At 35.9% G+C, this 288,358-nt stretch overlaps 16 protein-coding genes, 2 long non-coding RNA genes and 1 pseudogene across 22 annotated transcripts; 13 read left to right on the forward strand and 6 right to left on the reverse strand.

Annotated features, from left to right (window-relative positions):
• Nucleotides 1-906: 906 nt before the first annotated feature.
• On the forward strand, nt 907-201,514 carry LOC135077746 (uncharacterized). Its single transcript, XR_010258498.1, has 4 exons — nt 907-1,048; nt 48,393-48,445; nt 120,610-120,640; nt 201,009-201,514. It is a non-coding gene; the product is annotated as an uncharacterized LOC135077746 (long non-coding RNA).
• LOC135077219 (uncharacterized) lies at nt 60,141-61,716 on the forward strand. The gene is made up of 2 exons (XM_063971760.1): nt 60,141-61,027; nt 61,285-61,716. Exons 1-2 carry the CDS (start codon nt 60,227-60,229, stop codon nt 61,693-61,695), a joined length of 1,212 nt encoding a protein of 403 aa, XP_063827830.1. The 5' UTR covers nt 60,141-60,226; the 3' UTR covers nt 61,696-61,716.
• Nucleotides 64,371-65,823, forward strand: LOC135077220 (uncharacterized). The gene is made up of 2 exons (XM_063971761.1): nt 64,371-65,261; nt 65,392-65,823. Exons 1-2 carry the CDS (start codon nt 64,458-64,460, stop codon nt 65,800-65,802), a joined length of 1,215 nt encoding a protein of 404 aa, XP_063827831.1. The 5' UTR covers nt 64,371-64,457; the 3' UTR covers nt 65,803-65,823.
• On the forward strand, nt 73,537-75,912 carry LOC135077221 (uncharacterized). Its single transcript, XM_063971762.1, has 2 exons — nt 73,537-74,616; nt 75,484-75,912. The coding sequence occupies exons 1-2, from the start codon at nt 73,816-73,818 to the stop codon at nt 75,892-75,894; spliced, it is 1,212 nt and encodes a 403-aa protein (XP_063827832.1). The 5' UTR covers nt 73,537-73,815; the 3' UTR covers nt 75,895-75,912.
• LOC135077222 (uncharacterized) lies at nt 79,598-81,008 on the forward strand. Of its 2 annotated transcripts, none has more exons than XM_063971763.1 (2): nt 79,598-80,475; nt 80,577-81,008. In XM_063971763.1, the coding sequence occupies exons 1-2, from the start codon at nt 79,672-79,674 to the stop codon at nt 80,985-80,987; spliced, it is 1,215 nt and encodes a 404-aa protein (XP_063827833.1). In that variant the 5' UTR covers nt 79,598-79,671; the 3' UTR covers nt 80,988-81,008. The 2 variants fall into 2 exon arrangements, with proteins under 2 accessions (XP_063827833.1, XP_063827834.1); XM_063971764.1 differs by having other exon boundaries at nt 79,598-80,082.
• Nucleotides 82,573-84,802, forward strand: LOC135077223 (uncharacterized). The gene is made up of 2 exons (XM_063971765.1): nt 82,573-83,411; nt 83,700-84,802. The coding sequence occupies exons 1-2, from the start codon at nt 82,608-82,610 to the stop codon at nt 84,105-84,107; spliced, it is 1,212 nt and encodes a 403-aa protein (XP_063827835.1). The 5' UTR covers nt 82,573-82,607; the 3' UTR covers nt 84,108-84,802.
• Nucleotides 87,811-90,060, forward strand: LOC135077225 (uncharacterized). Its single transcript, XM_063971766.1, has 2 exons — nt 87,811-88,695; nt 88,772-90,060. The coding sequence occupies exons 1-2, from the start codon at nt 87,892-87,894 to the stop codon at nt 89,180-89,182; spliced, it is 1,215 nt and encodes a 404-aa protein (XP_063827836.1). The 5' UTR covers nt 87,811-87,891; the 3' UTR covers nt 89,183-90,060.
• Nucleotides 91,231-93,170, forward strand: LOC135077226 (uncharacterized; annotated as a pseudogene).
• On the forward strand, nt 95,083-96,859 carry LOC135077227 (uncharacterized). Its single transcript, XM_063971767.1, has 2 exons — nt 95,083-96,088; nt 96,260-96,859. Exons 1-2 carry the CDS (start codon nt 95,111-95,113, stop codon nt 96,671-96,673), a joined length of 1,392 nt encoding a protein of 463 aa, XP_063827837.1. The 5' UTR covers nt 95,083-95,110; the 3' UTR covers nt 96,674-96,859.
• On the forward strand, nt 105,760-107,523 carry LOC135077228 (uncharacterized). The gene is made up of 2 exons (XM_063971769.1): nt 105,760-106,656; nt 106,851-107,523. The coding sequence occupies exons 1-2, from the start codon at nt 105,874-105,876 to the stop codon at nt 107,262-107,264; spliced, it is 1,197 nt and encodes a 398-aa protein (XP_063827839.1). The 5' UTR covers nt 105,760-105,873; the 3' UTR covers nt 107,265-107,523.
• LOC135077725 (uncharacterized) lies at nt 111,212-113,694 on the reverse strand. The gene is made up of 3 exons (XM_063972298.1): nt 113,586-113,694; nt 112,686-113,467; nt 111,212-111,983 (listed from the first exon to the last, which is right to left on the reverse strand). The coding sequence occupies exons 2-3, from the start codon at nt 113,460-113,462 to the stop codon at nt 111,570-111,572; spliced, it is 1,191 nt and encodes a 396-aa protein (XP_063828368.1). The 5' UTR covers nt 113,463-113,467; nt 113,586-113,694; the 3' UTR covers nt 111,212-111,569.
• On the reverse strand, nt 120,991-129,142 carry LOC135077723 (uncharacterized). 3 transcript variants are annotated; one of them, XM_063972295.1, is made up of 3 exons: nt 129,055-129,142; nt 125,112-125,904; nt 120,991-121,444 (listed from the first exon to the last, which is right to left on the reverse strand). In XM_063972295.1, the coding sequence occupies exons 2-3, from the start codon at nt 125,898-125,900 to the stop codon at nt 121,031-121,033; spliced, it is 1,203 nt and encodes a 400-aa protein (XP_063828365.1). In that variant the 5' UTR covers nt 125,901-125,904; nt 129,055-129,142; the 3' UTR covers nt 120,991-121,030. The 3 variants fall into 3 exon arrangements, with proteins under 3 accessions (XP_063828365.1, XP_063828366.1, XP_063828364.1); XM_063972296.1 differs by lacking the exon at nt 129,055-129,142 and adding an exon at nt 127,395-127,461; XM_063972294.1 differs by lacking the exon at nt 129,055-129,142 and adding an exon at nt 126,654-126,853.
• Nucleotides 138,266-139,611, reverse strand: LOC135077706 (uncharacterized). 2 transcript variants are annotated; one of them, XR_010258490.1, is made up of 3 exons: nt 139,470-139,611; nt 139,128-139,406; nt 138,266-139,031 (listed from the first exon to the last, which is right to left on the reverse strand). It is a non-coding gene; the product is annotated as an uncharacterized LOC135077706 (long non-coding RNA). The 2 variants fall into 2 exon arrangements; XR_010258491.1 differs by having other exon boundaries at nt 139,128-139,224; nt 139,470-139,604.
• LOC135077229 (uncharacterized) lies at nt 168,504-170,524 on the reverse strand. The gene is made up of 3 exons (XM_063971770.1): nt 170,445-170,524; nt 169,384-170,182; nt 168,504-169,042 (listed from the first exon to the last, which is right to left on the reverse strand). The coding sequence occupies exons 2-3, from the start codon at nt 170,161-170,163 to the stop codon at nt 168,638-168,640; spliced, it is 1,185 nt and encodes a 394-aa protein (XP_063827840.1). The 5' UTR covers nt 170,164-170,182; nt 170,445-170,524; the 3' UTR covers nt 168,504-168,637.
• On the reverse strand, nt 174,513-179,611 carry LOC135077230 (uncharacterized). The gene is made up of 2 exons (XM_063971771.1): nt 178,823-179,611; nt 174,513-174,997 (listed from the first exon to the last, which is right to left on the reverse strand). The coding sequence occupies exons 1-2, from the start codon at nt 179,603-179,605 to the stop codon at nt 174,593-174,595; spliced, it is 1,188 nt and encodes a 395-aa protein (XP_063827841.1). The 5' UTR covers nt 179,606-179,611; the 3' UTR covers nt 174,513-174,592.
• Nucleotides 184,529-186,857, forward strand: LOC135077727 (uncharacterized). Its single transcript, XM_063972300.1, has 3 exons — nt 184,529-184,680; nt 185,089-185,860; nt 186,152-186,857. The coding sequence occupies exons 2-3, from the start codon at nt 185,099-185,101 to the stop codon at nt 186,566-186,568; spliced, it is 1,179 nt and encodes a 392-aa protein (XP_063828370.1). The 5' UTR covers nt 184,529-184,680; nt 185,089-185,098; the 3' UTR covers nt 186,569-186,857.
• LOC135077726 (uncharacterized) lies at nt 191,117-192,904 on the forward strand. The gene is made up of 2 exons (XM_063972299.1): nt 191,117-191,891; nt 192,177-192,904. Exons 1-2 carry the CDS (start codon nt 191,127-191,129, stop codon nt 192,591-192,593), a joined length of 1,182 nt encoding a protein of 393 aa, XP_063828369.1. The 5' UTR covers nt 191,117-191,126; the 3' UTR covers nt 192,594-192,904.
• LOC135077231 (uncharacterized) lies at nt 197,621-199,665 on the reverse strand. The gene is made up of 2 exons (XM_063971772.1): nt 198,703-199,665; nt 197,621-198,462 (listed from the first exon to the last, which is right to left on the reverse strand). Exons 1-2 carry the CDS (start codon nt 199,489-199,491, stop codon nt 198,052-198,054), a joined length of 1,200 nt encoding a protein of 399 aa, XP_063827842.1. The 5' UTR covers nt 199,492-199,665; the 3' UTR covers nt 197,621-198,051.
• A 49,973-nt stretch (nt 201,515-251,487) lies between the features above and the next one.
• LOC135077346 (uncharacterized) lies at nt 251,488-253,695 on the forward strand. The gene has a single exon (XM_063971871.1). It carries the CDS (start codon nt 251,488-251,490, stop codon nt 253,693-253,695), a length of 2,208 nt encoding a protein of 735 aa, XP_063827941.1.
• Nucleotides 253,696-288,358: the final 34,663 nt, after the last annotated feature.

Below are 288,358 nucleotides of genomic sequence, written 5' to 3' on the forward strand. Positions count from 1 at the left end.
AATTATTTTATAACACGTTTGATCTAATACGTCATAAAGTCAAATCGTTTAGTTCGCATTTAAAGCCACACTTTTACACTACTTTTACAAAAGCTTTCACAACACTGCATTATAACGAACTCATTACCCATCATGAACCAGCTTCGTGGTTAGTAATAATGAATGTTCGGGCCGACAAAATCGATGGCGCTACACCATAACAATAATGGCAAAGCATAGTAATCCTTCCGTATCGATGGAACCTAGGTGAATAATTTGCCATGGCTCAGGCACATCTCATATTTTATTTGAACAGAAAGAAAAGTTGGTCAAACACCGCCGGGCCGTCAATATGTTCCGTCTTCGTTCGCGGGGCTAGTTTCAGGATCTTCTGTCTCACTCTAACGTGCCCTGAAACGGGGCAAAGAGTAAGGAGTCAGCAGATCGGGTTTTTATGCCTATCAGCTGCATGTAGTGTCTGCATGGAAATGTGACGTAGTTTTTTTAATTTCTTAATTTAGCTGTGGAAATGTGGAAAATATTGAATAATTTGATGTTGGAAATATTTTAGCTAAAATGTTTTTATTTTGCATAGTTGTCGACTAAAGATATATTTTATTTCACTATCTTTCGATACAGTTATTATTCATGAAGTACTTAATTTAATTTACTATTTTGTATGCTTATTTCAAGTCAAAATATTGCCTTAGTATCTTTTTTGAAATATCATATTGTAGTATTCGCATCTGTTTGTATTCCGTAATCTAGTCTTTGACCCCGTAGTATCGGAGCGTAGGGGTTTCCTACCCCCGAAGCCAGTTTACCGAGGCTCGCCACCGTGACGTGCCGCGCGCCGCGTCGCCGCCATCTTGGAAAATAAACACGAAAAAATGTAGTCGAAATTCAAACAGAGTCGATCACGCGACGGTAACCGAACGCACGCGATGATTCCAAATTTGAAAAGTGTGCTTTTTCTGTGAGTCGCCAGTTATTTTTCTGATTGGGTTCTTTTTAGTGTGCTGTGTGGAATTATACATTTGTTTTTGTGATTTCAAAAGTGTAATTAAAGGTGAGTTGCTGAGACGGTACTTTTTGATTACGGTTCGGGATCTGCGCTTTCATGATGTTTATTAATTTTTTAGCGGCGCTCCGTTTACGGTAAGGTTAAAAGGCTGTTTTGAGAGTGTTGTTTTGTGAATACGAAATGTAGGTACCTACGTGGGGAGAGTTTTAATCTGCAGGTTGTTTTTTCCTACGGTAAATAGATAATTAAGAAGCCTACCTGAGCTTTTCGAGGCTTTTATTTGAAGGCATTTCAACGATTTACAGCTGGTATGTTTGTGGCAACTTAATTAAAAATGAAAAGGAACTACCTAGCTACTTCAATAATTTTTCCCTTTATTTCGACCATACCAAATTTGTTCTTGAAATGCATGACATAATAACACATTCAACTGAACCTTTACTGTATTAGAGCACCAATTACGATATTTTAGCGTCAAAATCATATTCCAATACAAGGGAAGTTTGTATTTTATTTTAAATAACAACAACTTCTGAATTATTAAAGATATTTTCTACCATAAACAATATTAAAAACATTCCCTTTTACCACTAATATACCAAAAAAATAAGTACTACTACGAATACTTTTCTTAAGTATTTGCTACGGCAATGCTACGAAACTGCTACAGAACTAAGATATCGTAGTAAATTTACGATTTTACTTTTTCATTATTTAAAGTAAGGCAGCCATTAATTATAGAAATGACAACAGTCATTATTCATTTCAAGGCGTTTGCTAAAAGAATAAGCTTGAATTATGAATAAAAGAAACGATATTTTCTTTTAAGTTACATTTTGATCGTAGAGGTCAAAATTAATGATCTCAGTCAAAGTCAAAGTCTAAAATATGTTTATGAAATTGTGCTTACAATTTATTAAGACTATTTTGACTACTTACAAAATTATCGGTCATTTGGGGGGTAGTTTAACATTGAAAACTCGTAGCTGTACGTGTTTTTATTAACTTCAAATTGAAAATAGAAAGTGTTGTTTTAAAAAATACCTCCTACATAATTATATTTTTTAAATACCATCGTTATCAAACCTCATTTATATTTTGCACTCTGGCAGTCTACAAAATTTAAATTTAGAACAGAAAAAGTTTTTATCCGGCACAATCTAAAAAGGATTCCGCATGTTGATTTGATATTCGTCCTTTAAAATTCAAATTTAAAATTAGAACTTCGAGATTCTCTTAGCGTTGTCACAAAAATTGACATTGTCGTGCTGTGGGTCTAGACAAAGTGCCATTATAATCGCAAACCAGTCGAAAAGTGGTCGAAAAGCCCCTTTTTTGTATGGAATTTGACGGATTCGATTTTCGATTCGATCAAAAAGTGCGTTTTGTCTAGGGGGGCTGGTCTGTGCTTTGTATTGTGTTTTCAAAGATCTAAATTTTCTTTGTATTCGTTATTTCAAAAGTCTGTGATATTATGAACATTTTTATCGTGTTGTGTTGTATTATTTTGCAAAAACACTTACGTGAAAGTAGCTTCTAAACTATACAAATTGTGTTTATATCATAAACATTGGTGTTGTTACGTTATATTTTAGCAAAAAACACTGAAATACGTGAAAGTAACTCTAAACTAAAAATCGAAATGTGTTTGTTCGTGTAATAAGGAAAACTTGAACCGAAGGTAAGATTTTGAACTTTATTGCTAACATTTTAAAGATTTCTTTCTCTACTTTTTAGGGCCTAAATTGCAGATGAACTTGAGCTGTAATTATTCAATTTTAATTCGTGTGCTTTGATAGTAAAGCTCATTGTTCTGTCACGAGATATCAAAAATAATGGAACTATGGCCTTGAAGTAAAGAAAATGAAGGCATTGTTATTGATTTACATTGTATTGTTAGGTTTTTAATTAAGTTCTATTTGTCTAAACTGGCCTGAAAAAATCATTTTAAAACACATACCTACCTACCTATTCGTGATTTTAATTCTTTCGTCGAGAAGTTTAAGGCTGAGTTACACCATCTTACTTCAACTATAACAAACGTCAAAAATCTGTTAAACTCCATACCAGAAAAACCGGTTATCGTTATAGTTACGGTTAAAGTTAGGTGGTGCAACTCAGCCTAATTCATTCACAATACACCTATTGATATTTAAAATGATGTAGGGGTCCATATATTTGATAGACCGTCACCGTAGCTTTGGTTGTTATCGTGACGTAGATGTTTCGTGTGAAACAACAGTGTTGAAATAATATTATTGGCTTTGGTTAAGTATTTGTAATATAAATAACTGTCAATTACACTATTCATTTAGGCCTGATTCGACCAAACTTGTATCCGAGAATAACTCCTGGTATAACTGGCATATTGACAGTTTTAAGGAAAATATGTCACAACTGACGATTTATTCTGAGATTAATATTTACTCTTGTTTGGAAATCCTCCCTTAGAAATACAAAACACATATTAGAATAGCATATTATTTAGGTGGTTAGGATGCGACATCTTCCAGACTGCATGGGAAGAGGATACTAATAGTATTATAATGGTTTTAGGCCTACTATTTGACTAATTATTACGTACTAGCTTTTACCCGCGGCTTCACCCGCGTGAAATTTCGTTTGTCACAGATCGTCATGAATTATAGCCTATATATGTTATGGTAAAGTTTCATTAAAATCCGTTTAGTAGTTTTTGCGTGAAAGAGTAACAAACATCCAGACATCTAAACTTTCGCATTTATAATATTAGTAGGATTACTATAAGACGGACCTAAAAGTAAATGAAAAACAGTTCCTTCAAGATATCATACCTACCTTATTCTTGATATCCTTCATATTTTTTATAGTTTTAGTTGCAGTTAGCCCAAATTTCTGTCATTCATTCAGAAATATTCTTTATTCTAATACTGCACCTTATCTAGCTAGAAATAAAGCTTAGGTCAAACAGGCGGTTTTATTTCATTTAATGGCAGCAATTCGTGGTAATTGTCAGATCTAGTAACCTTATTCCAATTGGCGGGTTTCCAAAGAAGGGAACGACTCGTGTTACATAACGTGTAAATGGGGTTTATGTAACGTCTTGGTACTTGCATCGTTCGTTCGTTCATTTCAGCCGAAAGACGTCCACTGTTGGACATAGGCCTCCCCCAAGGATTTTCACGAAGACCGGTCCTGCGCCGCTCGCATCCAGGCACCTCCCGCGACCTTCACCAGATCGTCGGTCCACCTAGTGGGAGGCCTGCCCACGCTACGTCTTCCGGCTCGTGGTCGCCGGTCGTGGTACTTGCATAAAGACACATATCAAGATAAATACTGTGGTGTCTTATCATCATCATTTCAGCCATAGGACGTCCACTGCTGAACATAGGCCTCCACCAATGTTTTCCATGTTGATCGATTGGTAGCGGCCTGCGTCCAGTGCTTCCCTGCTGCCTTTATTATGTCGTCGGTCCACCTTGTGGGTGCACGTCCCACTCTGCGTTTTCCGGTACGCGGCCTCCATTCCAGAACCTTGCTGCCCCATCGGCCGTCTGTTCTGCGTACTATGTGCGCATTGTCCCATTGGTGTCTTATATTGTTGGGATGAATACTATTTTGCTACAAAAAAATTGTCTCCATGTGCTTCACTGTACATGAGAGTAATCTTTGTATTGCCCGCACAAAAGCGTATGTAAACACTACGTCTGTGTGGGCATAAATACTTAAAGATTATGCCAAAGAGATCGCGTCAAACAGAAGCGTATTAAGACGCTATCTCCCTGTAGAAAACAGTCGAATCTGCGACGAATTTGACTATTAATTTGTCACTTTAGATTGCTACATTTATGGGCTGAGTCCATTACTTACTAATATACTGTCTTTGGGCTGTAGAAAGTAGAGCAGCGCTTTAGCGCTTTGAAACCCACTAACTAGTACTGTTTGGCAAATCACACGCCAATTTCTACTGGGTTTTGTTAACTACCTTGTCTGTATTATCTGAGAGTCAAACATTACGACCTCTACATGAAATTAGGTGTTGACTATTAGACTGCCGAGGCCTTCTCGATGTAAGTTGTAGAAAGTACGGTATATCGGAGTTAGAAATTGTCTCTACGATAGAGCTTTTGATAGAGCTTAGGGATCATCTTAAATGTCAAAGATGGTGTCGTTTACTCACTGGCATTAAAAACGATTATAGGAAAATATACTTTCTTCTAGCTTCAAATTTTAATATTAATAATGACTTTTTAGTAAAATAATCTCATGTTTTTTTCTAATTCATTTTTGTTTCTAATTTTCTTTCAGTAATTTTCGTTAAGTCTCAGGGCTTAAAATGTTTTTAGGGGCTTAAATTAAAATTAAAGTCATCATCTCAGCCATAGGACGTCACAGCTGAACATAGGCCCCTCCCCAATTCTTTCCATGTTGCCCGGTTGGTAGCGGCCTGCGTCCAGCCTTCAATATAAATGAATATTATAATATTGAATTTAAATAGTTTTTGTTCCTAGTATTATTTCAAAATTCTAACAAACTAAAGTTAATGTTCATTGAGCATTAAGTTGCCCTAAGTATTTATGTCTTGGCAAGGAACTGACGTCTAGTATCGCAGAACAGGAAATAGTGTGATGCCAGACGATCGCTGTTACGTCTATCTATTCTATCGTATTCTAGGGCATAATAGCTAAGGGTTCGGTAAATCCATTGCTTGAAATTTTAGCCAACACGGAAGATACGTCAGATGTTTGAATGATTAGATAAATCATCATTTTTTTTATATTAGCTGCTTTCTTGATAATAATGTATACTAGATGAAGCTCAGATTAAAATTTACCACCCAGGTCTTTTGAAAAATGTTATGGTAAGTTACTACATAAATAAGTTTGCTGACTACTTACATTAAACGCAAATATTTATGAAATTATACGTTTGTTAATTAAAAGAATTTTACTACATATCCAAAGAAAAATATGAATTGCCTGAGATGGGAATTGAACCCACGAACTTTTGCTTGCTTTGCCTGCTCGCATTTTCTTTACTATTAAAACTGAAAACCCTCCTGGACAATTTTCAAAATTGACTTTTTTTCTTTTGCAAAGAGGTAGGTACTATCACATACAATACAACAAGTTTTGGTATAGTCAAGTCAGATAGTTCATGACATCGTAAGTGACCAAAAATTTGATAACACAACAAGACATGTTGCGAACTTATTGACTACTTTGGGTGTCACTACACTGGTCATCACAAAAATCGACCCTCCCGCGACAAGCACTTTCAAACGTATGCATCCCCACTTCCCACCAATATTGGCACCATTTAAAAGCCTAGTTCTAAACTTCGTTTCATTAAAGGAAAGGTTTTACCCCAAAAATGTGTCTGTAGAAGAATCCAGAGTCACTTCTTCAAAAAATAGGTAGTTACGCTTGAGCCAACTTTTATGGCTATAAAACTGTTAAGTTGGGATTAATCGCTATCCATCTGTTAAAGAGGACACGTGAGATCATTATTTGGTTTTATAACCATAAAAATTGGTCTCATTGATCCCAGAGGTGAGCCCAAAGTAAGGTCTTTTTTCAAGTCACATTTATTGTATATCGCGTTTATGTTAATCGTTTATTAAGAAATTAAATGTGTTTTTCTTTAAGGATATGTAATTTTATCGGGCTTTCAAATAACACCAATATTGTTGGGGCACCATGATTGTGTCAGTAGAAACGAGTTTTCCTGTAAAACGTAGGTGGGCCAGTTTTTGTGATGACCAGTATATTTGACGCTGACTGTACTGCAATTTGCATTATTTTCTCGATGCGGTTCAGATAACTAGCTTACGCAAACCACAAACACTACAGAGAAAGCTTTCGTCATCTCTCTACTTTATAACGAAGATCTACCGATCGATAGTCGCCAAGGCCGCGGCCCAAAAGTAAAGCTATTGTATCGAGCAGTGAATATAGCGTCGTAATTTAGCTTAATGTTTTAGACGCGGGTCGACTGCAAGCGATTTTTGAAGTTCAGTCAAAAAATTTGCATAAAATATGGGGCGTAGATGTTACTGTCAAAGTCGATTCTTGTTACGCTTGAAATAGGATCGACCTCAAGGTCAATATTTAATGCCTTAAGTGTCGCGAGTACAAATTACTCTTTTTAATAAACTAGCGGCCGCCCGCGTCTTCGTACGCGTAGATCCCGTTTTATCCCCTTCATCTATCTTACGCGGTATAGATTTTTTCATACATATGTTTTTTCCCGCTAACTCCCGTTCCCGAGGGAATTTTGCAATATCCTGTTGTAACTAAGCTTTAAGTTTACTAAGGTACCTGCATGCCAAATTTCAAGCGTCTATCTTACGCGGTTTGGATTTTTTCATACAAATGTTTTTTCCCGCTAACTACCGTTCCCGTGGGAATTTTGCAATATCCTGTTATAACTAAGCTTTAAGTTTACTAAGGTATCTGCATGCCTAATTTCAAGCGTCTAACTTAAGCGGTTTATATTTTTCATACAAAAGGATTTTCCCGCTAATTCCCGTTCCCTTGGGAATTTCGGGAATTCCTTTCTTAGTGCACCTCTACGGTACCTAAGCTACGTCCCTTCCAAATTTAAAGTGCCTACGTTTAGCCGTTTAGGCTGTGCGTTGATATGTCACTAAGTCAGTCAGTTTCTCCTTTTATAGATATAATAAAATATTTAGATAAATAAATCCTTGGACATTTTGACACTGCGCCTCTAGTCCCAAACTAAGCAAAGCTACGAGTACTATGAGTAATATATGAGTTTTCATGGGAAGTTATTTTATTTCTGGATTATGTGTACGGTTTTAAGTATGTTACGAGGATGCAGGTGCTAACAGATGGCACGAGCTTGCCTAAAACATGCCTGTTCTCTTGACCAAGGACTTTTAGTTTATTTTATTAAATATCTTACCTCTATTTGCTATCTTTGTAGATTCTAAACTACGTTTTCACACCTTTTCACGAATTTAGCGTCAATTTTCCTCGAAAAATTCCGCAAAAATCTCACACTCACCATCACTTACTAATTCCTCGCTCGAAGTCAAGCCGCGGCCCTTCGATAGACGTTTGCGATAAGGCAACGCTTGAAGATACTATGATATGCATAATAAATGGACGGTCTAGTATCCTACCTGCTTGAGCTTTTCGTGACTACGTTACGATAAACAAGAACCAGGATTAGGTACTTTAGAGCTGTCCTTTTGAACCAATGTTCAATTCAAATTCAATTCAAATTATTTATTGCTTATTAAGTGACGATTTGTAATGGTGTACATTACATAATACAAGAGCTTTAAAACTTAGTTACCTGAGACTGAGAGGTAGAGTAGGTGGATTAAACATTAATTGTAATATTATTAATAGTCATCATCATCATCATCATTTCAGCCATAGGACGTCCACTGGTGAACATAGGCCTCCCCCAATGCTTTCCATGCTGTCCGGTTGGTAGCGGCCTGCGTCCAGCGCCTTCCTGCTACCTTTATGATGTCGTCGGTCCACCTTGACAGAAGACCTTGACCTTGATAAGAAAGTCGGTCAGCGTTAATTTTAAATCGACTGCAAGCTATCAGCGTGAGTAATCCCATCCAGTTTTGCGGGATCCAGTAATCCTTTAAAACTGGACTGTCGTGTGGACCGCAAATTCACTGCCTTGTGAACACTTATAAGTGTGTGTATGAAAATTGAATTCTAAATTCGAACGGATCGGTTTTATTGCAGGACACTGCAAACGGGATGTTCGTGTGAATGTTAATATTAAAACACGTATACTACTTAACGAGATCCTGCAAAAAGCAGTTCCTGCAAAAAACGGGATGTCTCCGTGAAAAAAGCCTTTTTTCAAAATTCGTAAGGTTATCCCATCGTCCTAAACTCCTTTATAATCATGATAAATGAATGCCATAACTTTTAAAAAAAATAAAACCGACTTCAAATGCGTGAACACAAAAAAAAACTAAAAATTAAAAATATTGCGTATAAAAAAGTTCATCCCCAATTTTCCACCTTCAAATTCGCATGAAACCACCCTTTTGATAATACCTATTCAACAAAAAAATAATCAGTCAAATTGATTTATAATCGGCGGAGATATTGCGTATAAAAAAGTTCATCCCCAATTTTCCACCCTTGGGGGTTGTTTTTTCTATTATTAAATTTAAATGGGACCACCCTTGAGGTATTACCTATACGCCGAAAAAAGATTTGTTCAAATCGGTTCATAATTGGCGGAGTTATCGCGTAACAAACATAGAAAAAAAAAAACATACGGGTCGAATTGAGAACCTCCTCCTTTTTTGAAGTCGGTTGAAAACACATCAACCCAGGTTGCTAAAAGTGTCGCGATTCCCAGCTTCCGGTGACGCGCCGGCGCAGCCGGTTCCGGTCGGCGCTGCCAATTACCGGCCCCTGTGGGCTGGTAGGCTTTGATTTGACGGAAACGCTTTGTTTGTTCTCTTGGTGCTAGGCTTTGCCCGTCACATTCAGTGTCATGTTTTTGTCAGTAAATACCGTAAGGTGTGGGTCATTAATGGTGTTTGTAACTGAGTTCATGTTTGAACTCCTGATAGAAAGTTAAGATGGGATATAGAATACGCTTGCATAGTAAAACCTATCTAGATCTTAAAGAATATGACAGTCGTTAGGAGTGTTTCATTCTTGTTAAGAGAAAAATAGACATAATTTGAAGCAATTAGTTTTAGTTTTAGCTCTCTAGTATATTTCTCTAAGCCTTTTTTAAATAATAACAATTTTTTTAGATTTATTGTAACCTAGTACCTACCTCCATAGTTTTTAAGACGCAATTAAGTTAAAATGTATTACAGAAAATCACATCAACCTAGTAGGTTTTCTTCGTAGACTGCATACTAACGCCTCCTTTTTATTTTTAGTATAGATTAGCGCATCAGCGCATTTGGTGTTTACAAATAAATCTTAAGCTTTGGCTATTGAGCACTAGCCCACATAAATGAGGCAAAGTATTGACACAAAGGCTAAAAACAGACAAAGTAACGATTTTATTCTAGTAAAAGCCAGCTACTTGACATTCTTACTGTGAGTAGCCGTGAGTGTCCACCCGATGCAGTCTTATTGGATCAACGCTTGCGCTGAGCGCCGCTTTGTGCGCTGGCTTAAAGCGATTGTTATGTTTGCTGTAATGTGGATAAACCTATTACAGACACTACTTTACTGTACCTACTGTCACTACTATCGGGTAATAAATACACTTAAACACTTCTTGTACCAACTGTGCTATCGGCAACAGTGTTAACTACCCATTGCAGGTCATGTCGTCTCGTTCTATCGCAGTGGTTCTTAACCTTTAAGTCATGAGGGACCATTTTACCAAATTTCTGTATTGTCAGGGACCACGGAAGGTAAGACAAACTTCTTGGGTGTATAGGTCAGGTCATTTTGAGAATAAGAATGTTTTTTTTTCAAATCCTATGAAAGCGGAGGTTGATTTCTCGCCCACTGTCGTCGTTTGCGTTGTGTTGACTCGATTTCATCACGTCACATCACTTGTTTCTTACGATGTCTTCGCGGACCACTTGGAATGCCTCCAGGGACCACCAGTGGTCCGCGGAGAACGAAGAATAAAGAAGAGAGATATAGAATATAGAATATAGAAGAATATATATAGAAGATAAGAACCACTGTTCTATCGCAAAGAATCATCATGATGAGAGCAAGAGCAAAAACGGAAATGGATAGTTAAAAGTGTGGCCGTGTACACACGGCCACAGTACATGATAGGGAATAATATGCATCTATTTTAAAAGTTAATAAATGATGTATAAATAAACACTAGTTATATCATAGAATTTCTGAAAAACTAGTATTGAAATCGGACTGGAAACAAAAAAGTTACAAGTGTTTAAACTTTGTATGGAAATAGCTGAGCGTGACGTCAAATTTAATGTCACCCGCCCATAGTAACTTGTGTGGGACTGTGCGTGTCGTTCTAACATGACCAATGACGTCATGAGATCTCTAACGTCTATTATCATAAGTATCTTTTGAAATTTTGTTAATGAAAAGCACTGATTAATTTGATAATGCCAAGGTTACTGAAACGTGATACTACAGCAGCAGAATAAGTCAGTAACAGGCGTCTTATTAATTTTCCTGTTCAAAATTCCATTCAAATCATTTCCAAACAAATTCCCGATCTGTTCGCTGTCCAAACAGTCACGTACTAACAAAATATTCCATTAATGACATTCACATCACAATGAATCTAACACAGATATTGATTCAGTTAATGATTATTCAATCAATTATTCAATACGTATCGAGCTACGTGTGACGACACAGTATGCTCGGTGAGTCTGTATACAGGGTGGAAACGGTAACGGGACTATTCCCACCTCTCGTTCCCACCACTGCAACTCCTGTGTAGCCAGGATCTACAGCTTGACCGCCATAAAAACGCAACCAATGAAGGTCGAAGGGTGGAAACGATAAGTGATATTACTTGATTATTTCTGAACTATACAAGATCTGGAAAAACTGGTTACTGATCCCGAAAGTGCTTCACGAGCTCTTTTAAACGTGATGGTGGTAGATAGTTTTTCGTTATCTTGTATAGTTTAGAAATAATCGAGTGAGATCACTTGTCGTTTCCACCATGTATACTGTATAATTCAAGTTGTGGGTATTGTTTCGTGCATGCAGAATCGTGCGCTTTGTGCGGGTGTAACACGATTTCAACAGTGTGTCAACTGGATTATATGACTTAATGCTAGGGTATTGTTTTGGTTTACTATACGCGTTCAGCGTCACGCCTTAGGGCGCTTTCAATTTAGACGTTTCGTGCCGGACGTTTGCTGCACGCTTGCCGTGCGTTTCCAAGACCGCACAGGGTAATTGTATGACAACTGCAGCGGAATAAAATTGAAAATTACCAATAGTTAGTGTGCGGTCTTGCAAACGCACGGCAAGTGCGTGGAAAACGTCTGGCACGAAACGTCTAAATTGAAAGCGCCCTTAGGCCGCGTCACAATGCTGACTATAGAGATGTATTGTCCAACTACAACGATCAGTGACATTGGCAGGGGGGCGCCACCGTCAATATCGGATCGCTGGTTCCGATTTTTGCCATGTTGGAAACTATGTAGTTGAACGATTGTTGCGCCTCCCTGTCAGTGAGTTTGGTGGGACAGTTCAGTGTAGGTCATCTATACTGTTGTGGTTTCCTTCAGACGTTGAACAGTATAAAACTCATTTTATTTCTGCATGTAGGTTTTAAAAAAACACTTTTACACGTCCCAGTATCAACCTTACCAGTTACCACTGCTTCGCGACAATAAATGGGCCAGTGCTGAGAAGAAGCAGCGCAAGAAACTCAATCACTATTACCGTGATCGTACGCAGTACCTATTTGACACAATTTTCAAGGTTCGATAGAGTTCAAAATGTTTAAGTACACTTTTTATTGGGATGTCAGTTTATTATGGTGATAGTATCTAGGTCGTCCTAAACCTGGGACCGTAATATTATATCTCTTAAAACAATGCCAATAAAACGCTTCGGTAAAAGTTTAACTAAACTCAGCATTTATATCTCACCCTTAATTAATTTAAATACAATACAATTGCGAAGCTCTCACGACAGAATATAATTCAGTCGTGTTTCGGATGATCAAAAGTTGGATCGCTTTCGGCCTGGATTCGGTTTTAAATCTTGTTACAACTGACTAAACTTCATTACGCTCTTGCAAATTGTATTTTGCGTTGAAAGATTTTTACGAGTTTAAGCGGAATTTACAGAAGATGTTTGTGCGGATAATTTACGACGGCAAAAGTTTGACCCCAAAATTTTGTCTTATTTAGACCACTTTACGGCCACTCCAAAATACTAGGTACAGTTCTTATCCTCTATTATTGCATTAGGATAACTAGTTAAGTTTTGATATATTTTCTTTGACAGCGTGTATAGGTAACTACCTACCTCGTAACGTTCGTTCGTTCGTTCGTTTCAGCCGAAAGACAAAGAACTGCAGGACAAAGGCCTGCCCCAAGGATTTCCACGAAGACGTAGTTATTGTAAAATCATAGGTCAATCACTTTTCTTACGTAACAAAATTCCTTCTGAAATATTAAGTACAGATGTACTGATACTTTTATTACTTTTAAATCGGCGGTTTCATAGGTGGCTGGGTTTTTTGCATTTTCTTCTTTTTCCAGCATTTTCTCGAAGTGCGGCAAAAAATGGAATACGCGATCCTCTCTGAAACACAAAACCAACGTTCTCAAAAATTAATGTTATTTTTAGGGATAGATAAAACGTTTTATTTGCATGACAAAAGATACAATTAATAACTTTAAAAGAACTTAGAATTGAACTTTGCAATAACATCATTAAATTCTCGTTACTTTAATATTAAAGTTCCAGTCAATTGTCTTCAAGGTCGGCCCTTTGTCCCAGAGGTCGTCATTCCACGTATAAATCATTAACTACCTAGCTGCCATAAAGCGTAATATTCTTCGAATCGCAGCCATATTGCACTTTATAACCGCTATACATGCAAACTAGTCATCGTGAAATATTCGCTATTTGCTTTTATTACTAAGAAACAGTACAGTCCACAGAGCATTAAGGCACATTAGGGCTTGTTCTCATAGCAATCCAGTTCGCAAAACTGGTCGAGTAAACACGTATATTCGTTTCGTTTCAGCCAAATGGCGTCCACTGCTGGACTAAGGCCTCCCCCAAAGATTTAAATAACGATCGGTACTGCACACACATAGGCTGGGTTGCATCATCTCACTTTAACTTTGACAAACGTCAAAAATCTGTCAAACTCCTCACAAAAAACACCGGTTAATGTCAAAGATATGGTCAAAGATAGGTGGTGCAACTCAGCCATTTATGTTTGAAATTCGAATTTTGTTTTTAGCGTAATAAACGCAATTTTCAGTGCGACATACGCACATATTTAACGAAATTGTACAGTCCGATGTGTTACAGTAGTTACGCCATTATTTTATACAGAATGAACTTTAAATTAAAATGAACATCGTATAACTGGCAATGAAAACTTATTTACACGAAAACACATTCTCATTACCTTTATGAAAACGTAAAACGGGAAATATTTCGGTGAAAATGCGACAATTTTCGAGCTCATATATTTGGTTAATTTTCACCCACTTTGCTCCGAAGTGCACAGTGGGGCGTAGCGGAGCTTAACGGGGCCAAATAAGTTGTAGCCCACTGTGTTAGAAACGCTCGTTGCACTAGTGGGGTAGTAATCGAATTTTATCGCACGGGGTTCCGGTTCGATTGCCCGTTGGGCTATGTCACGAAATTATAGTAGTTTTCTTTATTTGCTCGCTTTTGGGTATTCTGGAAGAAGCGTGGGCTGTCAAAATGAAAAGATATGCGGATATTGTTATCTAACAGTTTAGGTGGGACTTTGCTTAAACCTAGCAACCTTGCTTTACGTTAAACTTTAAAAATAATAGCCTCAACAAAGATTCTTTGGAGAGAGACATAATACTCTCTAGTTTAAGTACAAAATATATGTATAAAAGAATTACCTGTCATCTATTACGAGTATAAGGGTGGGTTGCACCATCTTTCTTTAACTTTGACAAACGTCAAAAAATCTGTCAAACTCTATACAAAAAACACCGGTTATCGTTAACGTTACGGTCAAAGTTAGGTGGTACAACTCAGCCTAAGTATGAAAAACAGAAAGATCTTTTAAATTATTTTGTTTATAAGTTCCTTTACGTTTTACTAAGTACATTACGTTAATCCTGTAGGATAACCTACTTTTATATCTACTTTATTAGCAATGTAGATGACAGGCGAATTTTGTAAGATTTTTGAGACTTTTACTGTAAGACGTTAGAATAATTATTATCTAACGTTTTTCTTTAGTTTTCTCATTCGCTGGCTCTGGCTTTGTTATTAAATTATAGTTTCAAAGCCCGAGTCTTGCCATGCGTAGTTAATTACTTTGAGTTGGTAGAGTACAGTCAGCGTCAATTAGTTCGTCACACCCAAAGCGGCCAAAAAGTTGACAACTTAACCTTATTCCAATAGGCTAGTCAGCGGTTCCCGAAAGGTGGTCCGCGGAACCCTGGGGTTCCGTGGAAAGGCCGCAAGGGTTCCGTAAAAAATATTATTCCACGTTTCGTGAGTTTCGTGACCGACGTTGTTCGTGCGCACCGACTTGTTTACGCACAAGGGAGGGGCAGGGCGTGCGGGCGGAGTAGTACGGGGGTTCCGCTAGGAAAAGTATAATCAATTAGGGTTCCTTGGCAAAAAAATATTGGGAAACCCTGGGCTAGATGACAAAATTTCAATTATTTGTCCGTCCGTTAAGTGCCACATCGAGTTGAAATGGCGTGTTACGTCACGCCTATGTAGATTTTTTACTTAAAAGTGACGTCATGTTATGAAAAAAATTAAAAAAGACCTGTCCAATATTTTTTTTATTTATCTGTCTGAAGGACTAAATAGAATATCGTTTTCATTACCCAGTCATCATCCCAATTGTAACAAAGACGTGTTGCGAACTTATTGGCTACTTTGGGTGTCCCGAACTATTTGACGCTGACTGTACACGACTAGTTGATGTTTTATGTACCGCGGTGGATTTAAAAGGGCTTTTTAGTTAAGTATAATCTTTGACGGCAAGGGAATAAGGAAAGAATATATCTCATGTAGCAGAATACGTTTGGGCATTCGAATTTTGTAGGAGGCGAATGTGAGGTTTCGGAGTGCTATTTTTGAGACGTCAAACGTCAGTGAGACTTCAGATATGCTTCAGAATTTTACCTTTGCTCTGTCACGTCACGTCATAATATGTCAATGTCGTCACCACTCCCGTGCCGCTCTACAGGGTGTTTGGTAAATGGGTATATGAGCCGACACTAGCCCATGTTAACATGGGCATATAAATGGTATGGTGAAGTCAGAAATTTGATATCATCATTTATTTTTTTTTAATTTTCATATAAATCGGATTTCATAAGATTTATTTTGTATGAAAATTAAAAAAAAATAAATCGGATTTCATAAGATTTATTTTGTATGAAAATTAAAAAAAAATAAATGATGATATCAAATTTCTGACTTCACCATACCATTTATATGCCCATGTTAACATGGGCTAGTGTCGGCTCATATACCCATTTACCAAACACCCTGTATACATCAGGCACTGACTAATTTTACCCGCTAGACCAATAGCATACAGCTCTGTTTAGTTTGGGAATATGTTGTTGGTATCATAATTGATAAAGAAGTTACTATTGTAGTTGTCTTAGTTTTCATTCTTTTGAACCTTTATTAATTTCCCTTTATAATAACCGAATAAAATAACCGAACCTTAGTGAAGACTAATCTAAAAATACTGAAGTTTGCAAGCTGCTCAAAATGTTCTAGAGCGTTCTTTGATCAATATTTAGCAGCCACTCAGGTTCTATTTGAGACCAAAATACAGTATCGATCAGCAAGTATTATTAGTCCACGTATCCATTAGTTAGGTGGTAAAGGTGGATATACACTGAAGTTATTTTAGAGTAAGATTATGTAGAGTTATGTAACATCCATGCCAATCCTAGAATAACTCAACTGGGTGAAGCATATTGTAAGTTATTGAAAAAAAAAATAGTTTCTGTGATCTGTGATAACAATTGATTATTTACCGAATTAAGTATCGCTTTCGCCGTTTGCTTATAGTTTGGATATTTTTTTTTTCTTAACAAAAAGTTTGTAAATATTTTATTCCAACATATTATAAACTGGTAATTCCGATGACAGTAAAACTATACAATGTGTTAACCATTTTCTCGCCTCGCTTCGCCAAGCCAAGCTTCACGAGTGCACGAACAAGGCCTTGAAGGCACAATACGTCGAATCGCGTAATTGGCCCGTGAGCACGCAAATTGACTGTGAACGCCTTAACCGATGGGGCTACGGAGTGATCAAGTAATACGAAAATATAGAGGTTTTTGCAAGTCAGTGATTAGGGTTATACAACGTGTCCCAAAATTCAAGGATAAGCCGACGGCACAGGATGGACATAGTCATGACTACTTTAGGAAAAATAAGGAAAAAAAATCTCAATTATTTTTTAACTTACACAATAAATTATGAAATTCGACGAAAATTGACACCCCTTATGATATTTTACGTTTAAGAGTTCCTATGGCCAGCATCTGCCACCTTTTGACTTCATCATCAGGACCCTGGACATCATCTAGCACTAAAGTGCTCGAAAAGACAAGTCCAACGAACCCAAACTAGATGCAATTCCGCCGTTTCGTTTAGAAGTTCCTATGGCCACCTCCAGTCTCCATTCTGCTCAATGGTACCATAATATTGCATTTTCATCGTACTTACATAAGTATACCAAATTTCAGCTCAATCGGTTGAGGAGAACTGGTTTTAAATTCAGTTGCAAGATTTAACCCATACTAACTAACAAGCGAAGTGCTTGTAAAAATGGTACTACGCATATCTTTTTTGCGACTAGGTTTCTTAGAGTATTATACCATTTTGGAATCTTGGATAGTTTCGTCAACTTTATAAAAAACTTGCCGCAGTAGTGTTCATACTTTTTTTTTACAAAACGATGAGTCAAAGTGGAGTGAAAGTAAAAATCGTTCAAAATTTTAAGGAAATAACATATTTTGATTAACTTTTGTGTAAAAACTGCAAGGATTCTGGGGGTTTTGAGAGTTGAGGTGGACAGCAGCACTACTTAAGTTGCCGATACAAACAAAAAAACAGAAATATTTGAAAAATGGTGGTCGTGGTAATGTAAAATATCATAAGGGGTGTCAATTTTCGAAGAATTTTGTAATTTACTGTGTAACTTAAAAAATAATTGAGATAGATTTTTTTCCTTATTTTTCCTAAAGTAGTCATGACTATGTCCATCCTGCGGCGCCGGCTTATCCTTGAATTTTATATAAAAAATGTTTTTTCATTTTGCGTTAAAAAATCAACGCTCTACGTCAACTGTGTGAAGGATGTGTTCATTAAATAATGCTTTATACTTACATGTAGCTATTTCTGATTTAGAAACTAATGTTAAGTACATTAGTTTATTTCTGTGTGCTTACCATAGGTGTGCTCGCTAGCCAGGGCCGCCGCAAGCGGGCGTGCAATGCGTGCACCGCACGCGGGCGGCACGCCCAGGGGGGCGGCAAATCGGGCGCTCAGAGCTTGCGAGAAGAGAAGCTCAGGGCGCTCAGAACAGCTGGGATCACGCAGCTGTTCCCGTCTGACGGAGGAGATGGTGTGTGCAATGCAGGCGGGGGCACCCCCACACTATCAGCCGCTGACCATCACCGTGGAGGGGAATCAGGAAGCGATCATATTGTCCCCTCCTCTGACCCCTTCGCCGCCGACGGAGTGAGGGCGCGTTTGGTTCGTCCTCGTGCTCTCGCTCCGAGGACTCATTTTGCAACATGACGTTTTCGCAGAAGGAGGCTATGTCCGCCCAGGCCTCATTACTGTCCAGCATTGCTTTGACTATGCTAGCCAACACGAGGTCCCGGCCCAGCGCCTCGAGCCCACGCCACACACACTGCGAGGGTATCGCGCCTCGTCCTCCGAGCCACGCGGCGGACCACCTCTCTTCTCGAGCGGGCCTCTCGACTTCTGTCGAGGATGTCAACCCATATGGGAGCCCCGTAAAGCGCAATGCTTTTCAAAATGCTGGCGTAAAGGAGCCGCCATTTGGCTCTCGAACCACCCCACGATAAAGCATCCGCGGCCTTAAGCAGGCGCTATGACAGTATGGCAAAATGAGGGTCAAACTGACACCGGCTATCCACTATCAGGCCCAGACAATTGCCACAGCAATTGCTCTGAACCTTAACTTAGATCCTGACTCCATCCACGGTAAAATAATATGGGCGTTAGGAGAAACACTCCAGTCTCCAGATGCGCTTGGCAATTTAAGTGCTGGCAGTGGTCGCCAAATTGGCCGCGTCCATACAATCCCTCCCTCAGGCTGTGACGAGTGTCACCTGCATAGCTGATAACATATAGGTACGCCCGGGAGGAGGGCGCCGCTTTGTACCCAGTCATATCCGATGTTGAGTTATCTGGACGGCCTTCCTTGCGCAGCAGGCATAGTTGTCCGGCCTAGGCAGGCAAAGAGGGGCCCCCTCCACAGCTGAGTTGATACTGCGGGAATCTATCATGGATGGTAGAGCGAAAGAGGCAAACTGGTTCGGGAAGAGCGCTCGCAAAACCTTGTCTAGCAGAGCCTGCTCTTTAGCCAGTAGAGGACCAATAGGCTGTAGTTGGTTTCTAGCATATAATCTCCCACAGTTAGTATCGTCGTCGTCCAAACTTGCGAGCATTTCTGCTCTCGCTCGGTCTTTGGCGGCTCCAATTTCATAAAGGCAAGCCATATGACGGGTCTCGTGAACGTCTACGCCAGCTACGAGTGAACGCAGCTCAGCTAGTTCAGCCGACCACCAGTAGACAGCACGACAAGGTGTGCGGTAGCGTGATCGAGGCATGTTAACATCACACACCTCAATTAACGATTTTCTTAATTGGATGGCCGCCATATCACCGTCCGTGACTATCGCATACGTATGCAGCCTCCTTGGCCATCTCCTGATCAAAGCGGGTAAGCGCCCATCTGGGTAAGGGAGAGGAAATTGAGCGGGCGGTTAGAGCGGGAGTAACACACGAAACGTCCACCACTAACCCTCCCTGCTATGGCACACTCGTGTGCACCGTCCCTCTACTCAAGAGGGATGGGGAGGCTACTACAATGATTTTTGTGCAAATGAAAATTTTCTCCCTTGTATAACTTTGTATCTACGCGACGTACAGAATAAATAAAATACTTAAACAATTGAAATTTTATCGTCTTTATACTTCTTAAAGTCATTTTTCTATATAGTCAGGTATCCTTCCGTTTGGCCAAATTACTTTTCGCCAAATTTCACTTCGCAAACAACTTATCGCCGAAGTTTCATTTCCCAAATGAACTTTTAGCAACTATACTTTTCGCAACTAATTCATTTGGTCAAATTATCATTTGGCCAAATTTTACTTGGCAAATGTTTATATAGCAAATGTTTTATTTTGTCAAATATTATATCCCAAATAATTTGTTCGGTCAAATTGACACTTCACATACTTACCCACCGTTACCCACAAATCAAAGCATAGGCACATGATCATGGTTTTCACAAGAATTTTATGTAAAACAAAGAGATTGCAGAAAACAGTATGGTTGCAGAAAGTAGGTATTGCAGAAAATAGTAGGTTAGGTTAGGTTAGAACAGTGACCATTAACGCGCGAAGGCGAGAAAAGCGTGCCGCGGCAGCGGCCGCCGAGCGCTAGAATCACCTTTATTGTTAACTAGCTTTCCGCCCGCGGCTTCGCCCGCGTGGAATTTTGTCTGTCACAGAAAAACTTTATCGCGCGCGTCCCTGTTTCAAAAACCGGGATAAAAACTATCCTATGTTCTTTCCCGGGACTCAAACTATCTCTATGCCAAATTTCATCAAAATCGGTTGCGAGGTTTAAGCGGGAAAGCGTAACAGACAGACAGACAGACAGACAGACAGACAGACAGACAGACAGACAGACAGACAGACAGACAGAGTTACTTTCGCATTTATAATATTAGTTGGGATGAATCATTTGGAAATTTCGAAAAAAAAGAATGAAATATGAAAATTAATATAGATTTTTTTTATATTTACTACTCACGAAACAAAATAATAACCACAGGCTTATTTGTATTCCATTCTATGCACCAATCAAATTATTTTGTAAATTGTTTATCGTGAAATATTTTTGCCAAATGAAACATTTGGCAAAACATACTTTGCCAAACAATAATTTGGTAAACAATAATATGCCAAACACGACATTTGCGAGTTAAAAATTTGCAATAAGTTGTTTTGCCAAGTGAAAATTTGCCAAATGAAAATTTGCGAAACGTTGTTTGCGATGTGATAATTTGGGAAACGTTTTTTGGCCAAACATTAGTAATCCATATAGTCAACTATTGAAGCGTTAAATGTAAAAAATAATTAATTTTCGGCCCTTTAACTCAAGATGGTGACTAACGCTCTGACGTCTCGAGTTCGAAAACATACTTTTTTCATAACTAGCCCATACATAAAAATATACTTAATACAAATTAAAACATTTTACTTTCCACCTTTTGCAGGAAATAAACACCTACTGATTGGACTATTAAGTTTAAGAAAATATGTCATAGCATGAAAAATGAGAAAACATCAATTAAATTAGCCTTTTTTTTGACAAAACTCATTATGTAGTTACTCAGTCGTAGGGCGGCATAATCGGTTTTGCACGCGGGCGACGAAACAGCTAGCGGCGGGCCTGTCGCTAGCGAATGCGTCAAAAAATTATATGAAGATGTTAATTCTTTAAAGTAGCCGCTAGGGGCGCTGTACAATCTGTCATACATTTCATGTAATTTTTTTACGCAGTCGCTAGCGAGTACACCTAGCGTAAACTCTTGGTAAGCACACTGTTTCTAACAATAAAAAAATCACATAGAAACCAGTTGCACAGTCTGTTTTAACCTCCACGCCAAGCTTTGCTCGTAGTTACGGTCTTCAAAACCGTAGCACCTTATAAAGTTTTAGAATGTTCGATTTTGCAATAAAAATGTACTCCTATAAGTACTAATACTATTTTGATGCGTTGCAGACCATGTATACCTACATGACACGAACGTTTTACGAGCACAATACATACGTCAAAGCGCGTAATTGGCCCGTGAGCTCGCAAATTGGCCGTGAACGCCTTAGGCCCGGTCTCTACCAAAGCGGAGCTGAGCAAAGAAGTGTGTTAAATAACCAATCAGATTTCATTGTTTCCACTTTTCTCTTGCCACCGCTGTCAAATTAGAAAACTTTGACGGCCCGATACTTTTCCGCTCCGCTTTGATGGAAGCCGCGTATTAAGTAAGCCTGCGAGCCTGGAAAAAGTGTGTTGAAGTCATTTAAAATGTAGAGTGCTTTTATTGAATTCTGTATATTGTATGCATATATTAATGTAGATTGCATAAGCTGTCATTGTCATTGTTTTATTGAGCTGTTAAAACTAATGATAAATGACTGAATACCCTTTAGCTTAATAGTTGCACCACCTTATTTAACCGGTACTTAACCCAATAACAATAACCGTTGCTTTTTGTATGGAGTTTGACAGATTTTTTTAAAGTGAGATGGTGCAACTCAGCCTTGATATCCCTTCATTATTAATCTTTCAGTTTGAAGCAGGCTAGCTACATTGTAAATAAAATTATGCATAGTCTTGTATGCCAATAGATGCCAATCTATACTAATATTATAAAGCTGAAGAGTTTGTTTGTAGTTCAAGTAAACACTTGAACGCGCTAATCACAGGAACTACCGGTCCGATTTGAAAAATTCTTTCAATGTTAGATGGCTCATTTACCGAGAAAGGCTATAGGCTATATTATTATACAGGGTGGAATTTTGTAATGCCACCTGGAGGGAAACTACTTTCAATACTGTAGATAGAAAATTATAGTCAAAGAAAACATTCCTTAATTTAGGAAAAGAAATAGAACTGCATTAGCAAAAATGAAAAATGTTGCGAAAACAGGTTTTCACGCGTACGAAGTCGCGGGCACAGCTAGTAGTTTATAAACACGTAATAAAAGTTTACAGTTACGACCTGCTCCGAATTTAACCGATCGTTCTCCACCTGTGCCAAGAAATTAGTTTCTTTTGAGTTTTGCTACGTTTTATACTAAGTCGCTAGTTCTCTGCCAAGTAAGTTTTGGATCTTATTTACCTGTGCTTTTGGCAATAAATAATTTCCTCTGTGGGTGTGTGTAAAAATCAAGTATTCAAATTGATGAATCCCAAAGCGACGATAGCCAACGGTGAAGGGGTCGGACTGACCGGCTTGTGATCCGAGGAACGCGGGTTTGATCCCCGACGCCGCTCAACTATTGTGGTGAGCCCACTCGTAACACAAGCATATTTAGCTTACCACGAGGGGTTAACGGGATTATTCGTATTTTGTATTCTTTTATTCAAAGTAAAAAGTCATAAATGAAAAACATATTTCCTATATTTTCTTCCAAAATATGTCCACTGCTGGATTAAAGACCTCCCCTTAGGATTTCTACAAGCATTGGTCTTGCACTGCCCGTATCCTGGTGCTTGCTACAACTCTCACTAGATCGTCGGTCCACTGAGTGGGAGGCCTGTCTGCCAGAATTTATTCTACTCTTGTACGTCTTTAAATCAAATAGTCCAAAAAAAAAAAAGAGATAACTTTATATGTAAAAACGCTATAAACGAACGTCTAGATAAAATAATAGAAATGGTACATAAAACATACGCTTCAAAAACATTAAATCTCTAGTCAGTTAAAATCAAAAGTCCCGCTTAGCTGTCGTGAATCCAGAATCACTGACTGAGCGTTAACCTTAATGGATTTCCGTGCTCTTACTGACACGGGCAGTTACCCCCCACAATGCTGACGTACACACTTTTCAACCGACTTCAAAAAAGGAGGAGGTTCTCAATTCGACCCGTATGTTTTTTTTCTATGTTTGTTACGCGATAACTCCGCCAATTATGAACCGATTTGAACAAATCTTTTTTCGGCGTATAGATAATACCTCAAGGGTGGTCCCATTTAAATTTAATAATAGAAAAAACAACCCTCAAGGGTGGAAAATTGGGGATGAACTTTTTTATACGCAATATCTCCGCCGATTATAAATCAATTTAAACGATTATTTTTTTGTTGAATAGGTATTATCATAAGGGTGGTTTCATGCGAATTTGAAGAAAATATTTCACCCCCAAGGGTGGAAAATTGGGGATGAACTTTTTTATACGCAATATTTTTAATTTTTAGATTTTTTTTGTGTTCACGCATTTGAAGTCGGTTTTTTTTTTTTTTTTAAGTTAATTATATGTACTACTTACGGGCAGTGCATTGACTTTAGTTTGCTAAAGAATAGACCAATGGTCACATAAAGGTGCAAGTTCGTAGATTTAGACATCAGCAGCAGACGACGTGTCGTCGCGACACTACTGGTTTCTATGTATTTCTATGAAATAGCATTCGTTGCGACACGTCGTCTGAAAGTATTTATACAGGCACTGGATGCAGGCCGCTACCAACCGTGCGATGTGGAAGTCATTGGGGGAGGCCTATGTTCAGCAGTGGACGTCTTGTGGCTGAAGTGATGATGATGATGATGACATAGAAAGTGACGTGTCGCGGCAACATGTCATCTGCTGCTGCTGCGTGCGGTCGGCTAAACCAACTTTTGCAGCTCAAACTAAATATTTTTAAAGATGTTTTGTTTTAAAATAAATATTAAAAATCTATCGGCTAAAAGTATACTATTTTTATTGTCCCGAAACAGTAGGTAGGGTTAATACTGGGATGTGTAAAAGTGCTTTTTAAAGCCTATTTACAAAATTAAATGAGTTTTATTCGCTGATGATTTTTTTTTAAACAATGTTAGGGGGATAATTTTTTTCTTTTAAAACAAGGATTAATTTAATTTGAAAAGTAGATAGTTTCTCGGTTTCTTTGTTCACCAATAATGTACTTAGTTCAAAAGCTTGATAAAAGTATTACTGTATACCTATTACTCGTAGAAGATTAGTACTTAGTATTCTTTTCAATAAGATTCAAAATGGCATTTTAGATAAAAGGCTTTTAGCAAAATTAAACTATTTTGTACTTTTAAAAAATGTGTTTGGTTTTTAAAATCACTCTCTAGCAAATGGTATGAAAATGGTACCTACCTACTGGAAATTTAAGCATTTATTTATTCTCAGCGGTTTTTAAAGGGTTACTTACGTGGGGTATATTTGGTGGTTAGTGTATCGTAATACAAGTAATACAACGCAATTGCGGTTGAGGTCTTAAATACCGATGGGACCAATTTATTTTGTAACCGCAGTCATTCATTTATAATATAAATACAACAACATATTTTTTTGTATAGGTAGGTATCTGTCATAGTCAAAAGTCGATATGCAGTCAGTCTCTTCGCGGAATGACTGATCTATCCAAGGTTTGACCAAGGCCTTCGGGCCAACCCCAAAATAAATTCCAACTTCGACCTTTGACTAAGATATTGTAGTAAAGATAGTAGGTATGCTAGACGCCACTTCAACCACTATAGCACCGTACATGTCATTGTTATATGTGTCTTTTTTCAAACAAAGATAAATTACCTATTATGACTAAGGGCCTGCCCTAGCTTTGGACTGATGTAATCCCACAGAAAGCACTTTGACTTACGTACACAATGAACTCAGATAGTGCTATACTAGCTATGCTTGTTAGGGGCAAAGCAGCAGCTGTAGTTGTTATTGTAGGAATAAGTATTTATTTATACCCTAGTGGCCGCCCGCAACTTCCTACGCGTGGACCTCGTTTAATTACTAATGATGTTGCAAGTTGCAGTTTAACGGCTTTCCCCGCATGAATACCTATTTACGAATGTCAAAATTTTTTGGCTGTAGATTTTAACCAATGACGATAGATGGTGCTTTTTACCCACGTCTTATTTATTTAGTTTGTCACATATAGTCATAAATTATAGCCTATATGTTAATCTGGGTTATAATCAGTAATACTGTAAAGTTTCAACAAAATCCGTTCAGTGTGCCTACCATGAGTTTACGTTAGGTGAGCTCGCTAGCGAATACGTCAAAAAATTCTATGAAGATCTTATTTCTTGAAAGTAGCCACTAGGGGCGCTGCACAATATGTCATACATTTAAATGTCATTTTTTTACGCAGTCGCTAGCGAGCACACCTAACGTAAACTCATGGTAGGCACACAGTAGTTTTTGCGTGAAAGAGTAACAAACATCCAGACATCCACACAAACTTTCGCATTTATAATATTAGTAGAATAGGATAGTAGGACTAGTAGGATATTTACTTTCATTTGACTCTATAAACGCGGTCGTATTCCGCTCTAACAGTTTTTACAGTCTTCGAGATTTTGGAAGGAATTATCATGACTCCGCGCACCCCGCGCACCGCGCGCGGTAGTGTTTAGAGAGGCTCCGTTATAAAAATATCTGCTTTCATAGTAAAAGTACGATTTTTAGAGATTTTTTTACATCTACATCAAGATAAACGTTTATTAAATCGAACTGTGCTATAATTTTTCAATAACCAAAGGACCTGTGAAGTGTATAAACAGAAAACTAAACCAAAACATCGTTGTGACAGTGAATATTTAAAACAGTGTACGTAGTGAGTGTCGGCGATCAGCTGTGACTCAGCTGACTAACAAGTGCAAACGACTTTTGCCGATCTTGCACGACACCTCGCTTCGACAACGTCATAGCAGAAACACTATTCAAAATTTGACCACACTAGCTAAGAGCTGGCTGGTGTTGCGGTTAAGGGATCGCTGTATACGCAGGAAGGCCCCAGTTCGAATCCAAGATACATTTTATTTTTTGTTTTTCTATTTTTTTGCTTTTGTTTTTTACAATGTCAACAAAAGCACCCGATAGTAAAAATGCTACTAACAGCAATGGACGAAAAACAACAAAATGTTTTAAATGCAAAGCCATGGTTGACGTAAAAAGCACAGTATTATGCTCTTCATGTAAAAATCGGTATGAGTTTGACTGTGTAGGTCTATCGGAAAAACTCTATCGTTTAATGGAGCCAAACACAAGGAAGAACTGGAAGTGTAAAGAATGCAAATCCAAAGCGTCTAGCAAACAAGAGGAGACCTCCAACGTCATGACTCGAAAAAAATGCCTGGCCTCCAAGTTGGCGGAACCGAAGGACAACGTGATACTGCCGGCTACAACAATACAAACGATAACCAACACACCAAGCGAGCCCTCTAGTCCTGCGCACCGTTCCTCTACCAACAGTGAGCTAAACGACTCCCATGTTCTCACAGAAATTGACACTTCAGTAGAGATGTCTCGGATGACAGACCACCTCTCTAGAAGTCTGGATTTAACACTAACTGATTCGGTCACAGTTCATGAAATGAAAGAAATGATAACTCAGCTAAAGACAGAACTCGAATATACGCAAAATGAACTTGACAGCACAATATTGAGAAACATTGAACTTGATAGACATATAGAAAAATTATTAAAGGAAAACAGTACATTAAAGATGTTATGCCAATCGCCGCTACTGGAAACTAGTCGAAGCTCAGGCAATCAATGTAGATCCAATTCCAAAGTTACAGGGAGTCCGTCTATATTTACGACTCCTAAAACCTCATCAAGCAGTCATCATAACAGGGATGGCGAAGAGGACAAAAAAATCAAAACGCTTCAACTCAGAATAACACACCTCGAATACAAATTGAAGACTGCAGAGAATGAAATAGCTGATCTAAATAACAACATTATTTCGCTCAAACAAAGAATAACTATTCCTAAAAGCTCTACACAGCAAAGGCCTAAAAGTACAGGAGGAGATATTCAGGACTACACAAAGAAAATTTTTATTGTGGGCACACAGCAATGTATCAACCTATCAGCCGCGCTAATACGCTCCAGAGAAAATAATGTCTACGGGAAATATAAAGTGAGAGCAGAATTAAAGCCGTTTGCTTTTAGCACCGAGGTATTACGGGATTATCAGACATTTAAGCTAGCGGAAAAGGATAAGCTTGTAATTAGTATCGGTGAAAACGATTATAGTCAACATATAGTTCTATCACAGATTCGTTCCTTATGTAAAACATTTGCCAACAACAATATTATTGTTCTCAATGTTTTTAAAAATAAATACCTGAATGTGCACGATTTAAACAAAAATATTGAAAAGACATGTAAAGAATACAAAAACTGCCACTTTGTTTACTGCGATTATAATAATTTGTATAACATATGTAATTCCATCAACCACGTAATTAATTGTATTGACTATCATGAAGAATACTTAGACCCTAAAATACTCAAGAATTTGATATTCCGTAATAAACCAAGTCTGGAGAAAAAAATACGTAAAGGTACAATTCCATATTATTTTACGCGGAAACAACCTCTGAATGACAATGTGGGGCGGGTTTCCTCAGGCAACTCTGATGATAATATAGTGTCACAGTATAAAAAAGGAACTATACCCCATTATTTTCCCAAATTAACAAAGAACACTTTTTTTCGATCCTAAACCTTTAAGTTTTAAAATAATGCATCAGAATATTGCCAGTGTTCTTTCCAAACAATCTTTGCTAGAGTTAACGTTAGAAAACTTACGAGAGGAAGATTGCATTCCCAATATCTTATGTCTAACCGAAACGTTCCTAAAAGCTGGGTATGACAATTATATAAAAGTAAAAGATTACAATATAGCGGCTTCCTTTTGTAGGGATAAAAAACGAGGCGGAACATGCATTTTAATAAAGAATAACATTGACTTTAGAGAACTAACTTACCTCCATAAATATGCAACTCAGAAATTATTTGAAATTTGTGGTATTGAGATTCCTGTCTATAATATGGTCATAATCTGCTTATACAGAACTCCTACATCTGACCCTAATATATTTTTGGACAAATTAAACCTTACTCTACATGACATAACAAGAAAATATAAGACTAGTACTAAAATCGTTATAGCAGGTGACATTAATATAAATACTTTCAAAATAGGTAAAATCACGTCTCATTTACAGGATCTATGCAATGGATACAACTTAAAAATCCATATTAACGTCCCCACGCGAAAGGACTCTTGCATCGACCATATTCTTAGTAATATTAAAAATGCGGAAGCAACTGTGTTACCTTTGGGTTTGTCAGACCATGAGACTGCACAACTCTTAAGCTTCCCAGTAAGCCAGAAAGAGTTAAAACCTGATTCTTATTTTACATTTAGGAAAGATTACTCTTACTTAAATATCAAAAAATTTAAAGAATGCCTGAACAGACTATCATGGTCTGAGATCTATGCGGAAACTAATGTTAACATAGCTTTCAATAAGTTTCAGGAAACATTCGCCATGTTCTATAGTCTTTGCTTTCCAAACATACGAATTAGGAAACAGGTCACATATAGAAACAACCATAAATGGATGAGCAAAGGGCTAAAAAATTGCTGTACAAATAAAAGAGCTCTTCGATTTCGTTATTATAAAAATAAATCAACAGCAAATAGAACAAAATACCTTACATACTCTAAAATCTTAAAAAAATGTATATATAGATCGAAAAAAATATGTAACATACAGTATATAAATAAAAGTGACAACAAGTGTAGAGCTACTTGGACGGTTATAAAAAACGAAATTGATAACAAAAACCTTAATGACATTTCCTCAATAAATTCCAATGGCATTATTATTAAAAACCCAAGTGACATAGCTAATGTATTTAATGACCATTTCATTGACATATCCAATAAACCTTTGCCAATTAATATGCAGCATCAAATTAAAAAGAGACATGGTATATCAAATTCAATTTTCCTTAAACCAATGACACATTATGACATTAAAAAAGAAATACTGACATTAAAAAATACAAATTCAGAAGGATATGACGGGATCAGTACAAAAATAATTAAATCCAGTATGAATGAATTAGCAGACATCTTGACTCATCTGGTAAATATATCTTTTAAATCAGGAATTTTCCCAGAAGCACTTAAAGTGTCGGTGGTAAAGCCACTTTACAAAAAAGGTCATAAAGACGATGTTAACAATTATCGTCCTATTACACTTATTACGATATTTTCCAAAATATTTGAAAAGTGCATGTATAGAAGGCTTCTAGATTTTTGTACTAAATTTGAGATCATAACAAATGATCAATTCGGTTTCCAAAAAGAGAAATCTACGACATTAGCTTCTTTTTCACTCTTGGATTCTATACTAGATAATATTAACAAAAATCGCCTCACAACCGGTCTATTCTTTGATTTGTCTAAGGCATTTGATTTCGTCTCTCACAAAATATTACTAAAAAAACTAGAGGATATCGGCATAAGGGGTGTGACGAATCAATGGATAGAGTCATACTTGACCAATAGAAAGCAGTGTGTCACCATTGATAAGGTTGAGAAAAAAGAGATGATTTCTCATTCTTCGCATTATCGCGTAACTCAAAAGGGTGTTCCCCAGGGAAGTATTCTAGGGCCTTTATTGTTCCTATTATATGTAAATGACATAACTGACGCGACAAACCACAAGTGCATCTTATATGCTGATGACATCTCAATAATAGTGACCACGGATAAGACAGATAACTCGATATTGAATCATGAGACTGACATTAATGACACTGTTGATAATATAATAGAATGGCTTGAGAGTAACAATTTGACAATTAATTTAAATAAATCGGTATTTGTACAATTTAACAAATCAAAACACGCGAAGTATAATTTTAAGCTAAATATTAATAAAATTCAGCAAGCACAGTGTATAAAATTTTTAGGTATTACTATTGACGAGGATTTAAACTGGAAGCAGCATATTGAGAACATATGTAACAGAATAAATAAATTTGGATATGCCCTAAATCACGTTAAAAAGGTAACAAACAGTAAAACGGCTGTTATGTCTTATAGGGCATATGTAGAATCAATAGCACGCTACGGCCTTATGCTATGGGGCAATAGCACAGATAAAAATAGAGCCTTTATAGCCCAAAAGAGATGCATCAGAGCAATCTGTGGAATTCCGCCTAGGGAATCATGTAGACCATTGTTTAAAGATCTTGGTTTATTACCTTTACCTTCACTATATATTTTGGAAATCTGTAACTTTGTACATAAAAACAAAGGATTGTTCAAAAAAGCGAATGACATACAAAACTCTAGACAGCGCAGAAACCCGCATAAATTGGTGTTAAAAGTTATTCCAAAATCTGACAAATACGGTAAAAGTTGCCTGGCTATGTGTGTAAGAGTGTTCAACAAGTTACCGAATGAATTTAAAGATTTGAAGTCTGGACCGTTTAAAAAGAAATTGTATGATTGGCTCCATAACAAAAATTTTTACAGTATTAAGGAATATTTTAATCATAATTTGACATCTAGATAGAATTTGACATAAATACTTAATTGTTTGACAATGAATGTAATAGAATAATCTCTCTTTAATGTAATTTGGTATAAAATATTTTAATGAAATGACATTTTATGAAAATGATTTGCATGCTATTTTTAAAAGGCTAAACATGAGCACATTGTAAAAACCAACATCCTTATACCATGTTTGAAGCAAATAAAGACATTCTTATTCTTATTCTTATTCTTATTCCATTTTAGGGGCTTTTTCGCTAGAATTATCTCTTCAACTCACCCCTGGCCCCGAATTGACCCATAACATAAACCCGTTCGCTGCCCAGCTCCACATAAAAGTTTTGCCTTAGCTAAGGCTGTGTCTACATCAGTGATAAAAAAATCCTTGATGCAGACATCGTTATTTAGGTATTTATCTGTAAATTATAAATAACTTGAAAAAATCGAACTGCCTAATGTGGGAATCGAACTTGCTTGCCGGGCTCTTCCATATGAGCTACTTGGACACTGGATGCACCCGTTGAGATGCAACTCTTAACGCTGAAAATTTAATAACTACGTTTTTATTTATTCACTTTTGTTACAGGTCATCTTACAGATAGCCATTTTGAAATTACATTATTTCAATCATCATCGCCAGTTTCAAATTGTAAAACTGCTATAAAAGCCAGTGAACATTAAACAATTAAGGTTGCCAACTAGTGTCATAGATTTCCTTGCAAACACAATAAAGCTTATAAGCAAGATTTAAAATTTTTGCTTAACCTAAAAGTTGACTGAAAGAAAATACTATTATGGCTTTGAGTTTGCCTTTTGGACTCCGATATTGTGTGCAATGAAATAAATAATCGCACGTTCACGTTCATAAGTGCCAAATATTGGTCTTATGCCCGTTTTCACCATAAATTCGTAATTTTTAAGTGAACCCTAGAAAAACAAAATGCCTGTTATGTGTCACCATAGGAGTCACTTAAAAATTAGGGATTGAAAGATTTTTCATTTCCATATTGTTTTTTTTTTTAAGTTTTGGATCATGACTGGCCATTGAGCCCGCGCCTTTACCCTAGCGGACAGATAGACAAACGTATAAACTGTTAAAAGGGTTTAAAGTGCTCATAAATATGTCTCCAACGATCGCGGAGCCTCACAAAAGTCAATTTGAGACCGTTCCAGCTTTAAATCGAGTTGAAAACAGAATTCTACGCGCAAATGTTGCTAAGTTTTCAAAATGGCCGTCTCTGTTGTTTTTTATTAGGTGCTATAGTAAAAGAGAGCCCCTCGAATGTAATATTTTAGAGACAATTCTTATCAAAAATTCTAGCGTTAAGAGTCGTAAAATCATTCGTTATCAGTTGTGGATTTCATTCCCACCTTAGGCAATTTGAATTTTTCAAGTTATTTAAAACCAAAACCTCATTGTAACCTTAAGATTTGATATCCGTTATCAATCAATGCAATCACATCGACCGACTGATCTTGGGAAAATAAGAAAATCCTGTCTGAAAAAAGTTACGGAGACGCCTGTAGATAGAGCATAGAGTTAGGGTGGGTTGCACCATCATACTTTAACTTTGACAAACGTCAAAAATCTGTCAAACTCCATACAAAAAGCACCGGTTATAGTTCCAAAATACTGAACTGTCCTATCCATGACATTGACAGTGGGGCGCCACCGTCAATACCGGATCGCTGCTTCCGATTTTTGCTATGTTGGAAACCATATAGTTGAACGATGGTAGCGCCCCCCTGTCATTGAGTTTGGTGGGACAGTTCAGCGTGGGTCATAGCCCCGGATCTAGGGGGGGGCAAACCGGGGCACCTGCCCCGGGCGGCAGTTTCAGAGGGCGCCAAAATCAATTTAGTACATTCTGTATTAACCTAGTTGGCAACACTGATAGCGTACGTATCTCTGCCGGGGGAATCCCCGTATGTCACATACGGGGATTCCCGGCAGAGACTCACATGTAGAACTAGAGGCTACACGAACCGAGCCGAATAAACCTGTACGTCAAGGGACTATCGTTGTTTGTTTATGTGATTGATTGCGTGTGCGAGTAATTATAATAATTATTAGCGAAACTATTGACTTAAACTACACCGTATTGGAAATAAACGCCTTACGAAATAATAGGTAAGTAATAAAAATAATATTATAAATCATATTAATTATATTATCTTTTCGATCCTATTGCTGTTCCTTAATGTATTATGTAATTGATGAAGTGTCTATAACTCATGTTTTGCTGGGCTCCGTAATTCAGTTACTTACCATAATATATATTATGAATATTTAGTAAAATATATATGTTACGGCTAAAGATGGATGTGAACATAAACTTAAGATTAGCCGGCTAAACTTAAGTTTATCTTCGACGAGGTGTTAATGTTAGTTTCTTCTATCTTTAGCCGGCTAAACTTAAGTGTAACCGCAGGCCCTTGGCTAAAAATGTAGAAGGAAATGGAAAAGGAAACAATGTAATAATGTTTACTATTTTGACACGAAAACTTTATTAAAATATAATCACTTTCATTACACATACTTTTATGTACCTATGTAGGAAAATTACAATTATTACAATAACAAAATATTAATTACTTAAAACAATATCTAGGTACCTAATCATTAAAATAAAATAATAAGGAACCATTTGGTCATTACAGAATCTTCTGTAGGTGGGTATTTAAAATTACAAAATAAAACAAAATAAAACTTCTTCAGTGTTAATTACTTAAAACAATATCTAGTCACAATTGTTAAATAATATGGAGCTATTCGTTGTCTCCCCACCGCCCCCTCAAGCCTTCCGCCGGCCTGGAGCGCCCATCGAATACATTTTTAGCCGTATCGTTTTGGCTAATGTGCACATTAGCCGGCTAAAGATGGAATATCATGACGCAAACTAACATGTTATCGAACTTTAGCTGCTTCTCGAAGCTAAACTTAAGTTTAGCCGGCTAATCTTAAGTTTATGTTCACACCTATCTTTAGCCGTAACATATATATAGTAAAATATATTATGAATATTTTTTAGGTTGTAAAAGATCAACGATGAGCGCACCGAGAAAAAAGCTTTCTGGGGCTGAAAATAGAAAAAGAGCTAAAGAGAAATTTGAAGACGTAAATAAATCTGCTTCTAAGATGAGAAAATGGCTTTACGAAGCGGCTCCATCGTCAAGTTCCACTGATACTTCGGATACGGTTTCAGGTATTTCCAATAACTCTTGTAATTTGGACACTCAAGTTGATTCGACAAATCAGTTGAAGCTTCAAGGTTCAGATGATGGCAAACAGTATCATTCGTCTGTGTTATCTCAGCAGGGAGATAACGTTCAACTAGCATCTAGTGACTTATTGCAGTTGAGCAGCAAAGACGAAATCATAGATTTAATGGATCCAGGTACATGGCCGAGCCAAGAGAAAATTACAGATCAACAAAGGTCATTTTTGAGTAAACAAGCTGTATTACTAAATAATGAACATCCAAATAACATAGACTTTAGGTCCACTGAACGCAACGGTAGGCATTTGACACATAACATGTGGTTCGGAACAATGGCAAATAAGGAAATTATTAAAAGATCCTGGCTTGTTTACTCGAAAACAAAAAATGCACTTTACTGCACTGTCTGCAAGTTATTTGCCAGCACTTCTACATCAGCGTTGTGTACAGAGGGTCTCATTAATTGGAAAAAGACTTTAGAAAGATTAACTGAGCATGAAGTATCACAAACGCATAAAGAATGTTTTATTAAGTGGAAAACCCGCCTGCAGCAAATGAAATTGTGCCAGGGCATTGATCGCGATATAGAGCAATTAATTCACTCTGAGAAAAAAAAATGGAGACATATTCTACATGTAGTAATGGACGCTGTCATGTATCTTGCCACAAACTGTCTTTCTTTTAGAGGTACTAAAGAAACACTGAGGGATCTCACTGAAAATTTTCCTCAACCTAGTCAAGGAAATTTTCTTAATTTGGTATGTCTACTTGCTAAATACGATCCTACTCTCAAGTATCAGTTAGATCACGTCAAAAAAGGACAGGTATCCTATTTGTCGAAAACAATTCAAAACGAAATAATCGATATGATGGCAAAAAAAGTTCGAAATACCATTATCAATGAGATCAAGGAGGCCAACTACTTTACCATCATGTTTGACTGCACTCCAGATATATCTCATTCAGAACAAATGAGCCAGATTATTCGGTATATAAAAATAACAGAAACTGGATGCACTATTAAGGAAAGCTTTATTGATTTTATTGAAGTAGATGGAAAAACTGGAGAATATATCACACAGCAAATTCTAGAAAAACTAGAAGATGATGGTTTGGATATTCAAAAATGCCGCGGACAATCTTACGACAACGGATCTAATATGGCTGGCGTATACAAAGGCGTCCAATCCAGAGTTATGCAAATGAACGAGCTGGCAATGTTTGTACCTTGTCTAGCACACTCTTTAAATCTTGTGGGCGTGCATTCAGCGTCATCATGTCCAGAAGCAGTTAACCTATTTGGGCTTATACAAAAACTTTATTGTTTCTTTGTTGGATCCACCACGCGATGGAAAATAATGCAAAAGTGTACTAAAACAAACTTAAAAGGAAGTAGTCAAACCAGATGGTCAGCTAAACACCAAGCTGTTACTGCTCTATTAAATAATTTACCGGAAGTTGTCAAAGCTCTAGAAGAAATTGAAGAATCCTCTTCAGCCGCAGAATCGAAGTATGAAGCTAGTCATTTACTACATGCGATGATGGATTTCGAATTTATCCTCAACTTATCAATTTGGAATAATATTCTTCGAGAGATTAATAGAGTGAACGTTGAAATACAAAAAGAGGATATTATCTTGCCGCGTTCTGTGATGATAATGCAAGGTCTTGTTAAGATCATACAGGGAATGAGAGAAAAACCAATAGAACATTGGATCAAAGAAGCTGCAACTATATCAGAAAAATTGAAAATAGAGCCAGTCCTTCAAAATAAACGAATTTCCAAAAAGAAAAGGCAACACGACGAATTCTGCGAAGATGAATCAAGAACTCTAGACCCAAATGGGCTATTTTCCAAAGATATAAAAGTAGTATTTGACAGAATTTTAACAGAAATAGAAACAAGGGTAGAGAGCGCAAAGAGTCTACATGAAAATTTCGCCTTCCTCAGTGGTCACGCGTTTTTAAATATGTCGACTGATGATCTGCAGAAAAATGGAGCCGATCTAGCACGAAAATATTCAAAAGACTTGAATGCAGTTGATTTTTGCCAGGAACTTTCTGTATTCAAAGACCTAGTAACAGAAATTAATGAAAAATCAAGTGCATTCGACCTGTTACAACATCTGTGTCAGAATGACTTGCAAGAAGCGTTTCCTAATGTTAGTATAGCTTTAAGGATATACTGCACATTACCGACGACATCTGCAAGCTGTGAGCGAAGTTTCAGCAAACTGAAAATAATTAAAACCTATCTGCGTTCAACAATGAGCCAAGAACGTTTATCTAGCCTCGCGATTCTAGCCATTGAAAATAAAACTGCCTTTGAAACGGACTTTGATGAGCTAATAGATTCTTTCGCGGAAAAGAAAGCACGCCGTGTGAAGCTGTAGAGGTAGTAAGATAAGAGAGAAAAAAAAACGATGAGAAAAATTAAAACAAAGTCTTGATTATCAGTTGCCTTGTTATATGATTGCTATATTTAATTTGATGTCACACCTAAGAAAAAGTTATTAGTAATAGATAATAAAGAGTACAAATTTATTAAAGAGTATTCTTTCGATCACCAATAATGCCACATATTATAATATTAGTGTTAATCAAACGCTCACGAGAGGGGGCGCTATATCAAGTTCTTGCCCCGGTTCGAAAAAATCGTAGATCCGGGGCTGCATCTATATCGTCATAGTTACCGTTAAAGTTAGGTGGTGCAACTCAGCCTTAGAGTTTGTTGTATAATAGTCAGCGTAAAATAGTTCGTGACAGCCAAACTGGCCAAAAAGTTGACAACACAAATTGATACAAATACGGTTTGCGAATTTTTTTACTAATTTGGGTGGCACGAGCTATTTGACGCTGTTGCTGTAATTAATTGTTTAAGGAGCATTACAGTCAGATTAGTCACTTTTTAGTTACAAAAACGCACCTATAATCCTACATCCTACTTATTTATTTAATATTATAAAGGCGAAAGTTTGGATGTCTGGATGTCTGGATGTTTGTTACTCTTTCACGCAAAAACTACTGAACGGATTTTGTTGAAACTTTACAGTATTATGGTTTATAACCCAGATTAACATATAGGCTATAATTTATGACGATATGTGACAAATACATTTCAATAAATAAATAAGACGTGTCTAAAAAAGCGCCATCTATCGTCATTGGTAAAAATCACATTACAGCACTGGACAAAGTACTGTTTTTGACGTTCGTAAATATTCATGCGGGGAAAGTCGTAAAACGCCATCTATCAACATGATATCTAACGGGGGTAAAACGAAGTCCACGCGTACGAAGTCGCGGGCGGCTGCTAGTAAGCACATAAAGTACAACCGTATTAAGCTCGATGTGCAGTAGGCAGTATTGTTACAATTTATTCACACGCTACGCTTCTCATAATGCAACACAATCACGCGTCGCAACGCAAGCTGTTTCAGTTTGACGTTAAACCTTTTTAAAATGACATTACCTAAAACCTTTTTGAATCAGCAAAAAGGTCTTCGAGTCCGCGGACATCCCATGGCGTTAGAATGGGTTTAACTTAATTTTATACGTTTTTTACGTTCAGGAGGTGAACGCACTGATAACCCGAAAGCGTACACCTTTGGTATTCTATAGCCGTTTTATAGGTATTAGCAATACTTTTATCGTAATGTGGCTTGTTTTGAAGATAATCTTGAAAGAGGTTTAATGTGCTCAATTGCTCATCATCTGAATCGGAGAAAATTATGTCGGTAGCATAGAACGAATTACTCCTGAAAAATTTAGACAGCAGGTACAGTCAGTGTCAAACAGTTCGTGACACCCAAAGTGGCCAAAATGTTAACAACACAACCCTATTTAGTCCGGTTAGCTTTAAAGACGGTGTAGAGAAAAATCCGTGGAACACAATACTGACATCGGAACTTTATTTAGACTAGTTAGGAGGTGAATATATCAAAAGTCCCCGCCCTTAGCCCTTGAGCCGGGGAGAGGGTAATCGCTAATTACATTAAAATAAAAATCACGATTAACATTATTTTTATTGGACTAAAAGCTAATGGGTGACCTTTAAACAGTAGTTTTATCTGGTTTTTAGTTTCAGCTCCAATATCTAAATCATAGTGTATATTCGATAAAAAAAAGCCTTGTACGCAGCTATACTCACTCTTTACTACTCACAGATCACCCTTGGCCATGTCCCTATGATGAGGTCGATGAACGAAGCAAAACGCCCCTGTGACTACAGCCTTAGTTTCTTATTAGACGGGAATTTAATACGAGCTATTAATTAGTACACTACAGAACTGTGTAGGCCTCCAATTTGGATTCCAACGAAATTGTCAATCAACTTAGGTAGGCAGAGAAATTAAATTATTACAGTCGAGTCCACTTCGAACTCATTAGTGATAATGACAAATGCCAATTAGTAATGATTTTATATCATTTTATCGTTAAAAATATCGTGAAAATTTGGTTCCAGATGAAAGTTCTACGTGATAATGACATAGGACAATAACCTAGACTTTTAATTAGGTAAAAGTTTATTAACACTTTTAGTAACTATCTAATTGATTATTACTAAATGATGTACGGGCTGGAAGCCGTAGCGTGGGCAGGCCTACTAGGTGGACTGACGATCTGGTGAAGGTCGCGGGAAGAGCCTGGATGCGGGCAGCGCAGGACCGTTCATTGTGGAAAACCTTGGAGGAGGCCTATGTCCAGCAGTGGACGTTATTTGCCTGAAACGAACGAACGAACGAACGAACGAACGAAATGATGTGGTCTTCTGATTCGTCTCAGTAGCACTCGTTAGGTATGTGCCCCGAAGTAGTGGAAGCCAAGCTATATTTTGAAACCTACTGTGTAAGTGCCCAGTGAAAGACTAGATTATAATAAAAAAATAGATATTGAATACAAAACGATTGCAATAAAGTGCACATTTCCAAGTAAAGTACGTACAGTAAAAGTCAAAGTATTATCGCGTTTAGGAACGATTTGTAACTGATGTCGTTAAATATGATGGCATTTATCACGGACGTGTAACGACGCAAATCAAATCGCCGATAAATATCCCGGAGGGTGATTAAATGGTTAACTGGATGCAGGGAGAGTTGGAGCGAATGTTTGATGTGATGCCATAATATTTTGGTATGTTGGTAATAGGGTTGGGGGATTAGGTTAGTCCGTTTTAGTCAAAAGTGGACTGAAATTGTAGTTTAGAGAATTTAGAATGAATTTAGAAAGAAAAAAAAAACAATTTTTGTAATATTTTTCCTAGTTAAGCAATTCAAAACAGTGTTTTGAATAAATTCCTAAAAAAATAATGACATAAAAAAACAAATAGAGGTTATTTAATTTTGTGCCCACAAACTGCTCTTATTACTTAGTTAGGTCCAGTTTTTTGATTCATAGTTAAAATAACTAATTGTTAAATTTTGCTACTAATGGTTAAATATAAACAAAATGTAAACGAATATTTTAAAAATATACTAAAATTCAAGCTAACCATTGTTCGAAAAACATTTTTTTTTCTAAAATTTAACGAAAGATTTTCGGTAGCAAATAATTAAAATGAAGTAAAAAAAAACATCGGTTCAATTAACAAAATCAAACGATCAATTCAAATCTAATTTAATTTCCCTGGAATCAACATCAAAAGGATATGTTTTGGCATCGTCTGCTCAGTGTATGGTGCCATTAACATTAATCATGTCTGAATTAGCGCAGTTCGTGGTTTACTGGCCAATGGCAGCGTGTAATTTTAATGGATTGGCTATCTAAATTCAGCTATCACAAGAGTAATGAAGAGGTATAGGCTGTGCCAATATAAACTAGCTATTTTGTAACAAATCTAGTACAGTTACACATGCTCATTGCTAGCATGAAAGCATGCCATTATTAAGCATTTTGCTACTAAGGTCTGTCGAAATATTGCTAATAATAAGCTTGCTCCTTTTGGGTTGTTCGAGCACACTAATTTAAGCATGCTTATAAGCATGTCATTTTTTGAGCAAATAACTGTACCTTAACATAGATATCCAGCTGTCCAATGAGGTCCATCTATAGCGGTGTATAACACTTTGGTGTAGACTTTACAATGCTACGAAAAATCCTAATAAAATTGAGTCGTAGCTCGTAGACGCGCTACGAACGTCAAACATTATGAAAGTGTCGGAGGGTTGGAGAGATAACTCCAAATTAACAAAAATAATTTACATCCTTTGAACAAGAACCAAATTAATTTTCCATATACTTAAAGAATAAGAAGCCTCAAAGAGAATAACCTAGTTAAACTGATCTTAGATTTATTAGTTTACTAATCCAATAATTTTTACCTGATCGTCACTAGTATTTTCGATTTCTGTGATACGTCTAAGTATCACAGAAATCGAAGTAAGTTTCTTATCTTTCTAATTTTGACGTGAGATTAGTAAAAATACGATCTCCGTAGAGTTGTTTATAAATCCAATGTTACCGTGAATCCAAAAATACCGTAATGTAAAATTAAAATGAAACGACATGCATGTAAACATCGAAATTACATTTTAGAGCAGCAGCTTGCAAGTATTTTGTGGAAGTGTAATGAGCTGTATGCTTAATCACTCCACCGCACCGCTAGGGACGCAATTAAGAGACTTTAATCTATCATCAAACAGCAAGCAAACGAGCAATTACCTTCTAGTGTTAATTAATAGTTTGCACAAAGAGAATACAAGGAATTTGTGCCAAAGTGTGCGCTGCAAATTATTCATTAGACTATCTGAAAGACATAATTTGTATCTCATTTTGGAATTAATGGTTAATTTTATTGAGAACATGAATTTGCATTGGATTTACATGTACATTGTACAAGTACAATAAATTTAATGCACTCGCTAAGTTATAGATAAATAGACCATATTAATGTCTGGCACATAAGTAAACATAGGTTATGCTCATCATATTTACATGTGGTGGGATTTAAACCTTTATGTAGGGCGAATCTAGACACAATAGAAATAAAATTGTTACGAGATAATGAATTATAAACCTTCATCTTATATCACTATTGCTGAAAACCGCATTAAAATCAGTTGCGAAGTTTAAAAAGATCATAACAGAGACAGCGAGAGCGAGTTTAGTTTGTACAGAAAATATTTTGAAATAGTTTAGGTATACTACTATGTATCTATGATATTATTCATACTCATTTTTTTCTGAATACTGAAAAAAAAATATTCAGGCAGTAAACCTGCCTCTATGATTCGTTGGCTTTAGGTATTTTTATGTAAACACAAATATTTTGACATTTTTATTTTCCGTCGTCGGCTTGCGATCCGAGTTGGTTAACACAAAAAAGTTATTGAAATGACTCTACAGAAAAGTTTTAGATTAATTAAGTTACTTTTTTGATTAAAGAAATTCAATATTGGGTTTCCAATAATGAGCCTATCTTATTCAATTAGATTAGGTTTGAAGTATCTACAGATAACGTATTATTTCAAGAAGACGAAAAACTTTCGTGAAATTCTATAATCTATCTTGACTTTTCGATTTTCTTCTCAGAAAAGTTGTCATTAAGGTATGATGTTAATCTAGATAGACTTAACTTAATTAACTATATTATTATAAAGAGGTAAAGTTTGTAAGGTTGTAGGGGATAATCTATGGTTGTATTGAACCGATTCTGAAAATTATTTTATCACTACAAAACCATAATAATATTATTTGTGAGTGTCATAGGCTATTAACCTGAAGTGAACTTTAAAATTAACTTTTTTTACAGAATGAAATTCACGCGGGTGAAGCCGTGGCAAAAGCTAGTTTGTAACAACTGAATTAAAAAACTCCTCCTTTTGTTGAAGTCGGTTAAAAAGGCAAACATTCTCGTTTTCGATGTTGTTAAGAGTTGCAATGCTTATAGCGTCATTTTTGCTGATACACCCTATATAAAGAAAATATTGGAATATAGGCTTCTTCAATGAAAATCAGTTCTTGAAATAACAGAAAACTTGTTTTATTTACTTCGATATACATGACACGCAAGAAGACGAATTAGAATAAAAAAAATGGCCGTCAATGTTGCCATAACAAACATAAACCATAAAGTTAAATTTTCTTACTTTTTTTATATCCAACACTCCCACTAAAATTTAACTCCTTCAAACTAATATCAAACAAAAATTATTCAACTCTATCTAAAATCTGATCTCTGAGATATGCAAAAGTTTGAGTGGGCAGCGCTTTAGTCAAAATGTCTGCTAATTGACAATTGCTTGGAACATAATTAATTTTAATTAAACCCAGTTCAACTTTTTCCCTTATAAAGTAATACTTAACATCTATATGTTTGGTACGCTTGTGGTAAACAGGGTTATTAATTAATTTGATTGCACTCTGATTATCCACATTTAATGTGATACAGTCATAACTTTCACCCAAATCTGACAATAGCTGCTGCAACCACAATATCTCTTTAGCACACTCACTGGCAGCTACAAACTCAGCCTCTGTAGTGGAAAGAGCAATGGTCTTCTGTTTCTGACTGGACCATGTAATGGGTCCTCCATTCATCATAAACAAATATCCCGTAGTGGATTTACGTGTATCAATATCATTTGCAAAATCTGAATCTGAAAATCCAACAAGACCTTTGCTTTCTCCATTATATTTTATACACAAATTTTTAGTTTTAATTAAATATCTAATTACACGTTTAACAGCATTTACATGTTGTGGACTTGGGTTGTTTACATATCTGCTTAATACATTGACAGAAAATGAAATATCTGGCCTTGAGACAGAACTCAGAAACAGTAAGCAACCTATAGCCTCTCTATAAGGAAAGTCAACAACAGTTTCATCCAAATTCTTTGAAATAATAACATTGACATCTGCTGGAGTGCTGGCAGGATTTGCATTACTCATACAAAATTTCTCAATAATCTGATTAATATAATTTTCCTGATGAATGTACATACTGTTATTCATACACTCTATTTGCATGCCCACAAAATACTTGAACTTTAACTCTTTGATTTTAAAAGCTTGCTTTAAATATTCTAAAATCTCTTTTATAAGTTTTTTATTTGAAGATATTACAAGGGCATCATCGACATAAATTATTAAGAATACTTTAGTCCCATCAAAAATTCCTATGTAAATACAATTATCAGCTTGAGATTGAACAAAACCATATTTAAGCAAAAAATCTGTAAATGTTTTGTTCCAGCATCTAGATGCTTGTTTTAAGCCATACAGCGATTTATTTAATTTTAACACAAAATCACCCTTAATTGACAAGCCCTCAGGTATATCTATAAAAATATCCTCTTCAAGATACCCGTTTAAAAAAGCAGTCTTTACATCAAATTGTTGAATTTCTAAGTTATACTTTGCAGCAATAGAAAGCATAATTCTTATTGAATCGTAACGGGTTGTTGGAGAGAATATTTCCTGATAGTCAACATCCTTAATCTGATTAAAACCTCGTGCACATAAACGAGCCTTATAGCGTACAATTTCATTATTCTCATTCCTCTTTACAGTAAAAACCCACTTTGTAGTAAGGGTTCGTTGACCAGACCTTTTGACCGCAGTCCAGGTATTGTTTTCTTTATGTGCAGACAATTCTTCTTTTATAGCCTTAGACCATTCATCTTTTTGTGGACTATTCAGTGCCTCTTCATAGGTCTGAGGCAATGAAAGCTCTACGAGATTTGCTTCATAGTTTCTATTGATTCGTGGTCTTAAATTTATTGTGCGTATTGTTGAGTCTTCTAATTCTCGAGATGGTTCATAGTCCGGGTCATCACTGTTATCAGCGGTACAACTCATCATGCTGTCTTCACTCTCCGCTGACGGGCTGTCAACTAGAGTATCATTCCCATTAGATTCTTGTGTTTCACTCTCATTTGAAAATTCATCATCAACAATACTTATTTGTGCAATATTTTTCCTACTGCTTGGCACATGATGTTCGTCAAACATAACATTTCTTGAGATTGTTATTTTCTTTGTATCTATGTCATACATTCTGTAGTTCATGTTGTCATAACCAACAAGTATCATCTTTCTGCTCTTCTTCTCCAACTTCGTTCTCATTTGATCTGGAACATGAACATATCCGATACTGCCAAACACCTTAACATGTCCTAATTGAGGTTTGATCCCGTTCCACAGTTCAAAAGCTGTTGTATTTGGAGTCTGGCTGGAGGACGTTCTATTCAATATGTATGTCGCACATTGTACAGCTTCTGCCCACAGCTCCAATGGGACGTCTCGCGCATACAGCATTGAACGTGCACTCTCTACTATGGTACGATTTTCCCGTTCTACTCGACCATTTTGTTCGGGTGTATATGGTGCAGTACGCTCATGAACTATCCCCTCTCGCTCCAGATACTCCCTAAAAACTTGATTTACATACTCTGTTCCATTGTCAGTATGTAGTATACGGACATTGTGCATGAATTTATTTTTGATCATAGCATTGTACTTCTTGAAGGCTTCCATTACATCACTTTTGTGTTTAATAAAATATACATGCCTGTAACTTGTTGCAGCGTCTTTGAAAAGTAAGAAATATCTCATACCTTGAATAGATGGGATGCTCATAGGTCCACAGACGTCGCTATAAACTAAGTCACCTGGCTGTAGTTCTCCTCGCTCAGATTTGTGAAATGGGAACTTGCATTGCTTCCCATATGCACAAGCTTCACACACAAAATTGCCTTGTCCATTGTCAATCATTTCCAGTCCCTGCACAACACTATTTGCACTCATGTTTTTAATTTGTTTTAGATTAATATGTCCTAACCTTTCATGCCACATTTTCATATCACTTTGATTATTTTGAACTAAGTTACATGTATCAGGAACCACTGTTTTAATGTTCAACTCATATAAATTGTTTTCTCTAATAATTGCACTCATCACTACTTTGTTGTTTTTATAAATCAGGGCACTTGTGTCTTTCTTTACAATAGAATAGGATTTTCGTATTATCACACCTTCAGAGAATAAGTTTCTTCTCAAACTTGGAACATACAACACGTCATTCAGTTCACTGATCTCCCACTGTCCATTGACATATCTTTGTATCATCACTTTTCCAATACCAGATACTTCCACGGATTGTTTATTTCCAAGTGTCAATGATTTCTGCTTACATTCAGTTAGTTCCAGAAAGAAATCCTTTCTATATGTCATGTGGGCAGAGGCACCACTATATAAAATCCAGGTATTCTCTTCAGCATTGCATGAATTACTCTCCACATAAAATGCTAACATATCTGCACCTTCTTGCTAAGGTTTTCTATTCTTGGATTTTTTAGGAGCACGACATTCTCTAGCAAAATGCCCCCGCTTGCCACAATTATAGCATTCAAATCTATGTTTATTTGCTGTATTATTCTGAGTTGTATTGCTCTCACTCGCTACTGGTTTATTTTGTTTGGGCTTTGCTTTCCACCCCTTATTGGCAACAAGGAGGGCTGTTTCTTGTTCCTCTTCACCTGCTAAGCTCGCCTCTTCGTCCAATAAACGTGCAGTTAGATTAACAACAGTTTGTTGTTTCGGGTCCAACGACATCCAAGCTTGTCGCAGTGCTCTATATTTGGAGGGCAAAGTTCCCAAAATTTTTGTGATAATTGCCATGTCACTGATGGATTCACCGCTTTCTTTTAGTTGTTTAGCTAAGGTTTCCACTTTTGATATGTGTTGAGCTACACTGTCACCCGGTGACATCTTGTACTGGTAAAATTTCTCATGTATTAACATTTTGCACAGTTCACTCTTTTGTTCATATATGGATTCTAACTTAGACATAATTTCTAATGCAGTTTCGCAATCCCAACTAATATTATAAATGCGAAAGTAACTCTGTCTGTCTGTCTGTCTGTCTGTCTGTCTGTCTGTCTGTCTGTCTGTCTGTCTGTTACGCTTTCCCGCTTAAACCTCGCAACCGATTTTGATGAAATTTGGCATAGAGATAGTTTGAGTCCCGGGAAAGAACATAGGATAGTTTTTATCCCGGTTTTTGAAACAGGGACGCGCGCGATAAAGTTTTTCTGTGACAGACAAAATTCCACGCGGGCGAAGCCGCGGGCGGAAAGCTAGTTTTCTATAAGTGTAATCTGTTTGAAGTCCATTGAGGAAGTTATAATGAACATTGCCATGCCATCGCTTTTCATCCACTCTGTACAGTCTCCATGTGGTTTTGGTTTGGAGATATCTATTCCTTTAGCCTTCAAAGCGCACTTTATTTGAAATTTCCATTGGCGAAAGTTGTTTCCATCAAACTTTTCAAAATTCGTTGCCCGCATGGAATCCATTTTGAGGTTATTTTGCCAAAGATTTCTCACACACGATTCTAACTTTTTCTTTGCTTATTTCGTCTGTACTTCTATTTCCAGAATCTCCTGGGCCCATAACCTATTGGAATATAGGCTTCTTCAATGAAAATCAGTTCTTGAAATAACAGAAAACTTGTTTTATTTACTTCGATATACATGACACGCAAGAAGACGAATTAGAATAAAAAAAATGGCCGTCAATGTTGCCATAACAAACATAAACCATAAAGTTAAATTTTCTTACTTTTTTTATATCCAACAGAAAACCTTCATGATTTTGGTAACGTCCTAAGCAGAAACACAAAACATAACCCCGCGGCGTTCACAAGTGATTAGCCATAATACGGAGTTACGCAGGAAACATTTGAGAAATGGGGGGTTTTGGGAAGGTAACTGCGGTCTTAATGGGGGTTTTTAACCCCCCACCCCGTTTTGTTAAGTTAACTGAATTGTTAAGGCTTTAGAAGTTAGATACGTAAGGTATGCGTTCGCGGAATCGCGGTGTAATGACGTCGTTGACGAGTGAAAACCTCGTAAGTCGAATTTTTACCAAAATCACTTCTTAATTTATAAGTTAGAAAACCTCTCAACGCACATTTCGAGCTCACCTATATTCGAATGGGATAACTATCGCGTTTAATGAAAGCCTCGTTAAATAATCAGGAGACGATTTTTTGTCTCTCCTGAAAAATGTTGTTTTCGGTGCTCCCGAGGTTTTTATTCATCAACGACGTCGTGACTCTCGTAGGTACCTAATTATCTTTAAGTCTTTAGCCTAGGCGCAGACCACCGACGTTTAGTAGACCGATAGTTGGGTCGGGCTGTTAATCAGTATGGAGATGTATGAAAGTGCGCACATTATACCGATTTATTCTTCATACAAATTAGAATCAGGCCCAACTATCGGCCGACTAAAAGTCGGTGGTCAGCGCCTAGGCTTATAATCACTGCTCACCTCATTTTAAATTAAATTTCTTCTGTAAACCTACGAATATTATTGACTTAAATACTTGTTATAGACTAGCATGCAAAACCCCTCATACTTATGTAAACTAAGCACTAACTTTAGAATTGCCACGAGTTCGCATCGACCTCGGTCCAATGTTACTGAAATTACGGCCACAGCACATCAAACTTAACATTGTGGCATCTTATGTCATGGTAATAGAGGCGAATTTGCAATTAAAATTTATAACCTGATGTGCTATCGACTGTACAATACAGCTGACTTGATACGAGTATAGGCGTAGAGTTCTAGGTGAAATCGATTAAGCTTACGATTGGCGGTTTGGTAATAGTTACATAAATTAATCGATTTTACCTATCCTATTTTTAGTTTGGGTGGTTTAATTGTAATGACAAGAACTGATAATGTAAAAGAATAGGGTATTTGCTACCACCAATCAATTAACGTACTTTTTTAAATACTCGTCAAAACGAGACTCTCCCATAGATTTTGTATGGCAATACTAGCCAGTGACTATTTTGTCAACTCAATTAAACTTCTTTTTTCAATTACAATGCAACCAAAAATCTAAATTTACAGGTTATTTAAAATTAATTAAGTTTTTAAGACCAGAACGAAATGCCTTTTAAAAAAAGTTGTGCTTTAGAATTCTTGAGGAGTGGTAGCAAATACCTATTTGTAGAGCTGCATACAATCATAGTTATAAAAATGACACACATTCATTAGCACAATATAAATAAAATGATATAGTTAAGTAAAATAGAGATCAAAGAAAGGTCAGATTTTATACCTACAATGTATATTTAAAAGTCTGCGTTTGCCTTCTACAATTTAAAGTAAGAGTTAACTTATAGACTTAATTAATTTTGTTTCAGGTTAGATCCAGCCTGCAATGACCTGTAACCTGATTGCCGCAAGCACTAAATTGGTAAGTCTAGAATAATAAATTACTATGCTTTACTTAAAACCCTATAGCATTGGTTTCTAAAGTGGGGGGCGCGCCCCCCCAAGGGGAGGCGCAAAGACCTTTAAAGGGGGGCACGGGTCATCTGTGTACTTAAGTATAAAAACCTGGGACCGCTGAGAGAATGAATTCCAGACTGCTCGATACGACCAATAATAATCTTGACTGGAGGAGGGGGGCGCGGAATTTTTTGTACGGTCGTAAGGGGGCGCGTCTCACATAAGTTTGGGAACCAGTGCCCTATAGGCTAGGGATTGAGTTTCTGACTTCAATACTCGTCACTATTCACCTGCCAAAACTTTAACTTGGAATAAATCGAAGTAAAGTTTTCACAAAATCGGACACGGTCGAGAAATCTATTGAAAGGTCGGCGAGTTTCGCCACAGTGTAAAAAGGGATAAAAGAAGTGGTATGTAGGGGTACACGAATATAATAGTTTAGTACGAATGACGTTATTGTGGTTTTGTGATTTGACAATTAAGGTTCAGCCAAACCAACACGTGCAGCCTGTGTGCGCGATGGCAATGGCGATCAGATGTCTTGTATGAATTTTTAGCGATGAGTTCACATCGCCGCTATAAAAAAGAAGAAGAGAGTTTTTACGGTAAGTTTACTTTCAAAATCATCTACGGAAAACAGATCACCTTTTTCCTTTTTTGTAGGTAGGTAAATAATCTAGCAATAAAAAGTTGCCCCTTTATAAAATACTGCATGCATGAATTTTTTTTAATGAACTGTAAGTGTATATCAATATTGTTACTCGTATAATCTCTTATGCAAAGGTTGGTATTACTTCTCCCATTTGTGTTGTGGTCTCGCCCAATTTAATTGAAACGGGCAGAAGTTCGAATTTATTTTAGAACTTTTCCGCGGTTAATATTTTACGAAAGGGCATTCGAGAAAGACGTTTAGCGATTGTGCCGTCAAAACGAGAGGGCAAGGAAATTAATGTTTGGGACAAAAGCGATGGTAAAGACGCGGGGAACAATAAAATATTACTTCTTCTGTTTTAATTTTGATCGCAATCCTACGTGATATTAAAAACATACCAACCGAATTGAGAACCTCTTCCTTTTGTTGAAGTCGGTTAAAAATAGAGGAATAGGGGTGTTTCCTGGGTAAAAAAGCAGGAGTTTTAATTAGTCCGTCAGTTAGCCTATCAAAAACTACTCGACACATATTTTTAACTTTTTAAAACTAATGAACATGTAAAGAGATAAAGCGTGCCAAAGTTCTAAAGAAAAGGCCCGTGACGTCAGTGAGTGCGTAAAAGTGCAGCACTTTGTGACGTCGCGCGGAACTTCAACGCACTATTAACTTTGTAATTATTTGTTTGACTGACAATTAAAAATATACGTGTCCAATATTTTTATGTTAAAATTGACGGATTAAAAAAAATGTTTTAGGAAACTAGCCTATTCTGGATGGTCACTCACCAAAACAGATAACATAATACGACTTATACGCCCGCATTCACAAACTTATACCGTAATACTACGTAATCTATGAGGTCTCACGCGTGTGGACGCACAGGGTGATCCACGATCAATCACAGAGCTCTATTCAATACTGAGCATTCGATTACTGCTTCACTTAAGCAAGCATCGTTTGTGAATACGGCCGGTAAATCTTCTTTTTCGTCGCTACACTCTTGGCAGAGTGGTTGTGGTCATCACACACACACGCGCCATTCCTCACACATTGCAGCCTTTCTTGTACACTCGTTTAGTGAACCATAATATTCAATGGCTTATGCCTTAAAAAGGCCCAAGGTAAATACAGTATTATCTAAAGATATTGACAAGAAATGAGTAACTTCCTAACTCCTAAGTTTTTACTATGTAAAAATCCACTTGGATTCACATTATTGGCTTATTTATTTTATTAGGTACAAGTTTTTAGAAAATAATTCAATTATTAAAATTTAATTATAACATTAAGCGATTGAGAGGAAGGAAACGCTTTGGCTCGTATAATTAAATGACTAAAGTTTCAAGAGGACATCGTTTAGCCTATATTACTTATATTTACCTACCTTTCTAATATACCCGACCTTATTAACTTGAGCATGATGTGAAATTATTTACTTAATTTAGGGTGAAATAGAGATCCCAGGAGTAAGCAACGATATGAAAGGAACACCCAGACAATTTAGGTTAGCGGATACGCTATGTTATTTACTTTATACTCATAAAATTTATTGGTATAAAGTTAATATTTAAAATATGAGGAAAACTGTTAGATAATTTCAAGTTTTAGTCGAGTTTTGAGTTCGCAAGGTTTAGAACCAACTTCTATTATTAACAAAAATGAAGTACTAGAATAGAATAGAAAGTATTTATTTGTCTCAAAACAGGTTACATTTACATGTTATCACAGTATACAACATGTATTGTTCTTGCAACTCACGAAGGCGAGTGAGCTTTACTTGTGTGTGTAACTGTAACGTGTACAATGTACATGCACGTAACGATAGTGTAATATGTCTGTCAAAACTTTTGAAACAAACAATCAGTAGCGAGCCACCACCACACATGTAAAGCTCACTCGCCATCGTGAATTATTGCAGCAACTATACTGGGTTACAATAGCAATTAATTAGAACTGCAAGTTTGCTATTTCAGACCCAAAGGTTTCTGTCTGTATGTCTGTGTTTCCTTTAAACCGTGAGGGAATATAACAACATTGTTGTTTAAGTTAGGTATCGTTATTATCCTAAGAAACTACACCTACACCCTTGAATGATGTAGGTAGTACAGTCAGCATCAAATACTTCATGACACCCGCCCATTATGTTGTCCCGAAGTGTTGGTAGGGCAAGGTATATTTGGGACGTGTATACATATGTGCCCTGGAATGGGCCTATGTTACTGAATAAACTATAAACTATTTCATTACATTTCATAAACGGGAACCTGCAAAAACTAGTTCCTGAAAAAACGGGGAACAAGCCCTTAACCTAAATGTTTTTAGCCCAGATTCCTTCAACTGAAACCACAGAATAAATAATAGTAGTACCTACAGAAGGATTACTCCGCAAGACGATTTAAATAAATGCGAGTCTTGGTACCACGCGATACAGTGTAATTCAGCTCGCACAGCACTACGTACCTACAATTTTATTCACCTATAAGTTTTGTCTCTTTCTATCGCGTGTCTCTGAACTCTTCTTACACTGTTAGGGTTGCTATGCTGTCTAGTGAAAAAATAGAATTAATCTACTTAGGTATTTGTAATGAGGTACGTATGTAGGTATGTATTAGTGTTTTTTTACCTTTGTAAAAATAACATTTTAAATATATCTACTTAGGATAAAAAAGTGCTTATTTTAATACAATGTCTTCATTCATACCTATTTTAACATAAGATAAATAAATTAAACATACCTACCAGAAGCGTAGCGTACCTTGGCGGGGCCCCGATGATGGTAGTGGTAGTAGGTATTACCTACTATCACAGAAGAAAGAATGACATCATACCTACCTACTTACTACGCAAACACGAAACGGCTACATCCTAGAACGAGAGGCGTATAATCATAATATTTGTATTTGGCTTTGCACAAACAAACTTAATCTAATGTTACTCGCTGTACCTACTTTGGCAACAATTTATTTAATACCTATGCATTATGGTAACTAGCTTGTCGTAATTTGGTGTATCGATGTTACTCTTCCGTTTCATTTACCTACACGGAAAGGTAATAGTTAATATTTTAACCATAAAATTCTTAAAACATCATAAATTGTATTCAAAAGAAATTATTTATTAAAGGCAAAACATCAAGTCCCGACGGGCGCGCGCGTGACACTCGACTGATATAATACCCGCCGGCGGGGCGCTTCGCTGTAGGTAATTATCGGATGTACCGCGCGGAGTGAGCCAGGCCTGCTGAAACTAAGTATTTCTTTACATTCAGCTGCTTTACTTTTCATCAAACAAATAATACAACAGGTTTCACTTCCTACGAATCGAACGGAAAGTTTGTACAGCGAAGTGCCGATTCAAGTTTGACCCAAGTTTGATGGCATTAAAGTTGCAAATCGAACATGAAGTTTAGTAGGTAAGTAAGCCTGGATAAGTATCGGAGACTGTATACCTTGTAATAGGGATGTTTATGTAGTTTCGGTTATGGATACGGTTACGGATATCATTCGTTCGTTCGTTCGTTTCAGCCAAATGACGTCCACTTCTGGACAAAGGCCTCCTCCAAGGTTTTCCACAAAAATAAAAATTGCTACTAGATGGCATTATAAAGGTAAATCGGGCTGTTATGCCTTTACATAATAATGCTAATCGGCCATTCTCAGATGAGCTAGTTTTTGCGTGTCCGGGCTGTTAAATCGTTAAAAATGACAAATTAGAGACATGCAAGTATTTTTATATGTTACTTAACAACCTTATCCAGTTGTGCATTAAATCATAGGCTTCTATTTTAAGTATTTGTGACTTAATTAATTTCATGAACCTCTGTTCTCTAATTACCGTTACGCGTCCGCACACCGACTTAATGTTAAAAGTTGGCTGTAACTTTTATGTCGTATAGATTTGGTTAACTCCATTATACATTTTAAAGAGTACATAAGATTGTCTTACGCATAGCAAAATATCTATTCAATAGAACCATTCTGTAAATAATTAGAATTAAAAAACTGCTTGTCCGAGCGAAAGTCCTAATTCCCGTGACGTATTCTGTTTTTGGGCATACAAGCCTAAATAATAATATTTGACACATCATTTACGCCCGCGGCGCGAGCCCTTAGTTAGTTCTAAGACCTGTTAGCAAGTAGACGTCTATTGCGTTGGCGTACCGTCGATGAATTGCGTAAGAGTATAATTACCATATCTTTGGTTTTCAATTTTTCTATTTACCATGTCCTTATTGTTATACTCGATTTTTTAAGGTAGATCCATGTTGTTAATTTAAATAGTTTCAGTACTTTGGCCTTCATACGTTGTAGTAAGACAGTATTTGCATACGCTGAAGATTTTGGAAATTTTGAAGAAAAACTATCGTTTTATAATTTCCATGTACTAATTACCATATATTTATAATCACCGTTTCATGACATTATTACCTACAAATTGCACTCACGATTGAATAAGTACGACGATAAAATATGAAATATACCTAGACTTTCGCATAACAACTTTACGGACTTTTCTTCCAATCTAACATCAACATTTTGCAAAGCTTTCGTTAGAGTAACCTCGAAATAGATTCGATTTCATGACGAATGTTCAGCTTCAGTTGCTGTATGGTTGTTGGAATTAAAAGTATATTTTAACCCCTAAGGTGACCCCACAAAAATAAGTTAGCTGGAGTGAAATCGGGGCTTCCTGATGGCCAGGAGACGTCACCCCTGCGTAAAACATGTCTCGTACCAAATATTTATTTTTACTATTAATATAATTGATAATAACATGTCAAATCATTAATTAATTCTAATATAATACCATTAAAATATATCCATATTACCTTTGCCCTAAGAAGATGAGATTATCCAACAGTAACATTTACCTGGCGTGATCACATTAAGAACAAAAGGGAACAAATTAATCAACAGACAATGATTATGGGACTTTTCAAGACAAGAGTGTATAGGCACTTTATACCATCCTAAACTGCATCCTACCTTGTTATGCATAGAAAAAACTTCGTGATATGCATGGATACTGGACAGAAGAAGCTTGGAGAACAAACTATATACAAATGCATCCTAAGACCCATGTAGACATAAGGCATCGACTTACCCTCGCAAATTTAGAAATACTTAAACGTTTTCAAAATAAAGTATTAAAAATCTTGAGCTGTGCACCTTGGTTTACAGAGTCCAATGAAGTGGTACCAAACGTCAAAGAGGGTGTAGAATATTCCTGTAAAGCTTACAACCAAAGACTAGACCGTCATGAAATCTACTTGCTGCATCCCTTATAAATTCTGAGAATTCTGCATTTAAGCTCAGGAGAAAGCAAATAGCATCAATCTGAAAACTTATTGTAAAAGAATCGAGGTGACAAATCATGAAATATCATCAACAGCCCTTTACAGTCCACTGCTGGACTATGAGCCTCCTCCACTATACTGGAGGGTTTTGCCATAATCTCCACGCTTGGCAGGCGGGTTGGAGATCGCAGTTTAAAAGATTGATGTTTTTCAGAGAGCGCTGCTGCCCGTTCTCTGTTTGATATGTAGTCCCTAAGTCGCCTCTTACGACACCCGCGGGAAGAGTAGGGGTTGGTGACAAATGTATTCTACTCTGCCGTCACCACACGGCGATCGAAATATGCTGAGCTGGAACTGTCATTATTACAAATTAAATTTAATCTGATAATGGGTGATGGCTGATCGCAGATAGATTAAAAAGACGAAAAATCACTTATATCATTAATTAATTTTTCGATATATGCATATTCGAAAAGTCAAATTTGAGACCTCCTGATCCATTATCGGTACGTTAAATCGTTTGTACCACATTTAAATCAAATAAATGATGATTAAGATTCTGATTCAGCTAAATGCTCTCATTTCAAATGTGACACGTAGACCCTTCTTGCTGAAACTAAGTGTTCCTGTTATAGCCTCGATTCTTACAGTATACTAAAATATCTTGATACGATAAATAATAGAAATTAGTGTTTTTCTTTTTGCAAAGTGTCATTAAGTGTACCTACAGCGTTTTTTATGACGCTATATATTTATATACAAAGTTATCAATGCAATATATTGTTTTCTTGCTATTTTATATATCTTTTCTAATTACCGTTAGATTAAGTATTAGCCTTATCTAATTACCGCGACCATAAAATTTTTGGGTCTCATTTACGCGAAAACCGCTTGGAATAATTTGACGCCTTTACGATTGTTAAATTCGTACTTTTCATGTGTTTTATATTTAAATGCGTTTAAGTCAATTAAGCCAAATTTCAAAAATGATATGGTAATTAGGCTGAGAACGCCTAATCGTGAGAATGACCGTAATACAAAAAACAATTTAAACTGCCTACATCCGAAACTATCCGAAACTTTTGAATCGGTTACGGTTTCGGATGTTTGTTTATTTCGGATATCCGAAAGTTTCGGTTACGATTACGGATATCCATAACATCCCTGGACTGTATACCTTGTAATGTGTACAAGCCGCGGTCGATCCGCCCAAGGCCATGAAAATGCGGGTAGGCGTAGTAGATAATATTTCTCGTTTTATTTGGACAAAGGTATGAAGGGAGACAGATTGGTAACTATTAGGGGATAACAAATAATGTAGAGGACAAAAGGGAGAAACAAATGTATTTTAAATTATATTTTTATATTTTGTTGCTTTACTGCCATAATGTATGCGTAATCAAGTAAGTCAATAACTTCTTGTATAAAATGCCACTTGCCAAATCTACTGTCTTTATAAACTCATGTAAAACACCGCTGTTTTCGTATTATTTCCAAAGACTTTCCAAGTGGCAAGTACCTAACATGCTAGGTCACAAGCTACGTCACTTGCTAGCCACATCCTTCTAGTTCACTATCCTACTAATATCCTACTATAATATTATAAATGCGAAAGTTTGGATGTCTGGATGTTTGTTACTCTTTCACGCAAAAACTACTCAACGGATTTTAATGAAACTTTACAGTATTATTGTTTATAACCCAGAATAACTAAGCTTTAATTAATGACGATCTGTGTCAAACTAAATTTCACGCGGGTGAAGCCGCGAGCAAAAGCTAGTAGATATTTTTTTGCCTTTAAAACTGAAACGAGAATACTTTCGCCATAGAATTTTTCCCTGCAGCTGATACACGATATTCGTCCATTAGCAAATGCCATTCGATTCCATTTTGGCTGATATTAAAAATGGTTTAGAACGTGGCGTGTTTTAAAATTTTAGATGGGATGCTCGTTACGAGCTATGTTGAGTTGCACCATCTAACTTTGACGATAACCGGTGTTTTTTGTATGAGCTTTGACAGATTTTTGACGTTTGTCAAAGTTAAAGTAAGATGGTGCAACCCAGCCTTAGTTATGACTTCAGAGGTGGAATTGTGTAAAGCAATCGTAATCATTTGACAGTTCATAACGTACGATAAAAGTCAGTTAAACAAAGCGTTTGACAGAATAATCGTACGTTATGAACTGTCAAATGATTACGATTGCTTTACACAATTCCGCCTCAGGTCAAGCTTAATAATGTGGGATCTTTTGTAGTGGGAATAAGAGCGAGATTACATTATTAATGGGTAGTTTGATGTGCTATTTTCAGGTCAGCGTCAAATAGTTCGTGATACCCAAAGTAGCCTTAAAGTTTGCAACTCGTCTTTGTTACAATTTATTGGAACAAAGTTGTGTTGTCAACATTTTGGCCACTTTTGACTATTCGACGCTGACTGCACATCAGGGTTTTAAGCAGCTTATAATAAAATTCATTCTGCTATCAATGGGTAATAATTATCTTACAAATAAACGTGAAAGTTTGTGAAGACGGATAGAGTTAAGCTTTCATGCACAAACTGCTGAACGGATTTTGATGAAACTTTACAGTACTATTGTCTAAATATAAGAGTAACATGTAGGCTATAATTAATGAAGACATTACAAATCTACGGGGGTGATGCCGTGGATAAAAGCTAGTGCATCACACTAAGTACCATAATATTTTATACATATAAAACATATTATTTTATTTTATTAATATGTTACTTCCTTAAATGTCGCCATCTTAGGACTATAGTAAAATACTTTCTCAGGATGACATTGCAATAGTACTATTGTGTACAATTTTTCACGGAAAGTTACTGATATTATCCTATCTCGTACAAACATTTACAGAAGTTTAAATGAAAAATATCTTTTAATTATAGTTGTACAAGTAAGTACATATATTACGTTTTATAAGTAAATATCTGCATAAGAAGTTAAATAATATGTATAGGTACAATGTCTATCTATGTTTATCTTATGTGCTATTTTCTGACAAAAATTTAAGCTGTGTAACACGTGTTTGTTATTAAAGGATGTCAAGTTTAATAAACCTTTAAAAACGCATCCACCTTTAGATTATAATTATTATGCAGTTATATCGTAGTACTAGTAGGTACATATTTATTCTGTAGTTACATCATCATCGTCATCTCAGCCACAGGACGTCCACTGCTGAGCATATAGGCCTCCCGCAATGATTTCCACATCGCACGGTTGGTAGCGGTCTCAGATAATAGTAGCGGTCTTAGGAGAAAATTCGACAATGCATTCTAATAAAATTGGCTCGAGTTTACTACCATCATTTGTCGTTTCAGCCAAATCACGTCCACTGCTGGACAAAGGCCTCCCCCAAGGATTTCCACAATGACCGGTCCTGCGCTGCCCGCATCTAGGTACTTTCCGTGACCTTCACCAGATCATCGGTCCACCTAGTGGAAGGCAATGATCACACTACATCTTCCGGTTTGTGGTCGCCACTCGACAACTTTTCTGCCTCAGTATATACAGGGTGGAATTTTGTAATGCCACCTGGAGGCAAAGTACTCATAATAATGTAGATAAAAAATTTAACTCAAAGGAAACATTCCTTTATTTTTGAAAAAAAAAAAAAATACTGCATTCTAAAATTTCTCGAAATTTTCGAAAATTCAATACCAATCTATTACCTACTATTTTTGTAAATAAATAAAATCATTTAAGATTTCATGGTTTTCCTTTAATTTGATTCATTGGGTCAGCTTTCCCAATCATGTGCCGCTATTTGATTCTATCTTGAACATCTTGTACGTTAAGTCCCAATACTTCCATGTCCTTTTGGTCATTCGTCATAATTGTTATCTTAGCAATTCAGCATATTATTCATCATCATCAACAGCCCTCTACAGTCCACTGCTGGACTATGAGCCTCCTCCACTATAGTGGAGGGATTTGCCATAATCGCCACGCTTGGCAGGCGGGTTGGAGATCGCAGTTTAAAAGATTGATGTTTTTCAGAGAGCGCTGCTGCCCGTTCTCTGTTTGATGTGTATTACTATCACGGAATTTTATTTTTAATCCTCATCATATTAAGCCTTGTTATTCTCATTCCGAGGCGTGGAACTGGTTTCCATCTGATTTTTTTTCAAGATATTCTATTACAATGTCAAAATGTACAACTGTAGCACGTCAAGCTTACACTGTGGCATCTTTTTCAATTGTGATAGGTGATATTTTTGAACAGAAATTTATAGTTTAATGTACTGTCGGCAAATGTCAAAATGTGATCTTAAAATGCACGTGATTTCCAGTTTTTTGACCTGTTGTGAGCGCAACATCTAATTATGCACAAACGCAGACTATAGCATGCTGTTGATAATAAATAAGAGTGCCATTAAAAGACTAAATAAGAAGGCTAAAGTTCAAAATCTAAATGATAATCAAAAATATTTTATTCAATTTTGACCACTGGAAGCAATTATGAAAGAATTCGAAATCTGAATATTAGGAAGAGTTGAATTCCTTTTATCAAAATGTTTACACAATTATTTTAGTTCTAAATGGGCACACAAAATATTTATTTCATGTATCTTTAGAAACACCAATGTTCGCTAAACAATTGATACCTGTACATAGTATCATACCACTGAAAAGTACCTTAACAGTCTCCTCTATCTGCTAGATAAAATAAAGGAAAGTTTAGAAGTAGATTGTTGACTGGACTGATCACGCATTCCTATGAATAGAGTGGAACTTTGTATAAGTTAAGTATGTATTTTTTTTATGCACAACGAGGAAGCTTTTGGCCTGTATCTCACCTGATGGTAAGTGACGATCAGGCCGAAGGTGGAAGCGAGCTTCACCCGGAATCCTCAACCACGGAGGAACTGGTTATCTTACCTCTAACTGCCGGAACACAACAATGTTAACATTGTTGATATGGCGACAGACTTAGGTAAGACGGTGGTAGCTAGCCAGGCGTACTTAGAACAAGCCCTACCACCAACCAAACCGAACAGAAAAATCTGCTCCCACAGGGAATCGAACCTGGGACCTCTGCGTCTGAAACAGGAGGTCTTACCACTAGACCACAGAGGCGGTTATTTTTGATTATGGTCAGAAGTTCTAATTTTCAAAGATTTTTGACTAACTTTTTTAAAAATATTTTATAGCCTATGATTTAGCAGAATTATTTTTTAGATTCTAATGGTGAAAGAACCGGGCAACATGGAAAGCATTGGGGGAAGCCTATGTTCAGCAGTGGACGTCCTATGACTGAGATGATGATGATGAATGGTGAAATAATTTTTCAAATCGCTCTAGTAGTTTCGGAGCCTATTTCTTCCAAACGAACAAACAATCAAATCTTTCCTCTATATGATATTAGTAAAGATTTATTTGCATTATAAAAAACTTTTTTAAACATAGATATAATGAAGGCTACTGACAACGCCACTCTTGTGAAACCCTGTGTGTAGCAAAATAACAAACATAACATATTTAGTGCTTAACTTAATGCAGATAATGATAATGTTAGAAGTCAAAAGAAGGTTAAAAGTCAAAACCAGGCTCAATGTGTTCAAACTGGATATACTTGTCTATAATGATCAATATTAAGAATGTCTTAACCAGGTGAAATAGCATGCATTTGAGGTATTCAGTATATTTTGCAAGGTTATAACAGGTAATGTAGACTGACTAAACACATATAATTTGCTAGCCTTATAATCTTCAGATGATTTAAGATTTTGCGCATGCACTTATAGCATGTGTGTTCAAAAATCTAATCAAAATGCCGCCTACTGTTCAGTGCGATATTGACGACATAATATTAGTGAAGGAATTAAAACCAGTGGTGCGACAAAACATCAAACAAATTATTAGCAATGAAGGGTTCATAACTTGTACAGTGAATGTGAAAGACGTGACAACTAACGGAGCAAATTATCTTGGAACATTACAAACTGTAACCGTGAGTGGAAAAACTAAAGATGGTGACAAGGAACTACATCTGTTTCTGAAAAACATAATAAATGAAATTGGTCGACATTCTGTGGTCGACGTTTCAGCAGCATACCTACGGGAAGGATTTTGCTATAAAGAGCTGTTCAAAATCTTTGAAGCAATTGAAGATAAATATGAAATTCCACAAGAAAAAAGATTAAATACCGTCAAGTGCTACAGCGAAATAAACAGTGAAGTTATAATTCTGGATGATGTTTCCAAAATTGATTATAAAACGTACGACAGATTTAGTGTGATGACAAAAAAAATTGCAGAATTGGCTCTCGAGCAACTTGCCAAACTGCACGCCATGTCGTTCATTATAAGAAAAGAACATCCAAAATATTTTGAAAACAAAATTAAGTCCTTACACACGCTGTACAATTTTAACTGCGAATTTGAAAATCACTTAAGAAATACTTGCAACAAAGCTATGGAAACATTGGAAGGTGATGCGAAAGCTAAACTGCGTGATTTTTATCCAAAAATGGTAGAAAAGTACTCAAATTACATTAAAATAGCACCAGAAGAAGCTGTGTGTATCGCGCATGGAGATTTTCAGGCAAATAATTTGTTACTGAAAGAAAGTGTAAGTATTACTTATAACTTTTTTCTTTACTGACTTAAAGAAAGTCTGAATTAGAACCCCACTGATAAAGTCAGTTCAGATGAATATAAGTTTTTAAATATTAATGATGTAAAAGTACAAAGTCCCATTAACCTACCTGAGCTAAATATGCTAGTGTTACTAGTGGGTTTACCAAAAAAATCCAGTGGCGCATGGGGGATTGAACCCGCGTTGGTTCCGATCTAACACCTATGCTCTACTCTTTTTTTATCTTTCAGAACGGAGAACCCTCAAGTGTAATGATTATTGACTATCAACTCACATACTACGGCAACCCAGTCACAGATCTCTTATTCTTCATCTTCTTGGGGACCGATCAGAAGTTTCGGAAGGATCACATGGAGGATCTTAAAGAGTTGTACTATGGTAGTTTTGAAAGCTTTTTAAGCGATTTTGGTATCAGTGCGTCTGCTGTGTATTCGAAGAGGCAATTCCAAGATGATTTTAAAGAGAAACTGGACTTTGGTTTGATGTGTTTCATACAATTCATGCCTTTACTTTTCGCGAGGACAGACGAACTCCCTGAGATGCAGAACGGACTTGCAAGTTTGACGTTGAAAATGGATGAGCGGTATAAAGACCGTTTGCATGGAGTCGTCGATGACTTTATACAATGGGGATATTTGTGATTAAACTGGTTATTTACAGTATTTTGTTTGTTTTTGTTTTCTTTTTCTTTTATTTGTCTCAGTTCCACTTTTATCACTACATTATTGGTTAAAGAATGAAAATTTTTAACCTACTTAAGTTGTAACAACACAAGTAAATTATTGTGAATTGTAGTTTATGTAAACTACATAAAATTTGTGATTAAAAATTTAATAAGGCACACACTTTTAGTTCTAGCCACACCACAATAATACAACAAAATTGAATCTTTGACCAAGGCACTGACTTGACAGCTAGAAATTAGGGATCATTTAAAAAATGCTTAACCAAAACTTACATAATCTCAGAGATAAAAGGTCATCAGTCACAATAATTTTGATTCTAAATTTTTCCAGAACTTCGACTTCTTTTGAGTATTGGAAAAAAAATTGTATGGAGATTAGCATACAAATTAGTAGAATACCTAACTTACGAGTTTCGTAAGCTTTCCAAAAAGTGACAAAAGTTATTAGCTTTCTTTGCTGTTTTTAAAAAAAAATCAGCTTAAGAGCGCTGCAGGACATTTTCATTTTGATTTGTAAATTGAATTTAGATCCAAAAGGCAAAATATCACCCACACATCACACATCCTAATTAAATCTTAAAAATAGCACAGTTCGTAAATACATTAGCTGCATATTATTATAAATCAGGTACTAAATTATCTGGTTTTAAGTTTTCTTTTTTTATTTTATTTTTAAATAAGCATCCAAAGATCGAATCACATTTAAGGCCGTAGCACATCAGATCTATCCACCTGGAAACGGATCGTAACCGTATCAACTCAAGGCAATCAGTATTCTTTGTATGAAACTTCATACTTCAACTTTTATCCGCACCGTAACGTAAACGCCTCGCCTCGCGATTGACAGCGCGCAAAAGGCAATGACAGCTTGCAAAAGGCGATACGGTGTTGATCCCTTTCCGAGTTGATATGTCTGCTATGACCTTTAAAATGTAAATTATCTTAGGTATACTATGTGTCAGTGCCTACTACAAACACGTTTTCTTGAAATAATACCATTGAATAATTATGTCTATTTTGTTTTATCACATAAATATTAATTTAGATAATATTAGGTGCATTCACTCTCGCCATGAAAAGGCTCGGATTATAGTGTTCAGGAATATAAAAGAGTTATCGAAACGCTTAGTGCGAGCTGGTGAAATGTCAAATGACAACTTTGCTTCTGGTTCCCCGGTGATGCAAGGCCAGTTGTAATTTACAACTTACAACTTGTAATAGAAGCGAGTTTGCAACAAAAATGCATCGACTGATGTGCTGTGGTCTTCACCTATGTTTGTCAGTTTTCTAATCGCTAATACAACCTCATGTTATGTAGGTATCAGATAAAAATATTTTTCTCCTCTAATTAAATATTACGTAGTAAATAAGATGGTTATAAGACAGTATTGTCACAAGTACGAGTAGGCAAACAAAACACAATTATTATTGTGGTTAGGTGCGGTCCATGAAAAACTGTGCCCGCGACTTTGTACGCTTGAAAATAGTTTGAATAATATTTGCCGTTTTTGCAACATTTTTCTTTACTGCTACGCTCTTTTTGGCTGTGGGTTTATGTTATATGTATAGCCTAAAGATTTCCTCGATAAATGGGCTATCCAACACATTTTTTTAAACGGAACAGTAGTTCTTGAAATAAGCGCGTTCAAACAAACATATGATGTTAAGTATAAATGAGGCGAGATAAACTCGCACACAATTATGCTCTCAGATGACTTGCATAGTGAATACTAAATTATGGTCTGTACATAAGGAGGACATGATTTTCATCATGTAACTCTTAACTAAAGGTAACCAGACGTCCTCATAAAGGTAGCAGGGAGGGGCTGGATGCAGGCAAATTAAATTTAATATTTAGGAAATATGTAGGTAAAAACTACGGATCAAGAAACTGGGACTACACTGGTCATCACAAAAATCGGCCCACCTACGTTTTACAGGAAAACTCGTTTCTACTGACACAATCATGGAGCCCCAACAATATTGGTGTTATTTGAAAGCCCAATAAATATCCTTAAAGAAAAACACATTTAATTTCCTAATAAACGATTAACATACAAAAAAAGACCTCATTTTGGGCTCACCTCGGATCAATTAGACCAATTTTTGTGGTTATAAAACCAAATAATGATCTCATGTGTCCTCTTTAACAGATGGATAGCGATTAATCCCAACTTAACAGTTTTATAGCCATAAAAGTTGGCTCAAGCGTAACTACCTATTTTTTGAAGAAGTGACTCTGGATTCTTCTACAGACACATTTTTGGGGTAAAAACCTTTCCTTTAATGAAATGAAGTTTAGAACTAGGCTTTTAAATGGTAATATAGTATAGTAATATTGGTGGGAAGTGGGGATGCATACGTTTGAAAGTGCTTGTCGTGGGTGGGTCGATTTTTATGATGACCAGCGTACTTCTACTATTCTAAAAACACTTATGTATAAAACAATGAATTGGTAGATTCACTATTTCACCTTAATTGTAGTATGTAAACAATTATAATAAAACAGAACAGTGCTTTACTGATGACTGGCAAGGCCAGTATCTCCAAATTTAATGAACAAATAAATAGTCATATTAGATTTATATTACTATCAAGATAAAAATAAAGTTTACGTACAAACATATTTAGTTGATATAAAGTATGACTGAGAACATAAAAAAGACAGTTATTCGGAGTCTTATTGAACAATGCAACGCGAGTTTTAGTTAATTTAAAATGATAACCACTGATCAATATGAGAGTGATGACATATTGTCTGTTAAAGAACTAAAATCCACTGTACGCCAAAGTGTCAAAAATATAATTGACAAAGAAAAATTCACGGCATACATAGCAAGTGTCAAAAATCAAACAACTAATGGAGGAAATTATTTAGGAACATTGCAAACGGTGACTATAACTGGAAAAACGGAAGGGGGTGAAAACAAAGAATTAAGATTATTTCTTAAAAATATTATGCATATAGAAGATCAGTTCGCAATTGTTGATACTTTGGAAGTATACCAAAGAGAAGGGTTTTTCTACAGAGAGGTATTCAATTATTTTGAAAAAATTGAAGATAAATACAACATACCCGTAGAAGAACGATTGAACACCGTGAAAGGATACAGCGAGACAAATGATGAGGTGATTATTTTGGAAGATGTTTCATGTAAGGGTTATAAAACAAGCGACAGATTCAAAGTAGTTTCTCTGAAATTTGCAGAATTGGCCATCAAAGAACTTGCCAAATTTCATGCCATGTCATTCATTATTCGGAAAGAAAATCCAAGATATTTTGAGAACAATATAAAATCATTACGGCCTTTGCTTAAATTCAACGAACAACTTGAAACTCATTTGAGGAGAACATGTGAAAAAGCAATGGAAACTTTAGATGAAACTGCAAAATTGAAACTCGAAAAATTTGTTCCAAAAATGATTGGAAAATTCCAGAAATATATGGTTGTTGAACCAGATGAAGCTATTTGCATAACGCATGCAGATTTTCGGCCAGACAACATATTGGTGAAAGAAATTGTAAGTACTTAGAAAATCTTAACTATTATTAAAAAAAAAACATTTCTTATTTGTAAATGGAGCATGAATCAAGAAATTTTTTAATTGGATACTTTTTCAGCCGTCCATTTTATTTTAATTATTCTTTCAGGACGGAGAGGCTGCCAAAGTAATTCCGGTCGACTATCAAAGTGCTTGTTTCAGCTGTCCAGTCATTGATTTTTTATATTTCATTTTCACGGGAACTGATCAGGAATTTCGAAAACACCACATGAAGGACCTCAAGGACTTGTATTACTGTACTTTTGAAAGCTTTTTGAGAAAATTTGGTATCGACGCGAATAAAATGTACAGCAGAAAGCAATTCGAGGACGATTTAAGAGAAAAGATGGAATATGGCTTGATATCTTTTGTGATTGTAATGCCTTTTATTTTCACGATTCCTGGAGATATCCCTGAATTGGGGAACGGTATCGAAAACATTGCTTTAATTTTTGATGAACGTTACAAGGACAGATTGCATGGTGTTATTGATGACTTTATACAGTGGGGGTATTTGTGAATAAATAAGAACACATTGCAATAGACTTTTATTTAAAATACTCTGCGGTTAATTTAATTATAGTAGGTATACAATATTATACACTCGACATCAAATAAATCGCACCTCCCGCGATAAGCACTTTCAAACGTATGTATCCCCACTTCCCACCAATATTGGCACCATTTCAAAGCCTAGTTCTAAATTTCATTTCATTAGAGGAAAGGTTTTTACCCCAAAAATGTGTCTTTAGAAGGATCCAGTCACTTCTTCGAAAAATAGGTAGTTAAGCTTGAGCCAACTTCTATGGCTATAAAACTGTTAAGTTAGGATTAATCGCTATCCATCTGTTAAAGAGGACACGTGTGATCATTATTTGGTCATTTATTAAGAAATTAAATGTGTTTTTCTTTAAGGATATTTATTGGGCTTTCAAATAACACCAATATTGTTGGGGCACCATGATTGTGTCAGAGGAAAATCTTTAAATTCGCGTCGCGGAAGGTGCGGTTTATTTGATGTTGAGTGTAGTTTTATAACTTAGTCAATTTAAATATTGCCTGTGCCTAAAATTGACTAGGTATTTTCTCATTTCTCGTTCGTGAAGAAGTGAGAGAAAGAGAAGTGGTCTCTTAATTACGGACCTCATAAGAAGGCTCATGGTCACCCAAAGGGCGATGAAGCGAGTTTCGCTATGTGAATAAATCAGAAGGCCTTTGTCCAGTAGTGGACTTAATGCAGTTGAAACGATAATAAATAAATGATCTTTGCTTGCAATACGCAGTTAAAAAAAAGATGCAAAAATGAAATTAAATATTACATTTGAACTTGAGATATTGTAACATTAATTTCTATTTGAAATTGTGATCATTTATCAGCGTGTCACCTTGTTATTATTATACATTTACTAAATAATAGTTAAACGAAACTTATTAACACGCTCACTGCGTTATGAGGTCTAAAAAGCCACATGCAGAACTTATCGCAGGTGCGGCAGTCATAATCGCGTTCTCTCACTCTGTGCGGGGGGCGACTATTTTAAAATTTCTATGAGTACAACAGAGACAAATATATCAAATTGCTTCTCTTACGAAGCCTAGCATAATGACGTAGAAAATATTGTATGAGGTCGATTAGGTCCCATACGCACTGGATAGAAATTAATCACGTTCAGTGCGCCGTGAGGTCTGAACTGCCTCAAAAATTGCAGGCCTCATAACCGCACAGAGTGAGGCGCGGGCGCCGCGCATTTTGAGTAGTGATGTGATAAGTTTCGATACGGACGCACGCTGTTAGCCGGTGACACATTAACACTGACTTTTTAACTAAAAATGGCATTTGTATACACTTAACGCACGTATTTATTTCAGGTATTCCTAGTGGCAGATAATAATAATGCCAGCGGGTTAACTATTTTTAAAATTTTTGTTTTTATAATGTATTTTTATTTTTTGATAATTAGGTACATTGTAAAAAGAAAAAATTAAAAATAAGAAAGAAAATTGAATAAAGAAATAATAATAATAAATATTTTTGGACATTTTACACTGCGCTTCTAGTCCCAAACTATAATAATAATAATAATAATAATAATAAATAACTTTATTGTGTCATTAACAATGCTCATGGTATCTTAACGAAAAAATTACATTTAACAATAGGAGCTGTATTAAGATAGGGATCATTAACGTCTATACTAGTTACATTTAAACTGTGTGACAGACGCTAATTCTTCCACCAATTTAATTTCACAGTTGTAATTTAGTTGATGATGCCAAACACAATTTTAATTAAGTACTATAGCTTTTGGTAAATAGGTACCTACTTGTGAGTGTGTGAGTGTCGTGTGTTTGTGTGTGTGTGTGTGTGTGTGTGTGTGTGTGTGTGTGTGTGTGTGTCGAGTGTGTGTAAGAGAGAGTAGAATATGTATTTGAAATTGTACGTACGTGTGCAGTGCATATTAAAACAAGTGAGTGTGTAAGAGAGAAAGAAGGAAAGAAAGAAAGAGCCCTGCGATGTAGATCTTGGGATCGGTTTTATCTGTAAAAGATAGACAACCACTCAATTTTCTCTCTATAACTGCAATCAATTATGGCGACTTTATGAGATTCTCTGTTTCGTGAAATGTGAGATCTTGCAACCAATTTTTCAATGTAATTTTGAATTTGTTACGTGGGTAAGTGTAAATATCAAGGATTTTGTTTATTTTGTTGTAAAGGAATGAACAACGCACATAGTATTGTCTACTCGCAAGAGCAGTTCTATGAGGTACACTGTGACATACTCTGTGTGTCGTGCGCCGGTTTTGTAGGGTCACGTCTAAGGGAAGCGAGGAATGTTTGCGTAACATCAATTGAAGCACATAAAGCTGTCTCACTGAAAGGACCTGGCAATTAGCATATAATTGAGCAGTTGGATAACGGTATGGTTTCCCGGTCATAACTTTTAAGACAGCTCTCTGCGCCCTTTCAAGTCTAAGAAGATGAGTGACACCGGCTCCACCCCAGGCAGGGATACAATACAACACCATGGACTGTGCTATTGCACAATAGACCATCCTGAGGGTATTTATATCAGCTGAGTTTCTCAATTTTCTCAGGATCGGCATGACTTTTCGCAGGCGCGAAGTCAAATTAACAATATGAGTGGACCAGCTGAGAGTACTGTCAAGGTGGACACCCAGGTACTTAATGTCATTGGCACGCGACAGTGATAGGCAGCAACAGGTTTGGTCATGTTCATCACATGTGTGAATTTTCACGTCAAAAGGATCCTTTGGTTGTGTAGTTACAGAAGCAGAGAAGGTAATATACTTGGTTTTGCTCACGTTTAGAGTTAATAGGTTTCTATTAAGCCATTGAGCAACAGCACTTAGGGCACCTTCAGTCAATTTACGGGCATGCTTCCAAGTATCCCCATGCACAAGAAGAACCGTGTCATCTGCGTATGTTAAGATTTTACAATTTGGTAAAGTCATTTGGCATAGGCCATTAATATAGATTAAAAACAGGGTAGGTCCTAGGACACTACCCTGTGGAACTCCGTAGCTTAAAGGACGCTTGTCACTGGTGTATGAACCCAGCTTGACACTCTGTTGACGGCCAGTGAGGTAGTCGCGAAAGATATTCAAAATCGTTCCCCGTATACCTATTTGTTCCATCTTGTTAATCAGCATCGGAACAGAAACAGTGTCGAAAGCCTTGGAGAGGTCAAGGAATGTACCAATCACTTTAGCTTTATTGTCAATATTTTTGGCTATAAACTCAGTAAGTTCCATGACCCCATCCTCAGTAGACAAGCCGCTTCTGAACCCATACTGATTCGGTGCTATTATGTTAAATTTGTGCAGATAACTTAGTAACCTCTTATTCAATATCTTCTCTAGAACCTTAGACATTGCAGTGAGGACAGAAATGGGTCTGTAATTATTTAAGGAACGCTTATCCCCTCCTTTATGGATAGGATGCACTAGTGCTTGTTTAAATGCGTCAGGGAAAACCCCAGTAGCAATACTAAGATTGCAAACATGTACAATTAAAGGTACGAGAGAGTTACTCGCTGATTTAAGGATGGTGGGTGAGATTCCATCATAACCTGTGGCACTGTCAGAACGAAGACCCATAATTATACCAGCGACTTCCTCTTCATCGGTTTCAAGTAAGGCCATAGAAGTTCCCACAGGGTTACTATCTATCTTTTGTGATCGATTGGCTGGTTCGCTCGTACTATTAAGTTGCCTAGATAGTATTTTTGACGCTAGATCAGTCCCAACACTAATGAAGTAGTCGTTCACTTTATTCAAGGATGGCTCGGGTTCAGCTGAGAGGGTAAGTAGCTCTTCAGATGGAGGTAACTTAGTTTGCATATTAGTAATAGTTTTAATGACATTCCACGTTGCTTTAGAGTTGTACTTAGCTTTTTGTAGTTCATTTTGTTCGTGTATTCGTTTTAGTTTTTTTAATAATTTATTACAGAAATTGCGATATCTTAGGTAAGTGATTTTAGCTATATAATTATCAGTGTTAGATTTTGAGTTTTTATGTAATCGATCTCGATTCCGGATACATCTCAAAAGGCCAGGAGTGATCCAGGGTTTTATGATTCGCTTTCTGCATTGAGTCTTAACAGTTGTTGTATTTTTTGTAATAAGTTCTGAGATTTTGGACACCAAGATATTTGCAGCAGTATTAGCATCACCTGAGTTTAGAATATCAGAGAAATCAGTATGTCCTATTTCATTGACAATAGAGTGTAGATTTACGCGCGAGATAAGCTTAGAAGGACATGTCACTTTCATTTGGTTGATGCATGTCAGAATAGGAGCATGATCAGTGAAGTAAGAGTCAAATACTAGTGTTACTATCCTCTTTCCACTTCTAAACATGACATGGTCCAGACATCTGTCCTCGCGTGTTGGAAAAGAATGCGCAGGTAAGAGTCCATGGGATGCCAGAAGATTTAGATAGGGCTCAGGTCTCGGTTCACGCTTATCGGACAAGATATTTATATTGATATCTCCTATAATCGCAGTTGTTTCATATTTTGCTAAGGTGAGTAATAAGTCGTTTAAAGAATCCAAAAAGTTATAAATATTTTTGTTTGAAGGTGAGCGATAGATAGCTACAACTGCTATTGCCCCATTTAGAGTGAGCAACAAACTACTACAATCGCTTAGGTCAGCAACAGCTACTTCACATTTTAAACCTAATTTTGTGAAAACAACAACGCCATCATTCTGGTTCTGTGCGTTAGATTTGTACGATTTGTAGCCTTGTAGTACAGGGAGATTATCAATTTTACTGAGCCAAGATTCCGTTAAGATAATAATATCCGGATCAGTATTCATTCTAGACAGAAATATCAGGACCTCGTCAAAGTTTTTGCTTAAACTTCTGATATTCACGTGGAAAATTTTTAAATAATCAGACTTATGATCAATATAAGATGAACAGTCCTGTGGAGAACAATAGTAGGAGTCAAAAATGCGAAAATTATCAATCTCTTTATTTAGAGTATTAATAGTAGTATTATCCATAATTATTTAATAAGATTTGGTAGGAACATGTAAAATTATCCTTGCTGAGATTAAAATTCTGTGTAAATTGCCCTGGTTTTTTGTTGAAATTACCAGTCTGGTTCACTATATTCGATTGCGATTGACAAGAGTACGATTTGTTCAGTGGACAGACGCACAAATTCAATATGTACTGGGTGTTTAGTGATTGTGAGAGGTGAGTTGTGTAGTAGAGTGTGTGTGCTTTGTGTGAGTTGTGTTTTAATGAAGCTTGATTGTTTGTGTGTATTAGTAGTACATTATAAATGAAAGTTTCAAAGGCAAGATTGTATAAAAAATTAAACTTATCTAAGGCTAGTCAGGTGGTCTTCTCCAGGCCACTCAGATCTGCTTCAGAGTCGATTCGTATGGTTTTTTCACCCTCCTTTTTTCTTAGGTATATTTGTCCACGCGAGATCCAGCAAAACGAGTAACCACTGGAGCCAGCAAAACTTCTTGCAAGAAAGAAAAGTCTTCTCATTTTTGGTGTCAAATTTTCTGAGATGAAGATAGGTTGTGAGGTCCCTTGAATGTTGATGTGTTCGGTGCTGAATCTGTTTGCTTTGTGGGTATTGTTAAAGTCCTTAAGGCCCTTCAAGAGCCTCTCTTTCAGGAGTACACTATTTAGGTTGCAGACTATAGGTTTGTTTGTTAGGACCTTGGTACTGACCCTGAAGATATCAGAGACGTCTGAAGCAGCCAGATCGACCTTCAAGGCCTTTGAAATTTTCTGAAGAACGTTTATTAAGTCTTCCTTCGTCTCAGATTTGGGTACCGGGATATTACGGATTTCAATACTTGCTGACCTATTTTGTCTTTCTAGATTGTCTATTTTGGTTTCCAGGAGTCTAACGTAAGCACTGTCCTCCTTTCGTTCACTTTCCATTTTATTGACCTTTGACTTAAGTTCGGAGTTTTCCTGCGAGAGAAACTCAATAGAATTGCGTATGTCCTCGTTTTGTTTGCAAATTTCATCCAACTTATTTTGTAGACAATCTAGCCTTTTTTCCTGTTGGTCTCTGTACTCCGCTATTGAACTTTGCAGTGAGTCAAACTTACGATTTTGCTCGTCCTTGAAGTCCTTGAACATAGATTTCATACTGTCCATGAAATCACCCATAGTAATCTCTTCTCGAGGGCGTTTCTGTCTTAGTGTGACGCCCTTACTTTCTGGGCGACTCGATGGAGGAGCCGCCACGTCCGGCTCAGCCTCACCGCGTAGCGGGGATACGGACGGAGGGGGAGTTCTCTTCAGAGGCATGTTCTTGTGTTTTGTACTAGGGTCACAGAGGGCGTAAGTAGGTATTGATTCGCACTTGGTGCCAGATTACGAAGTAGATAAGTGCAGCTCTTTTCTGACGGAAAGTACCAGGCAACAAGAGCCGCCCAGGAGGTCACACGCACGCGGTGGAATTTGCTCGGATTATTTCAGAAGGTGAGTTCCGCTTACAACTATGCGGTCGAGGTACCAGGGAGACAGGCGTCGACGCGGGTGTGCGGAGTGCGCGCAGGCAGCAGTGAAGGACGCACTCAGGGACCGCTAGCCGTCACTTTCACACACATGTATGTCCTTGTTGCGCTTCAATGGACATCCTCCTGTTTATGCACTCCTAATTTTTCACTTCATTTAAACTGTAGAATTTAGATTTAATTATTTATTTTAAAGTTGATAAAGCGTTTGGCACGTCTACTCGTTGTCGAGGTCCGCGGGGAAGGGAAAACTAAGCAAAGCTTGTACTATGGGTACTAGACAACGGATATAAACATACTTAAATACTTTTTTTTAAATACATACATATTATTATACATAGAAAACACCCAGTCCAATACAAACAAATATGTTCATGCACACAAATAGTGTGCGGGAATCGAACTCGCAACCTCCGGAATAGTAGTCCGTTTCGAACCACTACACCAAACGGCCGACAATGATGTGCTGAACATTCGCTTAAAAAAGGTGGTCAACGAAAGCGCTGCGTAGGTTGCTACGACAGATTAAGACTAACACTAAATAGCACTCAGGCTGCAAAAAAAAAACTAAAAAAATTTAAACTTTTTGTGTTCTGTGTGACAAATCCTACTGTTTGCCCTGTTTTAATGAAAAACACTTTAATTAAAAACAAATATTATAATTTTATGGTAACTGAAATTTTGTTTTATTCCCATCCCTAGTCGAGACAAAAATTGGACTTTCTTTCAGTGCGAAATGAGGCAGAAAAGATGTCATATATATTTTTTTAATTTATTCAATACCAAAATGTCATAACTGCGGGCGAAGCTAGTTTAAGGTTAAACATCTATTTAAGTTTATAATAGAAAAGTTTCAAGCCAATATTGTCTTTCCTGAGCTATATTTAAAGTATTTTTAGAAACAATATTTTGTGAGGCAGAAAAGGTCTCATACGCACTGTAAAGAAGTTCAATATTGACTCGAAAAGACCTCATACGCACTGGCTGAAAGTCTACGAAAAATGGTTACGCAGTGAGCGTGTTAAAATCAACAAAAGTTCAGAAGTAGACAGGACTGATCACATTAAGAATAGAGCGGAATTTATTTCTGGTTAGGGTCAGAAGTTCTTGTCAATCATTGGGATATTAATTAAACCTTTTTTCATTTTATTTATTCATTTATTTAAACATATACAAACCCTGTGTGTAACAAAATACTTATTATTGAGTGCTTAATCTTAATGCAGATAATGTTGGAAGTCGAAAGAAGGTTAAAAATCAAAACATATTAGGGCCATGACGTGATCAAACTGGATGTACTCGTACTAAAATGATCAATATTAAAAATGTCTTAATCAGGTAAAATAATATGCATGTGAAGGCATTCAGCATTTTGCAAGCTTATAGCAGAAAAAAAAATGTAGGTTAACCTGGCTAAATGCATATAAAGTGCTGCTAACTTTAAAAATCTTCCGTTGATTTTAAGTTTTGCGCATGCACATGTTCCATGCGTATTTAAAAATCAAATCAATATGCCGCCTATTGTTCAGTGCGATAAAGACGACATAATATTAATTAAGGAATTGAATCCAGTGGTGCGACAAAACATCAAACATATTATTAACAAAGAAGGCTTCGTAACTTATACAGTGAATGTGAAAGATGTGACAACAAATGGAGCAAATTATCTTGGAACATTACAAACTGTAACTGTAAGTGGAAAAACTAAAGATGGTGACAAGGAACTACATCTGTTTCTGAAAAACATCATAAATGAAGTAGGACGACTTTCTGTGCTCAACGTTTCAGAAGCATATCTTAAAGAAGGCTTTTGCTATAAAGAGCTGTTCAAGATCTTTGAAACAATTGAAGATAAATACAACATCCCACAAGAAAAAAGACTAAATACAGTCAAGGGGTACAGCGAAACAAACAGTGAAGTGATAATTCTGGATGATGTTTCCAAAATGGGTTATAAAGCGTACAACAGATTTGGTGTGATGACGAAAAAAATTGCAGAATTGGCTTTCGAGCAACTTGCCAAACTACACGCCATGTCGTTTATTATAAGAAAGGAGTATCCAAAATATTTTGAAAACAAAATTAAATCCTTAAACACGCTGTTTAATATTAACAGTGAATTTGAAAATCACTTAAGAAATACTTGCAACAAAGCTATGGAAACATTGGAAGGTGATGCGAAAGCTAAACTGCGTGATTTTTGTCCAAAAATGGTAGAAAAGTACTCAAATTACATTAAAATAGCACCAGAAGAAGCTGTGTGTATAACTCATGGAGATTTTCAGCCAAATAATTTGTTACTGAAAGAAACTGTAAGTATTATAATTACTTTTTAGGGTTCCGTAGCCAAATGGCAAAAAACGGAAACCTTATAGATTCGTCATGTCTGTCTGTCCGTCCGTCTGTCCGTCCGTATATCACAGCCATTTTTTTCCGACTCTATAAGAGCTATACTGTTGAAACTTGGTAAGTAGATGTATTCTGTGAACCGCATTAAGATTTTTATGCAAAAATAAAAAAATAATATAAATATTGGGGGCTCCCTATACTTAGAACTAAAACTCAAAAATTTTTTTTTCATCAAACACATACGTGTGGGGTATCTATGGATAGGTCTTCAAAAATGATATCGAGGTTTCTAAAATATTTTTTTTCTAAACCGAATAGTTTGCCCTCTAACTTCTAAAATAAGAAAATGAAAAATCTAAAAAAAACATATGTTTTACATTACTATAAAAACTACCAACGAAAATTGTTTTGAACGAGATCTAGTAAGAAGTTTTTTTTTAATACCTCGTAAATCGTAAACCGCTTATTACCGCGTAATCTTTCATACAAATAACTAAAATTAAAAAAATAATAATTTTAATTTCATAAATCAATGGTACGGAACCCTTTGTGCGTGAGTCCGACACGCACTTGTTTCTTTACTGACTTACACTCTAAAGAAAGTCTGATTTAGAACCCCACTGATAAAGTCAGTTCAGATTGAATTTAAGTTTTTTAAATATCAGCAATGTTAAAGTACAAACAATTACTAATAGTCCCATAAACCTCATGTGGTGAGCTAAATATGCTAGTGTTACGAGTGAGCTTACCAAAAAAATCCAGTGGCGCAGAGGGGATCGAACCCACGTTCCTTGGATCTGACCCAACACCTAAATTCTACTCTATTTCAGAACGGAGAACCCTCAAGTGTAATGATTATTGACTTTCAATTCGCATACTACGGCAACCCAGTCACCGATCTCATATTCTTCATCTTCTTGGGGACCGATCAGAAGTTTCGGAAGGATCACATGGAAGATCTTAAAGAGTTGTACTATGGCACTTTTGAAAGCTTTTTAAGTGATTTTGGTATCAGTGCGTCTGTTGTGTATTCGAAGAGGCAATTCGAAGATGATTTTAAAGAGAAACTGGACTTTGGTTTGATGTGTTTCATACAATTCATGCCTTTTCTTTTCGCGAGGACAGACCAACTCCCTGAGCTGCAGAACGGACTTGCAAGTTTGACATTGAAAATGGATGAGCGGTATAAAGACCGTTTGCATGGAGTCGTCGATGACTTTATACAATGGGGATATTTGTAATTAAACTGGTTATTTACAGTTTTTTGTTTATTTTTATCTTCTTTTTCTTGTTTTCTTTTGTTTGTCTCAGTTCCACTTATTAGCTCATTAAAATTATCATTACTTTATTTTACTTTATCCTGCTATTTATAGTATGAATGTTTAACAGTCTAAATACCTACTTATGCTGTAACAACAAAGTAAAGTAAAATGTTGTGAATTGTAGTTTATGAATTGTACCTACTGATCTACATGAATTTTGAGATAAAAAATTAAGAGAGGCATACACTATTAGTACTAAACATACCACAATGATACAACTCCACAACAAATTTTAATCACTGACCAAGGGTACTACTATTATTTATTCTGTGCCAAGGCTTAGAGTAGGCGCATACCGTTGATTTTTTGTCGGCCGATAGTTTAGTCGGGCAGTTGATCAGTATGGGCAATGGGCATGTATGGGAGTGCGCACACTACGCCGATTTGATTTGGCCGATCTTCATACAATTTAAAATCGGGCTCAACTATCGGTCAACTAAAAATCAACGGTGTGCGCCTACTCTTACACAGCTATATTTTTCCTTAATAATAGCTAGCTTGTGAGTTACGGAACTATTCCCACCTCTCGTTCCCACCGCTGCAACTTCTGTGTAGCCAGGATTTACAGCTTGACCGCCAATAAAAACCCAACCAGTGAAGGTCAGGGTCAGAAATTAATCAGAAAAACACAGGAAGACGAACTCTTCCGTTCCGAACGTTAGTAAAGTTTCGACCAAACCAACGCGTGCAGCCCGCGTGCGCGATGGCGATGGCGATCAATGCGTTTACGTCTGATTTGATGGATTTCTATTTGCAAAACCTTTTCACAATGACATCAGCAGATAAATGTTATTATAATTCTATATAAAATAAATATTAGTCGGCCGTTTGGTGTAGTGGTTCGAAACGGACTACTATTCCGGAGGTTGCGGGTTCGATTCCCGCACAGTACCACAGAATAAGTAATAGTACAGGTACAGAAGGATTACTCCGCAAGACGATTTAAATAAATGCGAGTCTTGCTACGACGCGATACAGTGGAATTCAGCTCGCACAGCACTACGTACCTACAATTTTATTCACCTACAAGTTTTGTCTCTTTCTATCGCGTGCCTCTGAACTCTTCTTACGCTGTTAGGGTTGCTGTCTAGTGAAAAAATAATTAATCTACTTATTTGTAATGACCTACGTATGTAGGTAAGTATGCATTCATTATGGTAAACCTTGGGAGAGGCCTTTGTCCAGCAGTGGACGTCATTTGGCTGAAACGAACGAACGCATTCTGAGCAGTAGTCATAGTAGGTTTGGTTCCTATACTATCCTAAGAATTATTGATTACCTACATGGCCAACATACCTTTCAGCATCTTTGGGAAGCGAAAAAAAAAGATAAATCCGGTAGATTACTTTTCGAATTTAAACACCCGAACGCCGCACAATATTTCTTTCTCTTTATGTCCATTTTTAAATAATACTTCGATCATAGAATTATAATCATACTACAACGCACGCCAGCGTCCTGACGAGCGCGCGCGTGACACTCGACTGATATAATACCCGCCGGCGGGGCGCTTCGCTGTAGGTAATTATCGGATGTACCGCGCGGAGTGAGCCAGGCCTGACAGTACAAACATTTGTGTGCATGAACATATTTGTTTGTATTGGACTGGGTGTTTTCTATGTATAATATTATGTATGTATTTACAAAAAAAAAAAAGTATTTAAGTATGTTTATATCCGTTGTCTAGTACCCATAGTACAAGCTTTGCTTAGTTTGGGACTAGAAGCGCAGTGTAAAATGTCCAAGGATATTTATTTATTTATAATAATACCGAAAAGGTGTAGTTTAAGATTGAAATACACACCCTAAACTTAAAAATAGCACAGCTACGTAAATACATTAGCTGCTCATTAATATAAATCAGGTATAAATAATCTGATTTTAAGTTTTCTTTTTTTATTTTATTTCGTCATTTTTATTTCATCCAATGATCGAAACACATTTAAATGTAAATCTTGTTATACTCATCAGCGCCTAGGTACTACAAACACGTTGCAACGGTAGCTGTGGTCGCAGTTTTAAATCCCTCTGGTGGCAATGCAGCTGGGTGATTAGAACAAGCATAGATGATTAATGATAAGTGTGCTTACCATGAGTTTACATTAGGTGTGCTCACTAGCGACTACGTAAAAAAATTACATTAATTGTATGACATATTGTGCAGCGCCCCTAGCGGCTACTTTCAAGAAACAAAATCTTCATAGAGATTTTTGATGTACTCGCTAGCGAGCACACCTAACGTAAACTCATGGTAGGTACACTTATCCAAGATATACGACAGCACGTCATGCTAAACACTATGGCATCTAATGTAGTTGTAAAAGAAGCGAATTTGCAACAACAATGTATTGTTAATACAACCTACTATTAAAGGTTGGTTTAAGATAATTCTCCTCTTATTTTTTACGTGGTAGTAGATAAGGAGATGGCTATAAGACAGTAGGTATTGTCACAAGTAGGCAAACAAAACCCAATTGTAGCTATACGTATCTACTATTCATGTACTCTTGCTTATAAATGACTAGCTGTGCGCGTGACTTCGTACGCTTGAAAATAGTTTGAATAATATTTCCCGTTTTTGCAAAATTTTTATTTACTGCTCCGCCCCTTTTGGCTGTGGGTTTATATTATTATATATACATGTATAAGTATATAGCCAAAACCTTTCTTCGATAAATGGGCTAGTCGACACAAAAATTGAACAAGTAGTTCCTGTAATTAGCACGTTCAAACAAACAAACAAAACCTTCAGCTTTATAATATTAAGTATAGATGAGATGCGATAACCTAGTACACAATAATAATATTATGTTCTCAGATGACTTGCATAGTGAACACTAAATTAAGGTTTGTACATACGGAGGAGATTTTCATCATACCACTTTATTAACTATGGAATATTTATTTGCAACATTGGTCCAAGGCTCTGGGTTATTTCTATTCTTTATAATGTCTATGAGGGTAATGGCAAGGTGGCAACGTGATAAATTTAAAGCCTTAAAAGACAGCTCATATTTATCAGAGTAGACATCAGCAGATGACTTGATGACAGATAGATCGATTTCGTGATTAAGTACCTAATACCTATCACTTATCACCTGAATTACTCGTAGCAAGCTGAATTGGCAATGGGTAGGGCACATAATATTCAGAACTGACGGCCAATGGGGCAGCAAGATTCTGGAGCAGAAGGAAAGCGCTGAGTGGACGTCCACCCACAAGGTGGACAGACGACCTCATAAAGGTAGCAGGGAGGGGCTGGATGTAGGCATACTAAATTTAATATTTAGAAAATAATATGTAGATAAAAACTACGTATCAAAAAACTGGGACTACTTCTACTATTCTAAAAAACTTATGTATAAAATAATGAATAGGTAAATTCAACTTAATTGTAGTATGTAAACAATTATAAAACAGAACAGTGCTTTAATGATGACTGGCAAGGCCAGGATCTCCGAATGTTATGTTACGTGTAGAAGTGTTTGTCTGTCACTGCATATTATTATCTGTAATGTTAGAACAAATAAATATTCTCATTAGATAATGTTACTATCATTTTAATATCAAGATAAAAGTTAAAAGGTACGTAAACATATTTAGTTGATATAAGGTATGACTGAGATCATAAAAAGGCAGTTATCTGAGTCTGAGTCTTGTATTGAACAACGCAACGCGAGTTTTAGTTAATTGAAAATGATAACCACTGAACAATATGAGAGTGATGACATATTATCTGTTAAAGAATTAAAATCCACTGTACGCCAAAGTGTCAAAAATATAATTGACAAAGAAAGATTCACGGAATACATTGCAAATATCAAAAATCAAACAACTAACGGAGGAAATTACTTAGGAACATTGCAAACGGTGGCTATAACTGGAAAAACGGATGGTGGTGAAAACAAAGAATTAAGACTATTTCTTAAAAATATTATGCATATAGAAGATCAGTTCGCAATTGTTGATACTTTGGAAGCATACCAAAGAGAAGGGTTTTTCTACAGAGAGGTGTTCAATTATTTTGAAAAAATTGAAGTTAAATACAACATACCAGTGGAGGAAAGATTGAACACCGTGAAAGGATACAGCGAGACAAATGATGAGGTGATTATTTTGGAAGATGTTTCATACAAGGGTTATAAAACAGGCGACAGATTCAAAGTAGTTTCTCTGAAATTTGCAGAATTGGCCATCAAAGAACTTGCCAAATTTCATGCCATGTCATTCATTATCCGGAATGAAAATCCAAAATATTTTGAGAACAATATGAAATCATTACGGTCGTTATTTAAAATAAATGAACAATTTAAAACTCATTTGAGGAGAACATTTGACAAAGCAATGGAAACTTTAGATGAAACTGCAAAATTGAAACTCGAAAAAATTGTTCCAAAAATAATCGACACATTCCACAAATATATGGTTGTTGAACCAGAGGAAGCCATTTGCATAACGCATACAGATTATCGGCCAGACAACATATTGGTGAAAGAAATTGTAAGTGCTTACGAAGATGTAGTTGATGGAGCATAATTCAAGGAATTTTGGCATCAGATGCTATTTTTTCACTGTCAATTTTATTTTAATTTTTCTTTCAGGATGGAGAGGCTGTCAAAGTAATTCCGGTCGACTATCAAATTGCTTGTTTCGGCTGTCCAGTCAATGATTTTTTATACTTCATTTTCTTGGGAACAGATCAGGAATTTCGTAAAAACCACATGCAGGACCTCAAGGACTTGTACTACTGTACTTTTAAAAACTTTTTAGGTAAATTTGGTATCGACGCGAATGAAATGTATACTAAAAAGCAATTCGAGCATGATTTTAGAGAGAATTTGGAGTATGGATTGATATCTTTTATGTCTGTAATGCCTTTTATTTTCACGATTCCTGGAGATATCCCTGATTTGGGGAACGGTATCGAAAACATTGCTTTAAATCTTGATGAACGTTACAAGGACAGATTGCATGGTGTTATTGATGACTTTATACAGTGGGGCTATTTGTGAATAAATAAGAACACATTGAAATAGTCTTTTATTAAAATTACTCGGCAGTTAATAATAATAAATAAATAAATAAATAAATACACTTTTTTTATTTGACACTTTGAGTGTTAACTGTGCCTTCTAAAACTACATTCTTATTTTCTCGTCTGTGTTCTTAAACATACACAAGCTTTTATTATACGAAAGTGTCACCTTATTTTTCTTTGTACACACTTTTTTTTGTTTTCATTAAAAATACTAGGCTATTCAAATCAAAATAAATGCTTCTTTAGGTTTTAATAAGATTATTTCCCAGTCAGTAAAATTAAATATTGCTTTCATAAACAGGTCTAATATCAACATAATTATGGTATAGCACTGAGAAGTGTTCCCTTAACGGTGGGCCTCATATGAAGTCTCAAGATCATGGGTGACATACGCCTGGTGTTTCCCTTTATGATCGAATTAAAAGTCGTCGCACATTTATTAACCCGGAAAGGGATCGTAACCGTTCAAATCGAGACGGTCAGTATTCTTTGGATGAAACTTCATACTGCAACGCACACTTATCCGAACCGTAACGTAAACGCCTCACAGTCACAGCGTGCGAAAGGCAATACGGTGTTGATCTCTTTCCGAGTTGATAAGTTTGCTATGAACTTTAAAATAAGGAGATCCATAAGAGCATCAAAGGGAACACCCGAATTTTGCAGCTTTTCAAATCTGCAGAATTTCTGAACTGGCAGTGGGTGGAACACATTATCCCGTATAGCTGATAGCCTTTGCCAGGCAGAGATATTTCGAGTGGCGTCAATAAACTGGAAAACGTAGTGTAGGCAGGCCTCTCACTAGGACGACGGACGATCTGGTGAAGGTCGTGGGTAGCTCCTGGATAGCAGCGCATAAGCATAAGCGTAAGGCTTTGGTCCAGCTGCCAGTGGTCATTAGTATTAGGTTAAAACGACGGTATTAAATTATGATCTTAGCCTAAATAAAATATTAGGTACAGTTATTGATATAAAAATATTTATAAAAATTAGAATGGAATAGAATTGCTTTATTCAGCATAATATAAAATTTAGGTGCATAGATAATTAATTTTATTGTAGCATGCTCAGCAAAAATCGTGACATGACACAAGTCGTCAAGTCACGAAGCTGGTTTTCAGCGGGTACCAACGCACGACGGGGATTACGCGCCCTTTTGACAGTGACGGTTTATTGTCATTTCGTGTCTGTTCGTAGTACATATACCTACATGGCAAAAACTACTTACTGCAACGCTCCACCGCCAGAAGGCAGCACAAACTAACAATTCATTTAATTAAAACAAGTAAAGCGTCGTTCAGAACAATAACAAAATGTCAATTTAGCAGTGCAATTACCTTACAGTTTACAGTTTTATAATAAATGTAGTGACGCGTGATCACTGAGTTGCATTTTATCAACGTGTATTTTTGTAATTTAAATAAACAGTCATTTTAAGTAATAGGTATTGCATTGTCGCATTAAGATAAAAGATGATGAATGTGGAAAGATCTTAAGCTTGTTTGGTCAGTTGTAGAACAACAGAAGATATAAATAAGTCAGTCTTGCAGTGAACAAGACTTACACAACGCGAGTTTATACAAATAAAATCAATATGCTGGCCAGTAGTCAGTGCGATAAGGACGATATATTATCCGTTAAAGAGTTAAATTCCATTGTCCAACAAAGCGTTAAAAGTATTATCGACAAGGAAAAACTCAGATCGTACGTAGTGAGTGTCAAAGATCTAACAACTAACGGAGGAAATTATTTAGGAACATTGCAAACGGTGACCATAACTGGAAAAACTGAAGATGGCGAAAGCAAGGAATTGAGGCTCTTTCTGAAAAATATTATTCACATAGAAAAAGAGTTTACAATCGTCAATGCCTCGGAGGCTTATCAAAGAGAAGGGTTTTTCTACAGAGAGTTGTTTAAATATTTTGAAAAAATTGAAGATAAATACAACATACCCGTGGAAGAAAGATTCAACACCGTGAAAGGATACAGCGAGTCAAATGATGAGGTGATTATTTTGGAAGATGTTTCATACAAGGGTTATAAAACAGGCGACAGATTAAAAGTTGTTTCTCTGAAATTTGCAGAATTGGCCATCAAAGAACTTGCCAAATTTCATGCCATGTCATTCGTTATCCAGAATGAAAATCCAAAATATTTTGAGAACAATATAAAACCATTACGGTCGGTGTTTAAAGTAAATGAACAACTTAAAACTCATTTGAGAAGATCATTTGACAAAGCAAAGGAAACTTTAGATGAAACTGCAAAATTGAAACTTGAATTTTTTTTCCCAAAAGTAATAAAAAAATTCCAGCAATGTATGGTTGTCGAACCAGATGAAGCCGTTTGCATAACGCATCTAGATTTTCGGGCAAACAATATTATGTTTCAAGAAATTGTAAGTATTTTGAAAATAACAACAACAACATTTTTGTAGTTCTTGCTTATGCATTTATATTCGAGCATGATGTTTTGCAATTCAATGCACCATTCCAAGACCCAAATAAAAAATTGTTTTAATTTTTCTGTATATTATGTATGTATGTATTAGATTAGTTAAAGTAAGCTTTGAAAATGTTTTTATTTATGAAATGTGACGTCCAACTACTAATTATTGGTGCGTTTAGGAACGAAAGGTATTGACTAAAATATCAATTTTGGCTATTTCAATGTTTTTTATTTTTAGGATGGAGAAGCAGTCAAGGTAGTTCCTGTCGACTATCAACTGGCTTGTTTCGGCTGCCCAGTCGTTGATATTATATACTTCATTTTCTTGGGAACTGATCAGGAATTTCGTAAAAACCACATGGAGAATCTCAAGGACTTGTACTACTGTACATTTGAAAGCTTTTTGAGCAAATTCGGTATCGAGGCTAAAGAAATGTACACTAAGAAGCAATTTGAGGATGATTTTAGAGAAAAATTGGACTTTGGACTGATAATGTTTATAATAGTAATGCCTTTGCTTTTCGCACGTACTGATGATGTCCCGGAGTTATCAGTAATCGAAAATCTTGCATTCAACTTGGATGAGTGCTATAAGGACAGGCTGCATGGTGTTGTTGATGACTTTATACAGTGGGGATATTTGTAAATAATTAAAAATACAATGGAATATTCATCATTATCCTTTAGGCCCAGAACAGACGGTGAAACGCAACTGCAACGAATCTGCAACTGCTAGTTACTTTTGAGTTGCATCTAAGTTTCTGCCATAGCGTCCGTTGAAAGACCACACATGACGCGCCCAGTTTGAAACTTTCAGTTTCATTCATCAGAATCATCTGAAAGTTGCAGTTTCGTTGCAGTTGCGTTTCACCGTCTGTTCTGGGCCTTTTAGTTCGTTCGGTTCAGTGAATCATCAGTTCAACTGCAGGATAAAGGTGTATTCACAGAGGTGTTACAATTCAAACAATTTATATTTTAATAGATGAATGAATTAATAGAATACAGCGTCTTATTAAGCTTAAAATCAAAAGTTTGTCCTAAATATTAACGACGGAGAATGTATTCTTAACGCGAACGAACTAATAGTAGGTTCGTATCAATATTTTAGATTTTGTTAGTTTTAGGTACCTACTAGTGCTTAAACATAATAAATTAAGTGCAGTAATTGCAAGAAGAAGTCAAGAAATTATCAAAATCTGTTCTTGATAACTTCTTGATGGCGTACGGATAACCACACAAATTACTCACAAAAGTTGTACTGTCAGTCAAATTTAACTTGTCTATCATTAAAGTAATGGTTTTAGGAATAATAAAAAAACAAGCGAGCGTATCCACGGGCAATATGATCTTAGGGTTATTATGTGTTATCTATACTTATAATAAATCTGTAGAGAGGTCAATTCTGTACATGAGATATTTTTTTCAAAATAACTATCAGGGGGTGATTAGTGATCGATACTGATGCCAAAAATGCAATCAGTAAATTTTTTGTCTGTCTGTCTGTCTGTATGTTCCTTATAGAAAACAAAAACTACTAGACGGATTTTAACGAAACTTGGTACAATTATTTACTCCTGGGCAGGTTAAAGTAGGTATACTTAGGAATTCCAGCGGGAACAGGAATTGCTAGGAAAATCCTTTTGTATGAAAAATCTAAACCGCTTAAGTTAGACGCTTGAAATTTGGCATGTAGGTACCTTAGTAAACTTAAAGCTTAGTTACAACAAGCAATTCCCGAAATTCCCACGGGAACGGGAATTAGCGGGAAAATCCTTTTGTATGATACATCTAAACCGCTTAAGTTAGACGCTTGAAATTTGGCATGTAGGCACCTTAGTAAACTTAAAGCTTAGTTACAACAGGATATTGCAAAATTCCCACGGGAACGGGAGTTAGCGGGAAAAACATTAGTTTGAAAAAATCTAAACCGCGTAAGATAGATGAAGGGGGTAAAACGGGATCCACGCGTACGACGTCGCGGGCGGCCGCTAGTTATAAAGTAAATTAACCTCAGCTCTCAATTGTCACTTTTTATCAAGCTTGTATTCAATTTATGAGAGTCATAGTTTGTTAGATAGGTACTTGGGTATTAAAATCAGCTACATTATTTAAGATAAGCAAAATAATACTCGATATTATCATTATTGCTACAATGAAATAAATTGTTTCTTAGTTTCATTAAACAATAATATTATAGCAAATACCTACACTAGACGGGTTGGGGAGGTCATACGTGTCACTCGACAAGTTTTGAGGTATAAAAAAGTATTTAACATAAAATATTTAGTGCTATTTTATTATACATCTTTTCAAAACACTTGCTATCTTGCTTATAAGTAATATACAGAGTTTCATTCGTCTAAATCAACTTTAAATCCACTTAAGTATGCCACTATTGATCACTAAGTACATAATCGCTTTTTTGTAAGGAGCCGAAAATTTTTCGCCACTTAAAATGACATCAAGGAGTCCGGACTCTAAGGCTGAGGTTGCACCACCTAACTTTAACGATAACCGGTGGTTTTTGTATGGAGTTTGACAGATTTATGACGTTTGTCAAAGTTAAAGTAAAATGGTGCAACCCAGCCTAAGATGTTAATCTAGGATTTTGTTCACACCCCCCGAAATAATGCCTAGGGTCTGCTCAATGGATCTAGATGTGATTCGTCGGTTTTATTGCTCCAATATTTCCGTAGAATACACGATTTCTGCCGCTACTTCGGTTTACGGGACTTTGCTTTTGAGTTTCCTATGAAGCTTAATTTAATATTAATGTTAACAGGACGTTCTGTTAGCAGTTTTTCGGGAAAAAAACTGATCCGTACTTTGTAATTCGATAACTTTGAGTTAAGTTTGACAATAACCTGTGTTTTTTGTATGGAGTTTGACAGATTTTTGACGATTGTCAAAGTTAAAGTAAAATGGTGCAACCCAGCCTAAGTGTCACACACGACATTTTGCATAACTGGATTTCCATGGGAACTAGCCTTTAATGTTCCGTCTCAAATATTAAATGTACACGGTGTGACGAATAAATTAGATACTAAACTTGTTGACAATGATAACCTATCAAGTAAGAGAGAATTCTAGAGTATTTCTTTTAATACCCAAATTATCTTACTCGACCTTGAGTGCTAACCGGTTTTCGTCGTGCGTCATCTTTCGTTTTCTATTTACTTATGTACATTGTTTTATATTATTTTTATTCTTATTTTAGATTATTTTCGTTTTTGTAAAACACACGGAATTGCTTTATAATATATTTTTAGTAATTTGCATTTAGAAGTAAGTAGATTCGTAACGATTTTCATTAAAGATATTATATTATAATGGGAATAGTCCCGTATCTAACTCTTTATTTCTTTACTGGGACCCTACTCTTTAATGGGGAATTCAGTAATACAAGCTTTCCGTAATGATGTAGCGTGCAACAGGTGCAGCCATGTTTTTTTTTATGCAGCACAAAGCAGGTATTTAACTGCAATCATATCTGATGTTAGGTGAGATGCAGTCTAGAATGGTACATACCTGCCTTGTAAGTGTTCATAACGTACGATAAAGTCAGTTTTTTAAACAAAGCGTTTGACAGTATAATCGTACGTTATGAACTGTCAAATCATAACGATTGCTTTACACAATTCCACCTCAGATTATATTAATAAACAATTGAGGAATTGTGTAAAGCAATCGTAATCAATTGACAGTTCATAACGTACGATAAAGTCAGTTAAACAAAGAGTTTGACAGAATAATCGTACGTTATGAACTGTCAAATGATTACGATTGCTTTACACAATTCCACCTCAGATTCGATTTTAGGCAATTAGATTTTTCAGTTATTAAAATTATTTTTTGACATACACGTAAAACACAGCAGTACAAATAAGTAATTATTTGCTAAATAGTTTGTTCTTATCTGAAGTAGGCATTAAAGTAGTACATACTACACTTGTTTTTGCACAGTATGGCGCCATTTTACTCGTATGTATTTTTTTCTGATAACACTAAGACAGTTAAAATGTCTAGATCATTAATTTTATGACAGACAGTTAACTTAACTAAACAATGCGCATTTATATTAACTTAAAGTACCTACATATAATATTTTTTGGATGCAAGTCATATTATGACTTGCATTTTTGTTTGGTTTTCGCCCATAGGCATAACTGGCAAAAAAAAAACCATGCATTATTTGCAGTTATTTGCATTGGGATAATCCAAGGTACATACTTAGTGTAAACTGTATTGTTTAAGTAAACCAACAAAAGTAATCATATTAAATAATATCTCGATAAGATAAAGAAGAAAGTGTACGTGTGGTGATGCTAAATTTACCTTTTAAACAGACAAAAGACATTAAACAGTAAGGCAAAAGGTAGTCTTTCCCTTCAGGAGATTTTTGTACAACTGAATTAAAAAATAAAATTAAAATGTCGATTTGTCAGTGTGGTTATGAAGACATATTCTTAGTTAAAGAATTGAATTCAACTGTAAGGCAAAGCATCAAAAATATAATTGAAAAGGAGGGATTTACGTCATACAAAGTGAATGTAAAAGATTTATCAACCAACGGAGGAAATTATTTTGGATTATTACAAGCTGTGACGATTTCGGGAAAAAATGAAGACGGAAAAGATCAAGAACTGAGACTATTTCTTAAAAATTTTCAGCCTTCCCAAAAAGATTTTACAGTTTTTAATGTTTCAAAGGCATACCAAAGAGAAGGATTCTTCTACAGAGAGTTGTTTAAATTTTTTGAGAAAATTGAAGATAAATACAACATTCCAAAAGAAGAAAGACTAAAAATTGTTAAGGGATACAGCGAAACAAATGAAGAGGTAATTATTTTGGAAGATGTTTCTCATTTGGGCTACAAAACATTAGACAGATTTGACGTAATGTCCATAAAATTTGCAGAGTTGGCCATCGAACAACTTGCCAAACTACATGCAATGTCTTTTATTATTCGAAATGAAAACCCAAAATACTTTGAAGAAAATGTAAAAACTATGAGTTCTTTATATCAGCTTGATAACTTTGAATTTGAAGTTTTCTTAAGAAAATGCTTTAACAAAGCAAAGGAGACTTTAGATGAAGACGCAAAAATAAAACTGGATAACTTTTTCCCAAAAATGCTTAAAAAATACTCGACATACTTTGTCATCTCACCAGATGAAGCCGTTTGTGTGACACATACAGATTACAGGACGAACAATGTATTGGTTAAAGAAGTTGTAAGTATTTCACAGATAAATAATGTAACTTCACATGTATCAGTACATGTTATTTTACTTTATCTGTTTCTTTCAGGACGGACAGCCCTCTGAAGTTATTCCTGTAGACTACCAGCTAGCATGCTTTGCCAATCCCGTCACGGACTTAATGTACTTCATTTTCTTAGGGAGTGACCGGGAATTCCGTAAACATCACTTGGAAGATCTCAAGGAATTCTACTATAGTACTTTCGAAAAATTTCTGAGCAAGTTCGATATCGCAGCCGAAAAGGTGTATTCCAAAAAACAATTCCAGCAAGACTTTAGTGACAAATTGGAATTTGGTTTGATGTGTTTTTTAGTATTTATGCAATTTATTTTTGCGAACGATGATGACGTTCCACAGTTGGAAAAGGGCATAGATAGTTTGTCAATGAATATGGATGAGCGTTATAAAGACAGATTACATGGTATTATTGAGGAATTTATACAGTGGGGGTATTTGTAAATAAACTTAGATTAGAACTGCAATGTGAAAAATTATAGAACCGTACGTACTCGGTTTGACTAGAGCGCATAAATATAAAGCAATGTTGTTGCAAAACTGTGCCTATTTAATCTATACTTATAATAAATCTGTAGAGAGGTCAATTCTGTACATGAAATATATTTTCAAAATAACTATCAGGGGGTGATAAGTGATCGATACTGATGCCAAAAATGCAATCAGTAATTTTTTTGTCTGTCTGTCTGTCTGTCCGTCTGTATGTTCCTTATAGAAACAAAAACTACTAGACGGATTTTAACGAAATTTGGCACAATTATTCTTCGTACTCCTGGGCAGGTTATAGAATACTTAGGAATTCCCACGGGAACGGGAATTAGCAGGAAAATCCTTTTGTATGAAAAATCTAAACCGCTTAAGTTAGATACTTGAAATTTAGCATGCAGGTACCTTAGTAAACTAAAAGCTTAGTTACAACAGGATATTGCAAAATTCCTACGGGATCGGGAGTTAGCGGGAAAAAAACATTTGTATGGAAAAATCTAAACTGCTTAAGTTAGACGCTTGAAATTTGGCATGCAGGTATCTTAGTAAACTTAAAGCTTAGTTACAACAGGATATTGCAAAATTCCCACGGGAACGAGAGTTAGCGGGAAAAAACATTTGTATGAAAAAATCTAAACCGCGTAAGATAGATGAAGGGGGTAAAACGGGATCCACGCGTACGAAGTCGCGGGCGGCCGCTAGTTTAAAATAATTAAATGCAATTACATAAGACGCCGCAGTATTTAGCTTGACGCCCGTCGTATTGACATTGTAATCATTCATTGTTTTATTTTTAAACTATGATCATAAATATAATTACTCGTATCTGTTTTCAATAGCTTTCTTTATTTATCAGTAAGTACAAAACTACCAGACGTGACCAGACCCTAGCGCCTAGGATTAACTGTGAATAATGTACTCGTAGTTTATTATATTGCAAACAGATGGCGTTACTCAGACGAGCAATAGAGGTTTAAGGACAGTGATTTAAAAAAGTATGTTACCAAAAAATAACTGTTAAATGAGGCTTAAATTTTAGTGATCAATACGTAGAAGCAGTGATCGATTTACTACAAAATTAGAGAACACCTGAACCGCGGTGTCGAAGTTTTTGATTCGGTCAATATAAATACCCAAATTTCGCTTTCTTCATTCATTACGTGTCAAGAGATTCTAGGTTGCGGTGTGAGACTTACGCTCGCCTAATTCTCTCCGTTCGTGGATAGTTAATAATCCATGGATATTGAGTGAAAAGCCATCTTGGTGATGAAGGCAAGGCCAGCGCTGTAAGGCCTGTGCCGAAGCGTTGCTAGAGTTGTGGGACGAATCACTGAACTAGCCGCTTAGAGCACAGCCAATGTTGACAAGGCTTAGAGCGTAACTAAACACGTAGCTTGAATGGTTTCGACACTTTTTATTTTTATTTTTGGGACGGGAGGCAAACAAGCAGACGGTAAATGGAGCTAACCTGATGATAAATGATTACCGCCCATGGCATTTGACTATTTTATAATTTAAGATTTTAAACTTTCGCGTTCCATTTCAACTAAAATAGTAGGACACGTTAAGACCCGTGTCTTACTATTTTATTTTATGTTTTAGTTATATTTTCTAATTCTGTCGTTTAACTTTTATGTAGGTATATTAAAATGTATGTAAACATATTATTATCATAATAAATTCATTGGTTTACTTAATCATTATTCATTGCAATGATAAAGAAAGACCTATAAATTAAATGTCAGAACTCATTAATTAACGGTGACCGTAAATGGAAAAACAAAAAATCATTGGACATTTTTTACTCTGTAGGTACCTCTAGTACCAAACTAAGCAAAGTTTGTACTATGGGTACTAGCACGGTAATATTATTTAACCTATACTTTGATAATTATCAAAGTATTGTTAAATTTTTATTCTGTAAATACATACATGATAATTATAAATACAAAACACACAGTCCAATACAAAGACACACGTTCATTGTTCATGCATACAAACCAATAATACTAAATGGCATCTCTGTATAAAAATACTCAAATAAAATTAACATTTGCTTAACAAAGAACGTGACAAATAGCATAAAGAATTTGAATTTGAAGACAACAATACATTCAGATTTATACAGTCTTTCAGTTTACATGTCACCACCTCAAAAAGGAACGTACAATAAAATCCAAATGTCCACCATTAATAAGTGCGAGGGTGACGACATACAACTGTTGGTTGAAGAATTAAATTCAACGGCACGTCAAAGCATCAAAAATATAATAGACAAAGAAGAATTGACGTCTTACAGAGTGGTTGTAAAAGGATTTGAAACCTATGGAGGTAACTATTTAGGATCACTGCAAAAGGTGACCATAAATGGAAAAACCAAAGATGGCAGAGACAAAGAACTAAAATTATTTCTCAAAAACATTCCATGTGCACCTGGGGAATATTCTACATTCATCAACGTTTCAAATGTTTACCAAAGAGAAGGTTTTTTTCTATAAAGAGTTGTTTAATGTTTTTGAGAAAATTCAAGATAAATACAACATTACACACGGAGAAAGGTTTAAAACAGTGAAAGGATTTAGTACGTCTAATGACGAACTAATAATTTTAGAAGACGTTTCTCACATGGGCTACTAAACATTTATGATAGATTCGATGTAATACCCATTAAATTTGCAGAATTGGCCATTGAACAAATTGCAAAACTACATGCCATGTCCTTCATTATTCGAAAGGAAGATCCTATATATTTTGAAAAAAATATTGTAACACTCAAATCGGTGTATAATATAAACGCAAATTTTGAAGATTATGTAAGGAAAAGCTTTGACATAGCTAAGGAAAGCTTAGAAGAAAAAGTAAAATGTAAACTGGATAAAAATTATCAAAAAATGATTGAAAATTATTTTAATAATTTAAAAATGTTACCACATGAAGCTGTTTGCGTAATTCATGGAGATTTTAGGCCAAACAACGTATTGGTTAAAGAAACTGTAAGTATTATAGTTGTAGGTACATATTAATTTAAAAAGTTACAAACAAAAAGTTTTGGTGTGTGTAGTAACTCTTTAAATAAGTGTATTATTGTTGGTTATAGTGAATAGATTAGAGTCTATGTTCGTAGTTGTGTAGTTACGGCCGTAAGTTATTACAAAAAAGTGAATTTCAGTTTTTAAAAATGATGTATATTGCAATTATTTTTGATGTAGCTGATGTCATTTATCTTTTTCTAAATAAAAATAATATTTTTGTAATTTGTATTTCAAATAATCCAATTAGTCGCTCGTGGCGAGTTAAAATCATGCTTGTATTAGGTATAGTCCAGCGTCCACAATAGTCCAGCGGCGCCGAGGATCTTTCCTCGGATCACGAGTCGGCCAGTCCGACACCTTTAACACAGCATATTATATTATTTACTATGCCTTTATCGTTCCCCTATTGTCCCTTGAATTACTTATTTGTTTGTTTCAGAATAATGAACCATCTGATGTTATTCTTATAGACTATCAGTTAGCAAGTCCTAGCAGTCCAGTTTTGGACATTTTGAAGCTCATTTTTTTAGGGACGGACCAGCATTTTCGTAGAAACCATATGGATGATCTTAAGACGTTGTATTATAGCAGTTTTGAAATGTTTTTGAGAAAATTCAATATAGAGGCCAGAGAGGTATATTCTAAAGAGCATTTTGAGAAAGATTTCAGAAATAAATTAGACTATGGGTTGGTAATATTTATATTGTGTTTGCCTTTCATTTTCGCAAGCACTGACAGAGCCCCTAAGATAGAACAAGGATTTGATGTGGCGTTTGATTTAGATGAACGTTTTAAGGAGAGATTGTATGGAGTTGTTGATGACTTCATACACTGGGGGTATTTGTGAACTTAGTAGTGAAATTTGGAATTAAAAAATATTATTGTGAATTAAAAGATATAAATTGCAAAATCTTTTGTTGGAGTTTTCTTAAAAGCTTTCATTCAGAAACAAATGAAACTATCATTTCTGTCTAAGATATTTTGATTCTGTTCTCTTAAAGTTTTAATAAGGTTACTTGTCAGGACTACGGAACCCTAAAAAAGGACTGATGATAATAAGACTTAGCCAAACATAATGTAAAGTTACTTTTTACTTATGCTACTTTATAGCATCCCGTTTCGAACAAACTGATAACGTGTCTATTATTGCTTGCTACATGTAGTAGTAGTATTACTTGCTAGACGATTGGCAGTCCAGAACTGTACGTTTTTCTAGAAACTTCCTACCCAGCACAACCAGACTATGGAATGGACTGTCGTCTGCGGTAGGTATTTCCGGACCGATACGACCTACAATCTTAAAAGAAGAGAGCGTATTTAATTCATATACAATCACCAGATAATCATTTACCATAAGGTGATCCGTCTGCTCGTTTGCCTCCTGTCCCATAAAAAAACTAGCCCTTTCCATCTCACTTGTGACCTTTTACTTTTCACACAAGAAAACGATCACTATCATCATATTCCTAGTGCGATAAGGAAATAAACCACCAGTGAAAAACAAATTGTTTTTTTTTTCTCGCTACCATTAAGCGACCCCTTAAATATGTAAAATACTCAGATAACGAGTAAAATATACAATATGTCACGATTACGATTTTGGTTATTTTGAAACAAAAAAGACAAATTAATGTATTCAGATGTATACTTATAGTCTTTTAGTTTAATCGCAGTTGACAGCGCGCGAAAGGCGATGACAGCTCGCGAAAGGCGAGACAGTGTTGATCCCTTTCCGAGTTGATAAATCTGCTATGAGCTTTAAACGTCGCCTACTTTGGTCGACTCACTGACAAACTCACGTCACTCACGTACTTACATAATATGTAAGTACGTGAGTGACGTGAATCTAAAAAAGTCTCTCTCTCGTCTCATATTGAATCTAAAAAAGTCTGCTGAACATATAAAATATTTTCAATAAGTTAGCTAAAAATCTTAGAAAATTAACTGTATAATAAATAAACAGGTATTTACTCCGTCATTTTCCACGAGTGGCACTTCAGGTCACACATTAATAATTTAAGTACCTACCGAAGTTCTCCGAACCAGCTATTGTCATATTATTGTCAAACTGGATAATAATATTATTATTATGTTCATAATTTAAACCAGTACCAATAATAATAGGACCAGTGCCAACGTGAGTACCGTCCGTCTGGACACGCGTCTGTGAAAACGAACATGACTTTGTGGTCTTGTCACAAATATTTTTACAATTTATAATAGGTATTTATTGCAGTAATTGCAAAAATTACTAATAGTCCCGTTAGCTCCTCGTATTAAGCTAAATATGCTTGTGTCTCGAGTGGGCTCAGCACAATAGACGGGCGGCGCGGCGGCGGGATTCGAACTCGCGTACCCCGGATTCTTCACTTGGCTTTCAGTTTCAGTTTTCATTTGCTCCTATAAAATTGTCATTTTCCTATTAAGCTTTTGTTCGTCGAAGCGGCGATATTTACTCGGCTTAAACACTGCATTATTTTATAAATAACTAGCGACCGCCCGCGGCTTCGTAAGCGTTGATCCCGTTTTAGCCCTTAGGGGATGAATTTTGCAAAATCCCGTCTTAGTGAGCATCTACATTCTACGTCTTAAATGGAACCACCATGCAAAATTTGAGACTCCTAGCACTTGTAGTTTCTGAGATTTCATGATGAGTGAGTCAGTCAATGAGTGACCTTTCACTTTTATAGATAGGTATAGATTTTACGCTAACTGAAGCTACAATTTCTATTACCACTTGGCTTCTTTTATTATCTTGGCTTTCGTTCACATTTTTCCTTGTTTTGAATAGTTCAGATAGTATAAAATTCTGTTTTTAGAAAAGTGCCTTGAATAATACGAAAAGGCTGAAATAATGAATATGGATAAGGTGTTTCAAAAGATAAAATACATTATACCACTGCTAAACAATTACTTATTACTTAAATTGTTTGATAGTACCAATACAGAAGGTATTTATATAACTAAAAGAATTTATAAGCCTTTCGACGCTCTCAGTGTTTGCACGAATTATTCAAATAAAATCAAAATGACGACCATTAGTGAGTGCAGTGGAGATGACATATTAACAGTTGAAGATTTAAAATCGATGGTACGCCATAGTATCAGAAAAATAATTTGCAAAGAAGAGTTAATTACGTACAAAGTTAGTGTAAAAGATCTTTCAACTAATGGAGGAAATTACTTTGGTTCATTGCAAACGGTGACCGTAAATGGTAAAACGAAAAATGGCGAAGAAAAAGAACTAAACATCTTTCTGAAAACTATAATTCAGGCATCAAAAAACTTTCCAGTTTTCAGTGTGCCTAAAATGTACCAGAGAGAAGGATTTTTGTACAAAGAAATATTTAAATATTTTAAGACAGTTGAAGATAAATATAACATACCACATGAAGACAGACTGAGAACTGTAAAGGTATTCAGCGAGACGAATAGCGAGGTAATAATTTTGGAAGATATTACTAAACTGGGTTTCAAAACAAACGACCGATTCGAAGTCATGCACATGAAATTTGCAGAATTAGCCATTGAGCAACTTGCAAAACTGCATGCGGTCTCTTTTGTAATACAAAATGAAGATCCGAAATATTTTGAAAACAACATAAAGTCCTTACATTCGTTAGTACAAGTAAATTCACACACTCAAGATCATCACAAAAGAACATACAACATAGCTATAGAGACTTTAGAAGATGAAGCAAAAATAAAATTTGATAATTATTATCCCACAATAAAAGAGAAATTTTTAAAGATGTACAGAAATTCATCTGAAGGAGCTATTTGCCTAGTTCATGGAGATTATCGACCTAACAATATATTGGTGAAAGACGTTGTAAGTACATGAATGATTCAATTTTTTAAATATAAATAAAGTCACTATCACGGAGAGAGATGTGTGGAAATTGTAAAAGGAGCTAACGTTCTGTTACTTTTCCAATTTATTGATAATTTGTTATTGAGCAATTTCACTTCATTAAGCAGTAATTTTATTTATTCATTTCAGGACGGAGTGCCCTCTGCAGTGTTTCCTGTCGACTATCAGCTCGCAAGTTTTGACAATCCTATATTGGACTTTATATTTTTCATATTCTTAGGCACCGATCAGAAATTTCGTAAACAGCACTTGGAACATCTTAAAAATGTGTACTACAGTAATTTTGAGAGTTTTTTGAGCAAATTTGGTGTTGAAGCTGCGAAGGTATATTCAAAGGAACAATTTGATGAGCAATTCAAAGATAAAGTGGACTTAGGATTGATGTATTTCTTATGTTTCATGCCTTTTATTTTCGCCCGAACCGATGCTGTCCCCGAGTTAGATAATGGACTCGAATATGTTGTGCCTTACAACTTGGATGAGTGTTACAAGGACAGATTGTACGGAATCGTTGATGATTTGATACAGTGGGGGTATATGTAAACCTTACTCCTTTATCGGATGAGTTGCATATTATGCATAAATATCTAGACGAACAAAGTAGCAAGTATATTATTATTGCTCTTAGAAAAAAAACAAAAATTGTAAGTGTAAATGTAATTAGTGTAGCTGATGAGAACTAGTTTTCGGCTGCTCTTTAAAATATTATAAATAAAACCTTGCCACAAATTTTGTTTTTTTCTCATGCAAGTCTTCTTTTTTCATAAATTCAAATAAAAAATGCATTTTTTATTGGCTATCAGGTAACATGCATTTTTTACAAGAAGGCAAACGCCATCTACTAAATTGAATAAACATTATTATATTTTATTATTTATTGTGTGTTGTGTTAGGATTATTTATCGCGATGTCAGCATTTTCTGTTACTGGCTGTTGCAATCCGTGAATGGGGACAATGATGCTTGTGCGATATCCATACACTAGGGCTCCGTAACAGGTGTACCTAGTTTTAACAACTACCGAAACCAAGGCCAGTGTCAATTATTTGCTTTGAGAACTTGGCTGGTTGACTGCACCACCTAGAATTAACTTGTTTTTTTGGCTAAGTGATAACGCGCGGTTTATCGTAGTTAGGTACTTCGCATTATCTTAGTACTAATTGTTAGCATTAAATGTGATATAATTATTCTGTAAATCTTATTTGCTTTGTAAATCGCATGTTCGAGCGGGCAACCCCAAAATTAGTGGGAAAAGTAAATACGTGGATGGCAACACTGACGCTCGAGCATACGAACGCGGATGAGAGAGTATGTCTAAAGCGGATTACGTTTTGATGCGATTATTCGAATTAATAATATTTAGTTCAAAGTACCTACGTGGTTTCAATGCGCTCCTAATATATTTCAACAATTCAGAAGTGGTACCGACCTACCGAAAGTTTGGCAATTCTGTTTGCTATCCTGTACCCAACAAGTTACAAGGGACGTAGCTATAAAAATGTCGGACACTGATCAAAGCAGATACACACCTACACATGCATCACCAATTCATAGTCGCAGATCGGACAAACGTAAAAGTGATATTACGGCCTCCTCGAACGTACCGATGAAACGTTATCGGTCACGATCTTCATTTATTCACAAACACTCTGGGGACAAGCGCAGGGACACTAGTAGTCCTACCAGTAGCCACTCTAGCAGGACGAGTCGCTCGCCGTCAAGGAAGCTACATACGAGGAGACGTCGTTACCGTCACAGCTCCAAGCGCATGCATCATGATGGGAGGAAGGCCGACCGTCGCAGAAATTATCGCCGGCACTACTCAGTTACGGAGACGTCGTCTTCCGCAAGTAGATCTTTATCCGGTGATAGTTCTTTATCATCCGACCGCAGAAACCGTTCAAGAGAGAGACGCATTTCGAAGAACCGCTCTAGAAGAACACGAAGTCGTAGTTCGAGGTCGCAATATCGTCCGTCTCGTTCGAGGAGTAGACACGCTTCAAAATATCGCTCTAGAAGAGCAAAAAGCCGTAGTAACTCGTCGAAGAATATAATGCGGGACTTCATACAAGCTATGAATAACCAAGGATCAAATTCATTTATCGGCGCTCAAGAGGTCATTCCTCAATTTGACCCCAGCCAGAAAATACAAAGTACCAGGGCTTGGCTCAGAAAAGTCAATGAGGTAGCCATAATTTACGGATGGACAGAAAGACAGATTATATATCACGCGTTACCTAAGTTGTCTGGTCTAGCTAGGAAGTGGTATGAAGGGTTGAGCTCTATCGACTTAAGTTGGAAAGATTGGCAGAGAAAACTTCTGAAATGTTTTCCTGACGATAGAAATTACGCAGACCGATTAAACGAAATGCTGAACAGGAAAAGCAGGCGAGACGAAACATTAGAGGAATACTTTTACGAGAAGAGTAAGCTAGTAAGTCGATGCCACATCAAAGGTAAAGATGCAGTTGATTGCATAATCCATGGCATTTTTGACCATAATGTACAATTGAATGCACAAGGATCAAGTTTCAAGCGCCCTAGTCAACTATTACGGTACTTGAGGAGTATATCAGTCAAAAACGTGCGCCCTGTGCTGGATAGTAAAAGATCTGCCCCGCTCCATAAAACAAGCAATGGCAGACCCACTGACCGAAATACTAAATTCCCGAGCACAAATCGCGCTGTTAAATGTTTCAACTGTTCTGAAGTTGGGCATACCGTACCGAAATGCCCGAAGCCTATGCAAAGGTGCACGAAGTGTCAACGCTTAGGCCACGTTGCGGAGCACTGTAAACGAGAGCATGTACAAGATAAAACTTCGGTGGCTTCGAGTAATAATTACAAGGAGGTTCAACAAATTACAGCTCAAGGTAAATCGTTAAATATTTATCATAAAAAGATACGAGTAAACGAAACTGATAGAAATGCTTTCATAGACTTTGGAAGTCAATGCACTATTATTAGTAAAAGTACAGCAGATGACTTAAATGTTGCGGTTAAAAGTGATAACTTACCAGTTATAAAGGGGTTTGGTTGTGGGGTTACGCAACCAATAGGCCGTACCATGATCGATGTCAGTATTGACTTCGTTGAGGCAGAGATTGAAGCCTATGTTGTCGATGATACTTTCTTAAGTACGGATATACTAATTGGTCAGAACTTAACCGAATTACCTTATGTAATCGTGCATAAGACCAATGAAAAGCTAGTTTTGTATTCAGCTCAAAATGAGTTGTGTAAAATAAATATATTCGCAGCCGAGTCTATAAGGTTGGTAGGGACTCAATGCCTACCTATACGTTCTGATTTAATCGAGACGGGATATATCTACATACCAGGTAGTACGTCTTTAAAACTACACGACGAGCATATAATATTGCAAGGTGTATTCCATCTTAATCATGGTCTTGGGTCGATTATGGCTATAAACATATCAAATGGTGATGTTTTAATAGAAAACGGTAAGTTACTAGCGCGTGCCTACCTTTTACCAGTGGTGGGTGAGCTGAAATCTTATACTCCGTCGTGTGTCGAGGTAAATCAGGTACAGATTAATAGCAATGAAGAACCAGATAGACTCACAATTACACAAGACATGGTAAACGTGGGCCCAGATGTTAATGCACAACATAAAGAACGCTTAGTAGATCTTCTAAACAGTTATAGGGACTGTTTTGCGTTAGATACGACTGAGTTAGGTAAGACCAATGTTTCAGAAATGCATATTAAATTAAATGACCAGAGCCCAGTCTCGTATAAACCGTACCGACTGGCTTATAAAGAACGGGAGATTGTCAGAGGGTTGGTTAATGAATTGCTAGAAAACAACATAGTACAAGAATCAAACTCACCTTACGCAAGTCCAATCGTACTTGTTCGAAAGAAGAACAACGAATATCGTTTATGTGTCGATTACCGGTCACTGAATAGAAAGACTGTTAAGGACTCTTATCCAATGCCGGTAATTGACGATCAACTCGATCGATTAAATGGTATGAGGTACTTCACCAGCCTAGATCTAAAATCTGGATATTATCAGATCCCTATGGCTGAGGACTCAAGACATCTGACTGCATTCATAACGCCAGACGGACATTACGAGTACACGCGAATGCCGTTTGGTTTAGTGAATGCCCCAGCCGTCTTCCAGCATATGATTAACAAGACGCTAGGCAAAGATAGATACGAATTAGCTATGCCATATATGGATGACATTTTATCACCCGCAGCCACGATTGATGATGGCTTCAAGAAATTGGCTAAGATTCTAGACGCACTACGTCAGGCCAGGCTGACATTGAACTTAAAAAAGTGTAATTTCTTCGAAAGCACACTGGAGTATCTGGGATACGAAATATCACAAGAGGGCTTAAAGCCTGGTCGAAGGAAAACTGACGCAGTCGCATCATTTGCTACGCCAACCACTGTTCACCAAGTAAGACAGTTTGTTGGGTTAGCGAGCTTCTTCCGGAGATTCATTCCCGGCTTTGCGAGCATCGCTAAGCCCCTTACAGTACTAACTAAAAATAACACACCATGGCAATGGGGTACAGACCAAGAAGTGGCGTTTCAAACTATCAAAGACAAGTTGGTACAAAGACCGTTACTAGCATTATATGATCCGAAGTATTTGACGGAAGTCCACTGCGATGCGAGCAAGTTAGGCTTGGGTGGAATATTGTTACAACGCCCCGATGAAAAATCGCCGCTAAAACCCGTTGCTTACTTCAGCAAACAGACAAGCAAGGAGGAAGAATTTCTTCACTCCTATGAGTTGGAAACCCTTGCTGTCGTCAACTCACTAAAGAGATTCCGTACTTATCTCATCGGCATTCATTTCAAAGTTTATACGGACTGCAATGCACTAAGGACAACCCTAACAAGAAGGGACTTAGTGCCGCGAATAGCCAGATGGTGGCTACTTCTCCAGGAGTACGATTTCAACATCGAATATCGACCTGGGGATCACATGAAGCATGCAGACGCCCTAAGTCGGAATCCTATTAGAGAGAGCCATCTAGATGACCTCGCAGAGGGCCGAGAGTTCGAAATCATGCGGATTGAGACCGACGATTGGCTTCAGACAGTTCAAATGGCTGACCCCGAGTTAAAAAGAGTCAAATCCATTTTGGACTGTGGTGAGAGAAATGTTAAAGACATCGTGGCAAACTTTACTATTCATGACAATAAGATTTATAGAAGAGTTGGAGACCAATTAAAATGGGTCGTCCCTAAGGGCGCCAGATGGCGTATTTGTCAACTGAATCATGACGAATGTGGCCATTTTTCGTATGACAAAACGCTGGATAAGATTAAACACGATTACTGGTTTCCCAAAATGGGTAAATTTATCCGTAAATATGTTTCATCATGTCTCAATTGTGCATACAATAAGGGATCATCGTCCAAGGCAACAGGATATTTACACCCGATACCGAAAGGAGATATCCCATTCCAAACACTGCATATTGACCACTTAGGCCCGTTTGTCAGGAGCAAAAAGGGGAACTCATACATACTAGGTATTATTGATGGTTTTAGCAAATTTATTTTCGTAAAACCTGTTCGGAATGTTAAGACTAAGACGACAATTCAAATTCTACAAGATATTTTCAACGTGATTGGTATACCAAAAGTAATAATATCGGATCGTGGAACTAGTTTCACCTCTGCAAGCTTTAAAAAGTTTATTGTATCGATCGGCGCCAAGCATGTTCTTAATGCAGTTGCGACGCCTAGAGCTAATGGGCAAATTGAGAGGTATAATCGTACCATATTAGAGTCTTTGGCTGCAACTAATCACGGAATGGACGAGCGGATGTGGGACGAGAACGTAGGCCGAGTACAGTGGAGCCTTAACAACACAAAGAACAGGAGTACAGGCAAATCTCCAGCTGAAATCGTATTTGGATTTAGGACCGTTAGTGAAAGTGAAGGTCCCATCATAAATGCCTTAAATGATGTTCTTCCGGATGTCGATCAAGCTGAAGGATCCCCTCGGGATGGAATACGAAAATCTGCCCAAGAGAATATTGAAAGGAATCAAGATTATATGAAACGTTATTTCGATTCCACTAGAGCTCCAACTAAATTTTATAGAACCGGTGATTTGGTTATGATACCAAGTCACAATAACCCTGCAGATGGCAAAAGTAAGAAATTGCGACCTAAGTTTAAGGGTCCCTACAGAGTAACTGCCGTTTTAAGTAATGATAGGTACGAAATTTCTACTATAGATGGTCATTCTAAGAGGAAGTATAAAAGCATTTACCCGGCGGATCAACTAAAACCTTGGATAACATTTACCTCTAGTAAGGATACAGATTGTGATGACGACACATCTAGCGATGAGAGTCATGAACCAAATTAAATGTACATAACATCAAATTTAATGATAATAATATGTTCTAAATTACTAAATATATAACTCAATCACACAATTTACTTACTAACTGAACTATACTACATACTTCATCTATAACTTTTATACATAATAATATGTAACTGTTAAGTAGGTACTCTAATCTATAAATACTTTCCATACAACTTATTTGATCCAACTAGCTAACTACATAATAATATTACTCAGCAAAAACTTCTTAAATACATATCTTACTGTTTGATTCCGTTGCATTAAAATATTTTTATAACATAGAGTCCGTTTGTCGTCACTGGATTAAATCAAAATTAAAACATAAAATTAACATAAATGTACACTATAAAATAAAAACAATAATTTAATCATATTTGTAACTTAAGATTTACTGTGACGAAAACCGGTACTTTTACCCTACCTGAATAATAACTAAACACCATTATTAATATATTCTTATTGACTACTTATGTCTATGTATGTGCACTTATTTTAAGGTAGTGCCCCTATACTATCCCTACTATGATGTATTATTATAAACTAATATTTGATTAATATTTGAATTGACACTTACCGTATGTACTTACTTAATTGTAGCAGGAGTACTTTATAAGATTATTCTATTAGGTGATGATAGTCATTACCATTACTCCTACCTTCCCACTTCCCTAAGATATTTCAGGGTGAAGTCAGCTCAAAACCCCTGTGTTGGTCAGACTGGCCGAAGGTGCCAAAAATAAATACTAATATCTACCTACTGGACCTGAAGAATTATAACAAGAGTGAAGGATGCTGAAGTACAAGCGGTGCTCACCACTAAGGGCCTAGATAAAGTGAAGGATGCCGAAGTACAAGCGGTGCTCACATAAGTAGTGAAGGATGCCGAAGTACAAGCGGTGCTCACTGTCTAGTAGCCCGGTGAAGGATGCCGAAGTACAAGCAGTACTCACTCACTGAATGCAATACTGAAGTCTGAGTGGTTGTATAATTCCATACTATATTACTGATGATTTTACATAATACACCTTAGACCTTTGTCCCTATTGTTGGGAATAAAGTCAAATAAAACAATTATTTCATATTATCCTATTGACAAATAATTTATTATCTACATGACTATCAGATTGGATAGAAATAATCATTGGTTTACAATATTTCATGAATGTAATATTGTGCTGCATATTCCTAAACAAATAAATACTTATTAACCTTATCATAAATATTTCATCAAGGCTGACAGGTAACAAATTTGAAGTCCAAAGTAGTAGGACAACTAGTAACTTACTTATTTATCTTCCAGGTCAGCTACACTAGAGAGGAGGAGTGCAATGTCTAATGGGAGTCTGTGTAATATGACTACAGGGAGAAGAAATGATGAACCTAAATATACCTTTTACCAACCAACCAAGTCGGGAGGATGACACCATGAGCTCAGCGTCGAGACTTCAGCCACAATCTATTCAATAGTAATAATGAGTAGTAGCTTAATTACATAATTATCAGGTATTTTACTTCAATAATGTCTGACTGATTTGTCTTCTTTGATAATGTAACAAGATCAAGTTATAATGTTAGTAGGTAAAATGATTTCATTTATGTTCTTAAATAATTGTAAGTTGAAAAGTAAATCTATTTTCTTTTCTTTTGTTTTGGTTCTGATAAGTTATGTTAAATATTTTAAATAGGGTACCTAATTGTGAACAATGTATGGGAGTTAATCCAAGATAGATTATTAATTCACATCTTACTTTAATCTTGTTTGATTGATTTATCATTTTGATTGAATGTACCTAATGTCAGAAACTAATCTCATATAAGTTCCTAAAGTAGTAATGTTCATTGAGAAGTAAATCTATTTTCTTTTGTTTTGGTTGTGATAAGTTATGTTAAATACATTTTAAATAGGGTACCTAATTGTAAACAATGTATGGGAGTTAATCCAAGTTAGATTACTTCACATCTTACTTTAATCTTGTTTGATTGATTTGTATGTATTTGTATTTGTATGTATGTCAGAAAACTGATCTTATTTATGTTCCTAAATTAGTAACGTTCATTGAGAAGTGAATAATTTTTTTTTTTTTGAATGGTTTCTGATTCCTCTAAAATGTAAACGATAATGATAATTAGCCTAATCCAAATTTCGTTAACTTTTTCTTTTATCTATAAGTGTGGGACACACAGGCAGTCAAATGGCCGAAACCGTAATGAGGGCATTCCGGGGACAGAATGGCCGACTGTTAGCATTAAATGTGATATAATTATTCTGTAAATCTTATTTGCTTTGTAAATCGCATGTTCGAGCGGGCAACCCCAAAATTAGTGGGAAAAGTAAATACGTGGATGGCAACACTGACGCTCGAGCATACGAACGCGGATGAGAGAGTATGTCTAAAGCGGATTACGTTTTGATGCGATTATTCGAATTAATAATATTTAGTTCAAAGTACCTACGTGGTTTCAATGCGCTCCTAATATATTTCAACATAATGTTAATGTACACACTCGTATTGTAATGTAGATGGCTCTGAAACAAGGTATTTTTGCACATGCTTTGCATATTTAAATAGACGGTTTATTTTGTGACAATTTACGGTTTTTGTTTAACGGAAAATTTGAGACGTTTAATAAAAAAATAAAAATAAAATAAGCCTTTATTGCTGTTAATTTTTTTTAACTTATTTTACTATACATAATATTACAAATTATAACTAGAGGTAAGAAAAAGTTCATTTAAACTAAAATAGTATTTTCGGCATTCGGCTTATCTCTCCTCTTAACAGCTTGTCTTTCGACAAAGGCCTCCTCTAAGGATTTTGGACGATTAATAACGCGAAATCTATTACCAAATCTAAAAAATCATTTTAGAGTAAGGTACGGGTTTTAGAATATTTTTTGAGCTTGGCAGTAGGTGGGCAGGCACTAACTTTGAGAATATCAATCATGGTACCTATATTTTGTCCTAATAAATAAATAACGTTATTATCTTTTTAATATTTAGTGCACGTTTTTTGGAGTCGGTTTTAATTTTTTTAAAACTTTTTAAAAAAAAATTATACTTCATAGACATACGGACTACAAAGTGATCCATTAAAGATATGGGTTCCGTTTTTTTCCTTTTGAGGTACGGAACCATAACAAGTGTCTCGAATAATACAGAAGGCTGAGATAATGAATATGGATAAGGTAGGTATTTCAAAAGATGAAATAAAATACCACTGCTAAACAATTATTTGCATTGTCTGATAACACAAATACATAATGTACTTAATCAACCTAGAGACTTTATAAGCCTTTTGACTCTCTCAGTGTTTGCACGAATTATACAAATAAAATCAAAATGACGACCATTAGTGAGTGCAGTGGAGATGACAATATGTATATTAACAGTTAAAAATTTAAAATCGATGGTACGCCTTAACATCAGAAAAATAATTTGCAAAGAAGAGTTAATTAAGTATAAAGTTAGTGTAAAAGATCTTTCAACTAATGGAGGAAGTTACTTTGGTTCATTGCAAACGGTGACCATAAATGGCAAAACGAAAAATGGCGAAGAAAAAGAACTAAACATCTTTCTGAAAATTAATACGCATGCATCAGAAAACTGTCCAATTTTCAATGTGCCTAAAATGTACCAGAGAGAAGAATTTTTGTACAAAGAAATATTTAAATATTTTAAGACAGTTGAAGATAAATATAATATACCACAGGAAGACAGACTGAGAACTGTAAAGGTATTCAGCGAGACGAATAGCGAGGTAATAATTTTGGAAGATATTACTAAACTGGGTTTCAAAACAAACGACCGATTCGAAGTCATGCACATAAAATTTGCAGAATTAGCCATTGAGCAACTTGCAAAACTACATGCGGTCTCTTTTGTAATACAAAATGAAGATCCGGAATATTTTGAAAACAACATAAAGTCCTTACATTCGTTAGTAGAAGTAAATTCACACACTCACCATCATAACAAAAAAATATACAACATAGCTATGGAGACTTTAGAAGATGAAGCAAAAATAAAATTTGATAATTATTATCCCACAATGGAAGAGAAATTTTTAAGGTTAATAAGAAATTCATCTGAAGGGGCTATTTGCCTAGAACATGGCGATTATCGACCTAGCAATATATTGGTGAAAGACATTGTAAGTACATAAAATGATTATTTTTTTTAAATATAAATAAATTCACCATTCACCATCAACGAGAGAGCGGTGTGGAAATTGTGAAACTTGCTTAACGTTATTTTACATTTCCAATTTTATTGATACAAATTTGTTATTAAGCAATTTCACTACATTAACGTTTAGCAGTCATTTTATTTATTTATTCATTTCAGGACGGAGAACCTTCTGCAGTATTTCCTGTCGACTATCAAATTACAAGTTTCGGCAATCCTATATTCGACTTTCTATTTTTTATTTTCCTAGGCACTGATCAGAAATTTCGTAAACAGCACTTGGAACATCTTAAAAATTTGTACTACAGTAATTTTGAAAAATTTTTGAGCAAATTTGGCGTTGAAGCTGCGAAGGTATATTCAAAAGAACAATTTGATGAGCAATTCAAAGATAAATTGGACTTAGGATTGATGTTTTTCTTATGTCTCATGCCTTTCATTTTCGCCCGAACTGATGCTGTCCCCGAGTTAGATAAGGGAGTCGATTATACTGTGCCTTACAACTTGGATGAGAGTTACAAGGACAGATTGTGCGGAATCGTTGATGATTTGATTCAGTGGGGGTATATGTAAACCTTCTTCAGTTACATAAATAACTAGGCAAACAAAAGTGCTGTTACAAATTATACAAAACATTTGCAAACTATTTTGAAAGATGTCTAAGTTTATAGATGTTTCTATGTCTGTATTTGTTGAAATATCATTCTATCATTGTGTTTATGATACATTGTCATCTTTACTGAAAAATAAAATTGTGAATGTTAAATTAGTGTAGATGAGAATTAGTTTTTTGGCTGTTCTTTAAAATGTTGGAAATAAAATCTTGGCACGATTTTTTTCTTTATTTTTGACGCGAACCCCTTCTCCATAGTCATAATAATTTTAGGCATAATTAGGTATATTGTATTGTCAGTAACCGAGCAGACGATAATCGCAATAAAATTCATGTAGTAATATAACCAGCATAACGTCATCTCTGTATATTGAACGAATATTATTTGCGTGGTTTGTTGGGATTATTAATTTATTGGTGTAGTTTTGACAATAACCCCAAGGCAAGGCCCAGTGACCTGACAACATTATTTTGTTTTGAGAACTTGGCTGATTGACTGCACCACCTAGAATGAAGTTGTTTTTTTGTCTAAGTGATAAGGCGCAGTCTATCCTAGCATTTAGGTACTTCTTATTATCTTAGTACTAATGTTAATGTACTCGTATTGTAATGTTGATGGCTCTAAAACAATGTCAAAGTCAAAGTCAAAGTCAAAATTTCTTTATTTGTTTAGACTAATAAATAGTTCTTACAAATCGTCATTTTGCTCTTAAGGAGCCTCTACATGTCTCATAATCTTTTTACCCTACCAGCGCTTCGAGACCAACATTTGGCAAGTGCTGAGAAGAAGCGCCGCAACAAACTCAGTCACCACTGTCTGCCGGTTAATATAAAAAAATAGAAATAGCAGGTACATTCGATTCAGGAGCAGTTCACTGAATTTACCATGCATTCTTGTATAGTGTATCTTATAAGAATGGGTATACAAAATTGCGTGGCATATTAAACAAGGTAGTGACGTGCTAATATCTAGACTTACAGATTACATACCCAAATACTAGTAGAAATGACTCGCATACATAAGTTGGAATAACTTGGATTGACCAGTCCCCGAAAGCAGCGCCTGTTCACAGACATGACGAGTGAACCAGCCATCGCTTCACTCGACCATATTAGAGGGAATGTAACGACCCGCCTCACTACGCCACCACCCCAGAGACATTTTAGTGAGAATGACAATACCAAGTTATCTCTTAGAGAAAAAAAAAACCAATAATAAAGTTAAGTAACAGTCCAGATTGAGAAGCATGACACTATAACATTTTAGAAAATTAGATTAGTTTATACATTACTTTTCATAGCACGATTTTAATTCTTTTTAGTGCGAGCATGAGAGGACCATAATCCTACTCCCAGGATGACTTATCATTAAGAAAATCTCGAGTTGTATAATAGGCTTTTTTAAGCATGTGATCTTTAACTATACCTTTAAATTTATTGTACGGTAGCTCTTTATATTTATCAGGGACTTTGTTATAAAAATGGATACCTTGTCCCATAAAGGTGGCAAACACTTTATTAAGTCTAAAAGCGGGTATAGCCAATTTATTTTTATTTCTAGTATTGATTTGGTGAATATCACTTTTCTTTTTGAATTCATTAATATTTTGTTGAATAAATAGAATACAGTTTAAGATGTATTGTGAAGCGGCCGTGAGAATGCCAATTTCTTTAAACAATTCTCTAAGGGACGCTCTTGCTTTCATTTTATACAAGTATCTTATGGCACGTTTTTGCAGAATAAATATTGTTTCAAAATCTGCAGCTTTGCCCCATAGCATGATTCCATATGACATTAGGCTATGAAAGTAGCTAAAGTAGACTAAGCGAGCTGTTGAAACATCGGTTAATGACCGTATCCTTTTTATTGCAAAAGCCGCTGAGCTGAGCTTTCCCGCCAGAGTTTCTATATGGGAGCCCCACTGGAGTTTTGAATCCAGGGTAATTCCCAGAAATACAGTAGATTCTACCAGATCGATTGCATTATTATTAAGTTCTATTTGGGTACTAACTGTTTTTACGTTAGGCAAAGAGAATTTTATACATTTTGTTTTCTTTGCATTCAGTTGTAGATTATTTGTAGTGAACCAACTTAAAACTCTAGGTAGTGCATTATTTACATCGTCAAAGTTATTTTTACTTCTATCAATATTAAAAATCAAAGATGTGTCATCAGCAAATAACACGATTTCGCAAGAGCCTTTAACAAAATATGGTAGATCATTAATGTATATAAGAAACAAGAATGGACCCAGAATGGACCCCTGCGGAACTTCCATTTTCACAGGTGACCCAGAAGACAAAACACCATTTATGTCGACTTTTTGAACTCTAAAGTTTAAATAGGATTGTATTAAATCCAAAGCCGAGTCCTTTACCCCATAATAGTGCAGTTTGCGAATTAGCGTTTGATGTTCTACGCAGTCAAAAGCTTTTGAGAGATCACAGAAGACCCCTAGTGCATTTTGAGAATTTTCCCAAGCCTCGAAGATATGTTTAAGTAGTGCAACCCCGGCATCGGTGGTGGAACGACCCTTGGTAAAACCATATTGTTCACTATGAAATAGTTTATTAGAGCCAAAGTGAATCATAAGTTGCTCCTGTATGATTTTTTCAAAAATCTTGCTCAAAGCGGGCAAGATAGAAATGGGTCTATAATTGCCAGGGTCGGTTTTGCTACCAGACTTAAATAATGGCATTAGTCTACTGTGTTTCATGAGGTCGGGGAAGATTCCCTTCTCTATGCAATTATTGAATATTATCGCTAACTGTGGGGAAATTATATCAATAATGTGTTTGACTATCTTGACAGAGATGCCCCAGATATCAGTTGTACTCTTTACATTTAAAAGATTAAAAGTTTTAGTGATATCTAATGGAGTAATATGTTTAAAAGAGAAGTGAGAGTCACAGGGTGTCACGTGGGTTTTCAATATTTCTTCAGCCTCGGAGGGAGATGACTTTAAGTTGGCAGTTGTTGCTGAAGCTATATTAACAAAAAATTTGTTAAAAACTTCCGCTACATCTTTATCTGCAGATATCAAATTATCGTGAACTTTGAGAGAAAAGTCATTATCTCTTGGTTTTAGTTTACCAGTCTCTCGGTTGATAACATTCCAAGTTTCTTTTATTTTATTACTGGCGTTTCCTATCTTGTCCCGAATATAAAAAGACTTAGCCATGAAGCAAACTTTCTTAAAAATTTTTGAATACTTTTTCACATGCTCAAGAAAAGATATACTATTATTATACTTTTTCATGCCATAAAGCTCATATAACGTATTTCGACTTTTGTATATTCCCTTAGTAGCCCAGTCACTAAACTTAGATTTGGTATTTGGTTTTAATGGCTTTACAGTAAAAACTTTGTCATGTTCGGTTTTAATACATTCGAAAAGGTTATTGTAAAGAGCATCTGGGTCTCCCTGCACGTACGGCACTAAATGCAATTTATTTCCAAGATTATTCTTAAAACGTTCTAGACGACTAATGGTTACAGGTCTACATACGGCATTTTTGTTACTGTCTTTATGCACACGCTTTGCGTATCTAAGGTTAATATCATTACTGGGTTTAGTTTTTGATTTTTGCCACTTGACGTTTCAGAATCGTTGGTCTATTATAGGCGACCAGGCGTACTTCGCTAAGTTTATGTTTGAGGTGTTACGAAAATTACGTTTCGTTTCGTCAGCATAAAAATATTTAATTTATTTATACTGACGAAATGAAACGACCTATCTAACGAAACATCAAAATGGCAGTCACCCAGAAAAGTTTAGTGAGTTCTTACTGATAATGGGCCTTTTAAAGTAACATCAATCATGCCATTACACTTTAAGAAAAGGATCGAGGGGAAAGTAAAAAGTCGGATTAAAGTTAAAAGAATGTTAATCACAAACTCGTCTTTCACAAAATCTTTATTTGATTAAGTTTTTCAAACTTTAAAGTAACTCTAAAATAAAATGATTACCACTTTACTACAACGAACTGGTTTTATCACCATTTGTAGCTATTTAAGAAATACTTAATAAGTTAAACAACTTTTTGTTTTAGGATTTACCTACTCCATCACTCCAAAATTGAAAAGAAAAATAACTGCACGCAGGAAGATTTAATGAAAGCTACTGACAACGCCACTCATGTGGCCGAGTGTTGGGCTGACATTGTGTAGGTTTGTTGTCGATATGACAAGAAGAAGAATTGAAAAGTCATGAATTAAAATCAGAAAACTTAAAAATACATAGATAATAATTAAAGTGACTATCTCATATGTATCCCCATTGAATAAAATCTTCCACAATACCACTTATCCTATTTCGTATGAAGTCACTCATTACGGGGGCGTTAGAAGGAGAATCTAAGATATCGGCAACAGAGTTTTCATTTTTCTTGGCCAGAATTATTGGCAGAAAGAACAGAGCTATCATCAGTCCATAATCCAGTCTCTCTTTATAAAGCCTTTCAAATTCAGCTCTTGGATAGTAATCCTCAACGTCCATATTGAAAAGTTTCAAGAATTCCTCCATAGATTTGTAATAGAAATTCTTGAGGTATTCCAAATGGTTCTTCCTGAATTCTTGATCGGTGCCAGTGAATATAAAATTAAATAATTCAATGATAGAACAGCCGTAAAACGAAAATTGATAGTCAACGACTCTCACTTCACACGGTTCGCCATTCTGAAACAGAAGTAATAGATTGTAGCAAATTAATAGCAAAATAATAATATGACGCACTTAGTGAACATTATTATTTGTTTTCAAAGCTAATCAAAGTTAACAGTCCATTGAATAATAATTGAGTTTTCAGGGCTTCATTAATAGTGTTTTTTTTTTTTAGAAAAGTTGTGCTTCGTGATTGTTTTATTAATTAACAAAAAAGGCAAAACGTTAAATTGTTGACACAATAAGAAATCAGCCTGTTCTGCGCTGCCCGCATCCAGGTTCTTCCGGAATACGTAGCGTGAGGCAGCCTCCTAGTAGGTGGGCCGACGATCTGGTGAAGGTCGCGGGAAGAACCTCTTAGAAAGTAAATCGGTAAATTATAACAGTAAATAAATACTTAATAATTATAATAGACATACATCATCATCATCATCATCAACAGCCCTTTACAGTCCACTGCTGGACTATGAGCCTCCTCCACTATAGTGGAGGGTTTTGCCATAATCTCCACGCTAGGCAGGCGGGTTGGAGATCGCAGTTTAAAAGATTGATGTTTTTCAGAGAGCGCTGCTGCCCATTCTCTGTTTGATGTGTAGTCCCTAAGCCGTGTGGTGACGGCAGAGTAGAATACATTTGTCACCAACCCCTACTCTTCCCGCGGGTGTCGTAAGAGGCGACTTAGGGACTACACATCAAACAGAGACATACATCACTTACTTTGAATTGTGCCATTATATTACCAGATTTAAAATCTCCATGCACAAGACACCAAACGTCCGCTGGGTCTGCAGTGTATTTTTGAAATTTCTCTAAAATCGTCGGCAAGAATATTTCCATCTTCTTTTTATGTTCTGGATTTAAGTTATCAATGGTGTATTGGCTGCATTTCTGAACCAATTCATTAAAACTGTTTGTGCCATAAAGTAAAGGCTGTTTCATGTTTTTAACTTTGTTCTCATAAAAAAGTGGACGCCTTTCCTTAAGTATGAAGGCAAAGCTGTGGAACTTGGCTAAACTTTGTATTGCTAACTCTGCGAACTTCAGTGTTATCACTCGTTGATGCGGATACATTGTGAACCCTTTGGCTGCCAAGTTTTCCATTATAATAGTATTTTCATCACTGCTAACGTAACTTTTAGCAAGTACATATCTCTCTTCGAAGGGTATGTTGGCTTCTTCTTGTACTTCATTTATTGTTTTATTGAATTCAGAATACATAAACGCCTCTATTTTATATAAATTCGATACGTTAGCTACCATGTCTACGTTATTAATCTTGTCATCAAGGTTGGTTTTTGTGAATAACTGTAATTCTTTATTGCCATTTTTACTTTCTCCGCTGATATTTATTTCTCTATATGAACCGACGAAGCTATTATCTATTTCAAGTTGCTTTACTTCAATGTGATAAGATTTGAAATTTTCATTTTGAATAATTTTATCTATGGCTTCTTGTAGTTTGGGTGGTAGATCGCTTTGTTGACTGTATGACATATTTTCTAAAACAAATGTACATGATTAAGAACTATTAAAATGTATGGGCCTCGAAAAATTTAATACGGTACGTAACCCTTCGTACTGACTTCAAATATATTAATATTTTAATATTGTACTTACATTGTGAATAATATAAATAAATAGCAATGTTGAACTACTGATTTTGGGTTCTTTTTCGAAAGAGCACTTGTTTAAAATGTTAAACACACGTTCGTTACTTCTAGATATTTCGATTCGTTGTTTTAAAATTATTTGACTATCACACTAAATTATATTCAAATGTTCTTTAATGCTTCTTTATTGGTTTATTATACTATACAGGGTGACTTGTAACAAGTGAACTTCCTGGTAAGGAAATACTCGTTAAAAATTTAAAACAATAAAATATGTATTCCTGGCAAGGGATTTATAAATTAATACAGGTCATTTGCTACCAATTTTGTAACTGTATATGCAAGTAAAAGTCAACTATTTACGAGATATTTTGATTTTAATTTTGTATGGAAAAATCATAAGGACACAACTTTAATTTTTTTTTAATTAACTCTAAAGAAGGTATATTTATTTACCTAAGCATATACACAAATAAATTGATTGCAAATAACGTACCTACTATAATCCCTTACAAGGATGTTCACTCGTCACAAAGACATTCTGTATATGCCATTACAACGTGTAGTCTATATTATTTGCATTTTGAATTTAATTAATGGATCTTTTAGATAATTTCTTAAACACTTACGTTTTGTTGGTTGAAAAAAATAAAACACAAAATTACACATGACACAGGTAAAGGAAATTAGAATATAATCTATTAAGATTATAACACTTTTAGCTATTTGACTAAACAAAGATACATAGATACAACATTGCCAATAACGTGAAAGACATTTTAGTGTCGGTTTCATCTCACGTGAAAGGATTCAATATACTTACATTAAGCCTAGGCGCAGACCATCGATTTTTCGTCGGCCGATAGTTTAGTCCGGCAGTTAATTAAGAATCAAACGAACTTACCTGGTAAAGTTTGATTCCAATTATGCGAGGGTCTCAACCGAAGACGATTAATAATTACTTGCAGCATTACATGAGATGATGCTATCTTCGTCACACCTTTAGAGTTATAATGTAAGAAAGCATTTTCTGTCCTACTCCCACCTTGCACCGACTGGCAGCCCCGCGTCACCTGATTTCATTATTTCAAAGTTTGTGTTATTACAAATATATTTTTTATTTTTGTTTATCTGTTTGGGTTGGGTGGGATAGGGATGTAATCGTCTTCGGTTGAGACCCTCGCATAATTGGAATCAAACTTTACCAGGTAAGTTCGTTTGATTCTTAATTATACTTCGGGTCTCAACCGAAGACGATTAATAATTACTTGCAGATGTTTAGAGCAAAGTAATGTAAGAGATAAGAAAAATAAAAAATGTATGTGAGAAAAAGACGTGAAATTATTTAATTTCTCAATTTACCAAATAAGTTAAACAACCTTATTCTTAAATCATTTTAAAGATAATGTTACATTTATCGTTCTCTTAACGATGTTAATAAAATAAATGCAATTAACCTTTTGTTTTATTTAACAAATCATGTACCAAATATGGCATTAACAAAATCATTTTCATTTGTATCGATTACTTCTCTTCGATAGTACTTAATAAAAATATTAGAGGAATTACTCCAACCCGCTGCCTTGCGAACCACTTCCAGACTAACCCCGGATCTGTGAGCGGCGGATGTAGATGCCGAGCGAGTACTATGTGCTCCAAATATAGAAATATCTATACCACTATCGAGCAACACCTTTTTCACCCAATGTGCTAATGTTTGAGAACCAACTTTTTTGTGAGGTTTTCGCACAGCAATAAAAAGATGTTCCTCCGCAGGAATCTGTCTCAAAGAAGAGGTGTTTGCTATGTAAGTTTCAACTGCCAACGCGGGACAAATACTGGGATTTTCACGGATATATGGCAATCTGATGAGTGGTTGGCAAGAACCGGGCCTCGATGTTTTTATCAAGTCGGTGATCTTAATAACAATGGCATTGTCTTGTTTTGATATATTATTCAATTTGATTAAACTGATAGTTTGCATTCTTTGAGCGGAAGCAATAGCCAAAAGTGTGCAAGTTTTATGTGACAAATCAGCTAGTGGGATATTATCGTAAGGATACATATTGGATAGATGATTCAACACTATGTTTGTGTCCCATGTTGAATTATATTTCGGATTTGGGGGAGCAAGTCTATAAACACCTTTAAGGAAACGGTTAATGTAATCATTAACAGTTACTTCCGTACCTAAAATTAGTGACAAAGCTGATCTATGAGTGTTTAAACTGCTGTAACTAGTATATTGCTCTTCAAATTTTGTGGTAAGGAATGATAATACTGTTGAACTATTAGCCTCGTAAACGTCTAAGTTATTCTCTTTGCAAAAATGCCACCAGGATTTTATGGAACTATTGTATTGATTCAATGTGTTTTTTGCAAGAGAAGCCATCATTATATTTAAGGATTCTTGAGGTACACCGCGTTTAATCATTGATTCCCTGATAATTTGGCTGCCACCAGGATAAGACTCGCGTGAAGAGGATGGCAGGTTCTGAAAGGAGAATATAATAGGAATTCATCAGGGCCAAAGAACAACTTTTCCGATAATACAAGCTTGGACCACAATGGATACCAAGGTTGTGATGGCCAGTAAGGCACCACTACTATCCCCGTTGCTTTGTCTGACAAAATTTTTTCCAGGACTCTAGTAATTAAACAGAATGGCGGAAAGGCATAAAAGTTTATATTTCGCCAGCAAAATGTGAATGCATCTACAACTTCAGAATATGGATCGAGTTTCCATGAAGCATATCTACTACATTTATAGTTTTGAACGCTAGCGAAAAGGTCAAATTCGGGTTTTCCTAATGATGTGCTAATTCGCAAAAAGGCATTATCTGAGATTTCCCACTCTGTATCTATATTGATTCGACGAGACTCGCGATCTGCTTTTATATTATCACAAGATCTAACGTAGGATGCGAACACAAAAATATTTCGGGACTCACACCACTGCCAAATCTTTCGTGCAAGATCATTCAAATGAGGATGTTGGACACCACCCATTTTATTTATGTATGATATGGCAGTGGTGTTGTCTATTCGTAGTAAAATATTACAATTCCGTAAATCAGTTGTAAATATTTTTAGTCCATAAAATGCGGCTTTTAATTCAAGTTCGTTAATATGAAGCACAAGTTCTGTCTCTGTCCAGTTTCCGTTGGCACTTTTACCACTGCATGCAGCGCCCCAGCCGGTATTTGAAGCATCAGTAAAAACTTCAAGTGAATACTCGTTATTTTTACGGATGTTAGCAAATGACGTCATTATGTTATCTCGCCACCATAAAAATTCATTTTTTAAATTTTGTCTTAATTTCATTTGTTTACTGTAATTCTCAGAATAATTTAGGGCCAAAAACTTCTCTCTTTCAAACAGTTTAGTGTACATCCAACCGTAACTGACAGCTGGGCATGCGGCGGTCAAAAGTCCGATAAATTCAGCAAAAAATCTTATAGTACATTTGGTTTTACACATAAGCTCTGTAGCTCGACTTTTTATTCGTTGTTTCTTTTCCTCTGGTAGGGTAATTATCATGTTTCTAGTGTCAAACATAAATCCTAAAAACTTGCAAAGTTGACTTGGTATCATTACACTTTTATTTGTGTTTATTATGAACCCTAATGATTCTAAAAGGGATCTTGTAGTGTTAACATTTGACAGGCACTCGTTATATGAACTACCTAGGCATAAAAAATCGTCAAGATAATTTACTGATAAAAAACCTGACGTGCGTAAGTTTTCTAGAACGGGTTTTAGTAGTTTTGTAAAAACAAATGGGGCAGTGCAAAGGCCGAACGGAAGAACGTTAAATTCATATAATTGTGACCTCCAGCGAAACCGTAACTTTTTTCGGTCACCCTCATTTATAGAAATCAAAAAGTATGCGTCTTTAATATCAATAGTTGACATAAAATAGTCTTGGCTTAATAATCTAAGTGCAGTGCGATAATCTTCCATTTTAAAATGATCTGTTTTAACAAATTTATTGAGCTCTTTTAGGTTTAATATGAATCTATGTGTTCCGTTAGGCTTAGGCACTGTAAAGATTGGTGAGACAAATTGTCCTTCACAAGATGTACAAGGTGATATAAATTTAAACTGTATTAATTCCAGGATACATTCATCAATGATCTCAATTTGAGACTGTGTGTTACACGCATTATTTTGAGGTTCAGTTATTTGTACAGGCTCCTCGATAAAGGGAATTTTGTATCCTTGAACCCAATCTAAAATTGTACAATCATTAGTGAGCTCACACCATCTGTCATAAAAGTGAGTCAATCGACCAGCAACGCATACCTGAGGACCTTCTCCTATCGTCTCCTCGTCTGCTGCCGCGCGTGGTTGGTGGAGCGACGGCCTCGCGGCGCTTCCAGGCGGCGATCCCTCGGCGGTCGGCGCGGTGCAGGGGTCGTCCGCGGCTCGACCGCTGCTGCTACGCGCGGCGGCGCCCCCCTCGAGTTTAAAGCGCCCCGAGGCTGTGTTGTTGTTGTCGGGGCCCTATAAGTAGGGCGTTGAGTCTTTTGTTTGATTTCCGAGCCCGTCTTGCTTATTGCCTTCGAAGACTTGATGTGATCTGATAATGCGGAACCAAAAAGATGTTCGTCTATAGTTGTATTTTTGACAGTATCTCTTATGTCCTTATTAAGAGTGCTCAGTGCCGCATAACGCCTGGATTGTGATTCTTTATAGTGGCTGTCGCATATGAGTCTGCCGGCGTCACTCAATGTCTTTATTATATCTTGAGGAACAGTACTATTTGATGCCAGGGCCCAATTCAAAACTCGTCCTATAGCAGAGAGACTACTAGCAAGTTGATTTTGCTTGCTTTGGCTGTATAAATCTTTTTTAATGTTCATTTCCAACAGAGCTGCTTTGATTTCCAAATTGAGTTTTGGGGCTCTCATATTTGGGCAGTTTTCTGGCGGTAAATAACATTTTATTAGTTCTAATTGGATCTCTTTAGAAAGCCCGTTAGCTAATATATGTGCCCATCTAGGTGCGATATCCTTATGTAGATTTTCTCCATGATTTTTCTGACTGGTGGGGTCCTCGCCAAGCAGTTGAAGAATCTCTGGGTCTAATGAAGGTGTATTTTCATCCAAAATAGATGTTGCCGGAGCGTCATTTACGTAGACACTCGACGGGTCCTGTTGCGTAGACACAGGTACTGTGTGTGTCACAGATTCGGGTTCTGTTGGTGGCGCAGGTATGGGAGCAGCTCGCGACGTAGATGGTCCGGCAAGTGGCTCTGTTGACTCGGGATGGCAGTCGCCGTAGATGTCAGCGTTATCATCTGCGTAATTTTCCGCTGTCAAGGAGCAATAATAAACGTAAGTATTCTATTTTTAACCATAACTAGCATGGAAGAATGCATATAGCATTTAACTATATGTTAAAGACCTCAACACTTTTAAAGTGGAGTATACCCTCGACACGCTTTGCGTGGAGTACATATAGGTGTCTCGACACAGATTAAGTGGAGTATGTATAATTAATCCTCAACACGGTTTACGTGGAGTAGCCTCGACGCTCATTAAAGCGGAGTAGCCTCAACGCTTATTAAAGCGGAGTAGCCTCGACACTATTAAAGTGGAGTTTGTTTGTCCTCAACACGAATTACGTGGAGCTGTCCAACACTGAAGTGGAGTTACGAGTATTATATCCTCAACACGGTATACGTGGAGTAAAAATTGCCTCAATACTATTATTGTGGGCTAAATATAATGCCATAACACAACTAAGCACTATATTCAATATTAAAACTTAGATAATTTCGTACGGAACAGGTAGGTATAACATTATACTTAATAAAAATATGTTTTCCCATTAAAAATATTATGTAGGTAGGTTGAAGTTCCGTTTTCCATAACCGTGCAATTTCTATGTTTTGTTACACTTAGATTCTAATTATATTGTCATTTACCTTGTAATGAACTATGATTTTCATATTCCTGTGTGTCGTATCTCTTATAGTACGAAGAATCACTTTCTCCTTCCACCGATGCTGATGATGATAAGCGCCGTCTTTTTCGTAATTTCGACTCCAACTTTTTGATTTTCCGTAAAATACTATCATAATCACTATCCCTAGACCTAGAACGCTTTCGTTTTCCCATAATTATTCAGAATATAATTATTTCCCGAATGCGAGGTGTGATTCCGATAACACAAAAACACGTAATGAAATCAGGTGACGCGGGGCTGCCAGTCGGTGCAAGGTGGGAGTAGGACAGAAAATGCTTTCTTACATTATAACTCTAAAGGTGTGACGAAGATAGCATCATCTCATGTAATGCTGCAAGTAATTATTAATCGTCTTCGGTTGAGACCCGAAGTATAATCGCATGTATGGAAGTGCGCACATTACACCAATTAATTCTTCATACAAATTAGAATCGGACCCTACTATCGACCGACTAATAATCGGTGGTCTGCGCCTAGGCTAAAAATTAAGGACGTAGCATTAGGATCGTAACCGTATCTACTCGAGGCGGTCAGTATTCTTTGTATGAAATTCCATACTGCAACGGACACTTATCCGCACCGTAACGTAAACGCCTCGCCTCGCCAAAGCTCGCAAAAGGCGACACGGTGTTGATTCATTTCCAAGTTGATAAGTCTGCTATGAGCTATAAACACACACAGTATAATTTTTTATAACAATAAAATTAATGATTAGCTAGATTTTGATAACGTCATATGTTTGAAATCCTCCCAATTGAATGAAATCGTCCACGATATTATTATCACTGATCCTATTTCGTATGAAGTCACTCAGTACAGGGAAGGCAAATCCATACTATCGGCTGCAGGGTTTTCTTCTTTCTCAGTCAGAATTTTTAAAATTTGTACCGGACCGCTCGCATCCAGGCACCTCCCACGAACTTTACCAGATCGTCTGTACACCTAGTGGGGGTGTAACACATAATAATAATTCAGGGTTAAGAACTGCTTGATCCTCGGCGCTATGATTGTAGCTTACATTAAGTTGACTTAAAAGTAAAATAACTTTTTTGTTACAGGTATTCCACGACGCGGGTCCAGCAATAATAGGTATGTGATATGTTAATTTCTCATCATCATCATCATGGTCATCATCAATTCATCTGGCCACGTTGTGTTTGACAAATTCTCGTGTCTAAAATCATCGATAAGATTTTATCATGACGTGCATTCTAGCCCGCTGAATACGTGTGACTTAGCGTTTACTTTGATACTGAATTTTCATTTTTAAGGCAATTAGAGAAATGTTGTAGACAATTATTGTGGTTTAGAATAATTGAATATTGATTTGTCTGAAATCAATGATACTAGCCATAAAATGAACCCTACCTGTGCAATGAATGCTACTAGTATAGCAGCCTGCGAAATGATTGTAAACTGTATTTCACAGCAACATTTATTTCATTTTAATATTATTACAACTCAGATTTGCTAGTTCCCCTATATGTAGCCCCAATTTATAAAATCGTCCACTATATCACTTAACCTCTTTTGGACAAAACCATTAAGTTTAGTGTCAGTCTTAGGCAGGTCCTTGCTGATAGCATCAGAGGCTTCATCTTTCTTAGTCAGAATTATTGGAAGCACCCACAGAGTCATCATCAGACCATAATCCAGTCTCTCTTTATAAAGCCTCTCAAATTCTGCTCTCGGGTAATATTGTTCAATATCTATGTTGAAAAACCTCAAAAAATTCTTCATAGATAAGTAGTACAAATTCTTGAGGTGTACTAAGTGATTTTTCCTGAACTCTTGGTCGGTGCTACAAAATATGAAGTAGATAAAGTCGACGATGGAGCAGCCGTAATACGAATGTTGATAGTCAACGGGTATCACTTCTGATGCTTCGCCATCCTAGAAAAAAAAATTAAGTTTAAGGGCTGATTTTTCAATCGTCGGATAACTTTTAACTGCAGAATAAGTTTGGCACATTAACAGTTTCAGTATGGAAAATATGTCAAAGTGGCAAGTTTTATTCTTCAGATAAAAGATATCTGACGATTGAAAAATCGGCCCTAAGTGTAATAGTAGGTAGGTATGTATATTTTTAGAAAAAGAAAGTTGATTTGAGGAAATAAATAATAAGACTATTTATGTAGAGATTATACGGAATACAATGAGTTAACATTTCTGAAGGATATAGCGCATGAAAACGACTTTGAGTGTTGTGGAGTCTATATACCAAAATATAGACTTATAATAATATGTATATATCGTACACCATCGTCCAATATAAATATTTTTTTTGAAAAATTAGAATTTATTTTATTTAAATTTCGAAATGAAAAAAATAAAAAGATAGTTATTACAGGTGACTTCAATGTAAATCTACTCAAACAAACCAAAAACTCCGAACAACTGCAACTTATAATGCAAAACTATAATTTTCACATCCACATAAATGAACCGACAAGACGAAATGCATGTTTAGATCTTTTCGTGAGTAATATTAAATCTGCTGAAGGTAAGGTTCATAAATTAGGTTTATCTGATCACGAGACTGGCCAAACCCTACAGTACTCGCTGAATAATAAAAACATTCCAGTCCAACTATGGTTCGTTTGGAAAAGAGACTATAGCAAAGAAAATGTTGACAAATTCAAAGAGTATTTAGGACAACTCACCTGGTCGGAGCTGTATGAATTTAAAGATTTCGACCTCGCATTTGGCTACTTTCATGACATTTATGTACTGCTTTTTAAATTATGCTTTCCTTTGTTAAAAATTAAAATAAATAACAAACCTAAAAAGTCTAAATGGATCACGAAAGGCATTAAGAGATCCTGCAATACAAAAAGAGATCTACGATTTGACTATTATAGAAAAAAAACCAGCCAATCAAAGCATAAATATCTTAACTACAATAAGCTGCTAAAAAAGGTAATAAATACTTCACAAAAAAAAGCGAATAAAAATTATGTCTCTAGAGCCGTAAATAAATGCAAAGCTTCTTGGAATATAATAAATAATAATAAAAATAAAACGCAACTAAATACTGACATTAAAATAATCCATAATAATGAAATAATTACAGACCTTGACTTAATTACTGACATTTTTAATAATCATTACACTAATTTGACACAAGTAACTGACACTTTAAAACCCGATGACAACATAAATATGCACAAACAGCCACAAAGCATCTACCTACGTCCTTGTGACCCTGTAGAGATCATTAAAATTATCAAATCCTTGAAACCGACCCAATCAGTAGGATATGACGAACTATCTACAGACATGGTTAAGCACAGTGCATACTATATTGCGGAAGTTCTAGCATACTTGGTGAATTTTTCGTTCGAAACTGGTCGGTTTCCAAGTAAACTTAAAAGTTCTGTAGTGAAACCAATCTTTAAGAAAAATGATCCAATGGATATAAATAATTATCGTCCGATTACTTTAATCCCAATACTGTCAAAAATATTTGAAAAAGCCATGCATGCTAGACTAGTTGATTACCTTAATAAATTTGACATAATTAAAAGTGAACAAAATGGATTTCAAAAGGGAAAATCCACGACATTAGCTGCATTCAAATTGATAAAAAGTATTTTAGAGAATGTCGATAAAAATAAGTTAGTCTCTACAGTGTTTTTCGACATGAGCAAAGCTTTCGATTACGTACGTCATGATAGGTTATTGGCTAAATGTGAACTTTGTGGTATCCGTGGTCCTACATATGACTGGATCCAAAGTTACTTAGTAAACAGAACACAATGCGTGGAAATTGTAGCTTTGGACGAAAAAAAAGAATTGACAAAACACACGTCTACCTATAGGATCAACAGGTTCGGTGTCCCCCAGGGCAGTGTACTGGGACCACTCCTATTCCTTATATATATCAATGACCTACCTGACATAACACATTATCAATGTACACTCTTTGCTGACGATGTCTCTATAGTTATAAGTAATGACGATATTGAAGAACATGTAAATGAAGTCAATAAAACAATTAATGAATGTATAAACTGGTTAACATCAAATAATCTTAAAGTAAATGTTTCTAAAACTAAATATATTAAATTTTATAATAGGAAACCAAAAAGTAACAATTTCAAAATACAGTATAAGGATGAGGAAATCTTGGAAAGCGAAAGTACAACTTTTCTTGGTATAGTACTTGATCATACCTGTTCATGGACACCTCACATTGACACACTGAACACTAAAATAAATAGATTTGTCTATTGTCTTTGGAAATTAGCGAAAATAACAGACTTTAAGACTGCTCTGTTAGCCTATCATGGTTATGTCGCTTTTTTGCTTCGGTATGGACTTGTACTGTGGGGCAATGGAGTAAAGGCTAATAATATATTTATTGCACAAAAGAAGTGTTTACGTGCTATCTTCAATGTACCCCCATGGACGCCTTGTTCTCCAATATTTAAGGAACACAAACTCCTCACTCTCCCCTGCCTGTACATTTTTGAACTGTGCAAGTTTGTAAAAACGTATCCAAACTTATTTATCAAGTTTGAAGACCAATATAAATTTAGCGACAGACACAAAAACAAACTAGCACACCCCAGGGTGAGAACTGCATTGTATAGTCGGAACTGTTTTGTTATGGCCACAGTCGTATTTAATAAATTACCAGCTCAACTGAGAGAGCTTAATGGATCATTATTTAATAGAAAATTATTTAATTTATTAGTTGACAAATGTTTTTACTCGGTAAAAGATTATCTGACATATAAATTCTAGTGGTTAATACCTATTGTTTGTCGTATGTATTCTGTGGTACTAATATGAATCTGACATTAATTAAAATCAATCTTGACTGTATTCGAATAACTGACGTATATTTACTGACATTATCTTTATTGACATATTGTAATTCAAATAATTTATCTGTTCTTTGTTTGTAGTTGGAATGTTCTGATTTTTTTTTTACTATGCATGGGTCAATAAAAAAAAAATGTAATAATCACACACTAGCTTGCTGGTGAGATAAGCTGAACTGTATTAAACTATTGTAACATCTACCTTGTTGTATTACCTTGTCTCGGTGAATAAATGATCTTTATCTTTATCTTTGATCTTTATCAATTTCATTTTACCGCTGCACATTATTGTTATAGTTACTACTTCATAGCTGCTACAATTAGAAAAGCAGATAAAGTTCATTATTCTATTTTATACCTATTGTTAATTATGAAAAATCTAAAACGTTAAAATAACGGTATCGTTGTGGCCAATGAGATGCTGTCATAGTGACATTGACAATACGTCAATGTCACACGAGGATCAAACGTGAGAATAGAGGGACGCGCGGAGACGACTCCGCGCGCTTTTGTGCTAAGTGATGAATTGTATTTAAATTAAGGCAATATACTGTGAAAGTTAAGTATCCAGTGTTTTATTTATGAGAATAGATCGACCGGCCTTTAATACTATCAATCACTGGGATTATTATTATCACTGCTTATACTGCTTTTTATTATGTCTATGATTTGACCTTTAAATTAATACAAATTTATTTTTTTATTAAAGAAGGTTTTGTATAAATACTTACTTGGTATTTCACCATTACATTACTAACTCTGAAATCTCCATGCACCAGAGTCCAAACGCCTGCTGGGTCTTGAGTATATTTTTCATATTTGTCATAAGTGGTTGGAAAATACTCTTGCAACCTCTTTTTCTGTTCTGGCTTCATACTATTAATGCTTATTTCACTGAAACCCTTTAAGAACTCATTAAACGGTTTTGTACCATGATGGAAAGGTTGTTTCATCTTTTTCACTTTATTCTCAAAGAATTTCGGACGCTTTTCCTTAAGTATAAAAGCAAAGCTATGGAATTGCGCTAGTCGTTGGATAGCTAGCTCTGCGATTTTCAGAGGAATTACATCTAGATTTGAACACATTGTAAAACCTTTTTCTCTTAAGTTTTCCATTATAACAGATTCTATATCGGTGCTATAGTAGCTCTTAGCAAGCTTATATCTCTCTCCAACGGGTATGTTGGCTTCTTCTTGTACCTCATTGATAGCTCTACGAAGCTCGGAATATACGAAAGTCTCTTTCTTATACGCACATGATACTGAAGATACTACGTCTACTACAGTGGTTTGAGTAATGACGTCATCAATTTTAGTTTTAGTGAACAATTTCAGTTCCTTACTACCGTTAGCGGTTTCTCCTCTAATGTTTATTTCTCTATGTGTGCCAAGAAAGCTACTCCCCATTTCAAGTTCCTTGACATCTATATGAAAATGTATGAAGTCTTCATTTTTTATAATAGTTTCAATCGCTTCTTGTAATTTGGGTGGAAGAATTCCTTGTTGAATCGACATCATCATATTACTGTAAAAAACAATAAATCAATAGTTTTAATTAGGTTATTGAAATATTATAAAGTAAAGTGGTTTGTGACGTGCCAAGAGCTTGTGAGCCCTAGTGCGAATTAGTGAATGGGCGATATGGACGTTGGTATAGCATTGTTTTTAAACGAGTTTTACTAAAATTACTTTTGATATTGACTACGTCTTCCGTCCCGTGGTCGCCACTTGAGAACTTTTCTGCCCTAGCGGCCAAAAAAGCTGATGATTACCAGAGGCAATTTAAATACTTGAATAACTTAAAAATAAATGTAAAAGGTGCCCATCATAATATTTATGAGGGTTTCCTCTGATTTCTCTAGGATTCCATCATCCAATCTTAATTTGGTGACAATAGGAACACCTCAGAAGTGCATGATATGGTACCGGTACCGAATAAAATATAAATTTGAAAATCAGACCACAATAAAATTTTGACGAAGTAATCGGTAAAGAAACGTTAAAAAGAAACGTTTCTTACCGAACGGGTTGGATAATTAGTGGTATATTATAATAAATAAATTACTAACATAGTTGTATAAGGCACCCATTTACTAACCATGTGGATCAATATTATCTTTAAATGAATAAATTGAATTGAATTGAATTGAATTGAATTGAATTGAAAACATACAGTGGAACATAGAACCTCCTCATTGAATATGTCGGCTAAAACTACAAAATTCTATTATTTATAGGGATTTAAGTATTAATATTATGTTTCTAGGTACTTACAAAGGACGGTTATTGACAATTCTTTTTTCTTTATTATTTTAATCTCCACGCACACAATTTCTTAGACCGACTGGTCTCGCTTGAGTGAATAAATGTAAGCAAAGACAAAATGAGACACAAACAACATAAAAGTGATAAATATAATGGCAGTTTTAGTACCTGATTGTAGATTATAAGGTAATTCCAAGGTCAGCTTATAATATAACTAGCGGCCGCCCGCGACTTCGTACGCGTGGATCTCACGTTTTACCCTCTTAGGGGTTGCATTTTGCAAAATCCCGTCTTAGTGAGCACCTACGTTCTAAAAGGAACCCACATTTTGAGACTTCTAGCACTTCTGAGATTTCGTGATGAGTCAGTGAGTCAGTTAGTCAGTGACCTTTCGCTTTTATAGGTGTAGATTATATTTATAACATTTAAACACACAAACTTATTAGCACTTAAAAGTTAATATAAAAAGTTTTATATTGACGTCTTTTTAATATTTTTAAATAAAAAGGCACAAGTTTTACGAGTATTTATGTCACACGCGTGGATTTTGGAATTTTTATACATATAATTGAGTATGTTAATGTGGTAATTTATTTCTTTTTGTATAGGTAACGTTCTTTATTAATTATGTAGGTATGCTTTATTTCAATAAAATTTAAATTTGTGTATGATGTGATGTGCTCATTCAATAATACGACCTAAAACTTTCAAGAAGAGAGCGTATTTACACCTCAAAGGCCGGCAACGCACCTGTAACGCCCCCGGGACTACGGGTGTCTATGGGCGACGGTAATCACTTTCCATCAGTTGATCCGTCTGCTCGTTTGCCTCCTGTCACATAAAAAAAAGTCGCGCGGCAAACTATGTATTGATTTTTCAATGAAAGTATAAGTATAGGCTATTAATTGTATTTGTCGTGATAATGATAATGTGTGTTGTGAAAATTCAAAATAGTGATAAGCTAATTTAATTGCACTTCATTAGCAATAATTCTATCTGCAATAAAAATAATAGGTGTAACTTATTTCTATTTGTGCATTAAGAAAATACAGCGTGTATCTGACGGCGTGTAAAAAAATTAAAGAGGGAACTCAGTTAACGATTCTGATTCCGAATCAATAAAAAATTAGTACTTATTTTTTTACCGAATAATCCTCACTTTTCTTGACTCATAGTAACCGCGTTGTCATAGTAAACGCGGCTTTACCCGAATCCACAGCGCGCGCGCTTCAAACAAACACCGCCACGTCGGCGGCGGCTCGTTTGAGAAGCCGCCGTCCATTTGATTGTGCTCTGCGCGCCGCGCGCCGCTTGCCGCGCCTGGCTGTTTTCGTTCCCGCGCACTCAGTTGCCAACTGGACATGCTACTCTGCGTATACCTTGATTTTTTAGAATCCAGCAGAGATGTAAACAAACACTTTCATACACAATTACACCATAATCACTTACGTGTTCATAAAATCATGCACATTATTTAACAAGCCCATGAAACCAACTTTATTCTCACGATTAGAAATCAATCTTTGAAACAAATTATTTTAGCAAAATACGTGGACGATGAAAATTTTAGAGACTTGTCAAATTGACTTGACGTTTAAAATTATGTGTTATCTACATTTTTTTTGTAATCTAGACTTCTAGCCAGAACTTCAGTTAATTTTTTTTACAAGTCGTCAGATACGCGCTGTATTTTAATAACAAATGTCACTATGTGAACTTATGGTGCTTAATTTAATTCGTTCAAAAACTACTAAGAGTGGATTCGACCAAACAAGAGTAATCTCAGAATAAATCGTCAATTTTAACATATTTCCCATACTGAAACTGACAATGTGCCAGTTATACCAGGAGTTATTCTCGGATAAAAGTTTGGTCGAATCGGGTCTAAATCTTACTTACACTTAAGACAGTAAATGGACACAGATTTTCAATTTTTAAAACCACGCTTAAAAATAATTAAGATAAAGTTTGTATTGTTAAATTGCTTTATTGAGCTTATTAAGAAAATGAATACTGTTGGCAAAGTCAAACTGTAGGTAGGTAGTGTAGGTATACATATTGCATTACATTGATGTTTAGAGGTGATTATTAATGGCATTTCTTACTAGAATCATCATCAGGTCATTTGCAAATGATATTTTGTTCATTTGCAGATGGTCATTTTCTGATGATAATGAAGTATCAGGAGGCAAATGGAGAAATAGAGGGTTTAGCTCTAAGAAACTACAATTTAACATCCAATGTACTACATGATGCAATGAATAAATTAATATGAATTAAAATTAGAGCATTCCTATTCCTCTTTTTATAAAAATATCGATTTATTTTTTCTAAATGCTCGTATAAACCATAACTACACTACTTCTGGAATTTATTGGCACTCGTGAAATATTTAAAAATTTACACTTACATTCCTTTATTTTGAGTTGAAGCAATATTTTGACGGTATCGAATTACGAGATACTTTAAGCTAAAGTTAAGTTGAAATTACATTTATTTTTACTTCAGAATTATATGATCAAACGAACTTACCAAGTGAAGTTCGATCTGAATTATCCTGTTTTCGCCGAAGAGATTTATTTTACCGTGTAGTACCCCTGTACGACAAGCCAATCCGCACACAATATTCAGCGTAGTAGTAGTAAAAAACAAAAGAGCGGGCAACCCCACCCCTACCACGCTGTGGGCTCGGTGTCCGAGCGGTCTCATTATATTTAGAGAAGAGATGACATTGACGTTTACCTCTAGGGAAGAAGATATAGAAATCTTCGGGTTGGGAGGGACCTTAAATCTCTTCGGCGAAAACAGGATAATTCAGATCGAACTTCACTTGGTAAGTTCGTTTGATCATATAATTATCCTGTTTTCGCCTCCGAGATTTATTTTACCGTGTAGATGTTTAGAGCATGGATCAATGTCCATGTTAAATGGTTAAGAGAGTAAATGTCAATGTACTAAATACATAATAAAGCAATATTTTTGTATTAATAATCGTATTGCATCACTTATTCATAACAATAACAAGTATCACGGTCTCAACAAGATTTTGTTCATTATAGAGTATTATTAGATACATTTATTTGTACTTCTATTAACTGTTAAGTACGACTACTGATTGTAAAAAGTTGCCAAGACAGTTGACAGAGCATCCTGTCTATCCAGCACACTGGCTAATTGTGTCAACGTTGACAGCGGCGCAAATCGCAGGCAATAATGCCGCGTGTCGCGTGCTGTGTGGGCCGAACACCCTCGTGTCGACACTCCTTTCCTATATTTATCCAGTTTCATCTCAGAACTGAGCTTGACGACGGTAGTGGTTAACACCGAATCGATCACAGTGACTGCAAGGCTAACACTCTGATTGTTGTAAAACATAATGTGGTTAATTAAAACTTATTACTTTATTTGGATACAGTTTGACCAGTATTCCAAAACAGTATTAATTTGGATTCCAAGTAACACTGTTGCGAGGAAAAAGTTTGGTTTCTATTTAATAGCACCTTTTAATAGCAATCTTTTGATTCTTGAAACCTGACCCATAAATTATAATATTTATTTAAATAATTATATATTTCAATAAATTATAATTTCACTAACGATATTGATAAGCGGTGGTTATTTAATGTTATTATAGGATGCACCCGACTTTAGATAATGCTAAGAAAATCGAGTAAACTAGGTACAATGATGTAATTGAGCATTGTAAAAATATTTATTTGTCAGTCATTTGGTGTAGTGGTTTCGAAACGGACTACTATGCCGAGAGGTCCCGGGTTCGATCCCCGGCCGGGCAGAAATTGAATTGATACAATTTAATTTCTGTGATGGGTCTAGGTGTTACTATGTATAATATGTACTTATGTATATAAAAACGGTATTTAAGTACGTTTATATCCGTTGTCTAGGACCCATAGCTTTGCTTAGTTTGGGACTAGAAGCGTAGTGTAATGTCCAAGGAAGGATATTTATTTATTATTTGCGGAGTGTATACCGGAGTCTGGTACGTTTTGTTTGATCCACGACTGCCAAATACAAAACTCACTGCCAAGGAAAGGTAAGCTTAAATGGGCAATATGGTACTACTGATGTACCTGTTGCCCCAGCATTCAATTTTTTTTTTTTTTTTTTTAGTGAAAATCGTATTGACGTCTAAAAAAAAAGGTCGCCATTCTAAGGCGAATTAATTGGAATTAATTCATGTTAATCGTGTAGAAATCTCTACGCCAGACGATAAAATATGAATTATGACTAAATATCAAACAAAGTTCAAGAAACAAAAGATAGGTTTATGTCATGTACTAAAACCAAAGCGTCTAACATTTTCTGAGACAATATTAAACCAAGCTCCTACTCCGTGTCTTTATTCAGACACCTTGATTCAGTCAGCTTCAGTATTGTGATGATTGAATTTTTATAATCATGCAAAGAAGAAATAAAAAAATACTAATAAATTCTCAATTTATACTTCATAGAAAGGGAAGAAAGACTCGTTCATTATTATGAGTTTGTGGCAGCGTCATCGATTCGTAAAATAAAATCGCATTATTTTTTGGTATTATTAAAAAATGTCCTTAACTAAAGGTTACAAGTAGTGGTAGTACTGGTAGGTACCTACATAATACATAGTTTATTTTTTGTGGTCGGTTCGTTCTTCGACTGACCAAAGTCCACTAGTCCGGTTGTTATTACAAGCGGCCCGAATTCTTTTTTAATGCATCAATAATTTTCTATTACATTGATTACAGTGTAATTATTATTGTGTTATATTTATAAAGGCATAGTTATTATCGCTTTAACGCATAATAAGATACTTTCCTTGTCTAAAAGATTTAGCAAGATAAGAAATGATTCAATGTATTTCATGATGTCGCATCTCTTCTTATGAGAATTCTAACGTTATACATAAATAATTTATACGAACCAATTCTAAAACAGAACATGGAGTTAAAATTGACCTTTTTTTTTTTTTTTTTTTAGTAATTAGATAATAATGGTGACGATGAAGCCTTACTTTGTAAGACTATCAATAGTATTATTAGCATTAATCAAACATTGATTAGTAGGTACAAACCTACATAATAATGTTTTTCCAATACAAGAAAAAATAACGTCATCTTATGTACCGATACCGATACAGTTTAAGGAAGCTCTTAGATTTTATCTATTATTTATAGATACAAGCTGGTGAGACGTCATGAATTAAAAAATAAAATAAAAAACTTTGTAAAAATATTAAGGGCTAAAGAAAGGCCGCAAAGAGACAAACAAAAATGTTGCCTGTTTGTTCATATACAAAACAAACATGCGTTAAAATAAGACCATAATTCTATTTGCTTTTCAGTGGCTATCGTGTTTATGTAATAAAAATATATTAATAAGTTTCTTTAAACCATAAATAAATCTTTTGTTAAAAGTTTAATTGTGGTTAAAATATCATCCCTTTTGAAGTGATTAAACCACATAAACTTTGTTTAGCATCTTATATAAACGCTATCTAAGTCAACCATCCAGGAACATTTTTTTTTTTTTTTTTTAACAGGTGGGTAATCTCAGAATGTACTCGTGTCGACGGATGCGATTAAGAATATTCTTAATATCAACGTCTCTGCGCCGACGTGTATAATTATTTGTTATGTATAATTAAATATGTTTACTCGCATGGTTATGATGATTATGAAAAAAAACATCTGGGTTCGAATCGGGAATCGAATAGGTATCTCGGTACAATAAATTCTGTAACCGGATATTAGGTACATTGCATTTAACATAAAAATATTTTAAGCGGCCAGCACATACCTGTACATAGATCTCGCGTGTTCTAGGGACGCGGGTTACCTTGGTGTTCTGGTCGGTCTTTAATGGCGCTTCCCGCGTTGCGCTGGCAGCGCTGGGCATGCGGCGGCGGCGGCGCGGCGCTGCGGCGTAAATAAAGGCGCCTGCGCTTGTGGAAGGCGGCGTGGTTGCGCCGCGGGCGGGTGATAGGTCTTACTTAGCCCATAATACCATACAGCAGGGCGTAGCTTGTCGGTACGGCCTCTGTATAAAGCCTCGATTCACACAGTTATGCGAACGGCTAAAGCTTAAATTATATATTCAGTGCAGCAGCCTGGATTAGTTGTCATATCAAATAAATACCTCTTTTCCCGTTTTAGAGGATTATAATGAGTTATAGTTGTCGATCGTCGATGTAATTGGTCGACCGACCGGAAATGTAGAAAGATCTTTGTGGGTTTCCAACAAGAAAATGTGAGACTGATAAGTACTCACAATCACGATGTCAGTTAATACGAGTCGTTGCATAGAAAAAACGACATTGTCATACTTCATAAAGTAGACATTTATTTCCACTTCGACTCGGTTCGGTCAACAAACCGGCCGAAGGTTAATTTAGGAACTTTAATTCTGACCTTATAATAGCAAGTAATGAATCTACATAAATGCACTTTGAATTTTGATCTGATACTTATTTCTTTCTTACTAGCTTTTGCGCAATCACAAGACTTATTCAGAACCTTGTTTCATATTGAAAAAGAATCCTTTTCTATTTAGACCAATATCGATTGGTGTAAAATACCAAACAACAAAAATTATTCAGTTACCCTTTGTAGCATTGAACAATGTGTACGGCCACAGGGTCATCGGTCGTTATAAGGGCAGGCGGAGGCTCGACTGGGGCGAGTGCGTCCGCGGCGCCATCAGGCTCCAAGACGGTTGATGCTTCATAAGGTGTAAGGCCAAGAAGGCAAGCTCTTGATGTGGGTAGTTTCGTACAAACGCAACATTTTTCTGTATGAGCTCATTATGTTATGTTTTTGCGGCTTTTTTAAAAATGGCCGAAAAAAAAAAGTTACTTAACTCGTAAAAGTGAATAATATTACAATACCTGTGGGCTAATTCAAATGCATTTGTCGAGAGTAGAAATCGCCTGTCAAATAATTTTCTAGTAATCAATTTTGAACTGATTGTCAAGGTAATACAGTTGAAAATTGAATATCAAAGCCAGACTACGCCTAATGTCAGATCAGCCGATGGTAGATGCCAAATTTCCAATATCGCGTACGAAGACGGAGAACTTTGTCAATAGTGGTACATAAGGGTCATAATTAGTGGATGCCGACGATTTTCGCGCTGTCATCTCAACGACTGCCCACCCTTGTCGTTAGAGCAGTCGACTGGATAGAAAGCATGGAAATAACATGGTGATTGATAAACTAGGTGCAAATAAACATATTTTATAAACACAGAATGCTTTTTGCTTAAATTTGAACATAAATTTACCATAATATAACTTATTACACTTATGTCTGGATTTGTAAGCAGAAATATGGATAGGTACCTACTGGATGGAGTGGATGACATAGTGGATGGAGTGTTTTGTAAAACTGCAAAAAAACTTTACCACTAGCTGCTACTAACTGTAACTTACACAAACTTCTGCCGTTCACCGCTAGGGGCGCTGTGCAATCTGCCATACATTTTGTACGCACTTGGTAAGGTTAAACTTATGGTAGAGCTACAGAACTTTCATATAATAAATTATCATGCGCAAAAATTAGTCTGTTTGGGCCCGCCATACACGGACAGTTCGAGCAATTAGCCAGTGGTCAACATAAAGGCACGGACCGCTTTTGCAGCCAGTCAACAGCTTGAATCTACCATTGATAGGTAACTGCTGGAGTAGTTGGTAGTGAAACTGCTCAACAGGTCACAATTTCATTTTCATTCAAATCAGTAGCAACATTGATTTTGAGGAAGAGGAACCACTGCTACTTTGTAATATTTGCTCGAGCAGTCAGTATAAAATATACCTGGCAACTGAAATTTCACCGTGCCGAAGTAGTCACAACTGCTCGAGCAGTACCGTGTATGTGTGTATGTAGAAATCAGTTGCAGCTAGAAGCTGTCGTAATTATGTAAGAGTGCCTAAAATGATTTGTGTCTTAGTTTTACTGCTATAAATTTATACTACCCATACCAATATTATAAATGCAAAAGGAATCTGTCTGTCTTGCTTTCAACCGATTTTGATGAAATTTGGCATAGAGATAGTTTAACTCCCGGGAAAGGACATAGATAGTTTTTATCCCGGTTTTTGAAACAGGGACGCGGGCGAAGCCGCGGGCGGAAAGCTAGTATAAGTATTATAACCCATGCTTAGAAAGGCACGATAAATGTTGGTCTGGGTTAATATCTCTTTTCGTCATTTTCAAAGGCTTTACAACAGTTTTTAACTGTATTATCACATTGTAACACCTATATTACTATTATGGAAGCAATAAACTTATTGAGTATTATTTGATAAAATCTAACATTAAGATTGACCCCTTCCCTCGCACACCCACATCTCTCCACCTAGATTAAATTATTGTCATTATTTACTGTGTTCATTTGATTTGGTGCATAATCTGAAAACCATTTAAAGATTTAACCATTTACAATGAAAATAATTAGCTCGAATTCGTATAGTTTTTTTTATTTGTCATTTTTGACAATTAGTGTAATGTTTTAAATAAGACCGAAAATGATACGATTTTCTTTATGGTTTTTGTATTAGTTTGTTTTTAAAATTCACTTTATAGTAAATTACAGATAAATCCAGATTTAATAACAGTGTTATTTATTAAGGCTTGGTATTTCTGCTAAAGTAGGTATTTCGCGCTGTCAAAATCTGCGCGCGCAATTCTTCGCCGAAGACAGCGCGCCAAAGAGCTCCCGCCACAATTTCCAGCTACATAGTATAGAAATACGCAGTTGGTTAGGTTAGGTCGACTTCCTTCCCTTCAAGCGTCACACTCACAACACTTTCTAATACAAATCATATCCAAGTGATACAAATTAAAACACCTTACAGACTTTTTGGGAATATATTCTAGAATCGAATAAATATGAAATATAACTGCAGAAGTAAACACGGTTCAAAGTGGCCGTGGCGTCGAATGACCTTCTGGAAGTTCTGCGCCGGCTTAAAGAATTTCAAGATTACGTCACCCGACCTATCGGTAGGCCCTTGGAAGCTTGAGCGACTGGAAAAACATTTTATGATAAGTTACTCTTAGTAGCGATTATTTAGAGCTTGGATAATAAATTATAGTTGTTGCAATTCACGAAGCTTTGCATGTGGTTAATAACATTAATCAGTACACGCATTCATTTTGTCTAGTCTCTTTGTTTATTAATAAATAAAAATATCATACTAAAATTGCAGAAACATATTTGTTTGTATTGGTCTGGGTGTATTCTTTCTATAATATGTATGACGTATGTACGGGGTTCTGTATCGAAAATTATTATGAGCATCACACGCGGTTACCTGCTTACCTCTGTGCACTCATGGGAGTTTAAGCAGAGGTCCCTAGAGTTTGACTTTGAGCTTTGTTTATAGTCATTACGAAGCAGACTGATGGGAAACTGCACTGTCTTGAATTCGAAAGGGTAATTTGACGGTGTTAGGGGAATTCTAGGAATAAATACAGAGTCTCCTCATTGAGATTGACACCCGTATTCACAAACATTACTTTGAGGCCTCATAGTGCGCGTGAATGCACAGGGTCCCAAAAACCTATTCATAGACGATACTTCAGTGGTGACAAGCACTATGCGTCCCTTAGAATGAACGCAAAGCTAAGGTAGCCAGGGAGCTGTATTACGCAACGCATAGTGTCTATTTATGTCAAAATTTTTAGGTTATTCTCGTTTTTGAGGTTTGTTTGCTTTATTTATGGTTGTATTCGATTAATATTATCTTACAATGGATTACAGTAGTGAAGAAGAATTTGATAATTATATCAATGAGCAAAGTAGAATAATAAGTACCAGAAAAGTGATACGGGATTCCCAAAATCCCTTTGATTATTACAATTCAGACGAATTTAGTTTAGGTTTTCCAATGATGGGGTACTTTTCATACTTTTACCACTGATAAAAGAAGACCTGAGGAAATTAACTGCGAGGAGGCCTTCCAGTGCCACCTACATAATGTATCAGTTGCTAGTGGCAAATAAAACATAAAATTTTTAATGAAGTTTTATTTTCATCAATCTTCAATGTCTAATTTAATTTTATGTATTTGTAAATCATAAATCTTTTTTTCATGTTCTAACAAATTATTTTCTCTTTCTATCAATATTTTTTCTCTTTGTAGCCCCAACTCGTGCAAAGCCTGGTCTTGTTGTATATTATTCAATGTGGTGCGTCTGATTCTTGTATCTTCATTCTTGCTACTACTAATCTCAATTCTTGATACCTGAAAAGCAAATTATGAATTTAATTCCTTTGAGTATACTCTGCTTAGATATTCCTCATAAATCTACCTACCTACTTTATATTTTAAAAACATTACTTACTAGTGGGTGTTGAGAACGTTTCATTGATTTCTGAGAAAGTTCTTTCTTTCTTTGGGTCTTTAAATTATTCCAGCAGCTTTTCAGTTGATGTGTGAGCCTTTGTGAAACATAAAATATGGTTCAGAATTGTAAGCCACTTACTTTCCCAGGCCTGCTTCGTCAACTCGATATTTTAGAGAGGATAATAATAATTATGCTTGTCTTCAATAAAAGGCCTTTCTCTTATTAAGCTACAATCAGCAGCTCTCTTTCGGAAGAAGAAAACGGCAGCTTTTTTATCTGAAAAATAATGATTGAAACATGATTTTCACTATTATTATTAATCGAAGTATTCATACTAACCTGATAGTTGTAGTTTTATCCATATTTATTTAATTCACAAATCCACAAAATAACGACACATAAAAACCGTTGCACCTTTTGAATGACAGGAATGTCATGTCAGTTAGCGGAGTGAAGTGCGTAACATAAGCGAACCAATCACAGAACTCTATTCAACACTCTGATTTTGCATAGTCAAGGGTCGTTTAAGTATTGTTTATGAATTGAAAGGCTTGTCATATGGAACGCATTGAGAAATGTCTCATTTCGCATAGCGTTGCTGCTTTGCATAGGTAAGTATCGTTTGTGAATACGGGTGTGAGACATTTCAATTTGAGATTTCACTTGACATTGAACACAATCTGACATGGAGTTTTCAAACACTTGTAAAAATAAAAAGTAATTAAATCAAAGGCACTAAGTAGTATTGATATCAACTTCGAAGAAAATGACTGCCAAAATTACTTTCTACCCGTTCCACACGTCTTTCATGAATTATATTAAGGAATTGTTAAGCTAAATTTCAAGTAGATTGAACCAAGGAATCACTTTGTCCCATACAAACTTTGCCCCCTTTTTTCACCCCCTTCATTTCATGACCCCATTTCGGAAAATCTTTTCTTATGAGATGCCTACGTTATACAAAGAACACACCTTCCAACTTTCAGGTCTCTACGATATCCGTCAGTCATTTAGGACAAAGCATTTTCATTAGTTGTCCAATACTCTATCGTTCCAGGTATGTCATTGACAGGAGGGCGCTACTATCTTAATGGGTTATTCATTAGTCCCAACTTTATGCCACTTGACATTTCAGAATCGTTTGACTTTAGATACCTAAGTGATTTGATATTCGGAGTCTTTTAATGAAATCAAGTTCTGAAATAACTTGAGGTGTTGTACCCGATCAAGCTTTTCATTGCAGGACAGTTAAATGGTTTTATTATTAGTTTCTTCTCTAACACCCGTATTCACAAACATTACTTTGAGGCCTCATAGTGCGCGTGGATGCACAGGGTCCCAAAAACCTATTCATAGACGATACTTCAGTGGTGACAAGCACTATGCGTCCCTTAGAATGAACGCAAAGCTAAGGTAGCCAGGGAGCTGTATTACGCAACGCATAGTGTCTATTTACGTCAAAATTTTTAGGTTATTCTCGTTTTTGAGGTTTGTTTGCTTTATTTATGGTTGTATTTGATTAATATTATCTTACAATGGATTACAGTAGTGAAGAAGAATTTGATAATTATATCAATGAGCAAAGTAGAATAAGTACCAGAAAAGTGATACGGGATTCCCAAAATCCCTTTGATTATTACAATTCAGACGAATTTAGTTTAGGTTTTCCAATGATGGGGTACTTTTCATACTTTTACCACTGATAAAAGAAGACCTGAGGAAATTAACTGCGAGGAGGCCTTCCAGTGCCACCTACATAATGTATCAGTTGCTAGTGGCAAATAAAACATAAAATTTTTAATAAAGTTTTATTTCATCAATCTTCAATGTCTAATTTAATTTTATGTATTTGTAAATCATAAAGCTTTTTTTCATGTTCTAACAGATTGTTTTCTCTTTCTATCAATATTTTTTCTCTTTGTAGCCCCAACTCGTGCAAAGCCTGGTCTTGTTGTATATTATTCAATGTGGTGCGTTTGATTCTTGTTTCTGTCTTAATCTTCATTCTTGCTACTACTAATCTTAATTTCTTGATACCTACCTAAAAAGCAAATTATGAATTTTATTCCTTTGAGTATATTCTGCTTAGTTATTCCTCATAAATCTACGTACTATATATTTTAAAAACATTACTTACTAGTGGGTGTTGAGAACGTTTGATTGATTCCTGAGAAAGTTCTTTCATTCTTTGGGTCTTTAAATTATTCCAGCAGCTTTTCAGTTGATGTGTGAGCCTTTGTGAAACATAAAATATGGTTGAGAATTGTAAGCCACTGTTAGAGTTTCCCAGGTCTGCTTCGTCAACTCGATATTTTAGAGAGGATAATAATATGCTTGTCTTCAATAATAGGCCTTTCTCTTATTAAGCTACAATCAGCAGCTCTCTTTCGGAAGAAGAAAACGGCAGCTTTTTTATCTGAAAAATAATGATTGAAACATGATTTTCACTATTATTATTAATCGAAATATTCATACTAACCTGATAGTTGTAGTTTTATCCATATTTATTTATATTATTTAATTCACAAATCCACAAAATAAAGACACTTATAAACCGTTGCACCGTTTGAATGACAGGAATGTCATGTCAGTTAGCGGAGTGAAGTGCGTAACATAAGCGAACCAATCACAGAACTCTACTATTCAACAAATTACTATTAACTATTCAACACTCTGATTTTGCATAGTCAAGGGTCGTTTAAGTATTGTTTATGAATTGAAAGGCTTGTCATATGGAACGCATTGAGAAATGTCTCATTTCGCATAGCGTTGCTGCTTTGCATAGGTAAGTATCGTTTGTGAATACGGGTGTAAATCTTAATTTGTCAGAGTAGGTAAAGGCTCCATGAGAGCAAAATTTAGCATTATAATATAGTTTTTAATTTTTTTCTTGAAATATTTGACGCCTTGTAATCTCTCGTTAATATAGGTCCACACAAATAAATAATGTTTGACTTCGACTTTAATAATTATGCTCTTACATAATTATAAATAAACTAGGTTTCCGCTCGCTGCTTCGCCCGCGTGGAATTTTTCGGTTTTTATATAACCTATTACACTCAGATATAATGTGGCTTTCTATTGGTGAAAGATTTTTTTTAAATCGGTTCAGTAGATCCCGAGATTACCCCTTACAATTTAACAAATATACAAACACACAAACTTTACCTCTTTATAATATTAGATATAGATAGGTAATTTGAAACCCTATTTTGTTTTATTCTTTTTTTTATTTTAAATATTTCACAATCCAAACTAATATTTACTGTAAGTAAATGCTAAATAGTAAATATTAGTTTGGATTGTGAAATATCCTACTAATATTATAAAGGCGAGAGTTTGGGTGTCTAGATGTCATGATGTCTGGATGTTTGTTACTCTTTCACGCAAAAACTACTGAACGGATTTTGTTGAAACTTTACAGTATTATTGTTTATAACCCAGATTAACATTATGACGATATGTGGCAAATAAATTTCAATAAATAAATAAGACGTGTCTAAAAAGCGCCATCTATCGTCATTGGTTAAAATCTACAGCACTGGACAAACTACGGTATGACGTTCGTAAATATTCATTCGGGGGAAGCCGTGAAACACCATCTATCAACAACGAAGTAAAACATCATATCTAACGGGGGTAAAACGAAGTCGCGGGCTGCCGCTAGTTTATAATAGGTAGCTTTCCCTCCGCAACCTTATTGGTATTCCATGTATGTGTCTTTTAACTGATTTCTGTTAAACATTTCATGTAAAATTTGTCCAGTTATAACTCTATTTACATCTGCATCTGTAAGCAAGGATTCATGTTCTCCAGCCCAGATGCCGAGTACAGAATCGTCTTTCAGTGACGTGCAGCTGCCCCTATATTTGACCTAATTTTTATTATTTATTTGTGTCATTGTGCTCTTCTAAAGAGTGTAAGACGATTATATGTAGGTACTATAAAAATGTAATTTTAACTCATTGGTTTTGTCTCATATTTGAGGAATGTACTATGTATGAGTAGGGTCTTAGTTTAAAAGGATGCCAACGATTTAAATTTCAATAGGTAGACAAAATTCATAATTCTTAATTATCAAAAATTTTAGCTTTCTCCAGTAACACTGATGTTATTATACTGTGACTCATCAAAGTCATCATTGTCAAAAATATTGACAAATCGCGAACTGTCACGACCAAAAAACTGACACGCGTCCGTCCTCCGTAAGCGCCACCGCGCGACTGATTGAGATTGTCCAAGCCGTCATGGGCGATTTTTTCCACATTTTTTAACATAGTAACTAAATAAGAGCCAATATAAAAATTTCATCCGTTAAAAGCCCTCAAGTTATTTCTGAACTTTAGTTTAGTAAAAGATTCAGAATCTCAAATCGCTTATTTAAAAAATAAAACCATAAATAGAAAACGAATAGAGGTAACTTTGGGAATTTATTCTATCGAGTCAACTTCATCAAATCGTGTTTCCATCCGTTAATAGCCCTAGAAAATATCCTCAACTATGCCCAAATAAAATCTTAGCCTTTAATTTTACTGTTTAGTACCTCAAAAATGAAAAATGAAAACCTCATTTTCGCCATTTTCACTGCTACCCGGCCTTAAACTAGCTGTGCCCGCGACTTCGTCCGCGTGGAATAATGACTTTGGGTAGGCACTTTTAATAATTTAGTCTAATTATTTTACAAATAGCTTTTGCCCGCGACTTCGTCCGTGGAGAAGTCGAAAACGTTCTCATACGATTATTTTTAAATGTTTTAACGTTATTATCTAAATGTTTAAATACTTTTAAAATAAAAAAATCAGGTTAAATAAACATGAAAATATTTTTTTCTTATATTTTATGAATATGCAGCTCGGCCTTTGATCCGGTGAAAGTTACTCGGTGGTATTATTTTTTTACAACGAAATCGAAAACTACACCTACCGCAGTATTATTGGTAAACTTTTTTTTTATATTTTCCTACGGGTGCTAGAATCACCAAGCTTCCAGCATGCCACTGGCCGTGGGAGAAGGAGCTTTTCCTCAAGACTACTCCCACTACCTCAAGGGCCTCCGCCAAAACTCTCGCGCGAAAATGAGTTTATGTATACAGCGCAAGCAGGTGCCCGCGGCATGACTTTCATGCATTACTATGCATTGTTGGGCGAGCGCACGCAGCGGGCACCCACTCCGAGGTTAAGTGGAGGCCCCTAGAGTATGGTAGTCGTTAACATGACGTCATGATTGTAAAAAAATGCACTAATGAGTAATTAATATCAACTTTGAAGCAAATCACCACTAAAATAACTTTCTACCCCTTTTTAACATAGTTAGGGGGTGCATTTCACTAAAATACGAAACACGTCTTCCATTAATTCTGTTATAGAATGCTTATGCAAAATTTTAAGTAGATTGAACGAAGGAATCTCGTTATTTCATACAAACTTTGCCCCTCCTTTTTACCTCCTTAGGGGTAGAATTTTGGAAAATCCTTTCTTATCAGATGCTTACGTCATACAAAGAACACACCGTCCAAGTTTCAGGTATTTACGATCAGCGGTTTAGGCTGTGCATTGATCCATCAGTAGCGCGCGTAGTACCTACTTGATCATTATTTTGCTGCGATGTGATTTTAAAACTGGGATATCTCCTAAGATATTTATTGAAATCGAATGGTGTAAAGGGCAAGAATGTTTAAAATTAAATACTTGTGGTGAATAATTTATTTATTTGGATAAGAATTAATATCATGTTTATAAAAACACCTTCGCAAATAATGCATTATTTTAAAACAGATTTTTTTTGCATAAAAATGGTTACTATGAGCCAACCTTAAAAGATAGACTAATGCTACCGCGGACTTTTTTAAAGAGCTTTTAAAGGGGAACAATCCTGTCATACATGATTTTTGCGAAACTTTAACCGTTTACGCAGCATCAGCTCTCAAAAGGTAAAAATTCATTGATTTTAAATATTCTTGATTGGTGCTCCGCTCCTATTGGTCTTAGCGTGATGATAAATAGCCTAAAGCCTTCAGGAACTAACGGGCTATCCAACACAAAAATAATTTTTCAAATCGGTCCAGTAGTTCCTGAGATTAGCGCGTTCAACCAAACAAACAAACAAACTCTTCAGCTTTATAATATTAGTATATTATAAATGTCTTCATTAAAGTAAATATATTATGTAATTTTAACAGAGGGACTTATATTAGGCTGTCTTTACATAACTAAATTATTATTTTATAGCTCTAATGTAAACTTTCATCAATCATTCCTCCCTCCAATCCAATGACATATAAAAACATCTTAAAGATGACCTAAACTCTATGCCTAAACTGAACTGTCCCACCAAACTCATTGATAAGGGGGCGCTACCGTCGTTCAACTATATAGTTTCCAACATGGCAAAAAATCGGAACCAGCGATCCGGTATTGACGGTGGCGCCCCGCTGCCAATGTCAAGGTTTTATTTCTATCATATTTTTTTTACCACCAAAACTGTCAGATGCTATTTTTCAAATAGCCCTATCCTACTATTTGATACAAAATCTAACGAAATGAATACTTTACATTTCTTGTGGGCTGCCCACAGGGAAGAATTGCGGAGAAGGCGGAAAATGCGAGAATTAGCCAGAATATATGAAGAAAATTTTGAAGACATGCCAGAGCTTCTGTTCAGGCAACGTTACAGGCTTAACAAAGGCCAATTTCAGGAGCTTTGTCATATATTGAAACATTGAAACAGGAAACCTCTTTGCGGGGAAATACAATAATTTCTCTGGAATCCAAGGTTTAATATCTTACATAATATTATTTAAATGCGAAAGTGTGTGTGAATGTATGTTTATGCGAGTATAAAGATAAAGATACATTTATTTGTTCAAACATGTGTAGGTACCTACATAAGGTGTTAAGTCAGCATTTAAAATGGTATCAACATGTCTTACCTTTGCGGTGTACAAATTAAAATTAAATTAAAAGAGTATTATGAATGTTACTCTTTCACGCAAAAACTACTGAAGGGATTTTGTTGAAACTTTATAGTATTATTGTATAAACGTCATAATAACATCCTACTAATATTATAAATGCGAAAGTTTGGATGTCTGGATGTCCGTATGGATGTTTGAGTTTGTTACTCTTTCACGCAAAAACTACTGAACGGATTTTAATGAAACCATACAGTATTATTTTTTATAACACAGAATAACATTATAGGCTATAGGGGTAAAACAGGATCCACGCATACAAAGTCGCGGGCGGCCGCTAGTGCCCAATATATTGTTTGGATAAATTATCTATCAAATTATTATCTTTTTAGTTTCTTCTCCCTTTTCTTTATTTTAAGAAATGCTGTCAAAATATCTGATTACTTAACTAAAACTTGTAATATTGTTTAAGATGAGCTGCCTGCAGGATCTGTTGCAACAGCCACTTTTCTGGAGCATTTTAACAATTTATTTGATTTACTTAATGCGCATGCATTCACCAGACTGGCAAGAAGGGAAGCAATCAGTGTGTATAATATTAATTAAAAGATTTTGTTTAATAGAGAACAGAAGGTTCTCCACTGAATCTGCCTAGTAAAGGCTGCCAAAAAAAAAATAAAAATATTAAAAAATTCATACCTCCTTGTTTTATTGAAGCAGCTCTATAATGTACATTTGTTTAGTTTTGAGCAAGTTAGAGCAGTTAAGCCATAAAATTTGTTTCTTCATAACTTCTTGCTTTAAATTAAATGAATGAATGAATAAATAAAACTTGAATAATTGTGAAAGAACTGCGCTGCCCAGACAGTAGATTTATTAAATTAGTTATAGCTTTCGATGTTTAGGTTTCACAAATTGAATACCTTACTATGAAGTTTTCACAGTTATATCCTAAATCCTCTCAAAATTTGGTTGTGTTGGATGAGTTTTTTGAAAAGATCACTCTGTCCAGGGATATCCGTAACCGAAACTTTCGGTTATCCGAAACCGTAACCGATTTAAAAGTTTCGGATGTAGGCAGTTTTAATTGTTTTTGTATAGCATTATATGTAAAGGCAAAACAGTCTGATTTACCTTTATAATGCCATCTAGTATAAATTTATATTATTTATTCGATGTAAAGTGTGCGGCCATGAATGAACCGAAAAAAATATCCGTAACCGAAACCGGTATAATATTATTCCTATATCCGTAACCGTATCCATAACCGAAACTACATAATATCCATAACAGCCCTAAGTAACTCAGTCCACACGCACATGGCTCAAGGGTATAGGTATTTACAGCTTAATTACTATCCATTCGCTTTAAGTTTGCCGCTGGCGATATGACGTCACTCGAAGGGAAACGTCTATAACTATAACAAACTATATTTAGAATGTTTTTTATTTATTAATATTGATAAGAATTGTGTATTTGCATAAAATAAGACACATTAATTGCGTTTAATCACTAACCGATTGCCTTGAATCGCGGTTGGGGGAGGGGACGCGCGTTTAGTTATGGAGTAGTGTCGATGGGAATGAAGATGTATGGTCCTTATAAATAACCCATTACCCAGGACACTACTGGCTTGGTAGTGTAGAAGGGAAAAAATATTCCCCACGACACTACTGGTAGTGTGGTTTGTTGGTGCGGTCGGTCAGAAGGGCGGCAAACTTAGCGCGAACGGGTAGTATGTGAGCCATTCCACACGTGTACATAGGTACGAGTCCTTTTGTACCCTTTGCACCACCGGCCTGCACTACTGGTGGTGCAAAGGGTATTTTTTAATCCCCTTTACACCACCAATAGTGCCGCGCTACCATTAACTGTAAAACGATTATCTATAATTATAATTTATACAGGGTGACTGGAACTGAACCCGCCATAGCTAATACGCGTATAGAGGAGGTCATTTGCTAATTATTGAACCTTACTTTCTATGGCTAAAGTTTTATAGTTTAGGAGATATGTCAATTTTTATACTTTTTTCAGATTTTTCCGAAATTTGACCTAAAAACTGCTTCAATTTTTTTTCTCGCTTGATTTCAACAGTTTTTTTTATTTGATATTAATATCGAATGTGTCTTTATTCAAATAAAATAAATTTCTGATCCAGATAATGATTGAATAGCTAGTTACGAGCCGCCAAAGTCTAACAAAAGTACAAACCACGATAGAAAATTCTACTTCGAATTCGATTGAAACAAAAATTAATGGAGATAATGGATTACCAATAATCTTAAAAATATCTCTAGCTCCTCTTCTTCCCAACGATATATCACACGTTGTAATTAGATATTAAAATTTGTCAAAAATTCAAAGTTTATGGAAGAAAATGGAGTAATAATACAAAAATTATCCATACAAAGTTGATTTAGAATTTCTTTAAACTCTTTTCTTCATAATGTGATTATTATTTTTAAATTCATTTTTCAAAAAACACAAAAATAGTTAAGAAAAGGAGTATAGCAGAAAATATGAGATGTTTGAAGAAACTTTGTATGGATAATTTTCGTATTATTCTCCATTTTCTTCCATAAACTTTGAATTTTTAATAAATTTCAATATCTAATTACTACGTGTGATATATTATTGGAAAGAAGAGAAGGTAGAAATATTTTTAAGATCATTGGCAATCCATTATCACCATTACTTTTTTTTAAATCGAATTCGAACTTGAATTGTTTATCGTGGTTTGTATTTTTGTTGAACTTTGGCGGCTCGTAACTAGTTATTGAATCATTATCTAGATCTGAAATTTATTTTATTTGACTAAAGGTTTATTCGATATTAGTATCAAATAAAAAAATCGGTTAAAATCATGCGAGAAAAAAAAATTAAGCAGTTTTTAGGTCAAATTTCGGAAAACTCTGAATAAAGTATAAAAATTGACATATCTCCTAAACTATAAAACTTTAGTCATAGAAAGTAAGGTTCAATAATTAGCAAATGACCTCCTCTATACGTGTATTAGCTATGGCGGGTTCAGTTCCAGTCACCCTGTATAATATTAATATTATAAAGAGGAAATATTTGATTGTTTGTTTGTACTGAATAGATTCCGAAACTACTGGACAGATTTGATAACATATATTTCACTATTAAAATCCAAATAATTTTCTGAGTAACAAAGGCTATTAAATATTTTCAAAAGAGTTACTAAAAATGATGTATTAAAGTCTCAGGGCAACATAATCATAAAGGAGCTATATCAAATTCTTCTTGGTAGACCCGAGATATAAACATGTATCATAAAATAGCTCCTTTATGGTTATGTTGCCCTGGTACTAATTATTCGTTGTATGTAGGCCCGGGGTATCGTGAGTCTGAAGTGAAATGTTTATAGCCACATGTTAAGTTTTTCATATTAATTTAATCTTAAGTCATTCAAGTATTTGTATCTTGTAGTCATCATTTCATGTTGATGAGGTGATGATGAAAGTAAACAACTCCTAAACGCTGTTCCATGCATACAGCCGCGCATCACACATCATGTTATTAGGCTAAACACAAATATAAAAAAACAAAACTGCTGAACTTGACGCTTCAATTTCCCGCCAATCCCCTCGAAGTTTCAATGCGTTTATTGCACTAATAAATAAATTAAAACTTTTAGGTAGGTTTTGATTAATTTATTATAACATACAGTCTACTACTAGTTTTACAGTCGATGGTAGCACAGCACTATTTGTTGGTGGTGCAAGAGGGATTTAAAAATACCCTTTGCACCACCAGTGGTGCAGGCCGGTGGTGCAAAGGGTACAAAAGGGGTACGAGTAGTACCTATGGCATGCTATGCTAATAATAATTATTATTGTCTTTGCAACACGTCTAGCATAAATATGTAGGGTATAGGGTCATTTCGCCTGTTCGCGTCCATTTAGTGCAGTTGGCAAGTTTGACGGCGATAATAAAAATGCCCCAGCACTCATTTCTATGACAAATTTGTGTAATGTATTCATTATATATTCTATTTTAAGATTAACTTTCAGTTGTATTAGATACATCTTGCGTTTTCTTTTTAAATAGATAAACTTCAGAATTAGGCGTTATACCCAGTTTGCGTCCACAAAATCCAAATTGCGTCCACCCGTGGACCATTTCGCGTCCAGCAGCTTAGAAAAGGAATATAGGGGTGATATTTTTAAGAATTAATAAAGAAAGATTGTATTAGAACAATTTCTTTATTTAACAATAAACTTAATTATTAAAAATCAACATTATCATCATTTAAAACTCACTTTAAAAAATAAAAATAATTCTTCTCAACATTGGTTTAAGTAAAAAATTCTTTATTTCTGGTCAAACATTTTTCAAACAATTTTTGACCTGGACGATCATCTTTGAAATTATTTTTAAACTCTCCATCTCGAAATGTTAAGAAGCCATTCAACTACTTTTGTATTATTGTTCCATTTTCTTCCCTAAACTTTGAATTTTTGACGAATTTCAATATTGACTACATGACGTGACATATCATTGGAAAGAAGAGAAGCTAGAGATGTTTTTAAGATCATTGGCAATCCACTATAACCTTTAATTTTTTTTAAATCGAATTCCAAGTTGAAATGTTTATCGTGGTTTGTACCTTTGTTAAACTTTCGCGGCTCGTAACTAGCTATCCAATCATTATCTGGATCTGAAATTGAATTTATTTGACTAAAGACATATTCGATATTAATATCAAATAACAAAAGCGGTTAAAAACACGCGAGAAAAAAAATTTAGGCAGTTTTTAGGTCAAATTTTGGAAAAAATTAAACAAAAACAAAAATATCAATTAAAATAAAAGTAGCTCACTTAGGGTCAGATGGGCGAACTTGTATTCTTAAAATGACCTTACCTATACACATTAATATTAAACAGTATGTTTTAAATTTTTTTTATAAGCAAGTATTTAACGAAAACAGTGGACGCAATTTGGTTTATTATTATAGAGGATAGGTATAGTTTGCGTCCATTGTGGACGCAAAGTGGAAGTTTTGTAAAATCGACGTAGTAATTCGCGTCCACCTTATTTTATTCGTTAAATATAAAAAAACATTACCAAATTCATAATAAACATTCTACTTTTTTTCATCATTAAACTGTAGAAATAGCTATCTATCCTAAAATACACATAAAACAATATAAAACTTACCATCAAACACGCCGCTGCACACTAATTTTTATCTAAACATGCAGCGCGTGTGAGCTTCCTTGTTGAAAAGCCGAGACTAACTATTTTTCTAAACAGGAATGGTTGGACGCACAGGACTTTTGTCTATGTGTGCGTGCCTCTTATACATTGACGTATTAGCGGTAATGACTTTTCATTTGATTGGTGTGTTAGTTGACTTGTTTTCGAGGATTTTTAAAAGGAGATCGGCAAAATGGACGCGAATTGGGCGATGGACGCGAACAGGCGAAATGACTCTACCTACTAGGTAAAAATAGGTGATTTATTGTAGGGCTTTTGTTCACACGGAAAAAATGACAAAGTTTTTAGTTACTTATCAAATAGGTAGTAGTAACATATATGTAGAAAACAGGAACTTAGATGCCAACGAAAGAAAATAGGCTATCAAATGTTGTTTTGGGGACTTACCTTTATAAAAATATCACATTTAAAAATTCATACCATTTGTTGTTATTTAAAAAACAATGTCAATTTTGACGATTAACTGAAAGTCTATTATCTATGAATATAGTAGCGATATATGGTATCCAGCGGCATTGGCAGTGCAAAATTTTGACAATGACTGTAGTTATCATACTTCGAGTTTGTCCATGGAGACGGCAAAAGTCCTTTAGTTGGCCATAAAGTAAACTTAACGAAAAATGTTACTTAATTGATACCGAGGCGCAACCTGGAAGCATTGCTAAGTGTGCTCCTCGTTACTGGTTCATCGTTCGTCATCGTCATTGTTCGTAAAAACCGGGTCGCGGCAGGCAAATAATAAAATTAGTCTTATGTCTTCTCCCTTATTAACTTCGATGGATAAATAGCTAAACCTCCTTGCGCGTAACTGACGTTTGTTGGAAAACCGATTTTTTCAGGCCATCGGATTTTAATTTCAAAAGTCATTGACCAATCCCAGTTCATATAATAACTATTATGACGTTTTCTATTGACCAAAAGATTTAACTCTCTAAAAATCCGCGTGCAACCATATCCTGCTTAAATATTGTGCACTTTATTGAGCACAGATTAAACAAGCTAAATGACAAATAGAATAGATTGAAATGACAGATTGCACTTGAATTACCCTACTGGCTATCTCGGTGATTAATATCTCGTTTTAACTCGCAAGAGCAAAAACGGCTACTGGTTAAAAAATAACCGAACATAAAGTGGCTGCTGGTTAATATCTCGTATTAACGCTACTGGTTAAAAAATGACCCGCAAAAAATGACCGATTAAAAAGTGGTTGCTGGTTAATATCTCGTATTAACTCGCTAGAGCAAAAAATGGCTACTGGGTAACATCTCGCATTACCTCGGAGCAAAAGAATGGCTACTGGGTAACATCTCGCATTACCTCGGAGCAAAAAAATGGCTACTGGTTAACATCGCGTGTTAACTTGGAGCTAAAAATGGGTCAAAGTCACGCGTCGTGTCACAACGCTTATAATAAAAATGTACGAGCACTTGCACAAAATCGTTGTTACAACCAACCTTGTGTTGGGTCTAATTCTTGTCACTTCACTGTACAACTTAAAATAATTACGTTTTTTGTCGGTAAAAACGTCCTGGTGACGTCACTTAAGTATTTTTCTTATACTGCGTGCGGTCGCTGCGCGTGCGCACAAAGGAATGAGACCGCTCGGACACCGAGCCCACAGCGTGGTAGGGGTGGGGTTGCCCGCTCTTTTGTTTTTTACTACTACTACGCTGAATATTGTGTGCGGATTGGCTTGTCGTACAGGGGTACTACACGGTAAAATAAATCTCGGAGGCGAAAACAGGATAATGTACAATAAAAGAGGTTTGCATTTATACTTATACTGCAGCAGCAGTTACGTAAAATTTAATGTATGTTAATCACAGCAATCCTTATCTGAAACTAATTAATAATTTCTTTTAGAAATACAAATGTGCAATTGTATGTACCACAGCGTAACAAAATGACTGTCTAATGCAAAAAAAAAAAACATTTATGTATGTACATATCACTTTATTTACAAAGAAGAACAAAAGCACCGCAACACGTCACGCTAACAATATTATTTAAATAACCACAAAAATGTCATCTTCTTTAGATGTAGCCCCATTGAATGTAATCGTCCACGACTCCACGAACTCTTTCGCAGAGCACATGATTCTGATTGGACGTCGATGCATCATCTTCATTAAATTGTATCGGAAGCATGAATAGTGCTAACGTTAGGCCAAGATCAAATCTCTCTTTGTAGATCCTTTCAAATTCTGCTCTAGGGTAATAATTTTCAACGTCCATGTTGAAAAGGCTTAAAAACTGCTGCATGGATGTGTAATACAGATTTTTGAGGTATTCCATGTGATTTTTCCTGAACTCTTGATCGGTGCAAGAAAACATAAATAACATCAGGTCAAGGATAGGGCAGCCATAGAAGGAAAGTTGATAGTCAACAGGCATCACATTGAAGACGTCACCATCCTGAAAATATACATTAGATTATTTTGAGTACATACAACACAGTAGTTATCAGATTGTTATAATTCAAGTAAATGTCTTTAGCCCTATTTATGGTTATGTTTACTTCACCAGCAGATAGAAAAAATATTTTATTTTGAAATATAATATCATTTTATGTAATAATAGCAACAGCTTAGTATTATTTAGGCTGAGTTGCACCCAGCAAATTACTTAAAAGATTTGTCTTAAAATATTTACCTTGAGTTGAACCATAATATTACTGGTTTTGTAATCTCCATGCACCAGAGTCCACGTGTCCTTTGGATCTTGAATATACTTTAAGTATTTGTCAAATGTAGTCAGCACGTATTCTTGCATCCTTTTTCTCAGTTCTGGATTCAGGCAATTTATACCTATTTGGCTTTTGGTCTCCAAATTTTTATTATACGATTTCGTATCATAAAAGAATGGTTGTTTCATGATTTTTACTAAATCCTCAAAGAATTTTATACGCTTTTCTTTGAGTATGAAGGCAAAACTGTGGAACTTTGCCAAACTCTTGATTGCTAGCTCGGCGAACTTGAGTGTTATCACTTCTTGTGGTGGATACATTTCGAATCCTTTAGTTGTTAAGTTCTCAAATATTATGGTGTCTGAATCTGTGCTAGCATAACTCTTAGCAAGCGTATATCGCTCTCCGACAGGTATGTTGACTTCTTCTTGCACCTCATTGATAGTTTTGCTAAGTTCAGAATACATAAAAGCCTCTTTACTATATGCATCTGTTATTGAAAACATTTCATCGAATCCTTTTGTTTCAACGTAATCTTTATGAGGCATGGTTTTAGTAAATAAGTGCAGTTCCTTTTTACCCGTTTTGCTCTCTCCTCTTATATTTATTTGTCTATAAACACCAACGTAGCTATTTTTCACTTTTATTGTCTTGATATGTATATGATGATGTATGAAATTTTCATTTTTAATTACAGTTTCAATCATTTCTTGTAATTTGGATGACTGAAGCACTTCTCGTTGACTTGACGCCATATTTCTGTAAAACACAAAAAAGTGTTAATTTTTATTTAGGGTTTCGTAGTCCTAACATAGGTCATGAATTTTCCAAAGTTTTCAGGCCAACACTTTAGTTACTTTAAGGCCGACTCACACATATCAGTGAAGTCACAGTTCAGGCTCAGTACCGGCACAGTGCGAAATATTCTTTCATACAATTTCTATGAACGCATCCCCACTTGTCAGTGTCAGTGACGACACAGTGCTCTCAGTGTCAGTGCCGACACCGGCAATCACGGACGTATTCGTTGACGACGATATTGTGTGTCGGATCACGGACGCCGCCGCGGCATCAAAAACAAAATTACTTACTTCATAGTTTCTGAACAAGAATATTGAAACAGCTCTCTGACATTTTAAAATATTCAAAATATTTCACTGACGCAACACTGTAGCACTAATACTGAACTGAGCGGACACTGTGACGGAACTGTGGCTTCACTGATATGTGTGAATCGAGCTTTAGTCTCGATATTCGCTGATACACACGAATATTAATATTAATAAAATCTTTATTTGGCACGGGACAAGCAATGACAATTACAAGTGTAAAAAGGTACATTAAAAATGAAAAATAAAAAATTGTAAACAATAAATTAATCCAGCCAGACCAGTAAAATCCCGAGCCAAAAAGGCGCCCGCTCAGCGATACTCGGGACATAAGTTAAAGGTCCCGACGCTGAATTTCAGCGAGTACCCTTCCCTAGGCCTCGGCTGTTGGGACCTAAACCGCGTCCGCCAAACATAAACTAACTAATTATTAAAACTATACTAGATTCAAGAGCGGAGAGGGGATGCCCAACAGTCGAGGCCCCGCGTGGCGCTCTGCTGACATATAAACAAACTGGTTGCAAATAAATAAAAATAAAATAACATTACAGACACTAAGCTAAAGCTAAAGACAAAATCAAGAAAAATACTAAATTAAGAATGTGTGTGTTGTGTGTGTGCTCCTGAACGTGCCATCAATGCGTTAGTGTGGGTGACGTGTTGAGTGTTTGTGTGTTTACTAATAAATAAATAAATAAGTCAACGAAACGGGATAAAATAAAAATAAAACAAAATGTTATTGAACTATAATAAATATTAAAGTAACGATCACAGTGTAGACCTCCTGCAAATGTCTTAATCATACTGTTTAACATGGCGAAAATCGGAAACAACAATTCAACAAGTAGAATATCTTTATAATCTAGATTAACCAGCTTATTGCTTTATCACAATTCGTCGCCAACGCTGCAAAGGGCCCCTATTTTTGTAAAATTATACAGGAGAGCAAAAAACGACATAATTGTAGTTACTAAAGAAATGCTCCATTCTGTATAATTTGACCACTTGTATGGTGTTCGCACCTTTGCGGCGTAGGCGAAGAATTGTCTTCTTACAACTCAATAGATGAGCAACGCGCTCTGACATTTCTAGACTTCCTCATTTAAAAAAAGTTAAATAACTGCATGTTTTTACTTACACTCCAAAACTCCTTGGTTTCCCTTGTGATGGAAGCTGGACTGGCATGATGCACAAAGGTCCTCCTTAGAACACTCCTCCTACCGACTGCTCCACAAAGTATAATGGGTAGAAATATATTCACAACACTGTCTTAGACTACCGAAGGGCTGAATGTGTATGGCAGCTAGCTGCTTTCAAAAAGTATTTATAGGAAAATATTGACCAGAAGGTATTAACTAAAAAGTATTAATTAATTAGTTAATTACGGTGTTTTAAAGTGTTTACAATATTAGTGATCATTATGAAAATCATTGGGTGATATCTAAGTTCAGAAGTGGAATTCAATAGCTGATTTATGATGATGATGAAGGTAATTAGCAAGCAATATCGTTACAGTAATGTAGTACTCACATTATACTGGCTGACGATAACAAAGTTCCTTAATTAATAAAAATAGTACCATAAAAAAACACCTTAAATAAAAATGTAAGACAAGACACATTCTAAATTATTTTAATATTTTCATTATAATAATTTCATACCTACGGCGTACAGATCTTGGATTTAAGCATTGCAATGTTAGGATCGAAGATGCGATTAGGAAACTTCATAATATACCTAAATTCCTTGTACCTTGACCTGTGAAATAAGTAATAGTGTGGGTCATTTGAAGGTCATAGCACATTTTTATCAACCCAGAAATGGATCAAGAACGTATCGCCTTTCGTCGCGAGGCGTGGCGTTTACGCTACGGTGCGGATAAGCGTGCGTTATAGTACGGAAATTCATACAAAGAATACTGACCGCCTCGAGTTGATACGAGCACGATCCGTTTTCGGGTTGATAAGTGTGCTTCGTCCTTTAGAGTCCCTCAATAAAAAATATTTAAATCAAATCATTTTTAAATTTTTATTTTTTGGTCTTTCAGTTTTTGTGTGTTTAAATTCTTCAGCAGTTAATGAATCTTAAAAAATTAAGTAAGTTTTTATAAGTAAAAAGATTTTATTGAAAACTAGCGGCCGCCCGCTACTTCGTACGCGTGGATCCCGTTTTACCCCCCGGTTACATTTTTTCATACAAATGTTTTCTCCCGCTTACTCCCGTTCCCGTCGGAATTTCGCAATATCCTGTTGTAACTAAGCTTTAAGTTTACTAAGGGACCTGCATGCCAAATTTCAAGCGTCTAACTTAAGCGGTTTAGATTTTTCATATTGAAAATAATGATGTGAACCTAAGCAAAATAACCCGGTAGGTCCTAGGTACCGATCATCACACCACTCTCCTCATCAATCTAGCTAGGACGTCGATCAAACGAAACTGTCGAACTTTGCCAAAGCTTGTATTGCTAATTCAGCAAATCTCATTGATATCACTTCTTGATGTGAAATAGTAACGAAGCCTTTTGCTGTTAAGTCCATTATGATTGTGTCTGAATCTGTGCTAGCAGATTCTCTCTTAGCAACTCTTTCAAGCGTATATCTCTTTTCAACGGGCCTGTTGGCTTCTTCTTGCACTTTATTAATAGTTTTGCTAAATTCAGAATACATAAAAGTCCCTTTACTATAATGCATCTAGTACTGAAAATACCACGTTAAATGCAACGTCAGGCTTAGACTTAGCAAATAGCTGAACTTCCTCAATTAAATTTTTGTTTCTCCTACAATATTGATTTCCCTATACATACTTACAAGGCTGTTATCTGTATTCACGTTTTCTAATCTATATGATAACTAACAAAATCTTCATCTATCCCATCCCAACTAATATTATAAATGCGAAAGTAACTCTGTCTGTCTGTCTGTCTGTTACGCTTTCCCGCTTAAACCTCGCAACCGATTTTGATGAAATTTGGCATAGAGATAGTTTGAGTCCCGGGAAAGAACATAGGATAGTTTTTATCCCGGTTTTTGAAACAGGGACGCGCGCGATAAAGTTTTTCTGTGACAGACAAAATTCCACGCGGGCGAAGCCGCGGGCGGAAAGCTAGTACTTATAATAAATCTGTAGAGAGGTCAATTCTGTACATGAAATATATTTTCAAAATAACTATCAGGGGGTGATTAGTGATCGATACTGATGCCAAAAATGCAATCAGTAAAATTTTTGTCTGTCTGTCTGTCTGTCTGTCTATCCGTCTGTATGTTCCTTATAGAAACAAAAACTACGAGTACTTACCCGACGGATTTTAAACAAATTTGGTACAATTATTCTTCATACTCCTGGGCAACTTATAGGATACTAAGGAATTCCCACGGAAACGGGAATTGCGGGAAAATTCTTTTGTATGAAAAAAGCGGTTTGCTTAAAAGTTAGACGCTTGAAATTTGGCATGCAGGTATCTTAGTAAACTTAAAGCTTAGTTACTACAGGATATTGCGAAATTCCCACGGGAACGGGAGTTACCGGGAAAAAACATTTCTATAAAAAAATCTAAACCGCTTAAGTTAGATGCTTAAATTTGGCATGCGGGTATCTTAGTAAACTTAAAGCTTAGTTACAACAGGATATTGGGAAGAAACATTTGTACGAAAAAATCTAAACCGCGTGATAGATGAAGGGGGTAAAACGGGATCCACGCGTACGATGTCGCGGGCGGCCGCTAGTTATTAATGTTTCTTTTGCTTCTTGTAATTTAGGAGGAAGTGTTTGCATTGTCGTCATAAATGAAATGAAATCAAAATTTGCTTAAAACACGGTGGTACAATGTTGATAATAATATTAATTATAACCTGTGCTCATGTTTTACCTTATTAATGGCATGCAAATATTTACAATTTAATAGTGTAACTAATTAAACAAAAAAATTATAGATTAATAAATTATATTATTAATGTGAAATTTCCAATTAAAATAAGTCTTAAATTAAAATAATCATGACAAGAATAATTAGTCAAAATTTCCTATTATGTCTCATATTATTATGAATGTCATGAACTCTATGAAAATTCATGTCAATGTCATTCATGTTACAAGCGATCTTTTGAAGCTTGAATTTGGTATGTTTTTAATATGGTTCGGGATAGAATTGTATACCTTAACACACATGGCCCCTACCACACTGATCAAGATAATGTTTAAGTTTTGGTAAGCTATCATATTATTATAGTAAATGACTAGGATCTCTAACATTGAAGTTAACAATATCCTTTTGCTTTTTGAATAAATTAATATTACTTTTTAAGAACAAAGTTACCTCAAGGATGTAGACAAGGTAGGGGCAATATTTGTAGCTTTCTAAAGACAGGCTCACAGGATTGACGAGGGGACATACCACAAATTGCCCTTACGCATTTTTTTGCGCTTTAAATAATAAATTCATGTCAGTAGAATTTCCCCAAACCAAAAGTCCATACCTCAGAATTGAGCCGACATATCCATGATATGCTGCCAGACAAGCATTCAGCATTCAGGTAGATGTGTAGTGTAGCGCAGTCTTCTCAGAACAAATACATAACGGTTTAATTTATCCCGTAATGCTCCTATTTGCTGCTTCCAGCCACAGTTATCATCTATGATAATGCCCAAAAATTTTTTATCTGCTTCTTGAATTCATATTTTTGTTTGAAACATACTTACTTCAAGATTGAAATTAACGAGAGATTAATCAAACTACCTAGTTAATTTATAATAACACGGGAACAAACAGATCGACTTCTGCACTGCATTGATCTTTGGTGGTGATTTATAACGTTTCCCATCTACCCCTGTCTTAAGGTCGCTACGAAATTATAATAATTATCAGGTCATTTAGTAGGTATGTGAATGTGACCCTCTGTATTTTACCGGAGGCAAATTGAGAACTAGGTAATATTAGATCATTTTGTATAAAAATCAAATTTATTTGTTACATGCCGTGCCCCCACCAAGTCGAGCAAAAAAGCGGCACGGCCGTACCATCCTTTTCTCGAAGCAATTCAGGCCATTTTCGACCGCCTGTAACTTCGTTGTGGATAAAACTAGAAGGCTGAATTTTCATTAGCTATGCAGGCATTGTAAAGACACGGTATATTTAAAATTTCATTTAATTTGAACCAGTAGTTTAAGAATTATAACGGGTCAAAGTTACTTAATTTTGTCACTCACTGACTCACTGACTCACTGACTGACTCACCGATCATCAAAATTCTAAGGCACTTCTAGCAGACCTAGAAGCTTCAAATTTGGAATATAAGTAGTGTTTGGTGTATGAATCAAGGAAAAACTAAAACATTTGGGGGCAAGGTAGTGCAACCGCCAAGTCGAGTAAAATTTTTCAATTTCGGTCCAGTTTTCTAGATACATAACTGCTGTCTACAAAATACAAAAAGAAATGAGATTTGGGGGCACGGTAGTGCAACCGCCAAGTCGAGTAAAATTTTTCAATTTCGGTCCAGTTTTCTAGATACATAACTGCTGTCTACAAAATACAAAAAGAAATGAGATCCCATCAAAAACAATACTTGTCAAAAAACCAAGTCTCGCAACTCAGTTGTTCTACGGTAAAAAGTTGAGAGATCCATGAAATACCAAGTCCAGGCCAGGAAATCTTTAACGTTTTACATAAATATATTGACTTGGCCATCGCATGAAAACACGTGTAAATTAAATTATTTAGTGCGATGGCCAAGTCAATAATTTATGTAAAACGTTAAAGATTTCCTGGCCTGGACTTGGTATTACATGGATCTCTCAACTTTTTACCGTAGAACAACTGAGTTGCGAGACTTGGTTTTTTGACAAGTATTTTTTTGATGGGATAATGTTTATAGGTGTCTAATGATAAAATCCATTTTTTCTTGTTTTTTAAGTACCTAGGTAAAGATTTTTTTCTGGTTATAAAATACACTACTTTGCATGGAATTTATTAACAGCACTTGTTAATAATTTATAATTACTTACATTAATAATTTTTAATTGAAGTTAATTTTTGATGGTATTGACTATCGTATTTATGACATTTGCAATAAAAAATTTGAATTTGAAAATAGACTGAAGAAAGTAGTTACGTAAATATTGAATGCATGTTCAATGTATTTTAGTCACACAATCATTATCTGCAATTAATTAATATCTAAAAGTGCAATTTTGTGTGTGACATGTAATCTAAAATTATCCAATTCAAAAAACTTTTTTATGCCCATTATTCATTTATTTACAAATTAACACAATAGTACCACAACACATCGCGTTAATGATTTCAGTAATAATAAAATATAAATTATAATTATTTTTCTTCATAGGTAGCCCCATTGTATGTAATCGTCCACGACTCCACGAATTCTTTCGCAGAGCACATGATTCTGATTCGACGTCGATGCATTGTCTTCATTAAATTGTATCGGAAGCATAAACAGTGCTAACGTTAGGCCAAGATCAAATCTCTCTTTGTAAATCCTTTCAAATTCTGCTCTCGGGTAATAATCTTCAACGTCCATGTTGAAAAGGCTTAAAAACTGCTGCATAGATGTGTGATACAGATTTTTGAGGTATTCTATGTGATTTTTCCTGAATTCTTGATCGGTGCAAGAAAACATAAATAACATCAGGTCAAAGATAGGGCAGCCATAGAAGGAAAGTTGATAGTCAACGGGCATCACATTGAAGACGTCACCATCCTGAAAATATACATTAGATTATTTTGATTATCTAATCTCAATTTTGTGCATGTGAAACTTATGTTCCCAACAAAAAGTCCGGTCAACAACACAGTAAGTAGTTATCAGATTGTTAAAATTCAAGTAAATTATTATCTTATTATTATGTTTAGCCCTGTTTATGGTTATTTTTACTTCACCTAGGAGATAAAAAAATATTTTATTTTAAAATATAAAATCATATTATGTAATAAAAGCAACAGCTTAGTATTATTTAGGCTGAGTTGCACCACTTGACGTTAACCGTAACATTAACCATAACCGGTTACCGGTTACCATTAAAGTGTTTTAGATATGGAGCTTGACTGACGTTTGTTAAACTTAAAGTACCTAAGATGATGCAACCCAGCAAATTACTGAAAAGATTTGTCGTAAAATATTTACCTTGAGTTGGACCATAATATTACTGGTTTTGTAATCTCCATGCACCAGAGTCCACGTGTCCTTTGGATCTTGAACATACTTTACGTATTTGTCAAATGTCGTCAGCACGTATTCTTGCATCCTTTTTGTCAGTTCTGGATTCAGGCAATTTATACCTATTTGGCTTTTGGTCTCCAAAACTTTATTATACGATTTCGTATCATAAAAGAATGGTTGTTTCATGATTTTTACTAAATCCTCAAAGAATTTCATACGCTTTTCTTTGAGTATGAAGGCAAAACTGTGGAACTTTGCCAAACTCTTGATTGCTAGCTCTGCGAACTTTAGTGTTATCACTTCTTGTGGTGGATACATTTCGAATCCTTTAGTTGTTAAGTTCTCAAATATTATGGTGTCTGAATCTGTGCTAGCATAACTCTTAGCAAGCGTATATCTCTCTCTGACAGGTATGTTGACTTCTTCTTGCACCTCATTGATAGTTTTGCTAAATTCAGAATACATAAAAGCCTCTTTACTATATGCATCTGTTATTGAAAACATTTCATCGAATCCTTTTGTTTCAACGTAATCTTTATGAGGCATGGTTTTAGTAAATAAGTGCAGTTCCTTTTTACCCGTTTTGTTTTCTCCTCTTATATTTATTTGTCTATAAACACCAACGTAGCTATTTTTCACTTTTATTGTCTTGATATGTATATGATGATGTATGAAATTTTCATTTTTAATTATAGTTTCAATCATTTCTTGTAATTTGGATGACTGAAGCACTTCTTGTTGACTTGACGCCATATTTCTGTAAAACACAAAAAAAAGTGTTAATTACTATTTTTTATGTTCATCAAATAACATGTTCTTCAAATTTTTCTTTGGTATTTGAAATAAACGAAAGAAGACTGCTTTTAGGGTTTCGTAGTTCTAACAAGGTCATGAATTTTTCCAGAGTTTCCAAGCCAACACTTTAGTTACTTTAGTCTCGATGATGGAAAGTAGAATATCTTTATAATCTGGATTGACCAGCTTATTGCTTTATCACAATTCGTCGCCAATGCCGTAGGGGCGAACCTTTTTTTGTGAAATTATACAGGAGAGCAAAAAACGACATATTATTATAGTACCTAAATAAATGCTCCATTCTGTGTAATTTGACCACTTGTAAGGTGTTCGCACCTTTGCAGCATAGGCGACGAATTGTCTTCTTTTATCTCAATGAGCAACGCGCTCTGACATTTCTAGACTTCCTCATTTAAAAAAAGTTAAATAACTGCATGTTTTTACTTACACTCCAAAACTCTTTGGTTTCCCTTGTGATGGAAGCTGGACTGGCATGATGCACAAAGGTCCTCCTTAGAACACTCCTCCTACCGACTGCGCTGCAAAGTGTAATGGGTAAAAATATATTCACAACACTGTCTTAGACTACCGAAGGGCTGAATGTCTATGGCAGCTAGCTGCTTTCAAAAAGTATTTATAGGAAAATATTGACCAGAAGGTATTAACTAAAAAGTATTAATTAATTAGTTAATTACGGTGATTTTTAGTGTTTACAATATTAGTGATCATTATGAAAATCATTGGATGATATCTAAGTTCAGAAGTGGAATTCAATGGCTGATTTATGATGATGATGAAAGTAATTAGCAAGCAATATCGTTACTGTAATGTGGCACTCACATTATACTGGCTGACGATACTTAAGTTTCTTAATTAATAAAAATAATACCATTATCCTTAAAAAAAATGTACGGCCGACCATTATTCATTTATTTATAAACAACTACAATAGCACCACAATACACCACGCTAAGGATTTATTTAATCACAAAAATATATTTTTCTCTATAGGTAGCCCCATTGTATGAAATCGTCCGCGATACCACGCATCCTTTTACAGAGCAATTTATTCTGTTTTGCTGTCGATACATCTTGTACATTGAATAGCATGGGAAGTATAAACAGTGACAACATTAGGCCAAGATCCAGTCTCTCTTTAAAAAGCCTTTCAAATTCTGCTCTCGGGTAATACTCTTCAACGTCCATGTTGAATAGGCTTAAAAACTGCTGCATAGTTGTGTGATACAGATTTTTAAGGTGTTCCATGTGACTTTTCCTAAATTCTTGATCGGTGCAAGAAAATATAAAAAACATTAGGTCATAGATGGAACAGCCGTAGTAGGAAAATTGAAAGTCAACAGGCATCACGTCAAATACTTCCCCATCCTAAAAATAAAAAACAATTTATTTTACTACCTGCACCAGCAATGTTGTGCGTGTGAAACTTATGTTCGAAACAATCTCGCTCAAGATTTGATAAATGACACTGAGGAGTAATAGTTTAATACGATTAAGTTACTAAAATTATTTGTCGTAAAATATTTACTTGGAGTTGGATCATAATATTACTGGTTTTGTAATCTCCATGCACCAGGGTCCATGTGTCCTTCGGATCTTGCGTATACTTTTCGTATTTGTCAAATGTAGTCAGCACGAATTTTTGCATCTTCATTCTCAGTTCTGGATTCAGACAATTTATACCTATTTGGCTTTTAGTTTCCAGAAAATTATTATACTGTTTCGTACCATAAAACATAGATTGTTTCATCATTTTTACTAAATTCTCGAAGAATTTTGTACGTTTTTCTTTAAGTATGAATGCTAAACTATGAAATTTGGCCAAACTCTTTATTGCTAATTCTGCGAATTTTAGTGTTATCACTTCCTGTTGTGGAACAACTTCGAAACCCTTTGTTTTTAAGTTCTCCAGTATTATTGTGTCTGAATCTGTACTAGCATAGCTCTTAGTAAGTGTATATCGTTCTTGAAAGGGTATATTGGCTTCTTCTTGCACCTCATTGATAGTTTTGCTAAATTCAGAGTACATAAAAGTCTCTTTCTTGTATGCATACGGTGTCGAAAATGCTTTATCAAACGAATTTGTTACAATATAAACATCATCCGGTTTCGTCTTGGTAAATAACTGGAGTAGTTTACTACCATTTTTGTTATCTCCTTTTATGTTTATTTCTCTGTAAATACCAACGTAACCTATGCGTTTTTCAATTTTCTTTACATTTATATTAAAAGTTATAAAATCTTCAGTATTAATAATTGATTTTATTGCTTCTTGTAATTTAGGGGGCAGGATATCTTGCTTTCTTGATGTACATGTCATAGTTTTGTGCAATATTTCTAATCTAAAACATAAATAATGCAAAGTCATATTAGATTGGAAAAAAAATAAAGAAAATATAGGGAAAGAGTAAGGGGTGGTTTGGCTGTTCTCTCAATATCACAATAAAAATTATAATAAATACTTTAGCGGGTTGATCAGGATATTAACCATACGCGGGTGCGGGGGCACCCCTGCCACCTCCGTCTGACGGGAACGGCTTGGCATTTCGGGCCATTCCCTTCGGCCCCCCACAAGGGGGGCTTGTAGGGTCCGCCGTGTAGGCGGGCTGTCGCCGGTGGTGTCGCGGAAGTCTAAGGCTAAGGCCGGATACTCGCGACACCCCCACTCGGGCGATGACGGAACGCCGCGGAGGTTTTAGTGGGTATACCCCGTCCTTTTCAGGATGGAGCAGCGCCCTTTTCAGGGCGCCGGGAGTCCCACACACCATCCTGTCCCCCGGCAGTGGTGACGGTGCGCAAAGCATTTCCTCCGCGACAAAAAAAAAAGGATATTAACCGTATACCTCATAAAATGGGTTTTTGTCTAGCTAATAAATGAGTATGGGTGTCATGAAAAGCCGTGCCAAACTTAAGGAAAAGACAAAGTAATGGATGACCATCTAGAAAAAAGGCTTCTTTAGGTATCATCGTTTTTGTCTTGATGTTCATTCATACATATTATATCTTTTTTTTAAGTTCAGCATGGTCTTTTTGGGACATTCTTTGCTTAAATGGCAAATTCAGCGAACAACGCAGAGAATCTAATCTATCGACAACATGATTACTTACTGCATCTGCAAAATATGGACGACATGGACGTCGAACACAGAAGTCGTGCTCATGTGTTAAGCATCAAGACACGAAAAGACATTTTCTATGCTATGCATTACGTAAAATAAACATAAAATATTACTTTTGTATTTATTATGTAGCCATAAAAGTGCCCTAATTACGAGATATCACAATTCTGTACAAATATTTTTTCTAATGTTTTTTTTAAACAAGAGGTATCATAAATACCACAAGATGACTTAAATTGGTGAATATTGTAATACTTACGTGAGTTTATTGGTACCTATAGGTATCTAAGAATTTTTCGAAATAGAAGATAGAATGGTTTGTTATTAAAAAATTTCAAATTTTGGATTATTAGGTATTTATGACTTCAAGCAAGTCGTCGGCGTCGTCGAACAACGTCGTATGATCGCAACCGTCAAAATCTGTTTTTTTGCATTAAACTACTCTAAAATAGCCCCTTTATAAACTAATTTTTTAATTTTTCAAAATTCGTAATAATATCGAAGATACAGAATCGAACACCGACGGATGTGATTATTCTAACGCAGTACAGAGACATGTTTGTGCAAGCGTCATTGTACTTCGGAAGACTGCACATCGTTTGTTGGAATAGCTTATATTTTGTATTCGTATTGATATTGAATGTATCTAGAATTTCGTCTTTATATCTATAAGTTTGGACACTTTATCGTTTTGATGACTGAAAGTCACAACCGTCTCTTTACTAGGGAAGTCAGAGAAAAAAAAACTGTGACGTACGTACACACCCGCCGTTGTACTAGGCAGTTCGAAAATAAAAGAAACAGTGTCCTTTTGTTTTTATTTTATGGTATTTGTAGGTAGATTGATGAGTATAAACATTAAGAATGTTTGGTACAAAATAATTGTTTTTGGTGGCGGATGTACTGAACTTACATTGTTCTAAGGACTTTTGTTTGACGTTTGATCAGAACCATCGTTGTACTTCGGTAAAGTTTGGTAATTTTGACGTCGGATATACACAACCGACTTTGTACTAGGGACGGGTATTCCAATTGCGTCTTTGTTCTATTTTTAAATTGCTTAAAAAATAAAATGAAAAATTGAGACTACAATAATTTGATTTTAATGTGTTTCTTTTTGACGATTTGTTACTCAAAATAAACATTGTGTTAAAAATAATGTTTTTTTTTTGCGTATACAGGATGACATCTTGTAATGAATGAACATCCTTGTAAAGGGTTATAGTGCATGACTGTCATTTGAAATCAAATCAAATTAAATAAGTATTTGCCTACGCAAAACACAATGTAATTTTTCCATACAAAAAATCAAAATAATAATAATTAATATCCCGTAGCTGATTTTAAATTTTCCTGCTTTTAAGCTAAGGTAGAAAAAGCCCAAACTATAAATAATAAAAATAATAAAAGACTTTATTAAACACACAGTAAAACATAAAAGTAATAAAATAAAAGAAAAAAGTGAGATAAAAGGGCGCCCGCTCGATTTTTATCGGAACACCATGTTAGGATGTCCCTATTAAAACTGAGAAATGCTTGACTTTTGCCTAGGCATATACCTACATAAATAAATTGGTTACAATGACCTGTTATCCCTTACAAGGATGTTCACTTATTACACGTCACCCTGTAAGTATAGGTATGCTTAGAAAGCTTTTCGTCTAAGTTAAATTTTATACTTATTTATTTTATTCATTTCTAAGTAGCACTTACACCGTCAAATCAATGCCCCCTTTACCCTTTCAAGTAGATCCCAACATTATTCAAAAAATGCAAGATCTTATAGGTGATAGTTTCTGCATCCAGTGCCTTCCTGCTACCTTTATGAGATCATCGTTCCGCCTTGGTTTGTGGGTGGATGTCGCACGCTTCGTTTTTCGGTATGCAGCCTACTCCAGAACCTTGGTGCCCCACTGGCCGTAAGTTTTGCGTACTATGTGTCCTGCCAATTGTCACTCAGCATGCTAATCTGTCGGGATATGTCATCGACTTTAGTTTGTTTACGGACCTCCCTCATTTATGATTTGATCTCGTAAAGAAACACTGACATAACCCTTGCTATAGCACGTCGTGCAACTTTAAGCTTCTTTGAGAGCCAACGTTTTGGACCTATAATAGGGTAACACACACTGATGGTAGACTCTCGTCTTTAGGCACTTTAGGATTTTGGATGGAAAGATGTCTAGTTTTCCGGATACTGCCCAGTCGAGGTAGATTCGTCGATTGACCTCTTTCTCGAAGTTGGACCTACCTAGCTAAATCTTTTGTCCAAGGTAGACATCCTACTTGTCAACAATCTCATGAATTGAGATTCCAACCGAAGTTGGGTAGGGTGCAACATGGACATTCGACATAAGCTCATTTTTTCCATGTTCATCCAAAGGCCCCGTTGGGATACTCGATTAAGGTCTTTAATATTGTGTCGAGGTCTTCCAAAGATTCTGCCATGACCATAATATTATCGTCGGCATACCTTAGGTGAGTGTTGTACTCGTCGTTGATATTTATGCCGAATCCTTTCATTCCAGGAGTTGGACAGGTGAACAGTTTTGGAAATAGGTATAACATCTCCCAGCCTTACGCCTCGCTGTAGTGGAATCGCGCTCGTGCTCTGCTTCTGTATTCGGGCCGGATTGGTGCGTTCATGTAGAAGTACTTCAGTACCTCGATGTAACGAGAGTCGATACGGCCGCGGTGCAGGGAGAGATTGCAGCACTGCCCAAATCCCGATCGAATCGAAGGCCTTCTCATAGTCCACGAACTCCAAGCATAGTGGCAAGTTATACTCTTCGATCTTCTGCATAACCTGCCGTAGTATATGGATGTGGTTTATCTATCCTTGATTTTTGTTAATTTTCTTTGATACATATTGTCTTTATTTATAAATTAATTAATAATGAAACCTACTAAACAATGTTTTTTATTTATTTCCTCCAACTTTCTTCATCATCCGACGGGTACTCATGGCAGAAGTTCCGTAGAATAATGACTAAAAGTGACATACGTCATATATTTGATTAAAAAAATTCGCAGAACAACGACGGTTTATCACATACATCCTCAAATTGTCCATAGAACAATGACGCATGTGATTTTTACAAAAAACTAAGTATTTTTGGAGATGGGTACGTAGTTTATATAAAATAACATCTTTATGTTTATAACATCCCCAAATTTGAAACCGATCAGCCAAGTAGTTTTTTTTGTAGACACAAAAAACCGGTTCCAAAACTTCAAAACGCTCTCCTGGAAACTTAACATTTTGCAGATACGTCGTTGTTCGACGACGCCGACGAAGTGTAGATTGTGTGTCAGACAAAAGTCTTAAAATACTGAAGAATAGACGTAAAAATTGTGTATTTTTGCATCTAACAATCATCTTTTGTTCAAAATTCGACACACTAATCGATATTTTTACGACAAACCAATTGTTAAATCCAATAATTCGCCACACACGTGTGTTGGTGTTTAACACAACTATTTACACTACTACTAGGTGGCCTATGACGTAAACGTCAGAACTCCTGGACCAAATAGCAGTATTAGCACAGAATAAGTATTAGGGCTTATTCCCACGAAGACACCGTTTTTTGCAAGAACTGTTTTTACAGGATCCCCTTTAGTAGTATACGTATTTTAACATTCACACGAACATCTCCTTGGCAGTGTCTCTCAAAAAACCGCTCTGAGGGAATATTGAATTCGAACTTCAAACACACAGTTGTCTTTGTAGTTCACTCAATAGATCAGTTTTACGGGATCCAGCAAAACTGATGAAAGGATCCTTAGATGTTTAGAAAATTGCCAAAGGGGGTCTGAGTCTGACGCTTAGGGCAATGGACGTACGGTGTCAGTGTCAGACTGTTGATTCAACCACAGAATAAGTTGATTCTACTTTCGAGGAACTCTAGTTCGATCCCCATCGATCCATTGGAGACCAACCATTGTGTATTTATCTGTGATTGTGGCTTGTCGCCTAACATAATCGTATTTTTATATTTTAACTTATCTTTATCTTTGATCTTTAAAAACATATTGGGAATCTATTTATTTCATTATGTCTGGATTGTAACAACATTAGATCTACTAATATTATAAAGAGGAAAAATCTCAAATTCTGCTTCCGAGTAATATTTTTCAATTTCCATGTAAGATAGTTTAAAAAAGTAAGAGTATCTAAAACATTACTGGCCCATTTATTGTCCTGAAGCAGTGGTAGGGTTAATACTGGGACGTGTAAAAGTGCTTTTTTAAAGCCTACTTACAGAAATAAATGAGTTTTACTGAGTTTTTTTACTGACATGCCCCTCGTACATCCATCCTCACAAACTGTTAATATTTTATATTGACAGGATAGACCATGATGATTGAATGACCAGGATTCTCTGGTAGAAATTAGTTTATTATTAGCAAAGGATGGTGAATGGTGAATAATTCTCAACATTTTGTAGTAGCTGTTTATTTAATAAATGAACCAGTAACAAGTGTTAAAAATCCATACATTATACAGTCATTAATTAATAAAGATTTTTTCAGACTATTATTGACATAAAAATGATGGTGAAAATTTTGGTATAAAAAAAAAGATTATTATACATAGCCCCATTGTATGTAATCATCTACGATACCCCGAATCCTTGTTTCGAACACATCACTCTTTTTGAAGCTCGACGCAGAAAAATCTTTGTTTAAAATATCATCATTGTTCGTCAAATGCCCTGGAAGAAACCACAGTGCAAACATCAGACCAAGAGGAAGCTTCTCTTTGTAAAGCCTTTCAAATTCTGCTCTCGGGTAATATTGTTCAACGTCAATGTTGAAAAGTTTTAAAAACTCCTTCATGGACTCATGATATACGTTTTTGAGGTGTTCCATGTGATTTTTCCTGAATTCTTGGTCGGTGCTGGTGATCATGATCCAGATCAGGTCGAAGATGGAGCAGCCGTAGAAGACAGATTGGTAGTCAATGGGCATCACTTCGAAAGCGTCGCCGTCCTAGAACCAAACAAAGGTCATGTACATATTTATATTAACTGTGAAAGCAACTACAATATCGTAAATATTAGTTTTCCTAAGACTAAAAAGTTTATTTAAGTATTTATTTAGGACTGATGGGAGAGTAAGTTCCTCTGGGATAAAGCTGTCTTAGTCTTACCCTCGCTATATTCAGGATTCTAGTTAACCTTATATATAATCCTTCGTTACGCATATAATCTTATATATAATCCTTCGTTACGCATATTGTGATTCATTACAGCGTCCATGACCATTATCCTCTTGATGAATAATTCTACTATTAAAGGTACTTAATACAATGTTCCTATTGAATTACTTACTTTGAGTTGTACCATGATATTACTAGGTCTGTAATCTCCATGCACTAAAGTCCACGTGTCCGCTGGATCTAGCAGATACTTTTCATATTTATCATACGTGGTCGGTAGAAACTCCACCATCTTCTCTTTTTGACATGGACTTAAGAAATTAAGACTAATTTGACTTAAATTGTCAAAAAACTCTCGACACGACTTTTTTTTGTAAAATACAGGATGGTGCAATGTCTTAACTTTCTCCTCAAAGAATTTCGGACGCCTTTCTTTAAGTATGAAGGTTAAACTATGGAACTTGGCCAAGCGCTGCATTGCTAACTCAGCGAATTTCAACGGCATCACGTCTTGATGTGGATATATTACGAAACCCTTTGCCTCCAAATTGTCCATTACGATTGTGTCTGAATCTGTGCTAGCATAGCTCTTAACAAGCGTATATCTCTCTTCGACGGGTATGTTGGCTTCTTCTTGCACTTCATCGATATTCTTGCGAAATTCTGAATACATAAAATTCTCTTTTTTAAATGCATCTGTTATTGAACATATTGCACTCAAAGCACTTGCTTCGATGTAAGTTTTATCAGGAATAGTTTTAGTAAACAGCTGAAGTTCCTTATGTCCGTTTTTGTTCTCTCCCTTTATGTTTATTTCTCTGTAAACACCAACGTAGCTATTAATTTTTTCTACTTTCTTGACGTCTATGTTAAAAGCTGTGAAGTCTTCATTTTTGATAATCGTCTCTATTGCTTCTTGTAGTTCAGGGGGCAGATATTGGCTCGATGACATATTTTTGTTCTATTTTATTCTAAAACAAACAAGTATGCAAAGTTATGATTATAATGGAAAATATGAAATAACTGGGTGGTTTGAGGGTTTTAATTACATTAAAGTAATTAGAAACTTAAGATTGGAGCACGCTACATTAGTCATAGGTATGAAAGTGTATTAATTATGAAATATCATAATATCACTGAAAACCAACTTTCCAATATTAATTTCAACGTGACGTAGCTGAAATGTTTACTACAAGTCAACCTTAACTGGTGAATATTCTAATAAGTACTTACATGAGTCTTTTGAAACTAAATAATGTTTATGAATATTTCGAAATAGATTGAAGACGGTTTGTAAATGGCACCAGAAACAGGTTGTCAAAGATACTGAAAAAATTAATGTAGGTACCTATGTGAGGTATTTTTGAAAATTTGAAACGGAACGGTAGATTAGTTATCAATTTACAGCAAAACAATGGAAATTTGAAGTATCTAGGGGCACGGAAGTGCTCCCGCCAAGATGAGGCATTTGAAGTGCAAATACTCTTTCTCGAAGTGGTTCGTAGTTTTTTGAACTTCATTTTGTTCATTCGAATTTCGAACGGATCGATTTTTTGCGGGACACTGCAAATGCAATGTTCAATTGTGAACGTTTATATTAAAACATGTCTCGTATTAAACGGGATCCTCCAAAAAACGGGACGTCTCCGGTGGGAACAAGTCCTTAGTGCTGGAATTCGGTATGTAAGCTAGTACCTGCAAAAACAACTAAAAAGTTCTAAAACTTGGAACCCCGCAACCGGGAATCCCTTGAAATAGGGGATAGAAGTTTGTATGAAAATAGATAGCAAAGCAGAAGTCTTTATACAAACTTCTAAAATTGATAAAGGTTCTCCTTGTTACAAATAATAAAATTAATAAATAATTATGGAATTATTATTGATCTAATGCCCACAATATTGTGACAATAGCGAAACGGCCATCCCACATTGTTTTTTTTATGTGCAAGACAAGGCAGGTATTTGACCGCAATCGCACCTGGTGTTAAGTGAGATGCAGTCTAGGCTGGTACATAATCTGTAAGTGCCTATTCACTCTCGCCTTAAAAACAAATTTTGATACAGGTGTAGAGTTAGGGCGCGTAGAATTAGAAGCTTGGCTATACATGAATTTGATAACTTTTTCAGAATTCCATACGGTTCGTCATGGCAACATTTTACATGAAAATGTTTTTGGTTGGAGTCCATATTTTGTCATACAAATTTCGACTCAAACAAGTGTTCACTACCTATTAAGGGTGCAATGAATGGTCCTATGGTGTTAGTATTTCGTTTATTTGAACGTGTTTTTTTTGGCGTTTTTGCTCAAAAATCTCAATTTCAGGAATAAACTATTTACTTACCTACATAATATCTACACTCGCGAGAAAAAATATGGAATCACCCCATTCGTTTCGAGTGATCTTTGGAACTAAATGACTATGAATATTAAATAAAAAATGGTACCAGTTTAAAGATTTATTATAAACTTTAATTTTATTCTATACATACATAGATAATCATCGAATTCTTCAGATTGCTGGGAACAAAACACAAGAGGATGATTCCATACTTTTGCTCGTAAGTATAGTATAAGTTTGTACGGAACCCTCGGTGCGCGAGTCCGATTTTGGCCGGATTTTTTTTGGGTTATATGTGTTACGGCTAGGGATTGCAATCGAATATTCGAATATTCGAATATTCGAATTTTTATTTCAAATTAGTATTCGAATAGTAAATTTACGTGTATTCGAATATTCGAATATTACAAAAATAAACAGAAAATATAGTAAAAGGACGACTTAGTGTTTGTAAATACAGTCGGAGGCATCAAATACATAATTCACCCGCTAAAAGAACTAGTCATGATGCTTCCGACTGCATTTGTGAACACTAAGTTGCCTTGTTTCTGTCTTTTCTGTTCATTTTTACGTAGTTGTGTTTTTTGTTTTTTCAATATCAAATAGTATAAAAGAGGCGATGGAGCGAAACCAAAGTTCCAAATAACTTCAAAGAGACAACTCTATTGAGCAAAGTCAGCTGACGATGCTGAAGACGGCAGACGGTAACGTCAACAAAAGCCGAGGTTTTGGGTGAGATCGAAAAGATTTATGGACAGCTATATACCTCCAAATTTGTTAATAGCTCAGGAACAGACGCAAGAGCTAGGTTAACATCCCGTATATCAGCCTATACGAGATTAGGAAGGCTCTCAAACAGCTAAAGAAGAACAAGGCACCAGGTGATAACGGGATAACCTCAGAGCTTCTGAACGCAGGTGGAACACGGATACTCGTTCAGAGACTCTTTAGCTCCGTCTTACTTCAGGGAACAACGCCAGAGGCATGGGATAGAAGCGTGGTGGTGCTCTTCTTGGACTATGAGAAGGCCTTTGATTCGATCAAGACTTAAGCACTGCTGCAGTCTCTCCGACTATCGGTATATCGAGGTGCTAAAATGCCTGTACAGAAATGCTACCATGTCGGTCCGTCCGAGTACAGGAGCAAAGCACGAGGGCGATTCCTCTGCGGCGATGCGTGAAGTATGGATATGTTATATCTCCGAAACCGTTGACCGCTGCATTGGAAGGAGCTTTCAAGCTCCTTGAATGGAAAGGATTCGCCATAAATAACTATCAATGGCAAATACATCACTCAGCTGCGGTTTGCTGACGATATTGCGGTCATGGCAGAATCGCTTGAAGACCTCGGCACAATGCTCGAAGACCTTAATCGAGTCTCCCAACAGGTAGGCCTTCGGATGAACATGTACAAAACGAAGCTTTTGTCCAGCGTCCATGTTTCGGTTGGAGCTCAATTCTGGAGACTGTTGACAAGTATGTCTGTCTACCTCTGACAAACGATTCGGCTAGGTAGATCAAATTTCGAGAAAAAGGTAAATCGTCGAATCCAACTTGACTGGGCAACCGAAAATAGAATAGGCCTTATAAATAAGCTCAAAGTTGCACAGCGTGCTATGGGGAGGGCTATGCTCGGTGTTTCTTTACGAGATCGAATCAGAAATGTGGAGATCCTGAATATTTCTTTCTTTCTTCTTTCTTAAACGAACTAAAGTCGCTGACATAGCCCGACGGATCAGCAAGCTGAAATGGCAATGGGCAGATCACATAGTACGCAGAACTGATGGCCAATGGGGCAGCAAGGTTCTGGAGTGGAGGCCACGTACCAAAAAGCACAGCGTGTGACGTTCACCCACAAGGTGGACCGAGGACCTCGTATAGGTAGCGGGAAGGCGCTGGATACAGGCCGCTGCCAACCGGTCATTGTGAAAGTCATTGGGGGAGGCCTATGTTCAGAAGTTGACGTCATATGGCTGAAATGATGATGATGATGAGAATTTTATAACTGTTTTAAAAACTATATTGTTAAATAGTTAAAATATAGTTCCCAAAGCAATAAAACCAGCCATAAAAACATTGGTATTTTAAGTATTTTTTATTTTTTGAAAGTATTCGAATATTCGAATAATATTCGAATATCACTGGAAAAATATTCGAATATTCGAAATAGAAAATTATCGAATATTTGCAACCTCTAGTTACGGCTAAAGATAGATGTGAACATAAACTTAAGATTAGCCGGCTAAACTTAAGTTTATCTTCGACGAGGTGTTAATGTTAGTTTCTTCTATCTTTAGCCGGCTAAACTTAAGTGTAACCGCAGGCCCTTGGCTAAAAATGTAGAAGGAAATGGAAAAGGAAACAATGTAATAATGTTTACTATTTTGACACGAAAACTTTATTAAAAAATAATCACTTTCATTACACATACTTTTATGTAAATATTAACTACTTAAAACAATATCTAGGTAGTTACCTAATCATTAAAATAAAATAATAAGGAACCATTTGGTCATTACAGAATCTCCTGTAGGTAGTATTTAAAATTACAAAATAAAACAAAATAAAACTTTTTCAGTGTTAATTATTTAAAACAATATCTAGTCACAATTGTTAAATAATATGGAGCTATTCGTTGTCTCCCCACCGCCCCCTCAAGCCCTCCGCCGGCCTGGCGCGCCCAACGAATACATTTTTAGCCGTATCGTTTTGGCTAATGTGCACATTAGCCGGCTAAAGATGGAATATCATGACGCAAACTAACATGTTACCGAACTTTAGCTGCTTCCCGAAGCTAAACTTAAGTTTAGCCGGCTAATCTTAAGTTTATGTTCACACCTATCTTTAGCCGTAACATATGCACTGTTTTCATAATACGAGTATTCACGAAAATAAAGAATAAGAAAGAATGCAATATTTTTAATTTACTATTAAACAAAAATTATAAACTTGACGTAAGTCCTGAATACTCCTGAATGATATCATTCAGTTATTTATGAATAACTTTAAAATTAAATATAAAGTATATTTTATTGTATTATAAATCATAAGTAGCCCCATTGAATGTAATCGTCAACGATGTCACTAAGCCTTTTTTGGATCAAATCATTAAGTTTGCTTTGGTCGGAAATAACTTCAGTATCACGACTTGTGGCTCGAGTCCCCAAAGCGCCTGGAAGCAACCACAGTACCAGCATCAGGCCAAAATCTAGTCTCTCTTTAAAAAGCCTCTCAAATTCTGCTTTCGGATAGTATTTTTCAATATCCATATTAAATAGTTTCAAAAAATTCTTCATAGATTCATGATACATGTTTTTGAGGTGTTCCATGTAGTTCTTCCTGAATTCTCGGTCGGTACTGCTAATTAAAAAATAGATCAAGTCGACGATAGAGCAGCCGTAATAAGGAAGTTGGTAGTCAATAGGAATTACTTCGATTACGTCGCCATTCTGGAAAAAATTAGAACTTTATTATTTAAGATTGGGAAAAATATTATCTGGTTTCCAAAACGGATTATTGCATTACTTAAAGGACAATGTTCGTTCTCCATACATTGTTCGCCTAAAGAACCAACAATTTTGACATATTACTACCCGAAAGCGAAATAATACGATTCTGTGTGTAAGAACAATGATTCCTGATGGACACTTGCCATAAAATTAATGATTAAGAATATTAAATCACAGCGATTTTATAATATGTCGTTTATGACAACATGGCGTCTAATGTATTGTGTGAATGTATGAACACCGATTCGCGAAAAATGTTTTGTATTGTCGTCACGCCGAGTCGCAGCCAAATAGTATAAAATAATAGAACAAGTTTTAGAAATACAACTCGGCATTCCACTTTTACAATATGCCCACATATTGCACGTAAATAAACAACATGAATCGTAGGTTGTTTCCACCCTTGTCATCTGACACATGAAATAAACTCCTATTGTATTATAGATATCGAAGCCGAATCGTATATAATAATAGAATGGGTTTTGGAGATCACTCGGGGTTCCACTTTTATAAAATACCTACATATTACATAAAAATACCACGAATCATGAGTTTTCTTTTCACCATTTACATCTGACACGAGATAACAAACTCCTATCTCCATGACTACCATCGTAGTCTATGCCAAAGACTACAATATTTTAAGCAAGAAGTTTCAAACCTTAGCGGCTACGGTAACCCCTGGGCCACATACATCATGATAACATTCGGTCGACACCGGAACGAAGTCTTGCGATTATGCAAAAAAGCATCGTATTCTAGTGCGGCTATATCACGTTCAACCGGGGTTTTAATTCGACTAAAGTCCTGACTAAAGACTGGAAGAAAATACGCCGCATTGTATGAGCACTTCGTGTTCGTTAAAGCGGCTTCAGATCTAGAGCCCACATAGTTTTCTTTCCAATAATATCCGCAAGTAGCGCTGCATGATCTTTCCAACAAAAACGGCAATAGTTATTAAGGTGCCAAAATTATATGATTACTTTGGCACGGTATTATACACGTTCGAAGATTTGTCATTTTCATTCATTTCTTCATCATCATCATCATTTCAGCCACAGGACGTCCACTACTGAACATAGGCCTCCCCCAATGACTTCCACATCGCACGGTTGGTAGCGGCCTGCATCCAGCGCCTTCCCGCTACCTTTATCAGGTCGTCGGTCCACCTTGTGGTGGGTTGACATTGCAGAATATGACTTTTGATAGGTTCATCATAGAATTCGGCGGGGATATCCTCACGGAGGAAGTTCGTAAAAGGGCGGAACAAGATCTTATAATAATGCAAGGCCGAAGCTGTTACGCGCGTGCTCCTACGTGTAATCCGGCGAGTATGCAATAAATAGTAATGTCTGGTAAATAGTGGTAATACGTATCGTTCGTTCGTTCGTTTCAGCCGAAAAGACGTCCACTGCTGGACAAAGGCCTCCCCCAAGGATTTCCACGAAGACCGATCCTGCACCGCTCGCATACAGGCACCTCCCGCGACCTTCACCAGATCGTCGGTCCACCTAGTGGGAGGCCTGCCCACGCTACGTCTTTCGGCTCGTGGTCGCCACTCAAGAACTTTCCTGCCCCAGCGGCCATCAGCTCTACGAGCTATGTGCCCCGCCCCGTCTATGTCTGTATGCGCTACGATTACAGGGTATCATTTTGCATAGTCGCAAGACTTCACTCCGCTGCTGTCAAATCAATGTCGCATAATGTTATCGCAATGTGTGTGGCCCTTGGCCAAATCACAGAAGCCTATGCGAAGAAAGAGCACTTGAATGACAATAAAAATCAGGGTTACCATTTTATAAGATTTCCTCACTATTGAGGGTAACAAAGTAACATTAATAATCTAGCCATTAATTACATTTATTACCTATACGAGAAAGTAAAGCAACATGCGGTTTTATTTTAATTTGTAAAATATTAAACCCCTCATATTTGTAACAGTTTGTTCCAAGTTTTGTTTAGTTTTACTGTTTTGTTAACAGTATTGCTGTTTCAGCTGTCACTGTGAAGCTTTGGGAAAATAAATAAATAGAAAAAATATTAACATAAATATTTATTTAAGTTTTTATGTTCATTATCATAATATGCCAATTTAAGTTACACTGTGTGACAGTCTTTGACACTAAACAAACTCTTCAGCTTAATAATACCTACCTACAGGGCGTTTTTATAGTTACTCTTGCTGATGAAACAAGAAGGGTTGATTCTACTACTGAAATACAACTACTTTTCTTACAGGACCAATATCAAATTCTCAAAAAAATTCACATCCTCGTGATGGTGATAATTTCTATGGAGAGGTTTTTTTTATATTCGGTCTCTTGGGATAAGTTATTCCATTTGAGCAGTAGAATTAATCCTTTTTATTCGATCACATATAAAAACAACACAAGTGTTTAGGAAAACTTCTTCTTTGGTATGGTATCACTACGGAGTTATAATGTCGGCAACTCTGTATCACTGACTTGTAACTTTCAAACAGCATGAATAATAAGGGCACCACATTGGTTTTCTTTCTGAAAAAAGGCTTTCAGTTTTAGTACTAACCCTTTAGCACTATTTCATTGAAATAAAAATACAATAAACGCACAGAAGACTGAAATTGAGTCAACTGACGTGACATTTATAATTTGTTGACATTATGACAGTTTGACAAGACTAGGGATTGAAAAAGTTTTAATTGAAAAAGTAAAATGACAATTTATTAAAACGATTCACATGGATATAATCGATTAAAAATATTTATAAAATGTTCTGATACTTGCCTGTAGCGATTATCCAATCCTGGTTTCTACTGAAAAACTACCTCGTGGCAAGATTTTAATAAAATAATAAAATCTTTATCTTCTCTTTCACAATCTATAAAAGTTCATTTGGTCTATTATTATACATGTGCTATGAATGAGGGTTTTCGCGATTGAAAAATCCGCGAGATGGCAATACGTAGACGCGAGGTCCAAATGCTGCATGATTGGTGGATATCTGTCAATGTCATGTCAAAAATAACCAATCATGCAGCATTTGGACCTCACGTCTACGTATTGCCATCTGGCGGATTTTTCAATCGCGAAAACCCTCATTGGCATAGATTATGAGAGACTGGCAACTATACTAGGTTGATATCAGGTGATCCGTCTGCTCATTTGCCTCCTGTCACATAAAAAAAAAATATATATGTTTCTCACACTTCAACTGGCATTGGATTCAACATCGGATTCTGACACTTTTACAGTTATGATACCATGAATATCAGTTTATGGTCCTAATTATTTTTATTTTATTTACGACCTTCGACCAGTTGGACACTTTAGATATCTTCTTGTAATAGTGTCAAACTGTCAATATCTTTTTAGCTTTTAACGCAAATCTAGTCTTCAAAGCAGTTTAATCGATTTATTTTATTTTCAAAATCGATATTTTATTGTCTATGATGGCCGCAGGAACATCACTATACATGGACTCCCAGCAATAAAGTACGGTAATGCCTCGTACAGATTTTATCGGCAAAAATTATGGAACTTGATAGGTTTTAGACCATGCCACGCACCAAAACGTCCGGAAGTTGTAATAGTATTATAGAATAAACGTTAAAAGACTTATTTATTTAATTTTTCAATGCTTAAGTGTCCATTAGAATGAAAGGGTGCTTAATGTATTAAAAAAAATAGAAAATAATTATGATGGGTTAATGTTTTTGGGCGGTTTTTTAGGCGGTTTCTGACAATGTCCTTTAACAATAATTTCTTCTATGTTGAATCTACTAACTTCAAATTTTACTAGAACATTACTAGCTTTGTAATCTCCATGCACTAAAGTCCAAATATCTGCCGGATCTTGTGTGTATTTCTTATATTTGTCATAAGTAGTCGGCAAGTATTCCTCCAACTTCTTTTTCTGTTCTGGATTTAAGGTATCAATGGTAATTTGGCTATATTTCTGGACTGTTTCATTAAAAATATCTTTACCATAAAATACAGGTAGTTTCATATTTTTCACTTTATTCTCATAAAAAAGTGGACGCCTTTCCTTAAGTATGAAGGCAAAGCTGTGGTACTTGGCTAAACTTTGTATTGCTAGCTCTGCGAACTTCAGTGTTATCACTCGTTGATGCGGATACATTGTGAACCCTTTGGCTGCCAAGTTTTCCATTATAATAGTATTTTCATCACTGCTAACATAACTTTTAGCAAGTACATATCTCTCTTCGAAGGGTATGTTGGCTTCTTCTTGTACTTCATTTATTGTTTTATGGAATTCAGAATACATAAATGCTTCTATCTTATATACATTCGATGCGTTCACTACCTTCACTGCTTTACTCATCTCATCAAAGATCTCAGGCTTAGTTTTAGTGAATAATTGTAGTTCTTTATTGCCATTTTTACTTTCACCTCTGATATTTATTTCTCTATATTCGCCGACAAAGCTATTATTTATTTCAATTCTCTTGACTTGTATGTGATAAGATATGAAATCTTCGTTCTGAATAATTTTATCTATTGCTTCTTGTAATTTGGGTGGTAGAACGCTTTGTTGACTGTATGACATGTTTTTTTTTTTCTAAAACAAAAATACATTGTTACGATAAAAGTCTACAAAATAATATGGCGGGCCAAAAATGCTTGCTAATAGAAACGCTTGATATATCTCGTCTCCAAAGCGTTTCATAAATAACTTACAAAAAATATATTATAGATATTTTACAAATAAAATATCAATAATAAAAGAACTACTCATTGATTCATCCATCAATGCATTTGTGACCACTAAGTTGTCTTGTTTCTATCATACCAGTTAATTTTTACGCAGTTGTTTTTTTTTAATTTACCAAAGCAACGATTCCTATGTAACTGTGTGTGTTTAGAAATGAGTACGGATTACGTCGAGTAAGTTGTTGTTTAATATTCGTGATTTGACGACTTGTGTCATGTCACGATTTTTGCTGAGCGGGCGCCTTATCAACTTGCCTCTATAAAAATTAAGAACCTAAATGATAAATTCTGAATAAAGTACTTCTATTCTATCTAACGGGCGACGTACAGTCAAATAGGAATCGTCAAAAAAAATCTAAAAAAGCGCGTTGGGTTCCCATAAAGCGCTCCATCGTAACTAAAATTACATGAAACGATGCATAGTTTCCCTTCACCCATGCGTTTTTTTTTTCAACATTTTCGAGAAATAAGGCGTTGCTAGTTGCAAAAATTTTGGTAACCCTGTTATGGATTGCAAAGAAAAGAATGGCGTCATGGGTCCTTTATTTATAAGATATTTATACGATTTCTTAAGATCAAAATATATTAACTTACAATTTTGTTCAGGGAGCGATTCTAGGACCATAACTAAATAGTGTAGCTTCCAATAAAATAAAAATCCTAAATTAAATTTTAATCAATTTTAGACAATAGAATGTATTTGATCAAATATACATTATTATCTTAATATTTTAGGTACATAATAATATACTTACCTTGTTAATATATTTTTAAAAGCGTGGAACCGAAACAAAATAACGGTGTATTATTTTCCAATACAACTTAGATGCTGGTAGATTTCCGTTTAGTTTTTTGTTACTTGTTTGTGTTAAACACGTTTGCTTGTTAAAAATATTTCGTTCGTTTTATGTAATTTGATTTTCACACTAAATTATAGTTGTCATTGTAATGCAAAGTGCCAAAATATTTGCATTTTGAATTTATTATAAAATAATTATGTATTTGGAATACAGGGTATCCCAAAATTAGCATGTCACACTGACCCCGGAGGTAGATGGTCCTAAGACGAATTGAACAAGTCTATTGAGTCCATTATAATAATTAAAAATCAATAAAATTGGTCTTAATAACATATAAACTTTTTCTATGGACTAAACTTGATCATAATCCCAAAACTTATAAATATTTCTAGGGACATCATTGACTTATTCGATGCGTCTTAAGCCTACCTCCAGTGTCAATGTGACTACTAATTTTGGGACATCCTGTATAAATTAAAAACACATTAAAAACACATAAAGCATTTATTTTCAGCTATAATTACCTGATTACATACTTATTCAGATACATTAGTTGTAGTTTTTGATTCTTCAACATTTTTGTCAAAAACTCCCCATTCTGTAAGATCATCTATTATACCTTCCAATCTTGATTTAACCCTGTCGTTAATAATATTAGTATCGTCTAAACTAGTCTTATTAAGGTTTATGACTTCATTTTCATCCGCTAGATGTTTTGGTATGTACCACACAGAAAACATTAATACAAATTCCAGACTTTCCTCAAAGGCTTTATCAAATTCTTTTCTAGGATAGTGCAAGTTTATGTCCATTTTGAAATAACTAAAAAAAACTTTCATTGTGTCATGGTATACATTTTTAAGATCTTCCAAATGGTCTCTTCTAAAATCTCGGTCTGTTGTACCGAATATTAAATAAATTATGTCTAAAACAGGTGATCCGTAGAATATAAATTGATAATCCAGTGGAATTACTTCTGTTGATTTCCCATCCTGAAAATAAAGGCGAATTTTAAATTGTTGTATCAGTACACCCTGTATGTAAAAATTCATGCAAATGTATTTCTAGACTTAATTATTTTTATCTATAGAACAACGTTCAGTAGTACGTTGTTGTTTACAAAATAAGAAAAATCTTTAAAGCTTTTACGTAAGTGTTACGCAAAAATATAAGCGGTAATTGTTCAGTATGACTCAAAATTGGCTTAGGTAGGTAATTTTTTACTTCTGAATATCTTTGAAATGCTTACTTCCTTCTTCTAAGTGACTTTGTTTATAAACAATTTTGTATACATAAGTATACATACATTTTTATAATCTTTAACTGAAATTGAACGGTCTTAGTAATAACAGTCCATACATTATTTTATTTATAATCTTCAATTTTGTATTAAAAATTATTATCTCCTAGACAACCGGTAGTTCGGTGTAGGTACCTAAATGTTTCTCAGACGTGTTGATTTGCAAAGAAGTCCAAATCAGGCGTTATAATAATAATAATAATAATAAAATCTTTTTATTTACTTTTACAAGCAGGTATTTACATTAATCTGAGGCTGGGGCCTACCTAGTAAGTATATGGATATACCTGTGGCAGGAGGCCCCGCTCTTCTTACACTGGTTACGATAATTAAGTACATAGGTAATCTTTAACACTAGTATGCAAAATAAATCATCTTTTTAGATTTCAGTAGAAGTTTTTTACAGAAGCAAATTCTTACAATTTTTAAATATTTAAATAACGGTCGATTCTCACTGTTTGTAAGTGTACGTGCGTGCATGTGTGTGTGTGTGTGTGTGTGTGTGTGTGTGTGTGTGTGTGTGTGTGTGTGTGTGTGTGTGTGTGTGTGTGTGTGTGTGTGTGTGTGTGTGTGCGTTATGTTATGAAATTATTGTGCGCCTAGTTCAAAAGATAAATTTTGTTTCAATGGCTATTTTATTTATAATCTTCAATTTTGTATTAAAAATTATTATCTCCTAGACAACCGGTAGTTCGGTGTAGGTACCTAAATGTTTCTCAGACGTGTTGATTTGCAAAGAAGTCCAAATCAGGCGTTATAATAATAATAATAATAATAAAATCTTTTTATTTACTTTTACAAGCAGGTATTTACATTAATCTGAGGCTGGGGCCTACCTAGTAAGTATATGGATATACCTGTGGCAGGAGGCCCCGCTCTTCTTACACTGGTTACGATAATTAAGTACATAGGTAATCTTTAACACTAGTATGCAAAATAAATCATCTTTTTAGATTTCAGTAGAAGTTTTTTACAGAAGCAAATTCTTACAATTTTTAAATATTTAAATAACGGTCGATTCTCACTGTTTGTAAGTGTACGTGCGTGCATGTGTGTGTGTGTGTGTGTGTGTGTGTGTGTGTGTGTGTGTGTGTGTGTGTGTGTGTGTGTGTGTGTGTGTGTGTGTGTGTGTGTGTGTGTGCGTTATGTTATGAAATTATTGTGCGCCTAGTTCAAAAGATAAATTTTGTTTCAATGGCTATTTTATTTATAATCTTCAATTTTGTATTAAAAATTATTATCTCCTAGACAACCGGTAGTTCGGTGTAGGTACCTTGGTAGGTACAATTGTATTTGAAGGTGTATGCGTAAACGGTGTGTTTGCATAAATAAAATATTTGTATTTGTATTTGTATAAGGAAGGTCTGTCCAATATCAGGTGAAGGGTAATGAGTAAGTATGTAAATACCATGTAGGGAAGTCCAATACCTGTTTTCTAGTTACTCGTATTATGTTTATCAGTTGTGGCTTTGATTCAATTACTTATAGTGAATAATAATATCCACTGTACAATAATTGTTTAGAAAACTATTTATTTAACATCAACAGGTACAGTTTAGGTGCAATTTTGAGTAGTTGCAGTTACAATACATTAGGCCAGTGGTTCTCAAAGTTGATGAATAATAATACCTTTATAAACGAAAACTTTAATAGTCACCAAACTTAATTTGGGTATTAACTGTTAAGTTAATAAATCCTTCAAGATGCCTACAGACTGTAAAACGATTTTTTACTTGTTTAATGGCATAACTTACCTAAAATTTGGTTTACCTACGTTTGTTTACTAATGTTGAGATCTTTAAATTAATTAATAGTATCCATTACCTATTTCATTTGGCCCGACCTAATTACCTACTTACTAAAGAACTTAAACATAATAATATTTCAGTGTGTATAGGTACTCACAATTTTTAAATTGAAATTTCCTTAAATAATAATAACACAGTGTTTTTTTTTAATGTGAAAATAAATTATTCGAATATCGAAGTAAGTAGGTATATTAAAATAAATATTTTGCCTAGACAGACTTCATAATTTTTTACTAATACGTTGTGCTATGACATTTAAGATCATAAAACTTCTAACTACATTACTATAGATAGATTATTATGCCTATAAATGAATTGTAATTTTAATGGTGTGGCCAGATTAATTGTTTTCTAGTCTATTAGAATAATTTCTAAATTAGTGTCATTAGGAACTTAGTTTAGTAACACTATAAAACAAATCAATTAGTTTGTATTTCACTCATGACGCCTCACGTAATTTGTGTGGTGTTTACCCACAGGTCTATGAACTAAATGTGGGTCACTCGCTTTTAGACCAAATACAATTCGGATGACACGTGCAGTGGCAATGATGACACAATTTCTATTGAAAATTGTATATTTGTTATCTTTTATCTGATTAAGTTTAAATACAGAATACTTTTCATTCATAATTTATGGAACAAAACAGTTTTTCATAGTCATTATTGTTAAAAACCTTCATTTGTTTTCATTGGAAAAGAGCGCCATCTATGCTACGTCAACTAAAATGATAACCGCAAATTTCATTCCATTTAGTGGATTTATAATGTATTTTCTGTCATCTTTATTTTACTACCTACAATACTAATAATAATAATGCATAAAAATCCAGAGACGCAGCGAGCGTAGCAAAAATATCAAAAGTGGCCACGACCATGAACACACCCGTTCTTGCAACATCGAGTGTAAAAACGTCCTACCTTATCTTGTTAGATTATTGTGTGCCGAAACGTAGTGAGATATCGTATTAGGAAGTGAAATAAAGAAAAAATCGTGTATAAACGTAAGTATTTTAATTTTTGTATTTTACTGTAGGTAAATTGAGGTTATGTTGATGTTTATAAAAAGTAAATCACTGACACTGACTGTGACATAGTAAACTTTTTACTTGTAAATTGGGTGCAGACGACAGCATTATCAAGATAAATATTGCGACATCTTATGCAGTTGGCAATAGATGCTATTTTTCATTGAAGATTTAGTATCTGATACGCTTTCGACTATACTATTCGTAATTTAAAATTAAAATCAATTAAAATTAAATAAACTTTTCAAAAGCTATTTTATAGATTTAGTTATCTGCTTAAATTTTTATTAATTAATTTAGAAATTTTAACCTTATATTGGTATTTATAATAACATCTATTTCACCGATTGCGCAACATTAATTTCCTCATGATATTCTATACAGATAAATAAATATGCGCGTGCATGAAGTTCTCCCGCCAAAACTTCAAAAACCCATAGAAAACATCATACAAAAAGAAAACTTTACAACTTATTCCATAGACGTGAGGGAAATCGAAGCAGATGGCAGTTACCTGGGCGTACTTCGAGAAATAAACATAAAGGGAGAAACCCCTGATGGCACTAGTAAAGAGCTCAATTTGTTTACGAAAACAATGATCCAAGATGGCGATGTAAACATATACTCAATGCCTTATGCTTATGCAAACGAAACGTACATGTATACTGAGTTCCGTGACATTGCTTATGAGGTACAAGATGAATATGTACCTCAAGAAGAAAGATTTAAAATTGCGAAAAGCTACCACAGTACCGATGATCAAATAATAATTATGGAGAATTTGGCATTACAGGGTTTTGCCATGTATCCGAGAATGGAAGTGCTACCGCTGAAGTTTGCAGAGATGGCAATACAACAGCTCGCAAAGTACCATAGCTTTGCTTTTATATTAAAGGAGAAGCGCCCTAAATTCTTTCAAGAGAGAGTGATGAAGATGAAACAGCCTTTCTTCTATGGCCAGAAAGATTTTAACGATTTTACGAAGAATTTTAGCCGAATTAGCATTAATTGTTTTCAGCCAGAATTGAAGGAAAAGTTGGAGAAGTTTTTGGCAAGTTCTTATGATAAATATGCGAAGTATACACAGGATCCAGCGGATACATGGACTTTGGTCCATGGCGACTACCGATATAGCAACGTTATGGCGAAATTTGACGTAAGTGGTCTTTTCCAGCAAAGATAATTTATTAGACGCAAAAAAAATTGAAAACGAATAATTATAATATTAATCAAGTCTGTGATAATTTAAACAATTGTAATAATAGCACCTAACTTAAGCATCGAAATGTTTTAATTTAAGTATTATAGATCCCTTCTTACCTTTATGTAGTACTCGATTAGTCGATTCAAATTCAAGCGCAGATACAAGTCTGGAGACTGAATAAAGACCCTTTTTGTAATGGAAAAAGAAATGTAGGTAATCTTAATAAATATTATATTTTTTCAGAATGGTGAAGCGTATGAAGTGATTCTCCTCGACTACCAGCACGCCTTCTACGGCTGCTCGATAATCGACTTTATCTACTTCATAATAGCTGGCACCGACCAGGACTTCCGAAGGAACCACTTGGAGCACCTCAAAGATGTGTACCACAACACCATGGCGAAGTTCTTGAGCTATTTTGGGATTGATATTGAAAAACACTATCCTAGAAAAGAATTCGAGAGGCTTTTCAAGGAGAGGCTCGATTATGGCTTGATGGTTGCCCTTTGGTTGCTGCCAGTGATACTCGCTAACATAGGGGAGATTCCTGACGTCACTAAGATCGATTTGAGCACCTGTGACTTCCAGCTGAGTGACCTGATCAAGAAGAGGGTCAGAGGTGTTGTGGACGACTACGTGCAGTGGGGCTACATCAAATAACGCAACGGTAGAAAAAGTACCTATTATTGCATGTTATTTTCTATTTATTTTATCTTTCATACTCGTAAAAGTACAAATCTAATTTAAGTTAATGTACGTATTACTAATCTTAACATGAAAATTATTGTGTTCCGCCTAATATAAAAAATACTTATAAAGCCCCAGTCCTTAATATTTTTTGCAATATCACTTAATATTACTCCTTAATAGTTGGTACCATCGTAAGAAAATATTCGAGTGTACCTAAGTTGACAAAAAAATTTATGACTTCAAAATAAATAGGTAATATTATACAAAATTTAATTCTAATAAATTAATTACAAAATTAATAACCATCTAACCTCATTGTATAAATAAATTATTTATGTTGTAGGTAATAAGTTTATTTGTATGACATTCATAATTTACAAAACTATTATTGTTAAATTCAAAATATATGGTTTATGGAATAAAACTAAGAATACTATATTTTATTTATATGTACCCCCAACCCCATTCAATAAATTCTTCAACCAATTCTTGTAGTCTGACTTGTACTCTTTTATTCTTTTTGTTAAAACTGACTTTCTGAAAACAAAAAGCAATTATTGTTATTATATCCGTACCGCGCGGGAATAACTTGACATGTCATTTTTGCGTACTTTTCAGGGGAGCGATTTTAAAGTTTAGAGTTCTCTGGTAAATCGGAATTAATGATAATTGATATTTTTATGATTGAAATAAGCTAATTTGATGCGTATCTTTCGATTGGCGTAAGAATTTGATTAAATTATCTTTTTAATCTATTAAAAAAAAGACTTGTCAAGTTGTGTACCGACGACTTGTCAAGTTATTCACCAAAGAAAAACAAATATTTAAGGTGTAAAAATTGGATTTAAGTTAATTATTTTGAATGAAGTTTAAGTAAAAAAACAAAACATAAAAATAGAACATATTTTTATCACTTTTGCAATGAAATAGTAACAAATTTATTAGAAAAATCAAATATAATCGCAGATTATGATTGCTTTTGATCAGATAATTGTACGTTTGCTTAAAATTTAAAAAAAAGACAAATAAAAGAACAAAAGCCATGCTTCATAACAAGCACAATTAATTTTAATTATTTTAGGCTTACCATTAAGCTTAAAATAATTAAAATTAACTGGATATATTTTTGCGTAATGTCGACACGCCCTTTCGCGTCCACCGTCCAGTTCACGTCCAAATGATGGATCACTCTAGAACGTAAGCTATTGCTATGATTCCCTGAATGTATGACAGGTAAACCCACATTAAAAAAAACTTATAGCATGCTACCGTTTTTGCCAAAAATAAATCCCACGTGAGCAGGTGCGCGTTTCAAGGTAAGTTTTTAATATATTTAGGTCTAGTTTGGGATTTACCGCAGTCTCTAAGCCTTAACCATGAACCATACAATACGGATAATGATATCGGTGATTGTACTTTATTTTAATGACACTTAAAATAAGGTGGATGCGAATTTACTACAATGAAATTTCCACTTTGCGTCAGAAGTGATCGCGGTCTGGTCTAACTGGGTCTAAGATATTAAAATATACAAAACAATGCATGTTGTATATTATTTAAAACGTTATTTACATGACTTATCGAACACAAAGATTTTTTTCAGTACTTAGGCCTTTTCCTGGACGCTAATACACGCTCCAAATGTAGCTTACCCTTTGTGATAGCCAATTTGCGTCCACATTATCACGACATTTTTTTAAATACAGACGTTGTAAATAATATTAAAAAGCAAACTGTGCCTAGAGAGGAAAAAAATGAAATAAACTAAAATACTTATAAATGTATGTTTATAATTATTAAGTGTGATACCTAAATATTTTGAATACCAATTAGTAAGATTTTATCTATATTTTTTTTTATTTCCATGCTGTTATTAATTATTAGTGATTTTGAATGATTTTTTTTTAATATTATATTAATATTACAAAGATATTAAAACTTCTAATGGTTTAGAGCAAGTTTAATACTATATTTATAAAAACTAAAGGGAGCATAATGACAACAATTTTTCGTTCAAAATGATTACGAAAAATTGTATATTATTTTTATTCCTCAAATCTACCACCTCACTAAATGGACGAGATCTGGCGTATCGACCCTACTTACCTCATCATTATTCCTAATTAATGTCATTGATGTCAAAAGACTATAAAAAATATCCGGAACTTAAAGTTGACCTAAAAGTTTATTATTAGATTTTTTACTTATATTCGGTTGTCAAACGAAATCTTAGTCTGTTATGAAAAAACATTAGTAGATAGTACCTACCTATTGACTAAACTTATCCTTCTACTTTCAACTTGCTATTTAAACGTTAATTTAGTTTTAAACTATTGAAAATAGTAATAAAAGTAATAATTAACGCTTAAATATATAAAAATATATTTTCAGGGGTTGCTAAGTAAAAAATATTTAAAGACACTCGAAATCCTGACAATGTTATATTTTAAAAACTGCTAATGACACATATAAAAATATGATTATACGAATGTAATAGCTGGATAACTTCAAATATCCAAACTCTTGACAGTGTGCATAACTAGACAACTGCACATATCATGGATATGTTTAGTACTCAGAGGGGATCATAACTTGATAACTGTTTTTGTCAAATTAAAAACAAAAATCCATAAATGTATAAGTCGAGATATTAACAAATACATGTTCTGACATACATTGATAAATCGAAATATAAATGTTTGTACGAATAATATTAATTGGATATATCGTTATGTCAAATATTTATTGCCTAAATTAGAGATATTTACTTATGAACAAGAGCTGTATTTCAAGTATTTTTGGGTATTTCGAGTTGAATTTTTTATACCAGAAGGGTATAAGGTAGAGGAAACGTTTAAGCTAATAAAAAAAAAAAAGTGCAGGTCGAGATGTCAAGTTATTCCCGCGCGGTACGGATATTGTCATTGATTCATGCCTTATTTTATTTAAATAATCCACCAGTCACTTATTATTCTCATTATGTTTAAAATCATGTTTATTATGGATATGTCATTTTGATAGCGCTCCAAAGGCATGTAAGTTTTAATTAATGGTAAGGGTTTTAAAAACTTCCTAATTTAATTCTTATATTCACTAAGAACTATACAGGGTGTTAGGTAAATGGGTATATGAGTATGACAAAATAATATATATTTTTTATAAAATCCGATTTGTATGAAAATTAAAATGAAGATATCAATTTTCTGACTTCACCATACCATTTATATGCCCATGTTAACATGGGCTAGTGTCGGCTCATATACCCATTTACCTAACATCCTGTAGAATAAAATAAACTTACAGTAATTTTAATTAAAATGTTGTTAGGCCTGTAGCACTGTAGTCTCTGTGACTCATGCACAATGTTGATTTTCGATCCCGTACATACTCACGGGCCTTTACTGACATAAATTTAATAAATTCTTTCAATCTACTTCTATTGTTGCCCTCCAAATATTCAAGAGCCGATTGACCCACATTATTCATATACGTATTATATTCATCATCGAATTTCAACGGGAATCCTAAGGGCTTTATGTTTTCTTCGTAGTATTTAGGCTGTTTTTCTTCTAACACAAAGCCTAAGCAGAGCGTGGAATTTAGCCAACAGTTTGATTGCTTTCTCAGCGTATTCTATAGATATTAGTGTTGCCGATCGATAGTCGACTATCGATAGTCTATCGATAGCCAAACTATCGCAAGACTATCGATTGGCCTATCGATACTGTCGATACTATCGATAGCTCAAAACGAGGCAGTACTATTGAATATGTGCAATACTATCGATACTATCGATGGTATTGTTGCTCATAAAGAATAAATTGTCGATAGTATCGATACTATCGATAGTATTGTAGCTTTTGAATAAAAAGCTATCGATTTGCTACTAATTTAATTTCTGTCATCTTTATTTTGCTACCTACAATACTACTAATAAATGTATAAAAATCAGAGACGCAGCGAGCGTAGCAAAAATATCAAAAGTGGCCACGACCATGAACACACCCGTTCTTGCAACATCGAGTGTAAAAACGACCTACCTTATCTTGTTAGATTATTGTGTGCCAAAACGTAGTGAGATATCATATTAGGAAGTGAAATAAAGAAAAAATCGTGTATAAACGTAAGTATTTTAATTTTTGTATTTTACTGTAAATTGAGGTTATGTTGATGTTTATAAAAAGTAAATCACTGACACTGACTGTGACATAGTAAACTTTTTACTTGTAAATTGGGTGCAGACGACAGCATTAACAAGATAAATATTGCGACATCTTATGCAGTTGGCAATAGATGCTATTTTTCATTGAAGATTTAGTATCTAATATGCTTTCGACTGTACTATTCGTAATTTAAAATTAAAATCAATTAAATAAACTTTTCAAAAGCTATTTTAAAGATTTAGTTATCTGCTTAATTTTTTATTAATTAATTTAAAATTTTTAACCTATTGGTATTTATAATAATATCTATTTCACCGATTGCGCAATATTAATTTCCTCATGATATTCTATACAGATAAATAAATATGCGCGTGCATGAAGTTCTCCCGCCAAAACTTCAAAAACCCATAGAAAACATCATACAAAAAGAAAACTTTACAACTTATTCCATAGACATGAGGGAAATCGAAGCAGATGGCAGTTACCTGGGCGTACTTCGAGAAATAAACATAAAGGGAGAAACCCCTGATGGCACTAGTAAAGAGCTCAATTTGTTTACGAAAACAATGATCCAAGATGGCGATGTAAACATATACTCAATGCCTCACGCCTATGCAAACGAAACGTACATGTATACTGAGTTCCGTGACATTGCTTATGAGGTACAAGATGAATATTCTCTACCTCAAGAAGAAAGATTTAAAATTGCCAAAAGCTACAACAGTACCGATGACCAAATAATAATTATGGAGAATTTGGCATTACAGGGTTTTGCCATGTATCCGAGAATGGAAGTGCTACCGCTGAAGTTTGCAGAGATGGCAATACAACAGCTCGCAAAGTACCATAGCTTTGCTTTTATATTAAAGGAGAAGCGCCCTAAGTTCTTTCAAGAGAGAGTGAAGAAGATGAAGCAGCCTTTCTTCTATGGCCAGAAAGATTTTAATGATTTTACGAAGAATTTTAGCCGCATCAGTATAAATTGTCTGCAGCCAGAGTTGAAGGACAAGTTAGAGAAGTTTTTGGAAAGTTCTTATGATAAATATGCGAAGTATACACAGGATCCAGCGGATACATGGACTTTGGTGCATGGCGACTACCGACATAGCAACGTTATGGCGAAATTTGACGTAAGTGGTCTTTTCCAGCAAAGATAATTTAAACGCGAAAAAATTTGAAAATGAATAATTATATTTATCAAGTCTGTGATAATTTAAACAATTGTAATAATAGCACCTAACTTAAGCATCGAAATGTTTTAATTTAAGTATTATAGATCCCTTCTTACCTTTATGTAGTACTCGATTAGTCGATTCAAATTCAAGCGCAGATACAAGTCTGGAGACTGAATAAAGACCCTTTTTGTAATGGAAAAAGAAATGTAGGTAATCTTAATAAATATTATATTTTTTCAGAATGGTGAAGCGTATGAAGTGATTCTCCTCGACTACCAGCACGCGTTCTACGGCTGCTCGATAATCGACTTTATCTACTTCATAATAGCTGGCACCGACCAGGACTTCCGAAGGAACCACTTGGAGCACCTCAAAGACGTGTACCACAACACCATGGCGAAGTTCTTGAGTTATTTTGGGATTGATATTGAAAAACACTATCCTAGAAAAGAATTCGAGAGGCTTTTCAAGGAGAGGCTCGACTATGGCTTAATGGTAGCCCTATGGTTGCTGCCAGGGATACTTGCTAACATAGGGGAAATTCCCGACGTCACTAAGGTCGATTTGAGCACCTGTGACTTCCAGCTGAGTGACCTGATCAAGAAGAGGGTCAGAGGTATTGTGGACGACTACGTGCAGTGGGGCTACATCAAATAATGAAATGGTAGAAAAAGTACCTATTATTGCATGTTATTTTCTATTTATTTTAACTTGTCATACTTGTAAAAGTACAAATCTAATTTAAGTAAAGGTACGTATTACTTATCTTAAATTAAAAATGGATTGTGTTCCGCCTTCCGAAATTAATAACCATCTTACCTCATAGGTAATAAGTTTATCTGTGTGACATCCATAATTTACAAAACTATTATTATTAAATTCAAAATGTATTGTTTATGTATTATAACTATACTATATTTATATGTACCCCCATTCAATAAATTCTTCAACCACTTTTTGTAGTCTGACTTGAACTCTTTTATTCTTATTTCCAAAACTGACTTCGGAAAATTGCATCTTTGATACATCCACTATCTCATCGTCTTCAGCTAGATTGAACTGCAAATACCAGACGCAGGTAAACAGGCCGAAATCTAGTCTTTTCTTAAAGAGGTCTTCAAATTCTTCCCTTGGATAATATTTTTGAATATCCATTTCAAAATATTTCAAAAATTGCTCCATAGTGCTGAAGTACAAATCTTTCAAATGTTCCAAATACTTCTTCCGAAATTCCCTGTCGTTTGCACCGAAAATAAAATATAACAGGTCGATCAATGGCGAACCGTGATTTATAATCTGGTAGTCCAATGGAACCATATCTGCTATTTTTCCGTCCTGAAAACAAAAAACAATAATATTTTTGGATGTAGTACAAGTATTATTAGATAATTGGACATTTACAACGTATCAATATTGTCTGTGTTTTCTAAGACATTGTCAGATTTCTTAAGATTCTCATCGTTAAGTTTTTCAACCTCTTGCATTATTACAGATTATGTTCAATTAAACTTTACTAAAAACTGTTGAATAATGTTGTCAAGATTATTTTTCAAGTTCTATTTAAAGGAATAAAATGATGATACACAAAGTAAAGAATGTTACATGCATTTTTCGTTATCTTGTTTTTTTATGTCTAATTATTAGTATTTTAAGATAAATCCCTAACACTGCATTATATAAAATTGCTATGTAATTCTTCTGATTGAGAGGTTGGATATTTGATACGATAAATTAGGATAGGTATTATACCAAAGTGTGACCGCAAACCAGACACATTTTTTTCTTTATTTTGAAAACATGCTTCATAAACTTAGTTTATTACAGGTAACATACAAAATAGTTGAGCTATTATTTAACTCCACGTTTGGAGTGGCATGAATAGAAGTGGCAATTAGCACTTATAATGAAGATGAAGTGAATCTCTGGTCATTTTCTCCAGCAATAAAAGGAACGAATTTGTTATCTCAGGCGCAGGCGGTATAATAGCAATTGAGGCGCTTCCATCATGGAGCGCCGTTCCAGCAGCAATCTAGCCGCTTTACTGTAAATAGCCTCAGTCCTTTGAGACTAACCGTGTGTTGAACGGAAAAAAAACACGCAAGCTATTCCAAAGGGATGGGAAAGAGATAATGTCGATAATATCAATACTGTGAGAAACGAAACGTTTTCAGCTTCGGTCTTGCCCTCCCCTCCCCCCGCTCGCTCTGCGGTGTACGCGTCGTTTGCATAGAGATAATGTGATTGTTTGTAATGGTGTTAAAGGTAATAAAAAGCCGTACCATTAAATGTGGGTTTTATTGAAATACGTCAAATACATTTTTTAAAAGTTCTATGAGTAATATTATTTTAAAATCTTACTTCAACAGTAACTAGCTACAACGTATTTTTGTATGGAATTTGACAGACTTTTGACGTTTGTTAAAGTTAAAGTAAGGTGCAATCCAGCCTAAGGGTTTCGACAACTTCTGGTTGTAATAATCAACTTTTTAAAAAAATAAAACCGACTTCAAATGCGTGAACACAAAAAAAAACTAAAAATTAAAAATATTGCGTATAAAAAAGTTCATCCCCAATTTTCCACCCTTGGGGGTGAAATATTTTCTTCAAATTCGCATGAAACCACCCTTTTGATAATACCTATTCAACAAAAAAATAATCGTTCAAATTGATTTATAATCGGCGGAGATATTGCGTATAAAAAAGTTCATCCCCAATTTTCCACCCTTGGGGGTTGTTTTTTCTATTATTAAATTATAATGGGACCACCCTTGAGGTATTACCTATACGCCGAAAAAAGATTTGTTCAAATCGGTTCATAATTGGCGGAGTTATCGCGTAACAAACATAGAAAAAAAAAAAAAACATACGGGTCGAATTGAGAACCTCCTCCTTTTTTGAAGTCGGTTGAAAAGGACTTGATTCGGTGAATTTCAGTCGATTTTCTTATTTTTCATCCAAATCAGTGGCATTTTATATAAATATCCTAAAAACTATGCAAGTTGCAACCGCAATTAGTCAGTAGGTACAAAGAATGGCTTCTTTTTGAAAACACACATGCACATTTTTTCTTGACAGCTTGTTTATGATAAACAATGAACATGTTAAAAACTAGGCACACGTGTATACCCCTTACAGAAAACCACAACGACATAATTCTATTGGCGTGTAACATTTACGCTTGCTATCTCGAATAATTACCTTTTTAAAAAAATAACACCGACTTCAAATGCGTGAACACAAAAAAAACTAAAAATTAAAAATATTGCGTATAAAAAAGTTCATCCCCAATTTTCCACCCTTAGGGGTGAAATATTGAAATATTTTCTTCAAATTCGCATGAAACCACCCTTTTGATAATACCTATTCAACAAAAAAATAATCGTTCAAATTGATTTATAATCGGCGGAGATATTGCGTATAAAAAAGTTCATCCCCAATTTTCCACCCTTGGGGGTTGTTTTTTCTATTATTAAATTTAAATGGGACCACCCTTGAGGTATTACCTATACGCCGAAAAAAGATTTGTTCAAATCGGTTCATAATTGGCGGAGTTAAACATAGAAAAAAAAAAAAACATTCGGGTCGAATTGAGAACCTCCTCCTTTTTTGAAGTCGGTTGAAAATGAAGGCAACTTTTTATAATAAAAATTATATTCACAAATCATAGTGAATAGAATAGGTAGTTTATATCAAATTAACATTTTATTGCGAAATCGCCCTTACAAGATGCCAAAGTGTTTAGTTTCTTAAAGAGTAGTTCGTATCATACTATGTCTTTGTTGTATCCGCATATTAAATTTTATTATCATGATGAAAGTAAGATAGCTTTATCATCTTACTAAATGCGATTTCTACTATCGCTATCGTGTATAAAAATGAATCTAAAAAAAAATTGCAAACATTACACTAAGATAAATAAAACTGTATTCATCATCCCACCAAAAACATTCTGTAAAAAACTAGCCAAGTCTCGATGGAGCTGCTTGTTTATCTCTAAAAAGTAATGAAATCTAGACAAAGTCGTGCCAAGTCTATGGTTCCTTACTGCGATTTCTTTATTATTATAGTTAATGTTTTTGGTGGGATTTCACTTCTTTTTGTAGAAAGTGGCAAAATTATTTAACGTCGTCGTTTTATTGAATTTTTTTTACGATTATTAAACACAAATAAGCTCAACGACCTTTAAAATGGACAACGAATCAGAATTGTTTTAATAACATAACCTTAGCGAACCTTACAATACTATAATAAACGAAATCAACGAAATGCAAATTACAATTTACACAACATTCAACTTAATCGACGGGGGGCTCTAGAAAGGAAAGAAATCTGGACACCGCACCGCTTGCTAGTGCTAGCGCCATCTAGCGGTGAGCGATACAGGCGAACACCACGGTGCCGGAGTAGTATTGACTATGAATGTGGTGTTACTCCAGATCTTCGATTTTCCTAGTTTTTATAGTTTTTCCTTTATGTGGCCATTAAACCCTAACTCTGTACCAAATTTCAGCTCTCTGAGTTTATGGGAAGTACTAGTTCTATTTTGATGATCATCAGTGAGTGAGTGAGTGAGTGAGTGTCGTAAATGCGAAACTTTGCTTTCGCTTAACTTCGGAACTAAATGACCTACAGACTTGAAATTTTGGATTTTAAGTATGTGATTATAGCTTACTAGATGACGAAAATTTCTGCGTTCTGGTCTTATCCAGAGGTTCTCAAATAGGGGCCTGAAAATGCGGCGAAATGGTTCCAGTAAAGGATGGTACGGCAGTGTTTGCTTCGCGCTCGACTTGGCGGGGGCACTGCCGTGCACCCAGATTAATCATCATTTTTCAACCACATGACGTCCACTGCTGAACATTAGGCTTCCCAATGATTTCCACATCGCCCAGTTGGTAGCCGTGCTTTAACCTTTATGAGGTCGTCGGTCCATCTTGTGGGTGAAAAAATCCTATTGGCTAACCTAATTATTATAAATTATCCTGGGACTACTCAACCGTCACTGGTTGGATTTAATTGGAGGTCAAGCTGTAGATTCTGACCATACAAGAGTTGCAGTGGTGGAAAATGTAGTGTAGTGATAGTGTTAGTCCCGTATTTTTTAACCTAATTTATGTATCGATAATAAAAAAGCAAATTGACGTCACATCACTATGTTGCGAAGTTCTTCGGTGCCTTTTAAGCAAGCAACGTAACAACGTAAGCGAATTTTAAAATTGCCGATCGACACGCGGATAGCGTTTAGTTTCTTCTGGCATTTGTTTTGGAAAATTTAATAAAGTATAGCTCACAAGCCAAAGAAAACACCTAAATATTTTAACTTTACATAATATGAAATCCTACTAATATTATAACCTTGACCCGACGACCTCATAAAGGTAGCAGAAAGGCGCTGGATGCAGACCGCGACCGGCCGGGTGATGTGGAAATCATTGGAGGAGGACTATGTTCAACTGTGGACGTCCTTTGGCTGAAATGATGATGATGGTAGTGATGATTATAACCTTATGAACAACTGAGGTTGAGTATTTCTGTGACAGACCAGAAATTCACGCAGATGAAGTTCTAGATTTAATCAGTACATTACAACAGCAATTTAGCATCAATTACATCTACAAAACAATGGTAATGATTTTGTGCTATGATAAGTAGTAGGTAGGTACTTATGTCAGAAAACCGTATCAAATAAACAGAGACTGTACTTATTTAATACACTTTATTTTTACAAATTCAGAAGCGCTTAATTGTTACCCCTTCAAGGAAAAACTACTGAACGGATTGTGTTTGAAGGTGTTGTACTATAGGATCCATAATAATAACACCAGATTATGATATACCATATATCAGATAAATAAATAAATAATAAATTTATTTATTTCAAAAGTTTCCATGTTAGCAGTAAAGTAAGACATTGGTTCCCACACTAGGATTCCCTGTGTTGTGGGAGCAAAAATTACCACTTAATTAAAACGCATGATATTGTAAAGTTTTTATTATCCTTGCTGTGCGGTTATCTGTACACAAGCTTTAAATTCAATAGAATTTTACGCGGGGTGAAGTCTGGAAAAGCTAAGTTTTTAATTAAAAATTAATATTGCTTCAATATGCACAAAATTTACAAGTATCCCCACTGTATAAGGTCATCAACAATTCCACGAAATCTGTCCTTGTAACTGTCATCCAAGTCAATCGGAATGTCCTCGAGCCCTTTCACCAAAATTGGGGCTTCACCTCTCTTTCCAAATGTATACGGCAAGTAAAACAAGAAACACATCAATCCATAGTCCATGTTTTCACTGAAATCCTGCTCGAATTTCTTTTTGGAATAGACATTTTCAGCCACAATATCGAATCTCTTCAAAAACTTCTCGAAACTGCTGTAATATAATTCTTTTAAGTGATTCATGTGGTTTTTTCTGAAATCCTGGTCACTTCCTAAGAAAATGAAGTGCAATAAGTCCGTGATAGGATGGCCAAAGTGTGTCAGTTGGTAATCGATAGGGATCACTTTAGAGGCTTGTCCGTCCTGAAAGAAAAAATATACTGTCAATAAGTTTCATAACTTCGACAATTTTAAATATAGCAGTAGTTTCAGTTTTACTAGCTATTCATATCAAATTAACAGCTGAAACAATTAGAATAGATTTTTCAGGGATTTTTTAAACATCTAGTCTACCTGCATAACTCATTACCACGTATTTTTTTATGATTAATAGTTTCAGCTACGAGAATGTGTACCTAATGAAATATTATTGACTATACTTACAAATTCTTTAACCATTATATTGTTTATCCGGTAATCTGAATGTACAATACAAATAGCTTCACCTAATGTGGCATATTTATATTTAGAGTAAACTTTAATCAGTTTTGGGAAAAACTGTTCCAGTTTAGATTTTGCATCTTCGTCTAAAGCTTCTTTTGCAATGTCACAGCAATTTTTAAAATATATTTCAAGGTTAAGACCAAATATGTACGATGCATTTAAGGTTTTAATCTTTTCTTCAAAATAAGTTGGATTTTCCTTCTGTATAATAAATGCCACTGCATGTAGTTTGGCAAGTTGTTCAATTGACAATTCTGCATATTTTAAGGGCATTACTTCGGACCCGTCATATGTTTTGTAATCTTTAAAAGAAACGTCTTCTAAAATTATGACTTCATCGTTCGTTTCGCTATATCCCTTAACAGTATTCAGTTTCTCTTCTTGTGGAATTTCGTATTTATCTTCAATTGTCTCAAAAAGTTTAAACAACTCTTTATACATAAATGCTTCTCTCTGGTATGCCTCCGGAACATCGAGAGCTGAATACTGTTTTTGTTCGGGTATAAAGTTTTTAAGGAATAGCATCAGTTCCTTTTTATTGTTATCCTTGGTTTTTCCCGTAATTATGACCGTTTGCAAAAATCCAAATAAATTTCCTATGCTAGAAGTTGGATCTCTGACATCCACGCTGTATGAAGTAAATTCTTCCTTTTCAATTATATTCTTGATGCTGTGTCGTGCGGTTAGGTTTAATTCTTCAACAGATAATATGTCACGTTCACTGGACATTTTGATTTTATTTTAGTGTTGTGCAAGGTCTCAAAAATTATCTTCTTTCTAGCGATTATAGCTAGATTTGGTGTACAATAATTTACGTCAGTCAACGAGTAGACAGAAACAAATCGGTCTTGTCTTCGAAGTGGAGAAGTTCTGTGTCTCTTGTCCGATGTTGTATTCCATCGGTACACCATAGACAACTGAATGACTGAAAAATGGCACTGACTATTTATACTCAAACTTGAAACTGATCTATGTGATAATTTATGCAACTCCTCTAATGACTGTGAATACTTTAGTTTGAATATGCATTAACACGTGCAATTTAATTACACGAATGTTTTTTTTACCACTATTCATAAATACTTTGTTTAAGATGCTAATACAATGATTTCGTTTCAGCCAAATGACGTCCACTGCTAGACAAAGGCCTCCCACAAGGATTTCCATAATGACCGGTCCTGCGCTGCCTTCATCCAGGCTCTTCCCGCGACCCTCACCAGATCGTCGGTCCACCTAGTGGGAGGTCTGTCCACTAGTGCCCACACTACGTCTTCCGGCCGAATGATTTATCTAGAATGAATTACTATTTTTATGTTTTTAGTATTATGCGTATACCTAATCAATATCATAAAAAGTTAAAACTACGGAAAAACCGCTTGAAAATAAGAAACAAGGTTCTATTTATTCAAATGCCGTGGTAATGCGTTTTTCAATTTCAAATTATTTATTATTGCATGTCACATGGGCAAGGTCAACTACAAAAAGCAAGTATTTTAATACTAAGAATGGTGCCTACATTAAATTTTAATGTTTGGTGTTTCCTTTAGCATTCAGTCAGGTTACGACTTTAAAAAAATACCTAGGTACTTTTTGCCAGCGCACGACTAGAGAAATAATTTACACACTCAGGTTAAAAAAATACTTGAAAAAGTAATGTCCAATAACCCTTTAAATGAGTTTATTAGTTAAGGAATTAATTCAGTTCTAGTCACCCTGTATTAAGAACTTGATATACTACCGTGCTTCCTAACAAATAGCAGCAAAAATAATCCCTTAGGCGGCTGTTGATTCCCACTAAAGTGGGAATGTAGGGAACCCTTGAAAACATGTTTGTACAAACACTTTGATTGATGTTATTGCTATTCAAGACCGGGATTAGAGAATGATTTCGGCAAAATATATTTGTAGGGAATATCAACGCAATGGGGTGGATATATTGGCTATAGAAATATAGATTCTACCTACGACTACACGATTCCTTACTCGTAATATTCAATCGTTCATTCTGTAATGAGGTTATTTAGCAATCGATATCGAACGCAGACAGAAAATTAATAGCAATTTTACAAAACAATGACAGATGATGCGACCATCCTGTATAGGTAACCAAATGCCTATGAGAAGTAAAATGGGCTTCCTCCTTTATTCTGTTTAAAGAAAAAGGTAACCACTACCCTAATCCCAAACAACTAGATGCTTTACTTATTTGATGTTCAAGTGCTTTAACATTACATCTTTTGTTACAGGTACCCGCAACCATGAACACATCACTCGCATCCAGAATTAAAAGCGCGTCCACTTAAGATGGCGGAAACGACATCCCTAGACCCTCACCAATGGCTGCGCAAGAGGCCCAAACCACTAAGAACCATGAGATCTCGGCTGAGCATCATCATCGTATCCATACTGGTTCTTCTGCCTTACAGTTCAACGCTGAGCCTTCCGAGCGGGGATCCTGCCCCAGGGAGGTCTCCTGGGCCTCCTAAGTTACAAGAATACACCAGTACCGATAGAGTAGATATTGTAACTGTAGAAGAGAGCATAGATTACGACGTCAGCACGACACCTGGCATCGAGGAAGTGACAACAGTGAGTGATGTTAGTGAACGGACGGTGGGTGATGCTTGTGCCTTTGCGAGAATTCCGAGTGACAGTGATGAGGTGGTGACGTTAGACGTGCGCGAGAGTGACGTGAATCTGACAGTCAGCCATCCTGTGTTCGAGACGGACGAGCTTATACGCGGGGTGGTGTATGATGGTGAGTAGATAGATTAAGTATGTTACTTATTAATTTCAGACGTTTAATAAACGGAGCCAAATATTTGACTGGGTAAAGGAATAATCATGAGGCCATTATTATAATAAAAGCATTTACTTACTTCATCTTACTATAGGAATTGAAATTCTAAAATAATACTCGTAATATTTTGTTTCCCGACTTTTTAATTTTAATCGGCTTATTCAGACTGAATCGAACCAATCGAAAATAAAACATTTTTTTACCATTCGATTGCATTCTGTCTTTAGGAGGATATTCAGCAATATTTATGTTTTTATTCATCAGTGGAAATTGAGGTGCATAGCCTGTGACATGTCCTCATAATTAGAGCAAGTCTTGCGGTACTCTTTTAAACATAAATTCCATAATAGTTGTTACTCCTTTGCTTAGTTAGGGGATCTCTATCTAGTATGACCAATCATAATCTAACTGATATGGTCGATTCCCAGTTCTATTAGTACGAGATCTAATAGGTACAGTGAATTCCGTAAATAGTTACTTTTTGGAGCACCTAATAATGTACTAAATTGCCGAAATGTTTATTATTTCATGAAGTAAATATTTAAATAAACTAGTTTCTTGTTTATCACAGGCACCTAGTAACAAAGCATGTTTTCAACTCAAATATTTATTTGCACAACAAAAAACAAGTTTTTATCGTTTAATCATAGTTCAAACAACAACGTGAGAAATTTTGTTAAATTAATATTGGCATAGCAAACAAATCTGTGTCGCATACCTTAAAAGTATGATAAAGTTAATCTTTTACTTACATAATAAGTAAACAAACTAAGTTAAAAGGTAATTGTAAACAATTATTATCAAGAGAAAGTTAAGAATCACGGTGATGCATCACTATAAAGCTCATAGCAGACTTATCAACTCTGAAAGGGATCAACATCGTATCGCGAGCAGTCATAGCCTTTTGCGCGCTGACAATCTCGAGGCGATGCGTTTTAACATGCGGTCTCAGAATACAGAACAAACCAGAAGGAGTGTTCGATAACATTTCTACGCGGCAACTTGTGTCCAAAATACTTCCCCTCCCGCGCCCCTCTACCCCCTTTAGTGTTACTAGCGCCGTGTGACACCCCCATTTTTGGGGTAAAATTATGTAATTTTTTAAAGAGATGTTAAACAAGTAAAAAATAAGTAAGTGAAATAAGTACACACGGCCAGTGTTAACTATCCATTTCCGTTTTTGCTCTCGCTCTTATCAAATGGTGATTCTTTGCGATAGAACGAGACGACATGACTGGCCATAGGCATAGATAGTACCTACCTACCTATGAATTTAATTTTTACTCCGAAGTAACTAAGTGTAAGATGATTATTTATTTCTATTAAATAGTGTAATATATGTACTATATTTTATGTAGGTATAATATGTTATTTAAAAGTCAATTACAAAAGTCGAATATAAATTTTAGAATGCCAAGTAAAACAAAAAAGAAACTTAACACCTTTGCTGCGGCAGTAATTTTCTAATACTTTCCATTCCTTCGGTACAAGGTCGATACACCTGGTATTAAAACTTACAGTGTGGCGGCACAAGGCTTAAAGACCTTGTAATATTTAAAAAATTTAAATTCTATTTTTGGCTTCATGTTAAATATATTGTGGTTTTTTTTCTTTGAATATTAATAATAATACATTTATTGACATACACCTGAAGGCGTACGTGAATAACTTGTTTAGTATAAAAATTATAGCTATATTCAAAATACAGGGCTTATGCACCCTGTGCCGCACTGAAGTAGGGAAGTCTGGTGGGTATTCTAGGGATGTGAAATACAAATATCGATAGTTTAAATTAAGTTTTAATAAAAATTTAAAAAAGTAACAATCAAAGATGAATTAATGTTTTTCAATAAAACAATGATAGCAAAAGGGTTTTTGGCACTGAACACATACAGTTAAAATTTTTTTTACTTTTTTATCAGCTTCGCGGCTGGTTAAAGACCTTCGGAGTTTTTGATAACACGCGACACAATTCCTCTTCTTAACTCCTTTTTCCAAATTGTGTTTTCCAAGTTTTTGTGCGGGTTCTGAAAAGATTAATTTATTATTTTATTTTTATTTATATGTGTTTGCGTGCGTGCATGGATATGATGTAGATATATATATATGTACATGTGTATGTGTTATTGTGAATTAAAATTACCTGTATCTAAGTCTTTTTTTGTGAGAGCTTTGATAATTGCCTCTACAAATAGTAACTTTGACATTTTATTCCCATCATTAATTAAATTATAGACAATCCAGGCATTAACAAGAGCTGTACCAAATAACAACTCCATTATTACTTTCCTCCACCACTTCAATCCTTTTTTTAATGTTGTGTAGTAGGAGGACATTTGGTCGCTGAAATCTATTCCTTTTTTAGTATTATTGTACGTGAGCACACATCCTGGTTTCTTAACAGTTTCATTAGAGCCTCGTTTCTTTTTTCCTGTATCTATTAGCTTATCATCATGATTTTTGCAGGTAGTTAGCATTAACACTTGTCTTTTATCAACCCATTTCAGTACTTTAACTCCGTTTTTATTCATTTTTCCTTTTATCTCGCCCTTCTTTATCTTTGATAAAATAACTGTCTTTGGCAAATGCTTCCTTCTTATGTTTAAAGTTCCACATATGAAAGTCTTCTGTGCCAAGAGTTTTTCTGCTAGATTCAACGAAGTATAGTAATTATCTACTATTACGATTCTCCCTTCACCTGTTAGATTTTTCATCAAACGCAGCACTACATTTTGACTGTGATCGACTTCTTTTTTCTGGTCTTTTTTACCTGTATAAATTTCTATTTGGTAAGTATAACCTTCGGGAGTGCAAAGCTTATAAAGTTTTACGCCATACCGATGAGACTTATTTTTTATATACTGGCGGAAACCTAATCGTCCTCTCCAGGGTATCATTGTTTCATCAATGACTACATATTTACCTGGTTTTAATATTTGCTGAAAATTTTCAGTGATCTTTGAAAACATATATCTGATTTTATGTAGTTTGTCAGTTTTATCATCATTCGAGATATCACTGACATGCCAGAATTTTAGGAGTGCTAAAAATCGGTCTCTAGTCATTGCCGAACTAATAAATTCATTTCTGTAGAATTTGTTCTTGCTCCAATACAAGTTGATTTGAGGAACCTTATTCAATCCCATTGCCATTAAAACTGCCATAAATGTTTTCATTTCCTGAAAACTAGTATCACTCCACTGTTTCATGCGTGATTTACGTTTTATATTACTTTGATTTGTTTGTAAGTAATTTCGTGCGTAATTATTTGTCTGAGATACCATTTCGTAAATCATGTCGTCTGTTACAAATAACTTATATATATCCTCAGGAAATTTTGCAAACGGGGGTATATTCAAGGTATTCTGTTCCACAAATTCGTCAAAACTCACGGGACTTTCAGAAATATCCTCCCACTCATCTTCATCCTGTTTATTGGTTTGGCAGCCACTCGGTGTTTCACCTATGTCTAAAGTTTGATTTTCTACATCCAGATTCATATTTTTAGAAGCTAATTCTAGTTCTATTCCTGCATAATCTTTTAATGAAATATCGCTTTCTGAATCAGTTGTTTCAACATTAGAAGGATCGTAATCTTTATCAGAATTACTATCATATAAACTTTCAATACTATCAAAATCAGTTGAACCAGTTGAATTAGAAATACTTGGCGCTGTATTAGAAAATGATCTATTATCTTCTATGACCTTCTTATAACTATTAATACCATCTTTGTCAATAGAATCCAACGATGTTACACTCGGTATTTTTTTAGAACTCGTTCTGTTTTTGTTTTCGTCGCAACAAATTCTTTCAATCTTGTCTTCGTCAATAATATGACATGATTTGTAGATGACTGGCTGTTTATTATATCTATTTTGTATCTGATTCTTTGTTTCGATATTTTCCGGAATGTTTTCAATAGTAACAGAAACTTCAAAATTTGAATTATTTCTCTCTGATTTGGCATTTGAATCTTCAGATTGCGCGTATTCTGATGTGTAATTTTGATTTTCTCTTTTTTGTTGAGGTGTGCGTAGAAGTTCATTTATTTTATCTTCATTAAGCGATATGTCACAGTCCAGTAAATTAGAACGTGATATTTCTGATAGAGAACTGGCTCTGCTCTCTTGTTCTAAATGTGGAAAGTCCAATGATGGTGAACATGGAATTGAGGAACTTTTATTTTTTTTAAATAGTTGACTTGAACAAGGAGGGGAAAATGTAACATTCTGTAACATATGATGTGTTTTGCTGGTACTGGGACTGACATAAATCATTTCTTTCGATTGCTTGTGTTCACTAGGAGACACTAAATTATTAATCTTCTTTGATATAACACCTGTACTCTTTTTTGTAATGATTATAGAGTTTGCATGTTTATTTATGATACGTTTTTGTTTCTCAATAGGGGTTTGATTTTTTGTTGAATAATTATCATTGATATAATTTTCAGTGCTATCAACGGTCGATATTTTTATAGCATCAGCTTTCTTAATACGTTTTATTGGAAATATTTCTTCATCACTAGACACTTCTACATCTTGTAAAGTAGATTTTATATCATTTAGTGGTTGATTCTGAAAGAAGAGTATTATTTTTAATCGCCTTGAAAGTTAAGTAGCAACTATAAATTCCAACTAGAACACAAATCTGGCATGCTAAATGCAAAGTAATGCATGCAGGTTAGTTATATGTACGTACATGTATAGGCTTATTACATCTTCCGACACCTTTTCATACGCAGGAGCGAAGCTAGAAGGCTAGCACGATCACATCTTTCCAACTTCATCGGATCCGACATATTCTAAGGCGGATCCCCCATTGCGACTGCACGAGCGTCAAGCGCGTCAAGAACTGCACCGACTGCAGAGACTGTTTCACTCGCACGTTGAGTGTATGCCTTTGAGAGAGCGGAACACGCCATGCAGTCGCTGTAGTTCTTGACGATTGTGCAGTCGTAATGTGGGATCCGTCTAAGTGCGATTACTTCTCTCGACCCGATAGCATTGGAGGATGTAATAACCGCTATAATCATGACGCGCAATTAATATAACCCATCTTTTGCCATAATGCATAATAATATATATTAAAGTTATTAACATTCTTAAAAATATCCCAATGCAGGTAGTATGAGTGATTCTTGCTTTTAAGCTATACACCGTGACTTTTTAGTCGTTTCGTTCCCGGAACGAGGTGATAGTGCTCATGAAATTGAAAAATTTTCGCGAGGAAAAAAAATACAAACAAACTGATCGATTGGTGCGCACCGATATCTATGAAAATTCGAAAAATGAAAATTTTCTTCGTGAAAGTTGTTCAGTTTCATGGGTGCTTGCTATCACCTCGTAACGGGAGCGAAACAAATAAAAAGTCACGGTATATACACCACAAAAAACGCCAGTGAACATTAATTTAGCAGCCAAATATTAAAAACACCACTCCAATTATAAAGTAAGTAACTCACTAATCCGATAACTGTAATTATTTCCTTTAGATTGCTAGAAAAACAATAATATTAAAATTAACAAATTAATAGGTATGTACCTATCTGAAAATGTTAGAACAGTAATTTTTAGGGTTCCGTTCCTAAAAGATAAACGGGTATCTATATTATTATACAGTGTTTGGCGGAAGGTTAGACAAGCTTCGTGGGTGTATAGGTAAGGTCATTTTAAGAATACTAGTTCACCCATTTGACCCTAAGTGAGCTACTTTTTTTTTAATTGACATTTTTGTTTTTATTTATTTTTTTTCCAAAATTTGACGTAATAACTGCTTCAATTTTATTTTTTCGCGTGATTTCAACCGCTTTTTTATTTGATATTATTAATATCGAATAAATTTTTAGTCAAATAAAATAAGTTTCAGATCCAGATAATGATTGGATAGCTAGTTAAGAGCCGTCAAAGTTTAACAAAAATACAAGCCACGGTAAAAACATCAACTTAGAATTCCATTAAAAAAAAAATTAAAGGTGATAATTGATTGCCAATGATCTTAAAAACATCTCTAGCTTCTCTTCTTTCCAATGATATATCACATGTAGTAATTAGATATTGAGATTTCTCATAAATTTCAAGTTTATGGAAGAAATGGGAATAATAATACAAAAATTATCCATACAAAGTAGATTTTGAATTATTTAAGACTTTTTTCTTCATAATGTGGTTATTATTTTTAATTTGAATTTGCAATAAAACACACAAAATAGCTATGAAAAGGAGTATATCAGAAAATTTAACGATGTTTGAAAAAACTTTGTATGGATAATTTTTGTATTATTATTCCATTTTCTTCCCTAAACTTTGAATTTTTAACGAATTTCAATATTTAAATACTACGTGTGATATATCATTGGAAAGTAGAGAAGCTAGAAATGCTTTTAAGATCATTGGCAATCCATTATCACCATTCATTTTTTTTAAATCGAATTCTAAGTTGAATTTTTATCGTGATTTGTACTTATGTTAAACTCGTAAATAGCTATTTAATTATTATCTGGATCAGAAATTTATTTTATTTGACTGAAAACATATTCGATATTAATATCAAATAAAAAAATCGGTTGAAAACACGCGAGTATAAAAATTTAAGCAGTTTTCAGGCCAAATTTCGGAAGCAAAAAAAAAGTAGCTCACTTAGGGTCAAATGGGTGAACTTGTATTCTTAAAATGACCCTGTCTATACAACCACGAAGTTCTAACCTTCCGCCAAACACCCTGTATATCTTATTTATTCAGTGATAGTTAGATAGTTGAAATTCTCACAGATGATGTATTTCTATTGCCGTATTGTCATAACAAAAAAGTACTAGAAACCGGCCATGTACGAGTTAGACTCGGTTCTCTTATGTAAAAATATTATTTTCCCGTTATTATAAATAATAGCAGAGTAAATACAAATGAGTAAAGCCCGGTCCGTGAGCACGTAGAATTTTGTCCAATGACGCCTAGCTACACATCCTTATCTCTCGCGCGTAATTATATTGCTGTCGCGACTGTGCGACTGGCACCCGCAGTGAGTGTGCGAGCGCGACAGCAACATAATTACGCGCGAGCAATAAGGATGGGTAGCTTGGGGTCATTAGACAAAATTCTACGTGCTCACGGACCAGACTATAGGTCATTTTCATAGAAACGCACCGAGCGCGGTTTGTATGTGAGCGCGCTAATACGTATGCGGCGCGCACGCACACACTGACAAAATTCGTCGCAACACCCCGCTAATCCATGCTAAATTTTGTCAGTGTGTGCGTGCGCGCCGCATACGTATTGGCGCGCTCACATACAAACCGCGCTCGGTGCGTTTCTATTTGTATTTACTCTGATAATAGTATGCAACCTTACGTGCGCGAGTCCGACTCGCCTTTGGCCGTTTTTTTTGTTTGAGAGTAAAAACTTGTATTTGCAGTTGGTAAACCGTATCACGATTACGATTGGGGAAAACGGCAAAGTTGAGTTTGTCATTTTAAAACGTAATTAGGTAAATAAAATAAATAGTAATGACGACTCACCTCTCTTTGATAAATCAATCTATTTGATTTAATATTCACTACATCACTATTCTTATCCTTAGTAACATCGAAGCCTATTTTTTTTCGACACTTTTTTGGTTCTTTTGTCGACATATCGACGCGTGCGTTTCTTTCGAATGCGAGGCAACACTGGCTGCACGAAGCTAGCGTGGGGTGCGGTACCGGGTGCGCGGGGTACAAGGTGCTTCGACCTGGTTTCGCATTGTGAAGACATTTTATTACTTCCGTGCGGTACCAGGTCTAAAAACCTGGTATTAAGGTAGGTACATCATTGGATTCTATTTTAAGAATACATCTTAGATATATATTCATCACTTTCCTACACCGGACCCAATTGAAGTTATGCCTTTCGCACGACAAGGAAGACTATACTTTTCTTAGCCGCACGGTAAGCGAGACGTATACAAGGTCTATAGACCTGGTTTCGCACTCAACGTGTTAAGGTTCTTTATTATGTAAACATATCGACAACAAAACATTTGTTTACGGCGCAGTAGTGCTTTTAGTTTAACTTTTCTTGGAGTGAAAAACAGAATCCAAATCAAAAACATCACCAATACTTAAATTTGATTGCGAGGCAACTCTGGCTGTGTATCCTGAAAAAAAATCAGAGTAAGTATGTAAGCAATAATTAATTACTTAAAATTATTATTAAATATACAAATATTGCTGCTGCTGATCTGTTGATACCAATGCCTTACTTTTGAATAAATGGGAAAGTATGAAATTCACGATAGTAATTTATTATCTCCTCATTATTAGGGAGTAATATTATAAATTAATTCAATATATTGAAATCAAATCAAAATCAAAAATATTTATTCAGTTTAGACCACAAGTGGCACTTATAATTTAATTAATCAGGTTGTCATGTCATGGATGAAATTACACTAAAAACTAATTAAAACAAAAAGGATGGGGAAAATATTCCATTATTCTGTGGTAACGCTAACAAAATTAACGCGTGAATTTTTTATAAGTAGACAAATGTAATTCAATATAAAAAAGTAGGGTAAAATATTCCGTTGACCTGTGGCAACACTTACAAAATACAACCGTGATTTTTTTTGAAAATTATTATTTAATTAAAATGAATTGGAAATGTGCTACTTACGGATAAAACATGATCCCATGCACTTTCTTCGTAATTCCAGTAGCATTCTTACATGTTGGAACGGCACAAGACGGCATAATTTAATTATAAAGTGTCAATCTGACGGATATGTAAACAATGCGCGCGCCGGCCATTGACTGATTGCTTTAAAGTCAAAGTAGTGCGATTTGGAGTACTTTATATGAATACACATTTACGCCCGTTGACGGTTTCTGGTTTGTTCCGTATTCTGAGCATGCGGTGCGAATAAGTTTAGTGTGCGTTGCAGTACGGAGTTTCATACAAAGAATACTGACCGCCTCGAGTTGATACGGTTACGATCCCTTTTCGGGTTGATAAATGTGCGACATCCTTAATAATTGACGTAATTTTTAAAGGCATTTATGATTTACTAGCTTGCTTCTGGACTTCGCTTGCGTGGATTACAATTTTTGATCATTTGATCGTCATTTTTCCCTAATTAAATAAATAAATTACATAAAAGTAATTCAATTTCCTGTCTAATCATCTTGATAATATTGAGTAATTAATAACAGTTAATGTTTTCCCAAATTTTAATCACTGTCTTCCAACTTTGTTACAAACTCCGTCTCTACCTTTGACTTGAAATATAATAACAAAATATCGTTATCTCGAAGGGAAATTAAACTTTTGCGTTGTTTTTAGTTGAAATGTATTTCATATTAATTTTGAAGAAGTAAACAGCCTTCTATCAATTATCACCGATCAAAAAATAAAATATAGAGTTTTTTGACACTCAAAATGTACAGGATAGCTGTAGGTATAGACTGGAATAGCGACAGGCACTTATACATATACGGGAAACTAGGGAATTCAGGGAAAATGAAACGGTCAGAGAGAGATTTATAGTGACAAGTGACAACTATATTGACATAAAAACTTATAAAAACAAATCAATATAAAACCATAAATAAGTTAAAAAAGAGGGTGCAATTGGGCACATCCTAATATATTTTTTGTTTACGTAGGGACGACGAACAACTAACTAGGTACTATCGAACGCACAGCGTTGAATAGAGCTCTGTGATTGGTTCGCGTGAGTTAAGCTCTAGCCGAGAGCTTTCGCGAAAAAATATATTTATTTTTAATTACAATTTTACTTAACTAACTAACCTTATTGAATCTAAGTCTTCGACTGCTGTAAAACCGGGCTCGATGCTCAGGCGCAGGGATGCTTATCGCCAACAAACGCAAGCTCAGCGTCTAGACGACATCGTCCGATCATTTCGTAGAACCGAGGTACATAGAGCTCGCATAACACCTCCCCGCCGAGATAGAGGTCCATTCTTTAGCTTATCTGCTGAAGATAGACCGAGGAACGGATTCAGTTTGTAGAATTACAGGGCGTTCCGTTTCTGTAGTTACAGCGGCTGCCCTGTTCTGTATGTATTTCCTCCATTTGATGTAGAGAACATATGAAGCTGCTATAATGAAGATTATGTAGAGCGGCGTGGTCCAGTATAGATGCGGCTGAATATCTACGTCTTCTAATTTCAAAGTTTGCTGCTCTCGTTCCAAAAATCCAATAGTATTATGAAGTTGTTTCAAATCCACATTTTCAATTTTCAGTCGCTCAAGGGGGTTCCTGATTTTCACTTCCTCTGAATTGAACGCATAGAGCTTTATAGGTTTTCCGTAAACGGTGTGATGTGAATTTATGAATTTCAGCTTTTCACTGGATGCACTGCAGTTTTCCGGAAGTTGTAGTAAGTATACTCCTTTAATTTTCATGTATTCATCCTGAACACACTGTATGTGAAGCTTAGTAGAGTTTGGACTGACAAATATGTAGTATTCCTCATTTATCTTTTCAAATATTTCCTGCTCTATTTTGACTTGTTCATATTGACATTGCGACGATAGTTTCTGAGATATAATCAGGTCGTACACACAGTTACGATTTTGTTCCGGGCTCTGCAGGAGAGTGTTTTCTTGGCAGTAGTGAAATTTTCCTGTTCTTATGCAGGGTGATTTCAAGTACTGGTACGCATTTTCGTTCATAACCAGGTAGGATTTGTTAGGAATAAGGATAGTATTATTGGATGTGGGGATTGGGAACAATTGATAGTATGTAAATATATCCATATAGAATATCGGTACTTTTATAACAAATATCAACTTATTATCGCTAAAGTAAGAGCCTATGTCTAAAAAGCTACAAAAAATACGAGATTCTTTCAAATCGGTCGTTACCAATTGATCAGGCTTGTAATGTTTAGTAAGTTCTGATACAAAATATGCTACATTTGAGGACGATAGTATGTTACGATAAGCAATATGTTTCGTAGACAGTGATATCGCTGTCTCTAGATCAGTCAGGGTTTCCAAAATAATTTGTACGTTAATTTCCAATAATTTATAAGAACTGTCCAATTTTACAAAATCAATAAAAGATTGTTCAGAGTAGTTTACTTGTCTTAAAATTTCCGAAATCTTTGTTGATAATTTGTTTTGATTCTGAACAATAGACGAAATTGTTGTATTAAAATTTTTCAAAAAGAGTTTGTTCAAAGTAATTGCCTCATTAACATGGTGTGTAATTTCGTTTTGATTTTTCCGAAGTATGTTTATTGCTTTATCGTATCTTACGGCATCGTCCTGGTCTAGATTACCAGTAATACTATGAATAATCGTACCAAGTCCATCTATAAGCGCTCTTCTAAATCTAGATCGACTTAACAAATTAAACTTATCGAGGATACTAGTTAGTTTATCAGAAATAAACTGATGTAAAATAACAAATCTAAATTTATAATCCCTATTTAAATCGCTAATCAAAGCCTCTAGGGTGAGAGCCTGATTTTTGGTGATAATTATTTGGTCTCTAATGCTGTCTAAATTAATAAGATGTAAAAAGACGTGATCAGTTTGTTTAACTTTAGATAATCCTAATTTGAATGGCAATATTCCGGGGTTATCAGTCATCGGCGTTAGTTTCGCTTCCTCGGCTTGTGCCGGGTAGCTCGCCGTCGTCCTGTAACAAAGAACGTTGCATTTTAAGAGGCCTTCGTATGTTTCGCTTATGGTACTCTTGTTCTCTGACGTCTGCAACTTTAATACCCAAATCTCTCGCGGCGGTCCTAGTCAAATATCGCGGTTGGTCCTTGTGGCGGACAGCAAGTGGATTTTTTGAATAAATGGCCTTATCCTCTTCATATTCGAGGGGAGCTTCTAAGGTCTCATTACGTTTATTAATAGTATTTATTTGTTTAGAATTTAGACGTTCGTTAATTTTTTCGTACATTGTTGTTGTTATTTCTTTATGTTTATTTATGTAATTTTGTAAACATTGTTTTTCCAAAAGAATGTCAAACGGATCGCGGTTATCTAAATGGCCATTAATAATTTCTATAGGTTTTTTATCTGTGGCGGAATGTATTGAATTATTATATGCCAATACTGCAAACAGCATCAACTCAGTGATGGTGGACTGTTTGTGGTTTTGTTGTAAAAGTCGAATGTGTTCTAATATAGTCGAATGAAATCTCTCAATAGCTCCATTCGATTGAGGATTATTGACGCTGGTAAAATGTAAATTAATTTTGTGTAATGCGGCAAATTCTTTGAGGGGTAGGTTTTTAAATTCTGTCCCTTGGTCAGCGGTGATATTTAAAGGTAAGCCATGGTGAGTCATCCAGATCGTGAGTGAGTTAATGACACTTACTCCTGTCATGCTATCCAGGGGGTATGCTTGAGCATATTTTGAGAATGTATCTATAATTGTCAGAAACTTTTGGCCTTTAATTTGGAAAGTATCAACATGTATAATTTCGAATGGTTTTGTAGGGACCGGTGTGAATTGGAGCATTTGTTTATTGGGATGTCTTTCATATTTATTTGTTTGACAAGATGAACAGTTATTTATAATTTCGGTTACTGTTTTAGGAATATTTGGCCAATAGTAATTCCTTTTAAGTTGTTTTTCCGTTTCTACTATGCCTCTGTGATTAGATTTACCTTCGTGATAAGCTTTTGTAATACGATACTGCTCATCTGTGTCAATAACGTCCTGCAATTTGTTTTTACAGAACACAAGATCGTATGCGGAGTTTTTAAAAGTTGTTTGCAATATTTTGGTAAGATCTGGTAAGTAATTAAAATCTGAAAGCCAAACGCCATGCTGGATATCAGGTCGAATGTAATGTTTAAATAAATCAATAATGTTTTTCGATAAATCATTGAGGCCAATTTGAGCAATTATGCGGTTTTTCCCAGGGAAAATCTCTTTAATATCTACTTTGGCTGGTGAGTGTAAAACAAATTGAATAAAAATTTGATTTTTATGGGTGTTGACGCATTTTTCAGCGATAGGAATTTCTAAAACTGGCTGTTCCTGATTAGTGTGAACTGTTTCATCCTGTAATTGGTCCAATTGTATATTATCTACGTCGGGAATTTCTGAAACGTTGCCAATAAGAGATAAGATGTCTTCTAAAACTTCTGAAGTACGTGGACTCTGTGGAACTGTGGGCTCAGGTTGATCATCATGGGATTCTGTCTCATTGTTGTTAATAACGACCCTAGATAGGGCATCCGCGTTGGTATTAGAAGTTCCTTTTTTGTATACGACCTCATAGTCGAACTCAGCCAACTTGAGCTTCCATCTCGTGAGTCGAGAGTTGGGCTCCTTTAGTGACACGAGCCATTGCAGGGGTTTGTGGTCGGTGACTATTTTAAATTTTCGGCCAAATAGGTATGGGCGGAAGTATTTTGTCGCCCAAACAATAGCGAGCAACTCTTTTTCAGTTGTGCTATAATTGACTTCGTTGTCGTTGAGCGTTCGAGAGGCGAATGCTATTGGTTTGTCTGAGCCAATAGGGCCTTGCGAAAGTACTGCGCCGATGGCGAAATGAGAAGCGTCAGTTGTGACGTTAAATTCTTTTTCAAAATCTGGGTAGCTGAGAATAGGATCATTCATCAGGATTTCCTGGCAAATTTTGAATGTTTTTTCGTAAACTGGGTCGTCAATGTTTATTTTGGCACCTTTTTTTAGGCATGAAGTGAGGGGTTTTGTTAATTTTGAAAAATTGGGAATGAATTTTCGGTAATAACCGAGAAGACCAAGAAATGACTTTATTTCTTTCGGTGTTTTTGGAATGGGGAAATTTTTGATTGCATGGACCTTATCAGGATTTGGTTTGACACCTTCTGGTGTAACTATGTGTCCTAAATAAGCGGTTTCATGTTTGAGAAATTCCGATTTATCTAGCTGAATTTTGAAATTTGCTTCTCTAAGTCGCTGGAATACTTTTTCAGTGTTGGCAATACTTTCCTGAAGGGAAGTTGCAAAAACAATTATGTCATCCATATAAACAACGCAGATATCATTGATCAACCCCCGCAGAACATTTTCCATTGCTCTTTGGAAGGTTGAAGGCGCATTTTTGAGGCCAAACGGCATGCGACAATATTCGTAATGGCCGTTTTCCACTGTAAAAGCGGTTTTCTGTATATCGTCGGGGTGCATCTCAATTTGATGGAAACCACTCGCCAAATCGAGCGTGGTAAAATATTGACAACGACCTAATTTATCTAATACGTCAGATATATTTGGGATAGGATATCTATCGCAGATTGTTTTTTCATTTAGCTTTCTGTAGTCTACAACTAGGCGCCATTTTTGCCGACCCGATGCATCAGGTTTCTTTGCTACTATCCAGATTGGAGAGGACCAGGGAGACTCAGATGGTTGTATAATTTTTTGTTGAAGCATCTTATTTATTTGTGACTGAACCTCTGCTTTGTGTACGAACGGATATCTATAAGATTTTGTGTAAACAGGAATTTCGTCAGTGGTTTTTATTCGATGCTTGATGGTATTTGTGAAAGTGAGAGGGCAATCCTCATAATAAAAAATGTCACTGTAGTCTTTGCAAAGTTTAACTATTTTTTGCTTTTCCTCTTCGTTCATATGGTCAGTTCGAAGAAGGGATTCTATGTTGGATGATTTTGGCATCGGTGTCTCAATATTAAAACAATCAAAATTTTTTTCCAGGGGAACCGACTTCAAAGGTTGTGTCAAATTGACGATAATGTCATTACGACTTGGATTACTAATCTCAATGTAAGCATGTCCCTTCTGTGAATATGTAATTAATGGCGGAATAATGCACTGATTAAGGAGATTTTCCGGGATGAAAATTTCGCCAGATTCCGTATTTACGGGAATTTTAACAGTGGTAGTGCTATTAGCTTTGACTAACGCCTCAAAAAGGTTGTGAACTCCAGTATCCATCATACGGATAGGGTTTTTCGCAAATTCTGTAATCAACAATTTACTTGACAGGTTGACACTTGCTTTGAGATTTTCCAACAAATCTAAGCCAATGAGGCCGTCAAAAACGTTGTGAAATTTGTATGCATAAAATTTACACATTTGTTTTGTGTTAAATTCGTCAAAAAGTGGTATATCAATTGTATATTTGTGGTGTGTAGTGCAATGCACATTTGTGACCGAAAATGGTTCGTGGTTTAATTGAAAATTTGGATAATATTTTTTTATGACCTCCGGAGACAAAAATGATTGGTTAGAACCAGTGTCAATAAGTAATTTTAGGGGAGGATTATTTATCTGTATATACGGAAGTTGTCTTTTCGAATGAACATTAACTTGTATCACGTTTCGTTGTTGTGGTCTGGGACTTCGCAAAAATTTTGTTCCTCAGGAACATTTGAAGTTTGAGAACCGGAGGCAGCCTCGCAATAGTTCATGTCATCACATGGAGCGGGAATAAATTCTGGCTCGAAATTATTTTGGTCACATTCGGAATAATAATAATTTTGGTCGGTAAAATCATCGTTCGTTTCGTTGTGATTTAATTCCTCAAAAACGAAATCGGGGTAGTGGCCAACATTTTTGAAATAATTTGGATTTTGTGGATTTAGTTGCTGCGGTCTATAATTCGGATTTGGAATAAATCTCGGTGTGTTATTGTTGTTATTTTGTGCATTTGGGTACGAAATTCCACTCATAGGGGTTGGTTTTGGCCTAGGGGTGCGTCTCGGGTCTTGATAAAAATAGTTTTGTCTATTTTGCTGATTTTGGTTTGGTCTGTATTGATTAAAATTTTGTCTGAAATTCTGTTGGTTTTGATTATTATTCCAAGGTAAACGGTTTTGGTTGAAATTCATATTATTTGGTTTTTGTGGATACCAATTAAGTGGCAATTTTTGAAAATTATTCGGTCTGAAATTTTGGTTTGTTTGTTGATTTTGCGGTCTATTATTATTATTGACGTTGTTATTATTTTGGGGCTGAAAACGTTTCTGTAAATACATGATGTTATTTTCCTCTTTAATAAATTGCAACGCTTTAGGTAAAGATTCGGGGCGCATAGCCCGAATCGTAGAGCCTAAGGGCTCTCGCAAACCAGCTAAAAAGGTCTTTAAAGCCTGGGCCGTGAAAAAATCTCGTTTACATGCAATGACGTTTGGATCGTCATTGTGAATATTTATGTAATTCATCAAAGTTGTCAATAAATTCACACATTTATCGTAAAATTGCTGGGGGCTCTCGTTACCCTGATGTAAATTTACAAGGTCGCGATTTAAGGAATTTTCGTCTCTTTGATCCGAAAAATTTTGAATAAGCACTGCTTTAATTGCAGGCCATGTATTTGCGGCATTAACGTCAATTATTTCGAGAGCTTTTCCCTTCAATTTTCCGATAATTCCATTAATAATAATCACATTTTGAAAATTATCATTATTTGCGGCATCAAAATATTGTAAATAAATGTTATCTACTGTATTTAAAAATCTGTACAATGAGTTTGCATCTCCACTATATTCAGGCACTATTTTAAGTGCTAAATCAAAAAGTTGTAACTGTGCCATTATTGCTAAAACACACAAAAATCAATTGATAAAATATAAAAATAAACACAATTATGGATTTCGATAATCCTATGTATTTTATCTATTTATTTATTACTCAAAGTGAACTCTATATTTTTTATTAATTATTTTTTACAATATTACAGTATTCTTGGAATTCGGGAAAGGAGAGTTATGAACTTGTGTAAGAATAACCAAGCGTACTCACAGTATAATCACAAACACAAACACTTTCGCCATAATTAGTCCTTATGAGAGTGAAGTGAACCCCCAAGGCGTCGCAGCTTCCACAAAACGTAAAGTCACTTTTCGGGAAAATAGTTCGCACTGTAAACCGTTGAAACGGACACTGAACACGATTTTTTGTTGTCCAGTTCAGCACGTCCTACCGACTGCGCCAGTTAAGCTCTAGCCGAGAGCTTTCGCGAAAAAATATATTTATTTTTAATTACAATTTTACTTAACTAACTAACCTTATTGAATCTAAGTCTTCGACTGCTGTAAAACCGGGCTCGATACTCAGGCGCAGGGATGCTTATCGCCAACAAACGCAAGCTCAGCGTCTAGACGACATCGTCCGATCATTTCGTAGAACCGAGGTACATAGAGCTCGCATAACACGTGTGACTCTGTGCGTCCACGCACACTGTGATACCTCATAGTAATGTTTGTGAATACGGGTGTAAATATGCTTGTTTTAGGAGTGGGTTTACCTCAACAGTCCAGACGTCGAATGGAATCGAACTAGCGACCCATAAACCTCAGTAGTGCAATGCCGTCACCATTAAAAAAATAATAGTATTTAAGTATGTTTATATCCGTTGTCTAGTACCCATAGTACAAGCTTTGCTTAGTTTGGGACTAGAAGCGCAGTGTAAATGTCCAAGGATATTTATTTATTTATTTATTTATTAGGATATTGTCGCCGTTTTCTTTCACACAGAAAATGAATGCCATAACTAAATAGCATGAACATTTTAAGATATATACTTAAAGGAAACTGAATATGAATGAAATAGCGTCAAACACAATGTTTTGCATTCCGTAATTTGTTTGAGGCATTTAAATAATGTTATTTGGAATAAAATTCTAATACCTAATACTGCAAAAATATTTTTATCTCTAGTGTATATGTTACTGTAAAAGCTCGAATTGCAGTAAATCCTAAGATATTCCAGTAAAACCTAAGATCTATCAATTCCTAATGGTAAATGTCCCAAAAGGTTTGCGATTCGAACTCTTACCACCATTTCGTTGGTAAATCTTAGGATTTACATTAATGGCACGGTAAATGTTGAAAAACAAAACAACCATTTTTGACAGGTAACAATCGGTCTTATCTACGCATTACACGAGCGCAGCCTTTTTGTATTGTTTAAATGTACGAACAATTTAAGAACTAAAAATAAAGACCACGGCATCCCTTTTTTTATTTTAATACAATTAAACAAACCATGATGTCAGTGCCTTGTTTTTTCTTTAGCAACGTAAGATCATGTCATATATTATAATACTAGCTTTTTCCGGCGGCTTCACCCGCGTGAAATTTAATTTGTCACAGATCGCCATAAATTATAGCCTTTATGTTGTTCTGGGTTATAAACAATAATACTGTAAAGTTTCATCAAAATCAGTTCAGTAGTTTTTGCTTGAAAGAGTAACAAACATCCACACAAATTTTCGCGTTTATAATATTAGTAGGATGCATGCAGTACAAAATTTCAGTGTCCTAGATAGGCTAGATATGATATTTACAGGTATGCGCTACTATCAATGCAGGGTTATTATAATTCCGATTTTTTCCACTTCACATAATGATACCATGGAGTCCATGGTATTATCATAAAAAAATTCCTAAAACCAACATCTACCAGCTGACAGAGGTAAAACCTAGCATATACTGAATTCGAATGGTAAAAGCTCGAAAAAATCGTCGTATTTTCAGAAATACTTACATTTACCAACTAATGTCGGTAAATCCTAAGACTTACACTTAAATCTTAAGATTAACCGTAGTTCGAGCTTTTACAGTAACATATAGATACAATAGTTTCAACAATTGTAACTGAAATAACCTCCTCCGTTTTTGAAGTCGGTTTAAAAGAGATTTTTCTAAGTGTACAAATTAATGAAATTGAAGAACTTCCTGAAACTTTGAAAGTACAGAAATACTTTCATTTCAAATAAATAGGAATCTTTGAAAAGAAATGAAAACCTACTAAGTAGTAAATGTGTGATCATCTATAGTGATTTGTACTTTCAAAGTATACCTAGTAACTCTAATCTAAGCACTCGTTTAATATAGAGGAGATCCGCAGGAGAAGTAAAATGACTACATAACCCGCAAAATCGCTAAATCAAGTAGCAGTGGGCGGGGCACATAGCTCGTAGAGACGATGGCCGTTGGGGCAGAAAAGTTCTCGAGTGGCGACCGCGGGCCGGAAGACGTATCGTGGGCAGGCCTCCCACTAAGTGGACCGACGATCTGGTGAAGGTCGCGGGAAGAGTCAGGATGCGGGCAGCGCAGGACCGGTGGTTGTGGAAATCCTTGGGGGAGGCCTCTGTCCAGCAGTGGACGTCATTTGGCTGAAACGAACGAGGACTAAAGCCCGGTCTGTGAGCACGTAGGATATTGTCCAATGACCCCAAGCTACCCATCCTTATCGCTCGCGCCTAATTATGTTGCTGTCGCGCTCGCACACTCACTGCGGGCGCCCGTCGCACAGTCGCGACAGCAATATAATTACGCGCGAGCGATAAGGATGGGTACCTGGGGGTCATTAGACAAAATTCTACGTGCTCACAGACCAGACTATAGTAACTCTAAGTACTCGTGTAATAATTCTACCAAGAAGACAGTTAAGTAGGGTCAAATAGCGTTACTAGATTAACCTGTAACCTGAGGGCTATTAACCTGTACAAAGCTACTTACTTTCAAAAGTCGGGGCATTAATTTGGTCTGCCCTGTAATTACACCGGCACTGTGACGTTTTAAGGCCAGTCAATTTAAACTAAAATAGGGATGTAAACGATGAGTTTAGTAGTAAAGTTTATAGGAAAGCTTATATGCAATCCGTGTTGTAATCCATGGGGAAACCTTTAACTAGCAGCAGAAGAAAATTCGTGGTTGAAACGGACTAATACTTTTAACAATTTAACATACATTCCTCAAAATTAAGTTAATCTATACTAATATTATAAAACTGAAGAGTTTGTTTGTTTGTTTACTTGAACGCGATAATCTCAGGAACTACTGGTCCGATTTGAAAAAATCTTTCAGTGTTAGAAAGCTCATTTATCGAGGAAGGCTATAAATACCATCACGCACGATACGAGTAATAGTTGTAGAGCAAAAATGAAAAATGTTGTGAAAACGGGTTTTCACGCGAACGAAGTCGCGGGCACAGCTAGTGATTTATATTTTACTAGCTGTGCCCCACATTGTTACCCGCGGTAAAACGTAGTCTATGTGTTAATCCAGGGTGTCAGCTAACTCCTTAACATATTTTATTAAAATCGCTCCAGCCGTTTAGACGTGTAGAAGTAAAACATACACACTCACAAACTTTCGCCTTTATAACATTAGTGTGATGAGATTATAAAAAAAATAATATGATGACGTTGTAAAAAATAGCTAATACTTCTTCCTAAAATATAAATTTCTTTTCTGATACAAATAATAAACAGCCAAAAGTTAAAGGTCACCGTGAGGCCTAAATTTAGTACTGAATTTAAAATGTTGTTAATCCGATTTTAATTTACTCCTACTCGCTTAATCCATCACGGTACACGCGCAGTTAATCCATCTTATAACTGTCAAGAGGGACAGCTGAAATTGGTTTGTGTTTTCATGTATCACATTTTCACATTTGGTACGGTATGCGTATCACATATTATGTATTCTATAGTGTCACATTTGGAACGTATCGTGTCTATTATAGGTACTATGCAAAATAATATTACTCGTAGGCATAGTAAAAGTGTTGGTAGAAGATGAAAGATGTTAAAGATAATTTTACACAATTGAGATCACTGAAAATTTCAACATTTTTCAGCATGTACTGATTCAAGTGCCAAAAATGAAGACGTCACTACCTACGTAATATAAATTATAGACCTCCGCGTCTGTGTTTTTGCAATTAACTCAAAAACAACTGAGTGGATTTTCAAAATAAAATTTATTAAAAAAAATATTAATATTAAAATTTATTTAAAAAAAAACTAGATCTAAAATAGTTTTTATTTTGGTTTTTAAAAAGAACTAATAAAAGCGTGTTAAAAAGAAAGAAAAAATATTGGTTTTTCGTGATACAAAAATTCACGCGCGTGAAGTCGCGGGCAAAAGCTACTATTACATTTTACCATGACCTAACCCTTTACCGCAAACGGGTCTTTCGTCGCGGCTCGTCAGTCACGCGCGAAACGCTTTGTCCGCGAGCATTTGAGGGTTGACCGCGGCAGTAGGTAATCAGCATTTCAGTGTGTGCGTGAAGGTTAACGTTTACATTGCAATGGGACTTTAGGACCTCATGTTATGTTGGCGTTTTAAGGTTGTTGAAATTATTATGATGCCACAACTTTTGTAATCTTGGGAACAAAATATTATGTCTGATTGAGCGACCTCATAAAGGTAGCAGGAAGGCGCTGAATGCAGGCCGCTACCGACCGCGCGATATGGAAATCATTGGGGGAGGCTTATGTTCAGCAGTGGACCTCCTATGGCTGAAACGATGATAATGATGAGCGACATCGAGCTGTCTATACCACTAATGATTATAAAAGTCATGGACTGAGGCCTTTTTTCGTGATTTCCCAACGTTTCTAGTAGGTACGATATTATTATTATTTATAAAATATTTTTACATGATTATTTTGATTCTATAAATTCGAGCTTGTAATAAGAGATAGGTAGGTACATATCAGAAACAGAAAAAACGGAAAAAAAGGAATAAATCCGCTTCGTTACTACGAATGAATAATAATGTTCAATTATATATTTTATGATAATAATATTTATGTTTCGAATAATAATGATCACAGAATGTAGTCGACGGCGGATGTATATTTTATTTCTTGTGAAATATATTTCGGTTTTTTGTACCTAAGATTATTTGACATTACTACATAAATATCACTGGCCTAACGAATGTCAAACGTCATGTTACAATAATACTCGTAGTAAGAGAAATCTGCTAACCTATACATTATCTCGATTTTAGAATAAAAGGAATCCGCCCAAACATTTTTCCGGACAAAAGATCACTCCGGCCAAATTCTAAAGGCAGCATTTAGCAACACCGCTATATTACCTCGAGGTAGACATCGGTTAATTCACGCGCTGTTATGCAGCGTTCTTTATTATAAGAGCGATCTATCGTGGTTTATAATACCAAAAGTATACGCAGCAGGTTCACTTTTGTGTTAAAATAACTTCGAATTCCTCCTATGTTCTTCTGTGGGCTGAGTGTGAGTTTACATAATGAAAATTTAAGTTTTTGAACGTTTCCCTAGTGAGCGCGTTTGATGAAAACTCACACTCAGCCCCCTTAATTTCGTTGCGGGTCCAATGACAGTTTAGCTTTCCCCCGGGACAAACTTCTACGAATCTTATTTATAATAACTACGAAACAGACTTTTGTTTTTATCTATATTCCATGATATATTATTATTATTTTTGCGTTAAGTTAGAGACACTGAATCGACAATTTGGTGAAGGTCGCGGGAAGCACTTGGATGCGGGCAGCGCAGGACCGTTCGTTGTAGAAATCCTTGGGGGAGGCCTTTGTCCAGCAGTGAACGTCATTAATTTGGCTTAAACGAACGGAGTAAATAGAGACCAATGCCTGTTTTCATCATCAAACCCTAATTTCTATGTGACCCCTATGGTAAAACAACAGGATTTTCGTTTTCATGGGGGTCACTTAAAAATTAGGGATTGATGGTGAAAACGGACATGAGGCTTCTGCCGCTTCCTACAGTAAGCCCCAAGCCCCAAACAAAGCATGTTTAGGCATGGCCCATAATGGACCAGCAAATTGAATCCATTGTAGCGCTAGGTTTTGATCGTGAATAGGCGTTTTTGATTGAGCGCCCTTTGTTCTGAAAGGTTTGCTATAATGGATAGATTGTTAACCTACTTTTTGGAGGAATTGATTGAAATTCATTTACGAATTCTTTAGGAATGGTAGACTATACTGGAACTAAATTTTTTAAATAGATCCGAAAAGAGTAACAGAAATAAGCAATTTAGATGGTTAAATGTAAAGTCAATGAGTTGGTTTCGGGAAACTTTTTGTGTAGGAAAGTACCCAGTGTTACTTTTGTCCCATAACGCTGCCAAAGTTACCTTAGGGTTCTTTAATACGGTAAGATATCGATTGTCACTCCTAAGTAATCACTTACCATCAGGTGATCCGTCTGCTCGTTTGCCTCCTATCACGGCCTTGGTAGGGCCCAAAAGATAAGGAGACATGTAAAGTGCCCCATAAGGGCTACCTTTTCTTTTTTTATTATTTTCTATTGACGTTCATAAGTGCCACTTGTGGTCTAAACTGAATAAATATTTTTTGATTTTGATTTTTGATTTTGATTGATTCACATAAAAAAAAAGTACCTACAATTCAGTCTATCCGTCTACTCATAGACTAAAGGCAGCTAACCAATAAAAGCTTGGCACCTTTTGTATAAAACACTATGCTTGGTTAAATCTGAAAACAGAAAGTTTACTTCTAGCTGCTCCCAATCGCCCCAGAAAAAAGGGCCTAATAATCGTACATAATAAATATCTCAATTTGGAAAATATTATCATAAAGATATAGAAGTTAATATTCGTCAATATATCGTAGATAGAGCAGTACAATAAATACAATATTTCAATATACCCAAGCGTAAGAGCGGAGGCATACAAAAATATTGTTTCACGGGGAAGCGAATATTTTAGGTTATTTTGAAGAATGGCGCGATATTTTCTCTGTGGGCACTGAGCAAACGTTCGCTCGGAGAGCTGAGCAAACAGGGTCTTATTATGATTGAAGACGAAGGGAACGCGGCCGTTCATGGCCTGTAGCGGAAAGTCAAGAAGTCACACTGAAAAAAATTTTTGGTTACTGCTTACACAGAGAGGAGACGAGAGGAGAGCGTATCTTTATCTTAAAGGCCGGCAACGCACCTGTAACGCCCCTGGGTCTGCGGGTGTCTATGGGCGACGGTAATCACTTACCATCAGGTGATCCGTCTGCTCGTTTGCCTCCTATCACATAAAAAAAAAACACAACAAAAGTGACTACCGAACTAAGTATTAACTAAGTCTAGCTCACTACAGAATTATTTGTTTAATTAACACAACATTTTGATCCTCATAACCAAAGTGTTCAGTGGTCACTTTTGTTGTGTAAGCAGTAACCAAACATTTTTTCAGTGCAAAGGTGAAATTTCGGTCTGACACTGAAGTAGAAAAAAAGTTCCGATTTTTTTTAAAATGCCTAATATCTAGCACTAATAATTATGTGCAACATTTTACAATGCACTTTCATGAAGTACCTACGCAAAACATGTATTTCTGTGTGGCTGTCGTAGGTAATAAACGAATGAATCAGTTTTTTGTTGAAAATAGTCGTACCTACTCGATAAAACAATTTTATTGTATGCATAATTTCAAATTTATGTCAATTTTATTGCTTTTCCATGATTTCCATGAAAACTGGCTATCACGACCATAGCGTGACCGCGTAAAATAATTCCAAAAGTTAATTATTACCATGAAATTCAAACCATTATTAATTTGGAAACCACAATATCTATCAAATATCTCTTCTACGAAATGTTGTTTAAATAATGGAAAAGTGATAAATCCTACTAATATTATAAATACGAAAGTTTGTGTGGATGTCAGGATGTCTTGATGTTTGTTACTCTTTCACGCAAAAACTACTGAAAGGATTTTGATGAAACTTTACAGTATTATTTTTTATAACCCAGAATAACATATAGGTTATACATTATGACGATCTGTGACAAACTAAATTTCACGCGGGTGAAGCCGCGGGCAAAAGCTAGTATTTCATAAACCATTTTGCGTCAATCGTAGAAAAATGGATTCAACGCTTCATCTAATGCAAGGCCGCCTGGAGTCAAACACCGGCTTTGCTTGTAAAAACTTCTATCAATTATTGCCAGATCGATCACTTTAGTATAACTCTGATAGATAGATCTGTTTTTAGACGATACTTTTGATCAATTAAGTACATAATTGAAGCTGACAATAGTGACTGAATTTCTTGCGCTGCTTCTTCTCAGCATTGGCCCATTTATTGTCCCGAAGCAGCAGTAGGGTTAATATACTACGACGTGTAAAAGTGCTTTTTAAAAGCCTATTTGCAACAATAATTGGGTTTTATGAGTTTTCATTTATATTAGTTTATTGTCACTGACTCTGCTCATTGTCAAAACTAGTATTCGTAATCCAATGGAAATTTAAAATGACATGGGTTTTTGTATATTCGCCCGCATCAAGGTGCTTCCCGCGACCTTCACCAGATCTTCGGTCAACTTATTTAGAGAGACTTATTTAATGCTTGCCCATTGCCCACACTACGTCTTATATCTTTTTCCGTATTCACAAACATTACTATGAGGTCTCACAGTGCGCGTGGACGCACAGGGTGGCACACGAACCAACCATAGAGCTCTATTCAACGGTGTGCGTACGATTTGAATACGGGCTTTAGATAACTTTATTTTCTTTATTTTGCGTAGGTGTAGGTACGTTATAACAGCGAATATTTTGTCCAATTTCCGTTTTTAAATTGATAAATGGACTCGATATAAAATAAAATTATAGAACGTGTCAAGCGCACCGCCACTGGTATTATCAGTATTATTTTGCTGGCATCAATGCGGATTACTATTTTGATGGGGCTTTAGATCGGTCGAGAATGGACTAAGTTGATCGATTTTGTGTATGAGAAAATTTTACTGGTGAAGTTTAGATCGTGGTTGAAACATTGTGGAGCTAAAACAAAGTAAACACGTAACTTTACAGTAATTTTTAACCTACAAATTATCTTAGGGAGTTCTTTATAGAATACTTCATCACCATCATTTCAGCCACAGGACGTCCATTGCTGAACACAGGTCTGTCCCAATGATTTCGTCATTGCCCGGTTGGTAGCAGCCTGCATCCAGCGTCTACATAGAATACTTAGATACTTACTTGTAAGTTGTAGTAAATTCTGCCCAAGTACCTATTTAAACATAACCACAAACAATCAACAGTGTGTTTACCATGAGTTTACTTTACGTGAGCTCGCTAGCGACTGCGTAAAAAAATGACATTAAATGTAGGTATAACAGATTATACAGCGCCCCTAGCGGCTACTTTCAAGAACTAAAATCTTCATAGACTTTTTTGACGTATGTACCAGTGTACCTACTCGCTAGCGAGCACCACACCTAACGTAAACTCGTGGTAAGCACACAGTACATGGGATTTTTTTCATTTTCTACAATGCTAAAAATGTAAATCGTCACGTTATTGTAGCTTAAATGAAACACCTAGCCAAATTCATTGTCAATTTTTTAAGACATAATATCCAAAGACATAAATAAAAAAGATAAAGGTAGTACGCCTATAATGTAGCTATTTGCTATAACAAATGCATGGTTGGCTGACACGGGTGAAACATCGATTCACATTATAGCATAATGCCAAGCCTTCGATCTGACCTTGCTGTGAATCTATTGGACATACAAATGTGTCAAACTAACTACGAGTATGTATGTATAGGTATGAAAGTGTAAAAGTTTTTCTACTAGACTACATTACGGTGTAGACTCCGCAAACGTTTATATTATAAGTGTTCTATTATGTTAACTTTAGCTTTTTATTGTTATTATTGTACAGTTTCTGAAGAATACATATTGCAGGATGTGCAACGTACTTAAATATGGAAACACCTTCCTGCTCATTGATGTACTTATAATGGATGAAAGATTACGGGTTTTCTCTTTACTTAATCCTCTTCCAAGGCGTGCAGATGCTAAGGTGAAACGAGATTTCCCAAAAGAAAGTGAACAGACATACCTACTCTGATTGATCGCCTAACTAAAGGTTAGAAGCTACTTTTGAAATAAACATGTACAAAACTTTGCAACCATTGGCACAATAGCTTCGTTTCCATGAATTTTGTATAAATACCCTGAATTTGCCTCCCACTAGGTAGACCGACGATCTGGTGAAGGTCGCGGGAGGTACCTGGATGCAAGCGGCGCAGGACCGGTCTTTGTGGAAATCCTTGGGGGAGGCCTTTGTCCAGCAGTGGACGTCTTTCGGCTGAAACGAACGAACGAACGAACGAACCCTGAAGTTCACAGAAACGTCATAAGTTTGTTGTGAAGTTAAACTCTCTGTGAAAAGCATTGTAGAGTCTATCGTTCTCAATACTCTACGGCTTCGGCCTTGTCATAAATCTACTTTGACATCCAAAACACGTCAAATTATACGTGTATGAGTGTCAAAGTTTTTTTCCACAGGAAATAACACAAAATTATGTGCCTTCGTGACGGCGTTGCGTGAGCTCGCGCCTAATCAGTATTAGAGGAATTATTTTACTTTTTACTGCTTTATTGACTTGGTTTTTAGATTACGCTTTTTGGGTTAAATATTTTAGTCCCAATTTCCTTTCGTAAACTGTTTTGTTTATGATTTGGTTCGGAAAAGAATTGAGCGTGGTTAAGTTTCGAACACCAAAAAAGGTGTTAATGTGCCCATGGCTGCATGCATGCATGGTAGGTATAATTATTACAGTCTAAATATTACGAATGTTGGTGAATGTAATAAAAACAAATAAGGATTAAACCATTAAATTAATATTAAAAACTTTCAGATGTAGTTCTAATTGAATAAAAAAATATACCTAAGTAGGTTTCACTGTACGACGAGGTAGTACGACTAAAACTTCGTATTGCGTCGGTAGGTACTACTTAGGTAAGGTTTTTTGACTAATTTGATCACAATTAATAAATTAATTACAAAGCAACGAAAATGGATATTTTGACATTCAAAGCCTGTTTACAAAGCTGGCCATGAAATTGTCCCCTTTGTTTCCAAAAATAAATGGACCCTTATAATGCCGGATTATGAGCATGAATAAGCAATCTGTTTACGGTTGTTAATTAACATTTTGAAATTAGCTAGCTAATTAATAATAGAGCTGTTATACAACTAGCACGAAAAGTCCTTTAAACACTTTATAGATATTTTTTAACCTAACCTGTAAAAGATAAAAGGTAGGGTAAGGTGGGTACAATGTTACACGGGGTACAATGTTACAATGCATATTTCTCCGTTCCTTTCTATTAGTTGTATGATGTTCAGCGGCTCAGTTCAGCAGCTCTTATGAGCTTGACAAACGTGTATATCAACATCATACAACTAATAGAAAGGGACGGAGAAATATGCATTGTAACATTGTACCCCGTGTAACATTGTGCCCCACCTTACCCTATCTATATTTATTACATGAAACGTGTTGTTAATATTTAATGAGATATAAAACAAAGTAAAACACGAAAAAGAAGAAACCTGAAATTATATTACCGTGTCACAATCACGATGCCTTTGGTTTTGTTATGTTATATTGTTATCATGAAAACCATAATACCAAAGACGCTAGTTTTCGGCATGTCGAGCCTTGTTATTATTACGAGAAGCTTTCAAGAAAAGATATTTAGCATTATCAAAATTTCAAAATCTCAATTAAGTATAAACAATGTTCGTTCAGAAGATTTCTAAATAATGTTAGCACTTTTGTGATATTTTAACACCGCGTGAACTGACATAAGCTGCTAAGCTCCTCAGCTAAGCGCGGTTATATTCAGTGTAGCATAATTTAATAATCTATACTAATATTATAAAGCTGAAGAGTTTGTTTGTTTGTTTGTTTACTTGAACGCATTAATCTCAGGAACTTCCAGTCCGATTTGAAAAATTCTTTCAGTGTTAGATAACCCATTTATCGAGGAAGGCTATAGGCTATATACCATCATGCTACGAGTAATAGGTGCAGAGCAAAAAAGAAAAATGTTGCGATAACGGGTTTTCACGCGTACGAAGTCGCGGGCACAGCTAGTATTATTATAAAGAACAATACAATCGTCAATCATGCTAAAATAAAGAAATTCTCCAGCCCCTTTTCATATTTTCACATCTCCTAAAACGTCATTGCCACGCTTTTGCCGTGACAATTACGACAGGCGTTTACCCTTTGCCGAAGTTGACGTTCGTTTGCCCTTTGAAATCACGGCTTTAGCATGTCAAGGGTCAAATTAAAATAGTGACAAGCGTTTGACCTTTTTAAATCTTTTAATTTATCACATCTTTTCAATGAGCCTACTAGAATCACTCCAACATCAGCTACTTGCTTAGATAACATTTTTTGTAACTGTGATATTCAAAGTAAATCAATAATTAATTGCCTTAGTTCAGATCATAGTGGACAATTGGCCACATTTGAACACCATCATGTCCCTAGTACAGTGGATGTTGTTTGTAGGCCAATAACAACTAACCGAATTGACAAATTTAAGAAAAATATTTGTGATGGTATTGATAAACTTATATTAGATGACAATAATGTCGATCAAATTTATGAGGATCTATTCAGTGTTGTGAGTGAGGAATTCAAAACTACATTCCCACAGAAAAAGATCCGAATAAATTCTGTTAAATGTAAATTTGATGACTGGGCTACAACTGGCATTCACAAGAGTAGAAATAAAATGTATGAATTATATAGTCTTAAAGCCGATACGCAAGATCTGAGTGTTATAGAATATGTTAAAAATTACTCAAAAATATTTAAAAAGGTTTGTTTGGCTGCTAAATCAAATCATCTTCGAAACATGATTTTAAATTCTAATAATAAAGCTAAGGCTACGTGGAACATAATAAATACACAAACATGTAAAAATAAATCGAAGGATAACACTTTTTCACTGAAAATCGGAAACGAAATTATAAATTCCGATACAGAAGTTGCAACCACATTTGAGACATTCTTCTCCAATATTGCGTCTGAAACAACTAAAGAACTGAATTCATCACCAGTTCTTGCAGAGTCTCTTTTAAAATCTAATGTCACCGAGTGCCAGTGTCTGCTCCAGTTCAGGCATATAGATTGTAATACAATAATTAAAAGCTTTAGAGAATTAAATATGAAAAAAACTGAGGACCTTTGGGGAATCTCCGTCAGTATAATTGGAACAATTATTGACACCATAGCTCCTCACCTTGCATTCATTTTTAATACATGTATTGATCAAGGTTGCTTTCCTAGCTTAATGAAGTTAAGTAAAATAATTCCATTGTTCAAGGTTGGTGACAAATGCGACCCCTCTAATTTTCGACCGATTTCTATTCTACCAGTACTTAGCAAAATTTTCGAGAAAAATATTTTCCACCAACTTCTATCTCACTTCATTTTTAACAAATTATTACACAATAAGCGATTTGGTTTTACGAAAGGTAGAAGTACTACTGACGCTGGGGTAGCACTATTGAAACACGTCTTTGATGCTTGGGAGAGTAAAAAGGACGCTGTTGGTATTTTCTGTGATCTTTCAAAAGCGTTTGATTGTGTAGACCACCAAACCTTACTAAACAAATTGCGACATTATGGTGTTTCGAATAAGTCACTTGATCTGCTGAACTCGTATCTCACAGGCAGAAAACAAAAAGTTTGTATTAACGGAACTGAGTCTTCTGGAGCACCTCTTACTATGGGTGTGCCGCAGGGATCAATATTGGGACCTTTGCTATTTCTTATTTACATTAATGACCTTCCTTACTTTTCTTTCTTTCTTCTTTCTTTCTTACTTTGTAAAAGATCTGTGTGATATTGTGTTATTTGCTGATGACACATCTCTCATTTTCAAAGTTGATAGAGGTAAAGTAAATTTTGACGATATTAATAACACACTCTCACAGGTTCTACATTGGTTCACTGTTAACAACTTATTGTTAAATGCAAACAAAACTAAGTGCATTAAATTTACCTTACCTAATGTGAGGCAGGTTTCCACGCAATTAATGGTGAAGAATGAACCATTAAATAGCATAAATTCCACAACATTCCTGGGAATCACTTTAGATGCTAAACTTCAATGGGGTCCTCATATTGAAACTTTGTCAAAAAGGCTCAGTTCGGCTGCTTTTGCAGTGAGAAAGATAAGGCAATTAACTGACATTGAAACGGCAAGGCTAGTATATTTTAGCTATTTTCATAGTATAATGTCATACGGCATATTGTTGTGGGGCTCAGCCGCGGACATTGAAACTGTGTTTGTTCTGCAGAAGAGAGCAGTGCGGGCCATTTATAACCTTGGACCCCGATTTTCCTTGAAAGATTTTTTTAAGGAAATAAACATACTGACAGTAGCTGTGCTTCACAGTTCATTTATGAAAACCTTTTATATGTCCGCAAAAATATAGAGCAATTCACGAAAAAGAGCGATTTCCATAACTTTAATACAAAAAACAAAAATAAACTTGCCGTTCCAAATTTCAGATTGCATAAGATTGGTAATTCATTTATGGGAAAATGTATTAAATTCTTTAATAAATTACCACAAACTGTTATAGAACTACCCATTCATAAATTCAAAGCACATATTAAAAGTACCTTAATGAAAAAGGGCTACTATAAAGTCGATGATTATTTAAAAGATAAAAATGTTTGGGATAACGTTACTGCCTAGCTCGCATAAATATTTATAACTTTGTACATTTTAAAGCATGTAAACCTTTGAAAAAGAGGCTGACAATAGTGACTGAGTTTCTTGCGCTGCTTCTTCTCAGCACTGGCCCATTTATTGTCCTGAAGCAGTGGTAGGGTTAATACTGGGACGTGTAAAAGTGCTTTTTTTAAGCCTATTTACAGAAATAAATGAGTTTTTTTAATGAGTTTTTTAACTGAATAGCGGACTTGAGGTGGCGATGCTAGGGCTCAAAAGGAGGCTTCCCTCAAAAAGGCAAATTATTGAAGATTCTAGAGAAAACTGTGACGGGGTTGTATATTAATCTATCAAGCGAACAATCTTTAAATAAATATTTATCTGTCAAGCGAACAATCTTTTCTAACTAGTTATGTGAACTGCATTAAAGTTTAAACGTACTTTTTCGTCCTCAATCTATCTCAAAAATTTTATTCCTTTCAAGATAAAAACTTTCACAAGAATAAATTACCTAGCTGCTCTAAAATAAATTGAGGAAAGAAAGTAGCTATTTGATTACAGGATCACAATTTAAAGTATAGCAGTAGGTTCGCTTCGAAATTTATAAGATGAACTGACGATCCGCATGTCCTGTCAACTATAGATCTTGAGAGGATCTCCTTTTTTTTTGTGTGAGAATACTGCACAATATTTGTGAGAAACATGTTTTGTAAGGTTCTCCTCAGTCTCCCAGAGACCCACTTATTTAAAAGTCCACGAGTAGTAGCAGCGTAATCATATAGCGTTAAAAATATTTCATTCCTGCAATGTGCGTGTTCCTACTGATTATTCTATCTCAAGTAGTTCCCACTCTCGCCGCATGCCAAATGCAGTTTTTAATTGAGTTATGGAACTAATGGAGCTGTCTTTGAATGCTGTTCACTTGGGGAAGTTTTGTTCTTAGCAGTTCCCGAATTCAACCGCAAATCGGAACTGCGCTACTACGTGTATTGAGGTTTTAGCGTTTCTTGGTAAATCTAATGCAGAATTCCTTTTAATTATTTATTTAAAACTTTATCGAACAAAATAGCACAGTGCAAATGGTGAATTTAATGCCAATCGAAATCACGACTTTTTAAAATATAGATAATAATATATAACATTCTGGTCTAAAAAACTTAAATAATTTTAAATTACCTGTGAACTAAGATTTTTGGTTGCATTGTAATTGAAAAAAGTAGTGAGATGACGAAATAGTGACGTGACTTGCTTGAATTGCCATTAAAAATCTATGGTATCCTCGTTGTGACAGTTTTAAAAAGTACGTCAATTGACTACAAAGTTACCAAAAAATGGAATTTTACTGCAAAATTTTCTCTCTTTTTCAGCGTAGTTTTCACAAACCTGCTGAATCAATGTTGCGTGCTTACGAAGTTTAATTAGAAATAATTAGAAGCGTCCTTTGAAATATTTATAATGAGCCAGGCGTTGCGTGTTTGAAAAATGGATGCCCATTTTTCGCTTGTCCCGCGTTATTGTTGACGAAAGATCAAAATGACAAATTGTGATGAATACAAGGAATTTCGTAGTAGGCATTTCATAGGGAATGAACAGTATATTAATGTTTGTTAGACACTTTGTATTCGCATATTCACATTATTAACTGTACTAGAATCTTTGTACGTAAAGGTGAGTGTGGACTCAATACTCAATACGTTTATTGCTTCCATAATAGTAATATAGGTGTTACAATGTAATAATACAGTTAATTATGGACCCTGTTGGGCGCTGCAATTAAAAATATAAAATGTAAGAGAGAGGAGGCATTTACCTACTTGTAACAGAATAACGAGTCGCTCTATGTTCTAGTAACTAACGCCCGTATTCACAAACGATGCTTGCTTAAGTTAAGCAGCAAATCGAACGCGAAGCATTGAATAGAGCTTTATGATTGGTTCGTGTGTGACCCTGTGCGTCCACGCGCCCTTTGAGACCTCATAGTAATGTATGTGAATATGGACGTAATTGTGTCTAAAGTTGCCCGTACTGTACCATTCGTAAGAACGTTAATATTACGTAGAAATGCTCGAGAAAATGTCCTTGTCTCATCATCATTTCAGCCACAGGACGTCCACTGCTGAACATAGGCCTCCCCCAATAATTTCCATATGGCGCGGTTAGTAGCGTCCTGCATCCAGTGCCTTACTGCTACCTTTATGAGGTCGTCGGTTCACCTTGTGGATCTAAATAGAAAGACACGACCCGTGTAACTGTAACTCATTAATAAAATGTCGCGTTATGACCCATAACGCGACATTTTATTAATGAGTTACATTATGTAGGTACTCACTGCTTGACGTTTCGTATAGACGTCTTTCGTCTATACTCGCCTTAAAATCGTTTTTCACCCAGCAGTCTAAATTAATTGAACCTCTCACTTATATTGGAATGTATTCAGTAGAGAGGATTCAAGCTTCGTCTCTAGATCCATTTAACGAAATAAAATAAAGGTAGGTACCTAGGTACTTCAAATTTAATATTAAACTCTTTTGTTAAGAACCTTAACCCTTTCACTTCTGAATGAAAACAGGTCATAGGTCAATCCTTTGAAATCTTCTAAAAAAGTGGGTAACTTTTTTATGCAGCACAAAACAGGTAAGAGTACAAACAGGTAGGACTGCAATCATACCTGCTGATGTTAAGTGAGATGCAGTCTAGGATGAAAAAAGGCGAATAGCCACCTTTAAGGCAGTTATGTTGTTACATACCTGTCCTTTAAGTGGCTATTCGCCTTTTTTCAAGTGGAATGTTTCAAGATTTCCATCTGACCCGTAATCTTCGTAACAAATCTGTCTCAGCCATTTTGTAGAGCTATCAAACTACCCTACATGAATATCACGTAGTACCTCCATTCATAACGGTTGACATTCTATTATCCCTTATCTGTACCCTCGAGTGGTTAAGAATAAATAAAATAGTACTCAGATAGTAGATAGCGATTCGTTTTGTTTTATTGCCAAAAAGATTTGAGTTGTCGCTTCTGAGATCGAGTACGAGGCAGAGAGAAATGTTTCGATCGTCATTTGTTCTTGAATTTTGATACCTACTTACGGTTGAGTCATGAAATGAATCTAGATTCACACTAGGCACCAAATAGTTGTGATTAGTTCAATTTAGCAAGTTAAGGCGACAATATCCCAACGATCGAACTGCCGATTCGATAGTCGGTACACAAGTATTCTTAAAATTACTAATATTTAAAAAAAAAAACTGTTATTGAATGTATACTATTCATACTTACATTCAATCAGGATACAACCATAAGCATAGATTCTTCGTAGCTTACGTCCGTATTCACACACATCATCGCACAGGGTGACACACGAACTAATTACAGAGCTCTATTCAATGCTGTGCGTTCGATTTGCTGCTTCTTTTAAGCAAGCAGCGTTAGTTTATTAGATTTAATAACAAAATGTTTAAAGTGTTTACCCCAACCTAGGATAAGTGATAGGTAAGTGTTAGGTTCACCACAACGGTCAAGTGATTGGGATTCAACTAGACCCTCTCACCTCAAGATATTTTGGTTTTAGACCAAATTTACGTTCGACGTCAATTGACACAACCTTTATTACGGAGCTTCTTGACTAGAGATGTAAATTGACTGAATCTGACCGGTCGCAATAATTAAAAACCATAAATGACCGATCATTTACTGTCAAATTCAGTAAATTTTGCTGTACTACCAACGAATAATTTACTTATTTAGGTACCAAATTTACGAGTATATTATGAAATTTTAGAAAGAAAAAGAGCACAATAAATAATTACAAAACACTTATTTTCAATTTAGAAGTTGTAGACTCTCTGTCAAATGTTTAACTTTAGTAAATCATTACAAACCACTTTTTTATTTCAGCTAAGATGCTGTAGACTTTTATCAATCACTAAATCTCAGAAAAACTTAAAAAAATACTAAACTGAAATCAAATTGACCGTTTTTGACCGTAAACGACGGTCAGTCAAATTCTGCCGCTTTAGGGCTGATTTTTCAATCGTCAGGTATCTTTTAACTGTTAAATAAACTTGTCATTTTGACATATTTTCCATACTGAAACTGTCAATATGCCAAAATTATTCTTCAGATAAAAGTTATCCGGCTATTGAGAAATCAGGCCTTAAGTCATTTTCAACAATATTCTTGACTATACAAACTTCATTATATCACTAGAGACATTTTCAGATGGCCAGTGTTCTGAATAATTCATGTCCCGAATTAAATCTTCGCTGTCCCGGTTCGTTAATCTTTGTCGTAGCTTAATATTTCTTACTTTCAGTAAAATGATCCCACATTTAGTTATAAATGAATTAAGCTCGTTTGCTTAAAAGCGCGGATTTCAAATTAGAAGTAGCCTTATTCTTAATTAAATTATTTTGTCTCTATTAATTGGTTGACAGGTCTAAACATACATTTTGTGAGAAAATAAGAACCTAAACTCGGAGTCCTCGAAGACTACATTTTTTTATGTAAGACAAGGCCTTATTTGACCGCAATCGCACCTGGTATTAAGTGAGATGCAGTCTAGGATGGTACATATCTGCCCTGTAGGTAAGTGCCTATTCACTCTCGCCTTGAAAAAGCCCGGATTATAGTGTTCAGGAAAGAAGGAAGGAAGGAAGTTTGGTCGAGCTGATTTGGTATAGGAAAATATAAAGTCTATAGTCTGTGGGAATTATCAGATGCACAGATAGTGACTGAGTTTCTTTCACTGATTCTTCTCAGCACTGGCTCATTTATTGTCCCGAAGCGGTGTTAATGTTAAATTATTACTGGTCTGGGACGTGTAAAAGCGCATTTTAAAAGCCCATTTGCAGAAAATAAATTACTTTTATAACTTAGTCTTAACGTCGACATTCTAAGCAATCCTTTATAGATAGTAAAAGTTCACACACACACGGACAAACATCGGTACCTCTAATGTTATTTATTTCTTTCGCACTATGTGGAGTAGAATACTAATGCAGTTACGAAAGTAACGGGAAATTGAGGAAGGGAAACTTAAGCAATATTTTACAAAGTTATGCAATGTATTAGTGTTTTGTTTTTGTGTAAAAAGAGTAGAGATGGTTTTTATTAAAATAGTACCTATCAAGAACATCGATAAATAAATTAGATACCCACACTATATTGACATCGAGATCCGAACACTCGCTCTGTTCAACTGAACTGTACTGCAATCCGTACACCTTACTTTAGTGTGACTTTGACATTCGACTATAATTATAATCTGTACGCGATCTAGACTCTAGTGCGGCATGATTTAATAGTTTCACGACAGAACTAATTTTTTCACGCTGCAGTGAACTTTAGTTTTAATTCTTTCTAAAATTGAGCAAGAATTTGCTTACGATAGCTTCTCTATCAATATCACTACTTATTATAAAACAAAGTCGCTTTCCTGTCTGTCTGTCCCTATGGATGGTTAGATCTTTGAAACGGATTGTGATGCGGTTTTTTTAATAGATAGAGTGATTCAAGAGGAAGGTTTTTAAAAGTAGGTAGGTATAATACCTGCATACCTGTGCGAAGCAGGGGCGGGTCGCTAATCCTTCATAACTTTGTGATCAAGAATTACATCAAACTGCCTAAATATCAATCTCCTGGCACTCTGACACAACTACAGATGATCTGTAGGTCTAGGATGCGCGCCGCAATAAGCGGTTATCACGCCATTTTATCGATTTTGCCCATACATTTTGACGTCGATAAGAGTATATCACGGCGCGCATCCTAGTCCGGCTGGACACCTTTTCTAGACTTTGAAATAATGTAGCTATATGAACGCTTATGTTATCACCACCTTAGTTTATCAGTGCCTGGAGATTGAACTAGCGACCTAGAATCAGCAGTTCGACGCCGAAATCATTGCACTGTTGTTGCCTTATTTTGTTTACCCTCAAAATATTCATAATTTATACGCCCCTAATGTCACGAAGATAAAACAAATTTCGTATTCCCGGAAGTAATTATTCATTACAGCTACGTGATTGTACATAATAACCCCAATTAACATTGCTGAAGTAACGGCATTTAATCACAGGTAGTAAAGTTTTATTCCGAAATTCATAACACCCAAAATACTCCTGCATTTGTTTACAAAATAACCTTAAGTCATAATAGAATAGAAAGGCAGTAGTTCTTTATCCCTTACTCATTCCTCTCTTACAATCATGGTCATAAGTTGGAAGTATGTGTTTGTATGAGCATGGACATCTAATTTTGTGCCTAGAATTATGAATTAGTTTACTAGTATCTGCTACTTTGTTTTCTATCTGCTATGGTTAAAAAAGTTTCATAATACTTAGTACCTAACATTTTTATCTAATCACATCATCATACACAAGTCTAAAATGTATATTTACTACGCGTCCGTAATATTCAATAAACTCTAATAGAAGTGTGACTTTTTTAATATACCGAGCGCAGTCTTAGGCACGTGCTTCAAGTCACTTTGGAGTGACAAGTGGTAAAATATTGAAATAGTAGAAAAATAAATACTTAAGTATTAAATTACTCTGTCTACAAAGACGCTTGTAAACTCAGACAATCAACTACATAGAAGCCTGCAATATCGTAACCAAACTTTTAACAAATATTTAGAAATATTTTACACTATTTGCTGTCACATCTGGAAATCGAAGTCCCCTTAGATCTTCTTCTTAGTTGGGCACTCTTGTCAGAGTGGTCGTGGTTGCGCTAACGAGGTAATTAAGCTAATTAATTTTATTTTTTTAATATCTGACGAGGTACACGGTGGGGTGTTCGATGTCATCTCCGAGTGTAGCTCTCTGGCGATGTGCTTCCATTTCTGACGATTAGAGGCGTCGCGAGTACACTGGACCATGGTGGTGTCAGTGGCCTTTGTGATGGCGTCTATCCAGCGGGTTGGCGATCGACCGCGCGCTCTCTTGCCTTCCTCCGGCCCTGAACTACCAGTCTCTCCATCGAGTTCTCATTTCTAGAGACGTGACGTGACCAAAGAACTTCAGTAAGGCTAAGAACTCATGGCGCAATTTTCACCCGCGCCCGCGGCTGTTGCGGGCCCGCAGCTTCTGTAGAATGCATATACTTGTAAAAACTAATGCACAACTCACGACGCGGTTTTCGCTCGCAGCGGACGCGGTTGTAATCGGGTCCCGCTCGGCGGTTTTCACCCGCGCGAAAACCGGCCGATCGGCGGGCGACCATTTTGTACCAGTGACTTAGCACGCGGCGTGAGTTCTTAGTATAACCGCGCAAATAACCACTCCCGTGAGTTTTGAAATAAAACCGCAATTCCACAACCGCCGCGGGCGCAGGTGAAAATCGCGCCGTGAGTTTTTAGCCTAACCCTTCAACCCCTTAAAACAGTGGACCATGAAGCATAAGTGTAGTATTTCTTAACCTACCTCCATTGTGCGTGTATCGGCACCGGATCGCATGGCCAGAGCTTGACCTACTTTCGTGGGCTTACAAAAATAATGTCTTTCTTCCCCCTTTCCTGTCTGGGAACTCGCGAGACGGTCCCTGGGCAGGAAAACGTAATGGTATAACTGTGTACAATATATCTTTTTGTTTTTTTTTGGGTAAGTGTGCGTTCTTTGCTTTGTTTTTTGGAAAATACGCGTTTTTGCGGATAAAAGTAATTAAATTCAGTCGCGCTATTTTGAGTCAGTTGTAATTTTTTCACATGTATTTATTTACTTAGGTAATTAAAATACATTCTATTGAACAAAGAAATGTAATGCAAATGCACAATGCAAATGTCCAAGTCAAAAACTCTAATTAATTACATACACCAATCTTTAATTGCCATCTACTATGGAAAAGTGAAATTACTAATAATTATTATTATAAATATGCGAAAAGTTAAGATTTATATGAATGCACGTTTGTTATTCTTTTACGCAAAAACTACTGAACGGATTTTGATGAAACTCTACATTATTATTGTTTAAACATCAACATAACTTATGCTATAATTTTAACGATCTTTGACAAACTGAATTTGACACAAGCGAAGCCGCGGGCAAAAACAATACTTCAAATTCGTGAACGTGACAATTTGTAATGGTAGAAATTACTTCCTACTTTTTAGTGGTTGCCAAGGTATCCAAACATTAACTCGTCCTATCCCTGTTCGAGTACTTTATATTTATTCTGTGTCTCATCTTAATCCGTTTTTTGAGACCGAAACCTTTTGTCATTTCACTCACGGCTTGACCTTTGGCGTGTAGGGTTGCCAAGTTGTCTAAATAGCCGGACAGACCAGCCAGTGTGGCCGGACATTTGGGTAAAAAAGCCGGACACCCTAAATTACTAGGCTTTTTTTATTATTTACCATAAAACTTCTTACATTTTAATTAATTCTTGCAAGCTTTCAAGAAGAGAGCGTATCTTCACCGTAAAGGCCGGCAACGTACCTGTAACGCCCCTGGGTCTGCGGGTGTCTATGGGCGACGGTAATCACTTACCATCAGGTGATCCGTCTGCTCGTTTGCCTCCTGTCACATAAAAAAAAAGACTTGTGCGTGAGTGAGTGGTAAATGTAAGCTGGACAGACCGGACTCCGTTTAATTTGGCCGGACAGTCAATCTAAAAGCCTACCTATGTCCGGTTTTAACCGGACGCCTGGCAACCCTTGTAACCCGTTTTGCTGACGCTGTACACGTTTCATCTGCCTTTGTTTTAGAAGAATTGAATATGAAAATTTTATTACACTGGAATGTTGTAATGTTGCTTGTTATATGTCTAGTGCTTAACTCAGTGCCTGAGCAATGGGAGCGGCACTGGAAGGGTGTTTTTGACGTCAAACGTCAGCAAGACTTCAGATTTGTATGCTCTGTCACGTCATAATAAGGCCTCAGCCTCGAACTTAGCGGGCAGCGGGGCGGGAGCGGCGGCGGCGCTGGAGCGGGGCGGGCAACGCAGACCCGTTCTCGAAACCAGCGGGCAGCTCGCGCGGCGCTTTAGCGGCGAAGTGTTGTGTTCGGGGTTGTGTTGTCGAGATATTTGTTTTTATTCGCAAACGAAATGTCTGAACAACGGCAACAATCTTATTTCGATTCAAATTTATTCCTAACGCTCGATTTATTGTGGGCAAAAGATGGAGTGCGCTGCCCGCTCGTTGCCCGCTCCCTCGCCGCTGCCCGCTCGTTGCCCGCTGCCGCCCCGCTGCCGCGCCGCTGTTTTCGAGAACCGGTCTATTTGATTTTACGCATAAGATCCTGCCGCTCCCGCGCCGCCGCCGCCGCCGCCCCGCTGCCCGCTAAGTTCGAGGCTGAGGCGTAATATGTCAATATTAGGGATGTTATAGATATGTAGTTTCGGTTATGGATACGGTTACGGATATGGGAATATTATTATACCGGTTTCGGTTGCGGTTACGGATATTTCTTTATTTCGGATATCCGAAAGTTTCGGTTACGGTTACGGATATCTGCGCTTTAGAATGCAATTTGCAATAGTTATCCAAGACGGTTCAATCATGGCTGTAGTAATAAAAAAATAAAAATGTATACTAGATGGAATTATAAAGGTTAATCAGGCTTTTATGCCTTTACATAATTATACTTCTGAAACTATTTAAACTGCCTACATCCGAAACTATCTGAAACTTTTGAATCGGTTACGGTTACGGTTTCGGATTTTTTTTTATTTCGGATATCCGAAAGTTTCGGTTAGATAGAAAGATAGATAGATAAATGGTTTATTTGCAAAACACATTGACACACAAGAAGCAAAAAGTAAGATTAATAAACACAGGAGTAGCAGAAAAGATATAGTACATTACAAAGAGTAAGCAAGAAAATCCTGCGCCCTAAGGTATAAGTGTGCCGCAGCGATGCAAAAAAGCAGAGAGCTCAGTGTAGACACTGCTCTAAAATGAGCAGAACACTGATTTTCAGCTCTTGCTTGAAAAAAAAAGAAGGAAGACGCACGAGAATGGTTACGGTTACGGATATCCATAACATCCCCAATATCACCCCTTCCTTGCCGCTTCCATAACTTAGGCTCTGACTGAGTCAAACGCTGGACCTAAAGAAGCTTTGTTTATTTTCGTTGTTTTCTCAGTGTTAGTTGTTTGGACTCTTTGCTATTTGTTACGCTGAGTGAACGACCAAGTGATGGATTACACTTAGCCAAGAACTCGTTTAAGTAAGAGCAGTAAAAAGTTTTTTGGACATGTCCAATGTTTATTCGTTTAGTTAGATAATGAGATAAGTGTGTATACTGCTTGTTTGTAAAAAAAATACATTCACTTCAATTTACAAATAGTATTTTATGAAGCCTTTTTACTTCTCATTTGTGAGTAACAGTAACCATCCACTAACACAAAATAATTACGTAATAAAGTATACATCTGATTTTAATTACGTAGTATACTAACCTTAATTAAAACCCGCTCAGTACTTTTCCATCCAACACACATAAAAACGTTAAAAATTGGATATTCATTTTTGAATAATATAGGTTCGTTCGCTTGTTCGTTTCAGCCAAATGACGTCCACTGCTGGACAAAGGCCTCCCCCAAGGTTTTACACAATGAACGGTCCTGCGCTGTCCGCATCCAGAATAATATAGGTATCTAAATAATAATGTGTATCTAAATACAATGAAGTTTTGTAAACATTTGCCATGATAAACCGAAAAATGCAGCGTAGGATGTCCGCCCTTAGGTGGACCGACGACCTCATAAAGGTCAGGAAGGCGCTGGATGCAGGCCGCCACCAACCGGCCATTGTGGAAATCATTGGGGGAGGCCTATGTTCAGCAGTGGACGTCCTATGTCTGAAATGATGATGATGGTGATGATGATGACATGAACATTTGCTAAACACAAAGAGTTAATCACAGAAATTGGAATAAGTAGGTACTTGATCAAAGTCAAAATTTCTTTATTTGTATAGATTATTAATTTATTAAATAGTACTTACAAATCGACAAATATTTTACTCTTAAGGAGCCTCTACTATCCTACATGTCTCATAATATTTTTACCTTACTAGTGCTTCAAGGCCAACATTTGGCAAGTGCTGAGAAAAAGCGACACAACAAACTCAGTTATGTGTAAATCTAAAAGTAATTTATTTCTAAATCTTCTCTACAAATTAAAATCAACATTTGAAGTCGATACCAAAAACTAGCAACAAAATCGTTATCCGCGACCGATCTCTGAGAGCTAAGACCGTCTTGCGAAACTTAACTTCATTACCCAAGTCTAGTTCGAGCTAATTTCCTCTGCGTCTCCCTATCTGAACTTACGAGTATATCGTATGTTTGTGGAACTCATTTCACACGTACTGTAAGGGTAAATAAGTTAAGTTAGACTTGAGTCAAGTTTGAGATCTACTCGTAGATCTTTGATATGATTTGGTTGCTGAGTATTAAGCTGATTTGCAGCTTGAATACATCTTCAGCTGCTGTGATTGGCTGTGTAATCCAATATTGGATGCAAACTTAATTGAATCATGAATATGATATTAGTGATTTTACTACTAACCTAATCCAAAAAACTGACAATGATTTTTACTTAATTTTTCACACACACGGTCTTTTTTAGGCCGTACGTCAGTTCATCTCATCAGATTAACTGACCTGTGCAGTTGATATTTATACGCATACAATTATTTTATACGACTCTACATGGCACCGATGACACGCGTGACAATCCTGAAAACCTTTTCCTCTCGAAATCACAATCGCCAAAAGCTTCCGGTCGTTGACCTTCGCCAAGACACGTGAGTTCAACGTTATTTGACACAGCGTTTAGCGCTTAAACACAAATTGGGTCTAGATAGTAACAGTAGACAATCACCTGTATGTACTTTATTTTGCATACGCAGGTGTCTCAAGCCGGCGGCATTCACGATTGCACTGGTTTAGACTGGTTTGCGACACTGCGCGATATTGACGATATCGTGTCCGTGAGTGTTGTCAATGTGTGCAATGCCCGAACGCACTTTGTATGGATGTCTAAACTATATAATATATTATAATCTATAGATAGTGCCATCCACGAAGACGCGCCCCACCTAGGGTTGCCAGGTCCAAAATCACAAAAGCCGGACTTTGTGCTTCATTTGGCCGGACATTTTACCCTAAAAGCCGGACATGTGACGGGGGAGGGGGTGCAATTAGTGAATTAGTGTCAGCTCATGAGTGAGTACTATCATCATCGGTTGCTAACCAACATCCTGATGCGTGCGCTTCATATGATTCTGTGGCTCGACTTTCGCCTGGCGCGGCAACCAAATAAAAAGTCTAACAAAAGCCGGACAGGCCGGACAAGGCAATATTTGGCCAGACAAGTCCCTAAAAAGCCAAACATGTCCGGCTAAAGCCGGACGCCTGGCAACCCTAGCCCCACCATTCGTCCCAAGTGTTATCGGCACAGGCTAATTATTTATCCATGAGTGCTTGTGGGGCGCGTCTTCGTGGCATTATCTATAGATTGTCTGCTGCTCCTATTTTGTTGACTAGTCGTCAAGAAATAGCTTCGAGCATGGAGACTGGCGCAAATTCGCGAATGAAATTAACTTCATTTGCAAGAAAACTGTTCCGAGCTGTGAACTGACATGTCAGCGACTTGGATTACAGAATATTTTGCATAGCTCATGAGATTAAAGGGGTTATTTTGGGTTGACATGCGTTTCTTGAACCCGTGTCATCGGTCGCGGGTGTTAATATTAAGCTCAGTGGTTACATTTAGGCGAATAAATTATTTTAACAAATGAAAATAACTAAAGAAAAAAGAAACGAGTAAACTAAAATGTTATGGCTGACATCTTATCGGGTTATCTGAAAGAAATCGCTTCCTACTAATAATAATATTAAGCGTTTCGATGACTCTTTTATAATGCGAACAGCTAGGGACTGGAATTCGTTGCCTGCTGCTGTATTTCCCGAAGACTATAATCCGGGCGTTTTTAAGGCGAGAGTGAATAGGCACTTACAGGGCAGATATGTACCATCCTAAACTGAATCCCACTTAACATCAGGTGCGATTGTGGTCAAATACCTGCCTTGTTATGCATAAAAAAAGTGGTTACATTTAGGCGAATAACTCAAATAACAAAGGAAAATAACTAAAGAAACGCGTAAACTAAACTGTTATGGCTGACATCTTATCGAGTTGTCTGAAAGAAATTGGTTTTCAACTGTATCTTTACAGTATAAAATTCAAATTGATTTAAGCTCTACCAAAAGTGTGTTATAATGATTGAGTGCCTAATACCTATTTACCTACAACGTGGACAAACGACCTTATGAAGGTTTCAGGAAGCCTCTGGTTGCAGGCCGCTACTAACCTGTAAATCATTGGGGGAAGCCTGCCAGGCCAGCAGTCCTGTACTGAAGATGATGATTATTTTTTATCTTCATATTTTAAGTCAACCCAAACAAAATAATTCCCTATCGTTCCATCACGGCGACAAAGAGCGTAATCGCTGCAGTAATTAATTTCAATAACAGTAGGACAATTAACCCTTACTGACTTCTCTTATATCGCCGGCACAAAGCGCTCATTACCATTACTTATGACGGCTGCCCAGTAGAGGGAATTATCTGGGACCTGTTATCAGGAGCCCTCCAGGTCCGAATAGAACAGCCAGTACAGCCAGAAATGATAATTCAGTTTCACAACCGCCAATGAATGGCAACCATGCAAGCTACTGTTCCGTTTTAGGCTACGTTTCCACTATAGATGTGCGAGAATGCGTAGCGAGGGATGTGTTTGTAAAGAACCAATACGCACATCTCTGAAATGAAGTCTTACAGGCATGTGTAAAAAAGAAAGAGCGACTGGATTTCGGCGAATTAAAACTGTCACGAATGTTATTTTGATAAATTCAAATTCTTTATTAAATATGACCTACATTTTTAGTGCACTTATAGGTAGGTACATGTCAAGCGAAACCGGTGGTTTTACTCGTACTATGGTTAATCATGCTACGAAAGTCTTTAATTAGATAACAGTCGATCACATGTAGGTGCTAATGTAACAACACTGTATGTCAATTATGTTACAACTTTACCTACTGACTTAAATCAACCAGGTATTTGGTGACTTTCTGCATGTTATTTTTGACTCTTTATAATAAGTTTACCAAACGGACAAGTTCAAAAGTTTTGAAATTGTTTTAATAGGGGTAGGCTGTTCTATTCGCTCTATACCTCAATGACGCGATTAATTAGGCCAAAGGGCAAAATTAATCAGAGTGGCTGAGAGCTCCTGTAAAAAATACGGGAGTAAAAAGCTGGGATTCCAAAATGGACGGATAAAAATTACGTGGTAACGTAATCTTTTCGCACTGGAGGGCTTTAAATAATTTCTGATTGCGACGAAAATTATATTTAACTCTCTCAACTCATTTACTTTCATTATATTGGTGTAACTTTTTATGCCTGCCATGCTAGTATGCCAAATCGGACACCTATCCAATATCCATTTTATGCCAACAACCGAGCTACTCTACCACGCATAGGCAACCACTGAACTACCATGAAAAAAAAACCACCAAACACATCTAGATGAATCTATACATATTATAAAAGCGAAAAACTGACTGACTGACTCACTTATCACGAAATCTCAGAAACTACAAGTGCAAAGGAGTTTCAAATTCCTAGGCACTTGTAGTTTCAAATTGCATGGGGGTTCCTTTTAGAACGTAGGTGCTCACTAAGAAAAGATTTTACGAAACTCCACCCCTTAGGAGGTAAAGCTGAAGTGGCAATGGGCAGGGCACATAGTACGCAGAACTGACGGCCGATGGGGCAGCAAGGTTCTGGAGTGGAGGCCGCGTACCGGATAACGCAGCGTGGGACGTCCACCCAAAAGGTGAACCGACGACATCATAGGAAAGCGCTGGACGCAGGCCGCTACCAACCGGGTAACATGGAAAGCATTGGGGGAGGCCTATGTTCAGCAGTGGACGTCCTATGGCTGAGATGATGATGATGATGATGAAGGAGGTAAAACGGGATCCAGGCATAAGAAGTCGCGGGCGGCTGCTAGTCCAGAAATATACGCTTAACCGGGGCGCAGTAAACCCGCTCTACATTTAGGCTTTAGAGGCTTTAGTACATTTTTATTGCGTACACGTCGTAAATGGCAACGAATCTAGAGTGTTTTTATGAGATTCTCTTAAGGTTAGGTTGCACTGAGCTATTTAGTGCTGGTGCCGCTTTATGGTCGGGTTTTAATAAAGAGGAAATAAAAAAGGAACCACCAGGTGATGTGGTAATCACTGGGGGAGGCCTATGTTCAGCAGTGGACGTCCTCTGGCTGAAATGATGATGATGATGATGAAAAAAGAGGAATAGAAAATACTAGGTGGCTTGAAGACGCTTAATGAAAGGTGAAGAAAAAAGTAAAGTTAAATTCTTTTCATTAACCGCTTGAGTCCCAGACGGCATTAATGAATGTCATAACAATTGATTATCTATTGTGTCTAGATTCGCGGGCCTTGAAGGATTAAAAAATATTGTACTGATCACAGACCAATGTCATTCACACTAGAAGAAAAATCACCTCAGTTTCTTTAAATGTAGAGTTATTTTAAAGTTTTGTAGAGTAAATAACGTAATTTAATAAATAGATGGGCATTTCTAAAAGTAATCTTCAATTTTGAGACAACTGTGGAGTATAAAAGTGTTTTTTAAATGTCTACCTATGTACTTAGAGGTACTTGAAAAAATAAATAGGTTTTATGAGTTTTTTTGAGAGCGAAAATCGATGTGAGTTGTAATTACTTACCACGAGAAAATTATGCGTCAAAGATCTGTATCTATTGCAAAATTAAGTTTGTATCAATACTTGGGAGTGTGTGTGTCCTAAGCTTTATGCACTGCATCCACATTAACGATGTAGACTACCATTTGTGTTCAGATTCTTTCTTTTTAGAGCCAAATTAAAGTTAGTCAAAAGAATAATAAAGTAGGTATTGCTATACATATTTATTTTATGAACTTTGACGAAAATCGTCGGGAAGCAGGGGCGGATTTACCAGTAGGCTAAGTAGGCCAAAGGTCTCTAATACCAAAAATTACAACAAAGTATTATTAAAGAAGTAAGATCTGTTGAACTTTCGAAGACAGGGGGGTAGGAGTGGAAAATAGTCCAGTGACGGAAAATATGTAACTCTACTGTAGGCATGATGTTTTTGGGGTCCTATACTCTTTAAATAAAATCCCGCATCATTATATTTTCGTCGAAATACATAAAAAAACACACATTTATTCTCTCTGGTCCAAAACACTCCTTCCCAGAAAAGAACCATGGCAAACGCTTTGATGTGTTAAAATGCATTTAACCCATTTCACACATCACCGATTATTTGTTTCTTTGACTAGCGAATGCTCGTTAAAATCACAAACTTCCTAGGAAACCACTTTGCCATGTTAAAGCATCAACCCAACAGTTTTCCTGCTTCTTGCGTCTGTTTATTTTTCCAATTGAGTCGGCTTCAAATACTCGCGGTGAAGTATAAATACGTTGCGGTATTTTTCTCGGTTAACTTTAACGAATCCAGCTGGTCATGGAATTTTAACTAAATACGATCGATGCGAAATATAAATTTATGGAGAAGGCTCTTTAGATGATTCTAAGCGTTATTTATTCTCACATTTATTACTTCGTACGCAGTGTGAAAATTGAGATGCTCTTAGAAATAGTAAGAAGATAATAAAACTAAACTAATATTACGTTTGTGAAATATTATTTCTTTATTATATGTTTTTGTTCGCAGTTCGCAAAAGAAATTAGTATTGTTATATTATAGTTCATTAACTACAATACTAAATTCTTTTGTTACTGACAAGCCAGTTATTGAAGTTTTAACTCAAATTAAATGCTGCATTCTATAATATTTGCATATGTTAATGTATTTAATTATCATATTGTGCAATAGGTGCGTGCGTGCATGTATCTTAATTAGTTAGTTGTCCTATCCATCAATCCATCCACATTAAAAGTATTAACCTTTCACGCTTGTTGACGTCGGGTTAAGGTTTTGTGATTTACCGATAGATGTCACCGCGCGCTACATGACAGGTAGTTCACGTAATTTGGCCAATAGATGGCACCTATTAGATTAAGGCAAAATATTAGCGCGCGGTGTCCAGATTTTTTGCCCGCCCTTTATATATAACCGAGGAAAGAATAAATTTGAATTCAGTTGACCTCAAGACGGTGTTTGATTCACTAGTTAGTAGTACCCCTAGTCAGTGTAGGAGTGAGTGATAGGAGTGATAACGGCTAGGAGTGCTCAGGGTGAGGGAATTCCACCCTCTCACTACGGGAGGGTTAAACATGGTCCTTCGAGCCGGATGCTAGTGAGGAAGTACTAGCGTCCGAAGGAGTGGACTCCTCCTCCACGAGCAGTGGACTGCTGCTGTGGGGCACCCCAGAGGTCCGCAGGAGGACTTCAGACGGCGCTGAGCGTAGCCAGCGTACGTCAGGATCGGTGCCATCGGAGGACGGAGGAGGGTCCTCGGGCAGCCCTCAGAGGCTGCAACGGGAGTACCCCACGTTCAACTCAGAGGCCCAGAAGAGGACCTCAGACGGCGCTTGGCTTGCTGCTCGGCGCGCGTCAGGATCCAGTAACGTGGGAGGACAGAGGGGAGTTCTGCAGCCCTACCACAGAGGCTGCAGCTGGAGGAGGAAGACGGTCACATCAGAGGTCGGGAGGACCTCAGACAGCGCAACAAGTCGGCGCGTCAGGTTTGGTGACCAGAGGACGGAGGAACGCCCTCAGAGCAGCCCTCCTGCCAGAGGGAGAAGGAGGTTCGTCATCTCTACGTAGCGATTCGGCATAATTCGTGTGAAGTTGTCACTGTAAGTAAAATTTTAATTGTCAGTGTGTGTCAAGTAGTGTCAAGTGTCAGTGCGTTTCGAATTTATTTTGACAAGCGATTTACTTTTTTAAAGACTTTATTTTTAAATTTAGATTTATTTTGTTTATTGCTTATTGTTTTTTAAATTTCGTAAAATGGCGAAACGCAGGGAATTCAAAACTGAAATAGAAAACGTAATGCGCTTTCAGTATGACATTTATAAACGTCTTGAGAAAAATAAAGTAAATTTCAATAAATTATCAGCAAATCAAATTTCAAAGGAATACATAGAAAATATAATAGAGTTGGTTGAACAGTTATGGGTAGACTTCGCATCAGGCCACCGGGAATTAATGCGTGGTGCAGGGTCTGATGAATTAACTGATTCCTCTTATGTGAAAGATGATTTATATGATAAAATGGAAGAAATGTATACCTGGTATAAATGTGAGTTAAAAACCAGTTTACTGAAATTTACTTCGCATTTGAATCCCTGCTGTTCCCAAGATGGTGCTTCTCAAGTTGTTTCGAAACCGAGTCATCTTAATTTGCCCAAAATTGTAATACCGTTATTTACAGGCAAATATTCGGAATGGCCAACATTTTTTGATTTGTTTACTTCATTGGTGCATCATAATGATGACTTAACAAAGGTTCAAAAGTTCCATTACTTAAAAAGTTATCTCAAAGGCGAAGCGGAACAGCTTGTGAAGCACATTTCGATCGCAGAATGTAACTATGACAGATGTTGGGAATTACTGGAGGAGCGTTACAATAATAAGAAGTACATATGCCAACAAACGTTGATTAGATTTTTCAATCAGAAAACCATGGTTAATGAGTCCGCACCCATACTGAAAGAACTGATTGACACCACGAATGATTGTATGTCCACTTTACTGAACATTGGTGTCAACGTGGGGAGCTGGGACGTGATTGTTGTACATATTTTGAGTCAGAAATTGGACACAGAAACCAAACGTAGTTGGGAGTTTTACGTGAATAGTCATAGCTCGGCGGATCAGCTACCAACATATTCAATGTTTCAGGAGTTTTTGACAAGTAGATACCGCGCAATCGAATTTTTGGTTTCTGGATCCAACACACCTAGGAAAAACGTGACTCAAAATTCAAATAAGTTGAAAGCCCTCCATGTAAATAACCATAGTTGTGTTTTATGTAAGGAAGCACACACACTTGCATTTTGCCCGTGTTTTGCGAAAGAAACAGTTGACAGACGTAGAGATTTCGTGCAGGACAATAATATTTGTTTCAATTGCTTAGGTAGAAGTCACCCAGCTAAGTATTGTCGTATCAAAACAAGGTGTCAGATCTGCAAAAGGAAGCACCACTCACTGCTTCATTCTAATGGGAAATTTATTTCAGAAGCCAGTGAGGATAAGGAACAAGGGTCTTCGGCAGTAGTCAGTTGTACGCTTACTGAAGAATCAGGAGGTGCAGAAGGAATTATTACTTCGTGTTTTTCGGCGGATAAAACGGGAAAACAGGTACTATTAGCTACAGCTGTGGTAAATATTGAAGCTAATAACGGAACACGGAGAACGGTACGCGCTTTGCTCGATCAAGGATCGCAGGCGTCATTTGTGACCGAAGCGACGATACAAGGTTTGGGTTTAAAGAAGACAAAGACGAAAAACGTTGTATCAGGTCTGGGAGGAGATAAAAAGGTCATCATCAACTCGACGGTTAACATCAACTTGCAGTCATGGGTCAATCCTGAAATCAAGTTCAAGGTCAAGGCGTACGTGTTAAGAAAGATCACAGCTTGTCTTCCCGCGAAAAAGGTTAGTGACCTGGAAGGTTTGGATTTAACGGGAATTACCTTGGCTGATCCTGAGTACCACACGCCCAATAAAGTGGATCTTTTGCTAGGTGCAGATGTGTACGGGCAGATTCTGCAAGAAGGATTAAGGAAAGGTATCCAGGGTGGAGTGATTGCACAATCTACAGCTTTAGGCTGGATCATTTCGGGCACGGTTATGGATTCACAGCAGAAGCCAAAGAGTATAGTAGTAATGCATTCACTGATCGATGAAAATGATCTCCTTAAGAAGTTCTGGGAACTGGAAGCGGAACCTGAAATAAAAAGAGAAAAAATGTTTACAGAGGAAGAAAAAAGATGTGAGGAGATATTCACAAAGACAACTTCAAGAGACGAGGAAGGGAGATATGTAGTTCGACTTCCCTTGAAGAATGATCCTCATTGTGTAGACAACTCCAGGGAGATATCTGAAAGGAGATTTCTTTCGTTGGAACGGAAATTCATGAAGAATGAAGCCTTGAGAGAGAAGTACTCTGAAGTGATGCAAGAATACATAGATCTGAATCACATGGAACTTGTACCTGATGATCAAGTTGACAATCCATTGGCGATATACTTACCCCATCACGCAGTCATACGAGAAGACAGGGAAACGACGAAGGTACGGGTAGTGTACGATGCCTCCTGTAAGGGTAAGAATAATATGTCTCTAAATGATAACCTTCTAGTGGGACCTACCTTACAGTCAGAGCTACGGCACTTGGTGATGCGATGGCGTACGTACCCCGTTTGTCTCACGTCTGACATAGCCAAAATGTATCGGCAAGTGAAGATCTCGGAATCAGATGTGGATTTTCAAAGGATTCTCTGGAGAGATAACCCTGAAACTAAGATAAAGCACTATAGAATGCTAAGAGTGACGTTTGGAACTGCAGCTGCGCCATACTTGGCTGTCAAGACATTGCAACAAGTGGCTATTGATGAGGGTGGGAGTTATCCTATGGCAGCGGAGAGAGTATTAAGAGATTTTTACATGGATGACCTATTGACGGGATGTCAAACTAAAGAAGAAGGATTCCAGATATTTAAAGAAATGAATGAATTGCTGGAAAAAGGAGGATTCGAGTTAATGAAATGGACAAGTAACTGCGATGAGTTAATAGAAGAGATGAAAAGAGAAACAGGGATGAAAGAGGTTCAAGAGGGATTGAAGATTAAGTCAGATGAAACAATGAAGATAGTTGGACTTACCTAGGACCGCAGTGAAGATTCATTCCGTTACGCTGTCAAACTCCCGACGCTGGAACAACCTGTAACTAAAAGGAAAATGATTAGTGATATATCACGATTTTATGATCCATTGGGCTGGGTAGGACCCAGCATCATAAAGTCAAAAATACTAATTCAGATGCTATGGTTAGCAGAAATTGAATGGGATGAAGCTGTACCGACAAATATATTGGATGAGTGGTTTATTTACCGGGAGGAGCTCAAACTGTTGGAGTCAATTAACATACCAAGATGGGAATTTTGTTTTGACTCCTGGTCATTTCCTTGTGGGAGAGACTATTGTCAAGGCTCCTGATAAGAGTCACGAGTCTCATAATGTTAGTTTTTTAAGGCGGTGGCAGTATACTCAGAGAATGCTGCAAGAATTTTGGAAGGTATGGTCTCGTGAGTACTTAACAAAGTTTTATAATCGGTACAGGTGGTCATCACAGCAGCCTCAGCCACAGGTGGGCGATGTCGGGTTGGTGAAGGAGGACGGATTACCTCCCTGCCGCTAGCTATATGGTAGAGTTCGTGCTGTCCATCCGGAACAGGACAATTTAGTTAGGGTAATAACGCTTAAAACAAAAAATGGGACAATTAAGCGCCAAATATCTAAGTTGTGTCTGCTTCCAATAGAGACTGATATGTAAATAGGTATAGGATAAATACTCTAAGGTAGTTGAATAGTTTGATTTTTAAGTTAGCAGTTATCGGGTAGATACATTGTTTGTTTTGTTAGTTAAGGAAGGACAAATTGCATATTTGTCCTTGGTGGGCGATTATGTTGACGTCGGGTTAAGGTTTTGTGATTTACCGATAGATGTCACCGCGCGCTACATGACAGGTAGTTCACGTAATTTGGCCAATAGATGGCACCTATTAGATTAAGGCAAAATATTAGCGCGCGGTGTCCAGATTTTTTGCCCGCCCTTTATATATAACCGAGGAAAGAATAAATTTGAATTCAGTTGACCTCAAGACGGTGTTTGATTCACTAGTTAGTAGTACCCCTAGTCAGTGTAGGAGTGAGTGATAGGAGTGATAACGGCTAGGAGTGCTCAGGGTGAGGGAATTCCACCCTCTCACTACGGGAGGGTTAAACAACGCTTAAACAACCAAATCGATTTAAATTGAATTTTAAAGAGATAGTTTCACACATAGGGAAAAAAACATCAGATATAATATTTTTCCAGGTGTTTGAGAGGGGACACTGTGACAAGCCAAAATTCACGCGTTTGAAGCCGTGGGCAAGGACTAAAGATTCTATTTTGTTCTCTCTAAAAGAATGGGCATTGTGTTCATATTTCTACTGTGATACTGCAGTGGTATTATATGTTGCAGCAAGGATTTGAGGATTTATCTCTTTCGTAGACTAAAACAACGGCAGACATTATTCTCCATTGCGCTTGGAGCTATACTAATCTTATTAAGAAGTTTATGTAGCTATTTTTTAAATTTTAAGGAAAGTGTTCCAACTATTTACGTAATACCAAGCCCTAAGATAAATAGAGCCTTGTTTGATGCAAATAATTACACTTAATTACATGATTATAGAGGTACCTACATAAGAGTAAACCATAGCACATAACTTTGACAAGATAAAAGTATTTAAAAGTCATAATATCTAACTTTTAGGAAATTACGCTTTTAAGAATCGCTTTTAATAAATGTCCACTGCCAGTTTTAATGTGAAATAACATAAATAGTCTTACTTAAGATGAAGTCAATGTTCTTGTACATGAAGATTTGCAATCCAAGCATCTTGTGGTTTCAGCGTATCAACACAGAATAATAATAAGTAGGTACTATCACGTTTTATGCGACGTCACGCGCGCACTGACATAGTAAATGTCATAGGGGAGCGAACGTGTATCGTAAGGTTGTGCTCACACTGTGCGTGTAGTCAGTAGCTGACTGTCAGTAAGAACACTGTGAGGTTTTGACACTAAAGGTACAAGTCCAAGATGGACTGCAGACCGCAAACTGCAAGCCACCACGGTTTCTTTGAATTTTTCTTTTTCACTGCGGTCAACCGCAGCCGCAGTGTCGCCTGCGGTTGCAGCCTTGGACTTGAACCTTTAACGGAAGCAGAGAACTGTAATCAAATAATAATATACGGTAATTTCCTGTCTTCATGTCTTTCCCGAAGACTATATCCCGGGCCTTTTCAAAGCGATAGTGAATAGGCACTTACAGGGCAGATATATATCCTCTTACTATCCTAGACTGCATCCCACATAACACCAGGTGCGATTGTAGTCAAATACCTGCCTTGTTACGCATAAAAAATAATAATTAAAAAATAATCCTGTGTAATGATAAATAGTAGCTACTGTAGTTCGATAGTTTTTTACTTATATTTTGTACTTAAACCACTGAGCTGACTTAGATGAAGTCTTTCTGTGTTAAATATCTCAAACATGATTAAAATATTGAAAAAGTCGAGATTTTCGAAAAAAAAAAATAGCCACGCATCTCATAGTTCAATCATCATTCAATCAAATTCAAGCGAATAGTCAAGGAATTAGATTAGATCGTAGTTGACTTTTTCATATAACCAAATTTAGGCTGGATTGCACCATCTGACTTAAACTTCAACTAACGTCAAAAATCTGTCAAAATCCACACAAAAGGCACCGGTTAACGTTATAGTTACCATTAAAGTAGGTGGTGCAACTCAGCCTTAAAACTATAGATTGTGTCGAACGTAGTTTAGTGTTTTCCATAAATATTCAAATATCCCCGAACGGATAAAGAACTCAAACTGGTATCGTTGGATCTCTGCAATCAATTTTATTTTGCACTGCGGCGCTACGTGCTTCGGTCGTTGATTGGCTTGAAACTTAGACAATGCAGTGGATTGTTAGTGAATTGAATGGAAAACGTGAATGCGCTGAAAAATAATATGAAAGTTTTGTTGGTGGTAGGGCTTGTTCCAAGTCCGCCTGGCTAGCTACCACCATCTTACCTAAGTCTGTCGCCATAACAGCAATGTTAACAGCATTCTTGTGTTCCGGCAGTTACAGGTAAGATAGCTAGTTCCTCTGTGGTTGATTACGGGTGAAGCTTGCTTCCACCTTCGGCCTAATCATCACTTACCATCAGGTGAGATACAGACAAAGAGCTTCCTCGTTGTGGATAAAAAAAATAAGAATAGTGCAACTATACAACACAATTTCATAAATCGCACCTTTAAATTTAAACCGTTACTAAACGAAATTATGAAATTTTGCAGGAGAGCCAAAATAAGAAAAAAGTCAATGTTTTTTTTCAATACAGTCAAAGGAAATAGTATTTTAAGGCTTCTTAATGAGTTATATGATAGATATGTGCTAACGCTATGTTATGTGATTTACAAAAATAAAATATTTTATGTATAGTATTATTTATTTTGATTTATATAATTATAGTAACACTTTACCATTTACTATTTTTTCATTTTTAAATAAATTACTATTCAAATTGCAGTCCAAATAATGTTACTATATTGAAAACTATTTAAATTTCAATGATAATGGTGATATTATTATACATTTAAATTTTATATCATAGAGTAGGTATTTGTGATAATGTTACAATATTAAAAAAATAACAAACATTCGAAATCAACAATATTTTATTACAAATTAAAGATATCCATACAAGCATTTAGCCTAGTTATTTATTAATCAGTCTTAAGACATTTTGTACCTTTAAATCGTAGGAAGTATAACTGATAACGAATAAGAAAAAAACACACCTAGCAATTATAAAAAATACATAAAAAATATATTAAACTCAAGTAACAATCTCAGCATTATTTCCCTACCCTCGAAAGGTTGTTCACATACCTACCTTAAATCACTTAATAATAAAAATAATGAACAATATTTTGTGGCCACTGCAGCACTGCTCAGAATGGATGTAAGGTTGAGTCTCGTGGTACTAAAGAGCTCCTCCTCATAGACATAACCATTAGCCAACAAGTTCGGCGGAGCAGGAAAGCTCTCTCTGCTGCCTGTAAGAAGGCCTATGGTTCGGTGCCCTAATCATGGCGGGAGAGCATCTTAGAGTTGTATAAGGTAGATGCAATGAGATCCTTTTTACGCTCATGCTCATGTATGGGGCAGTGGACTATAGTCCTTCGGCAGCCAGGTGGTGGTGAGAGGTCTCCTGATCCATTGAACTTCATAAGGATTGAGCGAGGCATTTCCAGGGTGACAGTTTGAGTCCCTTGTGGTTCTGCCTAGCACTGAATCCTCTTCGCACTCTGTTAAAGGATTCAGGGCTTAGTTATCAGCTACGAAGAGGGGGTGAGGTCATTAGTCACCTGCTCTACATGGATGATCTCAAGTTGTTCGCAACAAAACGACAAGACCTGGTGAAGTTGCTAAAAACCACACAGGTATTTAGCAACGCCATCAGGATGGAGTTTGGTGTAGACAAGTGTGCGGTCTTACATTTAGACCGGGAAAAGTTGTGAATTCTCCGAATTTACAACTTTCTGAGACAATGACACTCAAATCTCTGTCCGAAACTGAGACCTGTAAGTATCTTGGTATGTCAGAATCGTTAGGTATATCGGTAGAAGACATAAAAAAATCGGTGAAAGAACGCTTTTGTAGCCGACTGACAAAAGTTCTTAATAGCCTTTTGTCTGGCAGCAACAAAGCAAGAGCTTTCAACGGTTGGGTGATGCCTCTACTAATATACTCCTTCGGCATACTAAGATGGACTCTGACTGAGCTTAACGCCCTGGATAGGAAGGTATGTCAGCAGCTCACACAACATCGCATGTTACATCCGCGCTCATCTGTAATGAGACTGTATATTCCACGGAAGTGGGGAGGTCGAGGCTTTTTAAATGCCAAGAACCTCCACAACCGTGAAGTGTGCAGTCTCAGGGATTATTTCCTTACCAATGAGTGCGGAATGCATCGTGATTCGTGATGTTGCGGCAGTTGACAAAAGCCTCACGCCGCTCTCCTTCGCGAACGAGAACTGGCGCAAGCTGCGGATCGGAATGACGTATCGGATTTGCATCTTGTGTAAAATTATAGTTAAAATTATATTAAGTTCGTCCATAGATGTTTGCTTGGGTTCTTCGAAACATGAGGAATCTTTTTCAGCGTCCACAGCTTCCATAATGCGAGACAAACGTGGGTTCCGGAAATACGACATCACCTGGAGCAAATAAATGCTTTTAATCTATATTTTATTATAGACTAAAAAAAATGTTTCACTATTGTAACTAGGCATACCTATCATAAAATTTACTCATTGCTTATTGAAAAACTGTAATTAACGAAATAGGCACCCTTTAGTGATAAATATTATTAGATAAGTACCTAAAAAAATAAAGGCAAACTGTGACTATACCAACTGTTACCGTTTAGCAAAGAAATTTTATAATGAATTGTGTATTTTTTTTAAACGAAAACTGTGTTTAAACATATAGTCACACTTTACTCATTAAAAAAACTAAACAACTTATCTTTTTTGTGACGAACGGCCGTTACTATCCAAATAATCACACTATGAATTTAAACTTTCGTCATCACTCCGCAACAAACACGTTCTTACTTGCATAGACCCGTTATTGTATTTAGCGAGCCGTTCAAAGTTTGGCTTAGTAACGTTATGCTTTAACGCTAGATGGCGATAGAAGGCAATTTTGAAGAAGTGGTCTATTTTATCTTGTAGTTTACGTGTCCTTTAGTAAGATGGCGTTGATAACTCATTTTTGCGAAAAATTCGTTTAGTAACGGTTTAACTTTAAAGGTGCGAAATGACTAACTTGGATTAAAAGGAAAGAAAGAATTGACCACGATAGTTCAGCAGGCGACGTGGATAGAACTACGGCAGTCCGATGCCAACACAATTGGACATTGTACCTACTCTTAGGCTGGGCTGCACCATCTTACTTTAACTTTGACAAACGTCAAAAATTTGTCAAACTCCATACAAAAACGCCAGTTATCGTTTTAGTTACGGTCAAAGTTAGGTGGTGCAACTCAGCCTTAACTGCAACACTTGCTTCGTAAATCTCGTTACTAATTTTGTTAAGGATAATTAACTCGATTGATCGAACTTAATTTACATGGCACATAATTTTGTGTAAGCAGTTTAGTTCAATGTTATGAGTAGCACAGCACACACTATTTTTCAACCGACTTCAAAAAAGGAGGAGGTTCTCAATTCGACCCGTATGTTTTTTTTTTCTATGTTTGTTACGCGATAACTCCGCCAATAATGAACCGATTTGAACAAATCTTTTTTCGGCGTATAGGTAATACCTCAAGGGTGGTCCCATTTAAATTTAATAATAGAAAAAACAACCCCCAAGGGTGGAAAATTGGGGATGAACTTTTTTATACGCAATATCTCCGCCGATTATAAATCAATTTGAACGATTATTTTTTTGTTGAATAGGTATTATCAAAAGGGTGGTTTCATGCGAATTTGAAGAAAATATTTCACCCCAAGGGTGGAAAATTGGGGATGAACTTTTTTATACGCAATATTTTTAATTTTTAGTTTTTTTTTGTGTTCACGCATTTGAAGTCGGTTTTATTTTTTTTAAAAAGGTAATTATCAGTACATGTAAACAGTCAGCTGTCATGGTCGTCAACTGACAGCACGTTAAGTGTGAACGCCGCCTTATCATAGGACGGGACAGTAACATGTACCAGCCTTTATAATGTAGTCTTCAGTAGAGGAATTTCATTTGAAATGCAAAATGCATCGCGGCTGCCTTTGAGTCTTTGTCTTAAAACAACCCAACATTTAACCGCGAATTACGAAGTGTTCTAAAATGGAAGGATTTAAATCTGTTTTATCTCATTTAATAGGTGCTTACAATACTTGGTTTTGTTTTACTACAATTGCTGCTATGTTTAGGGAATTTGGTTTATGTAGTGTGATGGTTACTTACGTCTTTATCTATTCAAAGTTTCGCTGATAAAAATGCTGTATTATTTACAGACATAATACATCAATCCCACTAATAATAATATTATAAATTCGAAAGTTTGGATGTCTGGATGTTTGTTACTTTTTCACGTAAAAACTACTGAACGAATTTTGATGAAACTTTACAGTATTATTGTTTATAACCCAGAATAACATATAGGCTTAATTTATGACGATCTGAGACAAACGAAAATTCACGCGGGTGAAGCCGCAGGCAAAGCAATAATAATAATAAGTATTGCCAGTAAATTGCTCGAAATTAAGAAATCAATTTGTCTTATTTGAACCTGCGATGAAAGCAATGGCATTGTAATAATAGGTACTAGCTAGGTATTTGCAATTTGTACTTCAGAATTTTAGTTAATAGTTAATGCTTTATCAAAAATAGATTGTGTTGTTACAGAGTAAAACAAGAGTAATAAATTATGATGTAGGTACGTAATGTATTTTATTTGGTTTAATAGCTACCTAAATTACAATAAGTAGACAGTATAGTCTTTAAATAGCCTTTAAACAGTAGTCTTTATATACTTATTCACTAAAGCCAAACCAACGCGCGCAGATCGTATTGGCGAAGCCATGGCGATGGCGATCATCGTCATCGCCACAAGCACGCAGGCTGCACGCGTTGATTTGGTCGAAACCTTAATACATACTACATACGTATTACATATAAAATCAGTGACCTATTTTATGAAAGAGAAAAGGAAGGACCTATACATCAGTCTCTTCATCCATCAGTCTTGATAAGCCAGCCCGCAGCCGCCCTAAACACCCGGAGTCCTGTCAAATGTACTGAGAAATCGGAATTACTTATTCATGAGGGCAGATAAGGCTGTACGCGGACGAATGATTATCTGCGCGTGTTGTGAGTGATAACTAAGAAGATTTTTGAAGATTCAGGTTATAGATAATAGGGATTTTTGGAGGATTGAAGTAGTAATAATTTGAAAAGAATATTTTTGGCTTCAAGACGCGAGTAAAAGACAATCAAGTCAAGTTGGACACTGTAGCATCTTATACAGGATGGAAACGATAAGTGAACTCACTCGATTAACCTATTATTGATGCCGCTCATGAAGCAATTTCAGGATCAGTAACTAGTTTTTTTGATATCTTGTATAGTTTAGAAATAATCGAGTGAGATCACTTATCATTTCCACCCTGTATAAGAGCACACAATGTGTTTCGGCACAAAGTATCGTGTGCTTTGGCTTTAATTTTTAAAGGGCCGATTTTGCAATTCTAGGTCTGATCATTGTTTAATTATTGAGGTTAATGCGATTAGTTAACAAAATGAGTGTTTCGCTTAAGTTAACGAAGTTACCCAAAACTTTTTATTTAGTCGTTCACTCATTATAAGCAATTTTATGAATTGATTTTGCTATTAAATTATAGCTTTTAGTATACCCTAAAGTCAGCACGTCGAGTAATAATTGAAAGGCCCGGTACGATTTACATTTTCCGACTAACAGCATATTACGTTTTCCTAGGAAACAGTCTAATGTCGCCTACTAAGAAACGGGTCATTTAAACTAAATTCATGGAAACTCAATGGAATATGTGTTCAGCATAAGATATGAATGGCTCGTGGCTCAAGGGTATCAACAAAACATAGCATGCAAATGTATTGTTTGATCTCACGCATTTCACGTTTGGTAGCATACTGTATCCATTAGCAGACTGCAATCAAACGCCCTTTGCGCTCAGAACTTCCGAAGTTCACAACTGTGAGCACATTAGTAGGTATTTTAACCAAAAACGCAAAAAGTTCCGAAAAAAAAACAAAAAGTTATCGTGATATAAAGTACTGACAGCGCCATCTATTGTTAGTTTAGAGAACTTTTGAATTGTTTTTTGGACGAAGATAGCATTATTCTTTTGTTTCGTTTTGGTTTTAGGGCAAAGGTACTTTTTTTTTTAAGTCTTGTTTAGGCAAATCCCTGTCATTTTTTTAAAATAAACAAAGCACCGGTTTAGAACTTCACTCAATTTGCATTAAAGGTTTAACGGTTACTAAACTGATGGTGGTTAAGGCTTGATTAATGACTGGAAATCTGATAAAAAGCCGGGGAAGTCCCGACAATAGCTCAGAGGTTTTGTGTACCCTCATCAGAACGAAACTTTGAGTTTGTCACGACTGCCATTTGTTTTTTTTACGTGATAAATATTTTAGTTTACTTAGTTATCAAAATTTTTGAAATTCTAAGTTACAGTTACATTTTCAGTGAGTTTCTTGACAGTTAATTAGAAAAATAGACTAAAGTTTGGGTAGCGTCTTCTCTTTAGAATTATTTTGCAATTTCCAGGAAGCTCGGTAGAGCTTCAATTTGTACTACAGTCTTTATCTACCAATCAAGGCAAGGACTCTCTATAGAGAGCCTTCGTAGAATCCGAAATAAAATCTACCTATTCAAAAGTTTACCAAGATCTTTATGTAAATACTGACGGAATAACGCTCATGCATAACATTCAATTTATAAAAGAACTTTGTAGGAGCTTGTATCTTTAAAATATGAGTAGGTAGAGAAGGCAGTATCTAGCATTTATATTATGTACTACTTCTTATTTTATACAAGAGATTGGTGAATACTTTAATTATCATCAAGGGGAAAAGAAAAACATTTGTATTCACTACACTAAAGTTTAGAATGATCTAGAATTTAGAAAAACCGTCACATAATTACAGCTGTACATAAACTAGTCCCACTTAATATTATAAATGCGAAAGTTTCGATGTCTGGATGTTTGTTACTCTTTCTCGCAAAAACTTCTGAACGGATTCTGATGAAACTTTACAGTATTATTGTTTATAACGCAACATAATTATAGGCTATAATTTATGACGATCTGTGACAAACTAAATTTCACGCGGATGAAGCCGCGGGCAAAAACTAGTTTAGTATAACTACATTGCGGTTCAAAATACAACCTACAAAACCTTGAAATGAAATTCTTCAGTGTTACCATGTAAATGCTTTCAATTTTAATCTAGGAAAATACCAATTATAACGAAAACACGAAATCATTCGCTTATCGAACGACCATTTCAGTAGCATCGAAACGTAAATGGTTATTACGTTTTTAAAAGCTTTGGAATGTTAAAAATCGTGTTCGAAGGTAGTTTCGTAACCAACGTTCCCCCAAACATTCAAAATGGCGGCGATTTTCTTGACCGTTATTTTAAAGTTATTATTTAATCTCACGATACCCGAGCGGCTTGTGTTTAGGTTTACATCGACAACATTGTGGCGGCTTCGAATTTTAAATCGACGGCCATTTTGTTTAGGGTATGTGCTCACTGCGTTATGCTATTATTTTGTGAGAAATCGTGCAAAAGTTTGTGGTTGGTTTATAGTAACGATAGTATCACCAGTAATAAACGAGAAAAATTTATACTGAAGATAAGTATTAACGAATAGCTTTCGGAATCAAAACTTTCAGTTAATACTGGTCTTTAAAGAGGTTTATTCCAAGCATTAGATCTAATTAATGTCAATCTAAACAAAAATAATTAATTAAATAGCATTACATTCATAAGTGCCACCAGTCGTAAAAAATGTATATAAATATCTTTGATTTTGATTATTGACATTTTTTCCACGAACTAGTTTTGTTGCACGAAAGTCCCGAAGGCTAACCGTGCCTTACCCAATATAAACAACTGTAACCTCTATTTTGCTATTCACCAAAGCTATGCAAAGATATTCCAAGCTATAATGTTCCTTACAGACCCAGTCGGCCCGGCCCTTATCACAGCAGCGTTATCACGGCTATTCTGAATTTCAAATCGCAAAGAACGAAAGTCGATTATGTAAAAGCGACTAAAAAGGGCCGGCTCAACAATAAGCCAATTTTATTCAAAGGGAAAGATGTCCTGATTTTAAGCTGAGGTTTCATTGGGGGTATGTGCCTGTGGCTCAATGTGTTTGTTATGGCTTAATAGGACCAACGGATTTTTGTTTTTAAGATCAAATGAAATCAATTTTCAGTACATAGGCCCTTTCCAGGGCGCTTATACACGTCCCAAATACAACTTGCCCTACCACTTCGGGACAACATAATTGGGCTGGTGTTGAAAAGAAGTGCGGAAGAAATTCAGTCACTTTTGACAGAGTAGAGAGAGGGGTTAGTAATTAATTTATGCAATACAAACATCCCGTTAACCCTTCGTGGTAAGCTTGTGTTACGAGTGGGTTCACCACAAAAAAGTCCAGCGGCACCGAGGCGAGATTCGAACCCACGTTCCTCAGATCTCGAGTCAGCCAGTCCGGCATCTTTGCTGTTAGGCTAATCTCACTTGAACTAGCTTAACATGTGTGTTTCCAATTTTGGCTAGGACTTTTCAGGTTTGCGTCAACCTGTCGTTGTGGTCGTGAAATATTCCATGCCTCAGAAGGATCTTTAATCTGTCAATTCTATTGAGCTCTGTCAGACACTTTAGATGCTTCACAAAGTCTGATACTAGAGTTACGGAAAACACCTTTACAAATCATGATTCTGTTAAGTTCTCTGGGAAACTTTTGATGGTGTGAACAGAGCCTATAACAATGTATTCAAAGTGAAGGGTTTATTGTGAATTGTAATAATGTTTAATGTTTACGAAAACAAAATTCATTCGGAAAATGTTTGCCAATTGGTATTTTGTGAAGTTTTAAAACATAACACTGATTTTACTGTAAGCTCACTGTATGCAATTAAAAGTTCTTGGAAATTGTTCGATCCTTCCACTTGATTTTCAATTGAAAAAAAAAATCATGAAAGGCTTTTAAAAACACTTTTACAGATCAGTATTTTAACCTTACAGCTGCTTAAGAATAAAGGTTTACAGTACCTATCTTCATTTGTTTCAGCCGAAATACGTCCACTGCTGGACAAAGGCCTCCCCCAAGGATTTCCACAAAGACAGGTCCTGCGCCGCCCGCATCCAGGCACCTTCCGTGACCTATTTTATTTGTTATTATTGTTTTGAAAACCAAGGGTTTTTGATGTTGTAATCTTATTTAAACTTTCAGTATTTTATTTATCAGAATTCTGAAGGGTAAATATTAAAATTTTCACGTTCAAAAATGGGAAACGAGATTTACACGTGCTTATTCTAATATAGCAATTCGTACATTTTCCATTCAATCTTCGACTGTGTATTCACGTCATAAAGCGATCAATCAAGTGGGAAAAACGGCCTTCCGTATGGAAAAACCCATTGATCAATACGATTATATTGATTGTTATGCAAAGAAACGTGGCTACATTTGCAAAATGTCAACGGTTTTCTAAATGATTGATTCAGCTATGCAGTAGATAAACCCATATTGTTTATGTTTTAAAAATTCAAAGAGACCTTGAGAAGCCTTGAGTATTTTTTGTTTTTGTCTATCATCTTTCAGTTCATAGCAGCCCTGTGTCATGATTCCAAAAGATTGGACCTATAAATATTTGTATTTTTAATACTATGACATTTATTTATGATGGACTATTTGCCTTTACAGTGTGTATATATGTTACGGTTAATGTGATAAATTGAAAATTATTAATAATAACCGGTTATTATGAATAATTACCGACAGTCGCGGTAAAAGTGATAAATTAATCACATTTAACAGTGATTATTTAATAATTCAACCTTAGTACTAACAAATTTCTTAAAAGAGAACAACATCTTGTGTACGTGCTCGTGTACAGCCAAACTTTTGAACGTTTTGATATCATATATTAATATAATTTGGCATAATGAGTTTGGAATGTTTCTTGCATAATATTACTTTTCCATGATGCCTATAACATAATGTTTTGATTTAAAGTGAAAAATAGGTTAAGGTGCGGCGGGGGTGGCCCTTGGGCCACCCCTAAGCCGCCTATTTAGTTTTTACACACATAAATGACCTCATATTAATCACATTAACCAAATCATGCGGTAATTATTCATAATAACCGGCGATTATTCATAATTTTCACATTTATCACTTTGACCGTAACATATATACCAATTATTTATATGACAATTTTCCACGATAAGGTACGCTATTTGTTTTTAGCAATAGTAGATATTGAAATTATTTGTATAAGTTGGTCACCGACACTCAAAGCTAAGCATCAATTATAAATCAATCTCAATTATCTGAAGCCAGTAGGTACTAGGGCAGTATTAGGGCCCTTTCCCACGGCGGGATTTTTGCGGAATCCAGTAATGCAGGACCGTGCAAAACTGGACACTGCGGACGGAATGTTTGTGTGACTGCAGCCGTGGTCACAAGCATAGCAGCCGAAACGTCAAGTCGTGAGTACATAATGTAACTCATTATAAATGTCGCGTTAAGGCCCGTGTCTTACTATTAAAGTCAAAATGGAACGCGAAAGTTTAAAATCTTATAATACACATAAATACTACTAAACGGAATCTTGCAAAAACGGGATATCTCCGCGGAAAAGAGCGCCCTTACAGCTGAAAATCCTGACCTACATAGCTCAATTGTCTGCAAAATCCCAACAATCGCCCACCTTCTCCCTCATTTCCCCTCCAATAGGCATTCCTGTGTCATCACTTAGCGGAATGTTTCCAAAACGGGCCAATAAATCAAATGTGACAGGGTCGCTCCCAAGGACGCCATGGAACTGTCCCTATGTCTGTCCCTTTGAATAGTAACGCCTGGCACAGTTCCAACCTGTATCGATTGCTTGTGTGAGTTCGGGATCTTTGTTACGTAATACTTCTGAGACGTTCACACTTTTGGCTAACGATTTGGTTTTTGTTTTCGCAATGCTGGCAGCTTGACAATAATGTTATAATCATAATAATGAGTAAAAATCTGGAAAGTTACTGGTAGCTACTTGCATACTGACGTGCAATGGCGATAGCTTGGCTAACTGATCGGATTTGCCTTGGAAGTTGCATGAATTTCATTTAGTACCAATAGGGACCAGATGTGGTTGCTGGTTCAAGTTTCACCCAAGAAAAATTTTAATGAGTCAGTATTTTTTTTATCCATAACGAGTAAGCTCTTGGCCTGTATCTCACCTGATGGTAAGTGATGATCAGGCCGAAGATGGAAGCAAGCTTTACCCGGAATCCTCAACCACGGAGGAACTGGCTATCTTACCTCTAACTGCCGGATCACAACAAAGTTGTTAACATTGTTGTTATGGCGACAGACTTGGGTACGATGGTGGTAGCTTAAGCAGGTGGTCTTATCACTAGACCACAGAGGCGGTTTGGACCCAGAGTCGGGAATATGTATCTGTATCTACTAGTATTTGTGTATACTCAATACGATTGTTCATCAATTTCTGTTCGCTATTCCCCCAGCTTTAGTTTTAAGGTTGCATAAAAATGAATATTTAGTTACCTTAGCGATTTTGAGTATGCTATTTTATGCTTATGAAAATTAGAATTGTTGGCTTATTTGTCAGCTAAGCAATTCATAAAGTTACTAACTACTAAAAACGCGCAAATTGACATGCAATTTGCAATTCAATAGCTATAAAAATGCTTGCCAAAGTCACTCAAAGTTTGAACGCCAAATCGAAAGTACTAGCATAAAACCGAGGAGGTTAATATTATCATAATATTTCCTAACGGAATGTGACCCACCTCCTTTACAATACATGTGCCAATCGATATGCAATTTGCAATTCGAATGCTATAAAAACAAGTCTCAAATTCACTCAAAGTTCGAAATCGAACACCAAATCCAAAGTACCAGGCTAGCATAAAACCTAGAAGGTTAATATTACTTAGAATGTGACCTGACTCTATTATTTGCTAATCGATATGCAATTTGCAATTCCAATGCTTATAAAAATACGTTTCAAAGTAGGTAACTATTTAAGATCAGACTAGCTCAAAGTACCAGGCTAACATAAAACCTAGAAAGTTAAATTACCGAACAAAATGTGACCCAGCTCCATTACATGCGCTCATTGATATGCAATTTGCAATTCCAATGCTATAAAAATACGTTTCAAATTCGGACACCCAATCCAAAGTACCAGGCTAGCATAAAACCTAGAAGGCCAATATTACCTAACGGAATGTGACCCAACTCCTTGCGGTCCCGGGTCGTTGCACCAGACTATCGATGGCTGCGGTCGTTCACCCCGCCGGCGGAAGTGACGCGAACAATACCTGAATAGTAAAAGCGGAAAGAGCGCTGGCGTGGCCGGACAGGGTTGCCAACATTGCAAATGTGCTAATTTTCTGCATTTCTCTAGAATTCATTTAGAAACAAAACATTTGATTTCCAAGTTGTGCGACTTTTATTTTAAGATTCCGATACGATTATTCTAGATCTAGATAGAATTTGAATGCGTTGAACATTTTCTTCTTTGACCTCTTCGCGCAGATTTTTGCAGCAGTTTTTGTTTTGATGATACTTTGGTTTTAAAGCAAAATAGTAAAAAAAGAAGATACGACAAAACTTTTATACTTACCTATCTCTTTTACCATAACAATTTTACGTAATTTTAAGTATACATTTGATATTCTCCGTTATTTTTCCGACTCTACCAAACTCTTCGAGACAAATGAAATATTAGGTAACAGCATACTTAATTCAAACAAACTGCCGAGCTGAATAATAAAACTATCTTATTAAACTTGGGGTGTAATATTTATACTGGGAAACTTCGCGTAGTAATTTGCATATACAGCAGACAGGCGGAGTTGCGCTCATTCCAACTTGAAGTGGCAAACTTGAGAGTTCGAGGGGTTAACGAACGCTGGTTATGCTGCATGATTGGTTATTTTTGACATGACATTGACAGATATGTAAAAAACCACCAATCACGCAGCATTTGGACCTCGCGTCTACGTATTGCCATTTGGCGGATTTTTCAATCGCGAAAACCCTCATTCCACCTCTGAAGTCTCGCTGACGTTTGACGTAACATAAACACCCTCCCATGCGGCTTCCATATCCCATTTACTGACTGATTTAGCCACTATACTTTTAATTACTTACTTCAGTAGGTATGCTATGCAAAGTTTTAGTTCATCAAACTCCTGAAAATGGGTCATCACAGTCAGGTAGAGTTTATAAAAGTAACATGCCTTTTCAAGTGAATAGGCACTTAGGCTGAGTTGCACCACCTAATTTTGACCGTAACTTTAACGATAACCGGTGTTTTTTGTATGGAGTTTGACAGATTTTTGACGTTTGTCAAAGTTAAAGTAAGATGGTGTAACCCAGCCTTAAAGGGTAGATATGTATCATCCTATGCTGCATCTCACTTAACACCAGGTGTGATTGCGATCATACCTGACAGGCATAAAAAAAATTGACACAAAATTAAGATACAATTATTTGTTCCGGCGTTTCTTCTCAGCACTTGCCATATGTTTGTCTCGAAGCGCTGGTAGGACCCAAAAGATAAAGAGACATGTAAAGTGCCCTTTAAGGGCTACCTTTTTTTTACTGTATTTTGACGTTCATAAGTGCCACAGTTGTCTAAATTGCGTAAAATATGTTTGATTTAGATTTTTATTATTAGGTACAAAATTTGATGAATTTTTATACATACAAGTAAGTCACAGCCCTGTTCCGCTTTCAATTTACCCCAAAATGATATTACAATGTATAACAGATTCTTCCGTCTTACGACATTGTCTCCGCTTTTTAAAGAAAACGTTGTTAAGCATACTGGGATGCATTATCTTATCTAAAGAAAGATATATTTTTATGATTTTTTCCTTCTTTGTTAACAATATGTACCTACTCGTATGTAGGTACCTACAGATACTAGTAGATACAAATATCTTCTGTAACGCAAAATCTTGTGAGGACAGATAAATAAATCCCAACTAATATTATAAATGCGAAAGTAACTCTGTCTGTCTGTCTGTCTGTCTGTCTGTCTGTCTGTCTGTCTGTCTGTTACGCTTTCCCGCTTAAACCTCGCAACCGATTTTGATGAAATTTGGCATAGAGATAGTTTGAGTCCCGGGAAAGAACATAGGATAGTTTTTATCCCGGTTTTTGAAACAGGGACGCGCGAGATAAAGTTTTTCTGTGACAGACAAAATTCCACGCGGGCGAAGCCGCGGGCGGAAAGCTAGTAAATATATAAGTTACATAATATTATCGGTTTCTCTAGGAAAAAGTCACAAGGAAAAGATAATTGTTAAAAAATCAACTTGACAAACTTTTTGCACGTGATTTCTGTTTGTATCCTTTTTTAAATTGACTAAAGGTGTTACCACCCCTAATGTACAACACACTCGCTAAGTTACAATGCCTAGTAAAGGTCAACGAACAGAGGTCACGTGACAGGAAATAGAGTTAGCGCTAGGTGTAATTTTAGCCGTTACAGCCGTTTCAGTTCACAGGGTTGCTAAGTGGACTGAATTGAAACGTTTCAGGTTCATTTCATGAAAAATAACATTCAGGTTCCATTACTATTATCAGCTTAAACTCGAGCTGGAATTGATGTTCAAATTATGTTTGGGGTAATTTTTTTAAGAAGGACAAAGTCGTAAATTATGGAATAAAAATAAATAGGAATAAAGCTCCAAAAAAACTTTTTTTTAACTGTTTATTGATTTATAAGGTGGACCGACGACCTCATAAAGGTCAGGAAGGCGCTGAATACAGCGGGTGATTTGGAAATCACGCGCTGGATACAGCGGGTGATTTGGAAATCATTGGGGGAGGCCTACTATTCAGCAGTGGACGTCCTGTGACTGAAATCATGATGATGATGATGAATTTGTGCTCTGTTTTCCACGATGAACTTTCTGTTATAACTAATCGATTATTTTGATTGAAATCTGTTACAAGCTACTATAGTTAATTCTGTTCTAAGAATGTTTATAAACATAAAATCCAGTCAGTATAGTAATTTGTTCTACGGTTAATTAATTCTTGAGTTAGTTTAGGCACTAATTATTAAAACGGCAAGCAACATAGTTTGAAAGTTTGAAACGTGGTTAAAGGTTGGGTCCACATGATGTGTTTGCTTCTGTGTAGAAAACCTACACATAACTTTATCTATGTATTACAAAATATGTTTGGGCTTTTCTCTCTTATCTGTTGTGAAAATCTGGTAGTGTCAATCGATTTGATGATTTATAATCCTTTTGTGTTAATGTAATGTGACTCTCTTCTCTCCTTCGTCGCTACACTCTTGCCAGAGTGGTCGTGGTCGTCACACCCGGTCCGATAGCAAACCTCACAATCCGTCGCCATTCCTTCTGCACTGCAGCCTTTCTTGTGCACTCGTGGAGTGGACCATTGAGTGCGGTTTTGACCTGGTCAGTCCAACGCATGGGCGACCTGCCGCGCGCTTTTGTGCCCTCAACCTTCCCCTTCACGACAAGTTGTTCAACAGAAGCGACGTCTCCACGTGTAATATGGCCAAAAAAAGTGACAATACGACTTCGGACGATGGAAGAAATGTGATCGCCATTTTTCTTTATAAGTACGTATGTTGACCTTTTTCGGAGCAACTTACACAGTCCCAAATACTTAATTATAGCCTTCGGCACAACATTTTGCCTGGTACTGTGAAGAAATAGTGAATGAAACTCAGCCACATTAATAAGCCATCTATTAAAAACAATGAAATTAACTCCGTCCTCAGAAAAATATCTACAAACGACAGTATATCTAGCTCGTACAATCTACATAATTCAAATATTGCAGAGATACTAACCAGAGACAAGAAAACTCAGTAATAACTTACACTGTATGCTATCAGTGCTTGGAAAAATAAACTTATTTTCTCCGAGCTAAACGAAAACGGGTCTGGTTTTTCAAACGACGTTATTCCGCGCTAGACTATACCGAGATAGCGGTACCGCGTTATTTTAGATAACGTTATGGTAACGGATCTTGTGGCATAGACAATTCAGGCAAAGTGAAATTGTCTTTTTGCACTTCTTTTGTTTTCTGATGAGATGATTAAGTATCAATATCTATTTACTAACTGACAAAGTTTGTGTAGGTAATTGAAGCTACGATATCCGCACGGTGAAGAGGTCGGACTAGCCGGCTCGTGATCCAAGGAACGCGGGATCGAATCCCGACACCGTTCGTCTATTAATATTGTGGTGAGCCCACTTGTACCACAAGCTTATTTAGCTTAATACGAGGGGCTGGCTCACTGGATTATTAGTAATTTGTGTTATACAAATTACATAATATACTTTAAAAAATGTAGAAGTTTGGTAACATTTTGTATTGTATAACATACTTACAGTAAGTAGGTACTTGTATTATCTACATTCTAGAATCTCGATAGAGACAAGTACATTTCTCAAAAGCGCTAATTGGATTAATTAATTACTTTTAAACACGTTCTTATATCTTAATTTGATATTAATTTTTGATTAAGAGCAAAAAGCTACGGTATAATTTCACTACTTTGTTGAGAAAATAAAATTTAATGACAATGCTTTTGCATAAAGTGCTTAAACTAAAATAACTGAGGCAATTTAAGAAAATGTGATTTTAACAGACTTAAAAGCTATTCTCTGAAGTAAATTATTAAGAAAATGTTCCACTTAAAATTTCTAAAACTAGTTTAGATACGTGCTGTGAGAATAAAGTAGATTTTAACTAAATTAATTTATTTAGTAATATCATAACAACGGCACCAAGCACCGCTTCATAGACAAAATACAATTTGGAACGTTATTACTCAGTAACTAAGTTTTAACTCCAATTGCTTAATTTTAATATTTTCTGAATACACCTTTTCATACTTATTTCAGTATAAAGTATTTATTTCAGTATCCGTTTTTAATTATGCAGGAATAAAATAGGGAATCGATTGTATGTTTTACTTTATTTCATTTTTTTTAATTTTCTAGTTTCTGTGGAAAATGTCTATGTAAGTCTGTATTTATCTAACCCAATTAAATAACAAAAGCAAATAAGGCTCTATCATACCTGCTTGTCTACCAAAGAACAATACACCACTAAAACAATACACGGCGAACATTTTCACTCAATTTTCGAGGTAACCAGTGAAAAACAAAAGCTTTCAGCAATATGTGACGAACAATAAGTTGTACAACGTCAAGCAATAAAACTACGCGGTGGGAAATTGGTCTGTCTTTCTGGCACAGTAATTGAAATGTCCGGGCATGTAGGGATGAACATAGCTACTATACCTTATTATGTTTTCAGATAACTTATAGTAATTGGTGTATGTTTGGATATAATTTTTTTTTTTGTATCTATTTGGGTTGGTATATTTCAGGATAAAATTGATTCCCTGTTTCGAAGGAAATCGGGCCAATTAAGCCATGTCAATAATCAGGTCATTTGGTCTCCACTACAGGAGCACGACCCTCTCTTATTTTTTACAGGCAAAGGGAGTATTTGGACCACATTCCTTAAGCTAGCCAAATGAGTTGGGGAAACCAGACTAATTTTAAACATGGCTTGACACGCTACCGCGTGTCTAGGTTAATTCTGACTTTCAACGTCAGCTGCCACAATGCATTAGAAAAATTATAATAATAATGTAATTTATCTTGATGCTGACAGGAGTAAATTTTGTTTTAAAGATTTGTATCATTAACAAAAAACATTGTAAGGCCATCAATAACGTTAAATTAATAATTCAAAAGATGTTAAAATAATCGAATTATAATTTTGATTAATAGTTAGTTATAGAGCAAACTCGTTAGGGGGCGCTATAAATCCATCGGCTGACGGATAGAGCCTGGGGGTCTACTCTGAAACGTGTTTAATTAATTCGGAAAAAAGGCATTACCCATAACGGATTTTTTTAAAAGTTTTATGGTCAAGTTGCCTGTAATTAAACGAAGTATTTGTCTAGGTGCATCCAACCAAAAGTTCTTTTCTGTGATTTAAAGCAACGAACGATATTAAAATAAGTTATCATGGAGAGCATAATCCAAAATAATCATCCACGTCCAAATATACGAATAAACGAATTTGAATTTGATGTAGTCCTTTATTTATGGTTACTGGCAGGTATTTACAGATTGTCTACCAACGCACCTATTAATTAATTAATTATTTCGGTATGACGTTGTTGTGAACCAGAGTAGACCACTCCCTGTGTTTACTTTTAATTAACGCACAGACGGACTTGACTAAGGTTGTGTTTACAGTCTATAGATAGAGTTAGAGCTAAGTGTCACGGGAATAAGGTACTTAACTACCAATTTGACAGCGTCAAATAATATTGACCATTATTAGATTTACCTTCTAAAACTCTCCTTTTAAGATAAGTCTATCGGCAGTATGGGTATTATCCGATCTTAGTTTTGCGACTCAGGATATCGATTATTTGTCTAGGTAACCAATACCAACTATGTATCGATTTATAATCGATAGGTATGAACTATCTTTAATGCGGCAACTCTACCGCGTGGTTTAAGCGTATTTTCAATGAAAAATTTTTAGTGCACAAACCAATAATACACTCGTTAACCTCTCCTTAGCTAAGTGATTGTTTGTTTGTACTAGAATAAAATCCAGAGGTCGACGGAGATCGAACTAAAAGCTCTCAAATCGTCAAACCGATCCTAAATATTGCACGACTCTCATTTGGTTAGCGCAGCGGGTGTTGTAATTCGGTTTCCGCTGGAATCTGACGAGGAATTTAATTCAAACTGGAATTGGAAAAAATACAACGTGCCCACCACGGAAACTGCATGCATAGTAAAGCTGCCTGCCTGACTGATGGCTAGTATTTAGAATGGGGCCTAAAACTATACTGCATAGGTTTTTTAAAGTAAATATAAAGTGAAAATATTATGGAAAGCAATATTACAAAATAATGAAACGGTTAAAATGAGCTTCAAAGCTCAATTTTTTACTATTCTTTTATTTTATTTAAATTTTATAAGTGTTAAGTACAGTCAAAAGTCATAATCGGTCAAAACCACTTTTGACCGCAAAAAATCAACCTTAGGGCCAAACTGAGAATAAAGTAGGTCGTACAAAATTATTGTTATTAAATAAATAATTCATACTGATTGAACCAATGATCATCGGCATTTTTAGGGTGTTTAGAGGCGTGTTAGATAAGAGTGAGAAACCGAACAAGTATAGCTATACAGGCGTCAATACAAAATACTCGTAAAGGTTGTCATAAAAAAAACCGTACAGAGCGTGTGCTAATAAGCCTTTTTAATATCCAAAAACTGCATTCCTCTTTGGCATACCAACCTGTCCCATTTTAAGCCTCTAGTTTTTCCCGCGTCTTTGTGAAAGGAAGGTGTGACGTCACGCGATTGTCCCGCGTTGTAATCAGCCGCCGACAGAGGCCTCGTTACGTTGCTCACGTGGCTAGCAAAGAGTCGTTTACATAGATATGCAGATGCACAGTTGTTTGATTACCCTACATTCTTGACATTCACCAATAATGCGGTTAAAACTCCACTATTTATTGAGCACTAGCTTTTGCTCGCGGCTTCACCCGCGTGAATTTTTGCTTGTCACAGATCGTCATATAATATTCTGGGTTATAAATAATAATTCTGTAAAGTTTCATCGAAATCCGTTCAGTAATTTTTGCGTGAAAGAGTCCAGTAATTTTTGCGGGAATGCATCCAGACATCCATACATCCATACAAACTTTCGCATTTATATTAGTAGGATTCTTAAGAAGATAATTAACTTTAAAAAAAAATAAAACCGACTTCAAATGCGTGAACACAAAAAAAAACTAAAAATTAAAAAAAGTTCTACCCTTGGGGGTGAAATATTTTCTTCAAATTCGCATGAAACCACCCTTTTGATAATACCTATTCAACAAAAAATAATCGTTCAAATTGGTTCATAATCGGCGGAGATATTGCGTATAAAAAAGTTCATCCCCAATTTTCCACCCTTGGGGGTGAATTATTTTCTTCAAGTTCGCATGAAACCACCCTTTTGATAATACCTATTCAACAAAAAAATAATCGTTCAAATCGATTTATAATCGGCGGAGATATTGCGTATAAAAAAGTTCATCCCCAATTTTCCGCCCTTGGGGGTTGTTTTTTCTTAAATTTAAATGGGACCACCCTTGAGGTAATACTTTGTAACAGTGTGCATGGAAAGGCATTTTAAATTAAAAACTAGTTTGCAAAGTCTGCAATAGTTCAAAATACCACGCAGAACGTAAGTTAACCTTTTGCTATTTTCTGTATTAAACAGAAAATGTTTGAACTTAAACAATAGAGCTTTCATTGTTTACAAAATACCACACCATGCCCATCTTACAGATAAGAAACGTTTTCATGATAAGGTAAGAACCTTCCATTCAATACTAGATGACAATAGCTTAGCTTTAATTGTCATTACAGTACATTTTACTTATCACAAACCCTTACTTAGCTTAACGGATATTAACTACTTATATACTTTTTTTTAAATACATACATTATTATACATAGTATCACCCAGACCCGTCACAGAAATTAAAATTCATCATTTCAATTTCTTCCCGGCCGGGAATCGAACCTGGGACCTCTCGGCATAGTAGTCTGTTCTGAACCACTACACCAAACGGCCGACAAAATTAATAAGCATATTAAAATTTAAGTTCAGGGACTCTTTTGAAAAAGCTATAGCTATTAGTCCAGTCATTATAGTAAGTTCACCTCGGAATTCGAGATACCCAGCTGTAAGTCTGTAAATACGTGTATATTGACACCCTAAAAGTTGTCTCAAAACCTACATATGGTAGGGTGTAAGCAACTATTAAATTTCAAGGTCAACGGTCACAAAAATCGGTTTTTTGCGCTTTTTTTTAGAAATATCTCATTTCCTATGGGTTTTTTGCTATTTGTATTTATTATCAATATTGTAGAATACTAAATTCTCTACAAATTTTGTTTAAACACTTTTTTTATACGGTGAACCGTTTTCGAAATAGAGGGCGGAGAGCGCGCGGTCACTGCATCACTTCAGGTCTACTTAAGCGGTTTAGATTTTTCATACAAAAGGATTTTCCCGCTAATTCCTGTGGGAATTTCGGGAATTCCTTGTTGTAACTAAGCTTTGAGTTTACTAAGGTACCTACATGCCAAATTTCAAGCGTCTAACTTCCGTTAAGCGTTTAGATTTTTCATACAAAAGGATTTTCCCGCTAATTCCTGTTCCCGTGGGAATTCCTAAGTATACTATAACCTGCCCAGGTGTATGAAGAATAATTGTACCAAGTTTCGTTAAAATCCGTCAAGTAGTTTTTGTTTCTATAAGGAACCTACAGACGGACAGAATTCTATACATGAAATATATTTTCAAAATAACTATCAGGGGGTGATTAGTGATCGATACTGATGCCAAAAATGCAATCAGTAAAATTTTTGTCTGTCTGTCTGTCCGTCTGTATGTTCCTTATAGAAACAAAAACTACTTGACGGATTTTAACGAAACTTGGTACAATTATTCTTCATACACCTGGGCAGGTTATAGTTTACTTAGGAATTCCCACGGGAACAGGAATTAGCGGGAAAATCCTTTTGTATGAAAAATCTAAACGCTTAACGGAAGTTAGACGCTTGAAATTTGGCATGTAGGTACCTTAGTAAACTTAAAGCTTATTTACAACAAGTAATTACCGAAATTCCCACGGGAGTTAGCGGGAAAATCCTTTTGTATGAAAAACCTAAACCGCTTAAGTTGACCTGAAGTGATGCAGTGACCGCGCGCTCTCCGCCCTCTATCTCGAAAACGGTTCACCGTATAAAAAAAGTTTTTAAACAAAATTTGTAGAGAATTTAGTATTCTACAATATTGATAATAAATACAAATAGCAAAAAACCCATAGGAAATGAGATATTTCCAAAAAAAGCGCAAAAAACCGATTTTTGTGACCTTTGACCTTAAAATTTAATAGTTGCTTACACCCTACCATATGTAGGTTTTGAGACAACTTTTAGGGTGTCAATATACAAGTATTTACAGACTTACAGCTGGGTATCTCGAATTCCGAGATTCTTACCTAATTTAAGCTTAAATGACTGGACTATATGTGTGTTCTACTGTGGCTAATTGAACCCAGAAAATAAATTTTAATAGGCAAAAGTGATCAACTCTATTTTATGGTACCATTAACCAACAGAACGTCCACCTACAAGGTGGACCGACGACATAGTAAAGGTAGCAGGAAGGCGCTGGAAGCAGGTCACTATCAACCAGGCAACATGGAAAGCATTGGGGGAGACCTGTGTTTAGCAGTGGACGATGATGATGAAACAACAGAAATTAGAATAATAATAAATAAATTAAATTATTATTATTTTAAATTATTTGAAAAACGAATAATAGATATTGACAATGAAATCTAATTTCGCTTGCTTATTTTTCCCGAAGATTAACTGGCACAAAAAGCCATACGGCATTAAACTCGCTCAATATTTTATGAATTATAAGGCATTAAAGTTTAAATAAATAAGCAGATGATATTATTAGGTATGCAATAAGTATAATCATTCGTTCGAGATTTAATTTGAATGTCACTAAATACTTTGTAACAGCATACATGGAAACGCATTTAAAAAAAACTAGTATGCAAAATGTGCAAAAATTTAAGTTGAAAATACCACACAGAACGTAAGTTAACCTTTTGCTATTTTCTGTATTAAACAGAAATGTTTGAACTTATACAATAGAGCTTTCATCGTTTACAAAATACCACGCCATGCCCATCTTACAGATAAGAAACGTTTTCATGATAAGGTAAAACCTGCCATCCAATACTAGATGACAATAGTTTAGCTTGAACTGTCATTAGAGTACATTTTACTTATCACAAACCCTTTGTCCGTAAAACTACCTGGACTCGTTAAAAGATATTGTTTGATTCGTAATGTACTGTTTTGCATTACGAGTGCCCAAACGGGGTAGGAGCTAGCTGGGTGTGGAGTCAGTCTGCCTTTGGACACAAGCCTGGTCGGTCATCAGTTCTTGAGATCCAAGTTAACTTCAAAGTACCTATACTTCAAGTGACAAGTGGGTGTTAATTCAAGTCATCTCTAAAATTGTGATAATAGTGCTGTGATTTAGACAACTCATACAAGCGAACTTTGTGAACAATTAGTAAACTTCAAGTGACAAGTGGGTGTTAATTCAAGCATTCGGCAAGTGAACTTAGTGAGACAAGAAGATAAAACAGAATGGACGACCCAGTACCAGACCCAATCTACAGCACTGGAGAAGCGCAGCTTTTGGCGGAATTAGATCTTCATCGAGAAGCGTTTGAGCTCTATTTGACATCCATCCGAGACAACCCTCCTCACCTAAAAAAGGATATGGAAATGCAATTTCGGACGACCTTGGAACAATACAACGACGTGTTGGCAGAACAAAACGACAACGCGCAAATAATCAGGAATTATAAGGTCGCCTTAGAAGAATTCCCAGGTAACACTCATTTCCTATATAGTGCTGGTGAATATTTTCTACGCCAGCAAGAGATTCATATTGCCCACCTTCATTTTGAAAAGGCGGTTCAAATCGACAAAAACCTAGTAAGAGCACAAAAATACCTGAATTTAACAAAGAGGTTGCTGTACTCCCGGGACGAATACAGATTGCTGAATGACGATCAAAGACTTGGTAAATATTTACGAGGTATAATTCAAACCTCTATCCTGAGGAAAGAGGAAGAAAATGAAAGTAAAGAATCAGCAGAACAATCGATACAAAATTCATTCGAAGACCCGAAACAAGACTTCTTTTTAATCGAAAAAGGAACCAAGATAGAAGATATTGAAGATATTGAAGTTGGCTCCTACAGAAGCAACCTGCTTGTGATAACAAATAGATTTGACGCCGGCCTTTTAGGTAGTGAGCTATTATTTACCATCCTATCGGCTTGGAATAGGGTTCTTACACCTTCAGCGCGGGTAATTCCTGGCCGGGCTGAATTTTATGTTATTGGCGTCCGCTGTGAGCAGATTAAAAAAAAATACCAAATTTCTGCGGATGCTAAAACACTCCTTGGTGTTCAAGACTTGTTTTTACACACAGAAACACATAGCCGTGATCCATACTTTGGTGAAGACATCTTCACATACAAAGACTTAGAGTTCGTGACGCAAGAAGAGTTAGTCTTTGAAATAAACTTTAATTCGTTTGCCGATGTTAACAAAAAAATTGCCAATATTTTTTCAGACAATGCAAAATTGACGGTTACAAGTAGCGGTGAAGTTAATGCACTGGTAGGATTTTTCAAACTTTTTATAACCGAGGACATCGTTATGACAACCGATCCTAGATCAGAAGAGAGATCAGATGCGTGGAAACAAGCTGTGTTTCATGATTTTATACCAATGCAATACACAGAAGGTGAATCTTTCATTGCTCAGTTCTCAACATTTGGCGGGAGACTAAGATTTCTGCCAGATTGTAGAAAACTAATAACGAGAGTGTCAAAGCAATTAACAACGTTCCTGAACGATGACGTCTATATTAATGAGATTATTAAAAGTGCACAAATAGCAACAGTTCATTTAACACAAATGGTGGAGATAGAAGAAGTCGACGTTGTAGATTTGTGTCCGTTTCCTGTCTTCGGGATGATGATGATGAAGCGAGGAGCGCAATCTCTCATTTGTATGGCCCGTGATCGTCAAGATAAAAAGTTTTTTAAAAAGGTTTTCCGTAGGCACAATATTTGCCTGTCCAGAGTGGAAATATTGCTTTACGAAAACTTGTCTCTTGAGCCGTTTGACGGCAAAAGATTCCACGCAGTTTATTGTGACGTATTAGATATGAGTGGCAACATCGACAGATCACTTTATAGCCTGGCTAAACTACTGAAGCATGCGCGATTACAAGAAGGGGGATTATTTATGCCACATGTGTCTATGAAGGTCCAACTCATCAGCAGTGAAATGTTGGATAAACACAATAAATTAACCGAGAAAGCTATGACTGCTATGCCTCCAGGATCGAGGACCAACACATTCACAGAATCGCAGATAACCTACGTTGACCCGACGCGGTTGGAACACAAAAATATGTCTCGACCAGTACACTTAACTGACAGCTGTCACAGTATGATGCCCGGTGTAGTTTCAGTACACGTCGAGAGAGACGGGGCATGCAATGGTATGCTATGTTGGTATGTGATCAAAGTAATGGATGGTGCTGCAGAAATATCCACCAAACGAAAGTCCAGTTTCGTGCATAGTTCTGTTTTCTATAAGGACCAACCACTGGAGGTTAACAGAGGTGACTATGTCACTGCTATCATGTGCGTTGAAGATGATGGAGGTTTTAAGATAGAACTATTTTCAGAAGTGATGTAATTATTTTATGTTTAAGAATAGGTATGTAACTGTAAATGTAACTTTTTGAAACGATTTATTCCCTGTGTTGTTTAAGTAATATTTGTCAATACACATGATGTAAAAACATTTATTAGCTAAATTGTCTTCTTTTTATTTAGTTTTAAGCTAACTGTATGTGCTAGTTACTGACAGAAGTCAATAAAGCAAGATTTGATCATAATTGTTTTAATATAAGAAACTTGTACTTTATAGTTCACATTAACATAATTAATTATCTAGTATATTTTGTGTATTAATCAAATAACCATGTCTGTGTAATATCATTAAATTTTAATAAAATAATTATAGGACTACTACACTTAGGTATCATTATGTGCTACTACTATAATATGAAAATGTTTTTACCGATATTTTTGAATAATGTGTAATAAAACATGATTTTAACTTTAATTTTGTTTTATTTTTGAATAACCCATTTTATACACTACTACATTTTTATCACCGAAAAAATATAAACAGGTTATGTAGAAATGTGTAAAAAATGTTTTTTCATAAAGTTAAATTTTTTATTAAATTTTCTTTAGTCCGTATTTTACGCGTCACAGCCGGGGCACTCCGCTGCTCGCTAGAGTAATCGTACGCGCTCGCACATTGCCCCGATCTGTCTGTCTCGCTCACGCCTCGACCACGCTTCCAGTGTTATTGTTATTATTACTTACTTAGCTAACTTAGACCACTTTAATGCAACATTTCAAGTAATTTTGAGTTCTAATAAGTGTTAGACGAATGACGACTAATGACGCGTGTGTCCATAAATTACCAATTTTGGGATGAAATTTTGAGTAACTTTATTTATCATTTTTTGCTTAAATAGGATCAGTATCAGTAACTCATTATCCAGATTTTTTTTTCATAAAAATGTAGTGATGTATAAAAATAGTACAATAAAATTTATATCAGACTTGAGTACCATTTTAAAAAACACGATAATTAGTTAGACAGCTGCTGAGAAAATTCCATAAGCGATGCATAAAAAGTACCACGGCGCGATGTCATAACTCGAAGTTTGTATGAAGCGTTTGTGGGAAACTTTGTCAAAGAAACATATTTTGGGGAGTTTTCATGCTATCGAAGTAATTATTTATCTAATTTCTATTATGGAAGGGGCTATTTTGAAAAGCCAAACAAAATTTGGAAATGCCATAAACTAAGTACCTACTTGTAGAATGAAAGGTTACAAAATACCATTTCTGACAGAAGTTATGGTATTTACACTGCCTTTTACTGTTATTTCAGATGAAAACACCAAAACAGCAGAGTTTAATGCGAAACGTGGCGAAACTAGACGTAGAAACCCAATTACCTATACGCCGAAAAAAGATTTGTTCAAATCGGTTCATAATTGGCGGAGTTATCGCGTAAAGGTTCGGACAAACCAACGCGATCACAGCGCGATCAACCGGCGTGCAGCGATGGCGATCAATGCATTTAGGTCTGGTCGCCATCGCTGCACGCCGGCTGATCGCGCTGTGATCGCGTTGGTTTGTCCGAACCCTAACAAACATAGAAGAAAAAAAAACATACGGGTCCAATTGAGAACCTCCTCCTTTTTTGAAGTCGGTTGAAAATAAAACAAAACTACCAAGGATATCGTCACTTGACATAAGATAAGGACAACAGACAAAAGACGATCATAATTATAAAATGTTCAGACGAAAACATATCCACGGTATTACCGTGACATACCTATCTACACAACAATAAATAGCTTCTATTACAACTACATAAAAGATCCTACAGTGCTTAGGTTGACGTGCTGTCGTCTGCATCAACTGCCCTTAAAATCAGTCTAATGTTCCAACACTGTCCTGTTTGTAGGTAAACTTCTAAAGACATGTTCCCTTTTTAGCATAACCAGCCTATCTTTCTTCCGCCCTTTGTGCGTGGTGACGTCACGGCGCGATTATCCCTCCGTAATCAGCCTCACAGAGCGCTCTTTGCCACTTCGCACTGGTTTTCACGTGCTATGTGACCGGTGACGTGTACTAAAACAAATGACGTCAGACTAGCGGCAGATGTCTTTTTTATATTCAAAACAAAAAACGACATAAAATATGTTTCGACAAAAGAAACAAAAAACGACACACGTTCCAATGTGAAACAAAAGAATGTCGCGGTGCTTCCCGAAAACGAAAGTTCAAAAAAACAAAAGACTAATTAGTTGTTATTCATTACTAAAAACGATAATTACGCTTTTGGAGACTATGATTATGTGTTTTGTTACGATGGACGATAATTGTATGTTTGGATATGAATGGAAGCGTTTAAAACCTCATCAAAATGATTCAATGGCATGATAAAAATTCCCTTCTCGTATAAAACTTATCAGAAAGATGTCCATCTACTTTAGTAGTAAGTATGAGCTATTTCGCACTTCATCAAATCCTAATTACTACTGTTATAACATTTGCTCACTGCATCGAATACTGTAATGTGAATTTACGTAATCACTCTCACGTGTGTGTTAAATTCACTAGAGAAATGCATCCGGATTTCTTCGCCACAATTATTTGCACAAGGATATAGTTATCAAAGAACGTCTAACGATTTTTGTTTGTGTTATAGTGTTCGAGACGTTCTTTATTGGGACTATTCTCACCTCTCGTTTTCACCACTGCAACTCCTGTGTAGCCACTTAGCCAGGGTCTACAGCTTGACCGCCAATAAAAACCCAACCAGTGAAGGTCAAGTTTGTTCCGGGGGAAAGTTAAACTGTCATTGATACGTAGCTACTGTAGTCATTGTATCAGCCTATATAGTCTACTCCACGGGACGTCCACTCACAAGGTGGACCGACGACATCATAAAGGTAGCAAGCAGGAAGGCGCTGGACGCAGGCCGCTACCAACCGGGCAACATGGAAAGCATTGGGGGAGGCCTATGTTCAGCAGTGGACGTCCTATGGCTGAGATGATGATGATAATGATGATGATACAGTCTACTGTATAGATGGTTTCATCCACGAAGACGCGCCCCACCAATTTTTGGTCGAGAGAAGCGCGGGGTGCGGGGAGTTTGATCCGAGCAATTGGAGCGTCATTTTTGTAGTGTGTGTGCACTCATGGATGATTTAGCGTGTACCGATAACACTCAAACATTAGCGGAAGAATGGTGGGGCGCGTCTTCGTGGATAAAACGATCTATAGAACTTATAGCTCCTCCAATACCCGCCATTTTACCCTGTCTTCGGCTTGCCACATCTATGTAACTTCTGCTAACGACTTAACGCTAGTCGTCACTACACTTAAAGCTCGCACACTCACTGCTGCCGCCCGTCGCACAGTCGCGACAGCAATATAATTACGCGTGAGCGATAAGGATAGGTAGCTTGGGGTCCTTGGACAAAATTCTACGTGCTCGGGGTCCAGACTATAGCTGATGTCAAATATGACTGTCTCACTGCCAGCTTAGTAATCTAGTGTGCTATATTGGTGACTTTGACCCTCTGTGACTATTAGCGACAGCGACAAGTCGCGACGACCAAGCTAACAATATGAAATGACGCGCGCACGCGTTTCGTGGCCGCGTCTGTCGCCGCGATTTGTCGCCCAGTGTGCGCTGTCGCTTAAGAAATGTCTTTAATTTGAAATACTGGTATTCGATAGTCGCGTTTTATTTCTCGTAGCTCTTCTGTTCTCACTCACGGTCGTAGTCATTCGGTTTGAGCGCACTCGTTAACGGCGCGGGTGCAGCGATGCTCACGGAGATTGTAAGGGCGTGTCCAATAATGTAACGAGGTACACCTCATGTTATTTAATTTGATTTAAATCAGTTTTGTTCTGCAATAACTTGTCCTACATGAAACCCTGTTATTTTTCTTTTCATTTCGATGTCCATTCCTTGTTACAGTTCTGTTGATCCCGATTTTTATTTCATACTTTATCAGCTGTCATAATAAAAAATTCTTCACCCATATCCTTCTTAGTAAGTAAATTACAATTATGTTTTTCTGGTAAATATTCCATGTATTAATTTTGATCGAACAGTAACACATTTACCTATCGTATTTTCACTAGCAGATTACCCGGGCGAATGAGAAAGATACTTTATGCTAACCATTGTGACAGTTGTTTTTTTTTAGATGAGAAGTTATTTTAATGCAAGAAATAAATATATTTCATATAGAATTTTAAGACCCATGAGAAAACAGCCTTATTCTCTGATTTACTCGTCACCCATTTTGGTGACCGGTTTTGCATCAGCCTGACACCGCGGCCTGATCATTACCTACTACACGACCAAAATACGTAGGCACCGTAGCGAATGCGTTCCTCTTGCAGTCAGGTGCCAAGCGTCACTGGTCTAGGCAAGGTAGACCTTTTTCAGGTATTACTACGTACATTTTTTGAGGGATATTTCTACCAAAATGTCTACTTGAATGCGTTAAATGAAAAATAAGTCTAACTGTTATTTTTAAGTTTCTGATTAAAAACATGCAAGACGCCTGATTTAATATTTATCCCCTAGATGAGTCCAATATCATGAGAATGAATCGGAAGGGCTATAGGTACCAAGTTACTTAAATTATTCACTAACATTTTGCAACTGTACTGAAAATACGAGTAACTACTGCTATACGGGACTATTCCCACCTCTCGTTCCCACCGCTGCAACTCCTGTGTAGCCAGGATCTACAGCTTGACCGCCACAAAAACCCAACCAATGAAGGTCAAGTTTGTCCCGGGGGAAAGTTAAACTGTCATTGGACCCGCAACGAACTACTGCTATAGCTCACTTAACTAAGTATTATTATTGAAATAAACATCAAACCTAATGAACAATAAACAATAAAATCTAAAGTAAATAAACAAACTGAATTACCAACCGTAAATTCAAATGCAATTTCAAATCAAATTACGCGTCACCGGATAAAACTGATTAAGATTTCGATTTACCCATTTACCACACTTTAGCTCGATTCAAACACATCATAGCTACTGCTAAAGTCTGATAAGCATGACGTTTCAAAATACGCGATTATTTCTTGTACATTTAATACTGTGCTCAAACGTACTTACGGTAGAGATTCGGTTACAAAACTTAACCTTTTTTTCGAATGGGTCACCTCTAGTAAAAGAGACTCAAAGGGAAATGAATCCAGAAAATTTGAAAGTGATTGACAATGGTGATGAGAATCCCGAATCAGTTGGAAATTCTAGACGAATGATTATGGACGGTGATTTATTATACTATAGTGCTGTGAGGAACAGTAACAAGATGACTGGATATGTGCCGATTGATGATAACGTGGGGGACCAGGAGTTTCAGGATTCGAGTACCAGTTTGCGGTTTCCGAGATTGTCTTAAGCAAGGATCTTAGTTAGTGATGTTTGTAAAAAGTTAGCTCTAGTGCAAATATACGAGTATTTTGAATAAGGGACAATGTAAAATAATATTAAAAATATAGTCATTTTTTTATGTTCTTTTACTTGTTCTATTGTCTGAAAGAGATTGCTTTTAAACAATACCTAAATCCGTCTGAATTGTGCCGTTTCATTTAGGTATTCTGTTTCCGGCGATTATTTTAGATGTAGCTTATCGTTTTTTTGTACTGGCCACAATGAGGGTTTTCGCGATTGAAAAATCCGCCAGATGGCAATACATTGACAGATATGTCAAAATCCACCAATCACGCAGCATTTGGACCTCGCGTCTACGTATTGCCATCTGGCGGATTTTTCAATCGCGAAAACCCTCATTGCAGACAAAGTGATACAGACAAGAGAGGATTAGTCGAAATAATAATTTTATTATTTTTTCTTTAATTATGTAACAATATTTAGCACTATGAACAATGTATGTGTACCTTTAACATGACTGGGTTTTTTGGCCCAAAATTAATATTTACATGCTTTGTGCAAGCAAAACATGACTGAACATTTTTCTGTGAAACATCTGTATATACCGTGTTTTAAGCAAATAAATTTATTCTTATTCTCAGAAACGAATGAGGTGTTAAGCTATTATTAGGTAATTATTCCTGGAAGCGTATACCGAAAGTATTTGGATTCCTTTCTGTGTTATTAGGTAAATGATCCTTCCTTAATGCGTGTTCCTTAGTGGTTTTAGCAAAAAAGGTGTATTTTGTTTTTGATTTTGGGTATTTTGGATAGAGTTTAATTGGATTTGGTTGGGTAACTCATAACTAATATTTGACTTTGAAAACATGTAGATACGATGTATTAAAGTAACTAGTTTTCAGACTACATTTTCTGTACCTGCAAAAATAGAGCAACTAAAAGAACTATGCATGACATAGTATGTAAGTACTCGTACATATGAAATCATTATCCTATAATACATTTTTTTCCCACCTAAGATAGGTGGGATAATACACCCTATATTTGGTTCTCAAACGTAGCGCAATTATTTACGTGTGATCGATACCCAATATTAAGCACTCTCAAGTTATTTAATATCCGTCAGCTTG

The sequence above is a fragment of the Ostrinia nubilalis genome, chromosome 13 (assembly GCF_963855985.1).
Source record: "Ostrinia nubilalis chromosome 13, ilOstNubi1.1, whole genome shotgun sequence".
NCBI classification, from domain to species: domain Eukaryota; kingdom Metazoa; phylum Arthropoda; class Insecta; order Lepidoptera; family Crambidae; genus Ostrinia; species Ostrinia nubilalis.

What these genes read in the sequence shown, in the direction of transcription:
- LOC135077219 (XM_063971760.1), top strand. Translation starts at nt 60,227, where the DNA reads ATGCCGCCTACTGTTCAGTGCGATATTGACGACATAATATTAGTGAAG. An exon ending in ATTTGTTACTGAAAGAAAGT is followed by an intron (nt 61,028 to 61,284) that starts GTAAGTATTACT and finishes TTTATCTTTCAG; the next exon opens with AACGGAGAACCCTCAAGTGT.
- LOC135077220 (XM_063971761.1), top strand. Translation starts at nt 64,458, where the DNA reads ATGATAACCACTGATCAATATGAGAGTGATGACATATTGTCTGTTAAA. An exon ending in ACATATTGGTGAAAGAAATT is followed by an intron (nt 65,262 to 65,391) that starts GTAAGTACTTAG and finishes TTATTCTTTCAG; the next exon opens with GACGGAGAGGCTGCCAAAGT.
- LOC135077221 (XM_063971762.1), top strand. Translation starts at nt 73,816, where the DNA reads ATGCCGCCTATTGTTCAGTGCGATAAAGACGACATAATATTAATTAAG. An exon ending in ATTTGTTACTGAAAGAAACT is followed by an intron (nt 74,617 to 75,483) that starts GTAAGTATTATA and finishes ACTCTATTTCAG; the next exon opens with AACGGAGAACCCTCAAGTGT.
- LOC135077222 (XM_063971763.1), top strand. Translation starts at nt 79,672, where the DNA reads ATGATAACCACTGAACAATATGAGAGTGATGACATATTATCTGTTAAA. An exon ending in ACATATTGGTGAAAGAAATT is followed by an intron (nt 80,476 to 80,576) that starts GTAAGTGCTTAC and finishes TTTTTCTTTCAG; the next exon opens with GATGGAGAGGCTGTCAAAGT.
- LOC135077223 (XM_063971765.1), top strand. Translation starts at nt 82,608, where the DNA reads ATGCTGGCCAGTAGTCAGTGCGATAAGGACGATATATTATCCGTTAAA. An exon ending in ATATTATGTTTCAAGAAATT is followed by an intron (nt 83,412 to 83,699) that starts GTAAGTATTTTG and finishes TTTTATTTTTAG; the next exon opens with GATGGAGAAGCAGTCAAGGT.
- LOC135077225 (XM_063971766.1), top strand. Translation starts at nt 87,892, where the DNA reads ATGTCGATTTGTCAGTGTGGTTATGAAGACATATTCTTAGTTAAAGAA. An exon ending in ATGTATTGGTTAAAGAAGTT is followed by an intron (nt 88,696 to 88,771) that starts GTAAGTATTTCA and finishes TGTTTCTTTCAG; the next exon opens with GACGGACAGCCCTCTGAAGT.
- LOC135077227 (XM_063971767.1), top strand. Translation starts at nt 95,111, where the DNA reads ATGAATATGGATAAGGTGTTTCAAAAGATAAAATACATTATACCACTG. An exon ending in ATATATTGGTGAAAGACGTT is followed by an intron (nt 96,089 to 96,259) that starts GTAAGTACATGA and finishes TATTCATTTCAG; the next exon opens with GACGGAGTGCCCTCTGCAGT.
- LOC135077228 (XM_063971769.1), top strand. Translation starts at nt 105,874, where the DNA reads ATGACAATATGTATATTAACAGTTAAAAATTTAAAATCGATGGTACGC. An exon ending in ATATATTGGTGAAAGACATT is followed by an intron (nt 106,657 to 106,850) that starts GTAAGTACATAA and finishes TATTCATTTCAG; the next exon opens with GACGGAGAACCTTCTGCAGT.
- LOC135077725 (XM_063972298.1), bottom strand. Translation starts at nt 113,462, where the DNA reads ATGTCATACAGTCAACAAAGCGATCTACCACCCAAACTACAAGAAGCC. An exon ending in ATATAATGGCACAATTCAAA is followed by an intron (nt 111,984 to 112,685) that starts GTAAGTGATGTA and finishes CTTCTGTTTCAG; the next exon opens with AATGGCGAACCGTGTGAAGT.
- LOC135077723 (XM_063972295.1), bottom strand. Translation starts at nt 125,900, where the DNA reads ATGATGATGTCGATTCAACAAGGAATTCTTCCACCCAAATTACAAGAA. An exon ending in ATGTAATGGTGAAATACCAA is followed by an intron (nt 121,445 to 125,111) that starts GTAAGTATTTAT and finishes TTTTTTTTCTAG; the next exon opens with GATGGCGAAGCATCAGAAGT.
- LOC135077229 (XM_063971770.1), bottom strand. Translation starts at nt 170,163, where the DNA reads ATGTCATCGAGCCAATATCTGCCCCCTGAACTACAAGAAGCAATAGAG. An exon ending in ATATCATGGTACAACTCAAA is followed by an intron (nt 169,043 to 169,383) that starts GTAAGTAATTCA and finishes GTTTGGTTCTAG; the next exon opens with GACGGCGACGCTTTCGAAGT.
- LOC135077230 (XM_063971771.1), bottom strand. Translation starts at nt 179,605, where the DNA reads ATGTCATACAGTCAACAAAGCGTTCTACCACCCAAATTACAAGAAGCA. An exon ending in ATGTTCTAGTAAAATTTGAA is followed by an intron (nt 174,998 to 178,822) that starts GTTAGTAGATTC and finishes AATTTTTTCCAG; the next exon opens with AATGGCGACGTAATCGAAGT.
- LOC135077727 (XM_063972300.1), top strand. Translation starts at nt 185,099, where the DNA reads ATGCGCGTGCATGAAGTTCTCCCGCCAAAACTTCAAAAACCCATAGAA. An exon ending in ACGTTATGGCGAAATTTGAC is followed by an intron (nt 185,861 to 186,151) that starts GTAAGTGGTCTT and finishes ATATTTTTTCAG; the next exon opens with AATGGTGAAGCGTATGAAGT.
- LOC135077726 (XM_063972299.1), top strand. Translation starts at nt 191,127, where the DNA reads ATGCGCGTGCATGAAGTTCTCCCGCCAAAACTTCAAAAACCCATAGAA. An exon ending in ACGTTATGGCGAAATTTGAC is followed by an intron (nt 191,892 to 192,176) that starts GTAAGTGGTCTT and finishes ATATTTTTTCAG; the next exon opens with AATGGTGAAGCGTATGAAGT.
- LOC135077231 (XM_063971772.1), bottom strand. Translation starts at nt 199,491, where the DNA reads ATGTCCAGTGAACGTGACATATTATCTGTTGAAGAATTAAACCTAACC. An exon ending in ATATAATGGTTAAAGAATTT is followed by an intron (nt 198,463 to 198,702) that starts GTAAGTATAGTC and finishes TTTTTCTTTCAG; the next exon opens with GACGGACAAGCCTCTAAAGT.
- LOC135077346 (XM_063971871.1), top strand. Translation starts at nt 251,488, where the DNA reads ATGGTTAATGAGTCCGCACCCATACTGAAAGAACTGATTGACACCACG.